The 227,962-nt window shown below is 36.5% G+C and overlaps 3 protein-coding genes, 1 long non-coding RNA gene and 1 pseudogene across 17 annotated transcripts; 2 read left to right on the top strand and 3 right to left on the bottom strand.

Annotated features, from left to right (window-relative positions):
• Positions 1-10,766: 10,766 nt before the first annotated feature.
• Positions 10,767-12,738, bottom strand: LOC145505280 (glycerophosphodiester phosphodiesterase 1 pseudogene; annotated as a pseudogene). The gene is made up of 2 exons (XR_014052924.1): positions 12,714-12,738; positions 10,767-12,547 (listed from the first exon to the last, which is right to left on the bottom strand). The product of XR_014052924.1 is annotated as a glycerophosphodiester phosphodiesterase 1 pseudogene (transcript).
• A 23-nt stretch (positions 12,739-12,761) lies between these two features.
• EFCAB7 (EF-hand calcium binding domain 7) lies at positions 12,762-65,393 on the bottom strand. Of its 2 annotated transcripts, none has more exons than XM_081486573.1 (14): positions 65,287-65,393; positions 63,161-63,348; positions 50,399-50,610; positions 49,678-49,764; positions 48,934-49,129; positions 48,338-48,459; positions 40,169-40,310; positions 36,794-36,903; positions 30,361-30,518; positions 29,389-29,522; positions 26,603-26,751; positions 16,726-16,935; positions 14,007-14,114; positions 12,762-13,026 (listed from the first exon to the last, which is right to left on the bottom strand). In XM_081486573.1, exons 2-14 carry the CDS (start codon positions 63,345-63,347, stop codon positions 12,952-12,954), a joined length of 1,890 nt encoding a protein of 629 aa, XP_081342699.1. In that variant the 5' UTR covers position 63,348; positions 65,287-65,393; the 3' UTR covers positions 12,762-12,951. The 2 variants fall into 2 exon arrangements, with proteins under 2 accessions (XP_081342699.1, XP_081342698.1); XM_081486572.1 differs by having other exon boundaries at positions 65,282-65,393.
• A 328-nt stretch (positions 65,394-65,721) lies between these two features.
• On the top strand, positions 65,722-156,207 carry ITGB3BP (integrin subunit beta 3 binding protein). Of its 7 annotated transcripts, none has more exons than XR_014052696.1 (10): positions 65,722-65,789; positions 86,249-86,291; positions 99,638-99,773; positions 121,924-121,990; positions 142,194-142,272; positions 142,668-142,761; positions 143,107-143,166; positions 153,275-153,417; positions 154,387-154,461; positions 155,421-156,207. XR_014052696.1 is itself a non-coding variant. In XM_081486616.1 (9 exons), the coding sequence occupies exons 1-9, from the start codon at positions 65,785-65,787 to the stop codon at positions 155,426-155,428; spliced, it is 567 nt and encodes a 188-aa protein (XP_081342742.1). In that variant the 5' UTR covers positions 65,722-65,784; the 3' UTR covers positions 155,429-156,207. The 7 variants fall into 7 exon arrangements, 3 of the variants coding, with proteins under 3 accessions (XP_081342742.1, XP_081342744.1, XP_081342743.1); XR_014052695.1 differs by having other exon boundaries at positions 153,275-153,403; XR_014052694.1 differs by lacking the exon at positions 154,387-154,461 and having other exon boundaries at positions 153,275-153,403.
• LOC145505007 (uncharacterized) lies at positions 70,081-73,892 on the top strand. The gene is made up of 2 exons (XR_014052704.1): positions 70,081-70,192; positions 71,334-73,892. It is a non-coding gene; the product is annotated as an uncharacterized LOC145505007 (long non-coding RNA).
• A 2,384-nt stretch (positions 156,208-158,591) lies between the features above and the next one.
• Positions 158,592-207,680, bottom strand: ALG6 (ALG6 alpha-1,3-glucosyltransferase). Of its 6 annotated transcripts, none has more exons than XM_081486594.1 (15): positions 207,556-207,680; positions 204,405-204,681; positions 189,605-189,689; positions 184,530-184,619; positions 183,297-183,385; positions 181,216-181,298; positions 180,500-180,564; positions 176,721-176,911; positions 175,861-175,996; positions 173,958-174,043; positions 171,870-171,954; positions 168,435-168,505; positions 164,790-164,858; positions 164,466-164,664; positions 158,592-159,418 (listed from the first exon to the last, which is right to left on the bottom strand). In XM_081486594.1, exons 7-15 carry the CDS (start codon positions 180,548-180,550, stop codon positions 159,221-159,223), a joined length of 1,086 nt encoding a protein of 361 aa, XP_081342720.1. In that variant the 5' UTR covers positions 180,551-180,564; positions 181,216-181,298; positions 183,297-183,385; positions 184,530-184,619; positions 189,605-189,689; positions 204,405-204,681; positions 207,556-207,680; the 3' UTR covers positions 158,592-159,220. The 6 variants fall into 6 exon arrangements, with proteins under 6 accessions (XP_081342720.1, XP_081342722.1, XP_081342721.1 ...); XM_081486596.1 differs by having other exon boundaries at positions 207,293-207,680; XM_081486595.1 differs by having other exon boundaries at positions 206,801-207,615.
• Positions 207,681-227,962: the final 20,282 nt, after the last annotated feature.

Consider the following 227,962-nt stretch of genomic DNA (forward strand, 5'->3'; position numbering starts at 1 on the left):
TTAAGTGGTAATTCTCATGTTATTTCATTAATGAGTTATCCTTTAGATGGCATCCATTCATTGATTCGTTCACTCCACAGATGTATTTTGAACTGGTACTAAGCACCAGCTCTCTAAAAGGTGTTAAGCACTGCAATTACTGAAACCTGTGCACCCTAGAGCCTGTGCTTTGCAACAAGAGAAGCCATGGCAATAAGAAGCTTGCACAAGTAGCCCCTGCTCATCACAACTAGAGAAAGCCCACACACAGCACAAAAGACCCAGTGCAACCAAATATAAATAAATAAATCTTGAAAAAAAGAAAAAAGTAAACAAGTCAGAATAGTCCCTGGTTCCACAGAGCTTGCAATATGTTAGAGGAGACAAATACTGAATAACAAATCAGAATTAGGATAAATGCTACAAATACATAGAGGTGCTTTAAAATGTAAACAGGAGGATCTATCATTGGAGGGAGTCAGGGCAAGTATCCTGGAGAAGGTGATGTATAAGCTGAGGACTGGAAGGATGAGCAGTAGTTGGTCAGGTGAAAAAGGAGGAAGGAACATTTCATTCCATGAGAAGGAATGTTAAGGGGGCAGGTTTGAAATAAGAAGGAAATACTTCTTAGAATCTCTGTCATCAGAGATTTAAACTGCAATCAGTGTAACTGTGTTTACACAGTAAGTGTGTAAAGTACAATCAGTGTAACTGTAACATAGAAACTGAGGGATAGAGGGCCTGATCATGTTTGGCTTTCTAGATGGTGTCAAACATTGGGATCTTTATCATAATAGCAACAAGCAACCAAAAGGGTTTTTTTTTAATTGGAGGGTAATTGCTTTACAATGTTATGTTGGTTTCTGCCATATAACAATGTGAATCAGCCACAAGTATAAAAATATCCCCTCCCTTAATATACATAATATAAAAATCACCACTTTAACCATTTTTAAGCACATTCAGTGGCACTAAGTTCTTTAATTGCACAACCATTACCACTATCTCCAGAACCTTTTCATCATCCCAAACTGAAACATTGTACCCATTAAATAATAATATCTCATTCCTCCCTCTCAACCCTTGGGAACCATCATTCTACTTTGTCTCTATGAGTTTGGTTATTCCATTCTCATATAAGGGGAATCATACCATACTTCTTCTTTTGTGTCTGGCTTATTTAACATAGCAAAATGTCTCATCCCTGTTGTAGCATGCCAAAAGTGTTTTAGGCAGAGAAATACTATGATCGTAATAGCATTTTTAAGAGATCCATCTGTCTGTTGTGTGGATGATTAAAAGAAAGTGGATGAAGTGAAACCAGATTGGCAAGTTGAAAACCATAGTGGATTGTACTAGATGGAAGTCAATGGAGACGTATAGGAGTGAATAGACTCAAGAGATTTTCAGAAAGTAGAGTCAACAGAACTTACTAATAAACTATATGAACAGGGTATACACCTCGTGAAAACGAGTAGTGTCTCCTGGCAATCTGGGACTGGAACCACTATAAAAAATGTAGGGTTGGAGGGTAGTATGGCATAGTCATGAATTCTGTTTTAGATATGCAGGGTCTGAGGTGCCTGTCATGCCTCCAAGAGGAATTATAGAGTTAGGTTTTAGACATAGAGGTCTAGAGCTTAGAAATGAGACCTGGCCAAGGGATATGAATTTATATCTCATTACCATATAGATGGCATTTGAAAACATGAGAATGAATGAGGTCATTTAGGGAGAGAATATAGGAAAAAAAAAAAAGAGTCCAACACCAAGCTCTGAGATACTCCAACATTTAAAGGCCAAGAATTGCAGTGTGAAAAAATCTTTTCTTAACTTTGAAAGAGAACTTCTTTAGGAACATCAATCAAGCAGGAAGATTTAGACGTGTTTCTAAATCTAATATGCCATCTAACCATCCATAAACCTGAATTCAGACCTATTAGGTTAATTCAAAGGCAAGGAAGGTTTACTTCTTTTTTTAAAATATAATTTATTTTTGGCTGTGTTGAGTGCTTCTGTAGTTGCAGCACATGGGCTCCGTAGTTGTGGCTCCCAGGCTCTAGAGCACAGGCTCAATCATTGTAGTGCAGGGGCTTAGTTGCTTTGCAGCAACTAAGATCAGGGATCAAACCCATGTCTCCTGCACTGGCAGGTGGATTCTTTACCACTAAGCCACCAGGGAAGCCTGAAGATTTGCTTCTTAAGTAAGTTATTAATATGCCATTTAGAAACCTTCCTAAACCAAATTATCTTGAATTTTGTTAGGTTTGATCTAGGTCAAGGAACAAGCAGTTGGCGATTCTGTGAAAGAGTTGATTTCTCTGTTTACATATACATGTGCATATAAATAGGAGGTTGGTTAAATTGTTCCTAAATAAGTGTACAATGCTTGGTCAAATTCCATTTCCAAATACAGTGTTCATTAAGGTAGCTTTACCTTCACCTTTCACAAATCATCATTTGCATTCCAACTATAATGATTTAAAGAAATATGTTTACTATAGGATAGCAATCTTTGATGACTTCAACAAATTGCAAATAGTATGCATATGGAATTTATAATGAAAAAGATGTGTATAGAATTTATAGTGCAAACACTGGATAGTGAAGTGGGTGATCTAGTGGCACTAGCCATTTAACACGTTATATGACTTATACATAAACTGATTATCAAAATAAAAAACACTGAAAAGTAATCCATTAACAACACATAGACAAGGCCTTAGAAACTAGCACCTAAATGGCATACAATAAAAATATGTATCATACTGTTGTTTAAAAACAAAACACACCTCTTTATGTATACTCAACTTCCTATCTGGTGGTGTCAAGTAATGGTATAACACTATGTATTGAGGAATATTGGGATGGTCTCCAGTTTAGGTGACCCAAATCTCTCTCCTACCTAAGAGCTCTTCCTGGCCTGTAAGGCAGTCCCTCAACAATGAGAAATCTGAAGAAATAGGTATATTGTAGATAATCTTCTACAAGAATCTTCAATTATTTGTAGCTGTCAGGTAACTATTAACAATTGATGATTCCATATCCCCACACAAATTAATACTGAACAACACAGCAAATGTCATGTTTGTTCTTTTGTTAAACCTAAATCATAGGTTCTTTATGGCCATAGAATTAGTTCATTATGTTAAATTTTGATCTATTTATAATTTGCTAAAATGACTTGTTCCTACATGTGTCAGTAATAGAAAACCATTTAAAATTTACTCTATTTACACCTGTAAATTATTCAAGTGCTTAAAATTTATTTGAATAAAAGTTAAAGTCATCTGTAGTCAATGATTCTGAAATTGTTTTTGTTGTTGTTGTTTAGTCACTATATCATGTCTGACTCCCTTGCAACCCATGGACTGTAGCCCGCCGGACTCCTCTGTCGGTGGGATTTCCCAGGCATGAATACTAGATCGGGTTGCTATTTCCAGGACATCTTCCCAACCTAGGGATCAAACCCACATCTCCTGCATTTCAGGTGGATTCTTTACCTCTGAGCCACCAGGGAAGCCTAGGCAACTGCTTAGTCTTGACACCAAATGCATGATCCATCAAAGGAAAAACTGATAAACTGAACTTCGTCAAACACTTGCTCTACATATGACACAATTTGAATGAAAAGGCAAACTATAGACTAGGAGAAAATGTTTGCAAATCACATATCCAACAAAAGCTGTATCCAGAATTTATAAAGTATCCCCAAAACTCAACGGTAAGAAAACAATTCAATTTAAAATAGGCAAAGACTTAGGAGATACTTCATTAAAGACTATTTACACAGATAGTAAAGAAGCATATGAAAAGTTGTTCAATATCACTGGCTATTAGGGAAATGCAAATTTAAACTACTGTGAAATAACACTGCACATCTATTAGAATGACTGAAATAAAAAATACTGACAAACTAAGTGGTAATGAGGTTGTAGAACAACTGAAACTCTCATACAGACCTGGTAGAAATGCAAACTAGTAGAGCCAATCTGGAAAACACTTTGCCAGTTTCTTAAAAAAGTCAAACACACACTTAAACATATGATACAGTAATCTAACCTCCAGGTATTTACCCTAGAGAAATGAAAACTTAATTCATGGAATAACCTATACCTGAATGTTTACATCAGCTCTGTTAATATTGCCAAAAACTGGAAATAATCTAGCAGATGAATGAGCAAACTGTGGTACGCCTTTATGATGAAAAACTACTTACTATTAAAAGGAAAAAACTATTGATACACCAACTTGGATAATTCTCAAAAGCATTATGCTGAATGAAAAAGTTCAGTCTCAGAAGGTTAACTAATACATGATCCCATATGACAATCTCAAAAAGAGAAAAGCATAGTGATGGAAAACAATCAGTGATTGCCAGGAACTGGGAGAACAGAGCTGGGAGGAGAGGATGATGTGACGATAAGGGATAGTACAAGGGAGTGCTGAAACTACTCTGTATCCTGACTGTGGCAGTGGTTAATGAAGCTATACATGTGCTAAATTAATAGACGTGTATAACCTCACTCTTCCCCCCAAAAAAGGTCAAATTTATTGTACAATAATGATTTTAATACAGAATTAAAACTTCACAGAAAAAAGTTATTAGTTTTAAAATAAAAGTGCAAGAAGTGTAATAATTTCTTCTGGATTGAGAAAGATTTAATGACTTCATGAAGAGTGAAATATTTTAAAAAATGTATGTTAAAGGCCCAGTGTGTAATATTACAAATATGTAATATTTGTTCACAATCTATCTTCTCTGATAGACTATCTAATGAGAGCAGGAACAAAGTCTAGCTCGTTCACCTCTGTATATGTAGTAAATAAAGCAATGCTCTATACATATTAGGCAATCAATAAGTATATGACTATGGACTTATTGCCTATTATATTACTAGGCAGAGATACAATACAGGAAATTCTAGGAAAAGTGAAAAACATGAGAAAGTGCCTGAAATTTCCTTCACCCTCCCCCCACCCCCAACTTCTGAATCCCTCTTATCCTTTCAAGGTCAAAGTTCTAGCTCATTTCCCTGAATCTTCCAGTCACACTAATCTTCCCAACTTGTCCAAACTGGTTCTACCAAACATAATTTCATTTTAGTACAGCACTTCACAATATTTTAAAGTCTATGACTTATTTCCTTTAATAGTTATTAAAAGGTGCCTTTTCCCATTATTTAATTTTAAAAATATTGTATTGCATGACTGAAAACAAATCAAAGCACTACTTGGCTTCAAACCACACTTCTTTCATCCCTTCAATCCTCCAAGAGAATCTTATTGCCCTTCTCCCCTCAGATTGGGCATGTCTTCCCTTCCCTCTTCAGTTCTCATACTCTACCTCATCACTAGTTTATGCTTAATGATCAGTGTATACTAACTTAAGATTTAATATTACTTTTAATAAGATAACATGTAATTCATTTCCTCAGCTCTTTCTTCTCCTGAGGACAGAGATCATGTCTACAACTTCTGTATTGTAAATAATACGTGTGCTAGATACTTGCTAATTGTATTAATACGTCCTTCTATACCAGTCACCAGTCTACTTGACTTCCAAAATTGTTACTGTTTTGCTAGGAAGAAAACGGTTCTTTTTAAGAAGCTAAATCCAAACAGTTTTTGCAACAGATGTTTATAAAAGACACAGAGAAATGTACTTTTTAGTAATGCTGCATATTTATATCTGTAATTACCAAAAAGTTTACAATGCTGGTATTCTGTAACTGGCACTATTGTATTTATATTATATGCTGACATTAATCTCATACAGATGATTGAACTTTAGCTGGCCTTGAATTTAAGTTAAATTGTAAAATAAAGAATAAAGTTAAGAATATGTGTAAAATATTGAATGTTTACCAATTGTTTCTAAAAGAAATTTTAAAATACTATTTTTTAATTTTGGGGAATGTAACCATACTTCTAACCAGTTTATAATATGTTGGTCTTCATTTTAATATCTATGTATATCTTTAGAAATGTATTATGTATTTTTTTTCCTCTCCATTTGTGAATCACACATCTTGGGACCACATGCTGCATACCAGTATTCTAATCCATTTGAGTGAAATACTAATTTCATTATGTCTGGGGTGACTGTATAATTTATCGTTCAAACTGGATCACTTTGAACAATGAAAGGGAGGATATTAATAATTATTATAATTACTCCTACTTGGTGGTATAAACTAGAACTGTGCACAGTGGGCACTAGAACTAGGCACGGTGGGAAGTAGGATCATCCTAGTCATGTCACTCCCATCTGTACCCTCAGTGCCTTCCATCACCAATGAATAGAACTAATTTTTTTAACTTGCCATCCAGGAACTTCATATTAACCCTTTGTGTTTCTCTGATGGGTATACTCACTAATCTCCTCACATCCTTTGCTTAAACTTTTCTACCCTTGCACCTTTGCTTACATTATTCCCTCTCCTTAAATGTTATCCCCATACCATTTCACCAATCTCAGTTCAGTTCAGTTCAGTCGCTCAGTCGTGTCTGACTCTTTGCGACCCCATGAATTGCAGCACACCAGGCCTCTCTTCACCAATCTAGTCCCTGTACAAATTTTAAAGTAGAGTTTATCTCTCCTATTTCCTATAAAACTCCCCTACTTTAGTTTATTGGGATTACTTTCTCTTCTCTCTGAACTCCTAAGCACAAATTGATCACTTGACTTACACTTGTAAGCTTATGTTGATAACATTTCAGGTTTAATTATCTGTTAACTTTCAGATGGATTTCAGATTCCCCAAAGACACCTTTCCTATCTTAAACTTCATTTTGGTACTTCATTCTTTCTCTCACTCTAATTATCTAGATAAGAAACTCTGGAGGTGATGTCAAAATGAAGGAAGGGATTCTAGAGGCCAAAGATTATAAGTAATCTCCACCGAGGTGGGTCCTGGTACATGGGTGGATCTGAGGTGACTGGAGAGATAGACAAAGTGGCAAACTGCATGGCTGCACCAATAGTTATTAAAAGGGGAGTTGGGGTGAAGTGTCATATAAAAGTGGGTCATAGAGAAGAGAATAAGTAGGCTGGTAACAAATCATGGCAAAATTTGGGAGGAAGACAGCTGTAGAATTCTGAATATTGTCTAGCCCTGGATATTTGCTATTTAAAATGTTCCACAGTCCAGAAGTACTTGTATCACCTGAGAGCTTATTAGAAACACACATTCACAGGCTTTGGTCCACATCCGAGTCAGAATCTTTGTATTAATGAGATCACTACACAGTTCCTTGGGGACACACTGGCTTAGGATATCTGTTTGTCTTTGATGTAGATTTTATGGTTAAGGTGGGTCCTGGCACATGGGTGGATCTCCCTGAGTTGACTGTTCAAGGATGACCCTCCAGATAGCCAGTAATAAAGGTGGGTTGATTAAATGCTGAAATCGTTTTAATTCCCCATTGGTTCCTGAGTACTTCAAATGATGGTGTAGGTCTTGTACAGGCTTTCACAAAGGTGGGGAGGGAGGAGATTTGAGCTCTATGTGTGTTAGAATGATATTTTTCAGATAATAAACTGTGACTTAATAAGAGTTGGGTGGAGAAAAACTGAAATAATCTAATTATGGATGAATCAGAGTTTACAAGTGTGTTCATGTCATTAGGATCTGTAAGATTTTGACCTCAACTAGTGCTTCAGGATAGGAAAACAGTTGGCCATCTGTTTTTACTAAACACTTCCTTATGTACAAATATAAGATGCACTACTTGAAGAAGCTAGAATTGCACTGTGGGAAGAATTTAGGATATTTTTCTATACCAACTATCTCTCAAAGATGAAGAGCTTGGCCTGTATCAAAAATTAAATAAATTTTTGTTGAGAGTACTTCTGATTCTTTCTTTGTAAGCTTCAGTTTTCCATAGCTGTGTATAAATAGATAATGTATTTCATCAGAATTGGAGCTACATGTAGCCACTTAGCCACCTTTTCCCTTTGTAGAATAGAAACCTTTGCTATCCAAATCTTTAAGTAAATTTGGTCACATTTTTCTTGTTGCTTTCATTATTAAATTAGAAATGACACTTAACTAGTTAAAATTTAATTACTTAACAAGAAAAAAAATGAAACCACAGGTTGAAAAAGACTAATGATAAATTTCTGATAAAACATTAGTTGTATTGAACTATAGGAAAAAAGCAACATAATAGAACATAATAAAATTCAGTGTATGGTGTTAAACACATTGTTTTCACTACAGATATAACAAACTCAGAAACATGGAAACCTTTCAACATTAGTAATTTTACTCTTAAATAAATCTTTTCCCTCCCATGAGTTGATCTAACTAGTTTTCAGCAGACTTTCTTTTTTTCCAGTGATCCCTAAACAATTTTTCATAAGATTTTTTTAATGTAAAAAATAAGAGTAACTTTTTTTAAAATACAAATCAACAGTGGTCAAATATCACAAATATATGCAGCTTGTGAATTATTCATAAGGATTGAGAATGTCTATTCTTCTTCTTCCTTAGATAACAATTAGCCATAGTTAATATGTATACCTTTCAATCAATACCCTTTACCCTTTAGATTTTCAGCAACCATTCCTAGTTCCTGGCCCCTAAATTGTGTCTCTGCATGAATCTCATCTACCTTCCCTAAATCAATTCCATTATTTGCCTCTTTTTTACTCAAATCCTTATTTAGTTCTTATTGTTTCCAGAAAGTAAACTAGCCTGAGTAGCAATGATAAGCTTTATAATTCCATGTAAAGCTAGCAGGGCTATCTCTTTATGTCCTTATACTGTAACTTCATGAAGAAGTGAAAGAGCTGAAGATTTAGTATCCAGTTTACAAACCGGAAATAATTTTTTATCTGTTCTCTAAAAAGAATGGGTGTATATGTATATGATACAATTGATTTCCCCAAAGCAATCTTAGAAGTCATAAAGGATTTAACCCATTGCTGAGGAATATTATCAGTCAGCTCTGTCTCTGTATCTCTCTCTGGCATATGTGTGTACTAATGAATTAGGAAATAATATGCTCACCCTCTGGTGGTCAAAACCAGAAATACATTTCCACTTTCCTGGATTATATCCAAAATATGATCAGTGTGGTGTATTAAGTTTCTGCTTCATATTTAACCTACACCAAAAATAGATCTTAAAAAAGGTCACTGGCTTAAAAAAATAGGTCACTACCAATGTAATGGAAAATCAATAAATTATCAAATATAGTAATTTAAGAATTACTTATGGCAGCATTTGATATTTAACACTAATTTGGTTTTAAAATATTGGAACTGTAGAATTTTGGAGTAGGAAGGAATTACAATGAGTTAAGAGAGGATGTGGAATTTGAGAGAAGGTACAGAAGTATGGTTGGAAAGAAGCTTGAAAAGGAATGGTCAGAGGTTGGAAGAAAATCTGGAGAGCATAGTGTCAGAGAGATCAACAATGTCTTAACACTGGAAAGAAGACTTAAAAATATCCACTGGATTTAATAAGGAAGTTACTGATGTCCTTGGTGGAACAATCACTAGTAGAATTAACTGGAAAGAATGAATGGGAGTCAAGAAAGTGAATATAGACAATTCTTTCAAGTCATTTCTGTGTGAAGGGGAGGACAGAATAATGATAGAGATAGATGGGGAATGCGAGCTTTCTTAAATATGAAAAGTTGAGAACATGTATAAGTAATAATGGGAAAGAAAGCCAATTTGGAGGAAGTGTTTGTAGATAAAATTCATCATGGAAAGCTTTAATGTAGATACTATGGAGATAGCCAGGGATGGGACTGAGAGCAAAGGAGAGACTTGGGGCACTTCGATGGTCTTTTTTGTAAGTTGAATCCTTGTGCTTTTAAAATTAAACAACATGCAAAGTTACCTCTAAAAATAATAGTCAATCTGTACAAAACTACCCTCAAAAAAGGTAGCACCTTTAAAGAAAACATTCTTACATGTTAATCAACAATACTTGGGTTGAATAATCACTATCAACCTGTGAGTCTGGTATTTCAGGACTTGAATTAAACTTTTCTGGATATTCTAGTACCACAGTACTGAAGTAATCCCTTAAAAAAATCATTTACTTTCAAAAATGGAATAGTTACATTCATCAACTAGCTGATGCCCTTGGATTTTCATTCACTTGGAAGAAAGATTAACTTGAAACAAAATACCTTTCTTTTCAATTGAGTAATTGAAGATGGAACCATAAGATAGCTGGTTTTTTTCCCCCCTCTAATAAGTGAATAACCAGAAGAAAAAAGGCTTGGTATGTCTAAGGGGTAACAGTGGTGGAAGATAAGGTTTAAGTGCTCACTATTCTTTCTGAGCCTCCATCTTCCAATGATACCTATCATCCTGTTATAAAAAGTCTTTTTAAAACTGGGAACAAAGATAGCAACTTTATTACATGCTTTTGGTAGCACAGCCAGATCATTTATTTCCTGCAACTCAATACTTTGTGAAACAGAATATAGGGCCACATTTATTTGACTTATAAGGCATTTGGCAATTAATAAAATGTTTTTTGAATTGTACTCCTTATTTTTTTGGCCATATCCTGCAGCATGCAGGATCTTAGTTCCCCCAACCAGAGATTGAATCCATGCTCCTTGCAGTGGAAGCACGGAGTCATAACCCCTAGCCTGCCAGGGAAGTCCTGCATTACTTTTTAAGATATCACTTGAAAAACTCAAACTGCTAGATAATGACAACCCATTTTACAGACATCCAATGAAGTGCCAAAAATCCAAGTGACATTTAAACTACGTGCTAGCATGTGCTGGGTAAAAATAATACACTGGTATTCATATTTCAAAAGTTGACATTTACTAGCCAAGTATTCTGTTACTGATATGGCTACACAGTTTTTAATTGCTTAATATAGTTTTTCATGTAATGTAATAGCATTAAACACTATTCAGATTTAATGCCTAGTATTTCAAAATAATTTCACTAAAAGTAATCCGCAAGTAAATCCATTAAAAAATTTACCATCAGAACAAAATATTCCTACTGTTGTGATTAGATTTTGACTTCTTTAATACAAAAGGAATTTCTCCAAATTTTGCTTTAATTATATTTTCATTGGAAAACTACAGTATATAATGGCTATTTCTGCATTCACATTTTTTCCTTTTAGTGATTTTTAGTGTGGTCACAAGTCTGACAGCCATAATACAATAACATAGCTGAATACAATATTTGAAATAAATAAGTTACAAAAGTGTGGCAAGTTTTAAAATGTCAGCTCTGAGTGATGGTGCATTTCTCATGTATTTGCATCTGTATCTCCAAATTTCAAAACTCATTGTGTTTATCCTCACTGGGTTAAGACGTATGCCTCACCTAGGTCAGGGCAGGAGCTATTGCGCCTTTTAGCAGACCCAGATTTTTGAGAGCAGGGTTGAACTCAGGCATTCCATGAAGCATGTTGGCAACACAGGGCTTTGCTTTGGTTCGGGTAAAAATGCAATTACTGACAATCACTTATGTGAGCCACCTGATCTCCCAGGACGTGGGCTAGCACAAGGGGTATTTTAATATCCCTGCATGAGACTAGCAGGCAGTTCCTATACACGTTTCCTTGGACAGGGGGTTGAAGAGTGCCTAGAAATGATGTGCAGTCTTTCAACACACTGTCAGGGTCAGAGATGGAACCAAGATGAAACTCATGGTAACTTTTTTCATCAAAGGTATTAACAGTCCAAGCAACAACCTGAATGCCTTTAGTTGACCACTTCTTCAAGTAGTCTGGGGATACAAAATTCTTTTGCAGGAAGAAACCTGAAATTCCACACAGATACCGTAAGATATTACATTTGCTTCAGGCAAATGAAATGTCCATTACCACAAACATGCATTGTGTCCACAGAGTATCACAGTCCCATCTCCTGCATGGCTAAGGTTCCATGGTCTGTGAGTTAATAGCCATTACTACATTGTGATCTGTTTGCTTCATCTTATAGATAACTTCTGGCAAGAGAGAGCAAATGATACTATTATTGTTAGTTGAAGAAATTCCATACACATTTTCTTTAGAACATCAGTAGCAGTATTTGCATGGCCTTTGACATCAAGAAAGACTGTGAGATTATGGCTCAGGCACTCTGCCCCAGCTTTCCTGAGGGCAGAGGTCTTATTAGGGAAATTATTCCTGGATCTGTGATCTCCTTCAGGGTTACACTTTCTAATTTGTTCAAAGGTCAAATCACATTGACCAGTCCCATCAGTTGTATCTGCTCATGCTCTTATACATTAAGACACTGATCTCATTAGAAGTAAACATAATGTCCAGCTGTTCTCAGACTCACTGGGACTGCCGCTACCAACAGCAGAAACTTGGTCCTGGGGCTTTAGCACTGGCAGAGCCCTGTGGGAGGGCTCATGCTCAAGGCTATGAAGAGGTGCAGCAGGAGATAGAGGCTGCTGGTGAAGAAGCAAGTGATGAAGGGGCTGTGTGCCACTAGCCAATCAGGAGCAGCAGGAAGGAAAGGGGGCCCTGGAGCTCCCCTGGTCCTCTCACAGTCACACGCCTGTAACTATACTGTGAGGATGGGAGTCCTGGAGCCACTGTGCTCCTTGGACAGGCTGGAACACAGGGATAAAGCACAAGGCACTGGCTGCAGCTGGGCCATTTGTTTTATTTCAGGATTTTTTTTGATGAATAATTCAAGAGTGTATAGGATTTTATAGAATTTATTGAGTGTTACTTTTTAAAAGCTTACCTGTAATTTAACTTCAAATTATTAGTCACAAATGAAGTATGCCAAGTATCCCATTAAATTAATAAGAAGGCCATGCATTAAAAAATTATTTCTATTTTAATAATAAAGTATATAATGAGGACATGAAATCCAAATGCATACAAATTAAATAATTATGTACATCAGTTAAAATGATTACATTTAGTGATCAACAAATAACAAACTAAACTTGAAATAATTCTTCTTAGTTTGATAGTCTCAAGTACAGTAATTTCTTAAAAACAGTGATTAAGATATAAGGGAATACACACAATAATATATCCATTCTTGTTGTTCATTCAGCGCCATTACATGTTGACAAACCTGCACATAAAAACAGAAAGTCTTTACTTTCCTTTTATCTACGATAATTTTGGGCTAATTTTTCTATAAGACATTTCTAGAACCTATATAAAAAATATCTCTGTGCAGATAAAATTCTTTAATATTTGTCCTTAGCAGGGACCTGCAATCTACAATCTTATTTTCAACAGGAAAATCCAGCCTAATTCTACTGTAATACAGTTACTGATAGTTGGTATTTGTGAAGGTGGGTAAAGAGGGGTGGCAGAAAGGGAAGTAAGTATTATTTCCTCACTAAGCCTACAGCATTTTAAAAAATCCTCACTGGAATAACAGCAAAAATAAATTCTCTTTATCCTGTTCTACAATGTTTAAGGATTTCATGGACAGTATAGAGAGGAAAAGGGTAAGAACAGAAAGCTTCTTCCTTTTTCCCTTCACTAGACTAGTTTCAGGGTCTACTGATCTCTCCCTGCCTTTGAACTCCTGGCTAAAATCTAGAGTTCTGCCAACACAGAACTTCAGCTACTCAGCTCCTGACTTAGTTGGTTATCTAACACTCAGAGGCATTTTCTCTTTCAGGTTACCTTAGAAAATCTTAATAATGGAGACAAAAATATTTTGAATTATCAAAAGTCCAATTACTATTAATACTACTTTGTAGTTCTATATAATATTCAACAGTTTTCACATGTATCACTTTATCTTTACATTAACTTTGTGAAGTACCTAAAACTGGTGATATCACATTAATTTTACACTTATAGAGACTGCAGCAGAGAGGTTAAGTGAATGTCCCATAATCACTGAACCAAATAGTGAGAACTGGATTAGAACCAGTTTCTGATCTTCTTGTACAGGATGGTACTAATATACTAATATAAATATCACACAAAATAATTTTCCACTTTACTTCATATCTACAAATTTATTCATAGCATTAATAGCAATTTTTTCAAATTGATAAAACAAAAACCTTTAATTAAAAAACAGTGAGTTACCATTGTAGATTTTGGTGCCACTTCAACTGCAAATATGTCAAGTCCTCTGTTGTTTACACAGTTTCTACTCAGCTCATTGTTGATGTGAATAATCACTTTATTGTCTGACTATAAAAAAAGATTTCATAAGTTGCTAGTCCTTTCTTTACTAAATATATACAAACAAAGTGATAATTACAAAATACTTTGCAAGTCTTGTGATAGAGATTTTCACAGAGTTCTATAGAAGCACAGAAACATTAGTTCAGAAAGAATATCATGGAAGAAGTTATACTTGAGATGACAGATCATTGATAATAGACAGCCTCTAGGATGGAGAGAAAACAAAATGAAGCTGATAAATGAGAGAAATGTACAAATTAAAGTAGTACCCTGTAAAAGAACCTGCAGTCACTCCCTGATGACTACACAGGGGCAATACAACATTACACACTACTTAGATTCATCTCTCAGCTCTTCTATTACTTAGCTGTGTGACCTTTTGCAAGTTATTTAATGTCCCTGTGCTTCAGTTTCCTTGTGTATAAAATGTGGATAGTACTTACCTCACTGGGTTGTGAGAAGCAAACGTTAAAGTGCTTGGCACATGGTAAGCTCTAAAATGTTATTACCTCATTTTGGTGGAAAAATTTAATTTTCCTTGAGGAAAAAGAAGGAGAGGGAGGGTTGAGAAATGAAGGTAATAGATGTGCAGAGGAACTGAGGTAAGGTAGTGGCTCTCTTCCACCCTTTTAATCCTAACAAAACAGAGGGCATGTTCATGCGCACGCACGCGCACGCGCACACACACACACACACACACACACACACACACACACACCAACATAATCAAAAACAAACAAAAAACACAGAGGGCAGAAACAGAAACATGCAGGATCTTAGGAATCACTTTCCAAAGCATTATGATCCATTTGAAGATAGCCATCTACTGGCTGGGGAACCTATCTTATTTCCTCAAATCTACACTCCTCTATCTTGTTTTCAAGATAACATAAATAACCTGGATCCATTCAGCCTGTATTATTTACCTTTCAAATGCTCCTTCAAAAAAAGCTCTCTACTTCTGCAAAGGAGATATTCCCATTCTTTCATTTACAGTTTGCATTAATGCTTACTCATATTTCTCCTTACACTGTTTCCTCTGCTTCTAAGGGCCTGCCCTCTGTATATCTAAATCCTAGTTACCCTTCAAATCCTATATCGCATGCTCAAATTCCACATCACAATTCCCTTCCTCCCTAATCACAAATCCTTACCCAACTTCTACAGTCCCAATTAATATCAACTACAAGAGATACAGATACAGTAGAACTCCTACTGCATATACAAACAATACTATATAACTTAACTATTCTTTGATCTCTTTTGAGAGGATTAATTTTGCCTTTATAACTAGCCCCTAAACTCCGTGAAAGCAGTCTCCTGGTATATGATCTAGTGGCCTGTCTTATGACTAGGAGACTTAGTTACATAATATATACTCACATTGACTTAATACTCAGCCAAATCTTAAGCACTTTAAGAAATTTATGACAGGTATAAAAATAATGTAAATCTCATCCAGGAACAAAAAGAAATAAGCCAATAGTTCTTAAAACCTAGCTGTCTTGAGTAAGATTTATGAAAATATACACTTTTTAGAAAACTGGCTGTCTCTGACTTAAAAAATTTATGTGAGTATCCTCTTGACGTGCAATATCAATAGTATTCATAGTACAGAAGATGGCCAAAGCTAGAAATAACTGGCTTGAAAAAAACAGATCCTAGACAGTAGAATATATTTAATTAGATAAAATGATGATAATCTGTAGGATTTTTGATACTGCAAAGTTTGGGTTAAAAAGCTGGGCTAATAAAAAGGAATGAATTTGAGTCAGTTCTAGTAAGGTGGTGAACCTAGAGCCTCTTATACAGAGTGAAATTAGAAAAAGAAAAACAAGTATCATATATTAGCGCATATATATGGAATCTAGAAAAATGGTACTGATGAACCTAGTAGAGAACAGACTTGTGGACACAGTGGGAGAAGGTGAGGGTGGGACGAATTGAGAAAGTAGCATTGACATATATACACTATCATGCATAAAATACTTAGTGGGAACTTGCTATATGGCACAGGGAGCCCAGCCCAGCACTCTGTGATGATCCAGAGGAGTCAGACGGCGGGAGGGGAGGGAGGCTCAAGAGGGAGGGGGGATATATATATATATATATATAATTATGACTGATTTGCTTTGTTGTATGGCAGAAACCAACATAACATTGTAAAGCAATTTTCCACCAATTAAAAAATAAAAGAAAAAAAAGTAAGGCTAAATTCTTTACTTTGTTTATATTTCTTTAAAATATGATGTCTGCTGTTTAAAACAGCTATGTATGTGTGAAGACATTTAGTAACTAATTAAATAAAATACTTTGTATCCAGATTATGCTCTATCTTCATAGATCTCCAAATTTTTAACTTTCATATTTTAAGAGAAAATTATCTCAAAAAGAAACACAAAAATGAACATCTCAGAAATAAATATACTTTAAAAATATATAAAAATTATCATGCCCAGTTTGAGTTAGAAACCTGAGAAGAAAAAGAAACTGATTATTATAGATATTATTAATGTAATGGGGTTATTTAATTGCTATGCAAGGATAGGGTAAGAAAGAAGATGGAATGTATTAGTAACCATTGCAGTTATGAGGAGAACCGCCTCATAACTGATACCTTGTTTTCAATAACTGATGTTATCCTGGTGTCACAGTTATAAGTATATATAATTATATTTTCATAGCCATCCATCACTTTGGCATTGCCTTTGTTAAGAACAGATTTACAAATGGCCTTCTCAAGTTGCCCACTGCATGCCTCCATATGGACAGCTTTAATTCTTGGCTTGCATTTGTCTGCGTAGATATCAATGACAAATGGGCATGCCTGAAATGAAAAAAAGGAAACTGTGTTTTAGTCTTTTGATAGAATTTAAATTATTTATTATTGGTATGTTTATCTTATGATTTGGGCTTTCCTGGTGGCTCAGATGGTAAAAATCTGCCTGTGGTGCGGGAGACTGGGGCTTGATCCCTGGGTCAGGGAGATCCCCTGGAGAAGGGAATGGCAACTCACTCCAGTATTTCTGCCTGGAGAATTCCATGGATAGAGGAGTCTGGTGGGCTACAGTTCATGGAGCCACAAAGAGTCAGACATGACTGAGCGACTAACACAAACAACAAAATCATATGATTTAAGAAGACATACTACACTTTCTAGCTTGTCCCTCTGATACACATTTATGAGGAAAGTTTAAGTACAATGAATTGAGTAATAAAAAAGCATGAAGTTCTCTTTTTTTGGTTGCATATTAACTGATAATGTTCATAGAACAGGAAAAAACCTCCTTTACCCAAACCTCTTAATTTGCTCTAAAGCTAACTCATGTCATATTAGTTACTTAATTTCCTTTCTTTTTTTAAAAATCTTTATTTAATTTGTTACGATATTGTTTCTGTTTAATATTTTTGGTTTTTTGGCCGCAAGGCATGTGGGATTTTAGCTCCCCGACCAGGGATCGAACCAGGCACCCCCTGCATTGGAAGGCAAAGTCTTAACCACTGGACTACCAGGGGAGTCCCTTAATTTCCTTTCTTAACTTTAAGGTTATAGAAAGAATTCATCTGTAATCTTAAAGAAATTATGGTTATAATTGAAACAGTACGTGAATATAGAACACCAAAAATAGCAAAATGTAGAAAAATTCTCAGAGTTTAAAGTTAGTGTAAAAGTAACTATAAAAATCTAAGATCTAAAGAGATTTTCTGCATTTGGAAATAGATTTTTCTAATGTCTACTCTTTAGTTTTTACCATAGCCTACAAGATGCTGCACAAGGTAACCTTTGCCTCTCTATACAACCCAATCTCCTGCCTTAATGTGCTCCAGTTACTCTGATCTTTCAGACACTAGAAAAAATAAAACCCTTTCCAGTGTTGGATTTCATAGGTAGTTTTCTCTCAGCTTGGAAGAGTCACATCTTTCCAGTATGTACCTCATCCTCCTCCTTCAGGTTTAGGCTTACGTGTCACTTCTGCAGAGAGAGCTGCTCTGGTCCCCCAATCTCCTTCACTCCCCAACTCTTCTCTACTTTGACCACTGGTTTGTTTCCTTCAAAACACTTTTAAAATGATTTTTTTTATTAATTCTGCATTTAATTAGCCATCCTTCTTCATGGAATATCTCAGAGGGTAGAATTTTTGACTATTTTATTCATAACTGTAACCTAAGTGCCTCTTTATTGTAAGCTTACTTTATATAGGCATTAAAATGTAATTGTTGACTAAATGAATGAATTCATACACATTGATGATCAACTTTTTATTTGGGGGACAAAAGATAAAAGTCTGAAATTAGTAGAACAATATAGATTTTTATCTTTTAAAAAAGTTTTAAAATAGTTAATGATTGCAACCTTTGGCCAGAATAAGTCACCTTTTATAAGAGATGGCAGACTGAAAAACCTTGGACTAGAAGGCAGAAGATCCGAGTGTGTAACTGAGTTTTGCAATTTACTAACTACATGATCTAAGGAAGTTACTTAACTTCTTTGAGGCTAGATTTCTTCATAGAGAAAGTGGGGATAAACATTGTATTTTCTGCCAAGAGTTGCTGGAGATATCTGATAGGTAATATGTGTCAAAAAGGAAAAAAAGAAAGCTAAGTTGCTTCAGTCATGCCTGATTCTTTGCAACCCTATGGACTGTAGCCCAACAGTCTCCTCAGTCCATGGGATTCTCCAGGCAGGAATATTGGAGTAGGTTGCCATTTCCTCCTCCAGGGATCTTCTCGACCCAGGAATTGAACCTGTGTCTCCTGCATTTAGGGCAGATTCTTTACTGCTAAGCCACCTGGGAAGCCCAATATGTACCAAAATATTTCACAATATAGAATTCTAAAAAAATTATAATGACTGTTGCTTGTTTAAAAAGCTGGTTTAAAACTCAACATTCAAAAACCTAAGATCATGGCATCCGGTCCCACCACTTCATGGCAAATAGATGGGGAAACAATGGAAACATTGTTCCCATAGTGAGAGACTATTTTTTGGGCTCCAAAATCACTGCAGATGGTGACTGCAGCCATGAAATTAAAAGACACTTGCTCCTTGGAAGAAAAGCTATGACCAACCTAGACAACATATTAAAAAGCAGAGACATTACTTTGCCAACAAAGGTCCATCTAATCAAAGCTATGGTTTTCTCCAGTAGTTATGTATGGATGTGAGAGCTGGACCATAAAGAAGGCTGAGGGCCAAAGAATTGATGCTTTTGAATTGTGGTGTTGGAGAAGACTCTTGAGAGTCTCCTGGACTGCAAGGAGATCCAACCAGTCAATCCTAAAGGAAATCGGTTCTGGGTGTTCATTGGAAGGACTGATGCTGAAGCTGAAAGTCCAATACTTTGGCCACCTGATGCGAAGAACTGACTCATTTGAAGGGACCTTGATGCTGGGAAAGACTGCAGGCAGGAGAAGAAGGGGGTGACAGAGGATGAGATGGTTGGATGGCATCACTGACTCGATGGACATGAGTCTGAGCAAGCTCCAGGAGTTGGTGATGGACAGGGAAGCCTGGCGTGCTACAGTCCATGGGGTTGCAAAGAGTTGGACACGACTGAGTGACTGAACTGATTGATGATTATTGCATTTTAAAGTACTAAATTTTCAGTACTGAATAGATTCTGGTATTATTTTTACCATTTTTCAAGTCTTAGTTATCTGTTTTACTTGATCAAAGAGTATCAATATTATGTTTAGATGTCACTGAACATAAACATCTTAAAAGGTCTTTGTTAAAGACGCATTTCCTGAAATTTTAAAATAAAATCTTATCTACATAAAAAAGGTGCCCTTTGTATCCTTTTTTTTTTCTGTTCATGGGCTTAACCTTCTATTGACTTATCTTTTTTTACCATATTAAGTTAAATAGGAAGCATACAACAAGGAAGAAAACTATTCAATATAAATTGGTAATTGTAAAAATATTAACAATATAAAAAAAAGTGAGATCAGGAAGACAGGAATAAGAAAATCTAGATTAGGGCACGCTACTTAAGTTTTGCACAAAATGTGGCTCTTAGCTACATGTTAGCAAAGATAAAAGTGAAACAAAATATATTACTTAGCTCTCAAAATCTAAACAAAATGAAGTAAAATTTTCCCAGTTCTGAATTCTAAAAAGGTTTTATACCATGAAATTCTTTTTTAAAAAAGAAGCAAAGAAAGGAAAAAAAAAAACTAGACATATTATTTGTTCATCAACACTCAATAAAAAAGCAAATTATTGTTATGGTGATATAAGGGCAATGTGCGTGCAGGAGGAACAATAAAGAAGTTATGCTGTTCACATGGAATTCTGCTCAATGTTATGTGGCAGCCTGGATGGGAGGGGAGTTTGGAGGAGAAGAGATACATGTATTGTATGGCTGAGTCCCTTTGCTGTTCACCTGAAGCTATCACAACATTGTTCATCAGCTCTACATTGATACAAAATAAAAAGTTGGAAAAAAACAACAAAAAAGAAGTTATACTGCACTTTGAAAGAGGTTCTGCCTTTATAAGTTGATAGAGGGAATGGATAATCTATAATTCTAAAACTAAATTAGGGGATTTTATTAAAAAAAAAAGGTAGGAAAAAGTAAGACAAACTGAGAGTGTATAGTAACTTGCGTGCGTGTGTGCTAACTAAGTCGCTTCAGTCATATCTGACTCTTTGCGACACTATGTATGGACTGTAGCCCGCCATGCTCTTCTGTCCACAGGATTCTCCAGGCAAGAATACTGGAGTGGGTTGTCATGCCCTCCTCCAGGGGAATCTTCCCGACTCAGGGATTGAACCTGTGGCTCCTGCTGCTTCTGCATTGCAGGCAAATTCTTTACCACTGAGCCACCAGAGAAGCCAGTATAGTAACCTAAAGAATGCTTAACATAAAATAAATTTTGGTTTACTAAAACCATTCAATTAATGAGATTTAACAAACAATCCTAGGCCCTTTCCTAAATCCTAACTTATAACTAATACTTTGGTTAGTCTTTGTGACACAATACCTACTAATTTAATAGGTGGGGTCAAAATATAGCTCATCTAGATATTAGATTACTTACATAATATATACTTCAGGAAACTGTCAAAGAAATACCTATGGTTCCAGAAACCTTATGGGCAAAATCCTCTACAGTCATATTCAAACCAATTAGAACACAGCTCATAAGATTATAGATGGATTCTTCCTAGATTAACATAAAGCTTTCTTTTTTTGTTTTTACAAACATGAAAATGTTAGGTTATGCTCTAGGTATATATGCAATAACATAGCACATATCAAAGAATCATTGCCCATCAAAGGCAATACCTTAATTGAATAGCCTCATTGTCTCCGAGTACTTCCAGATATCAGTCAAAATTAAATTAGTCAAAATACCTTTAGGTTTTGTATTAATCCTTTAAATAAAATGTTACCACATGTGTATATCCCCATTATTAATGGAAACATTCAACATTTTTATACCAATTAATTAATTATGAATTATTTCTTGCTGTATTACCATTTGCCTGTATAATACTTTCAATCCAACAACTCTATAACCCTTACTGAATAAGGAGAATTTCCTCATTTTGATTCTATAAATCAAGAAGTATTCATGCTCAGAACAAAATTTTTGGATGCTTCAATGCCAAATCCTGACATAGTATTGTTTGTTGATGGGGTCTTATTAAAAAATAAAAAGGACAATATAGGCTTGACATATAATAACTAGCCTAGTCTCTCTGTAAAAATCTATTTCCTTACCATGAAATAGTTTAGCTCATATGATTAAATTATGGCTCTCTCCTAGGTATATCAAATTACTAGAAAAAGAGAGTAAAATATATATATAAAATAACATCTAGTATGCTCTTTGAATAACTGACCCCTCTTAGGACTGCTTTTGTTGCATCCTATAGATTTTGCTGCATTCTATAAAGAAAGCTGAGCACTGAAGAACTGATGCTTTTGAATTGTGGTGTTGGAGAAGACTCTTGAGAGTCCCTTGGACTGCAAGGAGATCCAACCAGTCCATCCTAAAGGAAATCAGTCCTGAATATTCACTGGAAGGATTGAGGCTGAAGCTGAAAGTCCAATACTTTGGCCACCTGATGCAAAGAACTGAGTCATTTGAAGGGACCCTGATGCTGGGAAAGATTGAAGGCAGGAGAAGGAGACGACAGAGGATGAGATGGTTGGATGACATCACCGACTCAATGGACATGAGTTTGAGCAGCTGTGGGAGTTGGTGATGGACAGGGAAGCCTGATGTGCTGCAGTCCATGAGGTTGCAAAGAGTCAGACATGACTGAGCAACTGAACTGAACAGATTTTGTGTGGCTGTCATTTGTCTCGAGGTACTTAATAAATTTCCTCTTTGATTTCATTATTGACCCACTTTGTGGTGTGTTGTTTACTCTCCATGTAATCATTTTTTCTCATTTCTCTTTCTGTGGTTGATTTCCAGTTTCATGGTATTGTGGGTCAGAATAGATGCTTGAAATAATTTCTGTCCTCTCAAATTTGTTGAGGCTTGTTTTGTATCCCTGCATGTGGTCTAGCCTAAAGAATATTCAATGTGATTTGAAAAGAATGTGCTTTTTTTTTTTTTTTGGATGCAATGTCATGAAAATAGCAATTATGTCTAACTGATCTTTTATGTCATTTAAGATCTCTGTTGTCTTACTGAAGTTCTGTCTGGAATATCTGTCCATTGATGTCAGTGGGGTGTTAAACGCTCCTACAATTATTGTATTCTCATTAATTTCTCCCTTTATATCTGTCAATATTTTTTTATGCATTTAGGTGCTTCTATACTGGGTGCACATATGTTAATGGGTGTTATATTCTCTTCTTGTATTGATCCTTTTATCATTATATAGTGTCCTTTATCTTTCTTTACGGCCTTTAAAGTCTATTTTGTCTGATATCAGTATTGCCACCTACCCCTGATTTCTTGTCATTTCCATTTGCATGAAATATCTTTTTCCATCCTCTCACTTTTGATCTGTGTGTGTCCTTCACCCTTAGTGGGTTTCTTGCAGGCAGCATATTGTAGGCTCTTGTTTTATTATCCAACTGCCACTCTATGTCTTTTGATTGGAGCATTCAGTCCATTGACATTTAAGTTATTGATAAATATGTATTTATTTTCATTTTAAATCTTGTTTTTCCAATTGATTTTGCATTTCCTCTTTGTTCCTTTCTTTTTATTTTTGTTTTCCCTTTTGTGGTTTTATGGTTTTCTTCTGCATTATGCTTGAGCTTTCTTGGTTTTGTTTTCTGTGAATCTACTGAATGCTTTTGATTTGTGGTTACCTTATTTTTCAAGTATGTTAACCTATTACTATATCTGTTTGCTTTAGACTGGTAGTCATATAGGTTCAAACACACTCTAAAAAAAATGTATATTTTCTTACTCCCTTCCCCCACATTTTATTTTGATGTCCTTTTTTACATCTTCACATTTACCCTTTTGCTGTTTATTGTGGTTATCATCACTTTCACAAAAATTTTTTTTTATACATACTGCCTTATTTGATTGTGGTTTTCTCTTTTCTATAGATTCTTATTTCTTTCCTATTTATAGAATAACTTTCAGTATTTCTTTTAGTATTACTAAATGCTAAAAAGAATTTAGTATTCTTTTAGCTTTTGCTTACTGAAAAGTTTATCTCCCCTTTCTGTTCTAAACAATATTCTTGCTGGGTAGATTATCCTAGATGCCAGTTTTTCCCTTTCAGAACTTGCTATTCTCTTCTGGCCTGCAATGTTTCCATAGAACCTCATCTACGGAATGTTGCCTACAACCTCATCTCAGCCCTGGGAACCAGGCAATCAACCTGGATGTTGCTTAGGCACTGTGTTCATGGAGCCACAAGTGCAGAGCCCTTGCGCAGTTTCACTGAAGCCAGGCACCGGGACCCACCATAGTCACATATAGTTGTCCTCCTGAACACAACTATATGTGTTCACTAGGGAATCAGGGCAGACCTCAGGGCTATCTCTACATGTGCACATCCACAAAACCTGCAGCTGCTAACTCCAGACCTGCCCCAGCCCTGGGAGCACCAGTAAATCCATGCAGATGTTCCACAGGCACTGAGATTATAAAGGTCCTGGCAACATACATCCACCAAAGTTGCAAAGCCGCAGGACAAGGCTGACTTCAGCCCAGCTTCTGAAATCAAGCAGTCCTGGGGATCAGCTCAGATTTCAGCTCTGCCTCTGTGTATGGGCAACTGCAGAGCTTACATGCTCCAAGAGCTTGTGGAGGCAGAGCTGCACCCACTGTGGGGTCACTGGAGAATGAGGCTGCTAGGATAGGGCCCCTGCCCCTCTCTTTGCTTGCATAACAACAGAACTTCTATAGTGGACTCGGGCTTTGCTCTGTGCACACTCCCAGTTGCAGCCTGGACCACACTCTAGCCCCTTCAAGCTGTTTTCACGTAGCCAACTTTAGTCCTATACCCAGGTCTGCCTGCTGAAGTCTAAGTTTCACCACCGAGCCACTGTGCACACCAGCAGACGCGACTCTCAGGCTGGGGTATGCAGTGAGGTGGCCAGGACCATTAATGCTGGTCTCGATCGGTTCTGCCTGCTCCAAGCCAGCTGCTGACTCTCTGCTGAGACTCTGAATTTCCCTTTCTGCCCAGCTGATCTCCCAGTTGGTGAAGGGGGTTCCCAGGGTGAGGGAATCTTTTCTCTTTCACAGATCCCTCCCAGGGGTACAGCTCTGTCCCATCCTGATTTCTTTTTTTTCTCCCTACCCGTACATGGTGATCTTTCTTGTAGCTTTGGTTGTATATGAGATTTGCTAGTGTCCAGTAGGTAATCTGTGAGAATTGTTCCACATGTAGATGTATTTCTGATACATTTGTGGGAAGAGGTGAACTCCACGTCCTTTTATTCTGCCACCCTGATCTCTCGCCCCAGAACTTGTCTCAAATCTGTTCAACTGATCTGCAACAACTCACCTCAATAAACACACTTCCGTAAGTCAGCTAGGGTTGGCTCTTCACTTTTGAAAGTCAAGCAACCACAGACAGACTCAAAGTAAATAAATATACACTGAGTATATCAATCAACCAACAGTCTCATCTGAATAACCATGCTTCCCCAATGCCCTTTATAAATAAGATGAACATTCTGCTTTGTGCCTGACCAGCACAGCTATCACTTGTAGTAAGCAATCAATTCAGTTTTGTCTTTTTATTTCAGCTATTGAGTGGTGGTCTCACTATCCTTTGACATTTTCACTGTATATATTCCTTTGACATTTTCACTGTATATGTATATTTTATTTTTGGAACTTCAAACAATGGAATATATTACCTTTTAAATAAATAAATAAAATTTAAGTAAAAGATCTTTATCTCAGAAATCCTTCTTGTGATTTCAAAAGTCAACGATATCAGAAAATGCTATTATCTGCTCTTAACTTAAATCTTACCGTAACTTAATCTTAAATGCTATATCTGCTCTTAACTTAAAATGTCATAATCATCTCTTAACTAATTCCTCTGTTAAATGGAAGCATGTGTAGCAGATACAATATTATTCACAGATTAGGTGCTGATTTTCACCATGCTTAAAGATGTAAGATTCACTAAATGTTCAAGTAGAATGTAAAAAGTTACTGTAACTATTCACCTCTTATGAATAAAAATGGCAAAAAAAATATAGAGAACTTCTCAGAAAACAAATTTTTGAGGAATTTTAAATGATGTCAAAACTAGGAACTAAACCAAAGTTTCAGTACACCCCAAACTTAAAATTTGTTTCTGGTAGTGTTACCCTCCTCGGTTGATGTATTTATAGAAAGGACAGATACTATTTATAAATTATAAACAAATGTACTGTTATCTAATTTGTGTGGCCTAAAACTCTTAAATCCTTTATTTTAAACTTTATTAAAGGACACAAAAATATAAAATTTAAGAAATAGGCCTAATTTTTATTATTCCTCTGGTTTATGCGAGTCTTATTTAACTTTTATACCTTACATGTCAATAAGTAATAATAATCATAGCTAATACATACATAGTGCTTTATAAGAGCCAAGCACTGTTTCAAGTGTTTTACAAATATTAACCCAAGGAGTACCCTTGTGAAAAGATCAGAATTCCAGTTCTCATACAGACATACTCTCCTTATTAAATGAGGGCTTTTATTCTATTAGGACAAAGAGTCTCTGAAGTCTCAGAACAGAAGCAACTGTTGAAATTTGAGCAACTCAAATAGGTATCGCCAATTAAGAAATATAGCTTTTCATATTACCAATCTTTTTCCTGCATATCATATGCTCAAACTACTTTTGTCCCTGAATTATTAAAATGTTGTGAGCAATTAAATTTCATATAAGAGCTTGCATAAACTAGCAGAAACATACTGTTGCACCCAGGATTCATTTGTATATTGAAGTTCAAGGATTTGAGAGCCCAATTCAAAAGTCCTGTGTCAAGAAAACGTTCGTGGGGGAAAATATTATGTACGTTACACCCACAGAAAACTTTAAGATTGCTTTACCTCCGTCAGTTCCAGAGCTCTATTGTAGCCCATTGAGTGCAGAGTTACCCAAAGATCACGAGGGTCTCCTTCTCGATCATTGGCTTCCATTAGATTCAGGTCCATAAAGCCCTGTCTTGTTAGTTCATTTTTCTTGGTGTCAAAATTCTCTGTCAAAACAACCACAAGTTTCTTCCTTACATATTTTTTAAGTTCATACATTTACTAAAATGGCTATATTATTATTCATAAATGTTTATTTTAAAGGAGGCCTTAAGAATCTGTGAGCACTATCAAAGTGAAATAAGAATGGCTCAAGGACTTTCCTGGTGGTCCAGCGGTTGAGAATCTCCTGCCAGTGCAGAGCACACGGGTCCGATCTCTGGTCTGGGAAGCTTCCATATGCTGTAGGGTGACCAAGTCTGTGCGACACAACTAGTGAGCCTGTGCCCTGGAGCATGCATGCCACAACTACTGAGCCCACGCGCTGCAACTAGAGAACAGCCCCCACGCTCTGCAACTAGAGAAAGCCTGCGCACAGCAACGAAGACCCAGCACAGCCAAAAATACATAAATTAATAAACAAAGACCATGTTTTGAAAAAAAAAGAATGGTTCAAAACACGTTTGAGAGATACTGTTCTAATTTCCCACAACTCAGCATAAGCACTATCACCGTGCGTGATTTAGTTTTCCAACAAGAGCTGAAGTCATAAATAGTACAAATATATTCCAAAATTAGAGGAAATCTTAATTTTTCTGGGTAAATTCCAACCGGCCTGCTTATCAGAGTATATACTAACATATATTTCAAAAGTTAGGGTATATACTGCTGAAGCCAGTACTATATTTCAAAAATTAAAATACTTACTTGCCACTTAAATCCAAATGAATTTGATGTAATATCCCCCAAACTACTGATATTTCAAAAGGGAAAAGTGAATGGTGCCAGATTCAAGGAGACTATTATATACTTAACTGCTTTAACAGAATTGTCCCCTGGTCCCTAAAAAACTGTTAGATAATAGGGAACACTTTAAAGTCCATGAATGTCCCACAGAAATCTAAGTATGCCCATTTTAACATTGTTTATAAGCAAAAATTCATGTAAAAATATCTATATATAATTCTTGAATGTGACTATGAAATAGATAAAAAAAAAAGACAGCTACTCATTTTGGATTATATTCTGTTAACTGTCCTACAACAAAGAAAGATTTTATTTTCCAACGCCCATCTATAATATGCCGAAGGAAAATGGGTACTCTTATTTGAGACATCTCTTTAATACATGTTACTGTGAGAAGAGAGGCAGAGACATAGCTGTTTAAAACTGGTTGACTGATTAATAGTTTAAAATGCTTAGAGTTTGGAAAGTGATGCATAACTTTGTAAAGACAAAAAAGCAAATGTAAATTAAATTAGATCATAGAGAGATACAGTAACCACTAAAATGGAAGCTGGAGCTACTAAGTAGAAGAGCAAGATGAAAACATTAATATTTGATATATAATACAAAGAAATAATCACTTTCAAGAATAATGTATCTAGATATAATGCTATAGAGACTATCAACAACTAATCTACTTTTAAAACTTAAAATTATCAATTCTCCATTAATTTTTTAGTTTGTTAATACCCAACTTCAAAACTTCCTTTAAAGCTACAGTAATCAAGAGAAGTGTGGTATTGGTGAAAGATGAGACAAATAGTTTAGTGGAAGAGAGCAGAGAACTCAGAAAATACCCATACAAATATATTCAACTGATAAATGACAAAGGGACAAACAGAATCAAAATATTATATCATTAAAGTTACAAGATGACTGCATCTTCCTAAAACTAATACTCTATTATGTGTTATCAATCTTGTTAATCACAGTTTAAAATTATAAATCAATATGTATTTCTTGTTATTGATTACACTACATAAACCTTCAGTTAAAAACACTGTTAATCAGCTATACTCTAATACAAAATAAAAAGTTAATAAAAGAGATTTTTTAAAAAGCTTTATATTAATAATACTTCTACTTTACTTGCTCTTTAGAAAAACAGATTTATCAGATTCCTCCCTAGCTCACTGGCTGCCAAGACCATTTCAAGAACCAGAGGATTAGGGCACATTATTACTCCAGTGACAGCAACATGTGAGTTAATCTCACTCCTGACTACATTTCAACCTTCTCAGACTTCTTGCTCTGTGATTTACAGTTGGCTATGGTTTTCTGGCTTTCTCCTTTGACCTTTTAGTCCTTAGCTTAAATACACAAGCTCTACCCTCATTTCAGTCTTCTCTCAAGTAACAACTGACTTTGCCTCACTCTCAGTATTTTTATTTGCCTATTTTAGTATTTTTGGCTTCTATACATCCATGGGTGGACTTTTTTAATTCAACTCAAATATAAAAAACAAAACAATTCTTAACATATATAAACAACTTCCTGGAAACCTTTTAATTTTTAGTGGAACTGTAGCCTGTTAGCTCTTTGCTGCCCTCTCCTGGGCCCAGTTTGGGTCTCTTCACCACTTCAGCCTCTACTATCAGAGCTAAGACAAAGTTTTTTATATTCTAAGCTCCAAAGAACGCAGTAATTATGAGTAAGTAATTCACATTTTCTTTTAACTTGAGTACTATACCAACTACCAATTTAAGAAAAATCTTTAATTTGTTATGATCTACAAACAATGCTACTACTTTTAAACTGTCCTAACTGCTATAATATTCGATGGAGAAATTTGATATTTCACTTAAGGATGAAAGGGTATATATATGTATATAACACACCCATTAAGAAAAAATGCTTACCTCTGCAGACAGCCCAAGCATCTTCATCACATTTCTCACCGCTTGTTCTCAATTCAAAAAAATTATATTCTTCAAGACTAAGAAGACCATTTCCGTCTAAATCAATTACTTCAAATATATCTGATAAAGTTGACCTAAATTTTAAAAAAATAGCAAATTATTTGTCTCTAAGGCAACTAGATTGAAGAAGGTTTCGATGAGGATAATTTTCAAAAGGAAGTAACATCAAGGCATTAAACAATATTTGTGATGAATTCATCTATGAAACAGAAACAGACTCACAAGGCACAGAGAACAAACTTGTGGTTGCCAAAGAGGAGGAAGAGTTGGGGAGGGATGGATTGGGAGTTTGGGATTGATAAACAACAAGGTCCTATTGTATAGCACAGGGAACTATACTCAATATCTTGTAATAAACCATACTGGAAAAGAATAAAATAAAAACAGTATTTGTGAATGATAGAGTTAATGTATCCAAATATACATTTTACTTTGTCTAGCATTACATGACATAATCAAGCTTCTAAAGCAACCACAGTATCTCAACATGTAGTAGGAACTCAAACAGAAGTTCCCATTTTCTTTTCACCTGTCTCCATCTACTTTCTTCCTCTCTACTGGTAGCTAGATCTTACTTACATATGTAGAATATGGGAGAACTACCCTATTTGGATTTCGTATTAGACAGTTATCTAAGACAATAGTACAATTAGCAGGACCTATTTCTAGTGGAGGAGAAATCAGTAAATTTGTAACTAAAGTTGACTTGCCAACTATATGGAATCCACAAATAAATGGTAATCCCAGACCTATGAATAGACGGTCACAGTCAGATGCCTAGTGGATGAGTTGAGCTACTGATTAGAAACTGGGGCTGGGATTTGCAGCTAGCCAAAGGAAAGGATGGAAGGCAGGCTACTGATACATATCCAGCCTAGTTTTATACCTCTAACTTTAATAAACAAAACTTACCTAAATTCCTTTGTAAGAAATAATTCCCCTGTTTCATCTCTATATACAAGTTGGGCTTCTTCTGTTATTGGTTTTATTTCTTTCCTTAGCCTGCAGCCAGTTGTGGAAGGAACTAACCAGTAAATTCCAGGTCCTAGTTCACCAGTCCACCCAAACGTCTTTTCTCAAAAGAATTTTTAAAACAAACAAACACCATGAGTCTTAATGACTTTTAATCTTTCTTATGAAAGAGAAGCATTAGAAACAGTTTTTTTCTTAACCAATATTCACCAATTCTATTATGGTTCTATCAATGTTTTACAGGCTTCAAACTCTTTTTGTTGATGCTAAATCTAGTAATATTAGATGTAGTTCTTTATATATTTATAAAACAACTAAAATTATAATAGGTTAGAGTTATATAACTTCTAAATCTTCCCAATATTCTTCAAACATGCCTGTGATGCACTTAAGGGGCAAAGTTTTAATTTTTTTGGCTGTCTTTAAAATGAGATGTTGGATAACTTGCTACCCATACTCTTTCATACTGAATGATTATAGCATGAAAGATTAATGTGTATTTGGAAAAGATCTGCTATATTTTATGTAAATTTCTGGTATATTTTATGTAAAGTTACATAGTTTATATAAAATTAATGAGTATTAATTTAATATGCTCACTTGAGGTAGTGGACTTTATGAAACAAAGCAAATTGTGATTCTAGAAAATTTTCTAGAATTTAAAGTATTTTCAACATTTAATGGCATTAAGGGAATTCACTAAGTCCTAACTAAAGTTTCAAAATATAAAACTATGTACTTTATCACTTAGTATTAACAACTAGTTATGAAATATTTGTTATGTTGAAAATGGTCTTTAATAAAATACTATTTTGAGTTTTGACTGTGATGCAAATATTTCTACAGGAAACAAAGAGAAAAAACTTTAAGTAATTTTTCTGGGTGATAGTTGCCTAATATGATTCATATTCCATTCAATATCACAGTAATCCAAGTCTATGCTCCTACCAGTAATGCTGAAGAAGCTGAAGTTGAACAGTTCCATGAAGACCTACAAGACCTTCTAGAACTGACACCTGAAAAAGATATCCTTTTCATTATAGGGGACTGGAATACAAAAGTAGGAAGTCAAGAGATACCTGGAGTAACAGGCAAATTTGGTCTTGAGGTACAAAATGAAGCAGGTCAAAGTCTAACAGAGTTTTCCCAAGAGAATGCACTGGTCATAGCAAACACCCTCTTCCAACAACACAAGAGAAGACTCTACACATGGACATCATCACATGGTCAATAATGAAGTCAGATTGATTATATTCTTTGCACCCAAAGATGGAGAAACTCTATACAGTCAGTAAAAACAAAACCGGGAGCTGACTGTGGCTCAGATTATGAACTCATTATTGCCAGATTCAGACTGAAATTGAAGAAAGTAGGGAAAACCCCTAGACCATTCAGGTATGACCTAAATCAAATCCCTTATGATTATACAGTGGAAGTGACAAACAGATTCAAGGAATTAAATCTGATAGACAGAGTGCCTGATGAACTATGGATGGAGGTTTGTGACACTGTACAGGAGGCAGTGATCAAGATCATCCCCAAGAAAAAGAAATGCAAAAAGGCAAAATAACTGTCTGACGAGGCCTTACAAATAGCTGAGAAAAGAAGAGAAGCTGAAGGCGAAGAAGAAAAGGAAAGATATATCCATTTGAAAGCAGAGTTCCAAAAAACAGCAAAAAAGACTTAAGAAAGCCTTCCTCAGTGATCAATGCAAAGAAATAGAGGAACAGGACAGAACAGGAACCAGAACAGGAAAGACTAAAGATCTCTTCAAGAAAATTAGAGATATCAAGGGAACATTTGCTGTTGGAGAAGACTCTTGAGAGTCCCCTGGACTGCAAGGAGATCCAACCAGACCATCCTAAAGGCAATCAATCCTGAATATTCATTGAAAGGACTGATGCTGAAGCTGAAACTCCAATACTTTGGCCACCTGATGCGAAGAACTGACTCATTTGAAAAGACCCTGATGCTGGGAAAGATTGAAGGTAGGAAGAGAAGGGGATGACAGAGGATGAGATGGTTGGATGGCATCATCGACTCAATGGACATGAGTTTGAGTAAACTCCGGGAGTTGGTGATGGACAGGGCGGCCTGTCGTGCTGCAGTCCATGGGGTCGCAAAGAGTCGGACACCACTGAGCAACTGAACTGAACTGAACTGAAGGGAACATTTCATGCAAAGATGGGCACAATTAAGGACAGAAATGGTATGGACTGAACAGAAGCAGAAGATACTAAGAGGTGGCAAGGATACACAGGAGGACTATAGAAAAAAGATCTTCATGACCCAGAAAACCATGATGGTGTGATCACTCATCTAGAGCCAGACATCCTGGAATGCAAAGTCAATTGGGCCTTAGAAAGCATCATTACGCAGAAGAAGTATACAGAAAAGATCTTAATGACCTAAATAACGGTGATGATGTGATCACTCACCCAGAGCCAGACATCCTGGAATGGGAGATCAAGTGGGCCTTAGGAAGCATCACTATGAACAAAGCTACTGGAGGTGATGGAATTCCAGTTGAGCTATTTCAAATCCTAAAAGATGATGCTGTGAAAGTGCTACACTCAATATGCCAGCAAATGTGGAAAACTCAGCAGTGGCCACAGGACTGGAAAAGGTCAGTTTTCATTCCAATCCCTAAGAAAGGCAATGTCAAAGAATGTTCAAACTACTACGCAATTGCACTTATCTCACACGCTAGCAAAATGATGCTCAAAATTCTCCAAGTCAGGCTTCAACAGTACGTGAACCGTGAACTTCCAGATGTTCAAGCTGGATTTAGAAAAGGCAGAGGAACTAGAGATCAAATTGCCAAACATCCTTTGGATTATCGAAAAAGCAAGAAAGTTCCAAAAAAGCATCTACTTCTCCTTTATTGACTACACCAAAGCCTTTGACTGTGGATAACAACAAACTGTGGAAAATTCTTCAAGAGATGGGAATACCATACCATCTGAGAAATCTGTATGCAGGCCAGGAAGCAACAGTTAGAACTGGACATGGAACAACAGACTGGTTCCAAGTCGGGAAAGGAGTACATCAAGGCTGTATATTGTCACCCTGCTTATTTAACTTATATTCAGAGTACTATTATGCGAAATGCCAGGCTGGATAAAGCACAAGCTGGAATCAAGACTTCTGGGAGAAATATCAATAACCTCAGATATGCAGAGGACACCACCTTTATGGCAGAAAGTGAAGAAGATCTAAAGAGCCTCTTGATGAAAGTGAAAGAGGAGAGTGAAAAAGTTGCCTTGAAACTCAACATTCAGAAAACTTAAGGTCATGGCATCTGGTCCCATCATTTCATGGCAAATAGATGGGGAAATAATGGAAATAGTGAGAGACTTTATTTTGGGGGCTCCAAAATCACTGCAGATGGTGACTGTAGCCATGAAATTAAAAGACACTTGCTCCTTAGAAGAAAAGCTATGACCAACTAGACAGCATATTAAAAAGCAGAGACATTACTTTGGCAACAAAAGTCCGTCTAGTCAAAGCTATGGTTTTTCCAGTAGTCATGTATGGATGTGAGAGTTGGACTAAAAAGAATGCTGAGTGCCAAAGAATAGATGCTTTTGACTGTGGTGTTGGAGAAGACTCCTGAGAGTCCCTTGGACTGCAAGGAGATCAAACCAGTCAATCTTAAAGGAAATCAGTCCCGAATATTTATTGGAAGGACTGATGCTGAAGCTGAAGCTCCAATATTTGTCCACCTGATGAGAAGAATTGACTTTTGGAAAAGACCCTGATGCTGGGAAAGATTGAAGGCGGGAGGAGAAGGGGACGACAGAGGATGAGATGTTTGGATGGCATTACCAACTCGATGGACATGAGTTTGAGCAAGCTCTGGGAGTTGGTGATGGAGTGGGAAGCCTGGCGTGCTACAGTCCATAGGGTTGCAAAGAGCTGGACGTGACTGAGTGACTGAACTGAACTGCTGCTACTGCTGCTAAGTCACTTCAGTCGTGTCCAACTCTTAGCGACCCCATGGACTGCAGCCTACCAGGCTCCTCTGTCCACGGGATTTTCCAGGCAAGAGTATTGGAGTGGGTTGCCATTGCCTTCTCCTGAACTGAACTGAATATAATCCAAATATAAATATAGGATTTGTAATTCAGATTTTGTTGACAGATAATAAAAATTTAATACATTTTAAAAGAACTCACTATTTGTATGAATTAGCCCTATTTGTAAAAATCCAATGTGAACAAAAGCACTGGAATTTTACTATTATTTATGTAATATGCACTATAAAACAAGTTGGTAGAATCCCAGATAAACCTACCTTATACAAATTCTTTTCCATCATAGGATATTTATAATGAGTGCCAAGACATTTGTATAGGAAAACATTTTATTTTCCTGTTGCATGAAAGAAAGCAAAATGGCATCCCTATGTACCTTCTAGGTGCTTTCTGGAGCCCAATGGCTTCTTATAAAACCTAGGAGTTGTCTCTGTCAAATATATTAAACCTAAGCATTTTCTAGTTGTGTATAAAGTTAAAGTGAGTCACTCAGTTGTGTCTGACTCTTTGCGACCCCATAGACAATATAGTCCATGGAATTTTCCAGGCTAGAATACTGGAGTGGGTAGCTTTTCCCTTCTCCAGGGGATCTTCCCAACCCAGGGATTGAACCCAGATCTCCCACATTGCAGGCAGATTCTTTACTAGCTGAGCCACAAGGGAAGCCCATATCTAAGCAAATAGGTATTTCTGCTTCAGCACAGAATTTATTGCTGTTTAGTGGGTAAGTCATGTCCAACTCCTTTGTGACTCCATGGACTGTAGCCTACCAGACTCCTCTGTTCATGGGATTTTCCAGGCAAGAATGCTGTAATGTCTTGCCATTTCCTTTTCCAGAGGATCTTTCTGATCCAGGGATCAAATGTGTGCCTCCTGCACTGCAGGCAGATTCTTTACCACTAAGCCACCTGGGAAGCCCTCAAATGCAAAACAAAGTTGCTCATCCAAATTCTCGATTCAGCCCTATTTCTGCCCTCACAAGTCAGAGGAATGATAATCATCCTAAAGTGACCATGTCCTATGTTGCATTATAAGAAGCAACCCAATATAAGTGAGGGCTATTTTGAAAACTAAACATTGACCAAACTCATCTTTTGGAAATCATAATCTTTTGGATTGGCCAGATGTAAACTTATATCCATGTGTGAAAAAAAATTCTCGCTGTTTCCTAATATACATTATCTGATGAACCTCCTTATCTCCACGTATAAACTTAAGTGCCATAGTTGGCAAATGGAAAGTCTTTCATGGGCACAAAACTCTTCTTAAAGAAAATAACTGTGAAACGAAAAGTAAAAATCCTTTGTAAATATGACATATTACAGATAAACAGAGGAGTAAACAGTAAAGAGGTAAATAGAAACTCATTCAAATTTTACTATAGGCTTGCTATGTACTAAGATTTTTATATATGCAATATCATAAGAAAGTAATTTTAAACAAAACAAAGTGGGAAAGCTATTGTTTTAGACAATGTTTTATCTTGAACTTAACTATGTAGTCAGTTTTGAAGAAGAGTTTAGTCAAAACATTAACTTTTGTCATTTTATTTGTTTCTTGCTCATAACTATTCTTGTCTGTTAGGAAGCCGACAATAAAGACTTTTATATAACATTCCATCAGGGAAATGTTTGTCTGTCGCTGGGCCTATATAAAGATTAAATATGATATTGCAGTAAGCTCTTGAATAGTATTATTTATGCTACTGTGTAGCAGATGTATTTTGTATTCCTCATAAAATAAATAGCCACATTTATGTATCTGCCTCACATATTTGGCCTCTGAGTAAATATATAATTAGAAAAGATGAGAACAACCCCATGGGCAACATACAAAATCATCTGAAAGCATTTCTTCAGATCAATCTATTTTTAGACCCTATAATATGAGGAAAGCCTGAGGATATGAAGTTTTTCTTTTTTGCGGTTGTACTAAAAGTAAGACAAACATCTAGAGGAACTTTTTCAAAGTTGACCTGCTTGAATTTAGGGGAAAAAATTCCCTGGCATCAATCATTTTTACTGAGTATAAGAAAAAAAAATGTTCACATGTGGGGGGAGCATCAGGGTATTAGAAAAGAGGAAAGTGAACTATAATGTCACACACAACATATAAGTTATAAAGTCAAGGCTGCCAATAAATCCTCAATTTTTAAATCTCAGCAAATTAAAATCCTTCACAATTAATAAAAATATATGAATAATGATAAGAATTGTATTTACCTTAATTAAAAGGGAAGAAAAAAAGGTTAAAGATATATAGAAAAACTATTATTTTCCCCAAACTTGAGATCATATTATACTTTTCACTATACATTAGAAAATAAACATGTATACTTCTCTATTTCGTAGTTCGGTAAAACACAAGAGTTGTAGATTTGCTTGACTTTCATTTTCCTTAAGAATATACAAGGCAGTATCAACTGACAACCAAGGGGATGGTTTTCCTATAAACAAAAAACCCCAAACATCTTAAAATAAGCAATCACTACTTAGATATTTTCTATTTTAAAAAGAAGTTAATGGTTTCCTTCCCCTTTGAATTATTTTTTTTTTAATTCACATCCATTTTCATATGTAAACATCAAAAGACATTTTCAATAAGACAGATAACTATACAAAGTGATCTTGTTAGAAACATTATATATACACCTCTAAAAATTATAAATTTTTAAAACTCATTAGAGAGCTAAGGTTGCAACGCAACCAAGTAGACTGAAATCCAAGGAAAAACAACCCTTTCAAGAAGTGATAAGATGCAAGTACTGGCTTACCTGTAAAGGAGCAGAGGAGGAAAAGATGTTAGACATTATCTATATGATTTTAACTCCAAAATTTGTATCCCCTGATAGACTTTTCCTGGGAACATTAGACCCATATATCCAACTGCCTATTTGACATTTCTACTTGGATTTCTATGTCTAAAACTGGCCAAACACCTGAAAAAAAAAACTGTCCATCTACAGTCTTCTCTATCTCAGGTAAGAGACAGAGAAGATTACCTCAAACCAGTTGCTCAACCCCCCAAATCCTAGAATCATCTTTAACTTCTTCCATCTCTCATGTGTCATAAACAAGCTTCAGGAAATGCTATGGTTTGACCTTCAAAATACATCCAGAATCTCGACTTCTTATCTCCTTTGCACCTCCATTCAAAGCAAAAGCATTCTTTGCTTTCTCCTGAGTACCCTTCAATCTATTTTCAATACACAACCTGACTGCTCTTGCTAAAATATGTCAGAATATGTTCCATCTCTACTCAATATCCTCTAACAGAGTTGAAAGTTGGAAAAAAGTTGCTCCCACCCTAACAAAAGGAAAAAAAATGCACAAACTACAAAATCATAGCATTTCTTAAACCCATCAGATATGAGGTCACAGTATAACCATGCAGTCTGAAATCCAAGGAAAGACAGACCCTTCTAAGGAGGATGAGATGCAAGCATGGCTGATCTGTGGTAGCACACAGGAGAACAAGATGTCAGGCATGTGAGTGGAAGAGAGAGAGCAGAAGAAACAAAGATGGAACATTTTCTGAAAACAATGACCAACATAAATCCAAGAAACTCCGGGCTCTCTAATAGGATAAATACCAAAAAAAATAAACACAAACAACTTAAAAAAAAAAACTCTCCAACATTTAAAAACAGCATCAACAAGAAAAACAAAAAACATCGAGATACATATTCAAACTATTGAAAATCAAAGATGAAGAGAAAATCTTGATGGCAGCCTCTTAAGGGTTTTTCATTTCTATTTCTCTCAGAGTAAAAGTCCAAGTTATGGACTTTTACAACATTGTGGCAAAAAACAAAACCCTACCTGATTTTGTCCTCATTTCTCCCTTGTCTTCATCTCTTACCACTCTCTCCTTCCCTACTTCATCATAGCCACTCCAGCCACCTTGTTCTTCTAGCACCAGGCACACTCTACACCTCAGAGCCTCTGAAGAGGGGATTCCCTCTACCTGCCCCTTGCTCCACTCTTCAACCATCCCTTCCGCCACACCTACATCCACTAAACTTGCTCCCTTGCTTCCTGTGGAAACCAGCAAAAATGGCTGTTCCTGTCTGTATCCACAGCCCTTTACAATGTGATTTTGCAGCTCTTTCATCAAGAGATCAAATCTATTTCTCCACCTTATAAATCTGTACCTGCCTTGTGACTTGCTGTGAACAACAGAGAGTAACAGAAGTAATGTGCCAGTTCTGAGCCCAGGCCTATGCTGCTTCTGCTTTCTCTCTCAGATTCCTGTTATACCATAAGAACAAGTCCAGGCTAACTTACTAGAGGATAAGAGACTACATAAGGCAAAATCAAGTTGTCTCAGCTGAGGCCCATACAAAGAAAAGAGCCCTGTCAAGATCAATTAAAGCCAGCCACCAGCTATCCTGCAGCTGATCACAGAGGTATGGGTGAGCTCTACAGAAAAAAGCCAAGCCCAGTTCAGACCAAGAAACTGTCCAATAGACCTGCTCATGAGCAAACAAATGTATAATGATTTTAAGCCACTGAGTTTTGGGGGTAGTTTATTACCCAGCAGTTGACAATTAATATACCTCTTTCAAAGTCTGCTCAAACGTCAACTTCTAACGAAGCATACACTAACTACTCCCTTTCAATGGCAACCCATATTCCCTCAGCATTCACAATGCCCCTTATCCTGTTTTTCGCACAGCATTTATCACCTTCTAACACACCATGTGACTTATTATTTATTATATTTATTATTTATTGTTTTTTCCTCTATTAGAATGTAAGTTCATGAGGTCACACTGTCGTGTATCTTAAGCATCTAAAGTGATACTTGGTTTATGAGGTCCTCAAAAAATAATTGACAAATAAATGAACAAAAAATATTTATAACAATATAGAGAATTAACAACTACATTAACTTTGCAGACTTGATACATTTATCTGAAAAATTATTATTGTAATTATCATCTAAAAGTATCAACTATCAAATGTTCTGTGTCCAATAAGATACACAGTGAAAACTTTCAGCATCTCTACTATAGGAGGGAAAAATAATGTAAGTGGGGAAGAATCCTCTAGTAAGTAGATGTTTATATGTAAACACAATAAGAGGAAAATAAAAATTGATATTTAGAATAGTCAACATTAAAAGGATAACTAGGGAAAGCACACATACAAGCCATTTTTCACTAAAACTTATGTAATAACCACTGTAGACACTAGGAAATTATTAATTTTTATCTATCATTGGTGTATAAAAAAGTATTACCATGGATACAAAAATTATTAAATAAGGACTAAGTCATATGACATAGGACTTTGAGGGTATTCAAAAATACTTGCAGCTCTTATTTGTCCCAAATTATGTTCCTACAGAAGTTCTCTCATGTATATTCATTTAAAAAATTGATAAATGGAAAAAGCAAAGGATTAATTAGTGGATAAAAAGTTAATTCTATGTCAAGAGGAAATCAGGTAACATTTTGTTCTTTGCATAATATGACAACACAGTCAACGTATAAATGACTTTCTTTCTTCAAATGTATGTAACCACATATTTCTTACTTTGCATAATGTGATAACATAGTGTATAAACAACTTTCTTTAAATGTACGTAACCAAGTTTCTTAGGCAAACCCATTTTCTTCACTAACTAGAACCATCAAATACTTACATAAGTATTTTTAAAGCTAGCATAAAGTGATTTTTTTTTAAATATAGAAAATTTAAACTTGCCTTCAGCTTGACTCAGGCTTAATGGCTTAATTGTTATATAAACCAGGGATCTCTGAGCTATTTGCATCTTATATTGATGACTAATGATTTCACCATCTTCTTCTAAGAAAAAGCAACCTTTTGACTGTACACATTGCCACTCCTGGAATAAAGGAAAAATTTTTTTCAAAGAATATTCATTACAAGTTTCCAGCGTGAAGAGCAATGAAGAAAAACCTAGGGAAGATATAAAAAGAAATGTCAACTAGAGCCAATGCCATCCAGGAATTTGTGACATCTTTAAGAGGCAGCATTTAGATAACAAAAAATTAGGAAAAGATTATTATTATAGAGAGGAGAAATATGAAAAATACAGTTCATGAGAGTTGGAGAAGTACTGAAACAAAGTAATAAATAAACATGCTGCTGCAATAATCAGGGTGAGGTTAGTGCTTAGAGCATACTAAGAATGAAGAACTAAGGATTGTTAAAACTGATATGTTGAGAGAAAAAGCAATAGGACTTTATATTTAAAACATAAAGTATGTGACAACCAAAATACTTGTTTCAAGTCTAGGTAACTAAAACACTGAATTCACTTCACAGCTATAGCAAAATGCTGATAAATACTAGTTTTAAAAAGAAAATATACTTAGGGTAGTAAATTCAAAGTTTTTATAACACAGTGAAGTTCAAAGTTGTCAAAAGTTCAACTATTAATGATGAGTAAGAGTATGTCTAGACTTTCAATTAACCTCCTTGTATTTACATTTACCCAACTGGAATGATAAAGGATATTAATTTAGAATTACAGAATATTAAAGGCAGAAGTCTAAAAAGCAACTCAGTACAGACTTCTCTTTTAACTGATGAATATCTGAAAAATAAAGTGATATGCTTAATTCACAATTCTCATTGATTGTAAAACTATATCTGAACCTAAGTGGCCTTGCTTTCTCTCCGAACTACTAGCTATATTCAAAATTCTTTTCTCCTACACTTAATATCTGCCATGATTTTTAATCTAATATTTAATATTTTAATGAGTTAAAGCTTCATATTTATGAAATTATACTAATAAGTATGACAATGCATTATCCAGGATTATACATATATTGGTGTATAAATGTAATTAGTTTTCTTACTAAAAAAACAGCTTTTAGTAGCTAAAAAATATCTTTAATTTGTATTAGAATTATGGGTATAGCTGCCTCCTACCCCTAGGTTAAAAAAATGTTTAAATAAAACTAAAAAGCAATGCACCTTGCCTGGTACACTGGTCCCATCATTTCATGGCAAATAGATGGGGAAACAATGGAAACAGTGACAGGCTATTTTCTTAGTCACTGTGGACAGTGACTACAGCCATGATATTAAAAGATGTTTACTCCTTGGAACAAAAGGTATGACAAACCTATACAGCGTATTAAAAAGCAGAGATATTACTTTGCTGACAAAGCTCTGTATAGTCAGAGCTATGGTTTTTCCACTAGTCATGTATGGATGTGAGAGTTGGGCCATAAAGAAGGCTGAGTGCGAAGAATTGATACTTTCATTCAAAGTGTCATGCTGGAGAAGTCCCTTGGACAGCAAGGAGATCAAACCAGCAAATCCTAAAGGAAATCAACCCTGAATATTTATTGGAAGGACTGATGCCGAAGCTGAAGCTGCAATACTTTGGTCACCTGATACAAAGAGGCGACTCACTGGAAAAGACCCTGATGCTGGGAAAGACTGAGGGCAGAAGAAGGGGATGACAGAGGACAAGATGGTGGGATGACAAGATGTGGCATTTGGGAAACTCAAAGACGAAGAGTTTCCCCATGTGCTTATGATATTTCTGGCTGACAGGAGATGTTTTTATAAAATTTAGCTGGGGAGTGAGTTAAAATTTTTATTAGAAGTCTTTCCTAAATTCTAATTTTAGAAAAGGTATAGGTAGAAGAGGATTTGTAAGTTTCTTTGAAAGACATCAATATGAATATAATACATGGTTAAAAAGGCTAGAAAATGGTAAGACAATAGCTATTATAAAATAGAAGAAAGCCAAACGCCATACTATATAAATCAACCAAACTTCAATATGATAATCAGATTATTTTGAATACTAAATAACACCATTAGGAGAATTTGTAGCTCTCTTGTTTTAAGGGAAGAATTCAAATTCTTTAGATCTATCAGAGTTATTAAACACGCAATGCTTATTCAACCTCAAATTTCCTTTAAAACAGACTTTAAATCACACAAAGCTTTTTCTCTAGGACCTATACTAAAATGTTATAAATTAAAAGAAAAAAAGTACTAACAAAATATCTGGCGATTTCAAATAAATCAATTTGAAAGGATTATAGATTAAGTTGACACTTTGAGTGTTATGAGAAAAATGAAAGAAGATTCACTTTAAAAAAATAAAATCTTAGCATGCTGGAGTAAGAAATTCCATGTATAATTTTTGACAATATAAAGCAGAAAACAAATCAGTAGCTTGTAATTCTTACACAGGGCATAAGGTGGTGCTATATTCTACCAATTCAAGTAAACTCATTTAAAGGAAAAAATTCATTTGTCATACACAAATATTATTTCATTTACAATGTATAAGGAAATGCTTAAAAGCATAAATTAAAAATAGTAAAGTTGAAAACTCTAGCTATCAAAAACTTAAATTTATCAGTAAAATTATATTTTTCCTGGAACACTGTAGAGAATTAAATTTGTTTTGACATACAATTCTGAATTATTAAAGGTTTAGGTGAGGCAGAATTATTAAGCAATCAGTCTGCTATGTCTGCGTGCATGCTAAGTCACTTCAGTCATGTTCGATTTTTTGCAACCCTATGGCTACAGTCCACGGGGTCGCTAAGAGTCGGACACAACTGAGCGACTTCACTTTCACTTTTCCCATTCATGCACTGGAGAAGGAAATGGCAACCCACTCCAGTATTCTTGCCTGGAGAATCCCAGGGATGCCGGAGCCTGGTGGGCTGCCGTCTATGGGGTCACACAGTCAGACACGACTGAAGTGACTTAGCATCAGCAGCAGCATGTACTGTAGCCTGCCATGCTCCTCTGTCCATGGATTCTCCAGGTAAGAACACAGGAGTGGTTGCCAAGCTCTCCTCCAGGGGATCTTCCTGAACAGGCATCAAACCCACATCTCTTATGTCTCCTGCATTGGCAGGCGGGTTCTTTACTTCTAGCATCCCTTGGGAAGCCCTTCATATGCTATAGACTTGGTCAAAAGAACTTGTATGTCATCATCACCATCATCAACATCACTGTTGTTTCTTATAAAGATACCCTATATCACATTATTAGAAGGCTATTTGCTGTCTGCTAAGAAAAGTAAGTAAACAGACTGCTATTGAACTTTTTTTGTTATTAAAGAATTATAAACTGTACATATTTAAAAACAAGAGGTTAAATAGATGATTTATAAGGGAAAAATTTGATATGGATTGCCAACCTAATCAACAAGTTGAATTGATCAACATTTTGAAAATGAGAGACTTTTATAAGAAAATTATTATCTGGAGCTTTCATAAAAATTAAATTAGACAACCATTTCAAGATTAAAATGTTTATATTTTTCTTGTTTGACATATATAGACATATATAACTTACATGTTATATACATATTATACTATATATATATATATATATAAAATGAGCTTCCCTGGTGGCTCAGATGGTAAAGAATCTGCCTGCAGTGCATGAGACCTGGGTTTGACCCCTAGGTTGGGAAGATCCCCTGGTGAAGGGCAAAGTCACAAAGAGTTGGACACAACTTAGTGATTAAGCACATGGCACACATATGTAAAATATATGTAGGCATTTCTAACTAGGAGTCTGGATATAATACTGAATCTCTGGAATTTAAAATTCATGACTTTCTCTAATTTTAGCCATGACTGGCAACTGAAGCTATTCTCTCAAAGAAAAATTTCTGACATCCCCTATACATGATAAGAAAGTGAAAGAAAGTGAAGTCGCTCAGTCGTATCCGACTCTTTGCGACCCTGTGGAGTGTTTCCCACCAGGCTCCTCCGTCCATGGGATTCTCCAGGCTAGAATACTGGAGTGGGTTGCCATTTCCTTCTCCAGGGGATCTTCCTGACCCAGGGATCAAACCCAGGTCTCCCGCATTGCAGGCAGGCGCTTTAACCTCTGAGCCACCAGGGAAGCCCATACATGATAAAATCTAAAGTAAATATTTAGATACAATTGAGGACTGAGAAAAGAACAGTGATACAGTACCTATGTATAGCATACAGAAAGTAATACATGTATAGTTCCTGTGAAGGTTATATTTTCCTCCTCCTTGAAGATTGTAATTCAAGTCTTTTATCATTTGTGTGGATTTATAGTTTACAATCTGGCTTATGCGTACCCCATTACAATAATTTTCTAATTTCTGAAAAGACTCTTCTCATCTGTCCCAATTCCATACTTCTCCACTACACATAAAATTGAGGTACTAAATTTGCTTAAAATAGATTTAAAGTACTTGAAGAAAATTTAATAATTCTTTTAGTAATTTATTCTACCAATCTCAATTAAAACAAATTATACAATAACTATATTCCTTACCAAGTACTTTTTAGAGTTGTTGTGTATTTCTCAGCCATTAAAAAGAATACATTCGAATCAGTTCTAATGAGGTGGATGAAACTGGAGCCTATTATACAGAGTGAAGTAAGCCAGAAAGAAAAACACCAATACAGTATACTAACACATATATCTGGTATTTAGTCAATCGGTCAAGATAACCCTGTATGCAAGACATCCAAAGAGACACAGATAAATAGAACAGTATTATGGACTCTATGGGAGAGGGCGAGGGCGGGATGATATGGGAGAATGGCATGGAAGCATGTAAATTATCATATGTGAAACAAATCACCAGTCCAGGTTCAATGCATGATACAGGGTGCTCGGGGCTGGTGCACCGGGATGACCCGGAGGGATGGGATGGGGAGGGAGGTGGAAGAGGGGTTCTGGAAGGGGAACACATGTACACCCATGGTGGATTCATGTAAATGTATGGCAAAACAAACACAATATTGTAAAGTTAAAAAATAGAAAATAAACTAATTTTAAAAAAAAGTAAAAAAAAAAGAGTTGTTGTGAAACTTAAGAAATATATAAAATTTAAGAAAAATTTAAAAGTAACCTCAAATTAAAATGAAAACAAAGAACTAAATTCTGCTGAATAACAAAAGGATCACAGATTTTTAAAAAAATCATTTCAGCTCATGTAAGAAATATTAGAGAATACAAAACAGTAGGCAATATCAAGATCAGGAAAAGGACAAGAAAATATCAGGCAAGAAATATGAAAGCTATGAAGTATTTCCAAAAGACATTAAATTTCATAGGAAAGTCATAGAATTTACAAGTTGACAGTATGCATTCTTCATTCAATCATTAAATTCTCCTACTACCTCTCATCTAATTCCTAATACCTAAATACCTTTCCTTGTTCTTGATGTCATTAGAAGCAAAAATTTAGTCTTCTGTCATACAATCACTATGCCCTACAGATTAATTTTGGCCTTGTCTATTACAGGAGTCCCCAGCCCCCAGGCTGCACAGGAAGAGGTGAGTAGCAGGTGAGGGAGCAAAGTTTCATCTGTATTTACAGTGCTTCCCGTCGCTTGCATTCCTGCCTGAGCTCTGCCTCCTGTCAGATCAGCAGCAGCATGAGATTCTCATAGGAGAGCAAACCCTAACCCAAAGGTCAAGGTGGAATATCCTGAGATAGCCAAAGAATAGAAATAAAGTGCACAATAAATGTAATGCACTTGAATCATCCCGAAACCATTCCCCACCCACCCTGGTCCATGGAAAAATTGTTTTCCACGAAATGGGTCCCTGATGCCAAAAAGTTTGGGGACCACCCATCTATTAGATCTGTCCCTTCCTTACTATGTTCGGGTACTACCCTTGGCCTAGCTGTCCTCTATCACCCTCTCAATAGTCTCCCTAATTTGAAGTCTCCATACATAAGACAATAGTAGAATAACTTTTCTTAAATTATCTTTCATCATGACATTCCCATATTAAGACTTGCAGTAATTTCTTTGTTCCATAATAATACTGGGCTTCCCTGATAGCTCAGTTGGTAAAGAATCCCCCTGCAATGCAAGAGACCTGGGTTCGATTCCTGGGTTGGGAAGATCAGCTGGAGAAGGGATAGGCTACTCACTCCAGTATTCTTGGGCTCAGCTGGTAAAGAATCTGTCTGTAATGTTATTCCAGTATTCTGGCCTGGAGAATTCCATGGACTGTACAGTCCATGGGATCGCAAAAAGTTGGACACGACTGAGCATCTTTCACTTTGGGCTGCCCTGGTGGCTCAGATGGCAAAGCATCTGCCTGCAATGTGGGAGACCTGGGTTTGACCCCTGGGTCGGGAAGATCCCTTGGAGAAGGAAATGGCAACCCACTCCAGTACTCTTGCCTGGGAAATTCCATGGATGGAGGAGCTTGGTAGGCTACAGTCCATGGGGTTGCAAAGAGCTGGACATGACTGAGCGACTTCACTTTCTTATAATATTAACGACAATATTATTTATTAAAGTAAAACTACTAATACATCCCTGGCACTTTGATAAATGGTTTATATATGTTAGGTGTTTAAATCTTTCAAAAACACACTAAATATAATTACTTCCAATTTATAGATAAGGAAACTAAAACTCAGAAGGGCTGCTGACTACCTTATCAAAGGTCACACAGTTATTAAGTGACAAAGCTAAAATTTAAACACAGGTCTGTCTATTCTAAGGTTTAAATCAGCACCTTAGAACAGTGCTTGGCACAAAATAGTCATTCAATAAATATTTGTTGTCGTGGGAATTCCCTAGCAGTCCAGTGGTTAAGACTCCATGTTTTTACAGCTGAGGACTTGGGTTCAATTCCTAATCAGGGAACTAAGATCCCACAAGCTGTGTGGCAAGGCATAAATAAATATTTGTTGAATTAATGAATTAATAAATGAAATACTATGCTATACTAACTTGGTATATTGTTAATAATGAAACAGAAATCTTCATTTTTTTATTCAGGGCCCACTACACTTAGCAAAATAGTTCGCATTGTTACCCTCTTAATGAATATTTGTTGAGCTGAACTAAATTAAAGGAATGGTATTGGTGTGGGCCCAATTAATAACAGCATGAAGCACAGAAAAAGTTGGCCTTAATATAACCCACATTAATATTTAAATTTTTCTTCATACTGGCTAAAATTATATTTATGTATATAATTATATCAGGTAAACAATTATTTAACTAAGTTGATTTCATTAGCATTTAATTCAGTTGCGAAATACAGAAAGCTTCCATTGGTGGAAAATAATATTGTTGGAACACTAAATATTGTGTGTGAACATGTTGGACATGCACACCAAATTGCTTAGGGTGTACAGATTCCTAAACAGTCTGAACAAAATTCCTTTGAGATATTTTTTTAAAATTTTAATATAGAACAAATGTCACTGTCCAGCAATTTAAAGATATAAGGGACTTCAGAGTTCAATAACAAATACAGAGTTGTTATTTGAAACAAAAATGTAGCTCTTGAGAACAATCAGTTCAGTTTTCTTATAGCAGTTATAGTATGTGGTCATAACCATTTCCCCCCCTTTTACAGAGGTCCCTAGGTACACATTTTTAATGTATCCTAGCAGTTTCCAGTTAATGTTTTATATTTCTGTAGCTATTATTTTCTGTTGAAAGAAAACTAGTAAAGGTTGAGTCTAGGAAGGGAAAACAAAGGAAGAAGATCAATATTAACACTCTACAAATATTGACTTAGCAAAGTGACTTTGCTGTCTTTCTCTCAAAGGAACTTGATATTGAATGAATGATTTATAAGAAGCACCTATTAAAAGTATTTGTTAAAACCAAAAAACTGCTTGGCAAAGTACATAATTGCATAATCTCTTCATCAAGTTCAAAAACTGAAGAATCGTTATTTTTAAACTAAAGTCCTTTTAATATTTCTATTCATCATTAAACTTATTAGAACTGGCTTACAGGTAGAAATGCTGCAATCCCCAAAAATCCTCAAAGAATTACTTCATAAACTTTACCTATTCTCTGTAAACACTAAATAGTCATTAATAAATTTAATGTCAAATTTGTTTTCAGAAAAAGTTGTATCCATTCATTTAAAATACTATACCTTTATTGAGTGTGGCTCAATTAACTTTGAGTTTTGATTACTATCAGCACCCATGGTAATTGTGAAGGAAACAGATGTTTTAAACTGTCTAGCTGTTGCCAGTGAAGAATTCCTGGTGTCACCTGTAAGAAGTAATAGTTACTTAGTCTTGCATTATGAAAAGCTGTCAATAAGAAGTCTGTTTCTAAACACAGTGTAGTATGAAAGGACTATGTATTAATTTCATTCTTTGTCCTTCCTATTGAAATAAACTCAAAAGATTTTATATTTATAAGGCTTTAATGGCTCCTTATGATTTTAATTTATGATCTACTAATAAGATTTATTTAATTTAGAATTTATGACCTACTAATAAGATTCTTTATTTAAACATGTCACCTTTTGGCCTGAAATTTTAGTTTTAATAAAACATAATGAGCATAGCCAAGTCAAGTTCCATAATAAAATTTTACTTTACTAGATTTTTACAGTTAAGTGAGTCTAGAAACAGTAGCTATCAAAAGTTGGGTTTTCATTTGTTTTATCACTGATAAGCTAAGACAGAAGGAAAAACTTATCTGACTATGATTCTTAATTCTTAAAAGAAAAGTAAATACCTTTATTTGAGAATGACTCCTGATCAGTTTTTCTTATGATTCTAGGTGATGCTTTTGGTACTGGTGATGGGTCTCTTTCAGGGGACCCTTCCATGTGGCTTCCAAACTGTTGACGCCTCAGTTTACTCTCAACTTCCAATTTTTCTAGAGTAGTTTTGAGACACTGTTCATTGGTTGCCATATATAATTTACAAAACTACAGGAAACAAAAAAGTATTCCGGTGGATAAAACATTCAATCATACATTTGGGAGGAGAAAATGTACATTAGTAGGCAAGATTGATAGATGGGATATATTTCCTATTGAACTAGGTTACTCATTTTATTTTCTTGAATCAGATTGACCACCCTCAAGTGCCCTAGTGAAACGCAGCCATAATTCAATGAGGAGGGCATACCCTGAATGAAAATAAAATGTCACACAAAGACAGGTGATTTATTATTATTTTTTTACAAGACATGTGTAGACTTGTATTTGTTCTAAATAATTTTTATGATTCTTCCACTCCCGAAAAGGCATATTTCAGAGAAGAGAGTGTGTGTTTGTGTCTATGCACATGCATGTATTTTAACTTGATAATATTATTTTTAATGTAGTCATCAGATTAAAATTGGACTGGAGAGACTAAATTTCAAGTAAAATTAGTACATATATATATCATTGTCAATATTTAAATGATATGCCTCTTTAAAAATACCTGTTCTATCCAGTAAGCAAATTTACATCAGAATGAGCTTATGTACCTTGATATAGTCAAATTTGCCATCTGCATTTACATCAGCCAAATTTATTATGGCATTTACTTCTTCTCGAGTCATCTTCTCACCTTTCTGGAAGAAAAAGTATTTAAAACAACATGATGATTACTTTGTCATGTATGGGGAGAATGGAAATTTTAATCTTTTCTGTAAGTAAGTTTGAATACATGTTTCATTAAAAATCTCAGAATGAGTATAATGTCAAGCAAGAATGAATCTGTTACATAAAATAAAATTTCACAATTTTATTAAATTTTACAAAAGTGTATAAAAACTGAATTTCAGTTTACTAAATTTCAAATATATATATCATAGATTCAGTAATAACTACTATTAAATTTAGAGTAAGAATACTTTCTCATGTTTTACCAAGAAACAGAATGGTTTCTGAATCTCATTTATACTTTAGTTCTCTTTTACTTATCACATATGAACTTATCACTGATTTACAAATCATTCTGGCAGGAAAGAATTGCAAAGGAGCACAAGAGGATTACAACATAGGCTCAGTTTTATACTTTCTCTTTTTTTTCAAAAAGCACTCTTCATACAGAAGGATCCTTAAGTACTTTACAAACAATATATAAGTGATTCATTTCACCTGCCAGTGAAATAGTTATTTTTCATGTGGACTTTGGTAGCCAAAGTTAGATTTCAAGTTGTTTTGCAAAATAGGCATATTATAAAACTGCTTGACAGATCTTACCTTTGTTAGAAGTTTATAAAGATCAGTGTGTAAAATAAAGCCATTATCATTTACATCTAACTGCTTAAATGATTTTAGCAATTCTGCTTTTGAGGTAGGTTTTTCCTTTCTTAAAATTATACAAAAATCATCAAAATTCAGTTTGGCAGTTTGAGGAGTCCAATATTTATTAATGGTCTTTTGGGATGGATTTCTTCCTGCGTGTTGAAGAGCTGCCCAATAAAACAAGTATTATTTGTTACAGTAACAACTGGAATTAGTATTTTAAGTGTATTTTTTCTTTAAATCATTATACACTATAATGTTATATAAAAGTACATGCATGCTAATACCTTTGGTGTTGATAATCTAGTGAAATCAATATATGCCTGACTTTCAAATATGAAAATATACATATATGTTACTATACCAGCTACAAATTCTCAATGTATTAATGCCAGAATTAAATAGGTTCTTCCCATTCTGACATTGTTCCCAACTTACATAGTTTAATTAATGGATAAGATCTGATTTACCTCATAAGAATGCCTGGAGAAAAAAAAACAGATTAAAAACAACCATTCATTTAATTGTTTTGAGGACATAAGAATAAAGAAAATGCATAAATTATTATTTTTCTGGTTCAACAAATATCTTAATTATGAGGAAATCATTAGTTTGAGAATATTACTGTCAATGTCATGATGTCTAAAATGTTCATCGTTGTTGTTCAGTCACTAAGTCACAACCAACTCTTTGCAACGCTATGGACAGCAGCACACCAGGCCTCCCTGTCCTTCACTATCTCCTGAAGCTTACCCAAGTTCATGTCCATTGAATTGGTGATGCTATCTAAACATCTCATCTTCTGCCACTCTCTTCTCTTTTTGCTTTCAATCTTTCCCAGCATAAGGGTCTTTTCCAATGAGTCAGCTCTTCGCATCAAGTGGCCAAACTATTGGAGCTTCAGCTTCAGCATCAGTCCTTCCAATGCATATTCATGGTTGATTTCCTTTAGGATTGACTGGTTTGATCTCCTTGCTTTCCAAGGGACTCTTAAGTCTTCTCCAGCACCACAGTTCAAATGAAAGTATCAATTCTTAAGCACTCAGCCTTCTTTAAGGTCCAACTCTCACATCTGTACATGACTACTGGAAAGACTACAGCTTTGACTATATGGACATTTGTCAGCAAAGTGATGTCTTTGCTTTTTAATATGCTGTCTAGGTTTGCCATAGCTTTCCTTTCAAGAAGCAAGTGTCTTCTAATTTCACAGCTGCAGTCACCATCCACAGTGATTTTGAAGCCCAAGAAGAGAAAAATCTGTCGCTGCTTCCACTTTTCCCCCTTCTATTCATTATGAAATGATGGAACCGGATGCCATGATCTTTGTTTTTTGAATGTTGAGTTTTAAGCCAGATTTTTCACTCTCCTCTTTCACCCTCATCAAGAGGCTCTTTAGTACCTCTTTACTTTCTGCCATTATACTGGTATCATCTGCATATTTGAGGTTATTGATATTTCTCCCAGCAATCTTGATTCAGGCTTGAGCTGCCTCCAGCCTGGCAATTCACATGATGTACCCTGCATAAAAGTTAAACAGGAGAGTGACAATATACAGCCTTGTTGTACTTCTTTCTGAATTTTAAACCAGTCAGTTATTCCATGTAAGGTTCTAAATGTTGCTTCCTGACCTGCATACAGATTTCTCAAGAGGCAGGTAAAGTGGTCTGGTATTCCCATCTCTTTAAGAATTTTCCAAAATTTGTTGTGATCCACACAAAGGTTTTCATGTCAAAGAAACAGAAGTAGATGTTTTTCTGGAATTCCCTTGCTTTCTCTATAATCCAACAGATGTCGGCAATTTGATCTCTGGTTCCTCTGCCTTTCCTAAACCTAGTCTGTACATCTTGAAGTTTTCAATTCAGGTACTGCTGAAGTAGCTTGAAGGATTTTTGAAAATAACCTTACCAGCATGGGAAGTGAACATGACTGTTTGAAAGTCTGAACATTCTTTAGCACTGCCCTTCTTTGGAATGGGGATGAAAACTGACCTTTCACAGTCTTGTGGCCACTGCCCAGTTTTCCAAATTTGCTGACATATTGAGTGCAGCACTTTAACAGCATCATATTTTGGGATTTGAAACAGCTCAGCTGGAATTCCATCAACTCTACTAGCTTTGTTGGTAGTAATCTTCCTAAGGCACACTTGACTTTAGACTCCAGGATGTCTGGCTCTAGGTGAGTGACCAAACCATCATGGTTATGGTGGGTCATTAAGACGTTTTTTGTACAGTTCTGTGTATTCTTGCCACCTCTTCTTAATCTGTTCTGCCTTTGCTAGGTCCTTTACGTTTCTGTCCTTTATCATGCCCCTCCTTGTATGAAATGTTCCTTTGAGATTTCCAATTTTCCTGAAGAGATCTCTAGTTTTTCCCATTCTACTATATTCCTCTGTTTCTTTGCACTGTTCATTTAAGTAGCCCTTCTTATCTCTCCTTGCTATTCTCTGGTATTCTGCATTCAGTTGGGTATACCTTCCCCTTTCTCCTTTGTGTTTCACTTCTCTTCTTTCCCCAGCCATTTCCTCAGGCAAACACTTTGCCTTCTTACATTTCTTTGGGATGGTTTTGGTCACTGTCTCCTGTACAATGTTACAAACCTCTGTCCATAGTTCTTTAGGCACTCTGTCTACCAGATCTAACCCCTTGAATCTATTCACCACCTCTAATGTATAATCATAAGGGATTTGATTTAGGTCATACCTAAGTGCCCCAGTGGTTTTCCTCACTTTCTTTAGTTTAAGCCTGAATTTTGCTATAATAAGGAGCTGATGATTTGAGACACAGTCAGCTCCAGGTCTTGTTTTTGCTAACAGTATAGCGCTTCCCATCTTCAGTTGCAAAGAATGTAACCAATCTGATTTTGGTATTGCCCATTTGGTGGTGTCCATGTGTAGAGTTGTCTCTTGTGTTGTTGGAAAAGGGTGTTTTTTCTGTCCAGCTGTGTGAAAATGGATGTATAACTCTTTCCCACAAGTGGCAGCTCAAATGCTTGTTGCTATCTTCAATAATAAAATACTTTTTAAATGTACTATTAAGTTGTTTAAAAGAACAACTTTCTCAGAATAAAATTATGCCAAAATATGTACTAATTAGACATTCCCATATCTAAGAAGTAGGTAAAATTTAGTAAATACTAATCTAACTTTAGTCTTTAGTTTTAGAATTGGAGCTCACTATTAAGTCCAATAACAATGAAAAGGAGAAGGGGGTGGCAGAGGATGAGATGGTTAGATAGCATCACCAACTCAATGGACATGAATTTGAGCAAACTCCAGGAGACAGCAGAGGACAGAGGAGCCTGGTATGCTGCAGTCCATGGGGTCCAAAAGAGTTGTACACAACTTAGCTACTGAACAGCAACAATGACAACAAACAGTGAAAAAACTGTGTAACTGTAGATAGTTAAAGGTTTACACCAAAATACTGACCTTTTGCCAGGGTTTGTTTTAAGCTTTGATGTGAGTTTGTAATACCTGTATTACTGGTAAGTTGAGGGGAAAAAAAAGAAACTTTGGGGAAAGAAAAAGAAACTGCTTTACCCTATTTTGAAATGGAATGTCAAAGCACATGGTATGTACATAAGAGGTGGAAGGATACCAATGAAAAGCACAATAGTTAAGAAAGAGACATCACTGGTTCACAAAACCAGTTTTTTAAAATCTAGATTATCTGAAAGCAATCATTGCAATTTTACAAAGAATATTCCATAATAAAACCAAAGCTGAAAAGGTAAGCAGTGCATTATTATCCTCCCAGATAATTCTGTAAGACTGATAGCACCTGAGTAATACATACTCATTGATTTATTAATACAAACTAAATGCCATAGTAGCAGAAGGCATGTTAAACTTTTAAACTTAGTAAATTCATGATCTCAACCAACTTTCAAAAACGCAGAAAAAACTCAAATTATAATTTATAATAAAATATAAATTGCAATGATTTGAAATTTTATATTTCCTAAAATGCACTTCCTCAAATAGAAATCTTATTGCATACAAACCTAAGACCTTGTTGCAAAAATATGTCAGAATTTTATTTCAGGAAACTGCTTCTGAAGTTGATAAAATAACTCAGTTTCTCTACTCATTAAGTTATTTGCCGTGATGAAACTGACATGAGTATAATATTATCTGGTATTTCTGTTTACCACCCTCTCGAGACTAAAGACCACCAAGTCATTCGACACACCTAGTAAGGACCAAATTCACTGGTTTGTGGGATATCTGCAACCAGAAGAGTTTAAAATATAATGGAAAACTCAAACATACAAAATCACGGTATGCATAAAAAGCAGTTATCAGATAAAACTAAAAGCTGGTTCTTTGAGAAGATAAACAAAATTGACAAAACTTTAGCCAGCCTTATCAAGAAAAAAAGAGAGACAAATCAAATCAACACAATTAGAAATGAAAAAAGAGAGGTTACAACAGACAATGCAGAAGTACACAGGATTATAAGAGACTATTATGAACAACTATATGGCAATAACATGGAAAACCTGGAAGAAATGGACAGATTCTTAGAAAAGTTCCATCTTCCAAGACTGAACCAGGAAGAAACAGAAATTATGAACAACCCAAGTACAAGCACTGAAATTGAAGCTGTGATCAAAAATCTCCCAAAAAACAAAAGCCCAGGACCAGGTGGCTTCACAGGAGAATTCTATCAAACATTTAGAGAAGAGCTAATGCCTATCCTTCTAAAACTCTTTCAAAAAATTGCAGAGGAAGGAACACTTTCAAACTCATTCTATGAGGCCATCATCACCCTGATACCAAAACCAGACAAAGCACAACACAAAAAAAGAAAACTACAGGCCAATATCACTGACGAACATAGATGCAAAAATCCTCAACAAAATTTTAGCAAACAGAAATCAGCAACACATCAAAAAGCTCATACACCATGATCAAGTTGGGTTTATTCCATGGATGCAAAGATTCTTCAATATACACAAATCAATCAATGTGATACACCATATTAACAAATTGAAAGATAAAAAACATATGATAATCTCAATAGATGCAGAAAAGCCTTTGACAAAACTCAGAACCCATTTATGATTAAAACTCTTCAAAAAATGGGCATAGAAGGAACCTACCTCAACACAGTAAAGGCCATATATGATAAGCTACAGCAAACATTATTCTCGGTAAAAAACTGAAAGCATTCCCCCTAAGATCAGGAACAAGACAAGGGTGTCCACTTTCACCACTATTACTCAACATAGTTCTGGAAGTCCTAGCTACAGCAATCAGAGAAGAAAAAGAATCCAGGTCAGAAAAGAAGTAGTAAAGCTCTCACTGTTTGCAGATTACATGATACTGTACATAGAAAACCCTAAAGATAGTATCAGAAAATTACTAGAGCTAATCAGTGAATTTAGCAAAGTTGCAAGATACAAAATCAATACACAGATATCACTTGCATTTCTATATACTAACAATGAAAAATCAGAAAGAGAAATAAGGAATCAATCCCACCCACCACTACAACAAAAAGAATAAAATATCTAGGGAAAAAACCTACCTAAGGAGACAAAAGAACTATATATGGAAAATTATAAGACACTGATGAAAGAAATCAAAGATGACATAAACAGATGGAGAAATATTCCATGTTCTTGGTGAGGAAGAATCAATATTGTGAAAAATGACTGTACTACCAAATGCAATCTACAGATTCAATGTGATCCCTATCAAATTACCAATGGCATTTTTCACAGAACTAGAACAAAAAATTTCACAATTCATATGGAAACAAAAAAGACCCAGAATAGCCAAAGCAGTCTTGAGAAAGAAGAATGGAGCTGGAGGAATCAACCTTCTTGACTTAGATTACACTACAAAGCTACAGTCATCAAGACAGTATGGTATGTGCAGAAAAACAGAAATACAGACCAATGGAACAAGATAGAAAGCCCAGAAATAAACCCATGCACCTATGGGTACCTTATTTTTGACAAAGGAGGCAAGAATATACAATGGGGCAAAGACAGCCTCTTCAATAAATAGTGCTGGGAAAACTGGATAGCTACATGTAAAAGAATGAAATTAGAACACTTCCTAACACCATACACACAGATAAACTCAAGTGGATTAAAGATCTAAATGTAAGACCAGAAACTATAAAACTCTTAGAGGAAAACATAGGCAGAACACTCGATGACATAAATCAAAGCAAAATCCTCTATGACACACCTCCTAGAGTAATGAAAATAAAAGCAAAAGTAAACAAGTGGGACCTGATTAAACTTAAAAGCTTTTGCACTGCAAAGGAAATCATAAGCAAGGTGAAAAGACAACCCTTGGAATGGGAGAAAATAATTGCAAATGAAAAAACTGACAAAGGATTAATTTCCAAAATATACAAGTAGCTCATACAACTTAACACCAGAAAAACAAACAACCCAATCAAAAAGTGGGAAAAAGACCTAAACTGACATTTCTCCAAAGAAGACCTACAGATGGCTAACAAATAGATGAAAAGATGCTCAACATCACTCATTATTAGAGAAATCCAAATCAAAACTGCAATGAGGTATCACCTCACACCAGTCAGAATGGGCCTCATCAAAAAGTTTACAAACAATAAATGCTGCAGAGGGTGTGGAGAGAAGAGAATGCTCTTTCTTGCACTGTTGGTGGGAATGTAAATTGATACAGCCACTGTGGAAGACGGTATGGAGATTCCTTAAAAAGCTAGGAATAAAACCACCACATGATCCAGCAATCCCACTCCTAGACATATACCTTGAGGAAACCAAAATTGAAAAAGACACATGTATCCCATTGTTCATTGCAGCACTATTTACAATAGCTAGAACATGGAAGCCACCTAGATGTCCACTGACAGATGAATGGATAAAGAAGTTGTGGTACATATACACGATGGAATATTACTCAGCCATAAAAAGAAACGCATTTGAGTCAGTTCTAATGAGGTGGACGAACCTAGAACCTATTATATAAAGTAGGTCAGAAAGAAAGATAAATACTGTATTCTAATGCATATATACGGAATCTAGAAAAATGGTACTGAAGAATTTATTTATAGGGCAGCAATGAAGAAACAGACATAGAGAATATACTTATGGACATGGGGAGAGGGGAGGAGAGGGTGAGATGTATGGAAAGAGTAACATAGAAACTTACATTACTATATGTAAAATAGATAGCCAACTGGAATTTGCTGTATGGCTCAGGAAACTCAAACAGGGGCTCTGTATCAACCTGGAGGGGTGGGATGGGGAGAGAGTTGGGAGGGAGGTTCAAAAGGGAGGGCATATATGTATACCTATGGCTTATTCACGTTGAGGTTTCACAGAAAACAACAAAATTCTGTAAAGCAACTACCCTTCAATTAAAAAAATCAATAAATTTTTTTTAAAAAAGCAGTTATTAGAGGGAAATTCATATGAGGGAAGCAATATGACCTTCCTCACAAAACAAGAAAAATTTCAAATAAATAACCTAATCTACCACTTAGAAGAATTAGAAAAAGAAAAAGAAACAATATCTAAAGTCAGCAAAAAGAAGAAAGTAATAGAGATCAGAAAGGAAATAGAGATTTTTTTAAAATAAAAAGAAAACAAAACAAAACAAAATCTGGTTCTTTGAATGGATAAACAAGATTGACAAACCTGTGGCCAGGCTCACCAAGAAGAAGAGAGAACACTAATAAATAAAATAAGAAATGAAAAAAAGTAACATAACAACTGATACCTCACCATAAGGGAATAATCATATGAAAACAAATTCAACAACCAAAAAGAAATGGACAAGTTTCTTGTCCTAGAAACCTGTATGTTTACTGAAAACAAACAGCCACCAACATTGAACCACAAAGAAATAGATTTTTTGAAAAGAGAAGACGAAATATATAATTTGAACAATTTGAAGAGATGGATCACTAGAACTGAGATAGATTTTGTAATTTAAAGGGGGCTTTCCTTGTGGCTCAGTGGTAAAGAATATGCCTGCAATGCAGGAGACCTGGGTTTGATCCCTGGGTTGGAAAGATCCCCTGGAGAAGGAAAAGGCTACCCATTCCAGTATTCTGGCCTGGAGAATTCCATGGACTGTATAGTCCGCGGAGTTGCAAAGAGTCAGACAGGACTGAGCAACTTTCACTTTGCAATTTAAAAAGCCCCCACAAACAAAAGTCTATAGGACCAGATGGCTTTACAGGCGAATTCTACCAAACATACAAACAAGAACTTATACTGACTCTTCTCAAACTCTTTGAAAAAGTTAAAGAGGAGGGAACACTCCCAAGGACATTTGATGAAGCCACCAACACTCTGCCACCAAAACCAGACAAAGACACCACCAAAAAAGAAAACTACAGGCCAACATCTCTGATGAGTACAGATTCAAAAATTCTCAACAGAATATTAGTACACCAAATCTAACAACATATAAGAAAGATCATACACCGTGACCAACTGGGATTCATTCCAAGTTTAGAAGGATGGTTCAACACATGCAAATCAGTCAATTTTGTTTCTGATATATCACATAAACAAAAATCAGAAACCACATGATCATCTCAACAGATGCAGAAAAAGCATTTGAAAAAATTCAACATTCATTCATGATAAAAACTCTTACCAAAGTGGGTACAGAGGGGACATACCTCAAAATAGTACATGCTATTTATGACAAACCCACAGTTCACATAATACTCAATGGTGTAAAGCTGAAAGCCTTTCTGCTAAAATCTGGAACACGACAAGGACGTCCACTTTCACCATTTCTCTTCAACATAGTATTAGAAGTCCTAGCCACAGCAATCAAACAAGAAAAAGAAACAAAAGGTAGCCAAGTTGTAAGAGAAGAGGTAAAATTGTCATTGCATGCCAATGATACGATATTATATATAGACAATCCTAAAGACACCACACAAAAACTACAAGAACTGATAAATGAATTCAGCAAGGTAGAAGGATACAAGATTAACATATAGAAATTGGTTGCTTTCTGTACATCAATGATGAAATATCAGAAAGGGAATGAAAAAAACAATACCTTTTACAGTCACAACCCCCAAAATAAAATACTTAGGAATAAACCTCACCAAGGAAGTGAAAAACACATATGCTACAAACTATAAAACATTAATAAAGGAAACTGAAGATGATTTAAAGAAATGGAAAGATATCCCATGCTCTTGGACTGGAAGAATACTGTTAAAATGGCCATACTACCCAAAGCAATCTACAGATTCAATGCAATCCCTATCAAATTACTAATGACATTTTTCACAGAACTAGAACAAATAATCCCAAAAGTCATATGGAACCATAAAAGACCCAGAATTGCCAAAGCAATCCTGAAGAAAAAGAACAAAGCAGGAGGCACAACCATCCCAGACTTCAGAAAATACTACAAAACTATAGTGGTCAAAACAATGTGGTTCAATGGGCCAATGGAACAGAATAGAGGGCCCAGAAATAAACCCACACACCTACTGTCAGTAAGTCTTCAACAAAGGAAGCAAGACTATACAATGTGAAAAAGACAGTCTCTTCAGCAAGTGGTTTTGGGAAAACTGGATAGCTGCACGTAAATCAATGAAGTTAGAACATACCCTCGCATTATACACAAAAATAAACTCAAAATGACTTAAAGACTCAAACATAAGACATGAGTCTCCCACAAGAGAACACAGACAAAACATTCTCTGACATAAATCATACCAATGTTTTCTTAGGTCAGTCTCCCAAGGCAATAGAAATAAAAACAAAAATAAAAAAATGGGACTTAAAGTTACAATCTTTTGCACAGCAAAGGAAACCACAAACAAAACGAAAAAGTAACCAACAGAATGGGAGAGAGTATTTGCAAACAACATGACTGATAAGGGCTTAATTTCCAAATTATACAAATAGCTCATAGAACTATAGGCATTTGTCTTTCTCTTTCTGACTTATTTCTCTTAGTATGATAATCTCTAATTGCATCCAGGTTGCTGTAAATGGCATTATTTTTATAATGCCATTTGTTTGTTAATGAACAACCCAATTGAAAACAAACAACCCAATTGAAAAATGGGCAGCAGATCTAAAGAGACATTTCTCCAAAGAAGACATACAGATGGCCAATAGGCACAAGAAAAGATCCTCAACAATGCCAATTATTAGTGATCTGCAAATCAAAACTACAATGAAGTACCACCTCACACTGGTCAGAATGGCCATCATTAGAAAGTTTACAAATAACAAATGCTGAGATGGTGTGGAGAAAAGGGAACCCTCCTACACTGTTGGTGGGAATGTAACATTGATACAGCAACTATGAAAAACAGTTGGGAGGTTCCTCAGAAAATTAAAAACAGAATTACCATATGATCCAGCAAGCCCACTTGTGGGCGTATAGCTAGAAAAATCTATACTTCAAAATGATCCATGCACACCTATGTTCACAATACCACTATTCACAACAGCGAAGATCTAGAAACAACCTAAATGCCCATTGACAGATGAATGGATAAAAAAGATGTGATACATAAATACAATGGAATACTACTCAGCCATAAAGAAGAACAAAATAATGCCATTTACAGCAACCTGGATGCAATTAGAGATTATCATACTAAGAGAAATAAGTCAGAAAGAGAAAGACAAATGCCATATAATATCACTTATATGTAGAATCTAAAATACAACTGAACCTATCTATAAAATAGAAACAGAATCACAGACATAGAGAATAGACTGGTAGTTGCCAAGATGAAGAAGGGTGGGAGAGGTTGGATTTGGAGTCTGAGATGGGTAAATGCAAACTGGTATATATACAATGATAAACAACAAGGTCCTACTGTATAGCATAGGGAACTATATTCAGTATCCTGTTATAAACCATAATGGAAAAGAATATGAAAAAAGAATGTATATATAATATAGATAGATATAGATATCTGTATAATTGAGTCACTTTGTTGTACAGCAGTAATTAACATTGTAATTCAACCATACTTCAATTAAAAAATTAACAATATAATGAAAAGAAGTAAAAACAAAAGACCAACTCTCTGAAACCCTCATCCCTAAAAAACAGAACAAAACCCCAAATTCTTTTAAAATTTCACTTATTTTTTAATACTGCCCATTTACAATCATTCAATACACACCCATGAGTATATATGTGTACATATATACATAAACATATATATATATATATATATCCTTTACATTTTCTCCAGTGTAGGTCAAATTTAGACTAGTGATTCAGTTGCCAAAAGCATTTTAATCTATTATCATAAATCTTAAAATACCAAGATAAGAATTTAAAAAAACATTTTTAAGCAAGTAATTGGTGGAAGCTTTAAAAATATAGAAAACTAAGATCATGGCATATGGTCCCATCATTTCATGGCAAATAGATGGAGAAACAATGGAAACAGTGACAGACTTTATTTTTTGGAGCTCCAAAATCACTGTAGATGGTGACTGCAGCCATGAAATTAAAAGATGCTTGCTCCTTGGAAGAAAAGCTCTGACCAACCTAGACAGCATATTAAAAAGCAGAGACGTTACTTTGTCAACAAAGGTTACTTTGTCAACAAAGGTCTGTCTAGTCAAAGCTATGGTTTCTCCAGCAGTCATATATGGATGTGAGAGTTGGACTATAAAGAAAGCCGAGCGCCAAAGAGCTGATGCTTTTGAACTGTGGTGTTGGAGAAAACTCCTGAGAGTCCATCAGACTGCAAGGAGATCATACAGTCAATCCTAAAGGAAATCAGTCCTGAATGTTCATTGGAAGGACTGATGTTGAGGCTGAAACTCCAACACTTTGGCCACCTGATGCGAAGAACTGACACAATGGAAAAGACAGAGGATGAGATGGTTGGATGGCATCACTGACTCGATGGACATGGGTTTGAGTAAGCTCTGGGAGTTGGTGATGGACAGGGAAGCCTGGCGTACTGCAGTCCATGGGGTTGCAAAGATTCAGATACGACTGAGTGACTGAACTGAACTGAAGCGAATCCATACAAACATTGTAAGTTTTATTTTGAAGCTCCTGGATTATGTGAAGGCTTCCCTGGTGGCTCAGATGGTAAAGAGTCTGCCTGCAATGTGGGAGACCTGGGTTCAATCCCTGGGTCAGGAAGATCCCCTGGAGAAGGAAATGGCAACCCACTCTAGTATTCTTGCCTGGAAAATTCCATGGACGGAGGAGTCTGGTAGGCTACATCCAACCATCAAACCTGGATTATGTAGCTACATAAAATGACATAATATGAGCTTCTTTGGTGGCTCAGTGGGAAAGAATCTGCCTGCCAATACAGGAGACATGGGTTCAATTCCTGGTCCAGGAAGATCCCATATACTACATGGCACCTAAACCCATGTGCCACAACTATTGAGCCTGTGCTCCAGAGCCCAGGAACCACAATCACTGAAGTCCTGCACCCTCCAGCCCAATCTCTGCAACAAGAGAAGCCACTGCAGTGAGAAGTAAATGCACTCAAACCAGAGAGTAGCTCCCTCTCATCACAACTAAAGAAAGCCCGTGCAGAGCAAGGAAGACCCAGCACAGCCAAAAATAAATAAATAAATAAAATTAGAACGGCACAATAGCATAATGTAGTTCTACCGCTCAAGCTTAACTAAGTAACGAGAATGATTCAATAATGTAATTCTAACTGCAGTCTTTCTGATCTATTAACTCTCAGCAAATAAGGAAAACTACTTAGTCAAACAAATTACCTAAGTAAAGTTGATCTTTAGAAATAATGTTATCTAAACTGCTTTTGAAAACAGTTAAGTAGGCAGCTCTACAATTCATATAAAATATCTCCTCTTCAGTTAGCAGAAACTTCTTTGATCGAGGACTCTCTGAATGCGTTGATTTCTGACCCGAGAAAGCTGCATCACTTCCTGGACTGATGGCCATTCTATTAAAAAATAATTTAAAATTTTGTTTTAATCACTGTTAGTCCTAAAATGAAAATGTCACTTTGCTTTTCAAATGGTGGGGAGCAGGGGGGAGAATCAAGACACGAAGGTTTTTATATGTGGAAACATGATTTACATATAATATGCCTATGGTTATATTATCATATGTTAAACTAGAATAAGTTTATGGCAGTTGATTTCTAAATATATTATATATATATATATATAATATATATATGAAAACCCAAAGAACAAGGCTAAAACAAAGATGTAACATAAATACAAGGGAAGACTCATAGGGCAAAGGAAAAGCACACATTTATTCTCTCAAAATTAGAGGACAGTAAGTTGAGACTCTTCATAGGATTGTCATGAGGATTAATTAAACTAACACATTTGAAGCATATAGAACAGTGCCAGGCACATAATAAATGCTAAATAAACTACAGAGTGAAACTCCTCCATAATGATAATTTGAATATAATGTGATCGGCAGTTGGCATTCATCTCCATAGGAGAATCAACCATGTCATTTCAATACTGCAGCCCCACATTTAAAATGACTGAATTTTAAAAATCCCACGTATAGCATTATCCTGCAGTTTTCCTGTATTCTATTACCATCAATAATAATGTTAACAATAACAATAATTTGGGGGTTTATACAGCACCCCTGCTCGTAGGAGTTTAAAGAACTGTCATACATCTTGATATATACTTACTACAGTGGTCAGGTACTTTCTGCACCTTCTACAGATAAGAAAATTGAGAGACAGAGATTTCATCCAGCTAAGAGTAAGTAGCAAAAGCATGTAAATTTCACTAACAGTTTCTTCTTTTTTTTAATGTGAAAAAAGGTTTCTTGTACAACAGTTACTACAAGGCACTAAATTGTGCTGGTGGTCTAACAGCTTCCAACATTATTTTACCCAGCTTTGACTTTTAAAAATACATTTCAACCTAATAAATTGAATATTTCTAGTTCAACAATAAGACGACACAGGTAGGGTCCCCTTCAGGACTCATTGGATTCTTACTCAGGAGGCCTAAGTCATTAACACCTTCTTGAATTATATAGGTCTTTTACACTTGGGAAAGAAAAATAATAATCGCTTATCACGGATGAAGTACCCTATTTATAATACACAGACTGCCTGCCTGACACTTTCATCTTACACCAGATTTAGAAGGACCCCACAGGGATGTGGTGTCACAGTCTGGTTACTGCAAACTGATATCACTATAATTATGCATAACAGTTTTTAAACACCTATGCGTGCACGCATATCTTCACCAATGTGAAAGAAATCTGTTCCAATAAGGAAAGGAGAATGAACGTTCATTCTGAAGCCAGCAACTGAGAAATTTAAGGTTTTGTGTTGTTTTTTTTTTAAATTGTCCTCAACTGCTCTTTCCAAATAAACTGACGCCCTCAAATGGAAGTCCCACGGCAAAAATGTTCCAGAATTCTTTTTTTTTCCCCTCTCTGTAACATGAGACTAAACTGAAGCATAAGTAAATATATAATTGAGCCCCTCAGGCTTGGAAACCTCCTGCATTTAAAACTCCAGATCGAGACCAAGACAGGGGCCTAGAGAGTACATTGCAGCAAACGCTCCATAAATAACCAGCCAAACAATAGCAAGAAAAACTGCTAACAAGCGCCTAAGGCTTCTAGAGGGCCAAGTGAAAACAGAGAGTCATCCAGTCACCGTCCCTACACTGTAAAATACGTTCAGGGCTGGTCTCGGGCAACATCTCTCTATTTTTTGTATTACTCTGGGAATAAAATCGCATTTATATGTACATTTTAAGTACAGACATGGAGCAAGTGTACGTATGACAAAAAAGTAAAAGATGCAGGTGGAGAAAAGGAAGCCGAACAGTGAGGGACAGAGCGGGCAAAGAGAGAGACAGCGAGTTGCTTGCTACCTAACTGCAGGTCACAAACGAGGGAGCGTAGCCAATTCTCCTCAAAGCCTCCGCAATCCTCTCACTGCAGCAGAAAAGTCCTCGGCCTTCTTTTAATTACCATGGAAACTGCACCTCTCCGCCACCGGAAACAAGATACAGAGCACCTCCCTAAATGGTCCGGCTAGAAATCGGCGGTTACTTATTCCAGAGTGAACAGAGATGGCTCTGTCTCTCTTTTTTCAGGGGGCCTTCTTGTCAGAATCCTGAGAGAGGGTCCTGCGTTGCCCTGGCAGGGGTTGGGTGCTGTCTATGTGTTGACTCTCCTCCCCTCTTACTGGCATACATTGGGATCCCTTGTCTCTGGGGGAGTGTTTCCGGCGGGCCGCTTTGAGTGTAGCACAGCGTCTAGGGTTCGCCCGCGCTTTTCAGGCTTCAGTGTTTCTCTCGGAAGGTTCTCTGTTTACGGAAGGAGTTGCTTAGTGATTTTATCCGGCGACGGAGGTGCGTTCCTGAAAGTCGAAATGCCGTTAAGTATCTCTTCCTTCGGGTGTTGCTGTGTTTGGGTACCTCTGTGAGCAAGACAAGTAGATATTTTGCGGCCCAGTAACCTTTTCCGTTGTCCTTTTCAGAGTGTAAATTTGCCTCTTTCCGCGACAGTTCCTGGTGCCTGGTCCCCCAACCCTACTCTGCTTCTCTTCCTTCCAGTTTACTTATCTAGTAGTATTTATTCACTTTAATTCTGAGTCTGCAAGGCTTTTGACAGATTTTATAGGCTGTGGGCTTTATTTAGTGATGTATTGCTTTAAATAATTTCAAATATGTTTAACATATCGAGAATAGGACAGAGTACATTACAAAACGCCGTATAATTTGATAAAGCTCTTAATGTCTAGATTAGTGTGGTTAAGTTCCTGTAAACTTGTAGCAGAGCTCATGAACCGGGTCTCAAGAGAACTAAATTCCAGCTTTCAAAAGAGGACGCGTAGCCAGTTCTGAAAAGAGCTGACCAACGTTGAGCGAATCACTGAACTTCAGGCTTTAGTTTTCTTGCTTATCATTGCCCTCTAGAGACTCCCCCCCCACCCCCAAAGCTCAGTGAAGACCTTTTTCTTTGGGGTGAGAGTGGAGATAATATATCAGTTCAGTTCAGTTCATTTCAGTCGCTCAGTCGTGTCCGACTCTTTGCGACCCCAGGGACTGCAGCACGCCAGGCTTCCCTGTCCATTGCCAACTCCCGGAATTCACCCAAACTCATGTCCAAAGAGTCGGTGATGCCATCCAACCATCTCATCCTCTGTCGTCCCCTTCTCCTCCCACCTTCAATCTTTCCCAGCATCAGGTTCTTTTCAGATGATTCAGTTCTTCGCATTAGGTGGCCAAAGTATTGGAGTTTCAGCCTCAACATCAGTCCTTCCAATGAACACTCAGGACTGATCTCCTTTAGGATGGACTGGTTGGATCTCCTTGCAGTCCAAAGGACCTAAAAAGTCTTCTCCAACACCACAGTTCAAAAGCATCAATTCTTCGGCACTATACAGAAAGCTATAAATCTGCTTTCTAGCAGATTTCTTTATAGTCTAACTCTCACATCTGTACATGACTGCTGGAAAAACCATAGCCTTGACTACATGGACCTTTGTTGGCAAAGTAATGTCTCTGCTTTTTAATATGCCGTCTAGGTTGGTCATAACTTTTCTTCCAAGGAGTGTCTTTTAATTTCTTGGCTGCAGTCACCATCTGCAGTGATTTTTGGAGCCCCCCAAAATAAAGTCTGTCACTGTTTCCACTGTTTCCCCATCTATTTGCCATGAAGCGATTGGGACTGGATGCCATGATCTTTGTTTTCTGAATGTTGAGCTTTAAGCCAACTTTTTCACTCTTGTCTTTCACTTTCATTAAGAGGATCTTTAGTTTTTCTTTACTTTCTGCCATAAGGGTGATGTCATCTGTATATCTGAGGTTATTGATATTTCTCCCAGCAGTCTTGATTCCAGCTTGTGCTTCATCCATCCCAGCATTTCTCATGATGTATTCTGCATATAAGTTAAATAAGCAGGGTGTCAATATACAGCCTTGACATACTCCTTTCCCGATGTGGAACCAGTCTGTTGTTCCATGTCCATTTCTAACTGTTGCTTCCTGACCTGCATACAGGTTTCTCAAGAGACAGGTCAGGTGGTCTGGTATTCCCATCTCTTTCAGAATTTTCCACAGTTTATTGTGATCCACACAGTCAAAGGCTTTGGCATAGTCAATAAAGCAGAAATAGATGTTTTTCTAGAACTCTCTTGCTTTTCCGATGATCCACCAGATGTTGGCAGTTTGATCTCTGGTTCCTCTGCCTTTTCTAAAACCAACTTGAACATCCGGAAGTTCACAGTTCACGTATTGTTGAAGCCTGGCTTGGAGAATTTTGAGCATTACTTCACTAGCATGTGAGATGAGTGCAATTGTGCAGTAGTTTGCATATTCTTTGGCATTGGAATGAAAACTGACCTTTTCCAGTCCTGTGGCCACTGCTGAGTTTTCCAAATTTGCTGGCATATTGAGCGCAACACTTTCACAGAATCATCTCTTAGGATTTGAAATAGCTCAACTGGAATTCCATCACTTCCACTAGCTTTGTTTGTAGTGATGCTTCCTCGGGCCCACTTGACTTCACATTCCAGGATGTCTGGCTCTAGGTGAGTGATCACACCATCCTGATCATCTGGATTGTGAAGATCTTTTTGTACAGTTCTTCTCTGTATTCTTGCCACCTGTTCTTAATATCTTCTGCTTCTGTTCGATCCATACCATTTCTGTCCTTTATTGTGCCCATCTTTGCATGAAATATTCCCTTGGTATCTCTAATTTTTTTGAAGAGATCTCTACTCTTTCCCATTCTATTGTTTTCCTCTATTTCTTTGAGGAAGGCTTTCTTATCTCCTTGCTATTTTTTGGAACTCTACATTCAGATGGATATAGCTTTCCTTTCTCCTTTGTTTTTCACTTCTCTTATTTTCACAGCTTTTTGTAAGGCCTCCTCAGAAAGCCATTTTGCTTTTTTGCATTTCTTTTTCTTGGGGATGGTTTGGATCCCTGTCTCCTGTACAATCTCACAAACCTCCATCCATAGTTCTTCAGGCACTATGTCCATCAGATCTAGTCCCTTAAATCTTTCCCACTTCCACTGTATAATCGTAAGGGATTTGATTTAGGTCATAACCTGAATGGTCTAGTGGTTTTCCCTACTTTCTTCAATTTCAGTCTGAATTTGGCGATAAGAAGTTCATGATCTGAGCCCCAGTCAGCTCCCGGTCTTGTTTTTGCTGACTATATACAGCATCTCCATCTTTGGATGCAAAGAATATAATCAGTCTGATTTCGGTATTGACCATCTGGTGATGTCCATGTGTAGAGTCTTCTCTTGTGTTGTTGGAAGAGGGTGTTTGCTATGATCAGTTCGTAGATAATATATAACACATGAAGTTCTCTGGCTGCCGCTTGTCCCCAGGCTGATTTAGGTACCCTCCTCCTGTGCACTTCTAGAGTAACTTATCTCTATTATTTTCAGTTCGGTTCATTCACTCAGTCGTGTCCAACTCTTTCTGACCCCATGGACTATAGTACGCCAGGCTTCCCTGCCCATCACCAACTCCCAGAGCTTGTTCAGATTCATGTCCATTGAGTTGGTGATGCCATCCAACCATTTCATCCTCTGTCCTCCTCTTCTCCTCCTGCCTTCAATCTTTCCCAGCATCAGGGTCTTTTCCAGTGAGTCTGTTCTTCAGGTCAGGTGGCCAAAGTCTTGGAGCTTCAGCTTCAGCATCAGTCCTTCCAGTCAATATTCAGGACTGATTTCCTTTAGGATTGACTGGTTTGATCTCCTTGCAGTCCAAGGGACTCTCAAGAGTCTTCTCCAACACCACAGTTCAAAAGCATCAGCTCTTCGGCACTCAGCTCTCTTTATAGTCCAACTCTCACATCCATATATGACTATTGGAAAAACCATAGCTTTGACTAGATGGACCTTTGTGGGTAAAGAAATGTCTCTGCTTTTTAATATGCTCTCTAGGTTTGTTAGGGCTTCCCTCATAGCTCAGTTGGTAAAGAATCTGCCTGCGATGCAGAAGACCCCTTTTCGACTCCTGGGTCAGGATGATCTGCTGGAGAAGTGATAAGCCTCTCACTCTAGTATTCTTGGGCTTCCCTTATGGCTCAGCTGGTAAAGAATCTGCCTGCAATGCCCAAGACCTGGGTTCGATCCCTGGGTTGGGAAGATCCCCTGGAAAAGGGAAAGGCTACCCACTCCAGTATTCTGGCCTGGAGAATTCAATGGGCTATGCAATCCATGGAATCGCAAAAAGTTGGACAAAACTGAGCGACTTTCATTTCACTTCACTTCCCTTCAGGTTTTTCATAGCTTTTCGTCCAAGGAGCAAACATCTTTTAATTTCATGGCTGCAGTCACCATCTGCAGTGATTTTGGAGCCCAAGAAAATAAAGTCTGTCACTGTTTCCATTGTTTCCCCATCTATTTGCTAAATGCAAAGTAACACAAGGTGGGAGGAGGAACATCTGAAGCAAATAGGAATTGATGTGAAAGTGGAAAGATTTACAGAAATAATAACCTACATTTGTTGAATATGTAATTATGATTTGGATACTGTGATTAACTATCTACCTACATTTTTTCATTGAATCCTAAAAAAGACCTTGGGAGGTAGGTGCTGCTGTTATCTCTACTTTCTAGATAAGAGAGCTTAGCACCTAACAACGGAGAAGGCAATGGCAACCCACTCCAGTACTCTTGCCTGGAAAATCTCATGGACGGAGGAGCCTGGTAGGCTGCAGTCCATGGGGTCGCTAAGAGTAGGACATGACTGAGCATCCTTGCTTTCACTTTTCACTTTCATGCATTGGAGAAGGAAATGGCAACCCACTCCAGTGTTCTTGCCTGGAGAATCTCAGGGACGGGAAAGCCTGGAGGACTGCCGTCTATGGGGTCGCACAAAGTTGGACACGACTGAAGCGACTTAGTAGCAGCAGCAGCAGCACCTAATAAGATATACTACACACAGGTAGCAATAAATACATTTCACTTACACCTTTAGAAGTTATGGATTATTAAAAAGGTTTTCCTTTCCCCAGAAGGAAGCAAAAAGACTCGCCTCCTTATTCTTGCACTAGAAAAAGAACCCAGTTAGCACTTATACGAAACTATGAGGATAACGTTGCAAATTCCCTGTCAAATAGGAAATCAGTGGAAACTGGTGTGTGTTTGCATAATAAGTAGTGATACTTTCTGAGCTATGCTCCTCTTCTGCTGTAGATAGTAGGGAACCCCTAAAAACTGTTAAATGTGGACCTTTTGGACACCTGTTTTCATAACATATTAACTGGTACATGTTATCTTAGGAGAGTCTGCAGTAATTATATTCTGACAATAAATACATGACCTTAAAGTTGTATAAAGCTATATATATATATATATATATATGTATATATATATATACATACGTATATGTATAAAGTTCATATATACCAGCTTCACTGACTTAATTTTGGCAAAGTGATTTAAGATGAAATTAATGGTTAAATAATGCAAAAGTACTTCAGTAGAGGATCTCCATAAATGTTAGGAAATTTTTAGTTTTCAACATGGTTAAAGTGCAGGTTCACAAATAATGGTGCAAAAAGTTATCTTGGTAAGTTACATGTAAAAGTGATACGGTTTTTGAGTTATGTTGAGATGATAACTTTTTGATATGAGCTTGGCATTTTTGACATGGGATTGTGTGATCTGTCTCTTTTCTAATTTATTTGAACCTTGACATGGAAAAAATATAACAAGTAATTGTTGGAATATACATGGCCTAAATTAATGTAAAGTAAGTATAACAGTAATGTCCCATAACAATAGAGTGGATGGGTGAATCTTAAAAACATACCGGATGAGAGAGCCAATTTGTAGAAGATTACATATAGCATATTATCTTTATAAAGCTTCAAAGTGAAAGTGAAAGTCGCTCATTTGTGTCTGACTCTTTGTGACCCCATGGACTATACAGTCCATGGAATTCTCCAGGCCAGAATACTGGACTGGGTAGCCTGTCCCTTCTCCAGGGGATCTTCCCAACCCAGGGATCAAACCCAGGTCTCCCGCATTGTAGGCGGATTCTTTACCAGCTGAGCCACAAGGGAAGCCCTTATAAAGCTTAAGAACAAGCAAAAAACTATAGTTGAGGATTCTGTATGTTTATGATAAGTTTATTTAGAGAAGAAAAACAGAGAAATGATAAATACAAAACTTAGTTTAATGGTAGCCTTTCTGGGGAAAGCAGACGGATTAGAGAAAGCACATATAGGTGTACCCATCCATATTGGTAGTGGTGTAGTTCTTAAGTTGTATGGTGAGTTTATGGGTGTTTATTTTCACAGTATGCTTCATAAATAAATCATTCTATATGTATTCTTTAGTGTCAAATACTAAAAATGTTTTTTAAAAATTTAGGAACTAATCATCTTGAATTACAGTCTCAATAACTATAGTTTTCTCTGCCTTCTCTTTGGTCATATAAGGCAGATGCTATCTTGGAACTGGGAAAACAAATGCATTGGATAAATGCTGTTCCTGATTTCATCAGGCTAATCATCATCCCTTTCAACTTTGCTTCTCTCCTGTGTACATTATAAAATTAGTGGCATCATTATTTCTCCACCTACTTTGAAACCTTAATGATTTTTTTGTTTTTTAATTTGAAGACTTTGAAATAAGACAAACCAGGGTTTGAGTCTTGATTCTGCTACTTTGCCAACTGTGACACTTAGATTGTTACTCATTGATCTCATGGATTAGTATACTTATTCAATAAATATTAATTGAATGATTAAGTTGCTACTTTAAAGAGATTTCATCTTGTATAGACAAATTTCAGACCATCTTTATGTTTGGATAATACTAAAAGTCAAATTATTATTTGCATAATACTAAAAGTCATTTCATCTTTGGGACAGATGAAAATGGGAAATACTTCCTCTGTCCCAAAGGAAAGATCTTTGGAGTACACATTAGATATGTTAAGATTGAAAGAGCAATGGCCCCTGAATGGCTCACAAACAGTCTGGCAGTCAGAAGCACTTTACAAGGAGAGGCACACTCTGATAATGAACATGCCGAGGGGGCTCCCTTGGACTTGAGGCATCCAATTCTAATTTCCCCTTACAGGAGAACTGGAGAAGGAGATGGCGACCTACTCCAGTATTCTTGCCTGGTGAATTTCATGGACCAAGGAGCCTGACGGGCTACAGTCCATGGGATCACAAAGAGTCAGACATGACTCAGCGACTAACACTTACTTATACTTTAAAGTCAAACATAGTTTTGTGATAGCTCTTTCTATGAATAATCAAATCCCCTTTTAAGTGCTTCCCCTGCCCCATTATATCTTTTCCTTTTTAAAGATTCCTAGTATTACTTGCTTAGTCTTTCTAATTAGTGTGGATTATTATACTAATTCAGACAAGGACATTCCATCTGTTCCTGTGAGAATTAATTTTATTCTGTTCCAAACTGTAGACTGAGTTAAGGTTATAGTTGGAATACTTTTAGTATTGGAGGAAACTATTTTAAACAGTATTTCTGTGGGGTCCATTCTGATGACATATTCATGAAAATTGATGAGTTTCTCTGAGAGAATGTTAAAATATGCTTTATATTCCTTGATAAAGAAGATTGAGTCCAGGAAGCCCCACATGTCCCAAATCTGTGTGTGCTCAAGTCCCTTATATAAAATGGCTTAGTAAAGTGGAAACAGTTGGCCCTCTGTATCCACGGGTTTTCTATCCGCAGATTCAACCAACCGTGGATGAAAATCTTGACCACAGATGTGAAACCCATTAATATGGAGGGTTGACTGTATATTTATTGAAAAAAATCTGAGTATAAGTAGACTAGTACAGTTCAAACCCATATTATTCAAGGGTCAACTGTATATATTTTTTGCTTGTAACTTCTTGAATAGACGCAAGTGTTTAAAGCAAGAATTATAATACTTATTGTGAGTTTTATAACGTTTATATGTTTAATAGTATAGCACAAAGGACAGAGTGAATGGACAGTAGCACTGTAAGATTCTTACATTTTTGTAAAGTTGTACTGTATTAACTCTAAATGAACTGTGATGTGTTAAAAAGGTATATTATAGTTCCCAGAGTAACTAATAAAAAATAGAAAGATAATACATAACTAAAAAAATACAAAAAAAAAAACAGTAGAAGAATTGAAGTGGTATAATAAAAATATCTAATCTAAAGAAGGCAGCAAAGGAAGATCAGAGGGAAAAAACAAAAGAGACAGACAGAAAACAGGTAGCAAAATGTAGACCCAACTGTATAATAATTCCATTAAGTCTAAGTGCGGTAAAGACACCAATGAAAAGATTGAGAATATCAGACTAGATTTAAAGATATATATATATATGTATATCCCAACTCATTTAATCCTAGTAACACAGATAGCACCCTAATCAGAAACCAAAATACAAAAAAAGAATTGTAAGAAAATTGCTGGCTGATGTATTCTTTTTCATGAATGTAGAATCAACTCAAAATTTAAGACTTGAAGGTAATACTTAGCGCCATAAAACTCTTGAAGAAAACGTAGGCCATAAACTCCATAACGTTGGTCTTGCCAATGATCTTTTGGATCTGACACTGAAAGCAAAGGCATTAACAGCAAAAATAAGTGGGACAACATCAAAATAAAAAGTTTCTGCACAGAAAAAGCTTCTTCATCAACAAAATGAAAAGGCAGTCTGCAGAATGGGAGAAAGTATTTGCAAATTATGTATCTGATAACGGATTAATATCCAAAATATACAAAGAACTCCTACAACTCAAAAGCAAAAAAAGAAAATGAAAACCAATCAGATTAAAAAATGGGCAGAGGATCTGACAAAACATTTTTTCTGGAGAAGACATACAGATGGCCAACAGGTACATGAAAAGGTGTTCAGCATCACTAACAAAATGCAAATCAAAACCGCAATGAGATATCACCTCACACCTGCTAGAATGGCTCTTATCAAAAAGATAAGAGATAACAAAAGCTGGTGAGAATGTGGAGAAAGGGGAACCTGGACACTGCTAGTGGGAATCTAAATTGGTGCAGCCACTATGGAAAGCAATAAGGAGTTTCCTCAAAATATAGAACTCCTATGTGATCCAGCAACTCCATTTCTGAGTGTTTATCTGAAGGAAATAAAAACACTAACTCAGAAAGATACATGTACCCCCATGTTCATTACAGCATTATTTACAATAACGAAGTATCCACCAGTGGTTGAATGGATAAAGAAAATCTGGTGTGTGTGTGTGTTTGTGTGCATTATATGTGTGTGTGTGTATATATATATATTATACAACCATAACAAGAAAATCCTGCCACTTGCAATATGGATGGCATCTTGAGGCCTTATGCTAAATGAAATGTCAGAAAGATAAAGGTTAATACCATATAATCTCACCTATATTCGGAATCTTTAAAAAGAACGAACTCGTGGAAAAAGGTAAGACTTGTGTTTACTAGAGATGGGGGATGGGGAGGAAAGAATTGAAGGAAAGTGGTCAAAAAGTACAGACTTCTAGTTATGAAATAAATTAACTGCTAGGAATGTAATGTACAGTGTGGTACTATAGTTAATAATACTATATTGTATGTTTGAAAGTTGCTAAGAGAGTAGTCAAGCGGGCCTTAGAATGCAAAGTCAATTGGGCCATAGGAAACATCACTACAAACCAAGCTAATGGAGATAATGGAATTTTCAGTTGAGCTGTTTCAAATCCTAAAAGATGATGCTGTTAAAGTGCTGCACTCAATATGCCAGCAAATTTGGAAAACTCAGCAGTGGCCACAGGACTGGAAAAGATCAGTTTTCATTCCAATCCCAAAGAAAGGCAATATCAAAGAATGTTCAAACTACCACACAATTGCACTTATCTCACATGCTAGCAAAGTAATGCTCAAAATTCTCCAAGCCAAGCTTCAGCAGTATGTGAACTGGAACTTCCAGATGTTCAAGCTGAATTTAGTAAAGGCAGAGGAGCTGGAGATCTAATTGCAAGCATCTATTGGATAATCGAAAAAGCAGGAGAGTTCCAGAAAAACATCTGCTTTATTGACTACACCAAAGCCTTTGACTGTATGGATCACAACAGACTGTGGAAAATTCTTCAAGGGATAGGAATACCAGACCACCTTACTGCTTCCTGAGAAATCTGTATGCAGGTCAAGAAGCAACAGTTAGAAACAGGTATGGAACAACATACTGGTTCCAGATTGGGAAAGGAGTATGTCAAGGCTGCATATTGTCACCCTGCTTATTTAAATTATATGCAGAGTACATCATGCAAAATGCCAGGCTGGAGGAAGCACAAGCTGGAATCAAGATTGCCGGGAGAAATATCAATAACCTCAGATACACAGATGACACCATCCTTACGGCAGAAAGTAAAGAACTAAAGAGCCTCTTGATGAAAGTGAAAGAGGAGAGTGAAAAAGTTGGCTTAAAGCTCAACATTCAGAAAACGAAGATCATGGCATCTGGTCCCATCTCTTCATGGCAAATAGGTGGGGAAACAGTGGAAACAGTGACAGACTTTTATTTTGGGGGGGCTCCAAAATCACTACAGATGGTGACTGCAGCCATGAAATTAAAAGGCGCTTACTCCTTGGAAGGAAAGTTATGACCAACCTAGACAGCATATTAAAAAGCAGAGACATTAATTTGTTAACAAAGGTCTATCTAGTCAAGGTTATGGTTTTTTCAGTATTCATGTATGGATGTGAGAGTTGGACTATAAAGAAAGCTGAGCGTTGAAGAATTGATGCTTTTGAACTGTGGTGTTGGAGAAGACTCTTGAGAGTCCCTTGGACTGCAAGGAGATCCAACCAGTCCATTCTAAAGGAGATTGGTCCTGGGTGTTCATTGGAAGGACTGATGTTGAGGCTGAAACTCCAATATTTTGGCCACCTGATGTGAAGAGCTGACTCATTTGAAAAGACCCTGATGGAAAAGATTGAAGGCCGGAGGAAAAGGGGACAACAGAGGATGAGATGGTTGGATGGCATCACCAACTCGATGGATATGAGTTTGGGTAAGCTCCAGGAGTTGGTGATGGACAGGGAGGCCTGGCATGTTGTGGTTCATGGGGTTGCAAAGAGTCAGACACAACTAAGTGACTGAACTGAACTGATGTTGAAGCTGAAACTCCAATATTTTGGCCACCTGATGCAAAGAGCTGACTCATTTGAAAAGACCCTGATGCTGGGAAAGATTGAAGGTGGGAGGAGAAGGGGACAACAGAGGATGAGATGGTTGGATGGCATCACTGAATCAATGGACATGAGCTTGAGTAAACTCCGTGAGTTGGTGATGGACAGGGAGTCCTGGCATGCTGCAATCCATGGGGTTGCAAAGAGTTGGACATGACTGAGCGACTGAACTGAACTGAAGCTTTGGTGGTTGGTAATGGACAGGGAAGCCTGGCGTTCTGCAGTCCATGGAGTCGCCAAGTTGGACATGACTGAGTGACTTAATTGAAATGAGGAGAGTAGCCCTCAAAGTTCTCATCACAAGAAAAAAAATTATAAATGTGTGTGGTGATGGGTTTTAACTAGACTTACTATGATGATCATTTCACAGTGTATACATACATTGAATCATTTCGTTGTATATCTGAAATTAATGTATTTCAATTGTTGAATTATTGTTCAATTATTGAAATTAATTGTATGTCGAAGAAATTTCCTGACTTTGATGATTGTATTGTGATTATGTAAGAGAATATTCTTTTTCTTAGAAAAACACCCAGAAATATTTTTGGATAAAGGTATACAGGGTCTCTAACATTTCCAGTAGATCATAAAAAAGATTTTGCATTGTATATGTATGTGTTTGTGTTTGTTTATATAGAGAATGGTAAAGCAACTGGGACAAAATGTAATAAATATTAAAGTCTGGGTAAAGGATAACAAAAGCTGTTATTCCTAGAATTTTTTTTTTTTTTTTTTTTTAGTGCTGAGGTCTATAGCATTAGATTATATGGACTTGATTGGATTAGATGATTCCCTTCTTGTCTGCCTGCAATGTGGGAGACCCAGGTTCCATCCCTGTGTTGGAAAGATCCCCTGGAGAAGGAAATGGCAGCCCACTCCAATATTCTGCCTGGAAAATCCCATGGACAGAGGAGCCTGGCAGGCTACAGTCCCTTGCGTCTCAAAGAGTCGGACATGACTAGCGACTTTCAGTTTCATAGTTGTTTTACAATATTGTGTTGGTTTCTGTTGTACAACAAAGTAAATCAGCTTTGTGTATGCATATACATATATCGCCTCCCTCTTGGGCTTACCACCCACCCCTACTCCATCCCACCCACCTGGGTTCACTGTAGAGCATCAAGCTGAGCTCCCTGTGCTGTACTGCAGGTTCCTGGTACAGATGAACCTAGAATGTTTTTAACTTTAAAATATATAAAAATTAAGTTACCCCTCAAACAAGACCAATATTGTTGTATGCAAAAACAGACCTTAAAAAGTGAAAGTTTTGAGGCAGGAGTTTTTATAGGGAGAAGGCAATGGCAACCCACTCCAGTCCTCTTGCCTGGAAAATCCCATGGACGGAGGGGCCTGGTAGGCTGCAGTCCATGGGGTTTCGAAGAGTCGGACATGACTGAGCGACTTCACTTTCACTTTCAAACTGCTCATCAAATTGTTTTTTAACTTGCTCTGTAACAAGAGAAGCCAGTGCGATGAGAAGCCCTCTTGCCACAGCTAGAGAAAGTCCATGAGCATCATTGAAGACCCAGTGTAGCCATAAACAAATAAATAGAAATAAACATTAAAAAATGCTAATGGATGGGTTAAACAGTAAATTAGACACAATTAAAGAAAGAATTTTAAACTAGAAGATTGACCTGAAGAAGTTGCCCAAAAAGTAACATAGAGATCAATGATAAGAAATAGATGTTTAGAGATATGGAAAATGGAATAAAAAATCTAAGGTTTCTTCTAGAGGGAGTCCTAGAAAGGTAGAATCAAGGAGAATCAGTATTTGGAGAGATTATGGCTTAGATTTTTCCAGAACTGATAAGGTACAAATCCACACAGGAGACTGACTTAGATACAAATCCACATGGTTGTGTGCCTAGTTGCTCAGTCATACTGTATGACTCTTTGTGACCCTTTGGACTATAGCCCTCCAGGCTCCTCTGTCCATGTGATTTTTCAGACAAGAATACTGGAGCGGGTTGCCATTTTTCTTCAGAAGATTTTTCCAACCCAGGGATCAAACTCGTGTCTCCTGTGTCTCCTCCATTGCGGGCAAATTCTTTTCCCTATGAGCTATTCAGGGAAGCCCAATTCTTTATCAATCTTTTGATAAAGAAGCTTTTGACACTGTAAACATGTTGCCCAATAACTGATTACAGTTTGGGCCAGTTTTATCGTGAAGAATAGCAAGGTTAGTCATTTATTTAGTTACTTTCACATGGTAACCATATTTCTATGTGCATTGGAGTGATAGTCCCACTTACCCATACTGTAATAGTGAATTATTATATGACCTCTGTGAATGTTGAACACAAAAGAGCATAAACTTGAATGAAAGGGAGAATGCAAAAGAGAGATAGGAGATTCTTATTCCTTCTTTGCTCATTCCCATACATAGAATGAAAAATACATCATTTTAGATTTCTTAATTTATATCTTAAGAGTCACATGGGATGTGAATTTGGCCATTGTCTTTAATCAAAGGATTTCTAAGAGTCTCATAAGCATATTCCACAATCCCTTAAACACTCTTCATGTAGTTGTAGCTGGCAATAATATCTCCATTATACAGAGGAGTAAATGGAAGCACTGTATACCAAATGGTATTTTTATATCCATTCAGAAATGTCTTACTGGTTTACAGGCCAGTATTATTATCAACTTTATGAAGCTTAGTGAGATTATGTGATTTGCGCAACCTTAGAAGAAGAATTTGGCATAACATCAAGGCTCCCTGAGTCTTATCTGCCTTACTAATTTTATCTCCTCCCCACACATACACACACTTACCCTTAGCTCTGCTACTTAAATCATATTTAATCCAATGTTTTAAAATTCCTTAAAGGGATGATGGATTACAGTTAGTCACGATTGTGGTTACTTATGAGGGAGAAAAAAAGGCTGAACAGGGTGGGACAAAAGAAAGTTTTGGGGGAATAGATGACACACATCTCCCATCCAAGTTCTAACCAGGTTGGACCCTGGTGAGCTTCTGAGGTCAGTTGAGATTGGGCGCATTCAGGGTGGTATGGCCATAGACAGATGACAAACTTCTATTTGTGCATCCTGGGTGATGGTTACTAGTGTGGTTGCCTTAAAATAATCCATTAAGCAGTATATCTGTTTAATGTCAAAAAAGAGAAAGTCCTGTAAGGGAACCTTAAGTCATATAGCTTCATGAATCTATCATTCATGATAGATAAAAGTATCATTCCTGGTTCTTAATTAAAATTCAAATGATAGTTTATTTTTTTCTAGAACAACTTTTAAAAAAAATATTGTAACTGCTATTGGTAATCAGTTGAGTTCAGTTCAGTCGCTCAGTCATGTCTGACTCTTTCCGACCCCATGAACCGCAGCACGCCAGGCCTCCCTGTCCATCAGCAACTCCCGGAGTTTACCCAAACTCATGTCCATCGAGTCGGTGATGCCATCCAACCATCTCATCCTCTGTCGTCCCTTTCTCCACCGGCCTTCAATCTTTCCCAACATCAGGGTCTTTTCAAATGAGTCAGCTCTTTGCATCACGTGGCCAGAATATTGGAGTTTCAGCTTTAACATCAGTCCTTCCAATGAATACCCAGAACCTATCTCCTTTAGGATGGACTGGTTGGATCTCCTTGCAGTCCGAGGGACTCTCAAGAGTCTTCTCCAACACCACACTTCAAAAGCATCAATTCTTTGGCGCTCAGCTTTCTTTATAGTCCAACTCTCACATACATACATGACTCCTGGAAAAACCGTAGCCTTGACTAGATGGACCTTTGTTGACAAAGTAATGTCTCTGCTTTTTAATATGCTGTCTAGGTTGGTCATAACTTTCCTTCCAAGGAGTAAGCGTCTTTTAATTTCATGGCTGCAGTCACCATCTGCGATGATTTTGGAGTCCCAAAAATAAAGTCAGCCACTGTTTTCCCATCTATTTGCCATGAAGCAATGGGACCAGATGCCATGATCTTAGTTTTCTGAATGTTGAGCTTTAAGCCACCTTTTTCACTCTCCTCTTTCACTTTCATCAAGAGGCTCTTTAGTTCTTCTTTGCTTTCTGCCATAAGAGTGGTGTCATCTGCATATCTGAGGTTATTGATATTTCTCCCGGCAATCTTGATTCCAGCTTGTGCTTCCTCCAGCCCAGCGTTTCTCATGATGTACTCTGCATATAATTTAAATAAGCAGGGTGACAACATACAGCCTTGATGTACTCCTTTTCCTATTTGGAACCAGTCTGTTGTTCCATGTTCAGTTCTAACTGTTGCTTCCTGGCTTGCATACAGATTTCTCAGGAGGCAGGTCAGGTGATCTGGTATTCCCATCTCTTTCAGAATTTTCCACAGTTTATTGTGATCCACACAGTCAAAGGCTTTGGCATAGTCAATAATGCAGAAATAGATGTTTTTCTAGAACTCTCTTGCTTTTCTGATGATCCACCAGATGTTGGCAGTTTGATCTCTGGTTCCTCTGCCTTTTCTAAAACCAGCTTGAACATCTGGAAGTTCACGGTTCACGTACTGTTGAAGCCTGGCTTGGAGAATTTTGAGCATTTCTTTGCTAGCGTGTGGGATGAGTGCAATTGCATGGTAGTTTGAGCATTCTTTGACATTGCCTTTCTTAGGGATTGGAATGAAAACTGACCTTTTCCAGTCCTGTGGCCACTGCTGAGTTTTCCACATTTGCTGACATTGAGTGCAGCACTTTCACAGCATCATCTTTTAGAATTTGAAATAGCTCAACTGGAATTCCATCACCTCCACTAGCTTTGTTTGTAGTGATGCTTCCTAAGGCCCACTTGACTTCACATTCCAGGATGTCGGACTCTAGGTGAGTGATCACACCATCGTGATTATCTGGGTCTTGAAGATCTTTTTTGTATACTAAAACTCATGCACTTGTTCCCTTCTGATGAATTGTTTTCATTTGCCAAGTCATGTCTGATTCTTTTCAACCTCATGGACTGTAGCACACCAGGCTCCTCTGTTCATTAAATTTTCTAGGCAAGAATACTGGAGTGAATTACTATTTCCTTCTCCATGGGCTCTTCCTGAATCAGGGATCCAATCCGTGTCTCCTGCATTGGAAGGCGGATTCTTTACTACTGAGCTACCAGGGAAGCCCTCTGATGAATTAGAGAATCCTAATCAGGATATTACCATGTGGTAAGCTAAATAAAATAGTGGAAGATGGTCGTAAAGATTAATATGGCTAATTCTACACAGTTACTCTCTTTACCTGTTGATATAAAACTATATATCTTTATCTTTCTTAAATTCTCAGCAGCAGTAATGCTGGTAGCAAACAGAATTTTGATCCCAGTGAATCTAAACCTAGTACACCTAAAGCTGGACTTATATTCAAATTGTGGGCACAGGTGTAGATTTGCGTTAAGGTAGAAATGAAAAAAAAACCAGTAGAAATTAAGGAGTTACCCATAAGAGGGATGTAATTAGGAAATAATAGGTGAGATGTAATTAGTATGTAGTGAGGCTTCCCTGGACACTCAGTGGTAAAGAATCTGCCTGCTAGTGCAGGAGACACATATTTGATCCCTGGGTCAAGAATATACTTGAGAAGGAAATGTCAACCCACTCCAGTATTCTTGCCTGGGAAGTCCTATGGACAGAGGAGCCTGGCAGGCTACAGTTCATGGGCTCATGAAAGAGTCTGACATGACTTAGTTAAAGTGTAATTCTGTGGCATTTAAGTACAGGTAACCCTTGAGTAATTTGGGGATTAAGGACACCAGTTATAGTCCATTTATAGCTTTACAGTCAGCATTGAGTATCCCTTGTTCCACATGCATGGATTCAACCAACTGGTTTGTGTAGTACTACAGTATGTATTTGTTGGAAAAATAAAACTCGAGTATAGGTGGATCCTCACGGTTCAAACTCATGGTGTTCAAGAATCAACTGTACATTCACATTGTTGTACAGCTGTCACTATCATTCATTTCCAAAGCTTTTTTTTATCTTGCAGAACTGAAATTTTCTGTCTGTTGAACAGTAACTCCCTATTCACCTCTCCTCCCAGCTCCTGGTGACTATATATTTTCTGTCTTTATGAATTTGACGGCTTTAAGCACCTCACTTGAATGGAATTATATAGTATTTGTCCCTTTTTGATTGGCTTATTTCACTTGCATAATGTCTTCAAGGTTCATGCATGTTGTAGCATGTGGAATTTCATTCCCTTTAAGGCTGAATAATATTCCCTTGTGTGTGTGTGTGTGTGTGTGTGTGAGATTGTGTGTATACACACAGATATATATATATATGCCAAATTTATTTTACTTATTCCTCTGTCCACAGACACTTGTACTGCTTTCACCTTTTGGCTATTGTCAGTAATGCTGTTATGAACATGAATGTACAGATGTGTTCCTACTTTCAGTTCTTTTGGGTATATGTTCAGAATTGGGATTGCTGGATTATATGTTAATTCTATGTTTAATGTTTTGAGGAACTGCCAAACTATTTCCATAGCAGCTGTACTATTTTATAGTCCTATCAGCATAAGAGTTCCAGTTCTGCATCCTGGCAAACCCTTATTTTCTGGGTTTTTTTTTGGGGGGTGGAGTGGGGTTGATGGTAGTCATCCTAATGGTTGTGAAGTGTTATCTTGTGGTTCTGATTTGCATTTCCCTAATATTATTGATGTTGAGCATCATTTCTTGCATTTTCCAGCCACTTATATACATCTTTTTTGGAGAAATGTCTATTTGAGTTCTTTGCCTGTTTTGATGTGCCCCTTTTTTAAAACCAGTGAAAGGGAAAGTCGCTCTGTCGTGTCCGACTCTTTGCGACCCCATGGTCTGTCTAGGCCAGAATACTGGAGTGGGTAGCCTTTCCCTTCTCTAGGAGATCTTCCCAACCCAGGAATCAAACTGGGGTCTCCTGCATTGCAGGCAGATTCTTTACCAACTGAGCTATCAGAGAAGCCCTAATAAAACCAGGTTCGATTCCTGGGTCCAGAAGATCCACTGGAGAAGGGATAGGCTACCCGCTCCAGTATTCTTTGGCTTCCCTTGTGGCTCAGCTGGTGAAGAATCCACCTGCAATGCAGGAGACCTGGGTTCAATCCCTGGCTTGGGAAGATCCCCTGGAGAAGGGAAAGACTTCCACTCCAGTATTCTGTCTGGCCTGGAAAATTCCACGGACTGTATAGTCCATGGGGTCACAAAGAGTCAGACACGACTGAGCAACTTTCATTTTTTTTAAAACCAAGGTAGTAACCACAAGAGATGCTTATTTATTACTTTATAGAACTACCAGAGATAGATCACTTTTAATTGCTAATTACTACAGGTAGCAGATGAGTTAATAATTTTGGAAAATATTTGTATATATAAACATATAATCAAGTTTTGCCTGTCCTTTGTGCATTTCATCCATCTCTTTCTCTCTGTTTCTGTTAACACAATCCTAATCCATTTAACATCATTTCATGTTTGTGCTACTGTTGATTTTTTCAAAAAGGTAAAGGCATTTAGTGGGTGCTTAATTTAATAATTTATATCTTGACACTGGGCCCAGTTCTAACAGAATGGTAAAAATAGATGGTCATAAATTCCTCTAGTAGTTTGCTCTTCTTTACCTCTTCTTTAGCACCTCCCCCTCAATTCAACAAGGATTTATTGGAATGTGAAATCTGAGTTTCCCTGAGATTGTGTGGTATTGGGTAAATCACACCAAGTCTTCCCTGTTGGATGAACCAAGTAATCTCTTAGGTCCCTCCTAGTCTTGTCTGGTAAATGTCTTTATGATTTTTGTAAATATTACCAGCTTTTGGTCATTAGATGCCTGAATTATCTGAAAACCACATTACCCACAATAAACCATGTTTTTAGATTCTCACTGAAGAGAGGGGAAGATAACAGTCTAACTCAGATCACTTTCTTATTTACTATCATATATCTCCTTGGGCTGCTTAGATCAGCCTCAGACCTAACGAGAAACCTTTTAAATACAAGCATTTAGTTTTCTAAGAGTTAGCCATCACTCATAAAGCAATATAGTATTTTGAGCAGTTAATGTCAGGGTGGGGTTTGTTTACTTCTGAAAAGTTGTATTGCATCTTAACAGCGTGTAAAAACAAAGGCTAAAACTGTACTGTGTACTTTTAGTTTTTGATTTCTACTTTTGAAGTTTTATGGGCTTCACTTATGGCTCAGCTGGTAAAGAATCTGCCTTCAATGCCAGGGACCTGGGTTAGATCCCTGTGTTGGGAAGATCCCCTAGAGAAGGGAAAGGCTACCCACTCCAGTATTCTGGCCTGGACAATTCCATGGACCATATAGTCCATGGGGTTGCAAAGAGTCGGACATGACTGAGCAACTTTCATTTTCACTTTCACTTTGAAGTTTTATAAATACAAAAACGTCTCACACACCTGAATAGGGTAATATATATTCCAAAACTAAATATGTGTACTTTTTTGAATTAAGTGCCATTTTTATTTGTTCATACCTCTGTTCTCTTGCTTCATTGAGAATTCACATTAAATTGATTTCAAGTGGACTTCTAAAAGGTATGAGTAATTCTTTAAACCAATTGAGTTAATCTTAAGAAATAATGTTATGTGTTAGGCTAATGTAGATATAATAGCAAAATTAAGTGAACTATTTTAGATAAACTTTTGCATTTAACATTTATTGCTGAGTAGTTTTTATAAATTGTCTATTTCTTCTATTCTTGCTCCTGTCACTTGTTCGAAATTCAGTAGTCATTTATGAATAGTCATTTTCTAGGATCTATAAATTTTGTTTTGTTTTCTGTAATACAAGCTATAATACATTTTTTTCTTTATGCTCAAATTCTCTAATATTTTAAGTAATTTAATTTCTTTTTCTCAGAGATTAAGAAGATACTTTTAATGCTGCATTTGCACTGAGAAAACTAGTTTTAATTTATATTGACCTTTTTCTCCTTTGAGCATTTAGTCTGCTTTCAATAAAATGTTGATGACTGCTCTTTAGAAGACAGCTGTACGAAATAAAGTATTATAAATATTCAGCTTTCCTTTCTAAGCTTTGTCACCAACAGCTGGGCATCCAGTTTAGCAGAACAGATTTTGCACAGAGAGAGCCTGGCATGTTCCTGAATCAGTATAGTGAAGGAGACAAAAAAGTAGTTTCTTATGGATTGGGGACTTATAAAGACATAGAGCATCTGTTCCTCAGTTAAGTCATAGTCTGGTTGCACTGAATCATGTTTAAAGCTAGAATAATGTGTAAAACTTTTTCACCTTGCTCATACCTTTATTTTAATATCTAGTATATTATTTTTGCAAATAAAATACTTTCAACATCTCCACTGAAGGTATGTAAATGGTTTTGCTCTTATCTATAATTTTTCGTTAGTGATATTTTAAAACACAAAGATATTAATTTTTTACTAAGATTATTTTATTATATAACTTTAATGTTTGAATTGTATGATAGTGCATATATATATACAACTCATATATAAAAATCCATTTAAATATTTAATTATGATTTCATCTTGATATATGCTATTAAAAAAAGTTTCCTCATTGTGAAAATTGCTTTCTTCATAGGTATTCTACTTTAGTTGGTGAAAATAACTTAAAATGGAATCTTTGTTTATACAGATTACTCTTAAATACTTGGCTACTTGAAGCATATTAAATTAAGATGTCTTTAAATATTTTGTTTGCAGTGTTAAAAGATCACTGAAATTGGACGGTCTGTTAAAAGCAAATGTAAGTATTTACTTGTGAGTTTGTAGTTGCATAATAACATAGTAAGGTTGTATTTTTATTTTTTTAACAACTAATTTTCTCTTATACTAAATGTAAAAAGTATCAGAAACTCCTATGACATAATTGTTATTGGCACACCATTTTCTATATATAAAATTTGTACTATATGGAAATTCCTGGCAGGTTTGAGATTTTTATTTAAGGGACAAATTATTTAGAAGCCTTAATGAAATAATTTAGTAGAAAAAAATGCTTTGCAACTTAAATGCAGATAAATAAAGATGGAACAGTGACAGTGCTTTAATCTACATTCTATATCCTGCTAAGTTGAAATAAAACATTAACAACATTTTTATATCAAAAAGGTAACTACCCCTTCACCTCACTGACATGATTAAACATAAAATACCAGCACTGTAATAACTTTCACCATGGTTGTCACAATAAGAATAAAATTGTACTGTTGCTGTTATGTTTTATAAATCTTGTCATAGCACGTTCCCAATACCAGCATATCATGACATATGCTAGTTTATTATCTGTTTATTATCTTTTCATACCAACAGTGGATCTAGATACAAACACTAATACTAGGATACTTATGGCCTTAGTAATCTTAAATGCAAATAAATTGGTGAGAAAGTAAATTAAAATAAATAGCTAGTCAATAAATGGGCTCCTATATGAGATCCCATATGAGAATGCCATTTCAAGAAATAGGTTTTACATGGAATTTCTCTTCAGAAGACTCACTGGTATTTAACAATTTACCTTTTTTAAAACTTCCTAGATGCTTTTCTAAAAAATTTAAACAAAGGTGGCAAAATACTGCAATGCCACTAAAAAAATCATTAGCGGTTAATTAGCAATTTAAAACACCATTATCCAACTTGTTCTGTACAGAATGCAGCTGTGACTGTAATTTTGCATCTGTTTCTTTGGTCAGAATGGTATTTTGGTAGATGAGTAGTCCAGCTTGAAATGAAATACAATTCTTCTCTGCCCCAAGACTGTTCTTTGGGAGGTGGTAACACCATTTGAATGAAAGAGAATAGCCATTTAGGAATTCATCTTTTTCATAAAGTACAGTTGTCATGGATAGCTTTCTATCTAGCTTTTCTCCAGATTAGGATGTATCAAGGAGCCAGTAAAACAGTGAATATTCTGTATTAGAAAAATACATTGTTATATTTGGCCCAATTCTGTACCTTTAAACCAATTGACAGTACCACATGGCCACCGACTGCTAAATGCAGGTTCCTTAAATCCTAGCCAGGGCCTTCAACATTTCTATTTTCTAACCTATTTCTAATATTTATTATTATTTCTGATATTTTCAGCTTTTGTACTTTTGCCTCATCATTGATTTGCAGCTCTATCTTAGATCTAACTTTTGCTCTGGCGTTACATTTAGGCTTCTCTCCTTAGCTATATTTATGCATCTATCTACTCTAGTAATAATTTAGCCCTGAAGCAGCCTGGTTCCCAAGAATCTACCTATATGCCAGTGATTCCACTGAGGCTACCTTAGCCCATGCAAAGGAAAATCAGACATTTAAAACATTACCTATAATTCTAAGAGGACCTAATTGCTTTGAAGCTACAGAGGAACTCATAGTAACTTTGTGGTCATTTTGCCTTACCAGCATGATGCCGAAAGAAGACAACTGTGGTGTTGAAGGAAAGGAGATGGCTCTTAAATGCTAGTTGGTTGAAGTGTAGTCTGTTCATTATAAACATCTAGTGTTTCCTCTCTGAGAGATGTTTGGAACTAGCAAATCCCAGTGTTCCCAGCGTGGCTACATGAAGATATTGCTCCATGATGTTAGGGCAAGTCTGCAAAAGTAATTTTCCTTGTGATTCCCCTAATAGGAGAAATAGAGGTATGGCTCATCCCCTGTGATCTTCCATTTCATATATAGTGTATATACTACAAGTACCACTATTTGCTAGTCCTCCCAAATTGTTGATGGTAGTGAGGAGTGATGAAGGTTTTAATTTCTCATTACCTACAGTATTGGGGTTGCTCAAGTTATTACCCTTCAAACACTGTTTTTAGATGAATTTTCAAAGACAAAGTTGAATTATTTATTACAAATAATTTGAAAATTATTCATTACAAATAAACTACCAGTGGCAGTTCAGATGAATTTGTAGGGACAGCTGTAACCTGGTCATATACCTAGTCAGCTTGACCTAATCTCTTTCAGGCTACCTCAGAGAAGGAACTGGAGAGCAGATGCTGCAGGTGGGAAGAGAAGGAACATACTTCCTACCAAGGCCAACTTAATAGGCATTCTGCCAGAAGGAGTGGCAGTGCAGGTTTAGGGGAAGTTTGCTGATTTGGACATGCATACTCAGTCGAAATTACTCCATTACCATTGGTAGGATACTCCTAAGTCTGATTAGTCCCATTATCTCATCTCTCTGAGACAAGACTTTTCCTGACTCCTGAAATTAGAAAGAACATTGGATTTCAGGGCTTTAGAAAATATGACAGCTCACATTCTGTAGGCTCACTTACTGGTCTGGCTCATGTCTGCTCCTTTCTCCTCTCCTTCCCTCCTCCTCCCCTGCTTTTTTCCTTACCTTTTTATTATGGAAATTTTTGAACATACACTAAAGTAGAGACAATAATACAATAAAGTACCATGTAACCATCATCCATCTTCCAAAATTATTAACATTTTGCTAATTTTGCTTTATCTATTTCTATATATGTACGTATATATTTATGTATGTGTGTATGTATCTGTATATTTTTCCCTGGAATTTTACAAATCTCACACATGTTATTTCATTAGAATATTCTTCAGTTGCATTTTTAACAAATAATGACTTCTTTCATAACTGTAGTGCCACTATCATAACTTATAAAATAAGAAGTAACTCCTTAATAATATCTTTCACCTAGTCCATATTCACATTTCTATGGTTTTTTCAAAATGTCCTTTTATAGTTGGCTTATTAAAATCAGGATCCAAACAAGATTTCCACATTGTAATGGTTTTTATGTATCATAAGTCTTTTTTTTGCACCAAGTCTTTTAAAATCTTTTAAAATCTCACTGTTTTTCTTATAGTTTATCTTTTGGAAAAAACTGAAATGTTTTTTCCATGAAGAATGGGCCTCCATTCTTCAGTGCTGCTAGTGGGGAAGAAACCCCCTGCCAAAGCAGGAGACACAGGTTCTATCCCTGGGTCAGGAAGATCCCCTGGAGGAGAACATGGCAACCCACTTCAGTATTCCTGCCTGGAGAATCTCATAGACAGGGGAGCCTGGCAGGCTTTGGTCCATAGGGTTGCAAAGAGTCAGACATGACTGAAACGACTTAGCACACACATACAGCTAAAGGACATTTGAGTTGTTTCCACTTTTTTACTATTACAAATAATGTCGTATATAACATTCTTGTACAACATTATGAGTATGTTTTCAGTTTTCTTATATACCTTGAGTTGGAATTGTTGAGTCATATGGTGATTCTAACTTTTTGCAAAATTGCTGAACTCTTTTCTACAGCATTTTACACCCCCACTAGCAGTATGTGAGGGTTCCAGTTTATCCACATCCTTCCCAACTGTTGTTATTATCTGACTTTTTGATTCTAGCCATCCTACTGGGTGTAAAGTCCTATCCTGTTGTGGTTTTAATTTGCATTTACCTGGTAATGTTGAACATCTTTTCATGTGCTTATTGGCCATCTGTATATTTTCTTTGGAGAAATATCCATTCAAATCTTTGCCCATTTTTTAATTGGGTTGTCTTTTTCCTATTGAGTTGTAAGAATTCTTTATATATTCTCAATACTGTTACCTTATCAGATATATGATTTGCACATACTTTCATCAGTTCTGTGGATTGTCTTTCTTGATAGAATCCTTTGATACACAAAAGTTTAAAATTTTGATGAAATCCAACTTATTTTTCCTTTGTTGGCTTGTGAAATCTATGGTAATGCAGACTTCCACTATGTTTCTTTCTAAGAGTTTTATAGTTTTTAGCACATATGTTAAAAATCTAATAGATAATAGAGTTCATTTTTGACATGGTGTGATGTTAGGGGCATGTAGTTCATTTGTCCTAGCAGTGTTTGTTAAAAAGCTATTATTTCCCCCATTGAATGGCCTTAGAACTCTTACTGAAGATTAGTTGACTATAAATATATGAATTTATTTCTAGACTCTCAAATCTATTCCATTTGTCTACAGATCTGACCTTATGCCACCACCATGCTGTGTTTCAAAATAAAAAGGTTTTAATTAATATAAATTTGAAATTAGGAAATATGAGTCTTCCAACTTTGTTCTCCCTGTTGCAGAGATTGGGCTATAGTTTTCTTTTAAGGTATTCGTCTGGTTTTGCTATCAGAGTAATTCTGGTCTCATAGAATGAGTTAGGAAGTGTTCCCTGCTTTTTTATAGAATTTGAGAAGAATTGGTGTTGCTTCTTTAAATGCTGGTAGAATTAACCAGTGAAGCTCTCTGGTGCTACAGTTTTTTTTTTTCCACGAGTTTTCTGAATTAATCTTATCTCTTTACTTGCTTTTAATGTGTTCCAGTTTTCTATTTCTCCATGATTCAGTCCTGGTGGGCTGTGTATTTTGGGGAATTTGTCCATTTCATCTAGATTAGCTAATCTGTTAGCATACAATTGTTCATAGTATCCCCTTATAATCCCTTTTCTTTCTCCAAGGTTGGTTGTAGTATTGGCCCCCTCATTCCTAATTTTAGTAATTTGAATCTTATTTCTTTCTTGGTCAGTCTAGATAAAGATTTGTTGGTTTTGTTTTTTTTTCCCCAAAGAACCAACTTCTGAATTCATTGATCTTCTCTTTTTTCTTATTTTCCATTTCATTTGCTTTCTCCTTAATATTAATATTTTTTTTCTTCTAGTGTCTTTGGGTTTAGTTTATTCTTTTTTTAATTTCTTAAGATTAAAGCTTAGGTTATTGATTTGAGAGCTTTCTTCTTTTTTTAATGGAAGTGTATAAATTTTTCTCTGAGTACTACTTTCCATCCCATAAGTTTTTATATATGTTATGCTTCATTTTCAGTCTCCTCAATGTGTTTTCTAATTTCCTTTTTGACTGATTGTCTAGGAGTATGTTGTTTAATTTCCATAAATTTATTTTCCAAATGACTTTCTGTTTTTAATTTGTAATTTTATTCCATTGTGATTAGAAATTGTTCTTTATATGATTCTATTTTTTTTTCACATTTATTGAGTGTTTTTTTTTTTTTTTTTTTTTTGCTGCTTAACGTATCTTCTGTCCTGGCTAATATTACATGTGCACTTGAGAAGAATGTGTATTCTGCTATTGTTGGATGGAGGGCTCGATAGATGTGTGTTAGGTCTAATTGGTATATAGTATTGTTCAAGTCTTCTGTTTCCTTGCTGATTTTTTGTCTGGTTGGTCTTATCTATTATTGAAAATGGGACATTGAAGTTTCCAGCTATTATTTTTCTTTTTCTTCCTTCAGTCCTGTCAGTTTTTGCTCCTTGTATTTTGGGGCTCTCTTGTTAGATGTGTGTGTGTGTTTATAATTTTTTTATCTTCTTTTTTTCAGTATCAGTATGTCTCTATTCATTGAGTTTTCTTGGCGAGAAGAGGAAAGGGAAAAAGGATCAGCATAGCAGAAACATATAGTAAACGTATTGCAGAAAGGAAAGGAAGTATCCAGTACAACCAGGAATTCACACTGCTGATAGAGTCACCAAAGGTCAAGGGAGCTCAGTTTTCTGTAGTTCAGGAATGAGAAGAAGGAATCAAGGAAAGAACAAAGAGGTTCAGGCTATCCTTCCTTCCCTATAAATTCAAGAACTGTCACAAAGTTTTGGTGTCTAGTAGTAAAACATGGAATTATTAATATATTTTTCCATCTCTTATTAAACATAAATTTTGACTTAAGTTTTTTGTATCTGCATAAAAGCTCCTGACTGACTTAAATGTACATTCATCTTCCTCTCTTGGTTTCCCACCCCTTCTTTCTACATGAAAGCCTCCCATTTCTCCTCTCAATCTTGTTAATAGGAAATTAAGTAGATTTGGTTCATCCATATGCCAATGTAAGTTTTGGCATGAATCATATCAAGGAGTAGTCTTGACTAACAAGGTTTGGCACAAGGAATGACATTCCTAACGTCTTCAGGTTATTTTACACAAATCATTCAAAAGTTATGGAGACACTCAAGAATCACATGAGTATGTCTGTGTAAGGTAGGAGTCAAGCTTTTAGGAATGATCTTGTTTAAAACAGGAAATAGGGAAAGAAAAGGATGACCCAAGGCTTTCACTTTTTTCTTCTTTGTTGTTATTGTTTAGTTGCTAAGTTGTATCTGACTCTTTGTGACCCCTTGGACTATAGCCCACCGGACTCCTCTGACCATGAAATTTCCCAGGGAAAAATCCTGGAGTGAGTTGCCATTTCCTTCTCCATTTCTTCAACTTTACTGAGATATAACTGATCAAAGTGTAAGATATTTAAAGTGTACAATGTGATGATTTGATTTCTAGATTGTGAACATGTATATTCATTGTGTGTACATATATATGTGTGTGTCTTTTTACACACACAAACACACACACACACACAGTGAAAGGATTGTTCCCATCGATTAATCCATCTATAACTTCAACTTTTTCTTTTTCTTTTTTGGTAAGAACATTTAAGTTCTACCCTTCTAGCAGATTTCAGTTACTATACAATAGTGTTATTAGTTACAGTCACCATGCTATCCATTAGATCCTCAGACCTTATTTATCTTACAATGAAAGTTTGTACCCTCTGTTCCTCCGTCTCCCAATGACTAAAACCGCTTTCCTACTGTCTCTTTCTGTGAATTAGACTTTTTTATTTTCTTCACATATAAGTGAGACCGTGAAGGGTTTGTCTTTCTCTCTCTGTCGCATTTCACTTAGCATAATGTTCTCCAGGTTCATTCATGTTGTCACTTATAACAGAAGTTCCCATTTTAAGACTTAAGATGATGTTTCAGATCCCTTTGGCTGCTGAACAATCCTCGGAAAGATACTTCATATTTTTTCTTTTGATACAAAAGAAATTTGTAAACAATTAAAACCCAAAAACACATTTGGAATGATCAATACATTATGTTTACATAGTCTGAGTCACATAACAGTCACCAATTCATTAGCTGTCAAGCTTTACAAATCTCAGACAGATGTTTACATGGAAAATTAGCAAATGAAAAAATATTCAGTGTCATTTGTCATTGAAAAATTAATTAAAACCATAAAGTGATACCATTCCCACTCACTACAATAGCTAAATTCAGTTCAGAAGTCGCTCAGTCATGTGTGATTATCTGCGACACCATGGAGGAGCAAGCCAGGCTTCCCTGTCCATCACCAGCACCCAGAGCTTGCTCATACTCACGTCCATCGAGTCAGTGATGCTATCCAACCATCTCATCCTCTGCCGTCCCCTTCTCCTGCCTTCAATCTTTCCCAGCATCAGGGTCTTTTCAAATGAGTCAGTTCTTCACATCAGGTGGCCAGAGTATTGGAGTTTCAGCTTTAGCATCAGTCCTTTCAATAAATATTCAGGACTAATTTCCTTTAGGATTGACTGGCTTGATCTCCTTACAGCCCAAGGGACTCTTAAGAGTTTTCTCCAACACCACAGTTCAAAAGCATCAATTCTTTAGCACTCAGCTTTCTTTATGGTCCAACTCTCACATCCATACATGGAAAAACCAATGGCTTTGTCTGGACAGAACTTTGTCAGCAAAGTAATGGCTCTGCTTTCTAATATGCTGTCTAGATTGTCGCAGCTTTTCTTCCAAGGAGCAAATGTCTTTTAATTTCATGGCTACAGTCACCATCTGCAGTGATTTTGGGGCCCAAGAAAATAAAGTCTCTCACTGTTTCCATTGTTTCCCCATCTATTTGTCATGAAGTGATGGGACCAGATGCCATGATCTTAGTTTTTTGAATGTTGAGTTTTAAGCCAGCTTTTGGAGTGTCAGACCGCTTCAGTATTCTTGCCATGAGAACCCCGTGAACAGTATGAAAAGAATAGCTAAATAACAATATCAAAACAGAACAGCTTTAAAAACCAACACAGTAATGCCTAAAACAATCTCAGGGTTGGTGAGGATGTGCAGCATTTAGAGCTCTCATTTATTGATAGCAATTTAAAATGATATAAACACTTTGGGAAAGGAGTACATCAAGGCTGTGTATTGTCACCCTGCTTATTTAACTTATATGCAGAGCACATCATGTGAAATGCAGGGCTGGATGAAGCACAAGCTGGAATCAAGATTGCCAGGAGAAATATCAATAACCTCAGATATGCAGATGACACCACCCTTATGGCAGAAAGCAAAGAGGAACTAAAGAGCTTCTTGATGAAAGTGAAAGAGGAGAGTGAAAAAGCTGGCTTAAAATTCAACATTCAGAAAACTAAGATCATGGCATCCGGTCCAATCACTTCATGGTAAATAGATGAGGAAGCAATGAAAACAGTGAGAGACTTTATTTTCTTGGGCTCCAAAATCACTGCAGATGGTGACTGTAGCCATGAAATTAAAAGATGCTTGCTCCTTGGAAGAAAAGCCATGACAAACCCGGACAGCATATTAGAAAGCAGAGCCATTACTTTGCCAACAAAGGTCTATCTAGTCAAAGCTGTGGTTTTCCCAGTAGTCATGTATGTGAGAGTTGGGACTATAAAGAAAGCTGAGCACTGAAGAATTGATGCTTTTGAACTGTGGTGTTGGAGAAGACTCTTGAGAGTCCCTTGGACTGCAAGGAGATCCAACCAGTCCATCCTAAAGGAAATCAGTCCTGAATATTCATTGGAAGGACTGATGCTGAAGCTGAAACTCCAATACTTTGGCCGCCTGAAGTGGAGAACTGACTCATTTGAAAAGACTCTGATGCTGGGAAAGATTGCAGGCGGGAGGAGAAGGGGACGACAGAGGATGAGATGGTTAGATGATGGCATCACCAACTAGATGGACATGAGTGTGAGCCAGTTCTGGAAGTTGGTGATGGACAGGGAAGCCTGGCGAGCTGCAGTCCACGGTGTCACAGAGTTGGACACAACTGAGCGACTGAACTGAAACACTTTGGAGAACTATTTAGCCTTTATTTTGTGTATACAAAATAAATCTACAGCCATCCTATAGCCTGGCAATTTTACTCCTGGACTTTCCAAGTAAATAAAATATAGCCACAAAAAGACATACAAGAATGTTCTTAGCATCTTAATGCATAATAGCGTCTAACTGAAAACAATTGATATTTAGGACTCTTCTAGGAACCTTAGGCCTAAATTATGAAAAATCCCTGATACAGCTGGTATTTAAAATTTTATAATGTAATTCCATAAGTACTAGTGATGCATAGTATCTTAGGTGCATCATTCCAGTAACTGGGTTAGCCAGTATAAGGTTATAAAGAATTGTCTCTATTAGCTACCCTAGTTTTCTTTTGCTTCTGGTTGTCCAAATACCGACAGTACCTGTATTTTAAACATTTCAGTGATAGCATAGGCTAATATTTTATAATAATAGTAGCAGACCCATTATATCCCATATTTCATCCTGAAAGAACCCTAAGTTGGTACTTTTTAGACTGTTTATAATAGGTAAAAATCAATAACTTTTTGGTAGAATATGCTTTAAACATAGTGACGAAGCAGGCTACAATTTGTGAAAGAAATTGAGAGAGAATGTCACATATATTTGAGATTATGGAGAGAGCATTCATTTCTTTTGTTCTGGGCAGAAAAATCAATACTCAAATTTTGGTTTTGCTAATATACAAGGTTTGACCTCCTTACAAAAAGTACAGTGACATTTGGACTGAGTAGGCCAAGTCCTTCAGTGTTTGGGGTTTGGCAAAATGGAAATTCTTAAATGGATTCTAGGATCATCTTCAGAGTTTAAAAATTAGAGGACCTTGGTTAAACTTCAAGAGAAATAGAACTTAAAGAAGTATGATTCTGGGGTTTCCCTTGTGGCTCAGTGGTAAAGAATCCACCTGCCAGTGCAGGAGACACAGACTTGACCCCTGGTCTAGGAAGATCCCACATGCTGTGGAGCAAGTAAACCCGTGGAGCACAACTATTGAGCCTGTGCTCTAGAGCCTGGGAACCACAACTGCTGAAGCCTGTGTGCCTAGAGCTGGTGCTCCGCAGCAAGAGAAGCCACTGCAATGAAGAGTAGCCCCCACTTGCTACAACTAGAGGAAAGTCCATTCAGCAACAAAGACCCAGCACAGCCAATAAATAAAAATAAATAAAATTATAAAAAAGAAGTAAGATTATACATTTTTGTCTGTAAGTAGACAGATACATATAAATATGCAGAGTATTTAGTGGGATAGTAGAGAAAGGTAGATTTTCTTTTTTGCAAGTATATTACCATTATATGGGCTTCCCAGGTAGCGCTAGTGGTAAAGAACCTGCCTGCCAATGCAGGAGATACAAAAGACTCGGGTTCGATCCCTGGGTTGGAAAGATCTGGAGTAGGAAACAGCCACCTGCTCCAGTATTCTTGCCTAGAAAATTCCATGGGCAGAAGTCTGGCAGGCTACAGCCCAGTGGGCCACGTGACTAAGCACACGCACACACACATTACAATTGTGGACAGACATTTTCGCTTTTAATCAACACAGATCACAAAAAAAAGCTAGCAAAGGAGAAGCCTTAGTATTTTTAAGGTGAGGGCAAAAATTTTATAGATATAGATATAGATTCACACACACGTGTGTGCACGTGTACACAAAGACCTATTTTGTGAAAGCTAGAAAATTGTTTTCAAGGAGAAATATATGATCTATGCTTAGATATTTGGCAATTGGAAAAATAATTTTTGGTGAAAATAAGAAAACAGATTGACATCAATGTACATTAGCGTAGTGACTTTCATTTCTTGTACATACTGTGAAATAGTTCTGGGCAATAAATTCTTAGAAAAGTGGGGTTGGATTGGATAAATGTCATAGTTTATGACTGAATACATATAAACAGGTGAAAACTCAAGGTAGAGAGGTAATAATAGCCACCTGATAAAGAGACTCAAAACCCTTTCACCTTATGAAAAAGATTGCTTTAGAGGTATAACTTGATATTATAGTTTGATTTTTTTAAAGATATTGGTTACATTTGTAGCTACTGCGGATACATAAAATAAAGAATGCCTTTTGTTCCCCCAATACAAAGAAGTATCTATCATTTAAAATCTTAACTGTAAAAAAATAATTGATGCTATAGATTCTGGAACTAATACCAAAATTATTGGAAAAGGTAGCATAGCTACTATGTCTGTCATGGTGTCTTAAAAATAAAGAATAGTCGACAGTAGAGAATTATATATAACTATTTCAAGTAAGCAACCAAGCTAAAGTGTAATTCTACAATGTTCGCAACATATCATGACCCTTCAGACCTTTCCTTTATCCCCCAAATCCACCCTTTGCTGTCCATTTCATCTCTAGATTTCAGGTTTTTCATACCTTTTGTTTTCACTCATCTAAGCTTCACCCTTCCTCCTTACAGGAATCCTATGAGATTACTGCAGGCCATTTTGATTTTCCCTCTTCAAATTTCTATAGCACACATACTACCTTTAGACCTGTTCTCTGCTGTTTATGAGGCCAGAACAATTTGTTTCATTCCTGTATGCACATTAGTTAGCCAGATGCTGGGTGGTAAGTAAGCATTATAGAAAACAAGTTTAAAGGGAATTCAGAACAGAAAACAATAGTGTGATGATGGGTATTTGGAAAAAGTGGATTATGAGTGAGGTCCCAAACAGTGAAAGATTAGCTGAGGCCCAAATGAAAAATATGGCTTAAAACTCAACATGCAGAAAACTAAGATCATGGTATCTGGTCCAATCACTTCATGGCAAATAGATAGGGAAATAATGGAAACAGTGAGAGATTTTATTTTGAGGGTTCCAAAATCACTGAAGATGATGACTGCAGCCATGAAATAAAAAGATGCTTGCTCCTTGGAAGGAAAGCTGATCAACCTAGACAGCATATTAAAAAGCAGAGACATTACTTTGCCAACAAAGATCCATCTAGTCAAAGCTATGGTTTTTCCAGTAGTCGTGTATGGATTTTAGAGTTGGGACCGTAAAGAAAGCTGAGCTCCAGAGAATTTATGCTTTTGAACTGTGATGTTGGAGAACTCTTAAAGTCCCTTGGACTGAAAGGAGATCCAATCAGTCCATCCTAAAGGAAATCAGTCCTGAATATTCATTGGAAGGACTGAGGCTGAAGCTGAAAGTCCAATACTTTGGCCACCTGATGCAAAGAACTGACTCTTTAGAAAAGACCCTGATGCTGGGAAAGATTGAAGGCTGGAGGAGAAGGAGACAGAGGATGAGATGGTTGGATGGCATCACTGACTCAATGGACATGGGTTTGAGTAAGCTCCAGGTGTTGGTGATGGACAGGAAAGCCTGGCGTGCTACAGTCCCTGGTGTTGTGAAGAGTTGGACACAACTGAGTGACTGAACTGAACTGAACTGAAATGTGCATAGCCTAAGTGACTGGGACTATAGGTGTCATTTAATAATGGACGAATGAACAAATGAATATATTTTGAGTGGAATCGTGGCTAAGTTTGTTGGACTGTTCCTTTTGAATCATCCATTTATCATACATTTTTGACTTCTAGACTGCAAAGATGAAATAATTTATTTTCAGAAACGTAAATTCTAGTGGAGTATGCAGAAATGTAAAGAATTATTAGAATTTACTAACTCCAGTAAGAGGTATACACAAGGTCTGTGTAAACACAGAGCAGGAAGCTACAGAGAGGATTTATTTAGAATAGATCAAATTCTCAAAGGCCTTATATGCCATACTCAACTGTTTGAACATTATTTTGGTTATCATTAGGACATGTGTCAGAGCAACTTTGTGAAGTTGAAGGACACCACTAACCCTTCCTAGGATTTCCTTTTGGGTTTTACCAAGAGAGAACTGCTGAGCATTTCTCTGGCCTAGCCCTATAATTATCCTTCAGGTTCAGCTGACAGCAAATGTCAGGATGTAACTGGGAGAGTTGGCTGTCTCTACTTGCTTGGAAATACCGTCTCAGAAGGTAGCAACCCTTCAGTGTTAAAACTTCATAAACATCAGATTGAGATGCCCTAATTAGTATGGAGACCTGAAAAATCTGCATACCTTGAAATAACAGTGTTCACTTTGAAGATAGTAATTGTGTATATTTAAGTCCAAAAAGAAAGAGCAAAGAAAAGAGTATCTGTTTGAATTTTGTGAGTTTTTCAAATGTATTTCCAAAGGTCTATAACTAAACATAATATATTTGTCCCAAATTAATATTTATTTCTAGTCATTTGATTCTCCTAAAATCACAAGGAAGAAAAGTGCTGCAGCCTATTCTCCAACAACTGGAACCTGTCAAATGAGCCCAGTTGCTTCTCCTACAAGCTCAAAAGAACAAGAAAACAGAAATGGACCATCAAATGGTTAGTTGAACATTCTTTTCTACTTATTGTGAGATTTTTTTCTACGTGTTGGTTAAATCAGAATTTTGATTTACTAATATGTGAATCATGCAGCAGCTGATTTTTGTCTTTTTTAAAGAATTCAACGTGGAAAAGACTAGAATATAGGTAGTACTTTGGACATAAATGTAAACTTTCTAGGCAGTTATATTAAAATGCTGCTGCAGACTTTGTTACCTTACTTTCCCATCCATTAAATAGAAATTATGGCCTGACTGCCTTCAGCCACTATCAATTATAATGGTATAGCCCCTTAACAAGTTAACAAGCTATCCATCATGTGCATAAATTAAAGGGCGCATAATTCAGGTAATGCACTACACTTTAAGAATAATACTTCTAAATGTTATTTCTATTCATGTTGTCCATTTAGTTTTATCCACATTTTCTGTCTTTATAGCTTGTTTTATTTATTGTATTTCATTCTCTTCCATTACTATTTTAAGTGCATTTGCAAAAGGTTTATATAATTACTGTTAGAGAATAACCTAATTTTAATATGAAATTCTTTATTTTAAATTATTGTTAGTTTAATTTTGACCACACATATTTCTTATCCTCTGGTAGTTTATTGCTAAAATATTCATTTAAAAGATATAGGAATCTATATTTCATAGGATTAATTTTTAATATTGTAAAAAAGTCATGAATCAGTGACATGTCAAGTTTCTATAATATGAAATATTAAGTAGGCTTAAATTTAAAATAGTACATTTTAGATATACTGTGATTACCCTGATTCATATTTATTGTAAAACATTTGAGTGCTAAATATATACTAAAAGCTACAGAGAAACAAAGACGTCTCCTCATTTTACCTAATTTGTTGTAATGAAACCTATAATTAAATCTTAACTTTTGAATGACTTTAATCAAGTGCTTCTTAATCTTAAAGCTATCACTGTTAAGTTTGCTTTCACAAAAATACATGAAGATGTATATGTTTTCTACAAGCTCTATAGTTCTGGGTTGTTTTTTCTTTAATTCACTTGATATACCTTTTGTTTAAAATTAAAAATTAGTGCCTTATATATGGAACATCTCTATACTGAAATGTGAATAGATTTTAAGTGGATATGTACTTAATTTCCATATTGAAATTAAATATGGACTTAAGGGAACATTTCTTTTGCCCATAAAAAGGTTGGTCACATGATCTCAGTTGACATTTAAGTGGGTAATTATCACCAGTTATAGTACTTGGTAAGCTCTTTTTTGAAAAGTCATATAGCAAGAGTTCCTAGGGTGGTGGTAATATTCTATTTCTATATGATGGTTATGCCAGTTCACTCTATAATTATTCATTAAACTGTGCATATGTGTTTTATGTATTCGTTGATATATAGTTCTCACACAAGTCTCAAAATAGAATTCTGCCTAGGATCTTATAGCAGCTTATGTCATTTGTAATCATTATATTGATTTTCCTAATATGTCATCTTATATGTATTTTAGAAATAGAAAAGCTGAGTCTTACACTTTAAGTTCTAAATGAAATCATAACTTCTATTAACAGTGTCACTTTTTAAGTATTGTACGAAACACAAGGTACAGTTTAAATAAGCACTTCTACTTAAAGCACATTTTCAAAGACATTTTAGGTGCTCTTCCCATCACTCTTAGGATATAGTTCAAAACTTTATCATGACTTTTAGGGCTATATGTCATTTAATACCTGATCATCTCGTCTGCGTCATTTATTCTCCTGCCCTTCCCATGTGTACAGTACTTTAGCCACTCTTACTTTCTGGCTATTTGTCAATCATGCTGAGCCTGTTGCCTCCACAAGAACTGCACTTGCAGTTCTTTCAACCTGGAATATTCTTCCTCCAGGTATTTATATGTGCTTTCTATGTTAGGTTGAATTACATACTATATGAACCGGTGGCAGTATTAAATTTAAATCTATTTACAGTTATAAAAGGAAAAAAATCTAGATCTAAGTCTTCCCTCTCCTTAAATTCTACATAGCCCTCAAATGGAGTGACTACTTCAAGTTTATACAGTGAAGATACACCTACACACACTCTCTCTCTCTCTCTCTCTTATTTATTTGTCATCATGTATATTGATTACATTTATGTATGGTTGTGTGTGTATCGTTATACTGCCCTACCCCTTAGTAGGGGTCATCCCCATCCCTACCACTTGGCAAATTTTTCCAAAGTAGTATCCTTTTTAGAGGAGAGAAAAGATGGTAAAATTTTCTGTTCCTTTACTCCTAAGAATGCTTCTATTTTTTAATATTTGGAGTGGAAGGATAAACACCAAATTTGCATAGTCAAAGAGAGTACTTGTAAAATAGACAATAGATGTGTAGAAATCACCCCAGATTGTAGCAGTGTTAACAGCTTAGACAGATAAAGAGATGGAGTATATGATAAAACAGTAAAGAAAAGTAATGGATAGAATAAACTCCAACATATGTCAAATAGGAGTTCTACAATAAAGAAGAGAAAAAAAGAGAAGAGGCAGTAGTCTAAGATATATGGACTATAAGGTTTTCGTAGTTGAGGAAAGATGTGAATTTCCCGATTAGAATAACATGCTTTCTCTGAGCAGGACAAATTAAAACAAATTCACACCTAATTATATCATGATAAAACTGCCAAACATCAAAAACAAAGAGAAAATTTTAGTGACAGGCTGACATTAGACTTCTCATCAGTATCTGTAGACTGTGGCAGGAAATGGAGTAATACCAACTGAAAATCACATCTGAATTTTTCATCCAGGATGTAAGAATGAAGTAAAGGTATTTTCATTCAGTCTAAGAGAATTAACCATTCACAGATACTCCTTGAAAGATTATTAAAGAATATTCTTCTGTGAGTACATGCTCATAACTGAGCCTCAAATAAAGGAATGGAATGCAATGGTAAAATAATAAATTAGCACGCATGTTGGTAAATCTGTAAACCTAGTTATAAAAATGTGATTACCAATCCTGCTGACTATAAAGCAAAAGAGTGGGTTAAAAACAAATACTAATAGACCATAACTGCTTGGAAGATACATGTGGAAGCAGAAAGGAATTACAAATTTAAAGTCCTTGTAATCTTCAGGGAGCAGATGGAATATCTGTCAGTTGAACTTTAATTGTGTTTTTGTTTACTTGCCTTTAAAATGGGGAAAATAATATCTACTTCAGGATTGTTGTAACAATTAAAAGAATTAACATACAGAAAGTACTTAGAACAATGACTGGCATATAGTAAGTGTTTAGTACATATTTTCAGTTCAGTTCAGTGACTCAGTCGTGTCTGACTCTTTGTGACCCCATGGATTGCAACATGCCAGGCTTCCCTGTCCATCAAAAACTCCTGAAGCTTACTCAAACTCATGTCCATTGAGTTGGTGATGCCATCCAACCATCTCATCCTCTGTCATCCCCTTCTCCTCCCTTCATTCTTTCCCAGCATCAGTATCTTTTCCACTGAGTCAGTTCTTCTCATCAGGTGGCCAAAGTATTGGAGTTTCAGCTTCAGCCTCAGTCCTTCCAATCAAGATTCAGGACTGATCTCCTTTAGGATGGACTGGTTGGATCTCCTTGCAGTCCAAGGGACTCTCAAGAGTCTTCTCTAACACCACAATTCAAAAGTGTCAATTCTTTAGCACTCAGCTTTGTTTATAGTCCAACTCTCACATCCATACATGACTACTGAAAAAACCATAGCTTTGACTATATGGACCTATGTTGGCAAAAAATTCTCTGCTTTTTAATATGCTGTCTAGGTTGATCATAGCTTTTCTTCCAAGGAGCAAGCGTCTTTTAATTTCATGGCTGCAGTCACCATCTGCAGTGGTTTTGGAGCCCAAAAAAATAAAGTCTCTCACTGTTTCCATTGCTTCCTCATCTATTTGCCATGAAGTGATTGGACCGGATGCCATGATCTTAGTTTTCTGAATGCTGAGTTTTAAGCCAACTTTTTCACTCCTCTTTCACTTTCATCAAGAGGCTCTTTAGTTCCTCTTTGCTTTCTGCCATAAGGGTGGTGTCATCTGCATATCTGAGGTTATTGATATTTCTCCTGGCAATCTTGATTCCAGCTTGTGCTTTATCCAGCCTGGCATTTCACATGATGTACTCTGCATATAAGTTAAATAAGCAGGGTGACCATATATAGCCTTGACACGCTTCTTTCCTGATTTGGAACCAGTCTGCTGTTCCATGTCCAGTTCTAACTGTTGCTTCCTGACCTGCATGGATTTCTCAGGAGGCAGGTAAGGTGGTCTGGTATTCCCATCTCTTGAAGAATTTTCCACAGTTTATTGTGATCCACACAGTCAAAGGCTTTGGTGTAGTCAATAAAGCAGAAATAGATGTTTTTCTGGAACTGTCTTGCTTTTTCGGTGATCCAACAGATGTTGGCAATTTGATCTCTTGTTCCTCTGCCTTTTCTAAATCCAGCTTGAACATCTGGAAGCTCTCAGGTCACATATTTTTGAAGCCTGGCTTGTAGAATTTTGAACATTACTTTGCTAGCATATGAGATGAGTGCAATTGTGCGGTAGTTTGAACATTCTTTGGCATTGCCTTTCTTAGGGATTGGAATGAAAACTGATCTTTTCCAGTCCTGTGGCCACTGCTGAGTTTTCCAAATTTGCTGGCATATTGAGTGCAACACTTTTACAGCATCATCTTTTAGGATTTGAAATAGCTCAACTGGAATTCCATTAACTCTGCTGGTTTTGTTTGTAGTGATACTTCCTAAGGTCCGCTTGACTTCACTTTCCAGGATGTCTGGCTCTAGGTAAGTGATCACACCATTGTGGTTATCTGGGTCATGAAGATCTTATTTGTATAGTTCTTCTGTGTATTCTTGCCACCTCTTCTTAATATCTTCTGCTGCTGTTAGGTCCATACCATTTCTGTCCTTTGTTGAGCCCATCTTTGCATGAAATGTTCCCTTGGTATCTCTAATTTTCAAGAGATCTCTTGTCTTTTGCATTCTGTTGTTTTCCTCTATTTCTTTGCATTGATCACTGAGGAAGGCTTTCTCATCTCTCCTTACTATTCTTTGGAAATCAGCATTCAAATGGGTATATCTTTCCTTTTCTCCTTTGCCTTTAGCTTCTCTTCTTTTCTCAGCTATTTGTAAGGCCTCATCAGACAACCATTTTGCCTTTTTACATTTCTTTTTCTTGGGGATGGTCTTGATCCTTGCCTCCTGTACAATGTCATGAACCTCTGTCCATAGTTCTTCAGTCACTCTGTCTATCAGATCTAATCCCTTGAATCTGTTTATCACTTTCACTGTATAATCGTAAGGGATTTGATTAGGTCATACCTGAACGGTTTAGTGGTTTTTCTTACTTTCTTCAAGTCTGAATTTTGCAATAAGGAAATACATATTTTAGCTATTTTTATGAATATTATTATCAAAGACATCATATGATTTATTATAAAGGGGTAGAAAGAACGGTAAATACTAGCTTCTTAAAAATCTAAGAGTTGGTATAACAATATTAGTATTAATATAGACCAAAATATTTATTATGACAAAAGGGCTTTATTGCAAACAATAGAACTTTTTACATAATGAGAGAATGAAAGATTCACTACCAGAAAAGGAATCCTGAACCTATGTGCATCAAAAATAAAAACTCAAGCAAAACGTGACAAAATAGGACAGGATTACAAGGAGAAACTCACAAATCCTTAATCAGAGTAGGCTATTTTTTCAGAAACTGATAAAATAGATTTAAAAAGTTAGGAATGATAGAGATAATTTATGTGTTTATTTTTATGGTCATTCAAACAATACTTTTTCTTCCAGTTTTATTGAGCTATAATTGACATTTTTGAGGTGTTCAACATAATGATTTGACTTACGTACATCATGAAATGATTATCACAGTAAGTTTAGTGAACATCCATCACCCGTTTCACTTTTGCTGTTGTTGTTCTTTAGTCTCTCAGTTGTGTCCTACTGTTTGCGACCCCATGGACTGCAGCATGCAGGCTTCCCTGTCCTTCACCATCTCCCGGAGCTTGCTCATTTCACCGAGATACAAATAAAAAGGAAAAAATTTTTCCCTGTGATGGGAGCTGTTAGCTTTCTCTGTTAACAGCTTTCATATATAATATACCAGAGTATTAATTATATTCATCATGTTGTATGTTACATACCTAGTACTTATTTGTTTTATAACTAAGGTTTGTGCTGTTTGACTACCTTCATCTCATTCCTCCTTCCCACTACTATGTGCCTCTAGTAGTATTCCATAGTGGCTGCACCAATTTATATTCCCACCAATAGTGCATAGATTCACTTTTCTCCATATCCTTGTCAACACTTGTTGATTCTTGTCTTTTTGATAATAGCCATTCTTACCACATATGAGGTTTTGATTTGTATTTCCCTGATGATTAGTCATTTGAGCATCTTTTTGTGTGCCTGCTGGCTATCTGTATATCTTCTTTGGAAAAATGTCTGTTGAGACACTCTGCCCATTTTATAATCAGATTGTTTGGTTTTTTGATGTTGAGTTGTTTAGGTTCTTTGTATATTTGGGATATTAACTCCTTACTAGACATATCATTTTGAAATATCTTTTTCCATTCAGTAGACAGTAGTTTCCTTTACTATGCAAAACTTTTTTAGTTTGATGTATTTCCATTTATTTATTTTTGCTTTTATTTCCCTTGCCTGAGAAGATAATATCCAAAAAACATATTACTAAGACCGATGTCAAAGAGCTTACTGCCTAGGCTTTCTTCTAGAAGTTTTATGGTTTCAGGTCTTACATTGAAATCAGAGCATGAAACTCTAGCTTTGTTCTTTCTCAAGAATGTTTGGCTATTTGAGTATCTTTTTTGTTATAAAGTACAAAATATTTAGAATTGAGTGATAATAAAAACATGTCAGCACTTAGAGGAAATATTTATACCTAAACATGGCATGATAATGAAAACATTCATAGTGGATTTACATTTATCAATGCATATATTTTAAAAGGATGACTGAAAACTGACAAGCTGAACATTCAACTCAGAAAGATAGAAAAAGAACAATAGAACAAACCGTAAAAAGTAGAAGGAAATAAGAAAAATATAAACAGAAAAATAGTACATAGAAATGGTTCAATTAAAAGAATAATAGGATCTCATTCACCCTTAGCCTACAGACTCCAACTTGATCTGCAATAACTCTTTCAGAAAAAAAAAATTTAGTGTGTGACACCTTAGACAAGTATTTTTAAACCTCTCTGGGTCAAGGTTTTCCTCAATTCTTAACTTCAGTTTAGGACCAAAATATCCCTGAGATGTGCCAAGTATGAAGTATATTTATCAAGAAGCAGCATGATACTGGCCTAAACCTGCTTGAACTTTAAATTAATTTATTAGTAAATAATCATAGCATCTTGGGTAATAGAATGATCTTTGTAGCCAAATGGCTGGATTTAGATCCTGACTGTACCACTTACTATCATTGGAGCTTCAGATCAATTTTATTACCATTCTGTGCATTTGTTGTCTCATCTGTAAAATGGTAATAAGAATGACTATCTCAGAGATGTGCAGATTAACTAACTAATATAACATTTAAAACAGTGCCTGGCCCTAAAGACACTTTTTAACTGTTAGCCATCATCATCACCATTGTTGATTATACTTCTAAACATTATTATCATTATTATCTATTGAAAGTTATCTTCATTAGTTCAAGAAAGGGCTTCTGGGAGCCTTACCAGAAAGTCCAAATACAATTTTTAAAGCAGTCCCAATTCAGTGATGTTACATTTATCACCAGTGTTTTGTGAAACTACATTTAAAGGGTATCAAATACAAAATTATTAATCGTATATAGCATAGCAAGGAAAAGAGTACGTAGAATCCACAGTACTTTAGTGTATGTTAATTGCTAATAAAATGGAATGAAATAAGGAAAAGTGATTATTAAATAAGTGGAAAACTCTTGGTGTGATAGAGTCCACTCAGTAGTCTTTGATAACTGATCCAAATGTTATTCTTTGAGACATTAAATCTCTTCCTATTTAACAATTGAAATGTCTATTATTTAAAAGCATAAATCCTGGGGGCTTTTCTGATGGCTCAGTGGTAAAGAATCTGCCTACCAATGCAGAATACCCGGGTTTAATCCCTGATCTGGGAAAATCTCACATGCCTCAGAACAACTAAACCTGTGCCACAACTTTTTTTAAAATTTATTTATTAATTGAAGGATAATTGCTTTGCAGCATTTTATTGGTTTCTGCCAAACGTCAACATGAATCAGCCATAGATATACATATGTCCCTTCCCTCTTGAACCTTCCTCTCACCTCCCTCCCCATCGTACCCCTCTAAGTTGTTACAGAGCCCTGGCTTGAGTTGCCTGAGTCATAACAGCAAATTTCCATTGGCTATCTATTTTACATATAGTAATGTAAGTTTCCATGTAACCATCTCCATACATCCCATCCTCTCCATCTCACCCCTGTCCCATGTCCATAAGGCTGTTCTCTATGTCTCTGTTTCCATTGCTGCCCTGCAAATAATTTCATCAACTTTTGCACCTGTACTCTGGAGTGCAGAAACTACAACTACTAAGCCCTCAAGCTGCAACTACTGAAGCCTGTGTACCCTAGAGCCCATGCTTCACAGCAGGGGAAGCCACTACAATGAGAAGCCCTCGTGCAACTAGAGAGTATCCCGAGTAACTGCAACTAGAGAAAAGCGTGCACAGCAACAAAGACCCAGCACAGCCAAACATAAATAAATAAAATTATATATATATATATATATAAAAGAAAAACAAAACATAAGTCCTTCCATGAGAAGATTGAAATTAATGCTATTAATTATGTTTTATAGTTTGTGATATCTGACTAATCCCCTTATAATAATCAGAATATTTAGAAAGGCCTAAAACACCTGGTGAAAAATTCAAATAAAGCAGTCTTTGGCTGTTTCTCACCTCGCACTACTGACTGCTTGTGCTAAAATGTGAAAAATAATTACAGGTTAAAAGAAAGTAATATTGTGGAGCTTTATTCAATGGAAATAGCTTAATTCAAAATTCAGGAAGTTATTATTAATCTTTAGGCAAAGATTAATACTGTTTTATGAAACAAAAGTATATAGTGTAGATTTCATTTGTGGTTTTTCTATTAAAAATACTTTTTTTGAGAGACAGATTTTAATAAACTTATTTCCTCAAAGCTCTCTAAAATCATAAGTAGAATATTATTACTCTTTTCCCCATTCATCTTTTACTAAATAAACTCTTAACCATATTGATTTATTCTACTTGGAATTTAAGAATACCAACAAATCAAACCAGTCTGTTCTTCCATGTCCAGTTCTAACTGTTGCTTCCTGACCTGCATACAAAAGACTGGTTCCAAATAGGAAAAGGAGTACGTCAAGGCTGCATATTGTCACCCTGCTTATTTAACTTATATGCAGAGTACATCATGAGAAACGCTGGGCTGGAAGAAACACAAGCTGGAATCAAGATTGCCAGGAGAAATATCAATAACCTCAGATATGCAGATGACATCACCCTTATGGCAGAAAGTGAAGAAGAACTAAAGAGCCTCTTGATGAAAGTGAAAGAGGAGAGTGAAAAAGTTGGCTTAAAGCTCAATATTCAGAAAACTAAGATCATGCCATGTGGTCCCATCACTCCATGGGAAATAGATGGGGAAACAGTGGAAACAGTGTCAGACTTTATTTTTTTAGGCTCCAAAATCACTGCTGATGATGACTGCAGCCATGAAATTAAAAGACGCTTACTCCTTGGAAGGAAGGTTATGACCAACCTAGATAGCATATTTAAAAGCAGAGACATTACTTTGCCAACAAAAGTCCGTCTAGTCAAGGCTATGGTTTTTCCAGTGGTCATGTATGGATGTGAGAGTTGGACGGTGAAGAAAGCTGAGCACCACAGAATGGATGCTTTTGAACTGTGGTGTTGGAGAAGACTCTTGAGAGTCCCTTGGACTGCAAGGAGATCCAACCAGTCCATCCTAAAGGAGATCAGTCCTGAGTGTTCATTGGAAGGACTGATGTTGAAGCTGAAACTCCAATACTTTGGCCACTTCATGTGAAGAGTTGACTCATTAGAAAAGACCCTAATGCTGGGAAGGATTGGGGGCAGGAGGAGAAGGGGATGACAGAGGATGAGATGGCTGGATGGCATCACCCACTCGATGGACATGGGTTTGGGTAAACTCCGGGAGTTGGTGATGGACAGGGAGGCCTGGCGTGCTGCGGTTCATGGGGTTGCAAAGAGTCGGACACACTGAGCTACTGCACTGAACAAATCAAATAATGAAAAGTTAATAACAGGAGAGGTAACTAGGACTTTAGCAAAATTTCTAGACTACAAGTTTTTCTGTTTGGGGCATTAAAGACTATTATGAGATAATAATTTAGTTATGACATAATGTTTTTGAGAGAAGGCATAAGTTCCAAAGTAACAACAAGGGAAATTATTGTTAAAGTAGTTTCTGAACCACCTCTGTCAATGAAATTATAAATTTCCTCTAGAAATAGAAGCAATTGAGAGTAATGGAATACAAATTAAATGAAGAAAAAAAATGTAAACCAGCAATGGATAGTCTGCTCCAGACAATGTATTTTTTATTTTTTTTTATTTTTTTTTTATTTATTTTTTTTTTAATAAATTTATTTATTTTAGTTGGGGGCTAATTACTTTACAATATTGTAATAGTTTTTGCCATACATTGACATGAATCAGCCATGGGTTTACATGTGTTCCCCTTCCCGGACCCCCCACCCACCTCCCTCCCCATCCCCTCCTTCTGGATCATCCCATTGTCCCGGCCCTGAGCCCTTGTCACATGCATCGAACATGGAATGGTGCTCTGTTTCACATATGACAATACACATGTCTCAATGCCATTCTCCCAGAACGTCCCACCCTCACCTTCTCCCTCAGAGTCCATAAAATTGTTCCATGCGTCTGTGTCTCTTATTCTGTCTCGCATATAGGGTTATCGTTACCATCTTTCAAATTCCATATATATGCATTAGTATACTGTATTGTTGTTTTTCTTTCTGGCTTACTTCACTCTGTATAATGGGCTCCAGTTTCATCCATCTCAGTAGAACCGATTCAAATGTATTTTTTTTTAATGGCTGAGTAATATTCCATTGTGTATATGTACCACAGCTTCCTTATCCATTCGTCTGCTGATGGACATCTAGGTTGCTTCCATGTCCTGGCTATTGTAAACAGTGCTGCGATGAACATTGGGGTACACGCGTCTCTTTCAATTCTGGTTTCCTCGGTGTATATGCCCAGCAGTGGGATTGCTGGGTCATATGGCAGTTCTATTCCCAGTTTTTTAAGGAATCTCCACACTGTTCTCCATAGTGGCTGTACTAGTTTGCATTCCCACCAACAGTGTAAGAGGGTTCCCTTTTCTCCACACCCTCTCCAGCATTTATTGCTTGTAGACTTTTGGATAGCAGCCATTCTGACTGGTGTGAAATGATACCTCATTGAGGTTTTGATTTGCATTTCTCTAATAATGAGTGATGTTGGGCATCTTTTCATGTGTTTGTTAGCCATCTGTATGTCTTCTTTGGAGAAATGTCTGTTTAGTTCTTTGGCCCATTTTTTGATTGGGTCGTTTATTTTTCGGGAATTCAGCTGCAGAAGTTGCTTGTATATTTTTGAGATTAATTGTTTGTCTGTTGCTTCATTTGCTATTATTTTCTCCCATTCTGAAGGCTGTCTTTTCACCTTGTTTATAGTTTCCTTTGTTGTGCAAAAGCTTTTAATTTTAATTAGGTCCCATTTGTTTATTTTTGCTTTTATTTCCAATATTCTGGGAGGTGGGTCATGGAGGATCCTGCTGTGATTTATGTCGGAGAGTGTTTTGCCTATGTTTTCCTCTAGGAGTTTTATTGTTTCTGGTCTTACGTTTAGATCTTTAATCCATTTTGAGTTTATTTTTGTGTACGGTGTTAGGAAGTGTTCTAGTTTCATTCTTTTACAAGTGGTTGACCAGTTTTCCCAGCACCACTTGTTAAAGAGATTGTCTTTTCTCCATTGTATATTCTTGCCTCCTTTGTCGAAGATAAGGTGTCCATATGTGCGTGGGTTTATCTCTGGGCTTTCTATTTTGTTCCATTGATCTATATTTCTATCTTTGTGCCAATACCATACTGTCTTGATGACTGTGGCTTTGTAGTAGAGCCTGAAGTCAGGCAGGTTGATTCCTCCAGTTCCATTCTTCTTCCTCAAGATTGCTTTGGCTATTCGAGGTTTCTTATATTTCCATACAAATTGTGAGATGATTTGTTCTAGTTCTGTGAAAAATACCATTGGTAGCTTGATAGGGATTGCATTGAATCTGTAGATTGCTTTGGGTAGAATACTCATTTTCACTATATTAATTCTTCCAATCCATGAACACGGTATATTTCTCCATCTGCTTGTGTCCTCTTTGATTTCTTTCATCAGTGTTTTATAGTTTTCTATATATAAGTCTTTTGTTTCTTTAGGTAGATATATTCCTAAGTATTTTATTCTTTTTGATGCAATGGTGAATGGTATTGTTTCCTTAATTTCTCTTTCTGTTTTCTCATTATTGGAGTATAGGAATGCAAGGGATTTCTGTGTGTTAATTTTATATCCTGCAACTTTACTATATTCATTGATCAACTCTAGTAATTTTCTAGTAGAGTCTTTAGGGTTTTCTATGTAGAGGATCATGTCATCTGCAAACAGTGAGAGTTTTACTTCTTCTTTTCCTATCTGTATTCCTTTTATTTCTTTTTCAGCTCTGATTGCTGTGGCCAAAACTTCCAAAACTATGTTGAATAGTAGTGGTGAAAGTGGGCATCCTTGCCTTGTTCCTGACTTTAGGGGAAATGCTTTCAATTTTTCACCATTGAGGGTAATGTTTGCTGTGGGTTTGTCATATATAGCTTTTATTATGTTGAGATATGTTCCTTCTATTCCTGCTTTCTGGAGGGTTTTAATCATAAATGGATGCTGAATTTTGTCAAAGGCTTTTTCTGCATCTATTGAGATAACCATATGGTTTTTTTCTTTCAATTTGTTAATGTGGTGTATTACATTGATTGATTTGCGGATGTTAAAAAAACCTTGCATTCCTGGGATAAAGCCCACTTGGTCATGATGTATGATCTTTTTAATATGATGTTGGATTCTGTTTGCTAGAATTTTATTAAGGATTTTTGCATCTATGTTCATCAGTGATATTGGCCTGTAGTTTTCCTTTTTTGTGACATCTTTGTCTGGTTTTGGAATTAGGGTGATGGTGGCCTCATAGAATGAGTTTGGAAGTTTACCATCTTCTGCAATTTTCTGGAAGAGTTTGAGTAGGATAGGTGTTAGCTCTTCTCTAAATTTTTGGTAGAATTCCGCTGTGAAGCCGTCTGGTCCTGGGCTTTTGTTTGCTGGAAGATTTCTGATTACAGTTTCGATTTCCGTGCTTGTGATGGGTCTGTTAAGATCTTCTATTTCTTCCTGGTTCAGTTTTGGAAAGTTATACTTTTCTAAGAATTTGTCCATTTCTTCCAAGTTGTCCATTTTATTGGCATATAGCTGTTGGTAGTAGTCTCTTATGATCCTTTGTATTTCTGTGGAGTCTGTTGTGATCTCTCCATTTTCATTTCTAATTTTGTTGATCTGATTCTTCTCCCTTTGTTTCTTGATGAGTCTGGCTAATGGCTTATCAATTTTGTTTATCTTCTCGAAAAACCAGCTTTTAGTTTTGTTTATTTTTGCTATGGTCTCTTTTGTTTCTTTTGCATTTATTTCTGCCCTAATTTTTAAGATTTCTTTCCTTCTACTGACCCTGGGGTTTTTCATTTCTTCCTTCTCTAGTTGCTTTAGGTGTAGAGTTAGTTGATTTATTTGATTTTTTTCTTGTTTCTTGAGGTACGCCTGTATTGCTATGAACCTTCCCCTTAGTATTGCTTTTACAGTGTCCCATAGGTTTGGGGTTGTTGTGTTTTCATTTTCATTCGTTTCTATGCATAATTTTATTTCTTTATTGATTTCTTCTGTGATTTGTTGGTTATTCAGAAGCGTGTTGTTTAGCCTCCATATGTTGGAACTTTTAATAGTTTTTTTCCTGTAATTGAGGTCTAATCTTACTGCATTGTGGTCAGAGAAGATGGCTGGGATGATTTCAATTTTTTTGAATTTACCAAGGCTAGATTTATGGCCCAGGATGTGATCTATCCTGGATAAAGTTCCGTGTGCACTTGAGAAAAAGGTAAAATTGATTGTTTTGGGGTGGAAACTCCTGTAAATATCAATTAAATCTAATTTGTCTATTGTATCATTTAAAGTTTGTGTTTCCTTGTTAATTTTCTGTTTAGTTGATCTATCCATATGCGTGAGTGGAGTATTAAAGTCTCCCACTATTATTGTGTTATTGTTAATTTCCCCTTTCATACTTGTTAGTATTTGCCTTATATATTGTGGTGCTCCTATGTTGGGTGCATATATATTTATGATTGTTACGTCTTCTTCTTGAATTGATCCTTTGATCTTTATGTAGTGTCCTTTTTTGTCCCTTTTCACATCCTTTATTTTAAAGTCTATTTTATCTGAAATGAGTATTGCGACTCCTGCTTTCTTTTGGTCTCCGTTTGCATGGAATATGTTTTTCCATCCTTTCACTTTCAGCCTGTGTGTGTCCCTAGTTTTGAGGTGGGTCTCTTGTAGACAGCATATATAGGGGTCTTGTTTTTGTATCCATTCAGCAACCCTTTGTCTTTTGGTTGGGGCATTCAACCCATTTACATTTAAGGTAATTATTGATAAGTATGATCCCGTTGCCATTTACTTTGTTGTTTTGAGTTCATGTTGAAACATCCTTTCTGTGTTTCCTGTTTAGAGAAGATCCTTTAGCATTTGCTGGAGAGCTGGTTTGGTGGTGCTGAATTCCCTCAGCTCTTGCTTGTCTGTAAAGCTTTTGAATTCTCCTTCATATCTGAATGAGATCCTTGCTGGGTACAGTAATCTGGGTTGTAGATTATTCTCTTTCATTACTTTAAGTATGTCCTGCCATTCCCTTCTAGCCTGAAGGGTTTCTATTGAAAGATCAGCTGTTATCCTTATGGGGATCCCCTTGTGTGTTATTTGTTGTTTTTCCCTTGCTGCTTTTAATATTTGTTCTTTGTGTTTGATCTTTGTTAATTTGATTAATATGTGTCTTGGGGTGTTTCGCCTTGGGTTTATCCTGTTTGGAACTCTCTGGGTTTCTTGGACTTCTGTGACTATTTCTTTCCTCAATTTAGGGAAATTCTCAACTATTATCTCCTCGAGTATTTTTTCATGGCCTTTCCTTTTATCTTCTTCTTCTGGGACTCCTATGATTCGAATGTTGGGGCGTTTCATATTGTCCCAGAGGTCCCGGAGGTTTTCCTCATTTCTTTTGATTCTTTTTTCTTTTTTCCTCTCTGCTTCGTTTATTTCCATCATTCTATCTTCTACCTCACTTATCCTATCTTCTGCCTCCGTTATTCTACTGTTGGTTCCCTCCAGAGTGTCTTTTATCTCCTTTATTTCATTATTCATTCTATATTGATTCCTTTTTATTTCTTCTAAGTCCTTGATAAACATTTCTTGCATCTTCTCAATCTTTGTCTCCAGGCTATTTATCTGTAACTCCATTTTGCTTTCAAGATTTTGGATCATTTTTATTATCCTTATTCTAAATTCTTTTTCAGATAGATTCCCTATCTCCTCCTCTTTTGTTTGGCTTTGTGGGCATTTCTCATTGTCCTTTACTTGCTGAGTATTTCTCTGCCTTTTCATCTTGTTTAGATTGCTGTGTTAGGCGTGGCCCTTCTGTATTCTGGTAGTATGAAGTTCCTCTTTGTTGTGGAGGTTTCTCACTGCGGTTGGGGTTGGACAGGTGGCTTGTCAAGGTTTCCTGGTTGGGGGAGCTTGTGTCGGTGTTCTGGTGGGTGGAGCTGGATTTCTGCTCTCTAGAGTGTAATGGAGTGACCAGTATTAATTTTTGAGATGTCTATGGATTTGGTGTGCCTCTGGGCAGCCTGTATATTGATGCTCAGGTCTATGTTCCTGCGTTGCTGGAGAATTTGCGTGGTATGTCTTGTTCTGGAACTTATTGTCTCTTGGGTGGAGCTTGGTTTCAGTGAATTTATGGAGGCTATTGGATGGTCTCTTATTAATTAATGTTTCCCCTGGCTTTCAGTCTTATTCTTGCAGTAGCCTCAAGACTTCTCCTTCCATACAGCCTCAATAATAAAACTTTTAGGTTAATGGTGAAAAGATTCTCCACAGTGAGGGATACCCAGAAAGGTTCACTGAGTTACATGGAGAGATGAGGTGGGGGGGGTGGGTTGAGGTGACCAGGAGGGGAAGAGGGGAATTCAAATGTGGAGAGAGCAATCTAGCCAGTAAGCACTTCCCTCTGTGCTTTCCACAGTTTGGAACCCTCAGAGTGATTCACAGAGATACATAGAGAGGGGGGAGGAAGGTAACAGAGGTGAGCATGAGTAGAAAGGGAGGAATTAAGAGGGGAGAGAGAGATCTGGGCAGTATCCTGTTCCTGAAGTGTTCTCCGGTACCCAGAACACCCTCAGAGATTCACAGAATTGGGTTGAGAAGAGAAGGAGGAGGGTGGGAGATAGAGGTTCCCTGGGGGAGAAGAAAGAGCATCAATAGGGGGAGAGAGTGATCAGGCCAGTGATCACACTCCTGAGTAAAAATGGGTCCTAAAGATGGGGTTCTTAAATGTACAAAGTTGATATCAAATATGTAAAACAAAGATTAAAAATCTAGAGTAGAGGTTAGACTCTTATAAAACTTACAATCTAAAAAAAAAGAAAAAAGGAAACAGTGTAAAAAGAAAAAAAACAGTAAAACAGTAAAAAAAGAAACAGTAAAAAAATGTAGAACAGGAAAAAAACATTAAAAAAAAAGAAAACACAAAAGGTATACGATATATGTATGTAGTTTGCTTCAAAAATAGGGTTTTTTTTTTTTTTTGCAAGTTAATAGTGGGTTATGAAAATGAAAGTTAAAGGTGTAATAGAGGACTTGAAGAAAAAGGAAAGAAGAGAAAAAAAAATTTTTTTTAATTAAAAAAAAAAAAATTAAAAAAAAAAAAATAATAATAATAGTAAAAAATATATATATCCCGGACTTTCTCTGGAGCTGTTGTGAGCAGTGTGGGATCTGCTCAGTTTTAGATAGATCCTTATTCCTGCTTATACTTTTCAAGATCTATAGGTCCTTTTTAATGCAGTCGGTATTAACTACAGGGATCTTAATCTGTTGGCCTGTCCCTTCCAAAGCGCTTCCCTCTGTTTATTTGGCTTCTGTTTGGAGATCTCTTCAGTATCTAATTTCCGCCCTGCAACAAAGCGGTGGAGGTGATCTCTTTAGGTTCGCTTGTTCAGTCGTGCTGTGGGGAGGAAGGAACACTGCAATTCTGGCGTGTGTGTGGTAAGCTCGCAGTGTCTCGGCCGCACTGGGTTCGCCCCCGCTCACGGCGTGTGTGCTTTCCCCGTCTACCCTGCTCAGGCTTCAGGTTACTCGGCCGGGGAGCGGGCCCTGAGCTGCGTGCACTTCCCAGGTCTAAGCCGCTCAGGTTCAGGCTCCCGGTTACTCCACAAAGGCGCAGACTCGGTTTCGCCCGCGGCTTGTGCCGTTCCCGGTCGGAGCTGCCCAGGCGGCCAGGAGTTTGGCGAGCGCGCTCTCCCCTGTTGGGGCGGTGCGGCTTATCACCTCCCTGGTCCCCGCCTCGGTTTACGCGCGCGCCCGGCTCCGGTGTGCTTTGTGTCGGTTCTGGGGAGCTGGTCTCTGGCTGCGACCCTCCCGGCAGCTGTCGACCCTCCGGGATCTCAGGCAGTCTTTGCTTAGAAACTGGGAGCCTGTTTGCAGTTTGGTAGGGGGTGCCCTCTCTGGAGCCGAGTTTGCCCCTTTCCGGCTCTGGCAGGCCCCGCCTGCCCGCTGTGTCCGGCGGGGGATGGGGCGGTCCGCAGCCGGCTAGCTCTCCTCTGGTATCGCTCAGTCCTTTGTTCTGTGAGCGGGCCGGCAGTGCCTTAGAGTTGGGCTTTTCGCGGGATAGTTCTCTCTCTCTCTCGCTGTCCCACAGTTTAGGTTACTATCTCACGTTAGTTCCCTCAGATTGCCCTCGGGGCACTCGGGCCCGGTCCTTACCCTAGGCAATGCCGCCCGCTCCTCTCCGTTCAGCCCCCACTTGCTGGTGGCGGATGATGCGAGTGTCTGGGGTTCTTTGCTGGGAGTTGCTTTAGGCACGTAATCTGTGGATTTTATTTATTTTTTCCCTCCCAGTTACGTTGCCCTCCGAGAAAAAAAAAAATCCTCCCCCACACCCGCTGGTGAGAGGGTTTCCTGGTGCTTGGAAATTCCTCCTCTTTTACGACTCCCTCCCCGGGACGGGTCTCCGTCCCTAACTCTTTTGTCTCTCTTTTTATCTTTTATAATTTCTCCTACCTCTTTTGAAGATAATGCGCAGTTTTTGTGAAAGCCTGACGTCCTCAGCCAGCCTTCAGAAGTAGTTTTGTGAAGTTTGGTCAGCGTTCAGATGTTCTTTCGATAAATTTGTGGAGGAGAGAGTGGTCTCCCCGTCCTATTCCTCCGCCATCTTAGCCCTTCTGACAATGTATTTTTTAATGTGTTAATAAATCACACTTAAATTTTAAAGAAGTTGCCTTCATGTTATCTGTGTATTTAGTTTCATCTGGAAGTGTTGGATCCTCCTGCAATATTATCTAGAACTATGCCATCCAGTACGTGTACATGTTGAACATGTGGAGTTGAACTGATCTGAATTGAAATGTACTATAAGTGTAAGAATACACACCAGATATTAAAATCTTGTGTGGAAAAACTAATATGTATAATTAATAATTTATATTGATTGTGTGTTAATATAAGAATATTTGGGTTCAGTTGAGTTCAGTTGCTCAGTCGTGTCCAATTCTTTGCGACCCCATGAATTGAAGCACGCCAGGCCTCCCTGTCCATCACCAACACCCGGAGTTTACCCAAACTCATGTCCATTAAGTCGGTGATACCATCCAGCCATCTCATCCTCTGTCGTCCCCTTCTCCTCCTGCCCCCAATCCTTCCCAGAATCAGGGTCTTTTCCAATGAATCAACTCTTTGCATGAGGTGGCCAAAGTGTTGGAGCTTTAGTTTCAGCGTCAGTCCTTCCAATGAACACCCAGGACCGATCTCCTTTAGGATGGACTAGTTGGATCTCCTTGCAGTCCAAGGGACTCTCAAGAGTCTTCTCCAACACCAAAGTTCAAAAGCAGCAATTCTTCGGCGCTCAGCTTTCTTCACCGTCCAACTCTCACATCCATACATGACTACTGGAAAAACCGTAGCCTTGACTAAACGGACCTTTGTTGGCATAGTAATGTCTCTGCTTTTTAATATGCTGTCTAGGTTGGTCATAACTTTCTTTCCCAGGGGTAAGCGTCTTTTAATTTCATGGCTACAATCACCATCTGCAGTGATTTTGGAGTCCCAAAAAATAAAGTCTGACACTGTTTCCACTGTTTCACCATCTATTTCCCATGAAGTGATGGGACCAGTCAAATCTGACTCTTTTTCCTCTTATAAAAATTTTGTTGGTAGATTTTAAATTACATAAGTGGTTCATATTATATTTCTTTTGGAAAATGTGAGCTTGTTTTTCATGGTGCATTGTACCAAACAATTTTTTAGAAAAATAGTAACTGCCAGTTGTTGAGCAAATGGAGCTATATTAAAGTGTGTGGTGTGAGAAGGTGCCAGTGTTTGTACCTTAAAAAAACTGAATTTTCTTCACTGATTTTCATTAGTAAAGAGTTTGGATTAGTCATTCATTTGCTTCTTTATTCAGTATATGTAAAACCAGTAAAGGCCAGTATATGTAAAACACTGAGGATCTCTAACTATGCTAATGTGTCCTCAAGTCATACATTGAATATGTTTAACATATATTGTGCATATAGCACTATAAAGTACTGTAGAACAACTAAATAGTTAGCTCTAAAAACAGTTGACTCCTTGACTACTCCTAAGTGCAAACATCATGTTCTATTAATACTATAAAAGCAAATTTACATTTCTAACCAGCACACATTTGAGTACGTCAAGGCTGTATATTGTCACCCTGCTTATTTAACTTATATACAGAGTACATCATGAGAAATGCTGGGCTGGAAGAAACACAAGCTGGAATCAAGATTGCCGGGAGAAATACCAATAACCTCAGATACGCAGATGACACCACCCTTATGGCAGAAAGTGAAGAAGAACTAAAGAGCCTCTTGATGAAAGTGAAAGAGGAGAGTGAAAAAGTTGACTCAAAGCTCGACATTCAGAAAACTAAGATCATGCCATGTGGTCCGATCACTTCATGGGAAATAGATGGGGAAACAGTGGAAACAGTGTCAGACTTTATTTTTTTAGGCTCCAAAATCACTGCTGATGGTGACTGCAGCCACGAAATTAAAAGACACTTACTCCTTGGAAGGAAGGTTATGACCAACCTAGATAGCATATTTAAAAGCAGAGACATTACTTTGCCAACAAAGGTCCGTCTAGTCAAGGCTATGGTTTTTCCAGTGGTCATGTATGGATGTGAGAGTTGGACGGTGAAGAAAGCTGAGCGCCACAGAATTGATGCTTTTGAACTGTGGTGTTGGAGAAGACTCTTGAGAGTCCTTGGACTGCAAGGAGATCCAACCAGTCCATCCTAAAGGAGATCAGTCCTGGGTGTTCATTGGAAGGTATGATGTTGAAGCTGAAACTCCAATACTTTGGCCACTTCATGTGAAGAGTTGACTCATTGGAAAAGACCCTAATGCTGGGAAGGATTGGGGGCAGGAGGAGAAGGGGACGACAGAGGATGAGATAGTTGGATGGCATCAGCGACTCGATGGACATGGGTTTGGGTAAACTCCGGGAGTTGGTGATGGACAGGGAGGCCTGGCGTGCTTCAATTCATAGGGTCGCAAAGAATTGGACATGACTGAGCAACTGAACTCAACTGAACTTAGTTACATTTGTGTTTCTGTTTCTGTCAACTTTTTAAGGTTTAGCTAAGTGTTGGCATTGGGTAACTTCATAGTTTTTTAAGTTGATAGAATTTGTTTATTTTATTAATATCTAAAATAAGTACTTCAATGAATAAAATATTTTAGTAGGTACCAAAGATCTTTCCAAGAATTAACTAAGTCAATATGCACTTTTAAATTGAAGTTTAAAAGTTGATTTACAATATTGTGATTTATAGCATAGTGATTCAGTATTTTTGCAGATTATATTCCATTGCAGTTTATTAGAAGATAATGGGTATCATTCCCTATGCTATACATTGTATCTCACTGTCTTATATATAATTGTCTGTGTCTGTTCATCCTGAACCACTAATTTGTCCCTCCCCTTTTCGCTTTTCCCTTTGGTAACCACAAGTTTGTTTTATCTGTGAGTCTGTTTCAGTTTTGCATATACATTCATTTGCATTATGTTTTAAATTCCACTTATAAATGACACCATGCAGTATTTGAAATATCTTCATAGGCACTAAAGATATTTCCAAGAGTTTACCAAATCATTTAGCATTTAAGCAGTCAGGTACTGTTGTCCCTAAAATTGTATTTAATTTACTGTGCTATCATGAGGAACTCACTATTTTCTAGATATTAGTATCAACAATTCCTTGTTAACTGTGAGACAAAAAAATAGGAGTTAAATAATATAAACTGAAAACTTTAATAATTTTTATTAGAATATTTGATGAAAGCATCCTTTATCAAGTAAAGTTTATATTATCAAGTTGGGTTTATCTAGTTTTTCTTTTTAATATACCAGTCCCCAATAGAAATTTTATACAAAAGATTGTTTCTTTTATATAATATAATCATGAATAAAAAATTAGAATGGAAAATAAAAAAGAAACAAAGTACCTATTGCAAAGTTCTTCACAATACTGAAAAAATTTTCCCATACCAAATTTCAGGATACTTTTTCATTAACTACTCTTCTTTCATTTATCTACCCTTTTATTTTTATTTAAAATTTGGTGATCTAAATTCTATTTAAAATTTGACAATTTTGCTTTAACTTTATTTTCCTTTTATTACACACATATAGGAAAGAGGGAAAACTTGAATCACCTCAGTATAAACAAAAGAAAGGAATCTACTATGCAAGACAATGAGTAAGTTTGTTTTTGCTGAAATAATATACATGTTTTAAAAAGGTCATATTTGTTAAAGTGATGTTTTAAGATAAATCATTTCTTTTGAGAAATGAGTGGTTTATAGAAATGTTTATAGTTTATAGAAATAAATAAAAAATTTGTAGTTTCTACTTTCTGAGTAGAGCTATTTTTTCTTAAAGGAGTAAAATACTTTATTTATGATGTGTTTTAACAGTGTTCATATGATGGTGATATATGATATCTTAATTTTAATACCCATTTAGCCCAGTTTCCCCAGCCTATGCTTAAGAAACTAGCTTAGGGTAAAACTGAGGGAAACACCCTCTTTGGATTTACATGGATGGAGAAGTAATGTATTAGAACATAATGTCTAACAAATACTGGTTCAGGAACTAGGAACATAGTGAAGCCAGCAGAGTAAGGAATCTAGAGGAACCTAGAAGGCTTATTGGCCATCAGTCAACAATTTTCATATTGGCCTGTCAATAGTGCCTTGAATGAGATCGTTCTGTGTAGAAAGCTACTGCCTGTGTATTCTGGAAAGAATATTTATATCTATCCACTAAGACTGGAAAACTTGAAATAAGCAGAACAGGGAGTTGAATTTTCATAATAGTTCATATGTTCAGCTCATTTACTTTTCCAACTGTATCTTCTTTGTGCCATACAATGTGATGAATGGGTAAAGATGAGGAAAATGAGGTATCTACCCATTAGGGGCTTATGGTCTCATGTTGTAAATTAATATACCTTCCCTAACTTAGAACTGCGTTATAGGTTATGTTTCAAAATATTACTTATTTATTTATTTAAATTGAAGTACAATTGATTTACAGTCTTATATTAGTTTAAGATGTACAACACAGTGATTTAGTTTTTTATATGTGTGTGTGTATTCTTTTCAGATTCTTTTCCATTATAGTTTGTTACAAGCTAGTGAATATAGTTCCTTATGCTATAGTAGGTCCTTGTTGTTTATCTGTTTTATATATAGTAGTGTGTATCTGTTAATCCCAAACTGCATATTTATCCCTGCCTTCTTCCCCTGCTTTTCCCTTGATAACCATAAGTTTATTTTCTATGTGAATGTGTTTCTGTTTTGTAAATAAGTTCATTTGTGTCATTTCTTTTTAATTCCACATACAAGTGATATCATATGACATTTGTATTTCTCTGACTTAACTTCAGTTAGTATCTCTAGGTCCATCAGATTTAAAGGGCATTATTTCACTCTTTTTATGGCTGACTGATACTCCATTGGGTTACACCACTTGTTTTTTATCCATTCATCTGTCAATGGACACTTAGATTGCTTCCATGTCTTGGCTATTGTAAATAATGCTGCTATGAACATTGTGGTGCATGCATCTTTTCGAAAGAGTCCTTTCCAGATACATGCCCAGGAGTGCCCAGGATTGCTGGATGATATGGTAACTCTATTTTTAGTTTTTTAAGGTGCTTCCATACTGCTTTCCATAGTGGCTATACCAGTTTACGTTCCCACCAACAGTAGGAGGAGGAGGGTTCCCTTTTCTCCACACCCTCTCCAGCATTTATTATTTGTAGACTTTTTGATGATGATCATTCTGAGCAGTGTAAGGTGATATGCACTGTAGTTTTGATTTGCAGTTCTCTAATTAGCAATGTTAGATGTCTTTTTATGTGCCTGTTGGCCATCTTTGTGTCGTCTTTGGAGAAATGTCTATGTAGGTCTTCTGCCCAGTTTTTGATTGTTGTTTGGTTTTTTGTTAGCGACTTGTATGAGTTCTTTCTATAATTTGGAAATTAAGCTCATTGGTTCCCTCATTTGCAAATGTTTTCTCCCAGTCTGTAGGTTGTCTTCTCATTTCGTTTATGGTTTCCTTCCCAGTGCAAAAATGTATAATTTTAATTATAACACATTTGTTTATTTTTGCTCTTATTTCCATTACTCTAGGAGACAGATCCAGAAAAAATATTGCTGTGATTTATGTTGAAGAGTGTTCTGTATATGTTTTCCTCTCAGAATTTTATAGTATTGAGTCTTATATTTAGGTCTTTAATACATTTTATTTTTGTATATGGTGTTAGATAATGTTCTAGTTTCATTTTTTTTACATGTAGCATTTCAGTTTTCCCAGCACCACTCATTAAAGAGACTGTTTTTTCTCCGTTGTGTATTCTTGCCTCCTTTATTGTAGATTAATTGACCATAACTGCATGGGTTTATTTCTTGGCTTTCTGTCTTTTTCCATTGATCTATGTGTCTGTTTTTGTTCCAGTACTTTACTGTTTTGATGAGTGTAGCTTTGTAGTATAGTCAGAAGTCAGGGAGTCTAATTCCTCCAGCTCAGTTCTTTCTTAAGATTGCTTTGGCTATTCAGGGTCTTTTGTCTTTCCATACAAATTTTTAAAATTACTTGTTATAGTTCTGCAAAAAATGCTGTTGGTAATTTGATACAGATTACATTGAATCTGTAGATTGCCTTGGGTAAGTATAGTCATTTTGACAATATCAATTCTTCCAGTCAAGAAACACAGTATGTCTTGCTATCTGTTTATGTTGTCTTCAATTTCTTTGAATTCATCATCTTATAATTTTTGAAGTAAATCTTTAGGTAGGTTTATTCCTAGGTATTTTATTCTTCTTGATCTGACAATAGATGGCATTATTTCTTTAATTTCTCTGTCTTTTGATGTTAGTACATAGAAATGCAACTGATTTCTGTATTTTAATTTTGTATCCTGCTGCTTTACCAACTCCTTGATGAGCTCTAGTAGTTTTCTGGTGGTGTCTTTAGGATTTTTTGTATATAGTATCATGTCATCTGCAAACATTGACAGTTTTATTTCTTCATTTCCAGTTTGGATTCCTTTTATTTCTTTTTCTTCTCTGATCGCTGTGACTAGAACTTCCAAAACTATGTTGAATAAAAGTGGCAAGGGTATGTAGTTACTGATTAGAGGAAACACTTTTAGCTTTTCACTATTGAGTCTGATATTAGCTGTGGGTTTGTCATATATAGTCTTCATTATGTTGAGGTATGTTCCCTCTATGCCAACTTTCTAGAGAGTTTTTATCATAAATGGATGTTGAATTTCATCAAAACCTTTTTCTGCATCTATTGAAATAAATAAAATTTATTATTCAGTTTTTTAATGTGGTATATCACATTGATTTCCTGGTATTAAAAAATCTTTGCATCTCTGAGATAAATCCCATTTGATTATGATGTATGATCCTTTTAATGTATTGTTATCCCATTTGATTATGATGTATGATCCTTTTAATGTATTGTTGGATTCAGTTTGCTCGTATTTTGTTGAGGACTTTTTCATGTATGTTCAACAGTGGTATTGGCCTGTCATTTTCTTTTTGTGTGATATCTCTGTCTAGTTTTGGTATCAAGGTCATGTTGGCTTCACAGAATGAGTTTGGGAGTGTTCCTTCCTTTCCAGGTATTTTGAAATAGTTTCAGAAGAACGGGTTTTAAATGTTCAATAGAATTCACCTGTGAAACCATCTGGTCCTAGACTTTTGGTTTTGGGCAGTTTTAAAATTACTAATTCAATTTCTGTACTTGTGATTGGTCTGTTCATATTTTCTATCTTTTTCTGGTTCAGTCTTGGGACTGAATATTTTTAGAATGCATTTTCCATACAAACTGTGTTGTAATTTGTGGTTAAGATCTCATTTCAGGGCTACAGGTCTATTTTTTTTCATAATGTAGGTAATGTATAGTATTAATCAGTGGTAGTCTGGGTAAAAAAAAAAAATATGGAAAATGCCACACAGAGTATAGTAGGGACAAAAAGAAGAGTTTATCAAAGAGGTCTCCTAGTTTGACATCTATATCTCTATCACCTTTACCCCTTTATCTTTTTATAGCTGCTTTCCCTAGTCATACTCCCCCCAGCTGCAAATATTTTTATGTGCTCTATCCCACAAATAGTTTTGTTGTAAATTACTCCTCCTCCTTCCTTTAACCAAACTTCTAGCTTCCTTGGTGAAACCAATTTCAGCTAGATATTAAGATAAAAGCATTATTTTTTAACTCACTTAATATATTTTAAAATAGATGATAGATGTCCGTAATAGAAACTCAAATTGTCCAAAGGGATATATAGAAAGCAAGTGGCAAGCAATGATTTTTGAATCACATATATTCTTGTTAGATTTCCTTTATTATTTTGTAAAACCATTTGAAAGACTTATATCTTTTAAATCTGAGATTAAACTGACTATTTCATGCTTTTAGATCAGTTTTAAGTGATTATAACATTTTATGATTTGTTTTGGCAATTGTATTAGGTTACAGTTTTCCAGAGAAACAGAATGAATAGCAGATGTGCATACATATAGTAGTATAATAATGAGAATGAAGTATATTGTGATGTAATAATTGTTGATTAATAATGAATTATATATAATTACATATATAGGTAGATTTACTGTGAAGAATTGACTCATGCAAATATGGAGGCTAAGTCCTACAATGTACCATCAGCAAGCTGGAGACCCAGCAAAGCCAGTGGTGTAATTCCAGTCCAAGTCTAAAGGCCTAACCATCAGGGGATCCAGTGGTGTGAATCTCAGTTCAGGGGCAGAAGAGCAGTGTCCCAGCACAAACAGGCAGGCAGCGAACTCAGCCTCCCATCCTATGCTCTTTCTTCTGTTCAGACCCTCAGTGGATTGGATGGTACCCATTCACATTGGGGAGGGCAATTTACTGAGCCAGTAAACTAAGACAGTTACATAGTAGTGATTTTCTATCCATCATCCTATTAATTGGCCTTTTTATAATTCATGAATTCTCTTTATATATGTATTTCATTATATGCAATTTTGTCACATCCACCACCACAGTCAAGACATAGAATAGTCCTCTTTGCTATATAGAATGTATTTTCAATTACTGGCTTATTCTCTTGTTGGCAGAAGAGTAACTTATTTCTATACTTATCCAAATAAAGCCTTTTTAATAGTAATGTTAGGCTAGAACTAGGTTTTGTTTTTTATCTATACAATTTAATTGTGACAATTAACCACATTTCAGAATTCTGATTTTCTCTTTACTGTATTTTAAGTATTTAATCATACAGTAACAATACTGACTTTTGTATCACTTTCTGCTTAAATGAAGGTCTCTGGAGTAACTTAGTAGAAAACATTTATCAAAAACATAGGATGAAGGTATAATTATGCCTATATTCTGTAGGCAATCAAAGACTAAGAGGGAGACCAGTATTTACTTTTACTTTCAACTGTTTAAAATTCTTGACAGAAAAAAAATGGAAACTTTCCTCCAAACATCAGTATTAAGATAAGCATGCTCACTTTCACCACTAGTATTCAATATTTTACTGGAAATTCTAGCCAGAGCAATTAGATAAGAAAAAAGAGTAAAAGGGATCCAATTGAAAAAGAAGAAATAAAACCATCTGTATTTGCAGATGACTTGATCCTCTTGATCCTACATAGAGAGACTCCTAAAGAATGTACAAGAAGCTGTTAGTACTAATAAAGTCAGCAAAATTACAAGGTATAAGATCAATACACAAAAATTCATTGTGTTTCTATACACCTGCTGTGAACAATTTGAAAGAATTGAAGGAGGCAATTCTATTTATAGTAGGATTTAGAAGAATAAATCCTTCCTGGTTTCCTTGGTGGCTCAGAGGGTAAAGCGTCTGCCTGCAATGCTGGAGACCCGGGTTTGATCCCTGGGTTGAGAAGATCCCCTGGAGAAGGAAATGGCAACCCACTCCAGTACTCTTGCCTGGAAATCCCGTCGACGGAGAAGCCTGGTAGGCTACAGTCCATGGGGTTGCAAAGTGTCGGACACGACTGAGCAACTTCACTTCACTTCAGAAGAATAAAATATCGAGGAATAAATTTAACCACAGAGGTGAAAGACTTTGTACACTGGAAATTGCAAAGTATTGCTGAGAAAAATTGAAGAAGACCTAAATAAATGGAAAAACAATCTGCTTTCATGGGCAGAAGATTTAATATTATTAAGGTATCTGTACCTCTACCCAAAGTGATCTGCACACTTAATGTAATGCCTATCAAAATTCCACAGTGTGTAAAAAAACTATTCAGGCATAAAAGTGATTGAGGTTCTGATACATGCTGTATAGCATGATGAACCTTGAAAACATATGGTAAATGAAATAAGCCAAATACAAAAGGACGAATGTTATATAATTTCAGTTATGTGCGATATCTAGAGCAGACAACTTTAAAGAGACAGAAAGTATATTGGAGATTACCAGAGGCTAAGGGTTATTGTTTAATGTTATGGAGTTTCTGTTTGTGGTAATGGTGTTTGTTTAGTCGCTAAGTTGTGTCTGACTCTTGCGACCCCATGGACTATAGTCTTCCAGGCTCCTCTGTCCCTGGGATACTCCAGGCAAGAATACTGGAGTGGGTTGCCATTTTCTTCTCCAGTGGATCTTCCTGACCCAGGAATCGAACCCGGGTCTCCTGCATTGCAGGCAGATTCTTTACCAACTGAGCTACAAGGGAAGCCTGAAATAGTTCATTGTATTTGTTTTAGTCTGTGGTAATAGAATGGTTTTAAAAATAGTGTTGATAGTTGTAAAGCTTTGTGAATGTAATTAATACCACTGAATTGTACACTTTAAAACGGTAAAATGACAACTTTTATATTTTATATATATATATACTACAATAAGAAAAATTTTTGAATTGAAAAAGAACTACAGGGACATCATGAATATGCATTGTTTAACAAGATAGTAGAGTAGAATGATGTGAGCTCACTCCTTACAAAAACATTTAAATCACAACTACTTGCTGATAAAAAACAATGGAACCTACCAAAAAAGATACTCTATATCCAAAGACAAAGAATAAGACACAATGCAATGGTAGGAGGAACACAGTTGCAATAAGCTGGGCAATCCACAAACTGGAAAATAATTCTATCACAGAAGTTTTCCCACAGAAGTGAAAGTCCTGAACCCCACATCAGGCTTCCCAGACTGGGGGTCTGTTAACTGGACAAAGAGCCCCCAGAGAATCAGACTTTGAAGTCCAGTGGGGTTTCATCACAGGAATTTCACAGGACTAGGGGAAACAGATTTTACTCCTATAGGGTGCATACAAGGTCTTGTGCACCAGCTCCTAGGGGAAAAAGCTTAAGAGACTGGGCCACACCTACCTGCTAGTATTGGAGGGTCTCTTGCCAAAGTGGGAGGCAGATGTGGCTCACTATGGGGAAGAAGACACTGACAGTGGCAGTTCTGGCGAGCACTCATTAAGGTGAGCTCTCCTGGAGGTTGCCATTTTCTCCCCAAGACCTAGCCTCACCCAACAGCCCGTAAGCTCCAGTGCTAGGACACCTCAGGCTAAGCAGTCAACAGGACAGGAATACAGCCCCAACCATCAGCAGATAGGCTGCTTAACATCTTCCTGAGCATGTCCCTGCCCACTAGGGGGCAAGAACCAGCACACACCAGTGGACAGGAACCAGTTCCCCCCACCAGGAATCCTGCATAAGCATCTTAGCCTCATCCACCCAATTTCAGATCACAAAAGCAAGAATAACTGCAGTCTTCCAGCCTGTGGAATAGAAACTGCAATCACAGAAAGTTAGACAAAATGAGACAGGAAAGGAATGTATCTCAGATGAAGGAACAAGATAAAACCCCAGAAGAACAACTAAGTGAAGTGGAGATAGACAATCTAATGGAAAAAGAATTCAGAGTAATGATATGAAAATGATCCAAGATCTTGGGGAAAAATGGGAGGTATATGTTGAGAAGATACAGGAAATGTTTAAAAAAGATCTAGCTGAGAAAGAAATAAAAGGAATACAGATAGGGAAAGAAGAAGTAAAACTCGCACTGTTTGCAGATGACATGATCCTCTACATAGAAAACCCTAAAGATTCTACCAGAAAATTACTAGAGCTAATCAATGAATATAGTAAAGTTGCAGGATATAAAATTAACACACAGAAATCCCTTGCATTCCTATACACCAATAATGAGAAAACAGAGAAATTAAGGAAACAATAACATTCACCATTGCAACAAAAAGAATAAAATAATTAGGAATATATCTACCTAAAGAAACAAAAGACTTATAGGTAGAAAACTATAAAACACTGATGAAAGAAATCAAAGAGGACACAAACAGATGGAGAAATATACCGTGTTTATGGATTGGAAGAATTAATATAGTGAAAATGAGTATACTACCCAAAGCAATCTATAGATTCAATGCAATCCCTATCAAGCTACCAACGGTATTTTTCACAGGACTAGAACAAATCATTTCACAGTTTGTATGGAAATATAAGAAACCTCGAATAGCCAAAGCAATCTTGAGAAAGAAGAATGGAACTGGAGGAACCAACCTGCCTGACTTCAGCCTCTACTACAAAGCCACAGTCATCAAGACAGTGTGGTACTGGCACAAAGATAGAAATATAGATCAATGGAACAAAATAGAAAGCCCAGAGATAAACCCACACACCTATGGACACCTTATCTTCTACAAAGGAGGCAAGAATATACAATGGAGAAAAGACAATCTCTTTAACAAGTGGTGCTGGGAAAACTGATCAACCACTTGTAAAAGAATGAAACTAGAACACTTTCTAACACCATACACAAAAATAAACTCAAAATGGATTAAAGATCTAAACGTAAGACCAGAAACTATAAAACTCCTAGAGGAAAACATAGGCAAAACGCTGTCCGACATAAATCACAGCAGGATCCTCCATGACCAACCTCCCAGAATATTGGAAATAAAAGCAAAAATAAACAAATGGGACCTAATTAAAATTAAAAGCTTTTGCACAACAAAGGAAACTATAAGCAAGGTGAAAAGACAGCCTTCACAATGGGAGAAAATAATAGCAAACAAAGCAACAAACAATCTCAAAAATATACAAGCAACTCCTGCAGCTGAATTCCAGAAAAATAAACGACCCAATCAAAAAATGGGCCAAAGAACTAAACAGACATTTCTCCAAAGAAGACATACAGATGGCTAACAAACACATGAAAAGATGCTCAACATCACTCATTATTAGAGAAATGCAAATCAAAACCACAATGAGGTACCATTTCACACCAGTCAGAATGGCTGCTATCCAAAAGTCTACAAGCAATAAATGCTGGAGAGGGTGTGGAGAAAAGGGAACCCTCTTACACTGTTGGTGGGAATGCAAACTAGTACAGCCACTATGGAGAACAGTGTGGAGATTCCTTAAAAACCTGGGAATAGAACTGCTATATGACCCAGCAATCCCACTGCTGGGCATACACACCGAGGAAACCAGAATTGAAAGAGACGCGTGTACCCCAATGTTCATCGCAGCACTGTTTACAATAGCCAGGACATGGAAGCAACCTAGATGTCCATCAGCAGACAAATGGATAAGGAAGCTGTGGTACAAATACACAATGGAATATTACTCAGCCATTAAAAAAAAATACATTTGAATCGGTTCTATTGAGATGGATGAAACTGGAGCCCATTATACAGAGTGAAGTAAGCCAGAAAGAAAAACACCAATACAGTATACTAATGCATATATATGGAATTTGAAAGATGGTAATGATAACCCTATATGCGAGACAGAATAAGAGACACAGATGCATAGAACAGTCTTATGGACTCTGAGGGAGAAGGTGAGGGTGGGACGTTCTGGGAGAATAGCATTGAAACATGTATATTATCATATGTGAAACAGAACACCATTCCAGGTTCAATGCATGAGACAAATGCTCAGGGCTGGGGCAATGGGATGACCCAGAGGGATGGGAAGGGGAGGGAGGTGGGAGAGGGGTTCAGGATGGGGAACACATATAAACCCATGGCTGATTCATGTCAATGTATGGCAAAAACCACTACAATATTGTAAAGTAATTAGCCTCCAACTAAAATAAATAAATTTATTTTTTTAAAAAAAAGAAAGATAACACTACAAGGAATCAATAGCAGAGCAACTGAGGAGGAACAGATAATTGGCTTGGAAGACAGGGTAGTGAAGATCACTTCCAGGAAACAAAAAAGAATGAAAAGAAATGAAGACAGTCTAAGAGACCTCTGGGACAACAACTCGAGAAAATATTTGAAGTGATAAAGCTGAAAACTTCCCTAGCAAGGAAACGAATTAGTCGCCCAAGTCCAGGAAGTGCAGAGAGTCCTAGGCAGGATAAACCAAAGGAGAAACACATGAGACACATAGATTTCAAACTGATGAAAATTAAATTAAAATTTTAAAAAATATTAAAAGCAACCAGGGAAAAGCAGTAAAAAAACATACAAGGGAACTCCCATAACATTATCAGCTGATTTTTCAGCAGAAACTCTGCAGGTCAGAAGGGAGTGCCATGATGTATTTAAAGTAATGAGAGGGAAAAACTTACAACCAAGAACACTCTACCCAGCAAGACTCTCATACGGATTTGACAGAAAAATCAAAAGCTTTATAGAGAGGCAAAAAATATTAGAATTTAGTACCATCAGACCAGCTTTGCAACAAATACTAAAGGAACTTTTCCAAGTGGAAAAGAAAAGGCCACTACTAGAAACAAGAAAATTACATATGGAAAAGCTTACCAATAAAGGCAAACACGCAGTAAAGATAGGAAATCATCTGCACACAAACATGATATGGAAACCAGCAGTTGTGAGAAAGGAGAGCTCTTTGAAATGAGTTTGCATTTGAAATTAAAAGATCAGCAAATTGAAACAATCTTGTTTATATATAGACTGCTATATTAAAACCTCATGGTAACCACAGACTGAAAATCTACTGTAGATACAAACAAAAAAAGAAAAAGAAATCTAGACACAGCACTAAAGTTAGTCATCAAGTCACAAGAGAAGAGAACAAAATAGGAAGGGATGAAAAAAAGCCTACAAAAACAAATCCTAAACAATTTAAAAAGTAGCAATACAAACATACATATTGATATTTATATCAATTGATTAAATGCTCCAACCAAAAGTCATAGACTGTCTGGATGGATGCAAAAACAAGACCTATATATATGCTGTCTACAAGGGTCCCACTTTAGATCAGGGGACACATACAGACTGAAAGTGAGAAGATAAAGATATTCCATCTTTATTGCAAATGGGAATGAAAAGAAAGCTGAAGTAGCAGTACTCATATCAGACAAAATAGACTTTAAAATAAAGACTGTTGGAAGAGACAAAGACAGTCCAACAGTCCAAGATAATACGAGAAGGGGTAACAATTGTAATTATATATGCACTCAACATAGAATTCTAATATATAAGGCAAATACTAACAACATGAAAGGAGAAATCAATAGTAACACAATAGTGGGGGAACTGTAACACCCCACTTTCATCAGTGGACAGATCATCCTGATACGATCAACAAGGAAACAGAGACCTTAAATGTTACTTTAGACCAGATGGACTTAATTAATATTTATAGAGCATTCCATCCAAAAGCAGCAGAATACACATTCTTCTCAAGTGCACATGGAACATTCTTAAGGATTGATTATATGCTGGCCACAAAACGAGCCTTGGTAAATTTTAAAAAATTGAAAGTGTAATCAAGCATCTTTTTCAACCTAAATGCTATGATCTTAGGAGAAACTACAAGGAAAAAAACTTTAAAAAACACTTTGAGGCTAAACAATATGCTACTAAGCAACCCCATGGATCACTGAGGAAATCAAAAAATACCTAGAGATAAATGAAAATAAAAGCATGATGATCCAAATCTGCAGGATGCACCAAAAATGGTTTTAAGAGGGATGTTTATAGCAATAAAATCTTACCTCAGGAAACAAGGAAAATCGCAAGTAACCTAATCTTACACCTAAAGCAGCTAGAGAAAAAAAGAACAAACAAAATCAAAAGTTAGTAGAAGGAAAGAGATCAGAAAGATGAGAGCAGAAATAGAGATGAAGAAAACAATAGAAAAGACCAATGAACCTAAAAGCTGGTTTTCTTTGAAAAGATAAACAAAATTGATAAAACTTTAGTCAGACTCATCAAGAAAAAAATGGAAGACGGCTAGGATCAATAAAATTAGAAATGAAAAAGAAATTACAACAGACACCACAGAAATACAAAGGATCATAAGAGACTGCTACAAGCAACTATCTGCTAATAAAATGGACAATCAGAAGAAATGGACAAGTTCTTAAAAATGTATAGTCTCCCAAGACTGAACCAGGAAGAGATAGAAAATATGAACAGACCAAGCACAAGTACTAAGGTTGAAACTGTGATTAAAAAGTTGAACAAGGAAAAGTCCAGGATCAGATGACATCACAGGTGAATTCTATAAAACATTTAGACAAGAGTTAACAGGGTTAAAACCTGTCCTTCTGAAACTAGCCCAAAAATTGCAGAGGAAAGAACACTCCCAAACTCATTCTGTGAGGCCACCATCACTCTGATACCAAAACCAAACAAACAAACTACACATACAGAAAAGAAAATTAAGGCCAATATCACTGAAGAACACAGACACAAAAATGCTCAACAAAACACTAGCGGTCTGAAACCAACAAAATATTATTAAAAGAATCATATGCCATGATCAAGTGGGATTTATCCCAGGGATGTAAGAATTTTCAGTATCTCCAAGTCAATCAGTGTGATGTACCACATCAACAAGTTAAAGAATAAAAAACATACAGTCCTCTCAATAGATACAAAAAAAGCTTTTGACAAAATTCATTGTTCATTTATGACCAACCTAGACAGCATATTAAAAAGCAGAGACATTACTTTGCCAACAAAGGTCCGTCTAGTTAAAGCTATGGTTTTTCCAGTAGTCATGTATGGATGTGAGAGTTGAACTATAAAGAAAGCTGAGTGCCAAAGAATTGATGCTTTTGCACTGTGGTGTTGGAGAAGACTCTTGAGAGTCCCTTGGACAGCAAGGAGATCCAACCAGTCCATCCTAAAGGAGATCAGTCCTGGGTGTTCATTTGACTGATGTTGAGGTTGAAACTCCAATACTTTGGCCACCTGATGCGAAGAACTGACTCACTGGAAAAGAACCTGATGCTGGGAAAGATTGAGGGCAGGAGGAGAAGAGGAGGACAGAGGATGAGATGGTTGGATGGCATCACCGACTGAATGGACCTGAGTTTGAGTAAACTCTGGGAGTTGGTGATGGACAGGGAGGCCTGGCGTGCTGCAGTCCATGGGGTCTCAAAGAGTTGGACACGACTGAGTGAACTGAACTGAACTGAATGTTCATTGATGGTAAAAACTCTTCAGAAAATGGGCATAGAGGGAACTTACCTCAACATAATAAATGCCATATATGACAAACCTACAACTAACATCATACTCAGTGGTGAAAAGTTGAAAGCATTTCCTCTAAGGTCAAGAACAAGACAAGGTTGTCTACTCTTTCCACTTTTATTCAGCACAGTTTTGGAAGTCCAACTATGGCAATCAGAGAAGAAGAAAAAGAAAGAAAAGAAATCCAAATGGGAAATGGAGAATTAAAACTATCACTGTTTGCAGATGACATAATTCTATACATAGAAAATCCTAAGGATGCTGCCAGAAAACTACTAGAGATCATCAATGAATTCAGTAAAATTGCTGGATATAAAATTAATACACAGAAAGCTTGTATTTCCATACACTAACAATGAAAGATCCAAAAGAGAAGTTAAAGAAGCAGTTCTGTTTACCATTGCATCAAAAATAATGAAATACCTTGGAATATACCACCTAAAGAGACAAAAGACCTGTACTCCAAAAGCTGTAAGACACTGATGCAAGAAATCAAAGATGACACAAACAGATGGAAATATATACTATATTCTTGAATTGGAAGAATTGATATTGTCAAAATGACTATACCACCCAAGGCAACCTGCAGATTCGGTGTGATTCCTATCAGATTACCAATGTATTTTTCACAGAACTAGAACAAAAAGTCTTAAAATTTGTATGGAGACACACAAGGTCCAGAATAACCAAAGCAATCTTGAGAAAGGGAGCCTGATTCATCCAGCTCCATTCTTCTGACTTCAGACTATACCCAAAGGTTTAGTCATCAAAACAGTATGGTACTAAAACAAAAACAGAAATATACATCAATAGAACAGGATAGAAAGCCTAGAAATAAACCCTCACACCTAAGATCAATTAATCTACAACAAAGAAGGCAAGACTATGTAATGGAAGATAGACAGTCTCTTCCATAAATGGTGCCATAACGACTGTACAGCTACATGTGAAAAGATGAATTAGAACATTTTTTAACATCGTAAACAAACATAAACTCAAAATGGACTAGAGACTTAAGTGTAAGACTAGATACTATAAAACTCTTAGAGGAAAACATAGGCAGAACACTCTTTGACATAGATTGCAGCAATATCTTTTTCAAGCTGTCTCCTCGAATAGTGAAAATAAAAACAAAAATAAGCAAAATGAAACCTAATTAAAATTAAAAGCTTTTTCACAGCAAAGGAAATTGTAAACAAAATGGATAGACAACCCAAGAAATGAGCGGATGACCTAAATAGACATTTCTCCAAAGAAGACATACAGACGGCCCAGAGGCACAGGAAAATACACTCAGCATCACCAATTATTAGAGAAATGCAAATCAAAACTACAATGAGATGTCACCTCACATCAGTCAGAATGGTCGTTATCAAAAAAAAATCTATACAATAGAAACAATAAATGCTGGAGAGAGTTGGAGAAAAGGGAGCCTCCTTCTTCACTATTGGTGGGAATGTAGATTGGTACAGTCACTATAGAGAACAGTATGGAGGTTCCTTAAAAAGCTAAAAGTAGAGCTACCATGTGATCCAGCAATCCCACTCCTGGGGATATGTTCAGAGAAAAACGTGGTTTGAAAGGATGCATGTACCCCAGTGTTCATTGCAGCACTGTTTACATAGCCAGGACATGGAAGCAACCTAAATGTCCATTGACAGATTAATGGATAAAGATGTGGTACATGTACACAGTGGAATACTCCTCAGCCTTTAAAAATATTGAAATAATGCCATTTGCACCAATATGGATGGACACGGAGATTATCATACTAAGGGAAGTCAGAGAAAGACAAATATGGTATTATGTTTGTGTGGAAAGTAAAAAAAAAAAAGTACACAAATGAACTTATTTATAGAACAGAAACAGACTCACAGACATAGAGAATGTAGTTATGGTTATCAGAGGGGAAACGTGGGAGGGAGGGATAGATTGACCTTTGAGAGTATATAATGTTAGCAGAGTAGTAAGGGAGAAATCTGAATGTTAGAATTTAATTTCAATATGGAGGAAGTGGAGATTGGCTTAAATCATTGTTTTGAGCAGTAGTTTGTGGTGGAGAGAATATTCATTAAGTAAAAGGAGAGTTAAACAGAGTAAATAAAACAAATAGGTAGGAAATCCAGGATAACACATTAGAAAGGTATGTGTGTAGCAGAAGGTTAGGGGACTGGGAAAATTAACTTTCTTTTTTTTAAAGTTTTTCCTGCTTAATTGAAGTATAACTGAAAAATAAAATATGTATATTTAAAGTGTATAATGTGATATGTATACAGTAAAATAATTATGACAGTTTGGTTAATTAACACATCTCACATTGTTACCTTTTCTCTTGGTGAGAATGTTTAAGATGTACTCTCTTTATCAATTTGAAGTATCACTCACTGTCTCCAGCACTCTTAATCACTCAATTGTGTCCTACTACTTGTGACCCCATGGACTGTAGCCTGCTAGGCTCCTCTGTCCATGGAATTCTCCAGGCAAGAATATTGGAGTGGGTTGCCGTTTCCTTCTCTAAGGGATCTTTTTACCCAGGGATTGAATCCAAGCCACCCGCATTGCAGGCAGATTCTTTACCATCTGAGCCACCAAAGTATACAATGTCATATTTATAACTATAGCTACCATGCTATGCATGAAATCCCCAGAACTGATTCATCTTACATATGAAGGATTGTACCCTTTGACCAGCATCTCCCACCCAACTTTCTCAGTGAGATAACAAACTAATAAACTTTGAAGTCTATGATTAGAGGGAAGTAAAAGGAAGAATAAAATGAAAGATGAGCATATTTCATTTGGATCTAGGAATGAATGTTCACTGGACTAGGTCTTTTATAATTTATTCATTGTTCCGTCAAGTAATATCTACCATACTACAGACACCATGTTAGGTAACTTGGTTTATAACAATAAACAAGGTAGACACTGTCCTTCCCTTCATGGTACTTATGATCTACTGAGGAAGAAAGGTGCCAAACAGTTGGAAGTTACAGAAAAGGGTAAATCAGTATCTTTATAGGCCACTGTGGCTTTTAGAGGTTTCACATCTTATTCCACTACATCCACATTGCCTGCATAGTCAGTATAGTAGGCACCATGGGTTGCATGCCAGGGAATCTTAAAGAAATTGATGACCTCCCTTCCACATTTGTGATGGCATAGCAGCAGCTGAGTTAATGCTTGCAAATCTAGATAGCATATTAACAAGCAGAGACATTACTTTGTCAACAAAGGTCCGTCTAGTCAAGGCTATGGTTTTTCCAGTAGTCATGTGTGGATGTGAGAGTTGGACTATAAAGAAAGCTGAGCGCCGAAGAATTGATGCTTTTGAACTGGGATGTTGGGGAAGACTCTTGAGAGTCCCTTGGACAGCAAGGAGATCCAACCAGTCCATCCTAAAGGGTATCAGTCCTGGGTGTTCATTGGAAGGACTGATGTTGAAGCTGAAACTCCAGTATTTTGGCCACCTGATGCGAAGAACTGACTCATTTGAAAAGACCCTGATGCTGGGGAAGATTGAAGGCAGGAGGAGAAGGGGACGACAGAGGATGAGATGGTAGGATGGCATCACTGACTCGATGGACGTGAATTTGGGTAGGCTCCAGGAGTTTGTGATGGACAGGGAGGCCTGGCATGCTGCGGTTCATGGGGTTGCAAAGAGTCGGACACGACTGAGCAACTGAACTGAAGAATGGAAAATAATTGAAAGCAGTCAAGATAGGGAAAAAAGCAGAATTGGAGCAGAATGATACTTTTAAAAGTTATGTATCACTTGCTTGTGACTGAAGAAATCACTATGGAAGAAATTTAAAGCATAATTAATGGATACATCCCTCCATATATTTTATATGAACAAAGCATCTAATTTCAGTTGTTCTTCAGAATAACAAGACTTTCTCTTTGGGGAAAATGAGAGAACTCTGGATTTTATAGTGAGACTTTTCTAGGCAAATTGGAAAAATACATCAAAAATCCTGAATTTTTGGCATGTGGCTTTCTCAAGAGAAAAATGGATATTCATAGTAAACATACCATAGAATCTGCTCTGAGGTAAGGCAGTCTGGCAAAATATGTCAAAACTTGAACAACTTTCTCTTGTGCCAGACCAACTGGATCATAGTTTCTTTTTAAAAACAGAGTACTAATCTAGACACTTTAAAAATACTAGTTGCTAAAAAAAAGATGATGCTGAAGTTTTACTCTGCTGAAACAAAAAAAAGATTCATTCAAAGACCAAGATTTCAGATTTCTCAAGTTGTACAATGGTGGAATTTGGCCATAATATAGGATTTGGTCAAATTTTGTAAGGATGTCATGAAACAGGCAGCAGTCACTGGATATCTGGATGCAATACCCATCAACATCTGCATAGTTTGTAGTGGTCATTATAAGATGAAGGGTTTGATCCAGTTTAGTCCAGCCAGAGGCAAATCTGTTTAAGAAAGGAATAGTGTTTTATAAAATATGATGGCAACCACTGATAATACTTTCACTCACCAACTTGAAAAAAGGGGCAACAATAACTTGGAAACTTTGTAACAGAAATGTATTCTGCAGGCAGGTATAAAAGATTGCTGATTTTCAGAAACAACTAAATTAGTGAAGGGACATAGAGATAATATTAAAGCAAACAATAATGCTGTCTTAGGACAGCAAAGTATAGTTGAAACCATCCTTTGAAAATATAGAAAGTGCTATCACTGGCAATAAAAACTCAGCTTCCAGCACATGAGATTAAATATAAATATTGCCGTTTTGTCTGGGATAAAGACAGTGGCAACCATTCTTCTCCCAAAAGCTGCTCAGCAAGTTGTTTGTCTGCAAAGTTTTGACATCTTGTCCACTGAGTCAGAAGACCACACTTCCTGAATTTCTCAAAATGTAGCAGTTGGATGACAGTTTAAAAGCCATTCGATGAATTTGCTTACCATCGAGATGAGGAAAAGAATTGATTTCACCTAGCGAGAAGTATAATGAGGAGGAGAGGAAAGCAAATTAAAAATGACGAGAGTGATGGAATGTCCACTACTCCAGTTGGTCCTGCAGTAGAGGCAAGTTTAGGCATGTGAAGGATATCTTGATACTTGAGGAACTGATACTCAGTCCAAAAACTCCGAAGCTGTTGAACAGGTTGCTTAGCTGCTGGATAACTGTCTTAACTTGGGAGAAAGATTTACTAATAGGTTCATGGGGTATGCTTACATACCACAGCTCCTGTGGGTGCCATTCACTTCTCGCTCTTTCTGAACAGAGCTCTTTGGAGTCATTCACGATGGCAACACTGCAGGACTCAGCCCTTCCCACACAACTCCCAGGGGGTAGACAGGGAACAGCATCAGTTCCTTCAAGTATGGTAAGACATTGTGAAGAGGCTCTGCCACTCCAATCGTCCCAGGAAAGGGATGCAAGAAAAAGAGCCCCTGGGACTCCTTCTCATAGCAAAGGAGGTTAATTGCCTCAGCTTTGTATTTCTGAGGTACTTAGTGGACTTAGGTATAATGTAGGGGAAGCTGGAGGTTCCCAGCCTTGAGTGGGAGTCACTGAAGTCCTTCTGCTCCTTCAGGCTTAATTGGAGGAGCCAGAATTCCTTTATGATAGTCTCTCTCATATGGAGGTAGTCTGTCTCATATGGAGGTGGTCTCGCTCATATGGAGGTTCCATTGGTAAGCAGCTGGGACCTCAGACAGACAGCTTCTAATTTAAAATACGTAATAATGAAGGAAAATTTAAAGGAAAAAAATATCACTTGGAATTCAACTATGTTCACATAATTTTTAGCTTTTGCATATCACTTTCTTTTCATTCTTTGCTCGCATACTTATATACATATTTTACTTAGTTGAAACATACTGTTCATATTCATTGTGTATGAACATTTAATGTCACATTTGTCTTATTTTTATAGCACACACAAATGTTAACACTGATGTGGTTTTGAAAAGCATTTAAATAGAGTTTCTAGTTTGTCTCATAAAATTGATAGGACAGATTTGTGCTCTCTGAAACAGTAGTCACTAGCCAGCTACACATGGCTAATGAGCTTTTAAAATGTGATTATTCTGAAATGAGATATGCTATGAATATATACACTGAATTTTGGGAAAAAAGTATAAAATATCTCATGAATAATTTTTATATTGATTACATGTTGAAATGGTAATACTTTGGATACATTGAGTTAAATAAAATATATTATTAAAATTATTATTAACTTATTAAATTAAGTTCACCTATTTCTTTTTACTTTCAATGTGGCTATTAGAAAATTTTTAATTATATATATGACTTGCATTATATTTCTGTTAAACTGCACTGGTATAGATTATCATATACAAACTGCAAGATCTTAAAATTCAAAACGAAACTAAAGTTGCAGCCATAAGGAAGTAGTTAAATCATCTTTGGTATATTTACTAGGTCCAATATTGTGCAGCTTTTAAAAGTATAGACACATGAATGTAGCCAAACATATCTTTCGTTGTCTTCAAATTTAAAAGAGTACCTTGGTGTATTTGTCACATTGGAATATATTAAGCTAAAAATCTTATTTTTTAATTTAAAAAAATTACTGGGTAACACAGATTCATAGGCTTAGATCTAGGTAAATAAGGTGATGGTGGTGTATTTGTTCTCTCAAAATGATATGAAGGAGAAAGGACAAGCCAACTAAATATCTCTTCTTTCCCACTGCTCAGGGGTGGTGAGAAAGTGAAATGCCAAAGGTTAGGATGGTTGGTAAAATATATTGTTTGTAAAGGAGTGAAAGCTGAAGGAGGAGCATTTACATCTTTTACCACTTTGAAAAATGCAAAGAAAATGATAAAAACTGAATATAAGATTCTTTTAAAAGAATTAAAGCTTTGAAAGTGACTAGCCATGTTCAGCTGCTTGATCTTACTGTTTTTTTTTTTCCATCCACAGATTCATGGTGTTGCTATCTAAAGTTGAGAAATCATCAGAAGAATTCATGGAAATAATGCAAAATTTAAGTAGTATACAGGTTTGCTTTTTTTGGCATATAATTTTTCATACTTCTGTTACCCCATTAGAAAAAGAATAGGAGAATCCAATCCTGGAAAGAGTTTACAGAAGATATATTCATTTTACTTTTCATAAGAATTTCTTACATGAACATTAATTAACCATATATTTTAGTAATACCTGACTTCACATTGAAAAGTAAATTTATCAATTATGTTTTGTCTTTGTAGTCAATAGATTGGTTTTATTCAGATATTTTAAGGCTTTAGTTAACCTGCCAGAAAAAGTTAAATTTCATTATCACAGAGTTTAAGTTTTTCAGAGAAAGGAAGCAGTGTACTGTATTTTCACTAGAGTTGTCAGTAGTATTATATTTATAGAGAACTTAACCCATTTAAAATGCCTTTCTTTTAGGCTTTGAAGGACAGTAAAGAGCTTGAAAATCTCATTGGTATCCCCCATGCATCATGTGTCTTTAAAAGAGAAATGCAGAAAACAAAAGAACTAAGTAAGAGAAATTTTTGAGTTGTTTCGGTTTTTTTTTTTTTGTCCCCCCATCCCTAGTTTATGAGTTTTTAATGAGTTTCTCTCTATTGCTTGTTTGTAAACTTAGAACAGAAAACCACATATCTTTTGCTAGGATGTGTTATTTCAGGGATTCTTCTTGAATGTGAGGGAAAGAGTGTTCCTTGGTAACTTGTATTAGGCTTATTTTATTTAGTTCTCATTCTTTACATAAGATATAAGGTATTGCAATTTGTACTTGATACTTTTAAAAATATGTATTTTTTTGAAGTTGTTTCTTCCAAATTGAAAAATGATTAATATCCCATATTAATTTTTTTTCCTTTAGTGACTAACGTAATAAAGCAAAAACTATTTAAAAAGAAGAATTCAGGACTTCCCAACAAAGGTAAAGAATTCTGTCTTAGTTTATTGTATAAAGAGATCCTTTCATCTCATTTTACCATTTCAACCAATTGTCATGAGCCCTTTTCTAGTGTAGTCTTTTAAAAGACCACCAATCTCATTTGAAAAATGTTATACTGCATTTAGCAGAAAACCGTGTCTAGTAAGATCAATTTTCCTGATGATTGAACTTTTGAAATAGAGTTTTTAGGTTAAGAGTTATAGTTTTTTCTTCTATTAAAAGTTCTTTTTGAAAATACAGACAGATGGGGCAATAATGCAGTATATATGGCAGATTTTAATGGTGATTTAGAAAGATACACAAAACATAAAAAGTTACTTTGTAGGCAGTGTTCTGAGATTTTTAATAACATTTGCTCTACTGTGAACTCTTATACCTCTGAGCATTTCACACTATGGGAAACTAAATTAGGAGATTTTAAATTCCCATAACACATGCACATTCACACCTTAGTAAGCAAAATAATCACAGACTATAAAATATTAAAGCCACTAGACCAACTTGAGAGATCATTTTAATATTAGTAACATGAATGCCATTTGGCAATCTCTGCAAACAGAGGTAGGCCTTGAAGTGGGTAGCCATGTGTTAGTCTACCATTTTTGAGTACCAGTGACTTCCCTTTGTTGAGGACTAATAACTACTATGTTCTCAACACTAGGATCAGCAGATCTATACAACAACCCTGCAAGATAGCTGTTATTGTCATTATAGATAAGTAACAAAGACACAATAAAATGTTGAGTATTTTGCCAAAAGACACTGCTACTTAAGTGTCAGAGCAGGGATTCCAACTGAAAACCAGTTTCACGTCAAAAAATGTGGTCTTTGTATTTTTCTGTGTTGTGTCTTCCTAAAACAAATGAAAGCATCCAGTCATCCCAGCTCTCAGGTTCAAACATAAGACATAACTCAACCAATTTAGTCTGTGTTTAGGATCTTTAACAAAGTTAGCGATGAGTTTGCAGGAGGAAAAGCTGGGATTACCTGCTGGTCAGTTCTAGAGGGCAGCTGGGTCATGGCAGGGTAGCAGTCATGGAAAAACTCCTCCAAAACTCATGTGGGAAGATATCTGAGCAGACTTCCCGGGTCCTTCGGTTGGACAGCTACCTCCCATTAGGATCCATGGAATTTAAGTGCATACAAGCAGCTCTTTCCAGAAGAGGATTGAGATCATTTCTCTCCAGTGCAGTGTATCTTGATTATAATGTGTAACTGGCTTTCAATGATTTTAATCTCTACTGACTTGACAAGTTTTAGAGGATCATAATGGGAAATCGGAATATTTATTGTTTCTCAACTAGAGAAAATCTTTCTTTTATATATTCAATAGCAATGGTGCAATTTTTTTAATCTGTTAATTTCCTAGAGCTAATTAGAATTAGGGTACATTAGGCTTTGGCCAACAGTTTTGAGGAATGAGGAAGGGAAAATTATAGAACAAATAGATGAACTGTCACTACTAATAATTAATGGGAAAAAAATTCCCCAAAGTATTCTTTCTTTCCGTAAACATGTATTAAGACATTAAAGTTATTTTCATGTGTTAAAAGAGTCACCTCCTTTCAGTTATCCAATACATAGGAATTCTTTGTATGTTTCTGCATGAATCAGCCTTAAGTCTATTTTCCAGTATTTTAGGCATTAAAACTGACCTTCCCATTACCAGGTTTTCCCTGAGAGCTGAGTGTTTCTTCATGCATAGAGGAGATTATATCACTAAATCATGTTTTAAAGGTTCTAATAAGCATTGGTTATTTGTTGTGGTTTAAATGTAAACTGAGCTAACTGAGCTAAGATACATTAAATATATAATATCTATATAATATAAACTGTATGGTAATATATATTATATATATGAGAATGTATAAGTCATTTTCCATTTTGTTTCTTGGCAAGATCTACATTAACCCTTTATACTTACTGAGATATTCAAATCTTCATTAGTTTTTCATCTTATTTTTTACATTAATATTGCCTGGAAAATAGATTGAAGCTTTTCTTTCTAATTTGAATTTGAGCTAAAATTTTTACAGAATGCTTTTCCCTATTTTTTTTCTCTAGTTCCTACTGTATATATATATTTTTAATTTTGGTGGTATTTGTTTGGTTTTTTTTGGTTAAAGATGATGCATGCCAACACATGCACATTATATGTAAATTTCTTTGCCAAGTTAACTTTCACCCGCTTCTATTTATACATTCATTTTAACAGGATTTTGTTAGTTTTTTTGACAGTCCAAACTAATTTGCTTTACATATTTCTTATTTGGGGATCTAGCCATCAGCTTTTTACAGAAATTTCTACTTTACTCTTCTTTTACTATGCTGTTACTCAGAATTATTTAAATTTTAAAATGTTCTGAGAATCTCCATAGAAATTACATAATATAAAAACCAGCTAATATGTTTTTAATGTTTTAGATTTGTTATATTAGGTAATTAATGAAAATGAGAGTAAACACATTATATATTTCACTGTCAGAAGAATGTCCTTCAGATTTTTGTCAAATTTTCCTAGAATAGTTAAAATAGACAATACCAGGAGAATTCCAGCATTTATTTTGTCATTGTGCTTTTGAATTAATCCTTTAGTTCTATTTATTTTTTTCATTTTACTGCTAATTTGTTTAGCAGCAGTTGTAGTTTTTATTATAGTCAGAGAAGTATAATTGTAAAGATAAGACTCTAGTGTTTTAAATAGACATCTGAGACACATTCTAAGGCTTTGTATAACGTATTCTTTGGAAATTTGAAACATCCACATTAACATTAAAAGGTACATTGAGATTTTCATTCAGAACTGGACCTTGCAAATTAGGCAATGACTTGATAAAGTGTGTGAATGAAGAAGACCTCCTTTACAGAATACAGATTTCTTAAACAAAGGAAGGCTTCTTTCTTTTTTTCAGTTTTTTAGGAAGTAAGCCTGTCTTCACTTTCCTTAATAATATTGGCTTTATGACTATTAGAAAAATAATGAAATGAAAGGTTTTTTCTGTTATATTTGGATGTGAATTTTCAAAATTATTTTTAATTTGTTATGCTGACGATTTAAAACATATGACCATTCAATGGGTTGATTCAGAAGGACTGTCACATTATCATCACATGAGAAGGCATGAAATTTATTTACTTTGCATAGTCAACCTCTGGATAAAACAACTTGATACAGATATTCCTGAGACAATAGGTGGCATTATATGGTACTGAGTATTTTCATTTTTTCTGGAGATATTAGAAAATACCATCATTGTTTGTCCATGACTAGTACTTCCAGTAAACAAAATGTTTTTTAAAAGAATGTAAGCAAATTGTAGAGCATTTGCCAAGATATGAAATCTAGACACTTAGCTTCAGTCCAAAACATATTTTATCTGTTTTGAGAATAATTGTGTAGGTTGAAATATGCATATTTTAAAAGAAATGTAACCATCTGAACTTTACATTGTTCAAAAAAGTTGATTGTTTCAGCTGTCTGTAATACTAAATATTTCAAAATTTCTAGCTCTGGCCTTAAAAAGAAAAAAATGCCAACTATAAATGTTCTGATTTTCTTTAACTAAATTACTGTCTTCTCGCATTGTAAAATTCATCTTGGTTATAGGATTTTTGAGGTTTTCAAATTCTTGGTCCAAAGGACAAATTTTAAACTTCTTCTGTTTTAAGACTATATAAATAGTTTGATATTGCCTTTTCATTCTAACCACCCACTGAAGTATTTTTTAACTTAAAAATATGTTGTTCTTTCCCCCACTCAGTCTTGAAAAAGTATTCGTCATATCAGCTAAATACTTTTACTCCGAGAAAACTGCTTCCCTTTTATTTTTTTCTGTTATATCTTAACATGAAGCAATATCTTTTTCAAACAAATACTCCCGTATTAAAAACACAGGTTTGAAATTTAGACATGAATTTTAGAAGAAACAACAAAAATTCCACTATGCTTTTAACATTTTTAGTTTATTTAGAGCTAAAAAAATAGAGATGTTATTTTTGGTAACACAAATACACATTAATGTACAACTGTAGTCCTCAGCTCTTTATACGAATTCAGTTGTCACTTATCCTGTATGTGGGTCATATCTTTTCCTCTTATTAATGTTAATGCTTGTGCTTTACATTGTTCATCACTGTTTGGGGGCAATATTTCAATTGCTTACTTGAGATTTGTCTAGGATTTAAGGAAACACAAACTGGTTTATTACTTTTCAAAGCCTTTTAAATAATTTCTCCTATGATTTAATTTTTTTATACATTACTAAAAGTATGGTGCTTTTATCTTTTAAATAATCAGTTAAACTTTTAAACCATAGATTTTAACTCACTTAATAGCAATTATGTGTTTAAGAGGTGTAAATAACTTGCTATCAGACATTACAAATATCCAGGTGCTCTGTATGTGCTGATGACAACAAAATTGAAACGGAAGACTGTAATAATTCTGACTGGTTTTCTCTGCAGAAGATATTGATTATTTGTGTGTGGTGAGAGATTTGGAAAATTCAATTAAAGGAGTTGTGCAAAGGTTTCATAAATTTTCCTTCTACAGCGTGTACACAGACATTGTTGCGTATTAAATCAATGCAGCACTTCACAATATATTTTCTTTGAAACATAAAAATAAATAACATTTAAACAGTTCTGCTTACTACAGAAACAAATTTTATTTTCTGTGAAGCATTTAGTCATGTGCTATCACTGACTCATACACATTTGCCAGCTGTAACAAATTTTATAGACATTTTCTCCAGAGACATATCTCACATACTATGAATTTTTAAATGAGCAAATGGTGAAGAAGGGATGTCAGCAATATAAAAATTGATCAGTTAAAAGATAAAAGCATAAGTAAAGAGATTTGTATGGTAGTCTTAATAGGTTTTATTAAATAAAAATACTATAAAAAGACAGTAATGAACAGACTGAAGACTAAGTGTTCTTGAGGTGGAGAAAAATTATTCTGGCACATTTAGTAGAAATTGGTTTTATGTCACCTGACAGATGAACATTTTTTTTCCACTTTAACTCTTAGAGTAGTTAGAAAAGCTCCTCAAAGTGTTAGATAAATTCTCTAAGTGGTTTATGTATTTTAAACACCTCTACATAATCATAAAGCAAATATTTATAGTGTTATATAATTAATTATATAGTTAAAAGCAGGACTTGGGCGATCAGTAAATAGTAGATGATATTTTTCCTCTACCTCAGACTTCACATAGAAGAAAGTAGTCTTTTTCCTTCACATTCTTTATACCCTATGCCTTAGTCCTCTGGAATCTCTCTTTCAGGACTCCAGGCTTCTCTATGACCTCCCTTTCTATCTGGACTACACTTTCTTCCTTCTCTGTCTAGCAAACTCCTGCTCATTCCTTAAGGTCAGCCTTCAACATCACATTCTTTGAAATTCTCCCCAGATAACCTAGGTAAAAAATAAATCGTTTCATCTTCTAGGCTTCTACAACACTTGTCTGAATGTTTATAAGTGTACCATGTTGTAGTGTATTGTAATTTTCTGGTTACACAGTTCTCTCTGGACTTCTCTCCTTGGCAAACAAAGTCTTATCTCTCTACTGTAGTATTGAACCTGGATGGAAGGCCCACAATACATGTTCAGTGAATGAACAAAAATGAATGGCCACTCTAAGAATTTTTTTAAAGGAATTATCTAGATATTTTCAAATAGGTATAAATGGCTATTTCCTTACATGCCTCATTCATTTCCTTACATGCCTCATTCATTTTATATTTACTGAATGCCTACTAGGAGCCAGGCACTGTTCTAGCATTGTGGATACACTAATAAACAAGACAGACATAGTCCTGCCCTCAGGATTATAGAATCTAGCATAAAAGATGAGTAATTATAATAAAACATAACCACACATTATAATAATGAGTTTCTTGGTAGTTTTCATCCTAAATTTTTAAATGTACATTCTGAAACAGAATCAGGCAAATCTGTAGGATGTTGAAACAAGAATTTATAGCCCTAAAACTTTTATTTATAATGTAAAATAAAACTTTATGTTTAGGCTCTTTATTTTAATTTTGTTTTGATTAAGCATTTATTCTGCATCATATACTATGACACCTTACTTTACACTGTTTTGTGGAGAAAATCTTTTTTCTTTCATATAGAATTATGTGATCTTGACAGCTGTGAATTCCTTAAAACCATTTTAAACTTAGGTAGTTTCACCTTTATAATTAAGGTTACCCTTGTTATATTTCACTGTTTTTTCTTTCAGTTCAAAACGTTTTAATTGTATTATCAAATTTGGTATTGTCTGTAAAGAAAATAGGGACATGAGCTTTGATGCATTAATTAAAATTATATTTAATCTATTATAAATAATAGGAAGATAATCTGACAAGATCTATGAGTTAGAGGCCAATTGAAAGAGAACACTACTGAGCTTGCCAGACTAGCTTTCAAAGAGGGCATATTTTTAGTGAGTATAAAGAAAGCCCTTAATTGAGTAAAAATAGCTAACTTAACAGTGACAGGTAGGTTATAGTTTCTATAGGGCACGTCAGACCAAACAAGATAAAACAAGTCAGTGGATTTGGAAATGTGCTGAATTGATTAAGTGAATAATTGCATATTAATTTGTTAATTAGTGTGCTAATTAATTGCCCACTACACAGTAGTAATCAGTGAATGTCAGGTTTCATAATTGGTCAAAGGTTTTAGATTCTATTAAGTATACAATATATATACAAATACACACAATCATTCACTGTAAGGTTAAGTGTTTTATAAAATTTCTGACCTGTGGAAATCCATCAAACTATTGGATGGTGATTATAAATACACAGTTCATACATAAATATTCACAGTTATACATTTGGCAGATGAATATACATATTTAATATAGGGCAGTCTCATTAATGAATGAGTTTGGGGAATCTTAGGAATACTGAGAATAGCTTTGTGTTCATGGATTCTAGTAAAGATCATCATATGTTAGGGGTGTTTTTCTGAGTCTTTGAGTAGTACTTTCAAAAGACTTGAAAGAATTAAGGTTGACCTACAGAGAAATGACAGTTGAATGTATTTGACTACCTTGTAGACATTTCCCTGGATTTTTTTTTTAACTCTTATTTATTTATTTATGCTGTGCTGGGTCTTCATTGCTGCGTCTGGGCTTTCTCTAGTTGCAGCGAGTGGGGCCTACTCTCTAGTTGTGGTGTGTGGGCTTCTCATTGTGGTGGCTTCTCCTTTTGGAACATGGGCTCTAGGTGCACCGGCTCAGTAGTTGTGATGCATGGGCTTAGTTGCCCCACGGCATGTGGGATCTTCCTGGACCAGGGAATGAGCCCGTGTCCCCAGCATTGGCTTGTGGATTCTTAACCATTGGACCACCAGGAAAGTCCTCCCTAGGTTCTTTTGATATTGTTTTCTCTCACTTTAGACTCTTTCTTCATGCTGCTGCTGCTGCTGCTGCTGCTAAGTCGCTTCAGTCGTGTCCGACTCTGTGCGACCCCATAGACAGCAGCCCACCAGGCTCCCCCATCCCTGGGATTCTCTAGGCAAGAACACTGGAGTGGGTTGCCATTTCCTTCTCCAATGCATGACAGTGAAAAGTGAAAGTGAAGTCGCTCAGTTGTGTCCGACTCTTAGCGACCCTATGTACTGCAGCCTACCAGGCTCCTCCGTCCATGGGATTTTCCAGGCAAGAACACTGGATTGGGTTGCCATTTCCTTCTCCAGTTCATGAAAGAGAAAAGTGAAAGTGAAGTCGTTCAGTCGTTTCTGACTCTTAGCAACCCCATAGACTGCAGCCTACCAGGCTCCTCAGTCCATAGCATTTTCCAGGCAAGAGTACTGGAGTGGGGTGCCATTGCCTTCTCCATCTTTCTTCATGACCTCATCCATTCCTTGACTTTTGCTCTCACCTTTGTGTATATGGTTTCCAAATCTATTTGTCACCTTCCTCCTGAGCTATAAACATATAATCTCAGCTGCTATACATTATTCCCCAAATATGCTGACATCACCCTCTCCGCTCCCATATTGTCCCTCATTGTACCTTTTTAGGGATTACATTCATCCAGTGATAGAGGTCAAAACTACAATTCTGTCTCTCTTTTTGTCCCCACATCCAAACTGATACCAAGTCATATCACTTCCCAGAACGTTACTTCTCCTTTCCATGTACACTGCACTGGTTTATTCCTTCACTAACTCTCATCCAGATTACTTGCATCCTCATTGTAATCTGCCTCTGTGCTCTTTGTTGTTGTTTCCCTACAGCCTGTCCTGCTACTGAACGAATTGTGATTTCAAAAGTATCACTCCACCATATTTGTCGTAAAATCCAAATTTATACCATTGTTTAGAACTCTCCCCGATCTGACCACAACTTACCTTTCTAATTTGTCTTTGTCTCAGTTACTCCAGATTATTTGCCATTCATTCCTGAACACATTCCTTAGAACATCCCTTTCTCATTTCCTTACTTTTGATCTTGTCTCCTCCACTTGACAAACCTTTTCCCTCTATCATCAAAATTTTACTCATCTTTCAAAACCTACTTATGAGTTTCCTTACACTAGGCTTCCTTAGATCCTTCTCTTCCATGTTCTTTTTTTATGGATTTGTCACAGCTGCCCAACTGGTATACCTAAGAGAGGATATTAAACTTCCTGACCTTGTCCTATGCCCTAGAAACCTCTGATAGTCGTGATATCCCTAACACCACTGTGTGACCAAATTCCCTGTCTGCACATCAGCTTCTGCCCTATTACACTTCAGTAATTATTCCTCCTGATTTTGTTCAGTGAGCATAAGCACCCCATATTAATTCACTCACAGAGCCTTTAAAAAGTGAAGCCTTTATAAAACAATGTTAGAATAAGGGAGACAGCAACCCATAGGCCATACACAGTATGAAGACCAGCAAAGTGTTAGTTGCTCAGTCATGTCTGATTCTTTGCAACCCAATGAACTGTAGCCCTCCAGGCCCCTCTGTCCATGGGATTCTCTAGACGAGAATACTGGAGTGGGTAGCCATTCCCTTCTCCAGGGGATCTTCCTGATCCAGGGATTGAACCTAGGTCTCCTGCATTTGCAGACAGATTCTTTACCATCTGAGCGACCAGGGAAGCCTCTGAGAAAGCATGATTTTGGCTAATGTTAACTAGGAATACTGCAGGGGATGCTGAGATAAATCTTGTAGAAACAATGTAAATCACTTGGTTAGCAAAAGTGTGAGGCTTAGTATAAACAAAGCCCTTTGCATACTGCCCATCTAGTATTCAAACTGAGGATGTGAGGTTTATATACATGAAATGATTTAATCAAATAAAGCAAGCAAGTGATAACAAGTTCAGATTCTTCTTTCCAGAATTCTGGCCCGTAGCAAGTATAAAAAAGGATTATGAATCCACTGAGGATCAAAGTATCAACTTGATTAGTGGAGGAATTAATAACCTCCAATATGGCAGGCCCTCTGGTAGAAGCTTGGGGTACTAATGTGGACTAAGGCAGAAGTGGAACCTTCTCTCTCCCATAGATGGAAGAAATGCTGCTGGATAGGAGTGCTCAGTCATGTCTGACTCTTTGTGACCCCATGGACTGTAGCCCACCAGGTTCCCTCTGTTCATGGAATTTTTCAGGCAATACTAGATTGGGTTACCATTTCCTCCTCCAGGGGATCTTCCAGACCCAGGGATCAAACCTGCCTCTCCTGCATTGCAGACAAATTCTTTACTGCTAAACCATCAGGGAAGCCCTCCTTCTCTTCTGTACTAAATGCATATCTTAAAACCTATGTGCTCTCCTGACCTGAGGAGAAAGGTGGATCTTTGAATAGATCCATGTCCATGTGCCTCTATTACAGTAAGGACTGCAGACCTGCCTTGTATGCTTGGTTGCAGAAGAGAGAGTGAATGGGCTGCTCTCCTTACAACATGAAATTAAGAAGAGCAAAGGCCCACTGGATTTGAGAGTAGACAGACGGTGAAAGGAAGACTAAATAGTGGGGCACAAGAGGGCTGTGTAAGAACACTGACTGAATATGACTTGTAAAACATGGTCTGCTATTCTGGACGTCAGTCAGTCACATTTGTCACTTTTCTGTAGGCTACTGGAAGCAGAAGACTTGACAGAAGTTTCTTCCTCTTCAGACTGAGGAGTGTAAACATTCTTCCCTACTCTAAGTAACAAATGAAGAGTAAGCAGTATGGAAATACACAAAATGGGCCACCTCAGGTTGGAATGATTAGGTCATTATTTAAGGGTTCATGATTTTAAAATCAGTTCTAGTTATTCCACTCTGCATAATCTCTAACAGAGGGCCCTCCAGGCCTTCGTAATGGAAGCTTTGTATTTTAGTAGGAAGCTGGAATTTGAAAAATGGGTAATTTTGATGGGCTGTGTAAACATTCTAGGCAGAGAGAACACTGTGAACAGAAAAGGCAGAGGAGCAGAGCGACTGAACAGTAGATTCCAGACACATCATTGACAGTTATGATCACCAGGCTAGTAGGTTCAGACTTTATTCATTAGGCAGAAATGAACCCATGAAGATTATTAAGGAAGTAACAATCTAGAATACGTTTTAGAAAGAATAAAATATAATTGTCATGTGAAAGATGAATTCTGTCAAAATACTGCTCATGAACCGCATCACTGTATCTAAATTTCTTTTCATTTGTGTTCTGAGATCTTCATCTCTATAACCAGTATGGCCGTGTAGAGATAACAGACATACTGCTGCTCCCTGCTCCTGTGCTATGATATGTATCACATTGATCAAAGTATTGATTTTTGCTGGATCCTGAATTTGGCCTCAGAATCTTTCTCAACACAACTGTCTTGGCAACCATGATCAGTTGATGACACTTCTTTGCAGGGCCTGGCATTGTAACAGAGAATGGGATTTGGATTAGATGTCCAGCACCAGTTCTACTATCTATTTAGCTGTATGGTCTTAAACAAGGCACTCGGTTTCCCAAAACCTTAATTGTAAAATGGGACTGGTGTTATTTACCTTGTGGGTTATATACAAGAATTAGCTTAAGGAATTCCCTGGAGGTCCAGTGGTTACGACTCAGTGCTTTCACTGCCAGGGCCTAGGTTCAGTCCCTTGTCAGGGAACTAAGATCCTGCAAGCCATGCGGTGTGGCCAAAAATTTAAAATAAAAATTAAATAATTAGCTTAATTACTACCTTTCCCATTCCCTGTTGTTTAGTCGCTAAGTTGTGTCTGACTCTTTTGCGACCCCATGGACTTTGCACCAGACTCCTCTGTCCATGGGATTTCCCAGGTAAGAATACTGGAGTGGGTTGCCATATCCTTCTCCAGATCTTCCCAGCCCAGGGATCGAACCTGCAACTTCTGCATTGCAGGTGGATTCTTTACTACTGAGCCACCGGGGAGGCCCACCTTTCCCATAGAAATTATTTAATAAATGGCAGTCTTCCTTTCCTCCACAGTATTAGCTTTAGTTCTGGTAACTGCATCAATAACCTATAAGAATATTAGGGGAGCACTGGAATGCTTAAAATCTATAGGTATTCCGACCAGACTCAAATGAGTTGGCAAAAGTTGTTTGTCAAGTTGGCAAACTATCTTCTTGTAGGACAGGAATAATATAGGTGGCCCATCATGAATAGGGAAATATAGGGGCTCACCATATATTACTTATTCATAGCTGCCAGGAAGGGATATTTCAGGAAGTAAAGGGTCCACATGCCCTATGGGGATACATGCCATTTGTTGCCATTGGGTTTTTCTCAAAGGCTTCATCTCACAAGGATCCTAAAGCCAGACAGGCAAGAACTTCTATCACCACTAGGAGTCCCCAGAGGGACATACCCTGAATAGGAATGCCAGTAAAGACTGTCTCTTTTTTGGGGGGGCAGCTGTTGGAGGAAACACCTGCTGAAAGGCCCTGAAGGCTTATAGACAAAAGGCATGTAAGATTTGGTGTTTTCATTTGGTCATGTTGGAGCTTTAGAACTCTCTCAGAAGTATCTCAAATCCATCTTCATAAAATGAAGTGTGCTAGGTCAGAGTAGTCATATTGACAATTATTTGTGAAGGTGAATCTTGCTTTGAAGATTCAAAAATAAGCAAATAAGATATTACCAATACCTAAGTAAATTAGGTACCAAATTACATAGTAAATGGGTGTTTAAGTCATTTCTCAAGTCATGTATGAGATGCATGTTAATTTGGAAACTAATTCTTGATGATTTAATAATCACCTTTTATATCCCACAGGCATTTAGAAGAAACACACTCACTATGAACGCCAACTTCTGTATCTGCCTGATCATATTTAAAGGAACAGAAGATATGTTTGTAATTAATCTGTGCAGTGAATACCAGATCATAGCATAGGCAGGTGTGTGTCTAGATAAAATTTCTTGAAGCTAATTTAAACTTTCTACACACACCAGTAGATAATCTCAACATAAATAATCCATTTCTTCTTGACCCTTTAAAGTAAGCCAACATATAGAAGAGGATCTTGACTTATATTCTGTATCTCATACACTTCTGTATACTTTTATCATTTGTGGATAGACATAGCTTATATGAAAATGGCACCTTTGGTAGAGCTATATATCTTAAAACTCAGATTAAATCTAATAGTGAGTGGAAGTAGGTCTTGATTTTCCAATTTAAAGCCCTAGATTTGTACTAATTAGATTCTTTTAAAAGCTTTTAAAATTGTCTATAAGTTTATTTTAGCTTCTACTTCATAGATGAGTTTATTCTAGTTATGCCTATGCTTGTAGAGAAAAAATATTTTCAAAGTTTTAAAATTCTTACATCTTTTATAAAATACTGGAATGCATTTTTCAGTGCATATATTTAAATGTGAGGTTGTTTTTAAACTGAACTACACAGAATCTCCTGAATATAAAGAAAAGACCTCATCTCATGGGACAGTATGTGATTCCCTCCACGTTTTGAAGCATCAAATTTTTAATTTTCTACAGTGTTGTTTTGTATCATCTATTTGTGCTGTCACAAAATAAAGGGGAAGAGCAAATCACAGAAAGTGTTATAACTTGATAGCACTTTTTTTTTTTCATACTTCTACACCTTTCTTTGACCATTTCCATAGGGGGAAAAAATACTGTTCCCTTGGTATTCACCCTAAATCTTGGCAAAATTTGTATATTACGATGTCATTTAATTCACTGTATCATGAAAATAAAAATACCATGTGAAAAATCTGGAACAAAATGTTAACAAATTGAAGTTGAAACTAACTTTCCATTTAGAGAATTTCAGATTTGCCTCTTAAAATGAAAATGAATTATTTTTTCAAACTATTAATTGAAATAACTAAATAGTAATTCAATTTATAAACTAATTGCCTTCACTAATGATTTTATTGAGACAATCTAAATAAAATTTTTAAGATAATCTGCTAAATATTAAGAATACTTTGTGATATAGCCCTTATAATAAGAGTACCTAAAAATATACCAAAAAGGTTAATTTGTGTTCCAGCATTGAAAACTAACCTCAGAATGTAAACCAAAACATATAAAGACACCTACATTAGTCAGGAAATGAAGGGTTAAGAAGTGAGATTGGTTTCATATGTAATTCAACTTATGTAGCTATGTGCTTAATGCTATTAAATCAGTTACTGTATGTTTGACCTCTTGATATACCAAGCTTTTGCCTTTCAGAACAGCTGGGTCTGCTAAGAATCATTTCCCAGTTCTTTTCATTGTAGATCAGATGACTCTCGCTTTATCACCCTTGGAGGCCACATGAAGGACAAAGCAGAAAGATCCACACACAAAACTAATGTTTATATGGAGGCGGTGTGGGGGGAGGAAGGCAAAAGGCGGGGGATACACTTGGCCCTGATCTTCCAATGAACATAACAGAAGGACCAATTGAGACTTGAAACCATTGTGTTACTACAACCATTATTTAGTTACATCCTATCCATCTCTTACTTTCTTTCTATTGAACAGAGAGGCTCCTTTGGCTGCCTTGACTTTTGTAAATGTTTCACTCACTTAGTTGTGGTTTATCATTTGGACAGAAGGCTACATCGGGGATTTTTCTCCCCTCCCAGAGGCTTCAAGGCAAAATGACTTCTGTTGCCTCATATTTGACACATGAACATACACTGTATTCTCTTCATTTTAAGAATCAAACCTAAGTTTATGGCAATAGAGAAAACTCCATTTTTCAGAAACAGCTTTTCCCTGTAAAAGAACTTGAAAATAACTTTCCTAAGATCATTTTTTGACAGGTATATTAGTGAATAAAGGGAGGCGTCTTTAATAGTTTTTGTATACGCTAAATGTCTTTATAATAAAATATCCCTATAATCCTGAACATAGCTGAGAGAAATGCTTTGGAATTGCCTAATTTATCGCTGGATATTTCTGTTATTTTGGTACTTAATTGCTCAAAGTTCAAAGTGAACTCTTCTTAAATTGGTTTCTAATAGATATGAGATACTTATAATTGCTAAAAGTCTCCAGTAAAGCTACAGTGTAACTCCATATGACTAAATAGTCTAGAAATATATTTTTATTTAGAATTTACCTATAAGATACCTTGAATATGGGTGTATTCTATTTTACTAATGTTTATATATACTTTCATTTTCCAAATAATGTTTCTGTTTCAACTATTTAGAAGTTATAACTTCCTCATCATTGATTTAAATCAACATCCTGTATTAAATGCAAGTATTCTATTACAAAAAATAAGACTACACCAGCCAGCCAAGATGCTGACATTTGGGCATGGTGATTATAGATGGTGACCATGGACAGCGATGTTCCTGCTGATTCGGCAGCGATTCAAGGCTTTTTCTGTGCTGACCTACCCTTTGAGTCTTTATGCACATTTGCTTTGAGAAAGAAATATTTCTTGATTTTTTGCTTTGTCTAAACCTACTTCCTTTATCGGACTTAAAAACATATACCTTGTTGCACCAGCTGTCCATGTCTAGAACCAAATTCTCTTATGTGTGTATATGTGTTTGACTTGCATTGTTTTAAAATATACCACCACTTAGTTAATATGTTTTGATGGCTATCTTATTAAAGAAATATATTTGTTAAAAACATAAGTTGGTAGGGAAGTGATTATTTTTATTAGAGACTAAAGAAAACATATCTTTACATGAGAAACTACATGGTTATAATAAATTATTTTTACCAATTGAATACTATAGTAAAGATGTGCTTCTTCTAATATATAGTGATACAGTATTAATAGGGCTAAGTTAATACAAAGCATGATATGGATCAATGCTTATGGCATTGATGGTAACCTTGAACCATGTCACAACAAAGAAGAACAGGATGAACCCCTCCCTGGATAAGGCCATTTAACTTAAACAGAATGAACCTGGAAGTTTAGAGCCAATGATCATGAAAGACTTCATTCAAACCACTTAAATTCAGGAAAATCCATTGTTTAATGGCATTCAAATAAATCAGAGTTCTTAGAAATAAATAAAAACACAGTTTAATCTTTCTGCCTTTCTAAAAAAATTCAAGTTTACACATGGTAATAAGGCGTGTTCAAGCTTTAAACAGTTTAAATTGCCTTCTCATAGTAATTTAAAAGATTATCACAAATTTAATCCCTGAGCTATAATTTCTAAAACATACTAAAATATAAGAAAAACTAAATCTGAATACCAAAATTAGTGATTTCCTTCAAAAATAAGGGACTAAATTCTCCCATTAAGCTCACTGTATTTGCAGATTTTTTTCAAGACAACAAATTATAGAGTACATTTCTTAAGTAAACACTGGGATTAAGGACACATTTCTCTTATTTTCCCACATGAATAACTGAACATAATAAAACTATAATATGTCTTGGTCACTCAGCAGTTAGAAAATAAAAGCCTTCATTGCTTTGGTGCCATATAGATTTATTTTGGGTAGACAACAATAACTTTTCACCATTTCCTTTCCTATTTCCATGATTCTCAAAATGGTCCTTTTATTTATACATAGCAAAAAGTTTACAAAACCTTGTGGCACTATTAACATTTTCACATTTCTTTGGGAATATAGCTAGTTGATTTTCTTCTGACTTCTTCCATTTTTGGAATCCCACATGATTATAATATTAAAGTATACCAAGAAGAATAGGAAATGTAAGCAGGATACAAAACACACCAACACAGAAAATAAGTCCGGTAGTTTCTGAGGAGGATCCAGTGTGACAGTCACCATTGTCAGAAGGATCATAGTGATTACTGACGTAAGAAACTATAAGGGGGGAAAAAAGTGTTACTGCATAGTATAAAAGGTAACAGTTGAATGTACTGGTAACATTGATTTATAGTTGTAAATGAGCAGACCTGAAGGGGACAGCTGGGGGTTCAATCTCCTCTACTAATGGATCTCAACCTAATTTGTATGTAAGAGTCATTTGGGGTTTAAAAAAAATCTCAATTCTCAGACCACATCCCAGACCAATTAGAATCTCTGGGGAAGGCTCTCCAAGTGATCCCCATGTGTAGCCAAAGCCTGAGAACCCCCTTAGACTTCATATCACCCAAGCACTAAAAAAAGGTACCTAGAATAGATAATATTGCTAGTCAGCTCCAAGGGCCTATGGGATATACAATTCTAAGTTAATCTAAGAATTCATCTATGAAGACATTTTCCACAGCAAATGAAATACTACATTTCATATTCACTGAATACTTTCAGTGAGCTAGTTCTATAGTAGAGCATGGTGGGACACATGAAAGAAAATGTCCTCTGGCCTCAGCTTCCAATTTAGGGGACTACATGAACTAGTTAAATAAAATCACAGAGTCACATCTTATAAATGCCAAAATGTGTAGTTGACATAATTGACTGCATTTATTCTAATTGTGCACCAGTCGGTTTCCTTTTTCATACCGTACCACAATGTACCGTACCACAGAACTTTCTGCAATGATGGAAATGTTCTAAATGTGTATTCCCAAAAAGTAGCTGCTAACCATGTATGGCTACTGAGCCATATATGAAATGTACCTGCTGTGACTGAGGAGCTGAATTTTTAATTTAACCACATGTGTCTAGTGTCTATTGTATTGAACAATATAGCTATAGACTTGGAGACAAGGACACAGAAGCTGCTTAAGTAAATGTAGAAAAGAAGCAGTGAGAAACAAGTCAGTGACTTTCATGATGAAAGACGCTTTAATGGCTAGATTATGACAGAATTGATGGGACCTGAAAAAACTGTAATGCAGTGATCATTCTAGATGGAAGCCAAAAAGACTAAAAGAGTAACCTATAACTTGCTGTGTCTATTCTCCCACTCATTAGTGAACCCACACCAGTTAGGCTTTCACTCCAGTCTCCAATGAAACTGCCTTGGTAAAGATCTATAATGACCTCCACTACACTAAACCCAGTAGTCAATTCTTATTACCTTACTGGATCTCTCAGCAGCATTCAAAATAACACACCACTGATATCTTGAAACCCTTCCTTCACTTGGCTTCCATGACATCATTCTCTCCTGGTTTCCTCCCACATCACTAGTTAATCTTTCTCAGAACTTTGCTGGTTCCTTCTCAATCTATAATCACACCTTTGGTGAGCTCATTCATCCAGGGACGTGACTTTAATTACTATCTATATACTGAAGACTCAAATTACTGTCTCCAACCTGGACCTCTCCCCTAAATTCTAGGCTCATATGTCCAAGTTCTCCTTAAAATCTCTACTTGAGTATCTAAGAAGTACCTAAAACTGTATATATAAACCATCCTCAATAAGATTAACATTTGACTTCTCATTAGGAAATATGGAGGCCACAAGACAGTGGGATGGATGATGTTCAAAGAGAGCAAAATTACCCTTCAAAAATGAAGGTGAAATTAACAAAGTCAATAGATTTTAAAATACTGAAATAATACAAGGTCTGTTTTCCAAATACATCAGAATTGGAATAGAAAAACAGGAAGTAGTCAAGGAAGTCCCCAAATATTTGTAAACTGAACAACAGATGCCTAAATAATTCATGAACCAAAGAAAAAAATCAATCACAAGAAATGGACTATATTTTTAACTAAATTAAAAAACACATTTCAAAGTTTATGGCATATTGCTTAAAAATGGGGGTTTTATATGGGTTTGAATAACTACATAAAAATGGAAGAAGGGTCTCAAATCAACAACCTCTAACTTGAACTTTAAGAAACTAAACAGAGTAAACGGGTATAATAAAATTAGAACCAAAATCAATGACATAGAAAACAAACCATAGAGAAGATCAATAACCAAAAGTAGGTTGTGTAAAAATATTTATCAATGAAACCACCAAACTTAAGCTAGACTGACCAAGGGCAAAAGAGAAGGTTTGGAAATGAAAAAGTAACATCATTCCTTACCATACATAAAAATAAAAAAGGATGGTACAGGAATATTATAAACAACTGTTTGCCAACAAATTAGATAACAGATGAAGTGGACAAATTCTTAGAAAGACACACTACTGAAATTATGTCAAGAAATACAGAAAGTCTCAATAGACCTATTGACAAGACATTGAATTAATCATTTTTTTAATTGAATTATAGTTGAAGTACAATATTGTGCTAATTTTAGGTGTACAGCAAAGTGATTCAGTTATATATTTTTTTCAGATTCTTTTCCATTATAGGTTAGTAAAAGATACTGAAAGTCGTTCCCTGTGCTAAACAATGAAAAACCCTTGTTGCTTATCTATTTTATGTAGTTTGTTAATCCCCTGCTCCTATTTTATCCCTCCCTGCTGAATCAGTCATCTTTAAGATCCCATGAAGAAAGATCCAGGAACGGATGGCTTCACTGGTGAATTAAACCCAATGTTTCTAGAAGAACTAATACCGGTGTTTCACAGCTCTTCCAGAAAGTAGAAAAAGAACCCTTCCTAACTCATTCCATGAGGCAAGCATTAAGCTTGATTCCAAAATGATACAAAGATATCACAAAAAAGGAAAACTACAGACCAATATCCCTTATGAATATAAAGTCCAAAAGTCTTCTACAAAATACTGACAAACCCAAGAAAGTGACATATAAGAGATTATACACCATGATCAAGTAGAACTTATTCCAAGAATGCAAGGTCAGTTCAATATAAAAATCAGTCAATGTAATATACCATATTGATAAAGGAGAAAAAAAAACACATGATAATATCATTAGACACAGGAAAAGCATTGGACAAAATCCAACACCTTGTAATGATAAAAAAAAATTTTAAGACACTGTTGAAGGAAGTTAATAAATAAATGGAAATACATCCTATATTCACAGGTTTGGAAGACGAAATCTTGCTAAGATGGTAGTGCTCCACAAATTAAAATACGTACTCAAAGCAATCCCTATAAAAATCTCAGCTGGGATTTTAGAAAAATTAATGAGCTGATCTTAAAAAGAATACGGAAATACAACAGACGTAGAACAGCTAAAACGATCCTGAAAATGAACAAAATTGGAGGACTCATATTTGCAATTTTGAAAACTAATTACAAAACCACAGTAATCAAGACAGCGTGGAAACAGCATAAAGATAATACAGATCAGTGGAAGAGAATTGAGAGTCTAGAAATAAACCATTACATTTAAGATCTGTTGATTTTCTACAAGGGTGCCAATACAATTAGTGCTGGAACAACTAAATAAAGTTGGACTTCGACCTCACACCATACACAAAAATTAATTCAAAATGAATCAATGTCCTAAAGATAACTAAAACTATAAAACACTTCAAGAAAACATAAGAGCAAATCTTCATGACCTTTGGTTATACACAGTTTCTGAAGTATGACATCAAAAGGACAAACAGCAAAAGAAACTATTATTAGACTTAATAAAAATGAAAACTCTTATGCTACAAACAAAACCATCAAGAAAGTCAAAAAGCAACCCACAGAATGGGAGAAAATATTTGCAATTTAGTAAGAGACCTGCATTAAGAATGTAGAGAGAACTCAAAAATATAGAAACAACTGAATTAAAACTGGGCAGTGGATGGGAATTCCCTGGTGGAATTTCATGCTTTCACTGCCAACAGCCTGGGTTGAATCCCTCATCAGGAAGCAAAGATCCCACAAGCCACTCAATGCAGCCAAAAAAAAGGGAAAGGATTTGAATAGGCATTTCTCCAAAGAAATTATTTTTTAAAATGCTCAACATTATTAGTCACTAGGGAAATGGAAAAAGTACAGTGAGATACCACTTTACATCCACTTGGTGTGGCTATAATAAAAGATAATAACCAGTGCTGTCAAGGATGTGGAGAAACTGGAATGCTCATAAATTGCTGGTGGGAATGTAGAATCATGTAGCCCTCTGGAAGATAGTTTGGCCGTTTCTCAAAATGTTAAACACAGAATTAACACTCCTAGGTATATACTTGAAGGAAATGAAAACACATGTGCACCAGTAAACTTAGACACAAATCTTCACAGCAGCATTATTCATAATAGCTAAAAACTGGAAACAACCTAATGTGCATCTATTGAAGACTAGATAGATAAAATGTGGTATATCCATATAATGAAATTGGCACTAAAAAGAAGGAAGTATTGATACATGCTACAACACAATTAAAAATCAAAAACACACTAAGTGAAAGAAACCAGTCACCAAAAACCACATTTTGTATGATTCCATGTTAGAGAATGTGTGTCCCCACAAAATTCATATGTTGAAGCCCTAAGCCCCAGTGTGACTGCATTTGGAGATAAGATGAAATTAAGATTAAATAAATCGTAAGGGTGGGGCCTTAATCTTATAGGACTGCTGTCCTTGTAAGAAGAGGAAAAGACACCAAAGAATTCTCTATCTACACAGATACACACACCAAGAGGCCACGTGTGGAGACAGCAGGTCACCTACAAACTGGGAAGAGAGGCTTTACCAATGCTGATGTCACACTGATTTTGGCCTTCGAGCCTCTGGAATTGTGAAAAAATAAATTTCTGTTGTTTAAGCTACCTGGTATGGTGTTCTACTATAGGAGCCCTAAGGGACTAATACATTCCATTTATATGAAATGTCCAGATAGGCAAATCTGTAGATAGTGAAAGTAGATCAGTGTCTGTCCAAGGCTGGATCTGGGGTGAGGGTGGGATGGAGAATGACTGCTAAAGGGCATAGGGTTTCTTTTTGGGGTGATGTAAATCTAAAATTAGGTAGGGTGGTGGTTGTAAAACTCTGTGTACATACTTAAAACACAAGTTGCATGATTTAAGTGAGTAGATTTTATGAGTGAATTTATGGGAATTCTATCTCAAAAATGCTAGAAAGAAAAACAACTTACCAAGTGTTGTATAATTCTGGGAAGAAATGTAAAATATGTAAAATATTTCCTAATAGAAGTGGAAAAACATTTCAGTTGCAATTCTTCTTCAGAAGTCTTTTCAAATATTGAAAAGGAAGTTGCACAAGCTATAAAAAATGCCATCACTGTCACAACTGAAGGCATTAGGAGTTCATCTTTTAATAGAAGAGGTAGCATACTATATAGGAAAAAAAAATCAAAAGAGAATTGTCAATTCAAACCACAATCACTTTGTAAAAAAGTTTTAAATGAGTTTATAAGTACTATACTGAACATATTATGCTGGAAATTGGTTTGACTCACCTAAATGTTGACACAAGTAAAAACCAAGTAGACATAAAAGGAATTTCGCTTAAAACTAAGCAGACTGGTCTAAAATGACAAAGAAAAATATTTTAGAGAATATAACTTCAATGCTTATATGTAAAAATGTGAACACATTTTATCTGATTTTTGACATAGCTAAAAAAAAACAAAAAATCACAAAACACACCCAGCAAGGTCTCCATAGGGACTACTGATTCATTTTTTTAAATAACTATCAATCCAAACTAAGTGAATCTAGACAGAGAGAAGGTGTCAGCTCATCATAATAATTGGAAAACTGCTTCTTCCAGTATCATTAATGAAACTTTTTTTTCTCTGTCATACAAACAGTAGCTTAAAGAAAGGATAAACAACTGAACATTCAGAGAAACAAGCTTTTCCATATATTCCATCCAAGTGGTAAATATGAATATCCTACTTGATATGACAGTTTTCAAACTTCTTTTTTATGCTCTTCCATGTTACCTAATACTCAGCTAAGTTAAAAGCTAAGACAGGATCATCATCCACCACTGAATAGAGGCCAACAGAGGCAAAGAAAAATGATAAAGAGTTGATGATGGTAGAATAAAAGGAAAAAATGAGTAGGACAAGGCTACATTAAAAGAGAAATAGTATAGAAAGAGGAAGATAACACCAACAGATGGACCCACTGACTTTATTAAAGAGCTGATTAGGGTCATAGGTCCAATATCTGTGACCTCCTGAGCACCACCCCTGGTCCTATTACGTTCTGGATTCAACTGTGGCAGTGTTCATGAAGAAGGGGGCTAGTCAGAAGACCTAAGTCCTAGCTCATTCCTGACACTTACTTATGACCTTGAACAAATGATTAGTTTAACCTTTTTCTTATGTATATATGGAAATAATAACTTGGATTGCTGAGTACAACTCTTGCAAGTAATTATCTAGTGTTTATTTTTCAGTAAAAAAAATAACTTTACTAGTGATGGTAGTTGTTGAATTATATTTTGTTGTTTTGTTGTTATTATTAGGGGTCTCCTTATTTTAAAAGGTTTGCGTATTCTCGTTTGTTAAGAAGGATGACTTCTCATGGCAACTGTCATATGAGATATGAAGCCTGGGATTATAACTGACTGAAAACTACTACACTAAAAGAAAATACTACAGGATTTTCACTGCTTGATGCTTTTAAAATCAGAATGTATTTCTGTTAATTACAAGCATTTAGTAGGTGCTCAATAAACATTATTTTCTCTTTCTGGGTCAGAATCCTTTCCTATTTAATCACTTGATATTCATTTATTGAAAATGTATTATGTAAAGTGTTAGTTGCTCAGTCGTGTCTAACTCTTTGTGACCACATGTACTGTAGCCCACCAGCTCCTCTGTCCATGGAATTCTCCAGGCAAGAATACTGGAGTGGGTAGTCGTTCCCTTCTACAGGGGATTTTCCCAACCCAGGGATTGAACCCAGGTCTCCTGCATTGCAGGCAGATTCTTTACCATCTGAGCCACCGAGAGAAGGGGACAACAGAGAATGAGATGGTTGGATGGCATCACCAAATCAATGGACATGAGTCTGAGCAAACTCCAGGAGATAGTGAAGTAAAGGGAAGCCTGGCGTGCTACAGTCCATGGGGTCGCAAAGAGTTGGACACAACTTAGCAACTGAACAACAACAATGGTTATGTAAAAGTGTTGCTCTGAAAGGAATGCAGTGAGAGACAGAAATCAGCCCTTAGCTTCAAGGTACTTAATATTTATAATCAAGCAGAAAAATCTTCAACATCCTCAACCTCTTCTTTCACTACCTTGTTCACAACAAATTCTGGTTCTCTCCCCCTGAGGAAGAAAATGCTGCCCCTCTGCCTTCTCAGTTGTGCCTGTTTTATTGTTCCTGTTTCCCCAACCTTCAAACAGTTTGGCCCAGAGGAGAGAAAAAACCTCCTTGATCTTCATGACTTCCATACCAGCTCTCCCTCTCCCTGCCCTAACAAGCTCCAGCTTTGAATCTCCTGTCGTCAGGCTTTATTCCCTATTATTCCTCATCTTTGTTATCATCCACCAGCCTCAAGAATCACTTCCCTCATTACTCAATGATTTCAACTCCTTACACACTGTCTACAAAAAAATACATGATTTTCAAGTGTCCAGCAATTACTTAATATTTCCCTAGTCTGTTCCTACTCTGTGTCTCTTTAGAAAAATAGTTCACACTTTCTTCTCTCTCCTCATGTTCCCAACATTTCCAACCTACTCTGACCTAATGACTTTGCCTTCCATTTCAATAAGAAATTTGAAGCAGTGAAAAGAGAACTTTCACAGACATCACCATCACATTTGCTCTCTTCCTAGCATCTGCACTGATAACAGCATGCTCTTCTATCAAGATGAACCACGCCTGCACCTGTCCATAGCCAGTCCTTGCATTTATGCTCTAGATCCCACTCCGGCTCCCCCTCTGAAGGACATTGCTCCTGCAACTCTTATCTCTCCTGTATCACTAGTGTTCCCTTTCTACTGACCATCTTCTGGCATCATCTCTTCTATCTTAAAACAAATAACAAACCTCTTTGTCCCCAACTTCTCTGCCAATTTTTGCAGAAATTTCTCTGCTCCCCTTTTCAGCAAAACTCATTTAAAGAACTGCCAACCTATCCCACACCATATACAAAAATTAACTCAAAATGGATCAAAGACCTAAAGGTAATTCTTAGCAGAAATATGAGGATAAATATTACCTTGGATTTGGCAACGGTCTGTAAGATACAATATCAAAAGCAAACACAATGAAGGAAGAGATAAATTGGACCTCATCAAAATTAAAAATGTTCATGAAAGAACATTATCAAGAAGGGGAAAATTGTACAAGACTATTTTGTTCAGAGGAAAGAGGTCTGCCCCATAGGCCAGATTACTATAAAGCTCTGCACTGAGGTTTTAGTCCAAAGCTCCACCTAATAAAAGCAATACTTCCTTCCACTAGTCATTGGTCATTTCATACATGTATCTTTCACAGGAACCTAGCAAACACAGGGTGAGGGGTGGGACGGTCATAGGTGGGACTGAGCTAGGACAGGATTCAAGTATTCCACAGTGTTCTGGGCATTATAATTTTAATAGTGAGATAATATACCCCCAACTGCCACCCAATTTCTATGAAATCCAAAAAAAATTTAATGCTCCTAGACTTAGAGACTGCCAGTAGAGTCTAAACAAAAGTCTTGACAGAAGAACTAGAAAGGAGGCAACATATAAAAAAACCCCTAAAGAGGTTAACAGAGAACAAGGCTATTGAATAGTAACGGAAATGAATGAAATGAAAAAGGCAAAGAGGACAAACAGGCTTCAACCAGAGTACAGCGTCTTTAGAAGACCATTTTTATTAGCAAATACAAAATGAAAAAACAGGAAGAAATAATAAGTATGTCAGAAATGATTCTATAAAATTTTATCAGTTTAAAGTATAAAGAAGTAAAATTGTAACAGGTCATCATTCTAAAAAAATGTAATTTTATGAAATAATTTTATGCAACTATGTAACATTTGTATAGTTTTGATTTGCACTTAGATGATTATACGTAAGTATTAGATTCATGTATATATCATAAGCACATAATCATAAATAAAACACATACTTGAAACCTTTTTACTTACAATGATACCAAAAGAATGGACTTTTCATGTACTTGGAAAGAAAATAAAAAGAATGATAGTGCACAGCTAACCTATAAGGAAAAAGGACAGAAAATCAGATACAAAAACTTATAATAGCAACTTAAATATGAATAAGATTAAAATCATTTCAAGTAAAATTTTAAAATTTAATATAGCTTCTAGCTAAAAGGAAAATTATATACAATTTTAAGAGGCGTAATATTTTATTCAAATTTAATTATCAAAATATTTTGAAAATTAACTATTGTAATACTTAGCCACATAAAACAAGTTCACTGAGTCTCAGTTATTAATAAACAAAACTACTAAATACTTCAGACACAATAATCATACCTTCATCCTCCGTTGGAATCTCTGACAATTTAAAAAGTATGAAGTCAAGAAGGTCAAAATATGAAAGTGACAAAATAAATCTATCTGAGTGTTTTTAAAACGTGCACTTCAATAAAATATATACAATGTTTTATAAAGTAATCATTTGCTATCTGGGGTTTTAAATTAAAACTTAACTATCTTCAGGAGTTTATACTCTGCATATTAGACATCTGTCTATATACACCCAATCCAGCTGCTCAAGCAAAAGACCTGGCTCACTATCTTCTACATTCTTCACATCCAATCCATCAGCAAATTCTACCTATGCTATGCTATGCTATGCTAAGTCGCTTCAGTCGTGTCCGACTCTGTGCGACCCCATAGACGGCAGCTCACCAGGCTCTGCCGTCCCTAGGATTCTCCAGGCAAGAATACTGGAGTGGGTTGCCATTTCTTTCTCCAGTGCATGAAAGGGAAAAGTGAAAGTGAAGTCGCTCAGTCGTGTCCGACTCTTAGCGACCCCATGGACTGTAGCCTACCAGGCTCCTCCGTCCATGGGATTTTCCAGGCAAGAGTGCTGGAGTAGGGTGCCATTGCCTTCTACCTATACCATCTCCTAATACAATATTCACCGCACTTCTTTCCATTCCACCCTGCTTAGCCACCCCCATCTTCCTCTTGGACCACTACAATGACCTCCTAAGTGGTAATGCTCTGGTCCCCTACAATCCATTCTTCATTTAGCCACAATATCAGATCATGTAATTTCCCTGGTTAAAATCTTCCAATAGCTTCCCATTACATTTAGAATTAAAATCTAAACTTCTACATAATCTGGGTCCTGCCTTCCTCTTCCAGTCTATTTCTTAACGTCTCCCTCACTCATTTCACATCAGTGATTTCACACTTGTCTCTTTAATGCCTCAAACATGCCAAACGTGTTCTTGCCTTAAGGAAAAAAAATTTACTTTTTATCAAGTCAGAGCCTAGATCTTCTTGTAATTGGTTCCTTCTGACCAGTCATTCAGTTCAAGGCTCAAATGTCACTTCCCTAGGGAAGCCTTCTTTTAGTCAACCAAAAGTAGTGCCACCCTAACCAAACCCCACCAGCCCTCTTTTCACATAAGACTACTTTCTTCATAGTCTTCATTACACCCAGGTATTTTCCTATTAACTGATTCATTTTACTTATTGTCCTTGTGCCAACTAGCATGAGTGTCCCCAGTTAAGAAAGCAGGGATAATCAGCTATCATTCACTGACATGCCAGAACCAAGAAGAGGACCTGGCACGTTACAGGGCACTTAAAAAATACCTCTTAAAAATAACAGGTAAAAATCACTTGGCCACTATAGATTTATTAGTATTCGTACTACCAATTACCTCAATTACAGACCTATATTAAGAAGTAATTCAATCTAGATTGAAAGGAAAACACTTTAAAATTATAATGGGAAATGTTTTTAAAGCTAGTCAAGAAGAATTTAAAACATCAACAAAAGTAACTCACTACATTTTTTTATTTTTTAAACACAATGGTTTGTCTTAAAACACAACAAACAAAATTAGAAAACTAAGAGAAAGAAAATGTTTTTTTCTGCTTTTAATCCTAAAAGTAATCATTTCTAACATTGCCACATTACCAACACTCTGAAATTCCATTTCAGCACCTTTGAAATGTATAGTTATTTAGCATAGAAAATAACAATTTTACATAAGCTTGCAAATATTTCAAGTTAGGCCTACTGAAGACATCAGAATATTACTAACCACATCCCTCCTATTCTAAACATCCAAGAGAATATTAACTATGGATGACTTACTATGCTCAGAGTTTATTCACAGAAACAAACAACAGAAATCATCAATAAGAAGGTAATTTTTTAAAAAAGAGGAACATGAAACTATGCTTTTTGCACTGTGGAACTGATAGGCACTTTTGAAATACTTGACGGATATGCTCTGTTCTGGCTTGTTTTTAGAATGCAATGTAAATAAGTGGCAGTCCCAGAATTGAAACCCTAATTTCTAAAATGTTGTCCCTTTAGGGAATTCCTTGGCAGTTCAAATGGTTAAGACTCCACACCTTCAAGGGTATGAGGTTGCTGTCTGGTTGGGGAACTAAGATCCTGCAAGCCATGTGGCATGGCCAAAAATTAGAAAAATAAAAAATAAAATGTCCCTTTAGAAGTCCACTAAGACTATTTTCATAAACTAAATTTTCTTGACATTTTAAAAAGATAGTCTTTAAATGTCATTTATAGACCAAGGTACATGGAATCAATTTTAAACACCACAGAAATACAACCAGGAGGAATTTATAAACCCACTCAGAGAAACCAGAAATGTAGAATTTATACCCAGTCCATGTTCCAACTGACACAAGTCATCTTTCTAAAAGGGAGATCTGTCCCCTTTCCTCCAAAATCTTTTTTGCTCCTCTTGCACACAAATCAAACCCCAAATTATTCAACCCAATATACAAGGTCTTACACAATTTGATCCATTCTGACTATTCTCTCTCCCTATATTCTCTCCTTACTTCAACACACACACCCCTACATAAAAGTCACACAAATCTCATTGGTTAATAGTTGTTCCCAGATGATTCCTTATCCTTTCCCACATCTGTACCTTCAAGGTCTTCCTCCTGTCTTAACCACCTAGTCCAAATCTTGCTCAGTTGTCAAAATTTGGCTCCAATCCCACTTGCTCTAAGAAACTGTCTAAAATCTGCCCTCAAAGTAATGTCTCCTTTTCCCACACTATCACAGCACTCCATTGTACCTGACAGAACTTAATACCCCAGCTTTATAGCATAATAATTTAAACAAGTCCATCGCCACTGTTTTCTTCTTTGCATTCCCTTACTGACCAACACGAGGAAATTAAATAGTTGTGAATTAAATGGAAAGATTCTGATTGCTCAGCCTACTCCAAAACAGCACCTAAGTGTGTCAAACGCTCAGTAAATGTTTGCCAAATAAATGAATGTCTTATATCTCAATCCAATAAATCCTGTTCAAAGCAGGAATATAATTATATTTTTAAAAGATCAATTGCAGCAAGAATTAAGTATCCAAAGTAATGAGAAACTTACCAGAGTAAATCTGAATCCTTTAGGAGAGGGGTGAAGTGTCAATTTTACACATGCAGGAAGCAGGCTCAAAAATGTAAAACAAAAGCTAAAAAATTAACAAAAATCAAACATTTGTTTTCTTTATAGAGGTATACAACTAAAGCAAAGAAACATTTTTTTAAATGTAAGGATCACATTACTTATCAACTTAAATTGATTTCTAAAGTTTTTTTACATATTAAGTAATTAATTCAAGACCAAATAACATTTAAATAAAATCCATACACTGAAATATGTACACACTTCGATATATATGTGATTATATAATACAGAACAAAACACTGTGGAACTAAATATTGCTTATGTTATTTTAGTATTTAGTATCTATTCTGGGAAAGATACAAAGATAGACAGCTAAAAGTCAATCAGCAAACACTCAAATATCATGGACTCAACATGACTGAGCAAACTTCAGGAGAGTGAAGGACAAGGAAGCCTGGTGTGCTGCAGTCCATGGGATCGCAAAGAATCAGACACAACTTAGTGTCTGAACAACAACAACAACAAAACAAAATAAAACTAGGCATAAAGAAACAATTCTGTATTTGTTACGCAAACATTCATAAAATTTACTCACAAGAGAACCTCGTTAGCCCTCATTTCACAAAAGTTGATTATCTGATCGTCAACCCATGGTAAATCAGAAAGAACAAGCTGGAAAGGGAGTGGGAAGGTGCCAGAGCTTCTCCTTGTGATGACTGATGGGCAAGGAGGAAAAAGAACTCAGCAAGAAGCACAGTCAGAGCCACTTAGTACCAAGGCAAACAGCCTTTGAAAGCCCTGAAAACAAGAGTTATAAGGCAAAATAATAACTGAATTTCCCACTTGAGGTGGCGTTGTGGCTTGTCAGCTTTACTAGTCTGCTTCCTGTTAAGGTGGGCTACAAAGGATATTCTCCAAAAGAACGGGAGGAAAGAGGTAGGCAGCATATACACACACACACCTCCTAGTCATTCAAACACTAATGATGGTGCTGCTGGAAAGAGATCTGCAGATTAATTAAAGTCCCTTTTCTACGGATTTTAAGTTAATCAAAAGGGTACTATCTTGGGCCTGAATCATTTGGAGGCCTTTAAAAGAAGGTTTAGCGGACTTCCCTGATGGTCCACTGGTTAAGCATCTGCCTGCCAATGCAGCGGACATGGGTTCAATCCTTGGTCCAAGAAGATTCCACAAGCTGCACAGCAACAAAGCCCTCGTGTCACAACTACTGAACCTGTGCTCTAGAGCCCGTGTTCCGCAATAAGAAAAGCCACCTCAATGAGAAGCTCCACTCCTCACAACAAGAGAAAGCCTAGATGCAGCAACAAAGACCCGGCGCAGCCAGAAATAAGTAATAAAATAAATAAAAAACTTAAATACTTTATTTAAAAAAATTACAAAGCCTTAGGCCTTCCCTGAGCTCAGACTCCAAACAGCAGTGTGCGTGGGGGCGGCGGGGGTGGGTGGGTAGAGCGGGGAGGAGGAGGGGGGATTGGTACAGCTCTTCCTTCCCCAGATACCCTCTCCTGAATCCCTGCCTTGAGGACTTCCTGTTTGCTTAGCCAGCCCCCACAATTGTATAAGTCAATTCTTCATAATAAATTCACACACACACACACACACAGTGACCTACTACTCATTTTACTTCTCACCCAGACTGATACACCACTGAAACTCATGATTCTTCAAGGTCCTGGTAAATCATGTTTAGTATACTCTGTTAAAGAAGAAGGAAGTAGTAACAATAACTTTCACATAAACTGTTTCAAATAAAAGACTTCTGTTATACGACAGCATAAGTTTACGTTACGTGGACTATTCACTAATGAAGTGGAGAAGGAACTGGCAACCCACTCCAGTATTCTTGCCTGGAGAATCCCAGGGATGGAGGAGCTTGGTGGGCTGCCATCTATGGGGTCGCACAGAGTTGGACACCACTGAAGCGACTTAGCAGCAGCAGCACTAGTGAAGATTACCTTACTCCTGTGATGCCAGATAAGTGAGGTATTGCCATGACACTTTAACAGTAGCTTATAAAACACTATATACAATCTTCGTGTCTCTTACCTGATCATTATCTGGATGTGATGTGGCAAAATATCCCTGATCTTGAGAAAGACACTGAAGCTGCACCAAATATTGGCTACTTTATCCTTAAAAGAAATTTGTTAGTTTTACCTTCTAGTATAGTTAAAAGAAATTTTAAACTCCACAAAGTATATCCTATAATCTCTAAAGAGATAAACTTTTGTGTCATGGGAAGTCTTTGCTCACAATTTCATAACTAAGCTGATTAAACTCTCCAAAGAACACACACACACTCAAACAATGGGAGCTTTCATTTTCAGCATGGGATTTTTGCATGATTGACTAAATCACTAGTCAATCATAATTTAGATGCTCCCAAAAAATACTTGATATTTTTCAAGGAGCAGCACATTACCCCTAAACACTGTTATTCATCTTTGGAAATTTATCTAAGAAATCTTTACTTTTTGTATTCTAATTGTATTCTGATTTGTAGAATACATGTTGTTTGACCCACTTACCACATGCCTACTAGCTACCAGCAATGATAAGAGTCAACTGTTAATGAATCAACAAGTTTAAAGACATTAGCAGTTGTGCTAGAATCACTTTCAAAATCATATTTGTAACTACAGTTCTCTGATCATGAAACCCATCCTCTGCAAAGCTGCTTAACTCACAGCTATGTAGGCATAACATCAAGAAAGTAACTATCACTGACAACTGTACCATCCTACTTCCCTCTGCTGGGCCAATGAAATTGCTCTTCAGATTCTGAGGGCAATAAGTGAATGAAGGTGACCAACAACATCATAAAAATGCACGACACTCATTTTTATAATTACCATGATAAACACCATTTCTGAAATAGAAGGAAAGGCAAATAATCAGGCAGCTTACATGGAGAATTAAACTTTTCTTTAAGTGTTAAGGTTAGAGGATATATAAAGAAGTTAGGAACATAATTCTGAGTTCAAACTACTGCTCTGCCATGCACTAGCTATATGAACCTCTGACCTCAGTTTTCTGATCTGTAAGAATGGGTATATATAGCTATCTCATCGCTATGGCTAAGGATCAAATAAAATTACATGTGAAGTGTCTGGTACCTTCAGAGGTTAGTGGTGATGGCAATAGTGATTGTTTATGATTATCAGTATGGTCACCATCATTATCCCAAATGACATACAAGGCATACATTCCTGTTCCTTCACAACACCAAATTATCTTAGTCTCTTTCTCTTCCATCCTCCCACAGACTGACTGAAAGATATTCTATAGAATTTTATATATTCAAAAATTAGAAAGATACATATGCTTTTCTAATTCTTTTTAAAAGAAATGTTTATTCAAAAGAAAATTTATCTATAAATATGTTGTCTCTAACTTTATTAAAAGACCTTTTTGTTTCAGAAAAATGGTTTGTTTAATTTAATTACTGACTCTAAATCAAATTATCCATGCAATAAAAGTTTAACAAGTGATTAAGCTAGCATTAAATGAAATGAATGATTCTCATTAAAAATTACTATGGATGAAGGTTATATATCTCATAAGGAATTATGAGATCTTTCTGAAGCAAACATGATTATTAGTTTAATAAATAATTTCCTAGGACTAAAAAGAGAATATTCACAAAACTGTTAACTATGTAGCTGCAACTTTTCATGCTGTCTTTCATTATGGACTTGATTTCATCAGAAAAATGTATAACTGAATTATGGATTTCATGGAGGCATAAATACTACCTACTTATGTAATGTACTAGAACATGCCAGCTGAGCTAGAGGCTGTGCACCAGATTAAGTAACTGGCAAGGAATGACTGCAGGAAGAGAGCAGCTGAAGTTACTATTCCTTGTGAGTCTTCTACATGAAATCCCCAAAGGTCATAGAGAAAGGCCTGTAACAGAAAGGAGGAAGAGAAAAGTCTTTAAACATGCCTCAAATAACCCACGATCAACTGGGAAGAGTCTTCTTAGAACTTGCAAGGTTTGTTCCCTTTCTGTAAAGAACGGCAGCCAGCAGAGAACGAAGGAAGCGACGACAGTACAAGCCAGCTTGATTAACAACACCAACCTGGAACACAAACAGAGGGAACCAGTAAGATAAAGAGAGGTTAGTAATTCTGAGAAATCAATCTGTGGCTCACTAACTAAAATGCAAATGTACAGTAATGATAAATCTATGCCACCAACACAGGTTTAAGATGAATGAGAGTCTACTTAAATCACGGGTAAGGAATTTACAACTATTAATATGTGCAATTTCCCAACAAAAAGACTATCACCATCCTTTTTAGCGTTTAACTTAGATGCCACTCCTATGCAGCCATAAAGAAAAATGTCATACTGGGATGTCTTTCTAGTAAGTATACAACATGCTCTAAAGGGATGAAATCCTACAGCAATGTTCTACCAAGCCAATCCACATTACCTCCAGTAAATATACGTATTTTAAAATATTTATTTATTGGCCACAATGTATAACAAACAGGATCTTAGTTCCCCAACCAGGGATCAAACCTGCAAACTTCCCCTACAGTGGAAGTGCAGAGTTTTAACCCCTGGACCACCAGGGAAGTCCCGATAAATATTCATTGATCAAAATATTTTTCTCATTAGGAAGATTTAAAATAAAATAGTATAAACATAACAATCTCTCTTTCCATTCACTGCACAGCCACCAACACATTAAGAAATCACCAGGAGGCAAAGTGAAAGACCACCTTCCTCCAAGGTAAGTATGCCAAATAAATTAGCTGAGGTAATTTTTTGAATTCTGCTATTTAAAAGCCACTCACCCCTTTCCTTTGAGGCCTTTTTTAAAACACTTGCCAAGTAAAAAACAAAAAAATGGCAAGGAGTGGTAAAGTTCCATCTGCTTATAGTTTATAGCTAAGCAAAATGCCAGGGACCCTAGCAGGTCCCAGTCATAAGATACTCCAAGAACACCCCACAAAGCAAAGCCGAGACTCACAGAATTATATATGTTCTCATGTCAAGGAAATTATCTCAATAATTAAGAGATTTTGCATTTTAAAGAACATTTTACTTATGTGATTCTGTAATAATATGTAATAATAATCAAAACAATTTCTAAATAAAAGCTGAAAGTATTGAATTGATAAACAAATTTGAAATTATATATAGTGGCCTCAAACATATTAAATATACTACTAAACAGAGCAATTGATTTGTTTAGGTTTAAAAGAACTCTAAATAAGTAACACATAGCTTTGTTTTCTGCTGGGTTATTTTACAATATTACTGTAACAACATACCAAAATCAATGCTCCAAAAGTTAAAAATACACAAAAACACTGAACTTACTAATATCACTAGCCTTCCTCTATAATAAGAATCAATAATATAAATTAATACATGTACTTGATTGGAAATTAACAACACTGCTATGTGAAAACAGTATCACAACTAAATTTTCAGCTGAAAATGGTGAGCTGAGCACTCATGTTTACCTCCTCTCCTTTCTGAGACCCCCTTAAAATGGGGAATTTTTTCAAGTATACATCTACAGCCATAAAGAGAACAGGGATGGGTTATAAGAGATAAAGATTTCAACACATTTGTAGAAGACAGAAAGAGGACAGAGAAGTGGCAACCAATAAAATACACTAGAAGCCACAGCTTAGTGAACACATAGAGGAAGCTCAGGCTAGCAAGGAGCCTATCCACCCTGCATACCCTCAGAGAACTCTGGAAACAAGTAGGTTGGAGTACTTGAGGATGTTGAAAAGAAAACAAGAGGATTAACTGAAAATTCCAAATGGAGAAGTCACATCCCACCTCATGCTTCTGCAAAGATTATCTGGGAGACAAAGCATTTATCCCCAGGCAACGAAAGAAGGAATATTTCTCTCCCTCAAAATGGAATAAACTATCCAAGCAACTAGTGCAGAAGTTAACACTATAGTGCAAATTCCTCCACACTGTGACATTTAAGGACCCCAGAGTGCTGGCCAGAACCCTACCATGTACCCCACAATGGACTAAAAGTATAGAGAGCTCACATGCAGCTTTCTCTTCTGCCTTATTCTTAGAATAAACACACCAGGATCAAATAGACATTTAAGAAACACCTATGACAGAAAAGGGCTTCCCTGGTAGCTCAGCTGGTAAAGAATCCACCTGCAATGCAGGAGACCCTGGGTCGGGCAGATCTCCTGGAGAAGGGATAGGCTACCCACTCCAGTATTCTTGGGCTTCCCTGGTGGCTTAGATGGTAAAGAATCCACCTGCAATGCGGGAGACCTGGGTTTGATCTCTAGGTTGGGCAGATCCGCTGAAGAAGGGAATGGCTACCCACTCCAGTATTCTCACCTGGAGAATTCCATGAACTGTATAGTCCAAGGGGTTGTAAAAAGCCGTACACAACTGAGTGACTTTTACTACTACTAGGACAGAAAAAGGACCAAAGTGAAAAGGAGAAAAGACTGATCTAGGAGAATAGAAATAATTCACAGAACAGTGGGGGGAAGAAAGTAAACTGAAATTTAAGATATGCTTAACAAATGAAATTTAATAGAAGTGTTAGACATAAAGCAAGATAATCTTCAAAAATACAAAACAAAGACAGATGCTCAAGATGGAGATGAAAGATCTAATATCTGTCTAACAAGCTTCAGAAAGAAAAAGGGAGAGAATTATAAAAAAAATATTATTCATGAGCATTTCCCAGAACTGAAGAACAGGAGTCTTGACAATGAATGATCCATAGTGTCCAAAACAACTGTCAAAAATGCCTCTGCTCAAACTAATATCAAATTTCAGAGCCCAAAAAGTAAAAACCAGTAATAACAAAAGCAGTAGCAACAATACAAATAAGAAGAGCAGTAAATACTTACATGGTATTTAGCACCTCCCAAGTAATGTTTTAAATGTTTAACAAATGTGAATTCATTTAATTCTCAAGAAGCTTAAAAAGTAGGGTTCTTATCATCTCCATTTTACAAATGAGGAAAGTAAAGTAAATAGTAGTGAAAAAAATGTGTTCCTACAAAATGACATAATCCCAAAAGCTTCAAGAGTTTGATTCAAGTCACAGAGAAGACGCCACAACAAATTTACCAGAATGGTTAAAAGGAAAATAACTGACAATCGTTGAGGATGAGCACCTACACCATTGCTCACAGGAGTGTTACTTTGTAGATTATGCTTAAAAACCATATGAGAATACTTAAAATTAAACATGTGCATTACCCTGTAATTCAGCAATTCCACTCATCAGAAATATATTTACATGTGTACAAAGAGATCCTTACAAGAAAGTTCAAAGCAGCATAGTTTTATCATAGCCAAAACCTGGAAACACTGCAAATGTCTATCAGTAATAAAATCATGTGTACTCATGCAGTTGAATATTACAAAGCAGTGAAAAAAGAGAAGAAACTACAACTACATAGAACTACATGAATAACTCTCACAAAGACAATGTGGAACCAAAAACACCTAACACAAAGGAATACCTACTGTGCTGTCTGTTTTATATTAAATTCAAAGAAGGGGGAGGACCAAACTATATATTAGCAGTCAGTATGTGGCTAGCTCTGAGAAAGGAGGAGGAAGTATTAGGGCCGTGTACAAGGCCATTTTGGATACTAGCAGTGTTCTATTTCTTGACATGGGTAACAGCCAATTCATTTATGTTTTATGTATTTTTCTGAATGAGTGTTAACATTTCAAAGTAAATATAGTTTTAAAAAATCTTATAAACAACTTCATGTTTCCTTTCTTTATCTCAGTGTTCTATTAGACTATCTGAAAGCCATGATTCTACAAAGCCAAAAAAAAACAAAAGAGCTCAATTAGGAAAGTGGACAGAATAAAAAACATGGTGGAAGCAACTACATATTTGAGTATCTTTCACAAGTCTTTTGACATACATGTATTTTAATTTTATTACTAAAATAGGCTGAGACAAAAGGAAAAATGATTAATTAAGCAATCATGGTATGGATTTTTTTTTTCCTTTGGGACAGATGCAGACAGACAGCAATATTTAATACATTAGAAGACAAACTGGCGAGCCATGTACAGATTTTATCAACTTTCCTCTACAATTTGTTTATTTGAATGTTTCTTATTTTAGGTATCAAAAATTAAACACAAAATCCACACAGATTTAATCATTAAATTTTAGTTTTCTGAAGCTTCTAGCTATCACTATCTGTTAGAAAAACATTTTCTTTTAAAACTCAAAAACTGGAAGTCTTTTTGTCAGTGTCAGATAACGTTTACAAAAGATAGAAGATATTTTACCTTTTTAGCATTAGGAGAGCATCACTGTACTTGGCATTCTTTTTCTAACTTTCCAGAAGAGCTAATCAGTTACCAATGTTCTGTTCCCAAGCCAAATGGGTGTGAAAAAGCATTTCTACTTTTAATAAATCTGAACTTTACCCTTGAAGTAAACACTTGGTGAAGAGATACTTTTATCATTTTTAAAAGGTTTATATAAGCAAGAACCCTACTAAATAAGACACTGTAGATGACAACATTATACAAACAGAGCCTAGATTTCATGATGTGCATCTGACTTCATTTCTAAATCAGTAAAGGATACTGAAAATGTCCATGGTCGATAAGAATAAGGCCTGGGTACAGCAATATGCATAATGCACTAGCAATCTGCAAAGAAAATTATCATGAAATAATAAAGTAATCTGTTACTTGAATCAAACAGGGTAAATGCATAGTTTCATTTAATACAATAGCAAATGTTCCATTCTTACCTTCTATTTATCAAAATATTTCATTTTTATAAAACAACTCTTTAAATACTGAAGTTTTGATGGAGGTGACATAGCATACTCCAGTAAAAATGAAAAAAAAATCACTAAAAGGTATTTGTTAGAGAAAGCACTTTTAGATATACAAATCAGATAAATTAATCTAATAATTAATCTATATAAAATGACCAAAGAGAATATTCATTAACTGTGAATATGAGAATATATAGCAAGTTTTCAAAATGCCTTTCAGCTGTCATTCTCCCAAGCCAATCCAACATTCAAATTTACCAGTTAAGCAATAAATTTAGCATGCTGTGTAACTCAGAAGTATATAACTTCTAAAATTCAGTGCCTCTTATTACTACAGTTGGGCATTAAAATAATTACTCTAAGATAAGTTAATGTTTCTAAATGAAAATTAATTGACAGAAGATATACTGTTCCCTATTATCTATTCCCAAAAGCATAGCTTCCTTAAGATCTACACTTACTAGCTAAGCTAATAAAACATTTCAGAGATGAAATGTCAGGTTACTTCAAAACTCACCTTTTTCTTAGTTGAGATTTCTTTTAAACAACAACAGTACAGAACCACTGCAGGTATGTATATCAACAAATCAGCAATTAACACTGAAAAAACAAACAAATGATTTTAAGTGAGAGTCCATCACGATTTACTATAACCTATTAATCGCCTCCCTCCAACCTTGAATGGGAATTCTATTAACACAAGGTTGCTACCCACTCTGGACAAGTCCTTTCCACATGGAGCCCTCTCCATTCCCTTCACCTGTGCCTAATTTCAACTGATATGTGACTAGAGAGTGTCTTAATTTCCTCTAATAAATTCACACATTAAATTAATTAAATGTATCTAATTCTCTCTTTGCCCTGACCTGGATTTAAAAATTAAGAATACTCAAAGCAAGGAAAGTAAACTTTTATTTTCCCCTCAATATCTATATGCTCCAAATTTCCTGTTGTGAACAATACCTCAAATGTGGAGATGCATAGGAGAATCTTTTTAAATGTGAATATTTACAAAAATTCATAAATTTTTGCTAATTAATGCATACAAAGAGCTTGAGAGGCCAAGGTGAAGAAGAAACTGAAAAAAAGTGGGGAAAAAATAAGGCAATTCATAATTCTGAATGTTCAGTCCTTTCGGAACAAATAAAAACTAATATATTAAGTTCTTCAACAGTACAACGTAGCTATCCAAAGAGCCTGTTTTTTTTCTTGTACCAGAAAACATATATTTAAGTTCAAGAATAAGGTAAACAATAGTAAACTGTCAGTGTTAGATGCATGCAATCTATTTTCATCCCCAGATTCTACATTTAAGATGACACTGAAAAGCTGGAACACATTCAAAGGAGCACAACCAGAGGCCTCAAAACCATAATTACATTCAAGAAACTGGTTATCTAATAAGAGCTGAAGTATCTAAGAATGTTTAACCTGGAGAGGAGATAACTTCACATGTCTGTAAGGTGTTAGGTATAAAAAGGATCAGACTTGTTCTGTGTGGCTCAAGGAAACAGAACTTCATATGACTAATGAAGATTCAATATAAGAAGGAAATTTCTAATAATTTGGGCTCTTTGAAAATAGAAGAGACTGTGTCTAAAAGTTGTGAGTTTCCTCCAGATACAGGTACTGGCTCAGAAGCTAAATATCATATGGTGAATATGCAGTTCAGACGGGATTAAAGCATTCGGGGAAAAAGGGAGTGGTGTGGGAGAGGGAGAGGCAATGCAGGTTCTCTCTTGGACCTGAGAGTCTATCATGGGGTGAATGGTAAAGAGAACAAATCTGACTAGACTTAGAGTAATTAAGGAAAAGACCCATAAAAGCCTAAGTCTTGTAAAGGTTTTAAAAAAATGTAAGCTTATTACTTTAAACTCTTAGCATACAATAAATGCTCAATAAACATTTGTTATAAAGATTAATTTAGCAACACTACACAGCAATACAATGTATGATATACAACTGTTGTTGTTGTTTAGTTGCAGTCATGTCCAACTCTTTTACAATCCCATGGACTGTAGTCCACCAGGCTCCTCTGTCCATGGGATTTCCCAGGCAAGAATACTGAAGTAGGTTGCCACTTCCTTCTCCAAGGGATCTTCCCAACCCAAGGATTGAACCTGCGTTTCCTGCATTGGCAGGTGGGCTGTTTACCACTGAGCCAGTAGGGAAGACCATACAACTGTGGGAAGCCCTAATACAACTGTAATTTACTTTAAAAGTGAAAAGGATTTATCAAAGCAAAGGCCTGAACAATTAAAACTTTAATTCAGAGCTAACCAACTTCAGGTGAGCTAGTAATATTACCCTCACTTTACTAGGCCTCAGTTTTTCAATTTAAGAATAACAATAGTATTTTACCTCATTTGGGTGTCCATATTATTAAGTGAGATAATAACAAATGTAAAGCACTCAGAATTATTCATTTCTACTTTTTTGTGTTTTAGTTTACATACACATTTGCTCAAATAGTATACATATATATGCATATGTATAGTTACACAACTGTAGAAGTCAGTAAGGACAATAATAGAACCTGTCATCAGTTCAAAAAAATGTTTAATCCAATTTTACATTCAATATCTGCTGCTCTTTTACCTGTTGCACGCATGAAGAGCTTATGTGCCTGACTCTCATATCCACGTGATGTATGGAGAGCAATCCAGTCTGGATTTATAAACTTTGCCCTGGAAATCAAAGCATATATACATGCACTTTATTCTCCATCACTTTTTAGCAATAAGGACACCTGAGGACATATGAATCTATGTTGAGAAGTGGCCATTGCTTTTATAAAGCAATAGAGTTAAGGCTTAACTCTTTGTATTTAACCATGTGAAACTGACTAAAGCTAAAAAACCGAATCCACCTTGCTCATCTTCCAACAAACTCATGTAACATTTTAACTAAAAGCCCTACCTTCACGATAGTTTCAGTGTGAAAACAATCTGTGTCACCTTTTGTTTACTAAACACGTACTTTGTAAACAGCAATATACTAGGACCGAGGATCATAGCTTTATAATTTATCATCTTTTCAGTTATCATAATAGGCTACAATAAATAGCTGTTAAGCATAAATCATTGCATAAGACTGAACATAATTGTTAAAGATAAATTATGTTTTCAATCATATTACATTATCCAGAACACTGAAAAGTACAACTAGTTATCATGAAGTTTAGAGACATATTTTTAGTCCAGGAAGCTAATTTTTTTAAAATATGAAGCAGTAAAACAAATAAGATAAGTTCAGAAGATACCATGAAGAAGTTCCTCTAATTTCTACTGACACACTGCAGGTGTGAAATGGAATACCACTACAGAGTAGAACTGGGTCTCCACTAAACAGAAGTGCCTTATCGTCTATAAACCATTCCGTGTCTGTGAAAGAAGGAATTCCAATCCAATCTTAAATCATAAGTGAAACACTACAGTACTTCTAGTTTCTAATTTGACTGGTTAATCACAATACCATTTAGATCTTTATTTTTCATTTACTTTGGGCCATTCCAGGAAAAAAGCTTTCCTGTACACAACTAAATGTATTAGATATATTTCTCAGTAAACCATGCATAATTGGTGACATTTCTACTTCAAAACAAAGCTAGACTTTTTTCATCTCTTTCTAGCATTTCCACCAAAAAGATTATGCAAACATTAAAACTCTGATAGTTAACTTTCCTACAAACCAATTATAAAGGCATGGTGCTCTACAAACCATAATACAATAAAAGCTACAAACGATCTCTCCTCTAATCAACAAACTGTTCCTTACTAAATCTGCTAAGGGCATAAATATGTAGAGTTATGTTAAGGAAGAAAAACTTACACATATGCACATAAAAAACTATGATAAGCTGTAAGAGGTGGATAGTCCAATCCCCAATACTGTAAATTGTTATCACTGCTGTTAAAATACCTGGAAAAAAAAGTAAAAAGAAAGCACCACTCTGTCAATCAATATTCAAGAAACAGACTTCTATTTAATATATCATGTCATTTAACTTAACATGAAAAAAATATAAGGTAAAAATAAATCATCTAAATTTTTTCTTTTTCTCTTCTCTTAAAAATTTTTGTGAACTCACAATTAAAGTTGTTAATGACTAGTGTGACTACATTATTATCTAAACCAAACTTTAGCATGAAACTTTAAGCGTGAAAGAGGAAGCTATTATTAATTAAGCCATAACAACAGAGGTAAACCAAGATCATCACAGGCAAATTGGAACTTGTTATCATTCTACTATTAGTAAACTTAAACAATGACTAATACTTATACAAGAGAAAATATGCAACAAAAAAGAGAATTTGCTTCTGACAGTCTAAAAATTAAAGAAACAATGTGAAATCACAATTTTAAAAAGTAAAAAATGAATGTTAAAACCATGTAAAGATTTGGTTTGCAAAGAAAGAAATACTGCATGAAACAAGTAGACTTATTAATATCACTTTGAACACAATTCAACCAACATTTAATGAGAGCCTATTACATGCAAAATTCTGTGAATTAAGGAAAAACACTATATGTAAAGTTCATAAATTAATAGGCTCTTCCAATTGGTTAGAACGGAAAGAAATTACATATAAATACTGTGACTCAAGAAATGAAAATTTACATAGACTATACAGATTGTAATAAATTTACATAGACTCCTTAACTATAATCTTTATAACTAGATAGCTTCTTCTATCCAATTAATTTTCTCAATCATTATAAGAATTTATAATAATGGACACCAAACTACATACAACATAAATAACCACTATCCCTAAGCCTGTTTCAGTCAGTTCACTTGCTCAGTCGTGTCCGACTCTTTGCAACCCCACGGACTGCGGCACGCCAGGCCTCCCTGTCCATCGCTAACTCCCGGAGTCCACTCAAACTCATGTCCATTGAGTCAGTAATGCCACCCAACCATCTCATCCTCTGTCGTCCCCTTCTCCTCCTGCCTTCAATCTTTCCCAGCATCAGGGTCTTTTCTAATGAGTCAGTTCTTCGCATCAGATGGCCAAAGTATTGGACTTTCAGCTTCAACATCAGTCCTTCCAATGAATATTCAGGACTGATCTCCTTTAGGATGGACTGGTTGGATCTCCTTGCAGTCCAAGGGACTCTCAAGAGTCTTCTCCAACACCACAGTTCAAAAGCGCCAATTCTTCGGTGCTCAGCTTCCTTTATAGTCCAACTCCCACATCCATACGTGACCAATGGAAAAACCATAGCCTTGACTAGATGGACCTTTGTTGGCAAAGTAATGTCTCTGTTTTTTAATATGCTGTCTAGGTTGGTCATAACTTTCCTTCCAAGGAGTAAGCGTCTTTTAATTTCATGGCTACAGTCACCATCTGCAGTGATTTTGGAGCCCAGAAAAATAAAGTCTGCCACTGTTTCCACTGTTTCCCCATCTAACTGCCATGAAGTGATGGGACCAGATGCCATGATCTTAGTTTTCTGAATGTTGAGCTTTAAGCCAACTTTTTCACTCTCACTTTCACTTTCATCAAGAGGCTCTTTAGTTCTTCTTCACTTTCTGCCATAAGGATGGTATCATCTGCATATCTGAGGTTATTGATATTTCTCCTGGCAATCTTGATTCCAGCTTGTGCTTCATCCAGCCCAGCGTTTCTCATGATGTATTCTGCATATAAGTTAAATAAGCAGGATGACAATATACAGCCTTGACGTACTCCTTTTCCTATTTGGAACCAGTCTATTGTTCTATGTCCAGTTCTAACTGTTGCTTCCTGACCTGCATACAGGTTTCTCAAGAGGCAGGTCAGGTGGTCTGCTATTCCCATCTCTTTAAGAATTTTCCACAGTTTATTGTGATCCAAACAGTCAAAGGCTTTGGCATAGTCAATAAAGCAGAAATAGATATTTTTCTGGAATTCTCTTGCTTTTTCGATGATCCATCGGATGTTGGCAATTTGATCTCTGGTTCCTCTGCCTTTTCTAAAACCAGCTTGAACATCTGGAAGTTCACGGTTCACGTATTGCTGAAGCCTTGCTTTTTATCTTAAAATCACATAAATCATTACAAAAAAGATCAGCAATTTATCAGTAACATTGGGGAAATATATAAATATGCAAATTTGAGAAAAATATGATCAGTAAATACACCAGGGGCTTCCCAGGTAACACAGTGGCAAAGAATCTGCCTGTCAATGCAGAGACACAAGAGATGTGGGTTTGATCCCTGGGTTGGGAAGATCTCCTGGAGCAGGAAATGGCAACCCATTCCAGTATTCTTGCTTGGAAAATTCCATGGACAGAGGAGCCTGGTGGGCTATAGTCCATGGGGTCACAAAGAGTCAGACACACAGGAAACTCAACATCACATGTATTCCAGGAAATGGAAATTTTAGAAGTCTGGTGTTGTTATTATTAAATATTGGTAAGAGTAAGAGATATTCTGGTATTGGTATCCATTATAACTGGCTACTTTAGAGATTCCGCTTCTAGGAATCTACCTAGAAAAACCATGTACACATGCACATAGGAGCTGCTAAATCGCTTCAGTCGTGTCCAACTCTGTGCGACCCCATAGACGGCAGCCCACCAGGCTCCCCCGTCCCTGGGATTCTCCAGGCAAGAACACTGGAGTGGGTTGCCATTTCCTTCTCCAATGTATGAAAGGGAAAAGGGAAAGTGAAGTCGCTCAGTTGTTTCCAACTCTTAGCAACCCCATGGGCTGCAGCCTACCAGGCTCCTCCGTCCGTGGGATTTTCAAGGCAAGAGTACTGGAGTGGAATGCCATTGCCTTCTCCATGCACATAGGAGAAATGTACTTTAAACATTCCCCTACCAAAATATATTTAGGCTTCTCATAGTTATAACAATGCTGAAATAAACAGTGATTCCCACAATTCCTCATTTATAAAACTGTGATCTTGTTTTAAAAAGAAACATACTCAGGGTAGGTAGACCCTTCTCCTACCCCAGGTGATAAACCAAGCCTGCACTGAGCCAGGCATTTCTATTAATGCTTTAAGGGTGGAAAAGATTTTGCTCCACAACAAAAACAGATGTAAAAAATAAGGTATTCCTATTATTCCTGCCTTGAATATGGTTGTACAAAGTCACAGTGCTGGTAGCCTTGGCAGTCATCTGATCTTGGGGTAAAAAGCCCCAGGATGAAAAGCCAACATGCCAAGAAGAAAGAAAAGGGAAGAAAATGGAAAATCCTGAGTTCTTTAACTGCTATCATTAAGCCACTTTACCAGCCCTGCAAAGACCTACTTATGGAGATAATTATTTTAACTACTATTAGGTTTTCTACTACTTAATGCCAAAAGTGCTTCTGACATCACACATGAAGGAATTGTCATTACAAAAATTATAAAAATTGTCATTTAAAGAAAAAAGTTGTTTCCCTCTATAACTTTCAACTATGTATAATGAAATGGAATAAATCAGTTTTTAAATTTAGAATTATAAAACTGACATTTTAAAACTTTACCTGATAGATTCTGATTTCATATTTCAGACAACTATGTTACTTGAAAGTTTTGACCATAACTAACTTTCTAGATGAAGACAGAAAGACTTCACACTTGGAAAACTGAAGTTAAAAAATAAGAAGCCATTCTTTAGTCACATTACTAGGCAACAAAAATGGCAAACTAATCAAATTTGACAAAATTAGACAATTCAAAATATTAGAAATGTTATTTCCAATACACATTTATATCCACTGTTGAAAATAGTGAACCTGTCCCAAGTATGTATTTTCTGTTTTGTAAACTGTGCCATTGAGATATATCCTTTTCAATGATAGTCATTACGAATGATATAACAATAAACTTCAAACTACGAAAAAAAAGGAATCACACCATTTAAACATTATAACTTGGTGCTTTCACTGCCATGGCCTCTGATTCAATCCCTGGTCAGGGAACTAAGATCCTACAAGCCGTGCAGTGAGGTCAAAAATAACCAAAAAACAAATATGCACACATCTATTAAAAAAAAAAAGAATATCAAATATTTAGCTGATCTCTTTTATAAATACTCCAAATTTAGATTATGTAGAGCCAACCTATTAATAGAGAGTTCAATGTGAAGTTCTTAGATATAACTTTCTTTCATAAAGGAGTTCAATAAAAGCAGTGACCAAAGCAATCAAGAGAATGATATGAACAGTTTGTATAACCAGGTTTAATCAAATAATCTACCAGGCACATAATAAGTAAAAAAAAAAAAAATTACTATCATCAATTATCAGAACATGTTCAACAAAAATGGCAATGCACGGATTTTCTGAAGACATAACTACAGCTAACATTTATTGAGAGCTCATTACACTTCAGGCACTGGCGTAAGTGCTTTAAGTGAATCATTTTATTCAATCTTCACAATAACCCAGTGAAATATGTATTCTATTATTTCTATTCTATGAGTGATAAAACTGTGGCAGAGACAGTTAAATAACTTGCCAAAGCTCACACTGCCAGTAAAGAATACAGTCTCCGTCTGAACACTAACACACACATACACAGGCAGTCTGACTCGAACATCTACACTCTTCATCACTAAGCTACTGCTTCTTTACATCTCATATGTTCCTAACAGAGAAACTTAGAGAAACCGCCAAAAGAAATATTCTTAGTCCATAAACTTTCACAGTTTATATCCTGAGGAGCTTTCATGGCATACAGTGTCCTATCCTTAAAGTTCTAGTTTAGTATCATATTCCAGCTGGTAGCTGAGTATATGGTAACTTTCAGGAGGATAAAATTTCAAAATGAGCTGACAATATGCAGGGTAACATATGTGACTTCAATAAATAGGAAGAGAGGACGCTCAAGATGAAGAAACAGTGTATTTTCCTTTTAAGTAACTTCAAATAATCTACATTAACTGACTGATAAACAATAAAATCAAGGTAAAATTATCCATACCATTGTTTGATGGGTAAATTAAAAGTAATCTCTTGCCAGTGTCTCTGAGCTTCATAATCACCAAACATAGGGGGCTTTCCAGCACCTAAAATAATAAGGGGGAACAAAAGCAAAATAAATTTATACTTTATTTATCATTGTCTTACAGAGATCACATTCAAGGAATGAGGCAGGGCAGATACTGAGGTGACAACTGGCATAATGTTAGGGGAGTGCTGAAGCTGAGTGGGAACCAATAGATGTTCACTGCAGAGTACTCACCTTATGAGCTCCACTGCCTTCCTTTGCCCTAATAAACAAAACAGAACTTCCTGTCCCACTGTCAAATACATAAGATTTTTAAATTAGCATTTTCTGTTTAAAAGAAAGCCAACTTTTGTTTATCTTCAATTCCCCTCCCTGGTATTTAGAGTATATAAGTACCTCCCTTCAGTTCAGTTCAGTTCAGTCACTCAGGCGTGTCCAACTCTTTGTGACCCCATGAATCGCAGCACGCTAGGCCTCCCTGTCCATCACCAACTCCCGGAGTTTACCCAAACCCATATCCATCGAGTCGGTGATGCCATCCAACCATCTCATCCTCTGTCGTCCCCTTCTCCTCCTGCCCCCAATCCTTTCCAGCATTAGGTTCCTTTCCAATGAGTCAACTCTTCGCATGAGGTGGCCAAAGTATTGGAGTTTCAGCTTCAACATCAATCCTTCCAATGAACACCCAGGACTGATTTCCTTTAGGATGGACTGGTTGGATCTCCTTGCAGTCCAAGGGACTCTCAAGAGTCTTCTCCAACACCACAGTTCAAAGGCATCAATTCTTTGGTGCTCAGCTTTCTTCACCGTCCAACTCTCACATCCATACATGACCACTGGCAAAACCATAGCCTTGACTAGACGGACTTTTGTTGGCAAAGTAATGTCTCTGCTTTTAAATATGCTAAGTTGGTCATAACCTTCCTTCCAAGGAGTAAGCGTCTTTTAATTTCATGGCTGCAATCACCATCAGCAGTGATTCTGGAGCCCAAAAAAATAAAATCTGACACTGTTTCCACTGTTTCCCCATCTATTTCCCATGAAGTGATGGGACCAGATGCCATGATCTTAGTAATACCTTCCTTAACATAATCAATATAAATTTCCCAACTGCTGCTGCTAAGTCGCTTCAGTCATGTCCGACTCTGTGAGACCCCATAGACGGTAGCCCACCAGGCTCCGCCATCCCTGGGATTCTCCAGGCGAGAACACTGGAGTGGTTTGCCATTACCTTCTCCAATGCATGAAAGTGAAAAGTGAAAGTGAAGTAGCTCAGTAGTGTCCGACTCTTTGTGACCCCATGGACTGCAGCCTACCAGGCTCCTACATCCATGGGATTTTCCAGGCAAGAATACAGGAGTGGGTTGCCATTGCCTTCTCCTAAATTTCCCGAAGTTGCTTGTAAATTGTAATTTTGTAACTCCAGTTCACTGAAAGACTCAGTAATTTTCTTAAATGGCAAAAAATTCTATAAAGCAAAGAATCTTAAATATATATATATACTTAAGTATACTAGTGACTTTATTTCCTCATGAAGATTTTCTAAACTATAAAGATAGTATAGATGGAAGAAAAGGACACAGAAGTGACTTCAAAAGTCAGAGACGAGGTCTAAATTCTAGCCCTGCTAGAGCAACTGAGTGACGCTGGGACCCTGAGCAAATGACTTTAGCTCTCTAAGCCTCAGCACATTAAAAACAGAATCAATACTATCATACCTAAAGGGCTGTTGGAATAAAGAAGATAATGAACATCAAATGCTCTGTGTAGTACCTGGTACACATAAACATTCAATAAATATTAACACTAATTAGGTTTCTTTTCTTTTTTTTTTTTTTTTTGGCCATGCCGTGCAGCATCTGGGATCTTAGTTCTCTGACCAGGGATGGAACCCACAACCTATGCACTAGAAGTCTTGACCACTAGACCACCAGGGAAATCCTTTACTTAGTTTTTAATTAACTAGCTGATAATACTAATCACAAGATATCCAAGTTTATTTATACTTCATGAGAAAACACTGTAAACTATACTGTCCAATAAGTATCATAAAACAACTGTAATAACACATGTCTATAGTTTACAAAGAGCTTTTACAAACTAACTATAAATAACTTAAGGTCAAGTATAGAACCAAAAACCAAAGACATTGATTAGGTCAGGGCTTGATGTCAAATGAATTATATTAAAAACTGCCAGTTTATAGTTTACTTCTAAATTGCAAATAAGGGATAATGGATCTTTAATAACTAACAACAGACAGTGTCTACTACATGCCAAATACAACAATGAAGTAGGGATTATTATCATCCCCAGTTTATAGCTGGCAAACTGGAAACAAGGGTCACTGAGGTAATGAGTAGCACAGTCTGGACAGGAACCCAGGCAGATCGGCTCCATAATTCATGTTCCTAGCTCCTACTGTGTATTGCCTCACAACTTGGTAAAGTTGTTGCCTCAAAACTAGGTTGTTAACCTTAAATCATTTTACATGACATAAAGGTAATTCCACTTAGTAAATAGCAAACAACCACTATTTAGTTAGCAGTTGATTACAAAATTTTTTTGTAAGAAAGCCCGAATAGGTACAGTACAGACACAGGTTTCTCAATCAGCAAGTAAAAAAATCACATGTAGTCATATATTCATTAATCCATTAATCCATTAATTAATCCATTAATGAATCCATTAATTCATTAATCACATTGGTGAATGACATATTATCACTTTTTACTCTAACCCAGATGTTCTCTACTTTTGAAACACAACATTAAATAGACTTTTTGCATTTTAACAGCCGTCTTATACCACTATTCCTTAAATGCTAGCATCTCCACCAAGGAGATACTCCCTATATGAGATAATCATGGGGAAAGCAGGTTAACATCTCCAAAGAGTAAACACAGTGAGTGACTGCCACAAAGAATTGCCCACAGTACAGATACATGGATACACACACAAAAACCTACCCCTGTCTCTCTCATGGAAAGTACTATGTCTTGTTCATTTTTGCTTTCTCAGGATGTAATTGCACCTAGCAGATTCTCTGTGAATGATGATGTAGCAAGGATGTCAATATTATCAATATGATATAACAAGGATTTTAAGTTAAAAAAGATTTGAATTTTTGAGTCTCTGATTTTCCACTTACTAAATGTGCAACACTAAGCAGTTTGTGATGGCAGACCAATTAATTATGCCAAGGCTACTTTAACACAATGCCCATATATTGGTTCCTGCCTCAAAACATCTTTAAGTTACTGACATTTTGAAATTCTGTTCATGCTGCTTACTCCCTCTCCCTATTCATATAACTCTTGTATCAACTCATATCCAACATTTAAGAACCATCTCAATTGCCAAATTCACCACAAAACCTTCCCATATAAATTAAAAGCACACTGCTCATTAATTATTGACTTCTCAGAAGGGCAAACTATAGCCATCATACTTATGTAGATATATAATATGGTTAGATAGCATCACTGACTCAATAGGCATGAATCTGAGCAAACTCCAGGAGAGAGTGAAGGACAGGGAAGCCTGGTGTGCTGCAGTCCATAGGGTTGCAGAGTTGGACATGACTTAGTGACTAAACAACAACAATATATTTTAAGCATTACTCATCAAACCTCTATACTATTATTTTATTGTTCAAACAAGTGGTGAAATACTTTTTTTCCTTACATGAGTCCAGGGATTCTCAGTGTGATTATGGAAAAAGAATTATTAGCAACTTCAGTAGTGAAAACATTTTTAAGTACTTAACAGCAAAATAAAGTGCCAAGAACTTTAGATGTAATTCATTTGATCCTCAGCCTATGATTTTATCAGCATTTTACTGATGAGGAGACTAAAACTCTGAAATTTTAAAATAACTTGTGCAGCGTCACACAGTCAGTAAGACACAGTAACATTCAAACTCACAGGCGTTTAATCTCAGTGCCTGAGTTCTTGTCAGAGAATAAATGATTTGAATACATACAGAATCATGACTTGAATAAGAAATAGAAGACAAGAGGCATTAAAAAAATAAACACCAAACAAAGTGTATCAATTATTTAGTGAATTGAAAAACTGTTACCACAATATCTCAGAGTAGCATCTCCTCCTTTTGTTTAACAAACAGCATATAAAAAAAGCAGAAATCAAAATAGGTAAGTAAAGCAGGTTTTTAAAGGAAAAAAGTTGACTTCTCATGATACTTATGTTTTCAGTATCATATATTTTGTCACATGATTATACTATTTTCTAACAGCGACCCAAATGAGAATTTTAGTTCCAATGGACACAGAATGTGATTTTTCCAGAGTTCAAAGGAAACATATTGTGAGACATACAATATATATACTTTCAATTAAAACTTGCTCCGTTAACTGAACAGAATGGGAAATTAACCTACAAGTTTTTAAAAAAAGGAAAATAATTCCCCAATGAATTAGCTGCATCCTTGCATGTGCATTTTATAGATGTACGTATGTATGCTGGTGGGTATGTTTCTATTTTTATGCATACAGCTACTGTCTATAGGAAGATAGGAATTGATTTTTACTGTTTCTTTTGTTTTTCTTTGTTTTTTGGTCCACTGGGATAATAAAAGTCATAGAGAATCTTAAGTAATTTCCTATGCCTGAAAAAATCCAACTATCTAGATTTTCTGAAATTGCTCTAGACTTGTGGTCAATGTGGAGGAATTTATTACCATTCTCTAACAAATAGAAGAATGGATAATGACTCTCTTTAGGGTTGAGAAACAAGTTTCTATCCAGAGTCTGACCTACTTCAATAAATTCAGCTGACACTGGCTATGAAATTAGTACTTAAGTTTTTAAAACTGCTAAAGTGCCCTTAAAGCAACCCAGAAGGACAACCCAACTGCACCTAAGGGAGCTTCACTTGGGAAGGGCAAAAAGGATTCCTTCTACTGTGATTAATTCTACAAATTCATTTACATGAGATTCAGAATTACATAAAGAAAACATATTAATGTACATTTACAAAGCTCCAATTTTGTCTCATTCTTAGGAAAATGAGCTTAAGCACCACTTAAATGTTCATTTTATTAATTGCTGAATTGTTCAGAATTATGTTACAATTTAAAAAACAAGTAGTTTCTTTGATAACAATATGTACTAATTGCCTTTACATTGAAATTTTAAATATTCTAAGAGAAGAGAATATGGCTAAAATTTTCCCTAATAATTCCCCTTTTATATGTTCCCAGTGAGTAAGAAGAAACATTACAAATAACAATGGGTAAGCTGAGAGAAACTATACAGTATGTGCATCTCCAAAGAAGAAATAATGGACTAATACTAAGCAAGCTCACCTGAGCTTCCTCAATCCAGTGTTTCCTAATTAGATCTTAAGCAAAACGAAAAGCAAACTAAAATAAGCATGTTAAAAACAAACTATAATCAAAAAAGTATTTCAATTATAGAGGGGAAAAAAAATCTCAACAGAATCACAGATGTTACACTCTTTAAGTAATCCTCCCAATCTCCTAGGATACAGAAGTTTGTCACATGCGAATGGTGTTAACACTCTTTAGGACAGAGTTGGGAACTCTGACAATAACCATTTTGGCATTTCTATTTTTCTCATCTGAAAAATGAAAAAAGAAATGTAACAACCACCTACAAAAGATGCTACAAATATTTCCATGTTTAGTAACAATACTCTTCTTACAGAGTAATCCAAAAGTATTCTTGTCCTGTTGACTTTCTTAGAAGACAGTTTAAGAGTAAGGTTTAACTTTTTTTGAAGTATAGTTGATTTACAATGTTGTGTTAGTTTCAGGTGCACAGCAAAGAGATTCAGGTATACATACATATATATATACTTTTTCAGATTCTTTTCCCTTATAGATTATTCAAGATATAGAATTTAGTTTCCTATGCTATAAAGTATGTCCTTGATTATCTATTTTATATATAGTAGTATGTACATGTTATTCCCAACCTTCTGAGTATCCATCCCACCCTTTCCCCTTTGGTAACTGTAAGTTTGTTTTCTGTGTCTGCGAGTCTGTGAGTTTTTCAATAAGTTCATTTTGATTCCACATATATATGATATCACATGATATTTGTCTTACATATTTCCAAAGACAACTTTTAATTGGGTTTTTCCTTAGCTCTCCATAACCCATTCCAGCTACCAAGTAACTCTCTCCCTTCTATTCACTAACAAAGTTCCTAAAAGTTGCTAAGTCTACTTATTAATTCCCACTTAGTCATTTATGGTCTAACAATTAGGAGGCTCACCATGGCCTCCTAGTGATCCTCTATTTTAAACTTTCATTCTATTTGACATGTCTAGAATTTTACAGTTAACTAGTCCTTATTTCTTAAAATTCCCTGATTTCCTGGCTTCCAGGATAGTAACTTCTCTAGGCTCTAATCCTACATCTCTAAAGGTTTCTTCTCAGTCACCTTTAATCATTCCCCCTTTCCACGGTTAAGTGTGTTTCTCAGTGGTTAAATCTGTTTTCTTCTTGCAATACAGACACTCCCAACTCTGTGGCTTCAACCATCATCTGTATCAACCTTTTGTAAACATCAAAATAACTTGTGGATCTTTAAAAAAAATACAGATGAAACTAGTTTCCTCCAACATGGCAGACACAGAAGGTCAGAAAAACACCTTTCCAATACAGGAAAAGTACATATTTTTTAATTATTTATTTTATATGTTATACATATACAATTTTAATGTATGGCTGAATTAGCAGCAAAATAAGAGAATTTGTTAGAGTCCAGAAACAAACAAAAAAACAATAGCAGACCCAGAAGAGTAAGCATTTGTCCTGAGGGTATCCAAAGATCTTTAAGTGGCCGCTACCCAAGGTACTGACCAGCTCAATGCCATGAGTAAAGAGGCAAAGCTTTGTACTTGAACAGACAGGAATTCAGTGTAAGAAAAATCTCTACTAGGATAAACACAAAACCTTGGACGAGATGGTGGAGATAATATTTATCTCTAGGTTGGCTCTTGGTAGTACATGAAAAAAGAAGCCTCTCCACAATTCCTAACCATATGCCAACACTCACCCTGTTCGGGACCTGAATTCATGTGAAGTGTATGCCAAAGAAATCTTGAGATGAGAATCTGGTTTGACTTTTGTTAAAAGTGCCCAGGTACCTGGCAGGAGGCAACACAAACCCTCTGTGAAAAAATACACAGTAAACTCAGGCCTCAAAGAATTTCCACAAGATATAAGTACTAGGTAATATGAGCTCACAATTTTAAAACATCACTAACCTAATGAAGAAACAAAATACTATGAGCAAGAGTCATCAGAAACAAACTATGAAATCAGACAGCAGGTATCAGAATCTTCTGATAGGTGATATAAGATAAGCATGGTTAGTATATTTAAAGACAAAACAGAACTCACTGAGAGTGTGCTGAAGAACAAGAGATGATCAGAAAGATCAAGAAGATCCAAATAGGAAACAAGTAGAAGTTGTGGAAATTTAAAACATAATAGCTGAAATCTGAAAACTCAATAGACAAGTAAAAAAACAGATCAAACACAATTAGAAAAGTAATGAACAGGAAGACAGATCTGATGATTATACAGAAAGCAGTATGAAGAAACTATTAAGATGCAAAATAAAAGCAATTATAAAGTGGAGGAAAGAATGAAAAGACCCAACATATATCTAATAAGACTTTGCATAAGGAGATTAGAAATGAGAGAGAAGTAGTATTTGAAGAGATAACAAAATTATTCTCTGCTAAACCACCTACACTTGGCACAAAGTGAGTATCCAACGCATATCTGTTGAACGATTAAAAGCACAAAGATATAACATATTTCTACCAGAGTTCTACAAGAAAGAAAAAGAATGAGAAGGGACAATGGCTGAGCATTTTCTAAAGAAACAGAAGGTACCACTCCCTAGAGACAGAAATCAAAAGTCTTAAGAGGATAAATTTTTTAATATCCACATGTAGATATACCACAGTGCAACTGCAGCAAGAGAGAAAAGACATATCATCTACTAAGGAAAGACAATTAAAATGACAGCTGATGTCTGAACATCAGCAACAGAAGCTAGAAAACAATGAAAGAAGATTTTTGAACTACTGATATTAAGAGAAAATAACTGTCAACACAGAATTCAATACCCATAAAAACTTCACAACAAAGAGGAAAATAAAGGTATTTTCAGTCAAAAATGGAGTTTGCCAACAACAGACTCTCAAAAAAACTCTTCCGAAGATGTACTTCAGGAAGAAAGAAAAGGATCTCAGAGAAAGATGTACTATGTAAGACAGACAAACAAAGAAAATGAAGGGTAAACCTAAGTAAATATTAATTATATAAAACAACAGTGACTAACACCTAAAATCATGAAAGAAATAAAATCTTAGGCAATAATACCATTTTAATTTGAGGCAGGAAGTAAAGATTTGTAACTATAGTTAAAACTTTTCTAAGGCCCTAGCGCTAAGAGTCGGAAACGACTGAGCCACTTCACTTTCACTTTTCACTTTCATGCATTGGAGAAGGAAATGGCAACCCACTCCAGTGTTCTTGCCTGGAGAATCCCAGGGATGGCGGAGCCTGGTGGGCTGCCATCTATGGGGTCGCACAGAGTTGGACACGACTGAAGCGACTTAGCAGCAGCAGCAGCAGCAGCAGCATTGTTCAAGATGGCATTATAGATTTTGTTAAGCTAAATATGTATGTGAAAAACATCGAGTAAGTCCTGAAAGGATAAAATAAAGTATAGCCTCCAAGTCAGGAAGAGAGACAAAATGGAATTAGGGAGGAGAATTGGTTAGACAGATTTGAATCACAGGGATTCAGAGGTAGAGGGTAAAAAGAATAGGAAAAGATATATCAAGCAAAAAATAAGCTAAAGAAAACTAAAGCTGAAGTAAAGCAATATTAATTTTAGAGAAAACAGACTTTAAGACAAAAGCATTACTGTAAATAAACAAGGACATGACAGTGATGTCATAAAATTCAACTCACAAGGAAAAAAAATTCTAAATCACCTAATTATATGGATTCAAAATATTCAAAAGGAAATTGACAAAACTACAAAAAGAAACTGCCACTCTCTCAATAACTGGTAGATCAATTTGACAGGAATCAGTAAGAATATAAAAAAACTGCGTCAAAACAATTGATATTGAGTAAATGGGTATATGCAGATTATTGAACTGGAGAATATATACATGTTAAGCACACACAGAACATTTCAAAAAATTGATCACATACTAGCCCAAGTTTCAACACATTTCAAAGAATTAGTCCCATACATAAAGACTCTCTTTCTGTTGTTATTTTCTACTATACAATTAAATTTAAAATGTCAAAGAGATCATTGTTAAAGCTTAAATATTTAAAAATTTTTAAATATACTTTCAAGTTATTCATGAGTCAAAGCAAAATCACAATAGAAAATAGAAAATATTACCTGTAGCGTGGTACTTGAAAGAAAATGTATAGCCTAAATGACTTAATTAGAAAGAAATGACTGAAACTTAATAAGCTAAAGCATCTGCTGAACATCTAATGTAAGAATAAAGCCAAGCATACTACTGAGAGAATAAGAAAAGCTCAAATTAATTTTTTGAAAACACTAATAAAATCAATAAATGTCTAGTAAGGCTGATTTTTTTAAATGAATCAACATAGACCATATCTGAAATGAAGAAGGAACCATAACCAGTTATACAGCAAAGATATAAAAGGTAAGAAAACATGATAATTTATGTCAATACATTTTATTTTTTACTTTAATTTTGATTGGAGTATAGTTGATTTACCGTGTTCTGTTACTTTCTGTTGTATAGCAGAGTGAGTCAGTTATACATATATACATATAGATATATGCTGCTGCTAAGTCGCTTCAGTCGTGGCCGACTCTGTGCGACCCCACAGATGGAAGCCCACCAGGCTCCTCCGTCCCTGGGATTCTCCAGGCAAGAACACTGGAGTGGGTTGCCATTTCCTTCTCCAATGCGTGAAAGTGAAAAGTGAAAGTGAAGTCGCTCAGTCATGTCCAACTCTTAGCAACCCCATGGCCTGTAGCCTACCAGGCTCTGCTGTCCATGGGATTTTCCAGGCAAGAGTACTGGAGTGGGGTGCCATTGCCTTCTCCGATATAGATATATATCCACTCTTTTTTTAGATTCTTTTTCCATATAGGTTATTACAGAGTATTGAATAGAGTTCCCTAAGTTATACAGTAGTTCCTCAATAGTTCTATCTTTTATATATAGTAGAGTTTATACGTCAACCCCAGTCTCCCAATTTATCCCTCCCCAACAACACATTTTGGGGCTTCCCTGATAGCTCAGTTGGTAAAGAATCTGCTTGCAATGCAGGAGACCCCAGTTCGATTCCTAGGTCGGGAAGATCCCCTGGAGAAGGAATAGGCTACCCACTCCAGTATTCTTGGGCTTCCCTTGTGGCTCAGCTGGTAAAGAATCACCTGCAATGCAAGAGACCTGGGTTCAATCCCTAGACTGGGAAGATCCCCTGGAAAAGGAAAGGCTATCCACTCCAGTATTCTGGCCTAGAGAATTCCATGGACTCTATAGTCTGTGGGGTTGCAAAGAGTCAGACACAACTGAGCAACTTTCACAACAACACATTTTAAAACTCAGTTGAAATGGGCAAATTCCTAGGAAAATATAAATTATAAAATAAATCAAGAAGAGACAGAAAGCCCAAATGTTCTATAACCATTAAGGAATTTAAATCACTGAATATTTTCCCATAAAGAGAATTTTAGACCCAAATAATTTTCTTAGCAAGTTCTAACCAAGCATTTAAACTAAAAACAATTCCATGGGACTTCCCTGGTGTTTCCACAGGACTGCGCTTCCACTGCAGGAGGGCATAGGTTCAATCCCTGGTCAGGAAACTAGGATCCCACAAGCCACATGGCACAGCCAAAAAAATAATAAATGAATCACAAACAATTTCAATTCTGAATACTATTCCAGATTGTAGGAAAAGAGGGTATACACCCTAATTCATTTTATGTGGCTAGTATATTCTTGATAACAAATTTGACAAAGGAATTTCAAAAAGTAAAAATGCAAGCCAATTTTATTTGTGAGCATGGATGATAAAATCATAAATAATTAATAAGCCAATCTGCAATATAGTTTTTAAAAAAGGTACTATATCACAAATAGAGTTATGCCAGGAATGCAAGGTTGGTTCAATGCTAGAAAGAACAAAAACATACTCAATGATAAATTAAAAGCACCTGTTAAAATTAAGAACAAGATAAAGATGCCTGAATCATTACTTCTATTCAACACTGTAATAAAGTACTAGAATTAAGAAGACAAGAAAAAAGAAAGAAAAAGGATAGGGAGTAAAAAAGAGGAAATAATACTCTAAATCACAGATCACTTTTTTTTTCACAGAAGTTTCAAAACATGGCTGCCCTTGTGGCTCAGCTAGTAAGGAATCCGTGTGCAATGTGGGAGCCCTGGGTTCGATCCCTGGGTTGGGAAGATCCCCTGGAGAAGGGAAAGGCTACCCACTCCAGTATTCTGGCTTAGAGAATTCCATGGACTATATATAGTCCATGGGGTCTCAAAGAGTCGGACATGACTGAGCAGCTTTCACTTCACTTCAAAACATACTTCAGATAAATTATAATTTTTGGAAGGTTTCCAAATATTAACAAATCAACCACATTTTCATTCCCCTGGAACAAGCATTTAGATAAGCAGTTTTTAAAAAGATACCATCTACAATGGGGAGGGAAAAGATATATAAGATATCTAACAATACACCTAAGAAAAGATGAGTATAACTTTCATGTAGAAAACTATAAAATTTTGTTGAAAAACATTTAAGATTTAAATAAATGGAGAAACATACCATCTTAATGAATTAGCAACCTTACTATGCTTATGATTGCCAATTCACCCAAATTAATCAATGGTATAGTATATAACTCCAATTAAAATCCAAACAGAGTTTTTCATAGGACTTTAACAATCTGATTTTTTAAAAAGACATATATGGGGAATTCCCTGATGGTCCAGTGATTAAGACTTGGCACTTTCACTGCTGTGGCTCAGATTCAATCCCTGGTATTAGGTAACTAAGACTTCACAGAGCAGAGTCAAAGCACTGACTCTGGAATAAAATATATTTGAGTTCCAGTTGTCATTTATCGGTTGTCTCATTTTCCATTTGTAAATTAGAAATAATACCTATCTTCAGTGGTTGTGATATTAAGGAAAGTACTCAATGTCTAGCATTTGGTAAATACTTATAAAATAGTAACTCCTACCTCTATTATCATGATTGTCTCATTTGTCTCTTTACATCCAACTTTCTTCCTACAATCATTTTTCATAATAATAATAAAATAGTAAAAAAGAAGTTATTTTTCTAAAACACAGCTAACTACACAGCCAAATCCCCAGCCATGCCTCTTTATCCTTTCTTTCCTTCTTTTTATGCTATCTAATACCAAATACTTACAACCATGTTCACATGCCACCTGCCATATCTCTGCACATGTTCTACTGTCTAGAATATGTTCCCCATTTTATCTGAGTAGCAAATTCCAACTTATGTTTCAAACCTTGAATTCAAAAGCCATCCTGTGAAAAGTTTTCTGCAATGCATCCTGATCATTTACTGTGTTAACACTGAAACTCACACATACTTCAACATTTAATTATCATATTGTATTGTGACTCAAAATTCTCCAAGCCAGGCTTCAGCAATACATGAACCGTGAACTTCCAGATGTTCAAGCTGGTTTTAGAAAAGGCAGAGGAACCAGAGATCAAATTGCCAACATCCGATGGATCATCAAAAAAGCAAGAGAATTCCAAAAAAACATCTACTTCTGCTTTATTGACTATGCCAAAGCCTTTGACTGCGTGGATCACAACAAACTGGAAAATTCTTAAAGAGATGGGAATACCAGACCACCTGACCTGCCTCTTGAGAAATCTGTATGCAGGTCAGGAAGCAACAGTTAGAACTGGACATGGAACAAGACTGGTTCCAAATAGGGAAAGGAGTACGTCAAGGCTGTATATTGTCACCCTGCTTATTTAACTTATACGCAGAGTACATCATGAGAAACGCTGGGCTGGATGAAGCACAAGCTGGAATCAAGACTGCTGGCAGAAATATCAATAACCTCAGATATGCAGATGACACCACCCTTATGGCAGAAAGCAAAGAAGAACTAAAGAGCCTCTTGATGAAAGTGAAAGAGGAGAGTGAAAAAGTTGGCTTAAAGCTGAACATTCAGAAAACTAAGATCACGGAATCCAGTCCCATCACTTCATGGCAAATAGATGGCGAAACAGTGGCAAACTTTATTTTTGGGGGCTCCAAAATCATTGCAGATGGTGACTGCAGCCATGAAATTAAAAGACGCTTACTCCTTGGAAGAAAAGCTATGACCAACCTAGACAGCATATTAAAAAGCAGAGGCATTACTTTGTCAACAAAGGTCCGGCTAGTCAAGGCTACGATTTTTTCAGTAGTCATGTATGGATGTGAGAGTTGGAGTATAAAGAAAGCTGAGTGCCAAAGAATTGATGCTTTTGAACTGTGGTGTTGGAGAAAACTCTTGAGAATTCCTTGGACTGCAAGGAGATCCAACCAGTCCATCCTAAAGGAAATCAGTCCTGGGTGTTCATTGGAAGGACTGATGCTGAAGCTGAAACTCCAATACTTTGGCCACCTGAAGGTCTGATTCATTTGAAAAGACCCTGATGCTGGGAAAGATTGAAGGCAGGAGGAGAAGGGGACGAAAGAGGATGAGATGGTTGGATGGCATCACTGACTCAATGGACATGAATTTGAGTAAAGTCCAGGAGTTGGTGATGAACAGGGAGGCCTGGCATGCTGCAGTCCACTATGGGGTCGCAAAGAGTCAGACACGACTGAGCGACTAAACTGAACTGATTGTGACTACTTATCCAGTAAAATGGAGACCCCTTTAAGTATTAGATATTCACCTTAAATTTCTAGCCATTAGCATAGTGCCTGGAATAGGAGAGGTATTAAATAAGTATTCACAAGGTTAAATTTAATCCCACCCCCAATCTCCAGGACCAGACTCCATCAATCCCACCCCCACTCCATTTCTCTCACATCATTCCCAATCTTATTCTCCACTGCTCTCTTCCTTTCAAGGTAGTAATATGCCTTCTCTACCCTGGGCTTTCCAGGTGGCGTTAGTGGTAAAGAACCTGCCTGCCAATGCAGCAGACATAACAGACTTGGGTTCAATCCCTGGGTCAGGAAGATCCCCTAGAGGAGGACATGGCAACCCATTCCAGTATCTTTGTCTGGAGAATACCATGGACAGAGGAGCCTGGCAGGCTACAGTCTACAGTGTCGCAAAGAGTCAGACACAAGAGAAGCAACTTAGCATGCACACACAACAAGCCTTCTCTACCCTAAACAAACAAAAAAGCCTTCTTTGATTCTGCTCCCCCTTTGAAGTACTAGCTCATTTCTCTCTTCAACAGCTTAGAGATAACTGGTTTCTCAATTTGTCATCTTCCCAGTTAGAATACATCTTTCTTTTCTCATATTACAAAGCATGTGCTTCTATTTAGCTCTTATACAAATTCTGTTTATTAGCATTAGATGTTTAAGTGCCTTTTCTTGACTACACCAATAAAACTTGAAATTCTTCCCTGTCTCAGTAAGAAAACTATAAATTACCAAAAACAAAAAACCTCAAAAAACAGACAAAAACAAAGATTCAAAAAAAATTCATCTGTTAAATGAAAAATGTGTTACCTGAGTAAGAATTAAGAGAAACTGTCCACCGTACTGTTAGTCCTAGTAAGACTGCGGCTGTCATCAAGTACCATTTCTCCATATTTTTTCTTCGAATTCAGGAAGAGGAAAAAAATACAGGAATGCTAATACAGGAATACTTTTAACATGCAGTCAATCACTTCTTTTCTTGATCAGAGAAATAGTATCAATTATTTGGAACTAGGAGTTTCAGAGGATTTTAACTGATGCTTCGTTTCCAGTTAAATATTGATTTTTATCTCTAGGAAGAAGTAGCCTGCAGGGAAAAAAAAAAAAGATACCAAGATTTAGCTGAGCATAGTGCCCAAACAACAAACATTGAACCAAAGAGTAAGATGGAGAAATGGGGGAAGGGGACAGTCAAGGAAAGCGGATAATTTTAAATTCCTTATTCCCTAGTCCTCCAGTCAGGAAATGAACCTCAAAAGGTTAGCTCTCCAGGACTTCCCTGGTGGTCCAGTGGTTAAGAGTCCGTGCTCCCAATGCAGGGAATGCGAGTTTGATTCCTGGCCCTTGGGGAACTAACATTCCATGTGCTGTTCGGTGAGGCCAAAAATAAAATAAAGGCAATTTAGAGAAACTAGGACTTGCTAGATTGGAAAATAAAACAGTTTCCTACTCAAAAGATTAATCAATTAATTAATTCAGGGAATTCCCTCATGGTCTAGTGGTGAGGGCTCCATGCTTTCAATCCCTGGTCAGTGAACTAAGAACCCACAAGCTATGCAGTGCTAAATTTTAGGGAAAAATTGGCACATTTTACCTATAGGTCAAAAAAGTATTTTTCTTACTTAAAAATAGCAAGGAACAACTCTAGAATTAATAAGTCTAGCATCTCAGTAAGTTAGAATGACTCGAAGCATTTAATAAGGCTATGTGAATGTATTATTCAAATTTTATTATACAAATTCCCTTTTTCTTTCCTCCCTCTTACTGCATCCACCTTTGATCATTTCATTGATCACAAGACATTCTACCACAGCAGCAAGGGAGGAGGAAAAATTAAAATTAAATCAGTTTCTCACATTGATTCCAGGTTTGACACAGTTTATGGGCCATTATAAACTTTTCAAATCCTTTTCTAGTGTAACTCAAAAAGCCCCTTTTAACGTGTTGCACTATACATTCCAGAATTGCAACACAACACTCTATTTTCTGCTGAGATATCAAGTTTAAAATAGATTTTACAAATGCTAAGTCCTGGATTTAAAAATCCATAACTTAACTGATATTCCATGGTGGAAATTTTAATCAGTAATACAACCAAGTTAAATGAATTATCCACAGTTCCAGATGATCATATTTAAATAACAAAAATAAGACAATCAATGACCCTTAATAATCATAATGAACTTAAAAAAAGAATAACAATGCTTAACTAATAATACGCTGATCAAGTTTTTTTGTTTGTTTGCTTTCTAGCCTCACCACAGGGCTTGTGGGATCTCAGTTCCCCAGCCAGGGACTGAACCCGGGCTGTGGCAGTGAAAGCCCCAAATCCTAACCATTAGGCCACCAGGGACCTCCCTGATCAAATTTGTTAAGAGCACAATGGTGGAACTGCTGACAGATGAAGGGATCATATCCAAAAAGATTTAGACAACATCTATAATGGGCCAAATCTAACTCCAGAAATCATTACAGAGATAATAAATTCAAAGTTCTGCACTTAAACGTCAAAAAAAACCTGCTTGAGTACTGAAAGGGAGGCAACAGATAACAGATCAGCTCTGAATGGACCAAGATGACCCTGATGACCAGTGTTAGATTAAGTGTTAGGAAAACTTTTCTAACAACTAGAGCTGTCCAAAAATTAAGTGAGCTTCTTCTTAAGAAAGGAGTTACTCTTTAAAAGGCTCAAACAAGGACTTCCCTGGCGGTCCAGTCAGTAGCTAAGACTCTGCACTCCTGATGCAACTGACCAGGTTCGATCCCTGGTCAGGGAACTAGATCCCACATGTTGCTTCCTGATTTAAGTGGTTGTTAAAAGATGTGTTTACTTAATGATAAATCAGTTAGTTACAATTTATGATTTGTGGACACTATTTTCTTGTACATGTTATAATAAAAGTTACAAAGGAAATCACATTTATTTATCAACTAGAATATAAGCTCTAGGAGAAGGCAATGGCACCCCACTCCAGTCCTCTTGCCTGGAAAATCCCATGGATGGAGGAGCCTGGTAGGCTACAGTCCATGGGGTCGCTAGGAGTCGAACACGACTGAGCGAGTTCACTTTCACTTTTCACTTTCATGCCTTGGAGAAGGAAATGGCAACCCACTCCAGTACTCTTGCCTGGAGAGTCCCAGGGGCGGGGGAGCCTGGTGGGCTGCCGTCTCTGGGGTCGCACAGAGTCGGACACGACTGAAGCGACTTAGCAGCAGCAGTAGCAGCATATAAGCTCCAAGCAAGCAGGGATCCTCCTATCTAAGCTGCTGCCCAGTTCCCTGCTCATAGAACAAGGCTGGCACAGAGCAGGTAACTCAAAGTATTTGCGGAATGGAGATCTTCGGGTGAAGAAGGGAGGTACCTAATGGTACTGAGTCCTTTGTGGTTCAAGATATTATCATACGAGATTCTTAACCGATCCGTTCTCCTTGAACAGCAAAAAGGGTTGTTTTTGTTTTTTGTTTTATTTTACTATTTTTCCTATCTGTACAACAAAGTACAGTAGCTTCCTAACCCATTCTCGCGGGCAGCAGAGAATTTTTCCGTCCCACTTTACCCAGAGGGTGCGTCTCGGCAGAAAAAAATGTCTGTCGTCCACGTCCCAGGGCCAAACTTGTTCCTTTCGGTCCGAAAAGGTCCCTCCCCGAGGTGAACAGCACAGCCAGGGAGTGTGCCATCCCAGGCGAGCACATCTCACCAAAGTGTCCCCTCTCGGTGTGTCTGCCCCTTTCTCCAGCGGGCTGGACCCTCAGGACCGCAGGAACAAGGGTGCCAAGATTTCCAGTCCAGGGTACCCCCACGATCACCGCATCCGCCACCCGACCCCCAATCGAGCCTGCGGGCGGGACTGAGGAGGCTTCGCGTCCCTCGAGCAGAGCGGAGCCGGGAGCCAGGCAGCCAGGCCCCAGGCCCTCCGCCCTCCTCCAAGCGCCCCAGAATTCCAGGGACCCGGCCTCTTACCCCACCGCCCTCCGAACGTAGGGATTCGCGCCGCAGCGTGTTTCAGGAAGGCGCCTGCGCGCTCGCACCCGCCGCGGAGAGCCCTGCCGGCCTTCCTTCCGCGTCCGCGTACTCGCGCACCGTCCGCGTGCCCGGAGCGGGAGCGAGCCCGTCGAGCGTGTGGGGAGGGGCGGGGAAAAGGCGCGGAGTGGAGAAGGCGGGCCTCGGAGGCAGAGCACGAGCGGCTGGAATCCGAGAGGCCTGGTGTCCGGGTGAGGCTTGGGGCAGGTGGAAAGCCCCCTGCTCTTCTTTCCTGGGATCGTGGCCAAGGCCTGAGCGGCTGCTTAGTCCACGGATTCCTGTTAGGGGAGCGTCCTGGCGCGCTTCGCACAGTGGACAGCCCATGGCTAGTCCTCACCAACGAGCAGGAGATCTTCCTCTGGACCTATGCCCTTGAGGAGCCAGAAAGCCAATGAGCCGTACCTTCTTCAGGCTGCATGCCTGCAGAGAAGTAGGTATTAAGCTGGGAAGCCACTTCATGGAGGAAATAGTATTGAACTCCAGGCATCTTCAAGAAACTGTGGGTGATGCTAAAGAACAGCCCCGCCCTCCAGTAGCCATCACACCTTCCCCATCAAGCAGCTTGGACCGCATATTCCCAAACTTGCAAATAATAACCACATTCCCTTACTTTGGTCAGGGAATGCCCTCATCTCCCCCTTCTGAATCCTGCCATTCTGTAAAGCCAATCCCTCTATAAGAAAGTAACACCACACCATGAACATGAAAGTGTTAGTTGCTCAGTCGGGTCTGACTCTTTGCAACCCCATCAACTATAGCCTGCCAGGCTCCTCTATACATGGAATTCTCTAGGCAAGAATACTGGAGTGGGTAGCCATTCCCTTCTCCAGGGGATCTTGCGGACCTGGGGCTTGAACCTGGGTCTCCTGCACTGCAGGCAGATTCTTTACAGTGTGAGCCACTGGGGAAGCCCAGTATCCGCAAATATTTGGCTTTTTGTTCTTCAGTCACTAAGGTTAAGTCATGTCCAACTCTTTGCGACTGTGGACTGCAGCACGCCAGGCTTCCCTGTCCTTCACTATCTTCTGGAGTTTGTTCAAACTCATGTCCATTGAGTCAGTGATGCCATCCAACCATCCAGTCCTCTGTTGCCCCCTTCTCCTCCTGCCCTCAATCTTTCCCAGCATCAGGGTCTTTCCCAATGAGTCAGCTCTTTGCCAGGTGGCCAAAGTATTGGAGCTTCAGCTTTGGCTTTGGCTATGGCTATGGCTATATACTGGGGCTTCCCTGGTAGCTCAGTGGTAAAGAATCCCTTGCCAATGGAGGAAATGGGGGTTCAATCCCTGGGTTGGGAAGATCCCCTGAAGAAGGAAATGGCAACCCAATCCAATATTCTTGCCTGGGAAAATCCCATGGACAGAGGAGCCTGGTGGTCTATAGTCCATGGGGCCACAAATATTCGGACACAACAGCAACTAAACAACAACAACATAGCTTTATAACAAAGTGGCTCTGAACAACTCTCTGGATCATGCTTTCTTCACCTGTGAAATGAGTGAGTGGTCTAGATAAACTTCCAGACCTAAAATTTTATACTATTATATTTTAAAGACCGTCAGCCCTGGAAATATGAAGAAATATGGCCAAGTGTCTGCCTTCAAAAAATTTTAATTCTCATTGGAAACGCATAAAAGGATAGAACAGATGCTAAACGTCAGATTACTGGTATATACATTAAGTACTGTAGGAGTTCAGAGAAGAGTGTTCATGGAAACTAAAAATTATCAAGAAACACTTTCCCTAGAGAAGTCAGCTGAGCTTTGAAAGAAAGCCTGGGCCAGGAGAATAGGAGTAAGACTCTCGACAAAGGAAATGGTTCAAGCCAAAATTGTGGCAGTTGGAACTTCCTTGTCAAGACTCTGCACTGCTAGTGCAGGGGCCCAGGGTTTGATTACATATTGATATTTCAGAAATATCAATATATTATAAAAGATATATCTTCAAATCATGACAATTGGTATCAGTCTCTTCTTTCTTCCTCCCAACCTGATAGCTTCTGGTGTAGTATTCAGAGCAAAGTTGTTGCTTAAAATGTCCATTGAATAAATTGTGGAAGGAACTTCAAAACCTCTAATTCACAGCTGAACTGCCCCACAAATGCATCTATATACCTACTCCTCTTTCCCTGTACTAGGTACACGTTGGTGATATAGTGCTGAGCATAACTGCCTTCCTCCACTAGATACTGTCAGTCTCTGAATGTCCAGTGCCTATACATAACAAATACTCAGTAAATGCGTTTGGGATGCGTTCATTAGGATTCACTGTCACTGGTATCCTTATAAGATGAGGAAATTTGGCAATGGACATGCCCACATGCAGAGGATAATGTGAAGACATGGAGAAGATAGCAGTCTACAAGCCAAGGAGAGAAGTCTCAGAAGACACCAACACTGCTGATACCTTGATCTTGGACTTCTAGCCTCCAGAGTATGAGAATACACACTTATGTTGTTTGGGCCACCCAGAGGTTTTCTGTATGGCAGCCCTAACAAACTAGTGCATACCTTATCAACGGTACTCTTGAGTATTCAGAGTAGGCAAATTCCCTCACACAAGTCATACTTTTATAGTAATTTTCTAGTCCCTTCCCTGGATCATTTCCACCTATTAAGAAAACAAGACCTTTTCTATATCAGGCCCAGGACTTCCCTCTTCTGTATCAGGCCCAGGACTTCCCTGATTCTAGGTGAAAATCATTCACCTGATTGATCATAGCTGTTCAGGTGGCACTAGTGGTAAAGAACGCACCTGCAATGCAGGAGACACAGGAGATTCGGGTTCGATCCCTGGGACAGGAAGATCCCCTGGAGGAGGGCACATCAACCCACTTCAGTATTCTTGCCTGGGGAATCCCATGAACAGAGGAACCTGGCAGCTGCATTCCACGTGGTTGCAAAGACTTGGACACGACTGAAGCAACTTAGCACTCACGCACATTGTTGGAAATAGATTTTCTTTTTCCTATCTGTGTATCTTCCTCAATTGACCCTTATACGTCATTTTCCATTCATCTGAAATCTCCAACTTTGATCATACCTTTGTCTCCTCCAGGGATAAGTTCACCTAAGTAGCATAGAGTTAGAGTGAACCTCCAAATTTCCATCTAGCTATTGGCAAAATAGTCTCCTCTTTTATATGCTAAAAGTTGTTCATACCCAATTCACTTGATCCTCATAATAACCCTGAAAGAATGTTAGAAAGGTATGATTATCCCCTTTGGACACACAAGAAAACTTGAGAGCAACATTTCACAAAGTATGTCATTCAGTGGGATAACCACTGTCAAAAAAAAAAAAAAACGGTGAAAAAGAGTATGAGAGAACTTCCCTAGGGGTCCAGTGGTTAAGCCTTCATGCTTCCACTGCAGGGGGCGTGGGTTCCATCCCTGGTCAGGAAACTAAGATCCCACATGCAGTGCAACATACCCAAGAGGTAATAATAATAACATAATTTTTAATAGCATGAGGATGATCTCTTGATACAGGGATAAGTTTGAAAACAATGGGTTACACAAATCTAAAAAGAATTCTTTACTTCAGGTTTTCTCAGAGGCTTTTGTGTGTTATTATATATCAGTGTAAAGGAAATCAGTCCTGAATATTCATTGGAAGGACTGAGGCTGAAGCTGAAGCTCCAATACTTTGGCCACCTGATACGAAGAATTGACTCATTGGAAAAGATCCTGATGCTGGGAAAGATTGAAGGCAGGAGGAGAAGGGGATGACAGAGGATGAGATGGTTGGATGGCATCACCAACTCGATGGACATGAGTTTGAACAAGCTCTGGGAGTTGGTGATGGACCCGGAAGCCTGGTGTGCTACATACAGTCCATGGGGTCACAAAGAGTCGGATACGACTGAGCGACTGAACTGACTGATACATCAATATTATTATACATCATGACCCTCCAAAAGAATATAGAATTTGGGCTTTGCTGGTGGTCCAGTGGTTGAGAATCTGCCTTGCAATGTAAGGGACACTATTTCGGTCCCTGATCCAGAGAGATACCACATGCCACAGGGCAACTAAGCCCATGCACCACAACTACTGAGCCCTGGCTCTAGGGCCCCTGATCTGCAATAAGAGAAGCCACTGCAATGAGAAGCCCTCACACAGCAATTAGAAAGTAGCCTCTGATTGCACAACTAGAGAAAGTCCGCGTGCAGCAACGAAGACCCAATGTAGCCAAAAATAAATAAATAAAAATTTAAAATTAAAAAGTTATCACTAAATTTTAAAAAATATAGAATTTTCAGACATTAACCATGAAATTCTATCCCTACACTCCATCCCAAATCTAACATCACATCCTACAGAGTGGTTCATGAATCACACGTTGGAAATTCTGGTTAGTGACTTTTGCGTAATTTCTCTAAGAAATACAGCAAATAGATGTCAGGACTATACAAACATGAATTTCAGTTACTTTCATTCATTTTCATGTCATTTTCATTTTTTGCACCCCTTAAAAACAAGACAAAATATTGACATGATGACTGTCCTTAGTATGACTGTGAACTTTGAAAATTAAGTTAATTATAAAACAAAATTAAATGGGAAAAAATAAATCCCTTAAAAGCAGAAATAGAATGAAACAAAAGAACTTAAATGGATATCCAATTGGTGGCTCAACTACACAGAGAATAACTGTCCCAAATGACTTTTTTTTGGCCATGCCACATGGCTTGCCAGATCTTAGTTCCCTGACCATGATTTGAACCTGATGCCCAGCGTGGAAGCTCTGAGTCCTAACCACTGGACCACCAGAGAATTCCCTCAAATCACTTTAAAACTCAGTAATTTAATGATGTATCCCAAGTGCAATAGGACTTCCCTGGTGGCTCAGGTGGTAAAGCGTCTGCCTACAATGAGGGAGACCCGGGTTCAATCCCTGGGTCAGGAAGATCCTCTGGAGAAGGAGATGGCAACCCACTCCAGTGTTCTTGCCTGGAAAATCCCATGGATGGAGGAGCCTGGTGGGCTACAGTCCATGGGGTCTGAGTGACTTCACTTTCACTTTCAAGTGCAATATGCCCTAAGAAAAAAAGATGTTAAAAAATATATAAAATGATTGCTGTGTTGTTGGCATTAGGATTAGTATTATTATTTTAAAAATTGCGCGTGTGCTAAGTCACTTCAGCTGTGTCAGACTCTTTTTGACACTATGGACTGTAGCCCACCAGGCTCCTCTGTCCATAGGATTCTTCAGGCAGGAGTAGTGGAGTGGACTGCCATGCCCTCCTCCAGGGGATCTTCTGGACCCATGGATCGAATCTGGTGTCTTCTATGTCTCCTGCATTGGCAGGCGGGTTCTTTTACCACTGCTGTATGTGTAAAGTGGGATAAAGAAAATAAAGATGTATGTGATACTCAGATTCTATCAGCCCAGTATTTTGATACTAGGATTCTTGGTGTGGAGGAAAGGAGTCAAAGGCATAAGATAGAAATATCCATATGAGCTTATGATTTATTTTACTTAATTATTGAAAGGAAAAATGGGAGGGAGAAAGAAGGGGAGGAAGGGAAAAAGGGAGTCAGGGGAAGGGAGCAAGGAAATGTTTCCTAGCTCTTTTTCTGAAAGACTAAAAGGCTTTAGTCTTTCCTGACTAAAAATATGAAAGAACTAAAAACAAAAACAAGTTCAATAACAATGACCATCTTTAGCCTACAGATTGTAGTCTTGAAACACCATTTCTACTAAAAAGGAATGGGAGATCACAAGCTCCTGCTGTTGCTAAGTCGCTTCAGTCGTGTCCGACTCTGTGCGACCCCATAGACGGCAGCCCACCAGGCTCCGCCGTCCCTGGGATTCTCCTGGCAAGAATACTGGAGTGGGTTGCTGTTTCCTTCTCCAGGAGATCACAAGATGGGTAGCTAATTTCAGGTTTGGAAAATAAATATATAAAAATAAATCTGGAACATTTTGTTCTACCAGATATCAAGGAAACTATCAAACCCTTCTAGAGTCAATGTCAGAAAGACTCCAAAGCCACCTTGAAGAAACTCTTACGGGCCACGGCTGGGACGCATGGAGCATTAGTAAGCATAATAACTACAAAGGATAGAAACACGTCCAACGTGAATTGTCTGTCTCATTGTCCTTGAACTTGTAAAGATACTTTAAAAAAAGAAAAGGTCATCAATGGAGGAAGCTAGCAGACCACTCATTATTTTGAAAACTGGTAAATAAAAAGAATTAAGTAGTTATTCTGCCTTTGTGATATAAATTATTCCAGTGAGAACCCAAAAAGGAAAGATTCTCTTTATAGATTATCTAACTTACCTTTCTTGTCCCTCTTCTCCTCCTTCCTCTCCTTTCCCTTCCCTCTCTCTCTTTATACACATACCAAACAGCCATACAGATGAAATGAACTGCTTTGGGAACTTCAGAAACTAGCCCCCTATGTGAATGGGACCAAAGTGGAATCACCCTAAAACTGCATTATCTAGTGTGAGTTAGAATTATTTAAATTTCTTTATTGCTTAAATGAATCTAGTCAAGTTCATTTATAATTACTTATGGATATATTCATTTATTCAACAAATAGTTATTCAATAAATAACGTGCCCTTAAGGTATTTATAGACCAGTATTATATATAGCCCAGAATAATATAAATCATTATTTTTGCTATCAATTTCAGATGCCATTTGGAATTATTCTCATATAAACACAGATTTTTCAACAGTATATATGTACATAATCATACATATAATGTCATCGATTTGGACCATAAAAGAAATAATACATGTTCCTGCCACTTAGTTCAAATAGTGTTATTGTAACAGAGTCTAGGAACAATCCTAAGAACATCATTTTTATATCTTTATTTATATCCAGATATAAAAAGACAGAAAGAATGTAAATATATAACAGTCCACAGATAAAATTTGGTGTGGAAGTGTGAGCTTCATAAATGCAAAAGATTTAAAAATTCTGTTTTTAAAAGTTATTAAAATATAGGATGATGCTGATATCATTACAGATATAAAGAGATCTTTAATGTGGCAATGTAATGTATTCATTGGTTCATGGACCCCAAACCTCCAAGGAGTGTCACAAATCTACATCTCTCTCAGCCCAGGACTTTGAATTTAAATTTAAATATGTGATATATGATATAACTTAGACCAATATATTTTGGAGAATTATAAACATCTATAGTTTCCAATAATGAGTAACACCATGGGTCAATGTTAAAGTAGATTTGTAAAGCCAATGGGATAACACAAATGCTACTTTATTACTTTATCACCAGTGTCTTTCACAACTGAGTGGATTGTCACACTCTATTATGTGGTACACAGATCCATGGGCTAGAGCTATCATGGCACTTGTCTAAAACAGTCTTTGAAAATGAAAATTTGGGCTAAGTATAAAGGAGGCAACCTGCCAGTAAGAACTATTCACACCAAAAAGTTTTCCCGAGGGAAAAGATAAGAACTCGATTCTAAAATCATATAAATCAAGATGGCAGGAGGTTCTAACTTGTAAATTTTACAGTAAATACATCAAGATTTAAAGTCTGATTTTTAAGTAAATTTTTACTTATAGTAAAGAATGAAAGTCCATACCAGAGAAAAAGGATAATTCAAAAAATAAAGCCTTTGCTTCCTACTTGGTTTTCTGCTTTTGCTCACCAATTTTTAAAAAAGATTGCCAAACTAAAAAAGAGTACTGAGAAGAGGGGCGGGACACAAAATATGTAGGGTGTGATTTTTTATCACCATTTTGTTTTACAGTGGGTTTGGGGTTTGGTTTTAATGAGAAGGGAGATGGCAGATATTGTCAATAGTAACACTCTGCCTCTAGGAACATGGATTTAAAAATCTAAATGAGATACCACATGTGCCCAATAATAGTAGCTACTACATATCACCTGAATGATTCTCATAAAATGAAGGAAAGAACGTAGGTGCTTTGATGGTGTCTGGATATGCACTGAAGATAGGTTTGGAAAAAACTATCTATAAAAAGTTATTTTCTATAATTGATGGAGTTAGTTTTCTGGAATAAGAGCTGAACTGAACAGAACTAAACTATTATTGAATCCACAGTAGTCAGTTCATAACCTCTAGGTGCCCTTCCTCCTCCACGATTTCTTTCAGGATCTGGAGAAGAGGGCTAGCAAAAGGAAAACATCCTCTCCCTTCCACTGACACCTGAATCTGCCACCCAAGAATATATGACAAAGAAAAAAAAAAACAAACGAAAAAAAACGGGAGCAAGTTTTTCCCCAAACTCCTATCCAAAGCTATAGTGAAGTATCATTGTGTTTACTTTTCAAATACTGGCACTCCTATTCTTTATAATAGTTCTTGGAAAGGAGTGGAACTATGGTATTACCCTAGGTATACATTTGAGCTGATTATGAGGGTGGGGCCAGAGAGTACTAAATCCTATTTAAATAAATGTGCAGGACTGGAAAAGAAAAGTGTGAACAGTTATTCTTCAAAATAGACCCCAGTGAAATGCAATTATGATTTATCAGATACCCTGCATTTTCCTCTCCATAGAATTCTACAGAACACTGTGGTTTAAAGGAAATGCACCAAGGCTGGTATCTAGTTACATTAAGCCCCATTTTGACTACTTGGTTTGTTCTCTGCTGGAAGCTGTATTCTTCTCTTCCCAAATGAATGTTCCCTAGAGGCATCAGAGAAGTGGCAAGTGTTTCTCTGGAGACTCCTTTTCTAGTTTTTGCCTCTTACTTTCTGTAAAACACTTAGTTCCTTTAAGCCATTTCACAGTGTGAGATTTAATTACATTCTGGATTGCTTTTTTTTTTTGGTCGCTCCTTCGTGTTACTGATTTGATCAAATCCACCAAATAGACATTTTATTGAGTCCTAAAACCTAAGACACCCAGATCAAATTTTGGAAAACCTTGTGTTCTTAATAAAGTTCTCTACTTTCTCAGCACGCTTATTTTACATTGAATTAATAAAGTTTTGGTAGTTGTTTCAATAGATTAAATGTCACACTTTCAATAGAAAGAGAAGGCTCTACCTAACTGACCTATTTTTCATCTGTGATTTAGAAAAAGGTGAGATTAGCATGGATATTGCATTTTCAAGGACCTCACCACTATTAAATAGACTGTTAAGTGCATTTTATGGCTGAAGAGTCTGTTCCCAGTTCAGTCTACAGACGTGCTAAGTTCATCTCTACCTGCTACATTGAACATTCACTGACTAAAATACTTTCTGTGGATGTAATACCTATGCTCTGTATCTTTTAAGTACATAACTCTAAATATTTAAAGACTAGTAAAATGTAACTCAATAAAAGTCCCAAGAATATGTGTTGTCCCCCAAGAAAAATAGTGTTCTTATTTATCCAATGATATACATCCTGTGCTCCATTAGCAGCTGCATATCATAAGGTAACCAGATGTTGAGAAATAACACAGGCACTCATAAAATGAGATTCCAAGTCTTATTTAAACCAAAAAAGCAACAGTAACTGGTTGAAACTCCATCCTCACATCAACTCAACTTGTTCTCAGGGTTTCAGGGCTCTGAAAGGAGTAGTTTATAGGCTTCTAATGAACAGAAATACTTTACCGTTCATTATTACTGCAACTTGGGCCAACTTGAGCATTTTTCTCTTGTTGTCTTTTAAGGAACTTCTGCCTGTCTGCTTACCTTTTCATTTAGGTGATCTTTGAACACAAAAGAAAATGGCAATGAATGAACATGAGATAAATTTTAATATGAAAAGTAAAGATACTTACATAAATTAAGACATTATCTCCCTATGTCTCCCTCTCTTTCATCAGAGTATATAATCATTGTACTGTGTTAGCAAACCTCCAAAGAAGTCAAGTCTGTTAACGGAGAATTCTGTTAGAAAGGCTACTTACCTGCTTTTGCTTCCTTGGCACGCCAGAACTTTGTTTTAAATTGATCAGTAGTCTCCATCTAATCCAGATGTCCATACATGATGGTAATTACAGGGATTCTTCCATTCAGAACTTTATGTATACAAAAGATCCCCTTTTAGGGAAAAAGTGACTATCTCTTCTGAGGGTTCCCCAATACCACAGACATGCATCTTAAGCATTTAAGCCTTTTAAATTCCCCAACTTTAACTTTCTGTGAAGAAAATCTGTTAACCACTCTATATGTAGAAAAAATTTCTTCTGGTTCTCCTTCCTTTCTGCCACAAATGATTTAGCCTTTCCCACTCCACCCAGCTGGAATGACTACAATTGTTCTTCTATATTCTTATTCCACTTGGCTAATGTCTCCCTTACAGCATCTAATTCATTTCTCTTTGTGTTGTAGTTAGTTATATACATGTTTGCCTGCAAAAAGATGTCAAGCTTCTTAAGAGAGTAAATTCTAGTCTCAATATTCAGCACAATATTTTGAATTGGTGGGTTCACAATAAACATTTGCTGAATTAATTAAAAAATTCATTAACCAACCAATTAGTAAGCAAGTTTACATTAATCAAAAAATGAAGAGCTATTAGAGAACTCCTAATTTCCCAGTGGGACCAACAAGAATAACTTGAACATACTTTACATTTGTTTTTAAAAATATCCCAAAATGGAAAAGAAAAATATCCCCAAACAAAAAATCATCTAGACCCATTTTATATGGCAATTGTAACCAAATTTTTTATGACTTGGTAAATGATTTATTCTATAGCTACACTAGGCTATGTTTCCTTAAAAAAAAAAATAGAATGAAGCACTGACAGTAGATAATCTAGATAATTCAAATTCCCATTTTTTTTTGTTTTAGACAATAGTCTTTATCTTTTACACAGAGCAGTACAAAATGAGGCAGTTCCCCAAAGAGTGACTTGGAGCTGGAAAATCCATTAGTGTTAGTCGCTCAGTGGTGTTCAACCCTTTGCAACCCCATGGACTATAGCCCGCCAGGCTCCCCTGTCCATGGGATATCCCAGGTAAGAATACTGGAGTGAGTTGCCATTTCCTTCTCCATCAAATTCTCATTTTACTTTTCTCAGAATTGCTTGGATTCTTTTTCTAGTCTTTTCCTTTGCTTGCCTGAGCTATAACCTTTAAAGTTTTTAAGAGCAATAGGGCTATGTTGTCAGGTTCTCTAGATCAAAGATCATTAATAAGCTTTATTTGCAAAAGGAAATCCTATTGTGAAATTAAGAGTATAAGACTGGGAGGCAGAAGACCTGGTGCCTGGTTCTGTTACTATGTCATCTTATCCAAAACACTTTACCTTTCTGACTTCAGTTTCCTTATTTATACAATCAGATGGTTTTTATACTAGTCTCCAAATTTCCACCAAATTCTTAAAATCCTATGGATTCATTACAAATAGCATTGGTACTTATTTTTTTATTGATGTATAGTTGATTTACAATATTGTTTTAGTTTCAGGTTTACAGCAGTGATTTGGTTACACACACACACACATACTCATATATATACACACACACTTTTTTTTCAATTCCTTTCCATTATGTGAAGAGTGAAGTTGCTCAGTCGTGTCCGACTCTTTGCGACCCCATGGACTGTAGCCTACAAGGCTCCTCTGTCCATGGGATTTTCCAGGCAAGAATACTGGAGTGGGTTGCCATTTCCTTCTCCAGGAGATCTTCCCCATCCAGGGATCGAACCCGGGTCTCCCGCATTGTAGACAGACGCTTTACCAGCTAAGGCACCAGGGAAGTCACTTTCCATTATAGGTTATCACAAAATATTGAATACAGTCCCCTGTGCTATACAGTGAATCCTTGTTGTTTGTCTATTTCATATATGATACTGTGTATCTGTTAACCCTAGACTCCTAATTCATCCCTCCCTCCCCCACCTTCCCCTTGGTAACTCTGTGTGTCTCTGTTTTATAAATAAGTTCGTTTCTACTATTTTTTAGACTCCACATATAAGTGATAGCATATGATACTTGTCTTTCTCTCTCTGAGCTACTTCACTTACTATGATAATTTCTAGGTCGGTCCATATTGCTGCAAATGATGTTATTTCATTATTTTTATGGCAGAGTAACATTCTATTGTATTTATATACCATATCTTCTTTATCCATTCACATGTTGATGGACACTTAGGTTGCTTCCCTGTCTTGGCTATTGTAAGTGCTGCTATGAACCTTGGGGTGCATGTATTCTTTTGAATTAGAGTTTTTTTCAAAATATATGGTCAGAAGTAGGATTACTAGATCATATGGTAACTCAATTTTTAGGTTTTTAAGAAACATCAATATAGTTTTCCATAATGGCTGTACCAATTTACATTTCCACCATCAGTGTAGGAGGAGTCTTCACATCCTCTCCAGTATTTATTATTTGTAGACTTTTTGATGGTGACCATTCTGAGTGGTATGAGTTGATACCTCATTGTAGTTTTTGATTTCCATTTCTCTAATGATTAGCAATGTTGACTATCTTGTCATGTGTCTATTGGCTGTCTGTATGTCTTCTTTGGAAAAGAGTCTGTTTTTGTTTTTTTCTTTTTTTGGCCACATCATGCAGCTTGCAGGATCTTAATTCTCCCATCAGAGATCAAACCCAGGCCCCTAGCAGTGGAAGCACAGAGTCCTAACACTGAACCACCAGGGAATACTCCCATTTTTTGGCTGGGAGTATTTTTTGATATTAAGTTGCATAAGCTCTTTGTATATTTTGGAAATTAATCCCTTGTCAGTCACATCATTTGCAATTATTTTCTCCCAGTCTGTAGGTCATCTTTTCATTTTGTTAATGGTTTCATTTGCTGTGCAAAACTTTGTATGTTTGATCAGGCCCCACTTATTTAGATATGTATTTCTTTAACTAAGTAATTTCTTATTGGAAAAAGTAATATGTGTATATGATGGATTAAACTGGCCACAAATTCTTTGGCATTCCTCTCTGTAAGAGATAGAGTCTATTTCCTCAGTCCTTGAATCTGGGATGAGCCATGTAACTTTCTTTGACAGAAATATGGCAGAAATGTTGTGTGAGTTCCTCTGAGACTAGGCCTCAAGAGGCCTTGAAACCTCAGCTCTTGTTCTCCTTGAACGCAGGCATCGTGTCAATAGGCTGAGGCTGACCTGCTGGAGACAGACGGCATATATGACAGCCAGCATCCATGGCCAGACACCTAAGTGAGTCCGTGACAGATTGTCCAGCTCTTGTCCAGTCACCAGACAACTGCAGCCGCATGACCAAGAGAAGACCAGGAGAACTATCCGGTGAGCCCAGCCCTACCTGCTGATCCTTACACTTGTAACCAAAGGAAATAGTTGTTTAGCCACTAAGTTTTGAAGTGATTTATTACATATAGCAATAGATAACTGGTATAATACATCTGATAAAAAAAAATTCCGAACAAGCAAAAGTATGTCTTTCTTCCTCCTAAACACGAATCCCATCCCCAAAGACAATAGTCCCCACAATGGGAGTATATTCCACACACTGCTCTGAATCTTGCTTGATTCCTTTAATATAATATGGAACTTATATCAGCCACATATAAATGGCCTTGGAGCATTCCATTACATGTATAATATAGCATAATTTATTTAATCAGTCTCTTTCAGATAGACTTTTAGGCTGTTTCTACTTTTTTTTGTTATTTACAAACATTGACATAATAATCATCTTTGCACATAGATAGTTATGCATGTGTGTATATATGTGTATATATATATATATGTATATATATATATATATATATATGAAATAGGGATGCAAATCAAGGATGGTGCTCTCTCACTCAAATATGTGGAGTATCTACCCCAACAAACAAACTTCTATCCAACAGCTAGGACCAGTAAGGCAGTCTTATTGTCCAGTCAGTGCCAATGAGGGTGATCCCTACCAAAGGCAACTTTGTATAGAATGGGGTAAGAAAACTTGGGTGAGTGTTTCTCCACCCTTACAACCTCATTTAACTTTATTTCCAGAGACCTTACCTCCAAACACAGTCATTTGGAGGTTAGAATTTCAATACATGACTGTTGAATGGGACACAGTGTAATCCACAGCATGGCCTCATTAAAAGCTAGGGAAAAAAAAGTGTCATCTCAGACAATGTTTTCACCTGCTTTTCCAACTCCTAGTGAAGTCTTAATTATGAAAATAATTAGCTATAAATAAACTCTTAAGTTTTCTTTTAATAGGGCAAAATAACTTGCAAATCACCTAACAATCCTTGAGTGCCTACTGTGTGCCAGGCACTGTTACAACGACTTTACATGTATTAACTAAATTCATCTTCACACCATCTTATTAGGTAGATACTATTTCAGTTCCCATTTTGCAGATCAAGAAATGGAACCTGCCCAATATCACACAGCTGGTAATGGGTAAGGCTAGGATTCAAACCCAGATAGTCTGGCTCTGAGCCTGTGCTCTTAATTACAACTCCACATAGCTTATACTTATTATAGTCATTTCCAATTTATTTATGTTGTAAATAAACATGGTTATACAAAATAATTGGAAAGTAATATGTATGAATTATACTTGTATAGCTTATTCATGTAAAGTGCTTAGAACTATCATTCTAAATTTAAAAGGAAAAATAAAAGCAATAGAAAATTATAGCCAACTCAAGGCAATAATGCACAAATAAAACATCTCTCCTAAAATTTTGGGGAGTTCCAGCTATCTACTTATGTCATATATAATGGGAACACTGAAATATTGCCAAGTCTTGCTGTTATTAGTAGAATACTAGATTAGAATCTTCAATATACCCTAACAACACTTAAATTTTTTTGGTAAATATCAAGTATAATTGGAAACAGAAGACCACCCCCAACTAGCATGACCAACTTTTCCCAGCCTGTTTGGGCCTGTCCTTGAGTTCTCTTCTCCTGCATTGAAGGGAGATTCTTTATTGTTGGGCAAACTGGGGAAGCCCCTTGAGTTATTTTCTAGTCCAGAAAATTTGTATCTCCTCTAGACCCAGAAACAACTGTACTCATCGAAACATGTTTTTGTTTTGCCATGTCTTTGGGTTTTGGTGCTCAAAAGCTAAATATTTAACGCTTCGTTTCTTATGGTTTCCTTTTTCTAAGGCAGTGGATAATGTCCTAGTCTGAACTGAAGAGATGGATGGGATTAAAAAAAAAAGATTATGTCGTTAGAGTCCAAAAAATATTAGCAGGAAGCAAAATTATCTGCTATCAAATTCCCAAATTCATCCACAGGGACATTTATTCCAGCTCTGGGAATCAGCCTGGCTTGGGGAAGGTCCCATTTACCCTCATCAGCTTCTCTCTGGTTTCTGCTCCTCTCTCCTCTCCACGGCTAAGAAAGTTTATACAATTTGGCCAGCTGCGAGTCGTTATCTGTTGTTTCAAAATCAATTGTTAATGATGCAAACTTCAGTGTTTGACAAAGAACTCAGTTTCTTTCTAAAAACCTTTATTCCTTTTTGCTATCAACTTCAAAATGTCTGTTTTAAAACTCAAAACTAAGCAGATACGTTTTCCCTCTGAATTTCTGCTATAACAAATAATAATAGCTAACATAGTCTAGGCTAGTCTAGATTAAGTCGCTTCAGTTGTGTTCGACTCTTTGTGACCCTACGGACCATAGCCCGCCAGGCTCCTCTGTCCATGGGGTTCTCCAGGCAAGAATACTGGAGTGGATTGCCATGCCCTCCTCCAGGGAATCTTCCCAACCCAGGGATAGAACCTGCATGTCTTGCCTCCTGCCTGCACTGGCAGGTGGGTTCTTTACCACCAGCGCCACCTGGGAAGCCCGATAGCTAATATACAACATATTTAATAATAATGGTACTACCCCCATGGGGTTTCAGTGTTACCAAAATGAAAGAGAATTAAACACATACATTGTCTAACGTGAGATGGTACTCTGCAAGTGTTTGCTGGCCAAGCACTGTTGTAAGCACTTGACATGTATTCTCATAGCAACTTCAAGAGGTAGGTACTATTACTAGTCTCTTGTTACAGATGAACACACTAAATAACAGTAAGGTTACACAGTTACATGACTAGTACGTGGCAGGACTGGATTTCAAGCAGTCAGGCTTCAGACCCATTCTCTGAAGAGAATGGGCAAGCTACACTACTTCTGCCTCTGAGAGGAAATTGAGGAATTATAGGAAATTTCAAGGAACGAATCAAAGGTTAGCATTTTAGAATATTACTGCAACATGCTACTTTGAAATGCCTCAGAAAAGTAAGATGGAATGATGGATGGATCAAGGATGAATGACTGGATCAATTATATGATGGAGCAAGTGTACTAAAATGTTACTGGTAAGATGATGAGTATACAAGTATCTATTGCAAAAGTCTTTCAACTTTTCTGTATGTTTGAAATTTTCCATGACAAAATGTTGAACATTCCCCCCAAATATAACTGCAGCATATTTGTATCCTAAGAACAGCAACTCAGGTGTTTCTGTCTTTTTTTTTTAATTTCTACTCTATCTAGCACCCCATTACATATGACAGCATATATTTTATTGCTAAATTACATAGAATAAGCAAAGTGATTCTGAAATAAGAGTCTACAGCAGACTAGCCTGAAGACCTCATGAAAGAAGTCTAAAAGTGTCCCTGGGACAGTCTTGGTGGTCTAGTGATTAAGAATATGCCTTGCAGTGCAGGGAATCTGGGTTCAATCCCTGATTGTGGAACTAAGATTCCACCTGCCACAGAGAAACCAAAGCCAAGCCTGTGCACCTCAACTAGATAGAGTACATGAGCCACAATGAAAGATCTGCATGACGTAATGAAGATCCTGAGTGTTGCAACTAAGACTCGACACAGCCAAATAAATAAATAAAAATTTTAAAAAGTGCCCCTAAGGAATGTCACTGTGAATACCATTTCTACCGATTGTAACAAGTAGAGAAGAAAGACTAAATTACTATGTTTGGCACAGAGAATTAACCAGGAGAAAGCCCCTGTGATGACAATCAGTAAATCAACATCTTTTAAGGAGGGAAGTTAGAAGCTGAATGCAAATTATTTGCAAATATTTAGATTGTATCTCTGGGTTATTAGTATTAATAATAAGAAAAGCTAACATTTGTTGCATGCTTACTGTATACCAAGGACTGTTCTAAACATTTACATGTATTAACTTATTTAATCCTCTCATCAACTTTATGAGGGTAGGTACTATTATTGTCCCTGATTCACAAGTAAAGTAACTAAGAGAGTTTAAATAACCTCCACAAGGTAACACAGCTGAAAAGTACTGCAGCTAGAATTTGAAATCAGGCAATCTCCTTTTCACATCTGTGCTCTTAACTACTCACTCCCTTATACTGTTAGGGTTTTAAGTAGCTAATTCATAACTCTTCTCTTCCCTACCTACCTAGATTTAGAAACAGTTAAGAAGTAGACACAGGTTTCAAAGTTAAGTATTAGCTTTATTTCTAATGAAAGCTACATTAAATGATGTGCCACCAGGGGCTTCCCTGTTGGTCCAGTGATTAGGAATCTGCCTTGCCATGCAGGGGACACTGGTTCAGTCCTTGGTCCAGGAAGATCCCATATGTCGTGGGGCAACTAAGCCTGTGCACCCCAACTACTGAGCCCATGCACTGCAACAGCTGAAGCCCACTTGCCTAGAACCTATGCTCTGCAACAAGCAAAGCCACTGCAATGAGAAACCCACGCACCTCAATGAAGAGTAGCTCCCACTCTCTGCAACTAGAGAAAGCCCTCGCACAGCAACAAAGACCCACCACAGCCAATAAATAAATAAATAAATCTTTTTTAAAAAAATGACATGCAACCAGGTGAACTTGCTTATAGTTTTGGAACTAGTCAGACTTACCTACCCAATCATATGCAGCACTAAACAGATGCAGACCTCAACCACAAGTACAGAGCATGTTCTGCTAAGGTCATGCCATGGAAGACACTGAAAGCCAGAATTCATCCTCTCTGTGAGCAGGCAAGTCCAAAATGTGCAGGAGTAGCTAGTCCACAAATGCCTGTCCTTTTTTCTAAACTCACCATTTAGATGTCATCCTCCTCCCTCATGAGAGGATTAAGAGAGAAAGGCTCACATGTCCTCTAGCAAAATTCCTTCACATGGAAACACATTGAGTAGGATATACAATTTTCTGAAGCAAGATGCTTACACTGTAAAATGTATAAATGAATAGAGACTAACCAGAACTAGCATCTTCATGCCACCCTTGCTTCATTTCCCTCTGTCCCATGCCCACTGAATGGAATTCATGACAACTTCACATTTAAATGGTTTTCCATTCTCCCTTTTGTCTTTTTTCTATCTCTCTCATACTTTTAAAAATGTTTTATTTACTTATTTGTTTTTGGCTGTGGCGGGTCTTCATCACTGTGTGGTCTTTCTCTAGTTGCACTGAGCGGGGACTACTCTCTAGTTGTAGTGCACCAGCTTCTCATTGCAGTGACTTCTCTTGTTGCAGAACCTGGGCTTTAGTAGTTACGGCCTGTGGGTTTCAGCAGTTGCAGCTCCCAGGCTGTAGGGCACAGGCTTAATAGTTGGGGCGCACGGGCTTGGTTGCTCTGCTGCATGTAGACTCTTCCCAGACCAGGGATCGAACCCATGTCTCCTGCATTGGCAGGTGGATTCTTTACCACTGAGCCACTAGGGAAGACACTTTCATAAAAAGTGATGTTGGGTTTAATTCAAGCTAAATAGACACAGAACATCCCCAGTAGATTATCATAGTTTGAGGTTTACAGCTTCAAGTAACTTAGCCAAAATCATCAGGCTGCAAAATCCAATCAGCTGACTTCTGTCCCAACTTTCTTTAACTGTACAACATCACATCCTCTCATTAACCAGATAATATAACTGAGGTAGTCTTTATAAGCTCAAAATTAGGCATTTCCCTGGTCAGATACAATGCAGGCAGAGAGTAACTTCTTTTAGTATAATCTTAGTGTAGATCTAGAAAAATGTTAAAATTAGTCCACCTAGACCCAGAGATCAGTAAAGACATAAGGCACATGTCCTTGTTCTTGTGAAAGTGCTATCATGTCTTTAATGACGATTGTCAAGACCTCTCATCCGCAAGACTGAAAAATACTCTGAAAGTGAAAAAGTGATTTACCAAGTGGCACTACAGAGTAAATTGTTTCACATTTGTTAGGTTGTGAGAACACAAAAATGATACCTAGTTCAAACAGATGGAAGGGACAGTGGTATCATCAATACCATTTTAAAAAGTGAAATGTGACAACTATGGTTATATAATATTAGAGGGAAACAAAAGATAGCCTCATGAAAATATGACTGCTATTAAATCAGCAAAAACTGTAGAGTAATAATAGCCACCATTATTGAGCACTCCAAATACATTATCATGGTATTCATATGATTCACAATCTTCATATTGTGGTTCCATTCTCATTTCATAGATAAAAAAAATTGAGATTCAGAGAACCCAAATACCTTTGATCAAAATCACATTTTGGAAATGACAGACCCAGAATTTGATTGACCATAGGAAACAGATCCAAAATCCATGCTCTTTCTAGACAATCATTCTGCATCTCAAACCCTCCCTAGAAAGGGAAAAAATTTTGAAAATACAGTATAGCTATCTCTTACACAGTAAGTTTTTTTTTTCACAGTAAGTTTTTAGCTCGTATAATTTAATAAAGTTTTTTTTCTCACACTTCATCTCATTTATAAAAGGATATTTAAAGCAACAGATAAATGAATGTAACCCATTAAGACTTCCCTGGTGGTCCAGTGGTTAAGACTCCACACTTCCACACAAGGGCATTTCCTTAGTCAGGGAATCAAGATCCCGCATATAGTGAGGAGTAGAAAGAAATATTTTTTTAAGCAACCCACTACGTATGTGTGTATACGTAGTGGGTTACTTTATTTTATATATATATATATACACACACACACATAATATATATATATATTCTCTACTAGAATGATGGTTCCCAACATATCTCAGTCGGTAAAGCATCTGCCTGCAATGCAGAAGACTTGGGTTCAATTCCTGGGTTGGGAAGTTCCCCTGGAGAAGGAAACGGCAACCCACTTATTCTTGCCTGGAGAATCCCATGGGAAGAGGAGCCTGGCAGGCTACAGTTCATGGGATCGCAAGAGTCAGACATGACTTAGCACTATCTTCCTTTCTTTTCCCAAAGTAATGAGCAGATTTGTTCAGTTTCCTGTGGGGCTTCCTCACTTTATTCATGTGACCCCTGTGGGTGGTGGTGGTAGAGGTGGGTGATCCAGTCTCCTCCCCTGAACTATCATATACACTACCAATATCAGAGTGAAGGAGTCATCAGACTGCTGGAGATTTGAACAGCAGATGTCTTGGTATAACAGATACCTTAAATCAAGACAAAAGTGAAATTAAGGTTTAAAAAAAAATCTCTAAATTTTTAAACAATTAC

The sequence above is a fragment of the Giraffa tippelskirchi genome, chromosome 5, assembly GCF_054371585.1.
Source record: "Giraffa tippelskirchi isolate mGirTip1 chromosome 5, T2T-mGirTip1v1.2.pri, whole genome shotgun sequence".
In the NCBI taxonomy this organism is placed as follows: Eukaryota; Metazoa; Chordata; class Mammalia; order Artiodactyla; family Giraffidae; genus Giraffa; species Giraffa tippelskirchi.

Excerpts from the sequence above, each read along its gene's own strand:
- EFCAB7 (XM_081486573.1), bottom strand. The coding sequence starts at position 63,347 with ATGGCCATCAGTCCAGGAAGTGATGCAGCTTTCTCGGGTCAGAAATCA. Across the intron at positions 36,904-40,168 it reads AAGCCTGAGTCAAGCTGAAG|GAAAACCATCCCCTTGGTTG; the intron begins GCAAGTTTAAAT and ends TTTTGTTTATAG. Across the intron at positions 26,752-29,388 it reads TGCTTGGGCTGTCTGCAGAG|AGAATTTTGACACCAAGAAA; the intron begins GTAAGCATTTTT and ends TTGTTTTGACAG.
- ITGB3BP (XM_081486616.1), top strand. Across the intron at positions 142,273-142,667 it reads AAAATTTAAGTAGTATACAG|GCTTTGAAGGACAGTAAAGA; the intron begins GTTTGCTTTTTT and ends CCTTTCTTTTAG. Across the intron at positions 143,167-154,386 it reads TTCAGGACTTCCCAACAAAG|TCGCTAAGTTGTGTCTGACT; the intron begins GTAAAGAATTCT and ends CCTGTTGTTTAG.
- ALG6 (XM_081486591.1), bottom strand. The coding sequence starts at position 204,486 with ATGGAGAAATGGTACTTGATGACAGCCGCAGTCTTACTAGGACTAACA. Across the intron at positions 183,386-184,529 it reads AGTTTTTTATGTGCATATGT|GGCAAAGTTTATAAATCCAG; the intron begins GTAAGTTTTTCT and ends TTTGATTTCCAG. Across the intron at positions 181,299-183,296 it reads GCTCTTCATGCGTGCAACAG|TGTTAATTGCTGATTTGTTG; the intron begins GTAAAAGAGCAG and ends TTGTTTTTTCAG.